The 263411-nt window shown below is 53.1% G+C and overlaps 42 protein-coding genes, 1 non-coding gene and 1 pseudogene across 43 annotated transcripts in view; 24 read left to right on the forward strand and 20 right to left on the reverse strand.

The window, feature by feature from the left end:
- Positions 1-224: 224 nt before the first annotated feature.
- Positions 225-1005, reverse strand: LOC113147512 (aminopeptidase N-like; the record flags this gene model as incomplete). The annotated part of the gene is made up of 2 exons (XM_026338302.1): positions 763-1005; positions 225-465 (listed from the first exon to the last, which is right to left on the reverse strand). Coding segments are annotated over exons 1-2 (484 nt in total), but the record flags the coding sequence as incomplete, so codon positions are not given.
- Positions 1006-4510: 3505 nt separating this feature from the next.
- LOC34622394 (protease Do-like 9) lies at positions 4511-7892 on the forward strand. Its single transcript, XM_026338309.1, has 9 exons — positions 4511-4643; positions 4932-5032; positions 5413-5610; positions 5827-5976; positions 6232-6456; positions 6674-6802; positions 6961-7054; positions 7443-7554; positions 7778-7892. The coding sequence occupies exons 1-9, from the start codon at positions 4511-4513 to the stop codon at positions 7890-7892; spliced, it is 1257 nt and encodes a 418-aa protein (XP_026194094.1).
- A 6488-nt stretch (positions 7893-14380) lies between these two features.
- LOC34622393 (ubiquitin-conjugating enzyme E2-23 kDa) lies at positions 14381-16477 on the reverse strand. The gene is made up of 5 exons (XM_026338342.1): positions 16425-16477; positions 16131-16210; positions 15377-15544; positions 14767-14895; positions 14381-14544 (listed from the first exon to the last, which is right to left on the reverse strand). Exons 1-5 carry the CDS (start codon positions 16475-16477, stop codon positions 14381-14383), a joined length of 594 nt encoding a protein of 197 aa, XP_026194127.1.
- A 1516-nt stretch (positions 16478-17993) lies between these two features.
- On the forward strand, positions 17994-19524 carry LOC34622392. The gene is made up of 4 exons (XM_026338308.1): positions 17994-18221; positions 18480-18592; positions 18767-19074; positions 19202-19524. Exons 1-4 carry the CDS (start codon positions 17994-17996, stop codon positions 19522-19524), a joined length of 972 nt encoding a protein of 323 aa, XP_026194093.1.
- Positions 19525-21002: 1478 nt separating this feature from the next.
- On the reverse strand, positions 21003-24157 carry LOC34622391. Its single transcript, XM_026338310.1, has 3 exons — positions 22937-24157; positions 21687-22493; positions 21003-21521 (listed from the first exon to the last, which is right to left on the reverse strand). Exons 1-3 carry the CDS (start codon positions 24155-24157, stop codon positions 21003-21005), a joined length of 2547 nt encoding a protein of 848 aa, XP_026194095.1.
- Positions 24158-31827: 7670 nt separating this feature from the next.
- On the reverse strand, positions 31828-34076 carry LOC34621473 (putative phosphatidylinositol N-acetylglucosaminyltransferase subunit C). The gene is made up of 8 exons (XM_026338311.1): positions 33981-34076; positions 33723-33809; positions 33372-33441; positions 33153-33201; positions 32854-32985; positions 32526-32565; positions 32079-32191; positions 31828-31891 (listed from the first exon to the last, which is right to left on the reverse strand). The coding sequence occupies exons 1-8, from the start codon at positions 34074-34076 to the stop codon at positions 31828-31830; spliced, it is 651 nt and encodes a 216-aa protein (XP_026194096.1).
- Positions 34077-39244: 5168 nt separating this feature from the next.
- Positions 39245-41161, reverse strand: LOC34621474. The gene is made up of 4 exons (XM_026338312.1): positions 40616-41161; positions 39869-40522; positions 39547-39691; positions 39245-39396 (listed from the first exon to the last, which is right to left on the reverse strand). Exons 1-4 carry the CDS (start codon positions 41159-41161, stop codon positions 39245-39247), a joined length of 1497 nt encoding a protein of 498 aa, XP_026194097.1.
- An 834-nt stretch (positions 41162-41995) lies between these two features.
- LOC34621475 lies at positions 41996-42832 on the forward strand. Its single transcript, XM_026338300.1, has 3 exons — positions 41996-42073; positions 42299-42364; positions 42638-42832. Exons 1-3 carry the CDS (start codon positions 41996-41998, stop codon positions 42830-42832), a joined length of 339 nt encoding a protein of 112 aa, XP_026194085.1.
- Positions 42833-50019: 7187 nt separating this feature from the next.
- Positions 50020-55996, forward strand: LOC34621316. Its single transcript, XM_026338313.1, has 8 exons — positions 50020-51445; positions 51671-51796; positions 52413-52857; positions 52959-53658; positions 53935-54264; positions 54602-54745; positions 55188-55509; positions 55842-55996. The coding sequence occupies exons 1-8, from the start codon at positions 50020-50022 to the stop codon at positions 55994-55996; spliced, it is 3648 nt and encodes a 1215-aa protein (XP_026194098.1).
- Positions 55997-57096: 1100 nt separating this feature from the next.
- Positions 57097-60945, reverse strand: LOC34621315 (pyruvate dehydrogenase (acetyl-transferring) kinase, mitochondrial). Its single transcript, XM_026338314.1, has 13 exons — positions 60912-60945; positions 60590-60864; positions 60246-60320; positions 60054-60146; positions 59757-59808; positions 59498-59551; positions 59344-59382; positions 59063-59112; positions 58804-58878; positions 58426-58491; positions 58138-58347; positions 57521-57898; positions 57097-57228 (listed from the first exon to the last, which is right to left on the reverse strand). Exons 1-13 carry the CDS (start codon positions 60943-60945, stop codon positions 57097-57099), a joined length of 1533 nt encoding a protein of 510 aa, XP_026194099.1.
- A 9458-nt stretch (positions 60946-70403) lies between these two features.
- On the reverse strand, positions 70404-72746 carry LOC113147513. The gene is made up of 6 exons (XM_026338315.1): positions 72449-72746; positions 71989-72299; positions 71322-71882; positions 71170-71220; positions 70939-71031; positions 70404-70694 (listed from the first exon to the last, which is right to left on the reverse strand). Exons 1-6 carry the CDS (start codon positions 72744-72746, stop codon positions 70404-70406), a joined length of 1605 nt encoding a protein of 534 aa, XP_026194100.1.
- A 1275-nt stretch (positions 72747-74021) lies between these two features.
- LOC34621314 lies at positions 74022-76019 on the reverse strand. The gene is made up of 7 exons (XM_026338316.1): positions 75813-76019; positions 75574-75616; positions 75287-75517; positions 75032-75108; positions 74769-74879; positions 74304-74684; positions 74022-74051 (listed from the first exon to the last, which is right to left on the reverse strand). Exons 1-7 carry the CDS (start codon positions 76017-76019, stop codon positions 74022-74024), a joined length of 1080 nt encoding a protein of 359 aa, XP_026194101.1.
- A 3499-nt stretch (positions 76020-79518) lies between these two features.
- On the forward strand, positions 79519-81862 carry LOC113147514 (annotated as a pseudogene).
- Positions 81863-84953: 3091 nt separating this feature from the next.
- On the forward strand, positions 84954-88422 carry LOC34621313. The gene is made up of 8 exons (XM_026338318.1): positions 84954-85537; positions 85661-85922; positions 86603-86656; positions 86866-86990; positions 87191-87260; positions 87384-87522; positions 87823-88244; positions 88372-88422. The coding sequence occupies exons 1-8, from the start codon at positions 84954-84956 to the stop codon at positions 88420-88422; spliced, it is 1707 nt and encodes a 568-aa protein (XP_026194103.1).
- A 1183-nt stretch (positions 88423-89605) lies between these two features.
- LOC34621312 lies at positions 89606-91931 on the reverse strand. Its single transcript, XM_026338319.1, has 5 exons — positions 91197-91931; positions 90676-91002; positions 90320-90441; positions 90004-90168; positions 89606-89846 (listed from the first exon to the last, which is right to left on the reverse strand). The coding sequence occupies exons 1-5, from the start codon at positions 91929-91931 to the stop codon at positions 89606-89608; spliced, it is 1590 nt and encodes a 529-aa protein (XP_026194104.1).
- Positions 91932-92981: 1050 nt separating this feature from the next.
- LOC34621311 lies at positions 92982-98078 on the forward strand. The gene is made up of 5 exons (XM_026338320.1): positions 92982-93312; positions 94654-94916; positions 95038-95134; positions 96123-96267; positions 97847-98078. Exons 1-5 carry the CDS (start codon positions 92982-92984, stop codon positions 98076-98078), a joined length of 1068 nt encoding a protein of 355 aa, XP_026194105.1.
- Positions 98079-99505: 1427 nt separating this feature from the next.
- On the forward strand, positions 99506-103112 carry LOC34620913 (the record flags this gene model as incomplete). Its single annotated transcript, XM_026338321.1, has 9 exons — positions 99506-100303; positions 100486-100772; positions 100957-101102; positions 101268-101536; positions 101717-101932; positions 102147-102215; positions 102457-102635; positions 102676-102749; positions 102817-103112. Coding segments are annotated over 9 exons (2334 nt in total), but the record flags the coding sequence as incomplete, so codon positions are not given.
- Positions 103113-103884: 772 nt separating this feature from the next.
- On the reverse strand, positions 103885-111578 carry LOC34620911 (the record flags this gene model as incomplete). The annotated part of the gene is made up of 10 exons (XM_026338322.1): positions 103885-105537; positions 105736-108171; positions 108217-108915; positions 109156-109543; positions 109634-109928; positions 110091-110393; positions 110545-110675; positions 110811-110910; positions 111108-111227; positions 111413-111578. Coding segments are annotated over 10 exons (6291 nt in total), but the record flags the coding sequence as incomplete, so codon positions are not given.
- A 3042-nt stretch (positions 111579-114620) lies between these two features.
- Positions 114621-116851, forward strand: LOC34620910 (derlin-1.2). The gene is made up of 4 exons (XM_026338323.1): positions 114621-114673; positions 115028-115225; positions 115536-116244; positions 116711-116851. The coding sequence occupies exons 1-4, from the start codon at positions 114621-114623 to the stop codon at positions 116849-116851; spliced, it is 1101 nt and encodes a 366-aa protein (XP_026194108.1).
- A 2049-nt stretch (positions 116852-118900) lies between these two features.
- LOC34620909 lies at positions 118901-120882 on the forward strand. The gene is made up of 4 exons (XM_022734140.1): positions 118901-119219; positions 119402-119494; positions 119763-119846; positions 120602-120882. Exons 1-4 carry the CDS (start codon positions 118901-118903, stop codon positions 120880-120882), a joined length of 777 nt encoding a protein of 258 aa, XP_022588897.1.
- A 5006-nt stretch (positions 120883-125888) lies between these two features.
- Positions 125889-130165, reverse strand: LOC34620908 (prenyl transferase). Its single transcript, XM_026338324.1, has 10 exons — positions 129939-130165; positions 129604-129733; positions 128817-128895; positions 128507-128626; positions 128251-128329; positions 127697-127813; positions 127255-127370; positions 126781-126867; positions 126462-126604; positions 125889-126170 (listed from the first exon to the last, which is right to left on the reverse strand). Exons 1-10 carry the CDS (start codon positions 130163-130165, stop codon positions 125889-125891), a joined length of 1380 nt encoding a protein of 459 aa, XP_026194109.1.
- A 449-nt stretch (positions 130166-130614) lies between these two features.
- Positions 130615-133283, forward strand: LOC34620907 (nucleolar protein 58). The gene is made up of 9 exons (XM_026338325.1): positions 130615-130701; positions 130854-130991; positions 131061-131119; positions 131302-131435; positions 131641-131780; positions 132091-132201; positions 132577-132635; positions 132895-132979; positions 133170-133283. The coding sequence occupies exons 1-9, from the start codon at positions 130615-130617 to the stop codon at positions 133281-133283; spliced, it is 927 nt and encodes a 308-aa protein (XP_026194110.1).
- A 2634-nt stretch (positions 133284-135917) lies between these two features.
- LOC34620906 lies at positions 135918-139430 on the forward strand. The gene is given in 4 exon segments (XM_026338326.1): positions 135918-138195; positions 138374-138769; positions 138940-139052; positions 139239-139430. Coding segments are annotated over 4 exon segments (2979 nt in total).
- Positions 139431-140228: 798 nt separating this feature from the next.
- On the reverse strand, positions 140229-149916 carry LOC34620905 (nucleoporin NUP145). Its single transcript, XM_026338328.1, has 11 exons — positions 149769-149916; positions 148928-149533; positions 148629-148721; positions 146341-148499; positions 145452-145948; positions 144510-145304; positions 143810-143970; positions 143488-143639; positions 143116-143181; positions 140530-141006; positions 140229-140414 (listed from the first exon to the last, which is right to left on the reverse strand). Exons 1-11 carry the CDS (start codon positions 149914-149916, stop codon positions 140229-140231), a joined length of 5340 nt encoding a protein of 1779 aa, XP_026194113.1.
- Positions 149917-157356: 7440 nt separating this feature from the next.
- LOC34623055 (60S ribosomal protein L23) lies at positions 157357-158521 on the forward strand. The gene is made up of 4 exons (XM_026338345.1): positions 157357-157366; positions 157817-157858; positions 157995-158068; positions 158228-158521. The coding sequence occupies exons 1-4, from the start codon at positions 157357-157359 to the stop codon at positions 158519-158521; spliced, it is 420 nt and encodes a 139-aa protein (XP_026194130.1).
- Positions 158522-160001: 1480 nt separating this feature from the next.
- On the forward strand, positions 160002-164612 carry LOC34623054. The gene is made up of 9 exons (XM_026338329.1): positions 160002-160619; positions 160746-161010; positions 161305-161341; positions 161443-162071; positions 162306-163280; positions 163387-163595; positions 163894-164140; positions 164192-164314; positions 164416-164612. Exons 1-9 carry the CDS (start codon positions 160002-160004, stop codon positions 164610-164612), a joined length of 3300 nt encoding a protein of 1099 aa, XP_026194114.1.
- Positions 164613-164707: 95 nt separating this feature from the next.
- LOC34623053 (uroporphyrinogen decarboxylase) lies at positions 164708-168847 on the reverse strand. Its single transcript, XM_026338330.1, has 11 exons — positions 168561-168847; positions 168299-168409; positions 167594-167666; positions 167375-167426; positions 167010-167164; positions 166668-166775; positions 166315-166429; positions 165864-166090; positions 165617-165697; positions 165047-165313; positions 164708-164860 (listed from the first exon to the last, which is right to left on the reverse strand). Exons 1-11 carry the CDS (start codon positions 168845-168847, stop codon positions 164708-164710), a joined length of 1629 nt encoding a protein of 542 aa, XP_026194115.1.
- A 313-nt stretch (positions 168848-169160) lies between these two features.
- Positions 169161-173416, forward strand: LOC34623052. The gene is made up of 11 exons (XM_026338344.1): positions 169161-169551; positions 169682-169803; positions 170232-170483; positions 170626-170718; positions 170979-171130; positions 171513-171587; positions 171773-171962; positions 172099-172182; positions 172632-172871; positions 173082-173138; positions 173333-173416. The coding sequence occupies exons 1-11, from the start codon at positions 169161-169163 to the stop codon at positions 173414-173416; spliced, it is 1740 nt and encodes a 579-aa protein (XP_026194129.1).
- Positions 173417-174632: 1216 nt separating this feature from the next.
- Positions 174633-179552, forward strand: LOC113147516. The gene is made up of 12 exons (XM_026338331.1): positions 174633-175048; positions 175164-175263; positions 175396-175799; positions 175943-176266; positions 176413-176514; positions 176598-176715; positions 176918-177009; positions 177152-177319; positions 177739-178023; positions 178071-178753; positions 178858-179153; positions 179298-179552. Exons 1-12 carry the CDS (start codon positions 174633-174635, stop codon positions 179550-179552), a joined length of 3243 nt encoding a protein of 1080 aa, XP_026194116.1.
- Positions 179553-186772: 7220 nt separating this feature from the next.
- LOC34623051 (peptidyl-prolyl cis-trans isomerase-like 3) lies at positions 186773-188569 on the reverse strand. Its single transcript, XM_022736187.2, has 4 exons — positions 188492-188569; positions 188237-188289; positions 187598-187706; positions 186773-187030 (listed from the first exon to the last, which is right to left on the reverse strand). The coding sequence occupies exons 1-4, from the start codon at positions 188567-188569 to the stop codon at positions 186773-186775; spliced, it is 498 nt and encodes a 165-aa protein (XP_022588910.1).
- Positions 188570-189245: 676 nt separating this feature from the next.
- LOC34623050 lies at positions 189246-190562 on the forward strand. Its single transcript, XM_022736186.2, has one exon. It carries the CDS (start codon positions 189246-189248, stop codon positions 190560-190562), a length of 1317 nt encoding a protein of 438 aa, XP_022588909.2.
- A 3587-nt stretch (positions 190563-194149) lies between these two features.
- LOC34623048 lies at positions 194150-200700 on the forward strand. The gene is made up of 8 exons (XM_026338304.1): positions 194150-195143; positions 195433-195856; positions 196068-196232; positions 196443-196569; positions 196790-197036; positions 197723-198099; positions 198313-198533; positions 198648-200700. Exons 1-8 carry the CDS (start codon positions 194156-194158, stop codon positions 200698-200700), a joined length of 4602 nt encoding a protein of 1533 aa, XP_026194089.1. The 5' UTR covers positions 194150-194155.
- Positions 200701-205867: 5167 nt separating this feature from the next.
- On the forward strand, positions 205868-208964 carry LOC34623047 (fructose-1,6-bisphosphatase class 1). Its single transcript, XM_022736183.2, has 8 exons — positions 205868-205965; positions 206564-206717; positions 206922-207030; positions 207388-207548; positions 207892-207981; positions 208120-208212; positions 208452-208551; positions 208717-208964. Exons 1-8 carry the CDS (start codon positions 205868-205870, stop codon positions 208962-208964), a joined length of 1053 nt encoding a protein of 350 aa, XP_022588906.2.
- A 1220-nt stretch (positions 208965-210184) lies between these two features.
- LOC34623046 (proteasome subunit beta type-7) lies at positions 210185-212222 on the reverse strand. Its single transcript, XM_026338343.1, has 4 exons — positions 211842-212222; positions 211467-211523; positions 211122-211269; positions 210185-210471 (listed from the first exon to the last, which is right to left on the reverse strand). Exons 1-4 carry the CDS (start codon positions 212220-212222, stop codon positions 210185-210187), a joined length of 873 nt encoding a protein of 290 aa, XP_026194128.1.
- Positions 212223-212277: 55 nt separating this feature from the next.
- LOC113147517 (Holliday junction resolvase MOC1, chloroplastic-like) lies at positions 212278-216836 on the forward strand. Its single transcript, XM_026338332.1, has 8 exons — positions 212278-212420; positions 213361-213742; positions 213889-214030; positions 214555-214883; positions 215108-215577; positions 215855-215899; positions 216529-216613; positions 216777-216836. The coding sequence occupies exons 1-8, from the start codon at positions 212278-212280 to the stop codon at positions 216834-216836; spliced, it is 1656 nt and encodes a 551-aa protein (XP_026194117.1).
- A 350-nt stretch (positions 216837-217186) lies between these two features.
- Positions 217187-220147, forward strand: LOC34623045. Its single transcript, XM_026338333.1, has 5 exons — positions 217187-217621; positions 217746-217854; positions 218039-218380; positions 218502-219067; positions 219338-220147. The coding sequence occupies exons 1-5, from the start codon at positions 217187-217189 to the stop codon at positions 220145-220147; spliced, it is 2262 nt and encodes a 753-aa protein (XP_026194118.1).
- Positions 220148-222751: 2604 nt separating this feature from the next.
- On the forward strand, positions 222752-226795 carry LOC34623044 (general negative regulator of transcription subunit 3). The gene is made up of 5 exons (XM_026338301.1): positions 222752-223472; positions 223978-224886; positions 225521-225879; positions 226431-226587; positions 226725-226795. The coding sequence occupies exons 1-5, from the start codon at positions 222752-222754 to the stop codon at positions 226793-226795; spliced, it is 2217 nt and encodes a 738-aa protein (XP_026194086.1).
- An 874-nt stretch (positions 226796-227669) lies between these two features.
- On the reverse strand, positions 227670-230772 carry LOC34623214. The gene is made up of 5 exons (XM_026338334.1): positions 229920-230772; positions 229496-229719; positions 228755-228822; positions 228093-228232; positions 227670-227890 (listed from the first exon to the last, which is right to left on the reverse strand). The coding sequence occupies exons 1-5, from the start codon at positions 230770-230772 to the stop codon at positions 227670-227672; spliced, it is 1506 nt and encodes a 501-aa protein (XP_026194119.1).
- A 569-nt stretch (positions 230773-231341) lies between these two features.
- Trnai-uau lies at positions 231342-231415 on the reverse strand. Its single transcript has one exon. It is a non-coding gene; the product is annotated as a tRNA-Ile (tRNA).
- Positions 231416-235293: 3878 nt separating this feature from the next.
- Positions 235294-242829, forward strand: LOC34623213. Its single transcript, XM_026338335.1, has 9 exons — positions 235294-235526; positions 236613-236761; positions 237269-237445; positions 237945-238111; positions 238629-238752; positions 238898-239036; positions 239534-240146; positions 240437-240913; positions 240979-242829. Exons 1-9 carry the CDS (start codon positions 235294-235296, stop codon positions 242827-242829), a joined length of 3930 nt encoding a protein of 1309 aa, XP_026194120.1.
- An 885-nt stretch (positions 242830-243714) lies between these two features.
- On the reverse strand, positions 243715-246220 carry LOC34617365 (nucleoredoxin). The gene is made up of 6 exons (XM_026338306.1): positions 246213-246220; positions 245633-245870; positions 244840-245076; positions 244354-244587; positions 244012-244179; positions 243715-243855 (listed from the first exon to the last, which is right to left on the reverse strand). The coding sequence occupies exons 1-6, from the start codon at positions 246218-246220 to the stop codon at positions 243715-243717; spliced, it is 1026 nt and encodes a 341-aa protein (XP_026194091.1).
- A 3612-nt stretch (positions 246221-249832) lies between these two features.
- LOC113147518 lies at positions 249833-251966 on the reverse strand. Its single transcript, XM_026338337.1, has 6 exons — positions 251962-251966; positions 251539-251793; positions 251281-251378; positions 251020-251173; positions 250469-250633; positions 249833-250220 (listed from the first exon to the last, which is right to left on the reverse strand). Exons 1-6 carry the CDS (start codon positions 251964-251966, stop codon positions 249833-249835), a joined length of 1065 nt encoding a protein of 354 aa, XP_026194122.1.
- A 1935-nt stretch (positions 251967-253901) lies between these two features.
- Positions 253902-262640, reverse strand: LOC34617363. Its single transcript, XM_026338338.1, has 14 exons — positions 262560-262640; positions 260873-261395; positions 260610-260784; positions 259691-260016; positions 259324-259374; positions 258799-258925; positions 258211-258463; positions 257063-257827; positions 256436-256583; positions 256310-256372; positions 255816-255968; positions 255420-255764; positions 254410-255249; positions 253902-254128 (listed from the first exon to the last, which is right to left on the reverse strand). Exons 1-14 carry the CDS (start codon positions 262638-262640, stop codon positions 253902-253904), a joined length of 4077 nt encoding a protein of 1358 aa, XP_026194123.1.
- Positions 262641-263328: 688 nt separating this feature from the next.
- Positions 263329-263411, forward strand: part of LOC34617361 (dynein heavy chain-like protein MAL7P1.162) — a 25767-nt gene continuing 25684 nt past the window's right edge. The window contains exon 1 of the mRNA XM_026338299.1: positions 263329-263411. This exon is cut by the window's right edge and continues 825 nt beyond it. Within this exon, the coding sequence (XP_026194084.1) occupies positions 263329-263411 (83 nt within the window).

Here is a 263411-nt window from a genome sequence, read left to right on the forward strand (position 1 = left end):
AAAAGAAAAGAAAAGAAGAGTTAAGCAAAGAAGAAAAAAGCAAAAGTAGGAAGTTGAGTACAAGGAAATTGAATATAAAAAAAAAGGATGAGGGGTTGAGATAAGGTGTGTGAGTGTGTGTGTTTGTGTGTGTGTGGGTTTGTGTGTGTGTGTGTGTGTGTGTGCGTGTGTGTGTGTGTGTAAGTGTAGACAGATACACCCGAAGCGTAGAAGCGCAGGTGTACCTGTGAAGCTGTTGTTGAGCAGTCTAAGTAAGGGCTTTCTTCTGCTCACCTTGGTGGTGAAAGTGTCTTTGACGGAGGCGAGAGGCCCCGCTACCAGCGCAAAGAGGTAGCAAGGCTTGTTGTGGGGATCTTCGAATACCGCATAGTGCCTATCGGGAGCTCCCTCAACGACACTTTCCTCGATCTTGTTGCCGTTGCTCAGGAGGGTGGGAAAGCGTGTCTTGTCCGCCTCAAGCCTCACCTAAACTCCCGAGCAGAACCGCATCGCAAGAAGAAAGGCTCTTTCGAGGAGAAGACATGGCCTCGAAAAACGCGGCTGGCTTCCCAGAAGGAGCAGAAGGAAGCAAAGCAGCGCGCGCGCAGTCTAGAGAGGAGGCCTTTGAGGAATTTTTCTTACGGTAAAGAGTGCCATCACGTCAGGTCTGTCGAGAAAGAAGGTGATGCGTCTGAATCCCTCGGCTTCGCACTGAGTGCATAAGAGATCGTTCGACATGTACAGCCCGGAGAGCTTCAGGTTGGCTTTGGGGTTGATCGCGACTTCGCTCTTGACTTCGAAAGGCTTGTTCGCCTCTGCAGGCAGCACCGAAGAGGGGATGTAGAGGGCTCCCTCCTCATCCAAGCTGAACCTTGGGCTGCCCTCCTTGACGCCGCCCTCTGTGGAGGGGGGGGCCCCCTGGGGGCCCCCCTCCAACTCCGCGTCGTCTACCCACAGCCGCTTCAGCTCCAGACCCTCGCCGTCCAAGCGCAAGTCCACAGGAGGCGTTCCGACACGCCTCCGCATCGAGAGACGCGAGGTAACCTGTGCGGGCAGTCGCACTTAGAAGGCACAGAGGCAGTTGCACTTTATACGGAGGAAACATGTGAGGCAAGGGTACCCACAGGAGGGCAGAAGGGGAACTCGTAACAGGCGTGTTTATGCACCGTTGGCGTGTCTTAGGGTCGCGATTCGATGCAAGTCTATAAATGGCTTTTTTTGCAAGCAATTTTGCATGCATGCATGCAAAGCCCGTATTAGCGCCCTTCCCCTCCCTCCGCATGTTTCTTAAGGCCTTGACTCCCGGGTTGCTCCCCCCATAGGCTCTAGCACGAGATTAGCGTGTGTGCATTGTGAAGCAACGCCTGCAGTGCATGCAGAGCCTTCCCCGCCGGTCTAGGACTGAAGCTATTACCCCTTTAGGGTGTTTCTACTGCGCTGATGAAGCTGCATGTGCAGGTACCCCTCTGGCCCCCCCGCCTCCCCTCCCATGACGTACAAGCGTTTGCAGAGGGTCCAGTTGGAACGATAGGTGCACGCGGTCGATCAGAAAGTCGGTTGGTTTGTAGTCAAGCCGCCTCTTTTCCTTGGGGGCCTTTGTCGGACGAAGCACCAGAGACTCGGGCTGCTGCTGCTGCACGCTCGCGGGAGCAGTAGTTGTGGTTGCCGCTGCTGCAGCAGTCGAGGCACCTGATACAGTTGCCATTGCCGAAGTGGATGCGGGGAACGACGATGCAAGGAGGCGGGAGAGAGAAGACAGATGTGTGCTTGAAGGGGCAGCCGATGCCGCAGGGTTGTTCCCCAACCGAAGGAAGTTGCGTCTTAAATGCCAATAAACACCGCTGAGAGGCCTCGAGCAGACAGGGTTGTCGAAGAACAAGCCAAGACAAGGAGAATGAGGAGTGATAGAATTGCTGGAGCCGCTGCAGCGGCAACTCGCTTGAGCGCGTGTCAGGGATTTTCCAAAGGCGAGACGCTTATCTGTGCGCAGCAAGAAAGCAAGGGGGCAAGATTGAATGCGGCGATACGCATGCAACGAATAGTCTAATTGCAAAATAAAGATCAATAAATGTGCAGGAGAGCTTTGGAGAAAGGTGTTGCCGCTGCATTTGCAGCGCTTGCACGGGAAACGCCCCACTGCGACGACCCGGTCAAGAGGAGGGGGCCCCCTCGGCAGGGGGGCCCCCATGGGTGTTCAACCCGCGGGAAACGAGTTCTTGCCTATTGCGCAGTGAAGATTTCTTGCACGGAAAGAGACAGGAGCCGCAAATTGGGAGCTTTTGGAGCACAAGAAGGCAGACTGCAGAGAGAGCGAAATGGGGGCCCCCCCCGAGAACCCTTTGAAGACTGCTGCAGTGAGCGCTGCCCAGCAGCTAAAAGCAACCCTCCTCATCTGCTTGAGGCTTCCCAGTTCGGTGAGGCGTGGTTTCCATGCGTTTCAAGAGAAAAGAGAAAGAAACAGGCGAGCATTGTTTGCTGCCTTCCCCCTGGCGAAGCCACAAAACGGGGGCCCCACTGGAAGGCTTAGAGCCCCGAGTATGGGGCCTCCCCATAAATACAACCAAGGATGTCTCCAGCCTCATTCGAAGAAATAGTCGATTTTCAGTTACTTAAAGTGGCTCTCTTCTCGCACAGCGGGGGTGCTGGGAGGCCCCTCGGAGCGATGAGTACTCTACAAGTCCTTCCAGAGACATGAGAAGGGGGGAATCCCCCTATCGAGGAGGGGCCCCTGCGCCGGAGAAGGAGATTCGCCTTTTTAGAGTTAGAAGTTTCTGATGGGGCCAGTGGGTGGTGCAGTGGCGCTGTGTGTAGCGCAGGGAAAAACCCTCGACATCCAAGATGCGAGATTTCAAAAAGGGGGCTACTTCTTTGGCTTGTTGCGCGGCCCTTGTTGTTACAGGCGCCATCGCTGCGTTGGCGTTCGCAGCAGCTGCCCGCTCCTGTAACAATGTCGCCACAGACTTTTCTTCCACGCAGCTGCAGACGCATCGGCAGCAACTGCGGCTAGCGGCGTGTAGGGAACCTTTGTTTCTTTTGTTAGACCCTCTGCTCCCTTTGCGGGCAGGCAGTCGCCACTCGCAGAGGCCTCTGCGTAATCCGATTGCGTGTTCTCCTCGAAGGAGCCCGATGGGTGATAGACTCTCAGGAAACTGTCTTTCTCGGTGTGCGTCAGGAGAAGGAGGGGGGCCCCCGATTGAGGGCCCCTTAAGAAACAGGGGCCTCCTCGCCTCCTCCCGACTCCCGCTAAGGCCCTTGCAAAACTTAGAGATTTTTCCCCTGTCGGATGAATCGCCACAGACGGAGGGGGATGCACTTCGTCTCAGCGAAAGGCCTCCCAATGCTCGACTGCCCAAAGGAGAATTCCGGTGCTTTCTTTGATGAGCAAGCACAATAAACACATAGCGATGCCACCCTTTCTGGAACGCCCTTTATCTCCACACCCACCTGCTTATTGTTTAAAACAGTCCAATGCATCAGCTGGAACAGATAGACGCACATTCAACAAACACATCCACCTGTACACACACGTATACATATACATATATATAAATATATACATACGTATATACATACATACCTACCTACATACATACGCATATTTCTATACACTCTCCTATGGTGCTCCCTTTCACAAGAAGGGTCTCCTCAGGTAGGTGGGAATATGGCATTAAGCAAGCCAGCTGCTTTCAAGATTCACTCGCGGAATTCGGAGGCTCCCTGCGGTGTATATACGTTCGCCACAGGCCGAAACAAAGTTTGGGACAAAACTTTTTGGCAGACACAAATATCTGCAGCCGCATTGTTAAGGCCTTCCAGAATGCACATGCTGCGGCAGAGCAACGCGAGCGGAAGCACCAGCCACAGCAGCAACAACAACAACAACAGAAACTACAAAATTCTCAGAGCCTTCCTGGTAGTCGCGTTGTAGAAGTTGGTCCAGGGACGGGAGCCTTGACTCGACTGCTGTATCCTTTGTTTCCAGACATGCTCGGTCAGTAGGGATACCTACCACATGGCTTCTTTCGAAGTCTCTCCAACGACAACGAAGTACAATTCTGACGTCTGTGTGTGTGTATGTCTGTGTGTGTGTCTGTGTGTGTATATGTGTGTGTGTGTGTGTCTGTGTGTGTGTGTGTGTCTGTGTGTGTGTGTGTGTGTGTGTGTGTGTGTGTGTGTGTGTGTGTGTGTGTGTGTGTGTGTGTGTGTGTGTGTGTGTTTGTGTGTTGGTGTGTGTGTGTGTGTGTGTGTGTGTTTGTTTGGTTTTGTGTGTTTTGTTTTGTTTTTGTGTGTGTGTGTTCTTGTGTCTGTGGTGTTGGTTGTGGTTGTGTGGTTTTGTCGGGGGGGGGGGGGGGGGGGGGGGGGAGTTGCAGTCCTCAGTAACGGGCGGCACCTTCGGCAGTATTCTTCTTAGTTCCTTCATTGCGTGTCGCTGTGGCCTACACTGCACCCTGTTTTCGCTCTTCTTGTTAGGTATTATCGCGTGCTGTCTTGACCTGAGCCATTCCGAGGTATTTCTTCAGATTATGCGTGTATGTGGGGGCTTTCGCTTGTTGTTCAGGTCCGACGGCGGGGAGATCATCAGAAGCACGAGGCGCGTGTTATCTGCATCGGCCTCGACTGCGACTTGGCAATGCTTCAAGTTGACGATCCGGACTTCTGGCAGGGTATGTAATACTCTGCGAGTATTTCCTTGCCTGTGTGGTGATTTGTTGGGTGTATGTAGTCTTGCTTGCGATTGTTCGTAGTGGCTGTAGACCCCCAATCGGCGTGCGAATGCTCGCTTTGAAACACCTCTCCGCATTGCGACTGGGGAGGATTGCGGGTGCAGGGTATTTCTTTTAGTCTCATGAGGCTCTCGCAGAGGTACTGCGGCGGCTTTGTGTGAGATTGCTCGAGTGCATGCATGCATGCGTGCATGCATGAACTACTGTTCTCCTCGGCTTCGTCTGCAGGTATCGGCCCACCGCTCTCCTGGGGCCCCTCCCCGTCATTAGAGGACCCAGTAACTGTAGCAGGGTATCCCCTGGGAGGTGACAACTCTTCTGTCACACAGGCAAGACCAGCACATAGAGGCCGTTGTAAAGGATTCAACTTTCACAACGCGCTACCTTCGCTGTGGGATCTAACGCAGCATGTCGCGACAAAGTTCAGAACATCTCGAGGCAGTCTTTGTTTCCTTTCTGTGCTTTTGAAAGGGCATTCAGTTTTTAATAGCCTAATGTTGTGTGGAATTTCGTATTCTTTCTCCGGAAAACGCCACTAGGTGTCTTTATAAATCGTGGGCAGCCCTTTGCCCAGTGAGATAGTGACGGTCCACAGCCTTGGCGCCTCCAAGCGTGTTTGCATCGAGACGACCTGAAAGAAGGTATTAGTGGGGATGTGGTGTATGTATCTGGACGAGTTTCCGGTGCTGTGGGTTGCTGTGGGTTTTAGGGGGTGGTTTCTCGCACAGACCTCCAGCAATATTCGATGGGGTCTTGCTGGCTGTTGGCGATCCAAATTGATGCTGCAATAAACCCGGGAAACAGTGGGGGCCCGGCGTTGAATAAGGAGAAGCAGTGTGTTGGTATAGCCTTCCAAAGCCTGAAGGACGGAGACACTGAGAACATCGGATATATTATTCCTTCGGAAGTGAGGAACCACAAGCACTCAGCTCGCTGGACTGCGTGGGGGGGTGGTAGAGAGTGCGGCATTTCAGTGAACGCAGTTGGAAGTGCCTTCCCTCGGGATCGGTAAAATCTCTTGCACAAACATGGAGTTCTTGCTGAGTACGGAGACTCGTTGTCACGATGGTGGGCAGTAGAGGATGATGCCTTGCGGCGTGTAGGTGTGGGCGCTTGTTCTCAGGTGGTTGTCCACTTCTTGGAGGACTTTCAGCGGCACAAGAAGTATACGGGCTTCGGGGATTGTGGGTTTACCTGGCAAAAGCTGGAGAACCGCTTTATGAGGAGCGCTTTGAGCCTCAAGACCAAGCAACACGGTGTACTCGTCAAGAAGGTCCGTATGCCAAGGACGCAGTTGACAGGCCTGTGGTTTTCTTGAACACAAGGTCTTGGCGAGTAATCTGACTGCCACTCTGCTTTGCTTGGCCGGGAGCGTGCCGGTTGCAGCACGCGCATCCAATCGAGTTCGCTGGGGAGGAGGCGGGAGGCGCAGGGGGGCTGCTTCAGTGCGTGTACCTGCACGCTGCTGTTTGCGAGAGCACTTCACCTGCACTTGCGCCTTTGCGGTGCTGCCGTGTCGTATGTATAGGTGGACGGGGCCTCTTTTGCGCGCGACGTCCTGCAGCGAGGCGATATCGTCCTGGCGGTAAATGGCAACCGCGTGGCTTCTGACGGCAGCGTGCCGTTCAGGAACGGCGAACGCATCCTCTTCTCCTGGCTCTTTGCTCAGCTGTTTGTGGGAGACAGGTGCTCCCTCACGATCCTCAGAAGGGGCCGGCAGTTTGAAGTGTCGTACCAAGTCGGAAAGGTCAACGTACGTCAGCCGCTGGGCCCTGATTTAGAAGACCTTGCATGCGTCAAGGGACAACTGACAACATTATAGAGATCCCCACAAAACGACATACACGCAGTTGGCTCTCTTCCGTCATAGCTGTCTGACCTCGTCTTTCCCCGCTCTTGATGCGATCGATCTTGTCTCCTTCGCATTTTTTAACCGTCACATGCTCATGGTTTGCCTTGGTTTATTGCAGCTCTTGGTGCCGGCCACGAACGACCTGCCTCGGCCTGAGTATCTGATTGTAGGGGGGCTGGTCTTCGTACCTCTCAGCGAGCCCTTCCTGAAAAGCGAATATGGGGAAGACTTCGAAAGCAGAGCGCCAGTGAGGCGTTGCTTGCCCTGCGAGTTGTGCTGCTGGTTGGCCGCTTGCCGTCGCTGCTGCTTCACTGCTTTTTGTGCTTCTTCGACGTCTTCGTATGGCCCTGTAGAGTAGATCCACTAGCCTGTTTGCTTTTTGCTCGCGCTGCTGCTGCTACGCAGGTGCGGCTGCTTGACAGATGGCAGCACGGGATGCAACAGTTCCCAGGACAGCAATGTGTGATCCTCACGCACGTCCTTGCTCACGAAATAACGGGTGAGAGCCGATTGCCTGCTTGCTGGGTTTTTTACGAGCCTTCAGCTTATGCAGGCTCCTATTTTTGAATTCCGTAGCCGGGTTTTGTATCACTGCTGCGAAATTCGGGAAAGGATCATTGTGTGTGCCGGCATTGCACGTTGGAGCAGCACGTCGGCTCACCAGCCTTAGAAGCAGTGGCAGTATTTAGCAGGGGGGCCGCTGCCTTTTGAATGCAGTGCTGACAGAAGCGCAATTCTCTGTCTTTGGCTCGAAGCCCAGAGCGCGGGCGTCGACGATCTGGGTAGATATGCGGCTATGAACAACACAGTACAGCTTGTGGTTTTACCAATGGCATGTTTTGCATGCATTCGGTGCCTGCATTGTGGTTTTGTCTCTGCGTGTGCAGTGGGCTTCGAGCATCTCCACAACTTGCAGGTCATGGCGTTTAATGGCCAAGCGGTCCGCACGCTACGCCATCTCAATGAGCTCGTGGAAGCGTCCAATGACGAGTACTGGAGGCAAGCCGATTTTCCTCACATTTAGTGCTTCCGTCCCTTACTGGTTGCCTGCCGTGGCGACACTCCGTCTTCCGTGTCTCCGTTATCGCTCTCGTTTGCGCTGCGGTTACTTCGGCTGCGGCTTGTTGAGCTGTGGTCAGCCGTGCTGCTTGATCATCTCTATCGGCAAAGCCTGTGCATACGCGATCCTACCCGTTGCCGCCTCTCGTGCTACTTTCTGCAGATTCGACCTGGATCACGAGGAAGTTGTTATTCTCAAAGCGGCCTCTGCTCGATCTGCGCTGAAGTCCATTCTGAGCCGCAACCTGATTCCCTCGCACAAATCGGAAGGGTTGTGACACACGACATCCAGACTGTACCAAATTTCAAGCCTACAGTACAAGAGGAGACGCCGAGCCGTCTTACTGCGCTCCACTGCGTTCCTCTTCCCATGTATGGGGCTGTAAGCTCACTGTAGCACTGCCTCTTTCGCGTCCAGTGCTGCTCTCGATCTCTTTCCGTTGGTCGGAAGAATGATTTTTCTTGGATAAGTGCTATGCGCTGATGGGAGACGCTGTGATGGCCTTTTCTTTTGCTGTTTGTGGCTTGGTACTTGAGCAGTGAATCCCAGAGCCAGTTTCTTGTGGCTTTCTTGGCAGGGCCCTTAGCAACCCAACCTGTGCAAGTTAAAACCCTACATCCAATTCGTATAGTTCCTCTTTCGCCTTGTGCGTTGGTAGACTCCTATGCGCAAAAAGAGAAGGAAAGTTTGAGTCGTGATGCAACAGCAGTGAAGGCTCTACTTCAGCGATCACCAAGATTTAGCGAGTTAGGCGTCGGGGTAGGCAACAATCAACCGAAGCAAAGTCTGCATGGAGGGGATGCGTAGTGTAACGCTCTTTCGAAAGGTTGCGTAATATTCTTCGCTTAGTGCGCGATGCTGAGGCGCGCTTATGAAAAGAAAATTAAGAGGCAGGCGGATGACCTGTTGAAAAGGCGTAATGCGAGAATGGACCAGCGCCTCATGGCAAAACCTGGTGTTGGTACCGTAAAGGGACGGACCTAATGCAAGCGCGCTAGCTTACAACCTCTGAACAAAATTACTGTAAAACGGAGGTTTTCCATGCGTCATGTTAGCAAAGCAAATTGCTTGACAGATTGCGGCGGATCAACAGTCTGCTCGACACTTGACATCATAGAGGCTTTTTTACAAATCCCTGTTCACCCTGGTGACAGGCACAAAATCACGGTCCACTCTCGCCAACGCGAGCCTACTCGAACGCCGCTTGCACTTGTCAAAGCCCCAGCCGAGTTTAGCCACAGGTCAACTGAAATTGTAGCGAGCCTACCACTTACGGCTGGATGGCCGATTTACATGGGAGAAGCCTTACGATTCAGCCAAAAATTTTAGAAGCGACTGAAGCACCAAGGGAGTGCCGTTCAGCTGTTGCAGAACAAGCAGTGGTATGTGAAGGTACACAACAATCGTTGGCTTGAGAACAATTTAGTGTCAACTTTTTCGTGTTTCACTTGCAGGAATTTAACTGTCTCCGAGAAAATTGAAGCAATAATGCCGTGGTGCTTACTTGAAGACCTTTCCAAGGACATGAAGCTCTCAGCTTGCATCTTACTATCGAAACTTCACTCTTGGCGTTCTTAAATTGCTGCCCTTTCGACCGAAATAAATACGCAGGATGCCACAGGAGGGACGCATGTTGGCTTTGTTGAAGCTGCTCCGGCTTTTGTAATGCCCGCTTAAAAGCACATCCTGACAAAGGCCACTGATAGTAACACAGCAGTACCTGTTATTTCCTCTAGAGGTTACGGGCTCTCTAAGACGCCGCACTGTTGCTTGTTACTCTGATCGTTCCACAAACACCGAGTAGCGGCATGCAGTGCAGGAAAAGGAATTCCATGCGGTGTGGTGGAGGGTGGAAAAGTGCGGACACTACTTGATAAGGCGTGATTCTACTGTCCAGACCGATCATCAGAGTCTCTGTATCTTTCAAAGGGCTTCTGAAACTTGGATTATCCTAGGGCTGTTCGCTGGTATTGGTGCCTCCGGTAGTATGACTTTATAGTGAGTCGCCGACCTGCTCTCGCGACGCCCCAGCGGCTCTCTATTGTGCACTACAATTGATTTTCTGTGCTGATTCAAGGTGAACATCGAGATTGCGTATCGTATGCTTCTGACACTCATGCAACAACTGTTATAGTCAAAATCTAGAAGGAAAAAGTGGGTGAAGCCCCTTCACGCTGATTATGGCATTTTGTGGCTCCAAACAAGGCGGTGACTTCGTCATTTGTACATCCCGGCGTTGATTAGCAGTGTAGTTTTGCAAGTCACACCATCGTGTTGGTTCGGGCCATACTGGTATTCACACTACAGCGCAAAAGCTCTTGCAGTTCTTCTGGAGGCCTGGGATGCGTCCCTAGGCAGAGCACGCACTGTCATGCCCAGATGATCAAGAATTTAAAGGCACGCAACTCTTTACAACCCAGCCTTTTGCAAAGCCATCTGGATGTTGAAAAATTCAAACTGTCCTGACTATGATTTTGTTGGACTGGCAGAGGTCAATGGTCAGGATAGCATGTAGGTCGTTGTCGAGAATCTTGGCGAACATCCCTATTTCACACCCCGTCCCAGCTCTATTACGACTCAAAGGCTCTTCCAATTATTCTAAATCCATGTCTAAAAGCTACATAAAATCCCCAAGAGTGTCACGATTATGCAGGTATACTAAGCTCGTAATTTTGTTCTGGCGTGTCTTTATGACCTGCCTACGCATTGAGTATACAAGGGCCACTGCAAACCACTTTGAGGCAGCTGGACAGACCGACCGCAGCAAGCTCACTCTTCTGCGGTACTTGCGGCTCTATGCTTACAAAGTTCAAATGCTTGGCTTGATTCCCTTGTTCTGAGCCCTTCTATAATGCAGCAGTACACTCGTCTACCCAGGCTCTTCATAATTCCCGGTCTACACTGAGGATCCCGTCTACGGCCCGGTTCAGGACCTGGTGGTGGTACGGAATCAAAATCCGCCATGAGCAGCGAAGGGATTCAGACAGCAGCGGGACAGTGCACGCTATGTCTGCGTAGAGCTCAAGAGAGAGCAGCGCGGAATTAGGATGAGCGGTGGTCGCCTGTACGTTTTGACCACAGCGATTCGGTTCTGATCAAGACAGGCTTTAAAAGGTGGACCAAGAGGTGTCCAGACAAATATGTGTGCGGCCAAGTGGCTAGGACCATCTGCCATCCTCTCACAAATCAACGCTTGTTCTTACTATATCAATTGTCTTAATGGCTGGAAGGGCCACGGGGCTATCAACAGTGGCAGCTTAGAGAAGTTTCTAAGCTCTAGACTTTCCGGAATATTTGCAGAGTTTGTTACGCTGTCAAGTAACCCGTATAGAGCCGGAGGATCAACAGGGAACCGTAGAAGTGGTAAAGTCCAGGCTAATTGAGCACCGAGGGGGTACTAGATGGCAGTTTCTACTTAAATGGGATGTAGAGAGGCAAATTCAGTGATCGAAGGAGGCATAAATGCGGGCATTATTTTCGTTAAGAGGGCTTACGGCTCGGTTCGGCTCGTGACGATAGAATTCTATGGAAGGAACTCCTTGCGATCCTTGGATGTAGAGAGCTATTTCAGGCAGCATATGCCCTGTGGAAGGGCGAGCGCCACGGGTATCACTTCGAAATTGCTCGGTTAACACTTCGGTGTCTTCTCTACATTCAGATCTATGCACAGGAACTTTCAGGTATGTTTCTTTCTGCCTTTTCCCCAATCCATCTTTTCGAGTTTTGTGGTAGACTCCCTTGCATGTCCCAGCCGCACTTGCATGGCGCCATAGCTCCACTGTTGAAAATGTGTAATTTAATATCCTTTATATACTATACCTGCACTCTATTTTATTGTAGTAGGACGCTAACACTTTTTCGCATTCCAACGAACGACAGTGAGTCATCGCTCCACCGCGGTAATGTTGGCTTACCCCCTCTTTCGTTGTTGGCTTGTGAGTGCATTATCATGCCCGTCGGCTTCTTTTTAGCGGCCTCTACACACATGCGCTTTTCTAATTTGCACTATTTTTGCCTTCCTGCCTGTTCGGGGAGTGGCGGTAGTGTGAAAATTCTCACAGTACTTCATGCAATCGTCCTCGATACACAGGTACAGAAGACGAGGGCATATGTTTTAAAATAGGGAAGGACATATAATGGGCTCTATTTGCTACACTTCAACACTTTCTACCACACTAATTATATTTAAGTAGGACACAGTAAAGAATTGGCTGATTGGTTTGCTTCTTCGTATATCATATCATTTTGATTGCGAAGTGCTGTTAGCTCGACACAAGAAAACGCAAGGGTATGTGCGCGCACATTAAAAGCTATGAGCGCTTGCTTTTCTGAGTGATCGGAATGCTTAGAGGGTGCACCTACGCGCAGCCTGGTTGTCCCTGCTTCCCTTGAGTCTTCAAGTCTGAACAGCACTGGTATGGAAGGGAGGAAGTTTATTTGTTATTACTCATATACCGTCTATTTAGATTTCAAATGATCTGTACTTACGCGTCTACCAATGAGCAAAACACGTAGGATGTCTTTTTCCACTATACGGCACCAGCTCGATATGCAGGAGGAAGGGGTTTAGTAAAGTATGGGGGAGGATCGAAAGTGTTAGATGACTGGTTGTTGGACAGGGAGATCACTGAGATTAAATGGAGACATGACTACTATTTTTGGCACCATTGCAATGCATCACAACTCATCGGCCCTAAGGTCGTTTCTATAAAGTACAAAACGAGTACCACGATGACAGTACGGTCTGGAAGGGGGCCTCCTAGGAAAGGTCAACGACGGTCAACAGCTGAAGTAAGTCAAAGAGTGCTGGTCGCCTGTAAGTGGTAGAGCCAACAATCTATAACATTTTGTGTGCGTGGGGACACAGCTATCTCTCGATACCGCACACAGCACGCATGAATGGAGCAGGGAGACAAGTCCGAGAGGGATTGAGCAACTAAGCGTACTTGGTCTACCCCTTACTTCCCCTCCCTATCCTGCCTCCGATGCTTCTTCCACAGGTTTTCCACTGCATCAGGGGACAGTTTAATTTTACATTGGCAATAAGCTACAAAGTACTCCTTCTTTAAAGAACCTTGTCGTCCCATCTTCTGTGCCGGGATGGCAAGTGAGGGGGAACAGCTGTTGCAAGCCAGAAAGAGTGTTTGACCTCTCTGTGTCTAGATACAATTTTCACCCATTCAGGAATTGGGGCTAAAGATACAATGCCCTGGCCGTCTGAATGCTTGAGCACCGTTGCATGGCTGTTCGTTCACCCTTGTTACTAAAAGTAAAAAGCAGCATCCAGGCAATACACAGAGTTTTGAAAACGTACGGAGGCTACGACCGCCAATGACTTGCATTTCAGCTTTCCGTTTCAAGCAGCTACGAGTGCATAAATTCGCTAGACGGATGCATATGGTCCGCACTGACTACTCTATGTTGACTGCTCTCCACTATAGGCGCAGCTCGCCCTCGTTTCAACGCCTTTAGATCGCCTACAGTCCACAGTTCAGGGAACAGCCACAGAGCCCAATAAAATGCAAAATGGGTCGTTCAACAGACCCACAGAAAGCCCACTGTGGAGTATAAATCGTATATACAACATACAACCATGTTATATGCTGTTATGGCTTTTATAGCACGTGCTCCACAGGCCGTATGCTTTCTTTTATGCCAAGTTGTACAAACGACACCGCTTATCGAAATACATCATTTGATATGTTACCTAGTACTTCATAGGTCATGCGTTGATATGGCAGGCCCTGAGCATTAGGAGAACTATGCAACGAACTACTGCGAGTCAGAAGACGCACTGCATTGTTGTACACTACAAGCAATGCAAAGGCACATAAGCAATTGCAACGGGTCCCGGGCAGCGGACAGAGAATGATGCCGCCACAAAAATTAGCTGCTGCCTTGAACACAAATTGATACCTGCTGCTTTAGATATATCACGTCATCAGCTGCATCCAGTGCAGCAAACACAGCAGGTGCAATGCATGTCGCAGACAAAACAATCTTGACCAATACTGGGTTTTCCCTCGATGCCCATGTCTCCATTAAGATCCTGTTCCGCGGCTCACTGACCATCTGGGAAGTCCAGTCAGCAACACAGGCGATATGTCTATTTTGTTGCTTTTGCTGTTGTGCCTCTCGTTGGTGCGAACCAGGCGTTGTTGGACAGCTACTCCATCAGGCGTCTCCCTTTGACGCACTTTAACACTCTGAAGCTCATGCCTAGTGCGGCAGCTTTCAGAAAACATCAAATTACCTCATATCATATAACGTAGCGTATGCCGTACACTATTTGTCATACGACATGTGTATGATAGGGGCAAAATAAGCCGAACCACAGCACCCAAGAGCAGGCTCTGCACCCTTCCTGTGGCTCGGAAGCTAATGAGGTAAAGAACTTGTCTTAAGCCAAGCCAAAACACAACAGCAGAAGCCGTTTGTCTGCTCATCTTTTTTCTCCACAGACAGCACAATATCTCGCAAATGCTTCATGTACTAGACTGAACGCTGTCGGAATGCTTTCGATGGAATATCAAAGAAAAACAAAAGGCAGAAAGACGAGGATGGCACAGTTTACACAGAAGCAACAAACGGAGGGAGAAGGGATGAGAGTTTCAGCAGACGAATGAGAGATTCAGAGCATGACACAAGCAGGTTGTTTCATGGCAATCTTCCTGTACCAGAAAGTCACTTTTAGCACAACAGTATGCCTTGCAATGTCTCTCTTCGCGCCTTTCATTCTTCTCTTCTTCCACAGTCTAGTTCTAACTACAAGTCTTCAATACCAGCACCGTCTGCATCCTCATCTACTCTGCCCAGTTCGCTGGCTTGCGATTCGCTGCTCTCCTGGTGCTGCGGAGGTGCCTCATCTTCTTTCTTTCTCGCTTGCTCCCTCTCCCATGAGTCACGACTCGCATATTTCATCACATGCTCTGTACGCAAATATAGTTGCAGCACAAGCTCAGAGACGCACCACGAAAACAGTCTAGCTACAGTAGCATACCAGAAGCTAATGTCTGGAAAATGGAAACACGTACCCTTTTGCAGATGTTTCCGGCCACAACACTATAATCAAGCCACTGTCTAGTCAGGACAATACAGGTCACTGAAAGATGTGAATTATGCCTAAAGTGACGGGAAAGGTGCAGGCGTACCCTTGACTTTTTGCTCATACTGAGCCTTGTCTCTGTTAAGCAAGGATGCGGCTTCGCTGTTAAGCGGATCTTGTGGGTTTGGATAAGTGAGGAGCTGGGGCAAAAATACGTCAAATACATTTACAAGGCCTGAAGAAGAAACACCGAAGAAAGATGAATGAAGAAATAAAGACGAAGAGCACAAAGGGCATGTGGTGACAATGTGTTGACCAATGAAGGGGTGAACTAAACCTGCACTCAGCGAGTCATCTTGAGGAAAAGGCTGAGCTACAGTTTCGCGTTTTTCATGTTGACTAGTTGCAACTTCCAATGCAATATGCATTTTCATTTGAACGGCTATAATTTGACATAGTAAAGTAAGTAAAGTTTGGCTGTAATTGAGAGCATGGCAGAAAATGCATAAACACGATACGGAACAGGAATAGCACCATTAATTGAAGTGTAAGCTGCAATTTGCGACTGCACCACAGCCATCTCTACAGCTTGCTCGATCGTATACCTTCTTGAAGCTAATCCCCATTAGTTTCAGCCACACCTGTCTTGCCCTCGATGTCTCGCCCTCTTTCGCTCCCACCGTCTCCCTCCCTCCCTCCCCCTCCGGCTCGCTCACTGTATAGTGGAGTCCAAGTTTGGTTAATGACGTCGAGGCACACAGACCCTGAAGCCTCGTCAACATTTGGATGTAAGATCTTGTTTAAAAAGCCTATGGAAGGCGAAGAGAAGGGATAGTCATCTGGCAGCGTAACGTGCACTCGCCAAACGCCGCCTTCATAGATCGCTGGAAGACCAAACAACACAAAACGGTTGAACGCATACAAAACTACGCATGCAAAAGAATGAAAGATGAGGAAAAACTTAGAGCACTGCAAGAAACAAGTGGAGGAGAAGTCAAGATAGCGTGCATTTTTACTGATGGCCAGATGCTTGAGACCTCACAAGGCAAAGATTCAAATAAAAGAAAACGCCTAAGTATGGGTGAAGTAAACCTGATGAACCTGACTGATGCAAAACGAAGGTTAGGTCAAAAGGACAGCAGTCGTGGGTGGTCCAAAACTACCCCTTTAACTCAATACTTGAGCGCGTCTGAGACTTGTATCTAGGAGGGAGGTAAAACGCTTAGTCCTTAGCTTAACTATTATTGTTGGAGTGTCTTTGTGCTTCATAAAGTAAAGAAGTATGCGCATAGAGGCGTGGACAGGATTTCTTGCCAACAACAAGTTTGTAGGGCGGTGGGACGAAAAAAATGTTGAGAAAGCGTGGAAAATACATAGGATAAGACAAAATAGAGTACGCGTCTAAACGAGGCATTAAAACTCCAAATGAGAAGGTTAAAAGTATATTCAGGACAAGGCTGTTCCGCTTACTCTCCTTAGGCCCATGAAAGACGACGTTGAAGTCTTGAGTATTTTTGTTGTTCAGCTCCAAGTCATATCCAGCCATCAGCCTGAATCACATAAAGAAGGCCGAAGTAAAAACACACACAGAAGTGGTAGTTTTATACATCGTTGACTCCCTACACAACGTTTGGAAGGCCCTTCTACTCGAACACAAAGGACGTGCTGCGGCCGAAGGCAAAAGGATATGTGGCGCTTAACTCACTAGTGCAACCAAGTTGAGAGGAATAGGAGAAGCACAATTGGACAAGTGTACGAGCTTACAGTTTGGCAAAGTCGCACTGCTTGCGGGAGGATGATATTTGTGTCTGCGCCATCTTGACAAAACGGAAGCGGGTGACTGGGGGTGCCCCGGGGCGAAAACCAGAGCATCTCGCCCCTCCGGTAGCGTTCTACATGGACTGCACCCGCAGAGTGCAGGTGGTTTAGAGCGTCAATCGATGCAACTCCCTTGATGTCGCAATAGCTGACCACCGGTTTCCCCTGGGGGCCCTCTGCCCTTCGGGCCCTGCCCTATGAGTGAACGGGCAGTTTCCCAGTAGATTCTTCAAACAGGAACTATGCACACCACCAAAAGCTTCATTAGTGTGCCGCGTGAAGGTCAAGAAACAACAGACACTGCAGCCCCGGACTGAGAAGCGCCACCACAATGAGCAACCCTGGTCCGTTAGGCAATCAATGCGATTGCTTGTTGCAGCTTGTCAGCATCAAAATACCAGATGCCATGCTTTAGTGACAAAGTTGCTGCTTTAGTTTGGGTATTAACGCTGTCTACCAACAGGCACCTTCCCTCTCGCCCTCTTTCTCTCCGAAGCTGCGGCTGCTCCTCCCGCTGCAGCACTTTCAAGAGGGGTGGCGCATGGGAAGCCCTCAGGAAAATTAAAGGTGCGAATGGGTCGTAAAACCCACAAAAGGTACCATTAAACCGCAGTAAGTACGGCTAGACTGAATAAAAGCGCACACAACAGCCCCGGGTGACCGATACGAAACCGTTGGGGTTGCTGCACCGAAGGAGCCCATCCCGGAATAGCTTATTTGGGGCAGGGAAGGCACACTCCGTTCACCCCCGAAAACCAAGTGTACTTGCAATAAAGCAGTTGAGTAATAATCTCCATTCATTTATTGCATAAACATTGTGTCTCACTGGACCGCGTGCCCTGTGGCGTGTGGCGCTCCTTCTATCTCCGTCAAAACAGGAGTCAATTGTACCAAGCATACACTCTGATGTATTTGTTCTAACATAACGCTCATATTGAGAGCAATATTTTCAATTCTTTAGTGGCTCTCTAGTTCGCCACATTCTGCCAAAACGCATAATCCGTGTACTATACCGCCAGTGTGCCGTTTTGCCCCTGCAACAGATCATGCATGAATAAAATTGCACGCAAGTTTTAGCCTTCTAGTACTCAAATTCTCTCTCATTTAAAGGGGAGTGGAGAAGCCAAGCAAAGAGACTAGAATAACCTTCCAGATTGTTACCCTTCGGCAGCGAATGCTGCCTTGCTAGCCAAGGGCGCCAGCGACAGCCCGAGGCCCTGAGCTGAGCGCGGCTTGCGGAGCTGAAGCTGCGACTCTTCTCTCACAAAGTGACTGGGCGCCAGCTTCTTCTGAGTCTTAAAAGATTGAAGCTGTACAGCAGTTTTGCTGAGAGACACGGAGACAGATTGCGTTGTTGTTGGCGTTGCCGCTCCCTCCAGTGCACAGGACGTCGGCAGCGGACCTCATTGGATACACTGCGGGCAGTCCTGAGAAGCTCTTCCGCAGAGCAGGCTCAGCCAATTGGTTGCTGCATTATTTTGTCCATAGAGCAGTCAATTTCATAACAATTTGAAGATGTGGTTCTCTACACGGCAAGAGGGTTTTGATGACCCCAGACCGGCTATGCGCGGACCTTGTGTCGATCTGCCCGGCGCCATTTTTTGTGGCTCGATCAGCGGAAACAGCTTTTTGCTACGCGGTGGCTTTCTCCTGCAGTTTCTTTCCCTAACTGGCCTCTTCATCTCTTACTGGGCCTCCGGCGGCTCCGGTCTCTTTGGCTATGAGCTCCAGGGCATGAGCGAGGTGTGCACACCGCGCTTGCCATCGAGATACTCTGCGATTCCTGGATGATAAATATCCGATACAACATATCCTAGCCCTTTAGCGTACACTCGATATGTTCGATGCGTCGGTGTCGACAGAAACATCTCGAACAGACTTTGTTGTTGCGAACAAGCGCGCGATTGTGCACAGACCACGGAAGCTCGATTAAATTCAGCTTATTTATGTCTAAGATGTAGTTTCTGGCTTTTTATGAGACTGTATGATTTGAATTTTTAGGCCGCCCGCAGCTCTGAGGGATTCCACACTGCATTGGCCTTCTTCTCTGGGCTCTACATGCTCGGAGCAACGTACCTCGTCTGCTTCCAGGCAATTGCGGCAGATGATGCGTGGTAAGGGAACTATTCCATAAACAGCACAAGCAGCACACAAGGATAAATAGGTTGTGGGAGAGAAGTATGGAACAGCTTTCCTAGGAGGAGCGCCTGGAGGGTAGGTCTAGATTCTCACCCCTTCTATTCATTGGGCCCTATGTTGCTGTATATTTTTGCCTGTGTTGGCTGCAGCTGGGCTCGCGGTTACCGCGCTGGAAGCAAGATTCTTCGTCTTGCGACTTTCCTTGACTTGCTGAGCAGCGTGATGCAATTCATCTTCTTTTTGTACATTGCCAAATTCTACAAGCCCAAGTGGTATATGCACTTCACTGAAGGCGGGCCTGAGTGCCTCTTTTTCTCTTATATTCGCTGCCTTCACGCCGTCTGCCTCGCGCTATATGCAGCAGCGACTTACCTCCTAGAGGTTTATCACGATGAAGGAGCGGGAGATCTACACGCGTACATCAACTCTGCCCTCTTCGGATTCGCCAGTGCTGTTGGTATGTATCTCCATGGAATCGCGGGTCCACGTGCACACGGTGTAGAAAGCAATACGATCCAGGGTAGTACATCTTTGGCCTTCCGCATTACATTTGCTAGTCTGTATGTCTATGCGTGCTGCTACAGAATTCTGCGTCCTCTTTGTGCCTATCGGTGGTGCGTCTTCGCTTACCATCTGGTTTGCACTATTGGCTGCCACCACCTGGGCTATCTTCTTCGAGCCAGAGGTTAACAACGTGTCTCCTGCTCTACATGAGACAGAGCTGACCAACGACGTGGAGCAGCAGGTCGAAAAATTCGCTCGCATGTCCCCCTACTACCCCACTGGAGAACATACCGGAGGGGCCGGCATGTACTCCGCCCCCAACTACTCTCAGGCGCCAAGCCAGCAGCTACAGCAACAACCTTCCGTTGTAGCTCAGGCCTATGATGCAGAGGGTCGGCAGTAATTAAAGTAGGAGACGAGAGGGAATCAACAGTGCGTTGAGCGTCTTCGTACACAAAGGGGTCCCGCGAAGGCCCGGGACCTAGACGCCACGTGTGCTTTAGAGTTTTTAGGGACAGGAAGTCTTTATTCCTCAAACGCAGTGCAGCAGGCCCCCCTTTTGGCCGTCGGATGCTGACTACTCTATGCTTAGAAAGCTGCGGTGGTTGTAGCAGCCAAGCGTCAAGAAGGGGATGGCACCTGTGCTGTAGTGCGGGTCTCCGAACTCCCCCTGCCCCCCTCAGATAGCTCGCCATTCAGCGGTGACGGCAGCTCACTTGCGTAAGATGGATCGAAGAGCATTTGGTGCATTTGACGCAATGCGACTTTCAAAATGCGCCCTCTCAACTTTTGCAGCGACTCAACAACTAGGGAACATGCCATGCCTATTCTCAGTCGCCGTTTGCGTTTTGATCTTGCATTAGCATCGAACTTTTTGTAGAAAAGCGGAGAGTGAATTGGTCGTGGGTATGTACAAGGCTTTTGACTCAAAACTTGGAAACGCCTCGGAGCAGTGTTTTTAGGTCAGGGGGCGGCCATGTGCATGCTGGAAGCAGAAAGTGAGGTGAAGATCCTCCATTCGTTTAGTCTGTACTATGCATTGGCACATGCAGAGCTGCCTCTGCGGGCACAAATGCGAGGCATAGAATGCAAAATCCTACTCCTCCAAAAAGGGTCTTACCAGGGTCCGGACCAAATAAGCAAGCAACTGGACACTTCTAAGCCTTCTCAAAAATACTGAAGGCCCTTTCTTCTGCAAACTAAAGAGCAGATGTACGCACCTGTTGAAAGAGGCAATGGGGAGGGGTCATCCTTAGCCCTTCCAGGGGACCCTGTGGCACAAGCCTTAGCACATGAATTGCTACCCCAGGTGCTGGTCCACTCTTCGAGGTGGAGGACCGGTATCTTGCCTGGAAATCACTATCTATGGCGCTGTCTTGCACGAATCGTATAGACATGCATTTCAGTGAGGAAAAATTGATGTCAGGGCATTGTGTCGGAGCCTCGAAAAGTATGCTTATAGAAGCACGATGATCATCCCTCCACTCATGTGTGACCATAAGCTCCGCTCCTCGGCATATTTTGTTGCTTCATGCCTTTTCCCGTTCTGCCTTATCAGCAAGACTCAAAGAGATTACAGTTAGAGCGTACTGGAGTTATTCTCCTTTCTACCTTATGCAGGGAGGAATGGCTATCCTGGGCCCCAGCTCCCCCTTTGGTCTAAGCCACCGCGCGTTTCAGGTCTATTTAACGCACTAACCGCATTCCACCTCGCTGGCCGGGATATAAAGCGCTGTGGCTAGTAACCTCAGTGCTCCACATATTGAAGTTACTTCGTGCAGTTCATCATGCGGGGCTTAGCAGTTTTGCACAACAGCCATTGAGGAGCCAGAGGCGGCAAAAGAAGAGGGGACCCCAAATGCCTCTACGGGCGCGGGGTGTCTAGAGGCTTCTGCTCTCAGAAGCCACAGCAAATTGTTCAATCCCGCCCTGTGATGCGTCGCTCTGCGTTTGAGGGAAATGGGGAGGTCCCCGTGCATCGTGAAGCGTACACATAGCCCGGGAACTAGGGGGATTTGCGACTGCATTTCTCTCCCACTCTAAGGGGCATGAGAGGTTGTATCTCCTATTTGTGTGTATAGGGACCCCTCCCTGATCCTGTTTGCCGCTACCACCCCTTCCCCCTGCCTGCCGAAGAGGCAGGTCTTGCCTAAGCCGGAGTGCTGCGTTGGCTGTGGCAGCCCTGTTGCTCTTGATGCGCCTCTTTCGCAGGTACTCGAAGGCGTGCCTGACACGCGCAGCGGAGCAGTGACGTGGTGGTGCTTCTAGCCGTTCGGGGGCTATGATCGTCACTTGGGAAAAGGAGCCTCGCCTTATCCAGTGGGGATGGCCCTGCTCGTCTAGAGTCTCCTCGTCACACGAAACTATATGTAACAAAGACGCGTGAAGCTCTTTCAGTTGCTGCAAAGCATCATACACCACAAATAGCACTGCGTGCTGCTCTCTAGCCAAACTCGGTGATCTGCGTCCCTCTAATACTCTCCAAACGAAGTTTCTCTGCCACTTTCTGCTTTGTGTGTCTCTGTCTACGACATGCGTCTGCATCTCCCCATTGTAATGCCTTACTGCAGTAAACCTTATTGGCGTTTGAGCAAGGAACCTAGGATCTTCTGGGTCCCTAAGAAAGAGAAGCTTGGCAAACTTGACATGTCCTGCAAAATGCCTAGCCACCCGACACGCGGCGTGTATCTCGCAAACCTGGTCCCCAGCGCTAACCAGGTCGCACCTCCAGTCCACAGGAAATGGATCAAAGCCCCTTGGGCTCTCGCTTGGCGAGGGTGCAGGACTGCTTTCTGTTCTGTTTCCATCTCCCTGTGCGTACACAGCAGCAGCGGCCTGCAGCTGGTCGCGCAGACTTAAGGCTGCATTGCAGGGGACATCCACTGTTTCTCCTGTGGCTGTGTTGCAGCAGCAGCACGCCTCGTTTGGCTCCTGCGCCTGCAGAGGCCTCGTCTGCCCCCTCAAAGGCTCCGCTTTGCAAGGAGAGCGGCAACTGAAGCCCTCTCGTGGGTTTCGCTCCAAAACACTCTCGCGAGGTAGGGAGGCCTGAGTGCTGCTTTCAGACCTACACCAGGCGCAGCAATTGGCGTGAGGCTCCCCACTACCAACGCAGCGGTCTTCCGACGCCGATGCAGCTGCTGCGGTGGATTCGAGCTGAGCAGACAGCCGGGCCCTTTTGCAGCAGGGAGCAACTGGCCGTCGTGCAAGATGCGAGGGACCTCCTTCCAGCTGACAAGAGGCCCCCACACAACAAGAAGGGGCCCTACAGGGAGAACGAGCTTCCTCATCCTGAACGGCTCCCTGTAAAGGAATCGGCGCCTGGCAGAGGAGAGCGTTTAGATAGCGCTGAATGACGAAGTCGAACTCGTGGTACTGCACATAGAGACAGAGAAACTTGGCAAGAGAGCATGACGCAAACGGACATTTACGGGGGTAAAACGAAGCCAAGCGACACATAGAAACAGATATTGGCGAAACCCGAGGCTAGCAGCAGCGGGAAAATAGAGAGATGCCCACTTAGGGAGCGACTAGAGGCGTGAATGACAGCCGAGAGGGTTGCAGCACGTTTAGGAGTACAGCTAGCCTCAGCCCATGGGGAACTCTCCAACGCCTCCGATAACTTGGAAGCATTTTAAATCTATGTTTGCCCGGAGATGGAAAAACCAACACCAGAGGAGACACGAAACGTGTGTTAGCGAGCAGGAGCACACCCTAAAGCCGATGCGTATCGACATAAAGAGGGTCTGGTCCCAAGAGTAATCGCTTTGTGCACAGGCATCAATCCTAATGTATTCAGGAAAAAGCTAGCAGCTTGCCTTTAGGGCTGTATAAAATTCACAGAAGGCCTCTTCTTCTGTCATCGGAGGAATAGGCCCAACCTTCCTGGCGAAATGCTCCGTTGAGTGTATATACACCTTTTCCCTCTCACAAAGTTCCTTCAGCTCTGGCAGGCACATCTTGAGGTAGAATTCCTGCACTGTTCTAAGACCCGCGTTCGTCACGATCACAATCTGCGTGTGCCTCTTCTCTCTCAATCGCCGCAAGTCGTCAAACAAGGCCCTTAACGCCGTCACCAGTTCCGCCTGCTCAAGACCTTTCCTTATGCACGCAACAGCCTGCTGCAATCCAAAATACAGCTGCATCTTCCTCCAGCATCCCATTATCCACCCCGTAGGGATCAGCGTGTTGTCCAGGTCCAGCAGCACCAAACATGGACGACGGGGCCCCACACTGAGTGGGCCTTCTGACCCGCCTGCACCCTCGCCAGGGGGCCTCAGTACACTGGAAGACACCCGAGGATTTTCACAAGGCGCTTCGCCTGCAGCAGCGTCCAACGCTGTGGAAGGCTGAGACTCCTGTAATTTATTTGTGGAGTCGGAGAAACCACAAAGGCCACCTTTCGCTTGAGAAGAAACCCCAGCAAGGTTTTTCAGAGACCCTTCGATTTGAGTAGGGTGACCAGCAAGTTCGGAGAGAGAGCTATCTGTAGTCATTGCACCCGAGACCTCTTCTTTCGAGTTTTGCGGCGTCGCGCAGTTGAAACGCCCCTTCCTCTCCTCCCGGCCAAATACTTTACCAGAACAAAGGGAGAAGATATGCATTCCTTTCAAGTCCTCTGGCACCGCCAAGGGAGCCTCTGGGTCACGTGAAGCAGACGGCCATTCATCCCTGCTTTTTTGTAAGACGCAATCAGTGGTGTCTGACAAAGGCTGTCCATAAGTGGGGCTAATCCCCCTTCTTCTTGCCGCCCCCTCAATCGTCGGAAACGAAGAGGGAGTTCCCACAGGAGGCCGTGCAGTGCAGTGAGTGCTGCTGCACTCTGAACCTTTCATGTGACTGACAGCTGACAAACAGGCTGCAAGGCCCCAAGGGGCCCCTGTGGAGGCCTCGGAGGCACTTGTGCAAGGCAAAGGGACCGGCTGATGCTCTGCAGAAGGGCCACCTACAACACATGGCGCTGCGTCTGGGGGAAACAGGGGCCCACGAGGACCTTTTACTGAGGTCTTGCAGTGAGCATCCTGGTTGATTTGCTCCATAGTTAGGCAGCTGGAGAGAACCCAAAAGGGTTTCCCCCGTGGATAGTTCGGCCGATGGTCACAGAGGCGTTACTTTCAATGTATAGCTTTTCGCTATTTACCGGGGAAAAGAGCAAGGAGGGGGAGGGCGTGCCATCCTCAGGGCGCTGCTGGCAGTAGGGTCCAAGGAGCGGCCCTAAAGAGATTGCATAGAGGAAAGGGAAAGACACAGAGGTGACTTCTTATTGGCAAGTAGACAGAATTTGCGAGAAAAACCGAGATATTTGCTGGATCAGAAGGAGTTTTGAGGGAGTATATAGATGCCGTTAGACCTTCGTATCCCATCAGTAGCCACAGGGTGTGGATGCTGCTGATATTAACAGACCTAGCAAATTGAAGAAAAGACAGGGAGGACGCAGTGCTCTGCCTTGTGTGTCCACCGCTGTGCGCGTAGGATTGGTGGTATTAACGCCGTTAATAGGGTCCCCGATTTCTGAGAGGCGCTTGATTATACGCTTTTGAGATGGCTCGCAAATTTAGAATAAGGAAAGAATTCCTGCAGGCGCAACAGCGGTTAAGCAGGACATGACAGGGGCCCCCCTGGCAGGTATTGATGTGCGCTGAATAGACGTGAAAACAGCGCTAAATAAGGCCTATATCCGGCCAATATGATGAACATTGGGGGGACTAACTCCAGAAGTAGTGGAAAATTTTCCGAGAAGGATAAAGACAAAGCTAGTGGGGGGCATCTTACTGCGGGGGGAGGTGGTACTGCCGAGTCGGCGGTGCCATAGACACAACAGACACTGCCACAGCTGTTGGTGTTTAGTGGATACAATAACGTAATTGAAGAGCGTGCATCTGATTATGGAAGCATTTAAAGTGCTTTTCTGCGTGTTTTGCAGGTATAAGAGGTCCTTGCATTGCTCTACATGGACTGCTTCCAGCTCTCCAGTCGCGCTCGACGATCGGTGCTGCACAGCGCTCGCACCCAAAAATCTATTTCCTTTTTGCGTGCTTCTTCTTATCAATAATCCGCTGTGCTACAATAGCTGTATGCCTCTTTCTTCGTGTTAGTGGCTGTCATACTCCTTCGAGTGCAGCAACAGCAAAGCGGTTATTGGGGCTCTGGCGAGTGTGTTGGCGCAGTGAGCAGCAAGTGCCAGTCAAGAGGAAATACGCTACACTATCTACCCCCACTGAGAGAAGATGCCCTTTATGTCTAACCGTTACTATTCGAAGGGGTGCAGTGTCCTGTGAGGTTGAAAGGACATGGGAGTAGCGCCGTAGTACCACTTAGAAAGCTCCATCTAAGGTCCCCGTAGGTGGCACTTACCTCCGGACTAAATTCAAAATAAAGAGCAAGCTTTCCTCTGTTTTACAAACGATATTCAGCGGTCCCCTTACCCCACCAGGTAGAGTTCCCAAAATAAGGGTAGACGCGCAGCTAGGCTGCACGTTGCCGTGCCCTACGAGCACTCCAATAATTCACAGCCAGTTACACGTGCTATTTAGCGCACAAGCACAGACTGATTCTGTTTGTATGAAGAAATCAATACTCTACAATAAACAAGGTATACAAACGGACAAGCCAATTGCTCAATTCTTTATTAATCCGTTAATTGTAGTTATTTTAGCTGTAAATACTGATCTGTAGATCAGCCAACAACAGCTTTCCCCTGCCCCCTTAAAGTTCGCCCTAGTCTCTCGTACCAGTGCGTCGAGCCCACTTGCATGCACGACAGTTGACCTACTGCCACTTCTGAGGCACGCAGGAATGCGAAAGAAAAGAAAATAGAGAAGGCGAATTAAGCATCCACAAGCGTAAAGAAATATGCTGGTAAAAGAAATGCGTAAACTGGTCAACACCGAAGTATGGATTAAATTAACAGAACCGCGGTGGCGCGATGGCTCCCTGTCGTCCGTTCGCTAAAATATGAGGTCCTTCTGAAAGAACGGAGAATACGGGTTAGATCTGCAAGAGCAATCCAAGTACTAATTCCGAATGCCTCCAAGCCTAATCGAACAGACTCCACATGCCCGTACAGCCATATCGTGCAATCTGGTTAAATTCCAAGCCTTGATTGACGAATAAGCATGAATACAGGGGCAACTTACGTGAAAGCGCCTCCGCGCTAATTTACTTGTCGAGATTGCCTTCAGAGTAATCACCAGTGACCGTACCAGCAATGCCAATATATAATTAGCTATTTCAGAAAGGAAATTTGCTAGTAAACGATCGTTAGGAAGGAACGCAAATAGTGCTGTTCCTGGAAACTAGTGTTGCAAGCCAAACTGAATCGTGAATTCTTCTTTAGGCAAGGAAGCCTGCATCCATGCGTCGCATAATCATTGAGGTTGGTGTTGTCCACCCCATTTGCGTAAAAACTGCCTTGTTGCGTGTACTTGAAGCTCGAAATTTCTAGCCTCGAGCACCTCTACAGCTCCCCGTGGATACGCGGCGGTGTCCACACGGGCCGCTTCCCTGCTCGGCAAAGGTTGTTAGCACGCCGCTAGTATTTGGAGGAGCATGGAACCATCATTTAGCAGGACAATACTAAAAGCTCTGGAAACTTCAGGTTGCAGGAGAATTGATAGATCAAGAAAGTGCATTGATTCGTGAGGAGGCAGCAAATGGGTCTGGCCGCCTAAAAACAAACTTCTTCCTCTGGCTGCCTTCTGGTGCACCTCGTAAAACCTGACCGACTTCCAAAATCACATTGTCAGGCTCAAAATACACAGCCGACAGCCATGCATCGTAATTCAGTGGTAGGCCTTCTGGAGCTTTGCACAAATTTATGCATGCATTAGCCACCTTTGCTCAGAATCATTTTGCTTCTAAGTGTGGCTGCTGACCCTGGACCCTTAGGTCCAGGTTCGGATCGGAAAGAGGCTTCTCAGTGTAGGATGCAGGAAAGCAACGGATAGACGAGAGTACTTTTATATCACTAGCCTACTTAGAAAAAAGGCGAACCGTCTGGAGCTTTAAAGATAAAGTTGCAAATCCTACAGAAGACTGCAGTTGGTGCGTCGGTCTGTCCATCTGAGGGTGGTTCGGACTGGTCATTTCATGTTCCATGTGTAGGCACGTCATAAAGGCATCCCAGAATATGCTGAGCACCTTCGAATCCCTGGCTGTAACTACATTTTTGGAGAATCCTTGCAACGTCTGGACATAAAATTAGGTAACTGGATGCCTCCTTCAACTGTGATAAGGCTGGACACAAGTAGTCATATGGGCATCTTTGCTAAGTCTGTCCACAGCGACGCACATGCTTTCCTTGCCATTGACCTCTGCCAGTCCACAAAAACAAATTCATAGTCAGGACACTCTAAATTTTTTCAACAGGTCCATATGGCGTTGCAAAAGCTTGGTTGTAAAGAAACATGTGGCTTCAGATGCTACTTATCTGGGCATGATGGTGTGTACTGCTCTGCCTTGGGACGCATCCCAGGCCACCAGATGGACTGCAAGAGCTTTTGTAGTGTAATGTGAAGTCCAGCATGACCCAGAATGCGACGATGATGTGCTCTGCAGCGAGGCGAAGTCAGAATGCACAAATTAGGGATCGCTTCTCTGATTTGAACTACAGTAGGCGATTTTTCCGCGTGGTAATGCTTCACTATATCTCCCTCCTATATTTTGGCATAACTAACTGATGCATGGATGTCAGAAGCATTCGACGCACGCAATCTCGATAGGAACCGTGAAGCGTTACATAATAGGAACCGCTGGAGCGTTGCGAGAGCACGTCGGCGACCGCGCTAGTGATGCCCCAAATATTCTGGCGTTTAGTCGTTCTACGGGAGGCAGTCACACCAGCGAACAATGCTAAGACGATCAAAAGTGAGAAATATTTGCAAAAGGTTGTAAACTCGGATGGTTAGCCCGGCCTGTAAAGTAACGCCCAAGTAAGTAGTGCTCCGCATTTTCTCCTCGTACCACACCACATGGAGTTCCCTTTTGTCGCACTGGATAGCCCTGCATGCTTTCGCAGAAGGGCTGAGAATGAAGTAATACTTTGATGGTTTGGAGAGCCGGTAGCTTGCTTGGAGAGAAATGCACACACTACTTCACGAGCATCTGCCGATAGGACTAAGTGCTTTCATAGTTGGGCAGCATGAGTCCAGGAGGAGTTGTGAGGCAGCTGATAGGCGTCCTCACTGCGGCGTCGGTATCATCTATCCAGATTACAGCTTGTAGTTTCTGAAGTAGTTCACTCAAAGAAAAGGCGATCCTAGCAAATTCATGAACGGAAAGTTTTCATGCCTGCTCCGTGTCAAGTTGGGGGACTGCATGTTATTGAGTAGAAGGGCGGCGTACGCACCAGACCATATCCCAGCTCCCCCGCTAGGGGCGGTTGACACAACCCCAACATCAACACTTTATAAATCTCGATTTGGCTCTTCCTTCACAGGCAAAGGCGCAGGAGATGTGCTCAGCTGCTTCTGAAACTCCAAGCAGTTCACCATTTGTGGAAGCCACATCAATCGGCTGTTTGAACGGTGAATCGCTTTCAGTCTGCGAACACCTGATGTGGCACCTCGGCTACACCTGAGATGAATCATTGATGAAGCAAGATTTCTTCTACTATGTTTTGGCTTGTGCTAATCAGAGTTCCACATATTCCTCGATAATCAGACCGCTTGGTAGGGTCCCCTGCCTTCGCAACCTCAATTCATCGAAACCCTGCTCTTGAGGTGATCTTAGCAGAAGCCAATGACCAAAAGCTTATGCAAGGGCTCGAACTGTAGTGATTTTTGCAGACAGGCGGCCTTCTCTGAAAAAGTAGAGCCACTGTTGGAGTGCTTCGCTCACCAGTAATCAGGCCGCAAGAAGCACTCCATCCTCTTCATCTGGGGGCTGCACTGCGAGGTACATCCCAACCGGATGATGAAATCTTTGCACATCCGGCTTTCCTGACTTGTCACACTTTTCAGGTCTGCGTAGCCTCATCAACGTAGCCTCGTCGACACATTCATGAACACAACTCATGCCTTTCTATCGACTGTGGAGCTACGACGCTGACATGAGCTTGCGAACCGGAATCCGCCACTCCAGCGAACGCTTTGACATCGACCACTTCAATTGCCAAAGGCGTCGATCCCCTGAGACCCTTGTCATAGATAACCAGATTATTGAATCACCAAATAATTCGGACAAAATCAGACAACTGTTGGCGGGACATGCAACCCCATTGCATCCACAGCTCATGGAGAAGCGAGTAATGGAACGAATGAGTCATGTGGCACTAAAAACTGTAGCGCTGCATTGAAAGTCTAGATACCGAAACACATAGCCCCAGACTGTATACAAGCCTAATAACACATCACTGAATGTTCCCTATACATTTTTCCTTAAACCGCGCGCCACTCAGAATTCCGATCTGATATGAGACGGACGGCCAGTTTCCGCGTAGCTGCACCCTCTACGTACTCCACACATTGACAGCTAGATGCGCTTAGCACCTAGCGCATATCCACACAACATTGCGTCTTCCTAAGTTGAGCTATGACTACACTGCAATACCAAGAGATACTGTAAAACAAAAAGTTAGTGAACTAATTACCATTTCTCACCTAAATATAAATGGTATAATAGAGAGCGGTGTAGCTTAGCTCACTATATATTATTACCTTCTGGCTGCGGATGTAAGGACCTGTTCATTCCAAAAAGTAGGAAGTGTTTCTGCAGAGTTCACTAAGGTGTGTCATCCAGTCCAATGCAATCCGATAAGCATGCAGTCACTTTGTATATCTCTTGCTTGTTTTTGCCTTTTAAAACGTTCCAATTAAAAGAGTAGCACGTAGAGTCTGGCCGTATGCCCAACATAGCATCGATGACACCGTTTCTCAGAGTTTGAAGGTGGATCCAACCCTCTGTTGACTAGCCTTAAATACCCTCTGCATTTTTCCTTTTTAACGCTTGGAAGCCACAGTGCCTGCCATACAGCCCGAGATGGTACGACATGTGTAGCTCTCTAGGGTATACTAAGGCAGTTTCTATTACCCTAGTAACTACATTCGAATTCCTAAACTAAATGGACTAGTTGAAATTCTACAGGAATGCACTAGTTGAACTGTTTGAACATACATCTTACCCTTACACAGTAGTGGCAGCTCAACAAGGTGTGCGCTATGTGCAGTGCGTGGCTAGCCGCGAATGCTCGTTCTGCTCAGCCGCTGTAGCAACGCGCACGTTTGCTGTCCCTATCCCCATGCATGACCCCTACGGCAAGAAAAGGAGGAAGCTCCTTCTAAGGAACACTCAGTAACTTTCTTTAGTTTTGTATAGAGTGAAGTGGTCACGGGATAACCTAAGATGCTTAATGCACTTCCTTTTCAATAATCCACCTGATAGCTGGAATGCAAAATGGAAGAACAAGTCAGCGACAGCACTAGCACACGTTCGCTTATTTAGTAAGCACAAACAAACTCAGTGAAAGAAGCAATGCTCACCTCGTGGCCTCCAAAATGTAACCGTCACCCAAACCACATGAATATCAATAAATCTTTCAAGTTTTCAGTCCGAATTGCTCTACTTTCTCTATACCCTTGCCTCATGGGCTTTCAGCCCAAGGGGTGACAAAGGAAGCAAGGTTGCACGTTGCTGCACCCTCCTCCTGCCCCGAGCATTCGTATGCATTTGCAAATACTAGTTTCGGGGACAGGCAGACATCGCCCATTTTCATCGTATGAGGTTACCCCTACTTGGCAAACAATCGAGTGTAAAGATAGCTAAATGATGCAGCCAGTAGTGGCGGCAAATTTTAACCCGGCATCCACCAGTGCAGAAGAAGCTGTTTAAGTGTAGCTTGAACGCCCATACAAAAAGCAGCAGGGGGTGGGGACAACGGAAAACGATACAGGAGAAAACAAATATAGCCTGTATTTGGCGTGCAAAGCCATTTATTTACACTTTACGCTTTAGACTAAGATGCCTAGGAGCATCAGCACGTGTGTGCGTGCATACGGGCGTCCACGAATGTAGCCATTATGAATCCAAGCGCTGGACAAAAACATTGTTACGCTAAAAAATGCCTAAACGTTAACAGTTTTAGTATCAAAGCAAGAAATTGCAACACCCCAACTGCATTTGCACGGCCTGCCCGAGGCAATGAGGCTATCATTCAGTCGGAGAAGGGTGCCGATATCCAATGCGCTACGCTGTCACTCCAACTAAGAAATAGACTAAGCGCGATGCAAGCCAAGGCCTAGGCCAGTCCCACAGAAAGTGCCTACGATGACATGCATGGAAAAAACTGAGAAGAACAAGCACTAAAGGCCCTACATGACACCATCGAGGCAAAGCAGACAAGTAGCAGCCGCTCCCACGGCCCCTCCTCAGACAAGCAGACGAGCAGCTCGCAGGAAAAGGCTGCCGATGAATCCCACAGATGAAATGAGTTTCCTATCAAGTGTAGTTCTTGACAGAAGGAATATCCCACGGCCCGCTGATCTCGCTGCAGCAAAACAGAACAGAAATAGCAGCTATGGTAACGATAACGACATTAGCACAGTCGTCATTTACTCCTCCTTTCAGTCGATTTTGAAAACAAATCTTCAGTCTGCTATGTCATTACAGTGTTTGTCTCAGGAAAGACGAATTTGTCCAAAATGACTGGGCAATGGAGTTGTGAACCGAACATATTGGTGACGGTGGGGTGTAGATAGAACTGTTTGCGCTACCCTTACTTCTTGTACTTCTGGGACCTGATTAACCAATATGGCCCTATGAATGTTATGAAGAACATGCTGCAAACAGCAACAATAGCCTGGGCTCCCAAAATGACGCACCCCCAGTATCCTCAACAGGTAGCTACACACTAATATTAGAAGCCTGAATCTACAGTCTGCCTCCAAACTGTATACTCGTGGTATGCTATAGAGCCCACAAGTTCCGAGGAGTCCGCACCAGGCTTAGTCCACAGTGTGTACTCACAGGAACAAGTAGAGAACGACGCTACTCGCTGATCCTTCGATGTACATCAGAGCAGAAGTGAGGAGAAGAAGGACGGGAGTGACAACGTATGTACAAGCCCACGGGTTCCACAGCTGCAGTCAAACAGAGAAAGGCATTTAATCTCACGCTTTGTGAGCTTGATTAAGACAGAAATACTCATCACAAATCGAGAACAAGCAGAGCTGTACTACTTGATTGACGCAAAGCTTGGGTAAGCACCCGCAGCCAAAGGTACGACAGGAACAAGCGGTAGACAGTCCGCCAAACAAGAATGATCACAGAAAGAGACGAAGAAAGCAACTCGCATTATGGTAATACAAAGAAGTACACTCAGTGGGGAAAGAAGGGAAAGGTACAGGCAAAGGAAGGCAGAGATACAACGCATCCAGGCAAAGAAAAAGTGCCGATAAGTACGAACTTGCTTACCAACAAATAACGCCGGGCCATGGGAGAAAGGGCGAAAATTCTACATAATCGCACAGATACAGCAAAATTTACCGAAAATCAGTGGGAAAACAAGCCATGTCGCTTCAGGAAAATAATTCACGGGTGATGGTCTCTACCATGCACATGCTCCACCTTTATTTCCCTACTGCATGCGTAATTACATACGTGTAATTACGTACTCAATTTTTTATCTACACTTAGGCGCTGGGAGGCAAGTATTTGGTTCTGCATATTTATAGTTGTACATGTGAAGACCTATTGCAGTGGGGAAGGGGAAGGGGAAGGCAGGTGGGGTATCTGCACTGACTCGATACCAAAAAAGAGGAATGCAAAGACTTCAGTGGAGGTGCTCAGACGGGATGCCAATAGGACACTTGCAAAGAGGGCTACGTTTAAGCTCATTAGCCGACCCAAGGGCTCGTCAATGGTCCCATGATTACTGCAGCAGCAGGCAAACACACAAGGAAAAATAACACATTAACGTTGGTGAAGATACAGAGCGAGATACTCCGAACACTAGCACAACAATCCATGAGAGAATATATAATACAAACTAAATGGAATATAGGCCATAACAATTATAGAGGAGCAGGGCCTAGGGCGTACCGATAGACGTAAGAGTAATCATTGAGCGCAATGTGAATAAGCAAACAAACTGCAACACATAGATACGCAAGCAATAAGAACGATGGTCGAGAGGAAGCACACTGACTCGTCTGCGGCACCCAAAGCGCGTGTGGTAGTGGTAGGTTTCACTGCCCACATTACATGCCCCCCCACTTCACTTCAAGTCAAAAAATCCCTGAGCTCAAGGCATAACCTCACTGGAAGTCAAGCTAATTACTGTATCGTCACTGAAGGACTGCGTCAAAGTTTGGAGCACTGGGGCGAGGATCTACAAAAACAAGCCTCACAGCGTACACACTTCTTGGTGCGCTGACATTGGAACATGATAAATCCGGCAAACACTACAGCACATATTTTAAACCGAATCATCTAGTTGCAGTTCAATTAAACCAATTTTCGCGAGTCAATAAGCTAATTGATTATTTCATCAGTTTCTCCTTGAAGTGAAGCGAACACCCGTGAAACATCGAACTAGTTAACGTCGTATCCCTCAAACACACATAATGCTGGTGGAATGTCTACTGATTAATTTGGGGCCTTATTCCTTACCCGTAATACTCCGAAGACAATAACAGCGCTCTGCAGGACTTGCCGTGGAGCTGCAGAAACAAAATTCGCACACCATTTCAACAACCACTTCAAGTAAAAGCAAAGCAGAAGACAAAACACACTAAAAAAACGAAGCCGAGATAACCCTCAAAATTTTATGCGCTAGAGCAAGTTTAATCAACTGGAAACAGCTAAACAATAGGACTAACAAATAAATCTCGTGTGGAGGTACGGTGACTAATGCTAACCTCGAGGCGCGGGGTGCAGACACCAACGAAGCGCGTATCCCAAAGGAAGCGCGATGACGTCGAAAATGACAAGGGTTGACGCTTCTATGGATCTCTTAACAATCATTCGGTATATTAACAAGAAAATCAAAATGCAGCTCAGGTGCTGCGTCAGCACCACAGTCGACTTGCACAATTCAGAATATATGTATCGTGTGAGGTTTGCATTTCTCATTAAAGTATTCAAGAAAGTCTCGTCTACATAGCAGTCCGGATGCCGTTGTTTCTTCCAGAGGACCTTCTCCCACTTCGGAAGGTGACAAGCACGATCGATTCGCCCAGCAGAGCAGCTGCAACACCAGTCATGAAGCCGCGTCGGAGCTCTCTTATTGGCTTGCGGAGCCTCTATGCCATCTTTTTGGCAATAGCAGCAGCCACGGGTATGAGAGATGCAAACATTTTCTTCGCGAAGACCACAGCAGTGGCCTTCACGACGATACGGATCCGCCCTGTGCATTATGTGCACCTTGGTAGCTACGCCGGTAGTCATTACTTCCGCTGGAGAGTAAGCCGAGCATCTTGAGACGATGCTAGATCTTTGTATACAGTGGCAGGTACGGCGATCTACTCCATGACACGCCGGCAATAGCAATGACTTGGGTGCCACCTTAGGCACAGTCTGGGAAAAGTCGGGAGACTGCGAGCCCTCTGGAGTTTGAGTCTCAGCCGAGACACGTGTAACTGTTGAGGCGCATTCTTGGGCATCTACTGTTTGGTCCTCGTCTGAGACGGACGTGGAACTGGGGGGCAGCGGAAGCATCTGAAATGGCGGCCGCAAGCAGCCAGGCGACCCATCGAGGTGCTGCACTGGATCTCTCAAAGCTGTACTAAGCGGCCTGACTAATCAGCGCGATTCGTATTTAGAGCAAAACTTAGAACGAAAGACAGTGATGCTCTGCCGCCGCAACTAAGTGAGCGCCGGCCCACTAACACGACAGAGAAGTCCCCCCCTTCACAGAGAAAGCACCACATGTCAAGGGTCCCCTCATAGAGCTGGCTTGTTGTTTCCCGTGCCTAATAATAAAGTTTTTTAAAAATATCGTGACCACTATCAACTCAGGACAATTATATAACGCTAGATTGCATGCGGCTGGAGCGATTTATATAAAACCTTCTCCAATCAGGTCGAGAGCCAAAACCTTGTTCGACTTATTCTTCCGTTCATTCACCGTCCCCATAAAAGGCGGTAGTGCTAGAGGAAATTGCTCTACAGTGCATTTTGTGGCCGAATATGGTCACGGTGGCACTTATGCTCCTAAGACAAAAGCCATGTTTGCACATTCAACTAAATTGTGTAATCCACCAAATCCAATGCAAATACCGCACTCCCAGCCACTCACTTCCTTTTGAAATTTAGTAACAAGGTTAAGTTTACTGGTACAGGGGGGCAATTCTGTCGATACAGTGCGCTTAAGGAGACGATTCGAGTTGATGTAGGTCGTAGACAACCCACGGCATCCTAGGTGCCGCTTCGGCTTTCTTCCCCTATTAGCAGCATCATAAGCATGAGAACCGATGAGGAATAAGGTCGAAAGCAGTGGCCTTTTCGCTTCATCCGAACATGCGTCTAATGCCCCCAATTTATCCTGTTAGATTCGACTAGCTCGATTGAAGCGTCGGCGCCAAAGTGCACCCGCTGTCTAGGGTCCTTCCCCTGTTTTACTGAATGCTTCTCTTCCCTAGTACCATCGCCTCAGTAAAGTCGTCTTCCAAAGGCTTAGAGGCAAAGATAATTAGGCATCTGGAGCGGGCAGCAGGGATTCCGCATGTCACATTTCTGCATGAGTAGTAAGAACCCCATCGGACCATCAAAGCGTTGTGCCACCTTTGTCGACAGAGCTTAGTAATGTTCACTGCTGCTGGTGAAAGGTTTCCCAGCAAGTGTATTGGTATATCTATAGTGCCGTAGCATCCATATTCAAGGCCTGAATTGCAAAGCTTAGCCGTAGTGGCCGTATTTTTGACATGGATAGTCGGCTGTCTGTGTATACCACACTGCATGCAGCAACATCGGAGAGAATGCAAACTGAAGGAAGGGATAGGGTTGTTTCGGTCTTTCTGATCTGCCTTGAGACTAGAAGAGAAAGTGCTTGGGGGACTTGACCTCGAGGAAGTTGGAGGGGAGCAAGAGCTTGTACTACAGTTCCTTGCTGGTGGTACCATCATCTCGCAGGACTGTCAATTTATGTATAAAGATTTCTCTTCCCGGTGCTATAGTTGAAAGTCCTTAAGAGACATGAAGGCAATTCGTATGTGGAGCTGAAGATGCTCTTCATACCGCAACAGCAGCCTTAGCCCACTGAAAGTTCGGCGTTCAATGGAATTGGTACCTGCTGAAGGCCATACGAAGAAACCTATATGCCTTCAACTCATAGATAAAAACTTGGGATTGTTTAGGTATTCACGAAAATGTGTGCTTACATCAATTCAGACGATTGGACAGACCGCACTGTACCGGCTGCGCAATGCGTGAAGCCACACTTAGGCACTTCCCACAGCCTTAATTATGTCCATTTAACTAATAACGAAAAGTTGACTATTGAATCAGCTGAGTTTCTCCTTTCTATTGCGGACCGACGTTGGCTCGATACAATAAAACGCGACGTTGTGTGCGTGTCTGCTGGATGCAATGTGCAATTAGCTATGAATGCTCGGAATGTGTTAGAAAATGCAGCTAAGTGGACCCATGCTGATCTTTTCACCTAATACCAGAACTCTGACGGGGGGAACACAGTAAGGAAAGAGCGCTTTCGGGGCGCACTCGTGCTCCTGGTCAGTTTGTACAACTCTCCCTCGGAGACCGTAGAAGGGTTGCTACAGACCGCTCATGCTCAGCGACCTATGAGCAATACTTTTGCTCACTAAACACAATAAAGCACTTACATGCATGCAGAGTGCTCTTGCCAGTAAAAAGGTGCAAACGTGGAACACCGCGGCTCCGGTGTGGAATTCGAATGGTATGTTTTCCTTTCTAATCTCCGATGTCCAACAGAATGCACGTAAGAGGTATTATGGGAAACTCAAGGGGGTCCACGTAGCGGTCCGATGATGGAAGAGGTAGTAAAGTTAGATTCTGTGCTGCTCTATTGATTCATTTATTAGCCAGTGTAGAGAAATCCGCTTGAGGCATGGCGTGAAGAGCTTGATTTGGGGAATTATGCCTTGGTTCATTCTTCATGCTCAAAAAATTGCAGCCCATGTTATTGCTTTAAGGATCTTGTTGTTATGATGGGGCCTGGTAGGTTCACAAAAAGTGGACATATAAGATGGAAGTGTAAAGTTGGCTCCATTCGTGTCCAAGAGACTATATTCGCTCTCCAGCTAGCCTCTTCATCCTATGAGCCCTTGCTGTGTTATTCATGCCAAGGAATATGCCAGAGGCGTATCTTCGCCAAATTGCTTCTTATCTTGCATAAAGCTTTGGTTTTCACCTTGCAGTAATGGGCCATTCTCAAAAAATGGGGTGATGTCCTCGTCACCACCGGAGAACTCTGGTGATACGTGCATGTTTGCGAGGGAGCATACAAAAACTTTTCCTGAGTAGCCTAGGAAGGGAAACCCGACGACCCTTAAAAGCAAGCGTGATGACATGCAGGGGTGAAATAACAAAGTACCAAGCTGCAGTTTAAGACCTCTACAAGCCCATCACATAAGGAGCGCTAGAGGCAGCAGGCTGTAGCAACCACAGTGGTCCCACGGGCAGCTTCAAGTACCATTTTAAATCAATAGCTGAGCATGATATGTAGATGGGTGGAAGCACAAGCCCTGGTTGATTTTCGCTGACCCTTAGTTCCTCTGTGCGGCCTCCTGGCGCATCCACGGAGTACACAGGGAACATCCAGCTCTGGGCATCCCTACACAGGACGCAGCTCCGAGCTATTGCCAAATTCTTGGTGAGCTTGGGATCCTGTTTTCGTGTTTCTCTATTGACATCAGTGACCCTCATGTGTGAGAGCAAAACTGAATTCGCTCGTTGGTTCATCCTCGTGGCACCTTGCCCCCGTACTCCTCTAAAATGTTTAACCCCTCTAAGGCACGGAGTAAGATCTGGCAACGCTGATCTCTACTAACTGTGGGTGGCCTTCAGGAAACTGCGGAAGCGAGCATTTTGTGCCCGGCAACGAGGGCTCGCATTTGGCAGCGTAAGGTTACGTGGTGGCCAAAATGCAGACGCTGTTCGAGGTCTCAATGGCTTTGTGTGGTAAGAAAGGAACACATGTATCCGACACTAACGCGTCTTTGCGCCGGAGCCTTCTTACTGGGGCCATCTCGGGACCATCCCGTGGCTGGTTCGCGACGCACTATCCCAGTAGAACAAATTAAAACGGCAGAAAGTTTCGGGAGGTGACCGTGAGCTGGAACAACTGATTGAGGCCATATATTGAGAGCCCACGAAATAAAGGCTTCCCTATATCAGGAGTTGCCATATAACTACCCTTCGAAGCCTTTCTGTGCCTAGTTTGGCACTCCAGTGCAATTGCGTGCATCTCCCTCTGGTTGTCCCTCTCTGTCTACCAACTCCGGCCTCTGCTCCCCCGACTTTCTGTTTGTCTGCCCACCTCGATTTTCACTATCTGATTGCCTGTCTGTGGTGCTCCAAACCTACGAGTACGCATTGCATTAAATTGCCACACCGTCTGCTTTCTTACCCGAATTTAGAAAAGCATTCCATGGGCCACAGTGGACCTGGACCACCCTCTTGCCATGCAGTGCTACTGGATTACTCTGCAACTCTACTGCTGCCTCGTAGGCAGCAGCACCGGCAATGAAGCAGCAGAAAAAATCCAGCTCTCAATGACGTGCAGACAGGCAGACCCGCAGTTGAGCCACTATCGCGCGTGAACGAGCGGCTACTCTAAGACCCCTTTGTGCGCAAATGGCTATGAAACTTGGCAGTGACAGTGACAGTGAACCGAGGTGCCCTGTAAGCGCTGCAGCAGTACTCAGCTGAAGCATCAAGAGCCGCTGTGAGGACTCTTAGTAGCAGAAGAAGGAGCAGCTGCTACCACTACGAGTGATCGCTTCTTCAAAATTGTTGGGGCCACTTGTGGAGTCTCGTCATTTCTTGATATCGGAACTCAGCGGACAGGCATATGCACTCCTGATTGTCCTATTTCTGAGCACTATCTCGTCATGATGTTTCTCGCACAATCCCTCTTAGGGCCACCCAAGGAACAATGAAGGCTGGTCTGTCCAGGGGGTGGCCCGGGCCCACACTATGGGGGAGCCTCGCTATTAGAAGATGGCTTCGAGGCCCGCACCTAGCCCTACGGCGATCATTATGATACCGGCTGCAAGATTGAGAGAAAATTCGTTGAGCCACCGCTGAAGCAAAAGGCCTCCCATTACACCTGCCGCCGTAACTAGGGCATGACCGATGCAACTCCCTGAAGCAGCAGCCCACACAGCAGTGGCGACAATGGGGAACACTCCTAATAGTCTTTACATGTAAAGAGAAGATGCCCGGCGCTGAGGTAAAGCAAGCGGAAAGGTACATTTCAGAGGCTGTTGCAGGTGCTGCAACTTTGCTTTCTTACCCAAAAAAACACCCCACGGGTTCTGAGCCGCGGCTAAAGAAACGGTGGTGAACATGGACTTGTCACCCCACTCGGCCAGAAGAATTAACAGAAACACTTCCCGCAATACTTGCCACGATTCCGGAGCCAAACCCAAACGGCTATACTGCAGCAAATCCATAACCAGCACATTGCACCGCATCCCACTGGCAGAGTCAGCAGGGCTCTACCCCTGTGCGGCACCTCCCAGATTAGTCAAAGCAGAAGCCCCACAAAACGTTTCAAGGGCCCCTCCCAATCCTGCAATAGCCTCTAGACTCGGATGAAATAACTCTAATTTTACCTGCAACCTTTCAAGATCCTCCTGCGCCTCCTCGAGGTTGCACTGAAGCTCCTCGTCCTGAAGCGGCCACTCCGTTGGAGAGGGGCGAGTTGATACGGACTCATCTGCGGAGCCTTCCCTGAGAACACCCTGTTCTTCCTCATCTACCGACGTCCCCTGATTCTTCTTGGCCTCAACAGGGGAAGCCCCATCAGGAAGGTTCTCTCGCAGGTCCCCCATACACTCCGAGTGGGCTGAGAGCTGCACAGAGAAGCGTCGCGACGCCCTACGGTGGGGACCTCTACCGGCAGCTGGGAAGGACGCCTTCGCTTTATACAGGTGCCAAATTCCGAAAAGGAGCAACGCAAGGGCTGAAATTATCTGGATGACAAGCCCTCCCCGGAGCAGGGCCCTGACTGGCCCCGGTATCCAGCTATAGGCTGCAGCGTTTTGTAGTAAGTACCCGGCAGCTGCTGAAGCTACTGAGGAGACGAATAGTGCAGCACAAGTTGAGATGAAGACTAAAATACGTCGGTATTTCACCGCCAACAGAGCTGCCAGAAAGAAGGTCCTGTCCCCCAACTCCGTTGCTGCAACTAAAGAGACAGACGATACCACCGAACTCACGAAGGAGTTAAACGAAAAAATTCCATCGTTCCCGTCATGATGGCGCCGCTGCTGCGTCTTCCGCTGCTTCTGCTCGCGTTGGTGCTTCGTGTGCTGCTGCTTTTTTGTCTTTTCTTCGTCATGGCTATAGAACGAGTGCACTGAGTGACCGGCGTGGTCGGGATTCTTCGAGGCGGGTACGAGGGGCTCTGCATCCTTCACTTTATGCGAGCCAAAATGAGCCCCTTCCTCCGTTTGTATTTCTGCTTCAGGTCGCGGCATATTACCTGTCGCTTCGTCTCCTGCATGCGGCATTCCCGCATTGCCAGTGGTATGGGATATCCCCTCCTCCAAGGCCTCGAGTTGTCTGGGGAAAGTAGCTGGAATGTCTGGCTCTACTTGGAGTTTGCACCCGAAGAGGACACCTAGGGACCCTGAGCAAATCTGTGGGGATCCTGAGGCCGAGATCTCCCTAAGGAGCCAAGCCCCCCCTGTCATAAAGGGGGTCGACGGTGGGAGAGCGTCGCACCTTTGAAAGTACTCGGGGGCCACGTGAATGTGGGCTGAGGCCGAGGACAGGTGCGGGAGGCCACCGTTGCTCCCGGCCCTGTTTTGTAGCGCCGAGATGAGACATAGGAGACACAACACGGAGAAAGGGAGGAGAGAAGGAGGGGAGAGGGTGCGGAACAACCTAGGGAAAGCTTCCATTGTTTGATCGAGTTGTGGGACTCGCTGGTGCGATTGTTGGTGATGGTGACAGTGTCACTGAGGCTGATTTGTCTGCCAAGTGCAAGGCCAAAGTTTCATTTATGACAGGAGAGCCGTACAAGGGCAGGACATGTGAGGGCGAGCCAGGTGAACGGAAGTGGAGCGTGGGGTCGTAGGAACTCAGGACCGCACGAGCCACAGCCTACTAAGGCCAGGATTGGCGAACAAATGCGTGGGAACTATTTCAACCGTCACCAACCTGAGGGAATACAGTGTTTGCCGTCAACTCAAAAACTGACCGCCGATACCCGACATCACATACATCCCAAAATCTCTACTGCATTTCGAGATTGGGAAAAGGACAGTAGTCCTAGAGCATAAAGTAAACTTTTACACCACAAAACACAAAGAGAGAAAGAGCACCCTGCAGAACTCGCCCCTGCGTCCGCCACTGTGCCCGGCGTAAGGCCAGCAGCTCACGGGCCCACTAGCATGTTGCCGTTGCTGCTTCTTTGCCACTGGCTCTTTCCTACATTGTAGGAAAGAGTAACAGCGGAAACCAATGAATATATTGGATTTCCATACATGCAACGCAGCCTTCACTGGACTTTTTGGCATTCAGGAATTGGCTAATCACTCACGTAGGCATGTATGCGTTGGGGGCCCTTGCTGCCCGTTGAGCCCAGGATAACCCCGAGACAACAGCCTGTACACTTCACGGAATAACCGTGCTGTATCACCACCCTGCCCACATTCTATTGAGGAAGGTGCGGCACCAGCAGCAGTGTTTCCAGCCCTCTTGGGAAGCACTGCAGCAGTGGCATAGGGGGCAGGATGTGGGGGGCCCTCAGGCTCTCGCAAGTGCTGCAGGCTATATCCTACAGGCAGAGGGTCCCCTATGGCGTCAAACAGGTGTGATATAATTTCGAGTGCAAGAGCTCTCTAGTGGGCCTCCTTGGGGAACGCCCTTTTGGGGGCTTCAAGCATGCACTGAGACTTCGCTTTCGTAGATTGTATTTGTGCTGTCTAAATGGAACAGACTTATAGGCAGCTCTGCTACTATGTGTGCACTTTAAACATACAGCTTTAGGCAGAGTGAGCAGGGTTTGAGGTCTGCGCAGTTGTATTGCGGTGCAGACCGAGGCCTACAAAAAGGCCAAACAGCAAGCCCGAGCCGCAGCTCGGAATGCGAGAAAAATGAAGGTAAGCCTTTGCGCTTTAGAATTTGGTGCTTCAACACACCGAAACTACGGGGTTTTCTTGCTAGCGGTGTAGATCTTGTCAATTGTTTGTTCCAGACTTGGCCGCCTCTGCGTTTTGGTATTGGTTTAACTTGTTGGCGATTTTGAGCTTTGAGTCGGTCTTTGATGGTTTTAAAAACTGGACTTTTCGGATTAGGCTTAGTTATTTTTTTGCCTCTAGCGGTGCATTTGAGAGCCCCAGGCCTTTAATTTAGGTTTGTGTGGTTCGTTTCAGGAGTCAAAAGGGATTTTGCTAGAGGGCAGAAAGAGTCTCATGATGTCCCTCCAGCAAAATACGGGCATCTCGTGGTATCGCTCAATTCAAGTTTTAAAGCACCTTGAAATGCATTCCAGGGCAAACCCCCCAATCACAAACAAACTGCGAGATAAAATTGCCAGTGCGGCAGAGGCTGTCAAACAAGGACGATAGCCCAAACGGGGATGCTCACAAAAGGAGCCTCTGTAAAGGCCCCATAAGAGTCTGGCGGTTTCCAATCTAACTTTCAAAATTTTAAATGTGCATCCGGTTACTGAGTTTGCGCCCCATAGGGATGGCTCAGAGCCATCTTACGGAGCCTTTGGAGAAGGCCCATGGGGGCCTGTAGGGGGGAGCTCTCTGGCCTTCCAAGAGGGGGCTTAAAGAAGCCTTTCTGACCGGCGAGGGCAAGAAAGGTCAACACAGACTGTCTCTTGGACGTTGGTGAGATGGAGGGCCCGATCGGCCTCTGCCGACCCTTGCGCAGCTTTTTATTGTCCAATTTTACGATTGGAAGTATGAGAAATAGTGCGTCTGCACATCTGTCATGGGGTGTGGGACTGTCATGTTTCTTTGACAGTTTCTTGGTGGAATTCGGCTCAGTGTGTATGCAGATGAGAAGACTGTAGGGGATGGGGTGTAGAACCCGGGCGGATCCCTTGACATTTGGCGGGAAGGTGGGACTGAGTCACTCACAAGGATACAATAGGCTGAAGGGTGGAATGAGTGTTCGTACAAGAGCCAGCATGCCCGTAGAGAAAACGCTAGGGCTCGCCGCCGGCAGAATTGGGGAAGCTGCACAGTGCAGTAGCAACTGACAAACTAGTTTTGAGCGGGAGTATCAAAGCGTGAAGTCTAGTCTGAGGACACCAAGCCTCCCTACAGCGAATTCGTCAGCCAAAGTTCGCCTACCGCGCATCACAGGCATCCACTGCCCCAGTCCGCTTTATCAAGATTACCGTGATATGTGTGGCGGTGCTTCAATTCCTGACATCTTACTTGGGGTATGCATAAGTCGTGAAGCAAAACGAGGCTTTGAAAGCTATCCGCAGGGCTTACTGTGCTCCCCACTGTGCCTATGGCCGTCCACGAGGTGCTCTTGAAATCTCCTTGTTGACAAATAGGAAGAAGTTGGATGGGGAGCTGAACGACTGGAGGGAGTTCGTTGAAAGGGGGCACAGCAAGACGCGGTGAGTTTCTATGAGCCGCACCAACTTCCGCTAATGCGGTAACGGTAGTGCGGGATTCTAGCGGGGTGTCAGACCGAAGTAAGAGTGGCCGTTTGCCTGATGCAGTCTCACCTCGCCCCTGTCACTTTTTTGATTTGTGGTAAAGCATCAAGGAACTGCTTCCAGCACTGGACGATTGTTTTCGTTGTGCCAATGCTTCATGCAAGGTCTCATACAACAAATATTTGTCTCTTATCACCACTTGCATTCGTCCCTGAGTCGGTCTCCCTCCGTCTTTAGCTCATTTAGGGGGCAGAAGTTCTTACTAGAGGCCCTGGCGTAGCTTTTAGTAGCAAATAACCTTACAACATGTCAAGCAACAGGTATGAAAGCTCGACCATCTTTGTCTTTTGAATTGAGGCCTAGCTACGTGATGACTGCCCAGTTGGCCTGTCCGAATGTTCTAGTTATTGCAGAGATCGATTAGCTAGCTCTATGTTCAAGGAAAGACAACTCTGCTTCCGCTCTGGCGTGCATAGGGCATGCAAGAAGAAAAATCCTAGCAATGCTGTCTTCCCTCCAAACGTTGTGACTCTTCTGTGCGAGGGCGCGGAGGCAGTGAATTAAGCTTGAAACGATTCATTCAAGGTGTCTAAATAAAGACGCTCAGCTCCAGGATTACGACATTAGAAGAGAGGAATAGACAGGGTGCGCGTAGCTGCAACCTCTTGAGAAATCTTGATATATCACAGCTAATTGCACACAGCGTGTAGCCCACGCGCACATCACGTCTTCTTGTATCAGATAAATAGTACTTTGCAATAATTTAGAATTAGCAAAAGATTGAATAATATTTCTTTTTCGTGCCTTATTCTTTGAGTAGCATTTGACCAAGCGTAACTTAGCTCGTTGCATTTTGCCTTCCACATTTTGAACTACAGGCCTTCGTCTGCCGTACCTGTGCATAGATAAGGACTGCGTGCAGAATAGCGCGAGAATTCCCACCCTTACGCTACTCCTTAGGCAGGCACACGCGGAAAGCAATACGAATGGAAAAGGCGAATTGGGCGAAAACTCGCTGAAGTGGACACAAAAAGAGAAAAGACAGGCACATTGCCCTGCGAGAAAGCAGGGACCACACCACCAGAACCGCGGTGGCGCGATGGCTCGCTGTCGGCTGTTCGCTAAAATATGAGGTCCTTCTGAAAGAACGGATAATACGGATTAGATCTGCAAGAGCAATCCAAGTACTAATTCCGAATGCCTCCAAGCCTAATCGAACAGACTCCACATGCCCGTACAGCCATATCGTGCAATGTGGTTAAATTCCAAGCCTTGATTGACGAATAAGCATGAATACAGGGGCAACTTACGTGAAAGCGCCTCCGCACTAATTTACTTGTCTAGATTGCCTTCAGAGTAATCACCAGTGACCGTACCAGCAATGCCAATATATAATTAGCTATTTCAGAAAGGAAATTTGCTAGGAAACGATCGTTAGGAAGGAACGCAAATAGTGCTGTTCCTGGAAACTAGTGTTGCAAGCCAAACTGAATCGTGAATTCTTCTTTAGGCAAGGAAGCCTGCATCCATGCGTCGCATAATCATTGAGGTTGGTGTTGTCCACCCCATTTGCGTAAAAACTGCCTTGTTGCGTGTACTTGAAGCTCGAAATTTCTAGCCTCGAGCACCTCTACAGCTCCCCGTGGATACGCGGCGGTGTCCACACGGGCCGCTTCCCTGCTCGGCAAAGGTTGTTAGCACGCCGCTAGTATTTGGAGGAGCATGGAACCATCATTTAGCAGGACAATACTAAAAGCTCTGGAAACTTCAGGTTGCAGGAGAATTGATAGATCAAGAAAGTGCATTGATTCGTGAGGAGGCAGCAAATGGGTCTGGCCGCCTAAAAACAAACTTCTTCCTCTGGCTGCCTTCTGGTGCACCTCGTAAAACCTGACCGACTTCCAAAATCACATTGTCAGGCTCAAAATACACAGCCGACAGCCATGCATCGTAATTCAGTGGTAGGCCTTCTGGAGCTTTGCACAAATTTATGCATGCATTAGCCACCTTTGCTCAGAATCATTTTGCTTCTAAGTGTGGCTGCTGACCCTGGACCCTTAGGTCCAGGTTCGGATCGGAAAGAGGCTTCTCAGTGTAGGATGCAGGAAAGCAACGGATAGACGAGAGTACTTTTATATCACTAGCCTACTTAGAAAAAAGGCGAACCGTCTGGAGCTTTAAAGATAAAGTTGCAAATCCTACAGAAGACTGCAGTTGGTGCGTCGGTCTGTCCATCTGAGGGTGGTTCGGACTGGTCATTTCATGTTCCATGTGTAGGCACGTCATAAAGGCATCCCAGAATATGCTGAGCACCTTCGAATCCCTGGCTGTAACTACATTTTTGGAGAATCCTTGCAACGTCTGGACATAAAATTAGGTAACTGGATGCCTCCTTCAACTGTGATAAGGCTGGACACAAGTAGTCATATGGGCATCTTTGCTAAGTCTGTCCACAGCGACGCACATGCTTTCCTTGCCATTGACCTCTGCCAGTCCACAAAAACAAATTCATAGTCAGGACACTCTAAATTTTTTCAACAGGTCCATATGGCGTTGCAAAAGCTTGGTTGTAAAGAAACATGTGGCTTCAGATGCTACTTATCTGGGCATGATGGTGTGTACTGCTCTGCCTTGGGACGCATCCCAGGCCACCAGATGGACTGCAAGAGCTTTTGTAGTGTAATGTGAAGTCCAGCATGACCCAGAATGCGACGATGATGTGCTCTGCAGCGAGGCGAAGTCAGAATGCACAAATTAGGGATCGCTTCTCTGATTTGAACTACAGTAGGCGATTTTTCCGCGTGGTAATGCTTCACTATATCTCCCTCCTATATTTTGGCATAACTAACTGATGCATGGATGTCAGAAGCATTCGACGCACGCAATCTCGATAGGAACCGTGAAGCGTTACATAATAGGAACCGCTGGAGCGTTGCGAGAGCACGTCGGCGACCGCGCTAGTGATGCCCCAAATATTCTGGCGTTTAGTCGTTCTACGGGAGGCAGTCACACCAGCGAACAATGCTAAGACGATCAAAAGTGAGAAATATTTGCAAAAGGTTGTAAACTCGGATGGTTAGCCCGGCCTGTAAAGTAACGCCCAAGTAAGTAGTGCTCCGCATTTTCTCCTCGTACCACACCACATGGAGTTCCCTTTTGTCGCACTGGATAGCCCTGCATGCTTTCGCAGAAGGGCTGAGAATGAAGTAATACTTTGATGGTTTGGAGAGCCGGTAGCTTGCTTGGAGAGAAATGCACACACTACTTCACGAGCATCTGCCGATAGGACTAAGTGCTTTCATAGTTGGGCAGCATGAGTCCAGGAGGAGTTGTGAGGCAGCTGATAGGCGTCCTCACTGCGGCGTCGGTATCATCTATCCAGATTACAGCTTGTAGTTTCTGAAGTAGTTCACTCAAAGAAAAGGCGATCCTAGCAAATTCATGAACGGAAAGTTTTCATGCCTGCTCCGTGTCAAGTTGGGGGACTGCATGTTATTGAGTAGAAGGGCGGCGTACGCACCAGACCATATCCCAGCTCCCCCGCTAGGGGCGGTTGACACAACCCCAACATCAACACTTTATAAATCTCGATTTGGCTCTTCCTTCACAGGCAAAGGCGCAGGAGATGTGCTCAGCTGCTTCTGAAACTCCAAGCAGTTCACCATTTGTGGAAGCCACATCAATCGGCTGTTTGAACGGTGAATCGCTTTCAGTCTGCGAACACCTGATGTGGCACCTCGGCTACACCTGAGATGAATCATTGATGAAGCAAGATTTCTTCTACTATGTTTTGGCTTGTGCTAATCAGAGTTCCACATATTCCTCGATAATCAGACCGCTTGGTAGGGTCCCCTGCCTTCGCAACCTCAATTCATCGAAACCCTGCTCTTGAGGTGATCTTGGCAGAAGCCAATGACCAAAAGCTTATGCAAGGGCTCGAACTGTAGTGATTTTTGCAGACAGGCGGCCTTCTCTGAAAAAGTAGAGCCACTGTTGGAGTGCTTCGCACACCAGTAATCAGGCCGCAAGAAGCACTCCATCCTCTTCATCTGGGGGCTGCACTGCGAGGTACATCCCAACCAGATGATGAAATCTTTGCACATCCGGCCTTCCTGACTTGCCGCACTTTTCAGGTCTGCGTAGTCTCATCGACGCATTCATGAACACAACTCATGCCTTTCTATAGACTGTAGAGCTACGACGCTGACATGAGCTTGCGAACTGGTATCTGCCACTCCAGCGAACGCTTTGACATCGACCGCTTCAATTGCCAAAGGGTCTATCCTCTAGACTGTTGCTAGCGAAAATCAGATTATTAAAATACTGAATAATTTGATCGAAGCCAGACATACGTTCTACAGAAACCTCAAATACCACTGCTTTTAGAGCTTGTGGATAGGGGGTAATGGCCACATTGAGTCATGCGGTGCTATTAACTGCATGCCTCCAGATTGGTTCTCCATAGGGAGACACTTAGCTCTAGATTTCATAAAGGGAATAGAAAGTACTTGAGTTTTTTTTGCTAAGGCAGCTCCCTCCTTCCCCTGCAAGCATCCCTGGGTGTCACAATGTGGGGGGATAGGGACGGATACGGTGAGTTCAAATGCGCCCCGTGGAGCTTCGAGCAATCAGAGCCAGATGCACCTAACATTCAGCGCATACGCGTCCAAAAATCTCGCCTTTATGTGTCGGGCTTAGCTAGTATGCAGGAGTACGCTATAAGAAAATCCAATCCAAGTTACCACTCATTGACTAACTTTCATTTAAACAGCTCACATTGCATATAGCAAGAAACGCTGAGGAGGAGGGCAGGGAAAGGAAGCAGCTATCGTAGAACAGTACTCAGTAACATTCTATCTAGCTTTGAATGGAACTATGAGCTAATTTTCTCCGCAGTACAACTTCAGATGAAGTGCTACATTTGGACTAATTTGAGAATCTTGTTAAGTGCACTCTGGAAGCCCGTGAAAAGAATCAAGCCGCGGTAGAAGATAGTGATACCACTCGCTGAGACATGCCAAAGATCTTGGCTACATCAAGTGAATTGGGGTTCGTGTCTCGGGTTAGCCTGGACAGAGCGGAGAAGGACCATCCTTCAAAGCGCAGAAAGCCCAGATACCCGTAGCACATATCTACATATGTGGCACGCACAAGCAATAAAGAATTGTGCGAATCGTACTTGAACTGTTCTTAACACTATCGAATGGTACCAAAGTTGCTCCAGAAAACCTTGACGAAGTCGCAGCTTGTTGCAGGGTGCTGCCCCCCACATCTTCGTGTTGCCGAGATTAATTCTAAGCTAATTGTTTATGCACGAAGCGTGATTTAGGAATCTGAGACAAAACAGTGTAACTATGCCACTCTTCCGGTATGAACTGACTTTGGCAAACAGGCGGTTGCAGAATGCAAGCAGCCCAGAATTTTGCAATGTGTGCGCCGTTGAGCGGGCAATTTACCAGCTTGAGCCTCATTGACCGTCCCTGATACGGTTAGCAAACCCGGAAAACGCGCGATTGCACAATATGAAGCATCTTGAAAAACAGTAGGCTTTGAAATGTGGACAGGAGCCAACTACCAGATGAGACCTCCTCCTTCGGGGATCTATTTTGCTGCTTCCCCTTCCTTTTGAGCCCTTTCTTGCAATTCCCTACTGCACTATTAAGACGACCCGGGAAGAGCCATCCCTGAGCTTTTTGTTTTGTTTTTTTGTTTCGCATTACTTCAAGCCCTAGCGGAAGCACGTGGATTCACAGCTATAGGATCGCACCAGGCGTCCTGAAAGCAGCCTCCTCAGCAGAGGCGTTTTCACACAATAGAACCCAAAACACGTTTTTTATATGAGTAATAGGTTCATGACAAGGGCCTGGCTGTCCCGTTTTCCGGTCTGTCTTCCTTGTTTTCCTTTTTTTTGACTGCTGGTATTCTTCCGCTGACCGCCAGGAAGTGAAGGCTTCTTCTCTCACTGGCTAGTGCTGGCCCTTTGAGCCCTCCGGATAGGGCTTTGGGATAAGTCTTTCCTGCAGTATGACTCTTCAACGCAGGCAAGTAACCATTTCTAAAAGTAAGATGGGTTCCAGCGAGATACGGCAATCGGTGGTAGCCGGCATCCATGGCTGTCTCCTGCTGATTATGATCCTGGTACTTCTTCAGCCATTGCACTACAGCTATGCTGAAGAAGGCTCTTCTTCGAAGTCAACCATCAATGTCCCCGCTGGAACCCCCACTGTGCCTTTCAAGAAGCCTTCCATCAAGTTCCCTTGGGGGCGCCTTCGCGTCAAGCATAAAAGCGCATCTGGGCAGGCTTTGGTGCAGCATTTAGCACCGCAAGAGGATAAAGCCGCTTCTCCTCCTTCTGGGCCGCCTACAAAGGCACTAGCAGATGCAATCGGGGAGGCTGTTCATCAGCAGGACACACCCGTGGGGGTGTCGCCAGCTACCCTCCCAGCTCAGCAGAGTGGAGGTGAGTCTGGAACTAGGGGTGCCACGCATCATGTGGCTGAGGACAAAGCATCCCTCAACGTGTGGGAGCAGGTTTGGGAACCCTTAACGATTATAGCGCCGCATAAGAAGCTGTTTTCCGTGGCCTTGTCTGCCGAGGATCCAATCCTTGTAGACCACACTCACAGACCGCATTTGCCCGGTCTTCATCTAGGGCCAGAGGAGGTAAAAGAACTCAACAATCAACTCAGCAAGGAGTTGTGCCCCATTCAGCTTCCGGAGTTTGCGCAATCGCCTCTCGTGGCGTCCAACTTAGAGGATAAATCAGCCCGAATGCATGAAGGAAGCAAGGAGAAACAGCGGTACGTTGTTCCAATGGCCCAGCGTCAAGCATCGAGCTGGTGGCATAAAGATAGGCCTTTTATACTTCCGTCCCAGCAGACATGGGCTTCTTCGGCCTCCCCAACAGTGCCTCCTGCATCTGATACAAAGGATCCATCAGGCATGAACATGCTCGATGTGATGGAGATATTCGATATGTCAGGTTTCGGTGTATCTGCCCTCTTTCATCCTGAAGCTTTTGAGGAGCATTTGCATTGTGAGGGCTTCTACCCCCCTCTGTTCCTCCGTAGCAAACCCCTCAGCCCGTGGGCAGCCGCCTGTTCATTCAAGCACTTCTCTGCCTTTGCAGAGAAAGTTGCAAAGTTGGCAACGGCGCACGCAAGCACAGCTAACTCTTCAGGTGTACCTCAAGCTAAGCGTGTGCTCTCAACGCCTGCCTTTCTACAGCACGCCCCATCAACCGTAGACCCCCCATCTTCCGATTCTGGATATACAGAGGAAGTGCCTCTCAGTATCTCTCTCCTCAGTGCCCTAGAAGCAGCTGGGCCGAGCGAAGGAAGCAATAGGAAACTGGAAAACACAGAGGGAGGGAAACCTTCGGAGCTTTTGGGCGAGGACTATGTGGAAGCCCCCGAGGACTCGGAAGCTTCTGTCCCTGTGCTCGTAAATAGTGGGCCGGTGAACAATGAGTTTACCTCTAGGTGGTGGCACGGATTGCTTACTTCCCCTGTGGGGCCCTTTGCAGATAGACGCAATGTGGCAGGTTTCCTCCTTCGTAAGTCACTTCCAACGTTGCTAGAGGTCTTCGGTCTCCCCCTTCTAGAGGTCCCAGGGACTGGGGAAGCCCTCTTTGGTCATGCTTATTCCTCATCTAGGCACATGTGATTATTCCGGAGGCTCGGTTGGGCATACATCATATATTGTGTGTCCGAAAGGAGTGGTTTGATGGGGCTTTTGGGATGCTCGTGCAGCGTGAGCGCAGTTGTTTGCGTTGACGCAGAGGTGAAGGGCTCAATCTGGCACGAGGTGATGGACGCGGCAGAGCTTGCAGTTCCGGTCGTGGCGCTTACTACCCTGCAGAAAAAGAGGGGGACAGAGCCGGTCATGTTCGCCCTGAGCTCCGCCCGTAGGCGTTTCCACCACTTTATAGTTTCCAACGTGTTTGCGCGTGCACATTGCACGCTCAGGCTCAGCTGCGGCAGTGTGTCCACCTGTATCGGTGCTTCCTGTCATCCGGTCAACTCATATTTCCACTGTGTCTGCTCGCCGTGGCACCTAGTGTGGCTGATGAAGTCGGCTTGGGACTACATCCTGTCGTGTTCCCCTCTGCCTTGGTGTCCATCTATGGGGTTAACAATGTGCGCCTCTATTTTTATGCTCGTCAACGGGTCAACTCGAATATGGGTGTGCGGCGGGGTTTTCGTCTTTGCACTTTTGTGGTACTTTGATTCTCAGCTAGGGTGACTCATAGCGTTCTGCCTCGCTGCGTTCATAGCGTCGTCTTGATCGGGCCATTCGGGGTGCTTTGTTGGCAACCTCTTGTCTGCTTGTGTTTGTAAAATGCTTCTACCTCCTAGGAATGAGTGCTCTTTTCGTATAGTTCAATAATTCCCGTTATCCGGTAGAGGTTTCTTCATCTGCTCACTCCCTGATTCTCTTTATGCCTCGGTTTCCTGCTGGGTTGTTGTGGCGGGGGAAGGAGACATGGCTGCTTCTTCGTGCGTTTCGTCATGTGCTCTCAGTCCTCAACTGCCGTGCCCATTTGCCGTACCGACAGGTGGGAAATCTTGGCATGCAGACCGTTCCTTTCGAGGCCCAGTTGGAAAGCCCTTTGGTGGATTTCTTTAATCGCCACAGGGCCTCGGTGGATCTCCCCTTGGAGATGACTGCACCCCAGAAGATTTTTGTGGACGGGAGGCATTACGCTGGAGAACCGAAGAAACGCCGGATCAACCGGGTGTACTTCCGTAGCGTACTTGTGCTGTGGCAATTCGCCTTTCACGCATATCGAATTTCTGATCAATTTGAAGACTACGCGAGGCTTTCTCTTCCTAAGTTGCTTTTCAAACACTGGGTTCCGACCTACGTGGGCACCGCCCTGCTCACTCACAACGGTAAGGAGGTACAACCAGGGGTAGACAGAGGGATAGACTGCAGGCCAGAAGCTACAGAAGCAGAAACTATGGGGTAGCAAAGAAGCACGAAAGGCTCGAAGCCAGAGACTCGCAGAGTTGCTCCCCACAGCGGAGGCCTTCTGTTGCTTTGCAATTTTGAAAAAGATTGTAGAGTGTGACTTTGATTGTGTGCGTGTGCTTACCCGCTGGGGGCCTTTCCATAGTACCGCTTCGTACAGCTAAAGGAAAGATGACAGTCGAATTGACCAAGACCGCGTCCTCCAGTAAACAGGCCGGAAAGTCCTCACGGGGCTCCGCCCAGAGCAAGCCTGCTAGAAATGCCCTCGACATGCCTGGTAGGGCCTTTGTATTCGACATGAGCACAAGAGAACTATGGAAGCTTCAGGAGGGAAGCGAACGAACGAGGCCCAACACGACATTGAAGCACAATCAACTTCTTGTGGAAGACCGTCGCCTCTACCCTATCACTTCCGATGCCTGTGATAACGACGCCTCCATTCAAGTGCCCCTCCCTATGCCTTTGTTGTACCGCTGGGATTTCGTTCCAGAGAGCACGGCAGAAGAGCACAGATCGCTAGCAGTGGCAACAGAAACAGCCACAGCAGGAAGTGTAGAAGAAACAAAGCCATCAGGCGGCACTTTGGAAGAGCCTGCGTCATCAGGATCTCCCAAGAATGTGGACCAGAGCTTCTTCCCAAGCCCTCTTCCTTCCCGCATCTTGCACCTAGATGATGACGTGGGCATCGGCCCGGCGGATAGGGACCATCGTCAGCCTCAGGAGGGACAAACTTCGGAGATCCCCATACATAGAGCAGACGTCGTCTGGGCCTTCAAGGGAACTGGATCTTCCAAAGTATGCTCTAGGCTTCAGAGGCACTCTGGGTGTAACTGCGAATTTCCATAGAACTCTTCGGGGGACTTGGGGATCAAGGGTTGAACGCTGGCGGGGAGGGGGGAGAGGGGGTAGCAGGTGTGTGGGAGGGTTTATGGGCTTAACTAACTACAGTGGTGTAGAAGACTAGATGAGCTAGGGCTCAAGCGATACCCACGGACATTTCACCTATATATGCGAGTGTTCTAAGGTTTTGTGCTCTGAGCTTGGTTTTCTGTTTCTTCATTTGTTCCTTAGCAATGGACATTTAATACCATGGTATCAGCGATAAAAGACCCCTTCTTTTCCCCCACTGCCCTGGTGCATTCGGGCATGAACTTTTTGTTCCATCAAGTGATAAGGCGCCCGATGACGCGGTTTGTGCACGAGGTCCGGCTGCTGCTAGAGCGGAGAAATGCGTCACAGCATCCGGAGAATCCCCCAAAACCATATGTAGTTGTCTTTACCGGACACTCCCAGGGCGCCGCCTCCGCTGTATATGCCGCGTGGTTCGTTTCAAAACACCTGAGAGCTGAGATCAAGACCGGACAAGTCGTGGTATACTGCATTCCGTTTGCTGCGCCGATGGTGAGTAGGCATATAAAAGGCTGCAAGAAAACCATCAGATATGTTTGTAGGGGCACGCCCTGAAGCAGCATACGCTGCAAATGAATAATTTTTGTCTGGTACAGTCTCAGTGTCTTGGGCTTACAGGCAGTCCAGGCCTACACGCACGGTCTGGCGGTGTGTGTAAGGTTTGAAATTCTTGAGGAGGCTGCTGGTGTTGCTCAAGTGATGCATTTAGTTTGCATCCTTTGTTTCACCGTTGGTTGTCTGCTTTGTTTTTAATGGCCATGAAGGTAGTGCTAGCGTGGTTGCCAATGCCTTTGAAAATACAGGCTCTTTTCAAATTTGCTGTCTGCAGATGGGGGATAAAGCTGCCATAGAGGAGTTTAATCGCCACGGCGCCATCATACAGCATATAGCCTTAGATGTTGACCCCGTTCCGGATTTACGGCATGCGAAAGGAGAACAATACATGGAGAGGGATTACGAGCACACTCTGATGGTGCGTAACCGCCCTCTCCTCTCTCGACTTCACTCTGCGTCTGCTTATATTTCTCTTGGCTTCAAGTACTCTCCTTAGCCTTCTTTCTCTGTGGGCACGTATGCCTTGATGATTCTGTTTCTTTGTACTTTTATTTATGATTCATTTGCCCTCAACTGATGTTGCAGGGGTTAAACTGTATTGTTTGTTCGAAGTGCATTTTCGTGGGTTTACAAGCAAAAGTTTGGCTATACATAATATATCCCAGGTGTATTGCTGGAAAGGCTCTCATAATTTATATGACGTGGTCCATTATTGTTGCCACTCCTAGGGAATGCCTAGTGCCTTATTCAACCTGCAGTGGGAAAGCACCAAAGAAAGAGTCTCATAATTTGTAGCTATACTTAAGCCATATTCTACTTCTTAGTATCCAGCTGACTGTTCTTGTCACTGTGCGCTGCAGATCCCATTGCATTCCTTTGCACGTGCCCATGTGTTTGACCGGGAGACAAAAAAGCTCCTGTTCACTGGGCTGAGTTGGTTGGACTACACGTTCAAGTCTCCAAGTCGGTTGCATAGAATGTTGGGGTTTGCATCCCGTGCATTGGGGTTGCACAAGTTTCTTAGGCTCACAAAGGCAATCACAGTCATGTGGGCCCACTTGCACACCCTCCCCTGCAGTTTTACCATCCTTGCTGACCTCCTTCCTGAGGCTGGGTGGAGCAGCTATTGCAGCAGTGCATTTCTCAAGCATTGGCACGGTCGTCCGTTTGTTGCAAGTCCAGGTAGGTTGTGGCTGGGAAACAGTGGGACTTGGCACATCAAAAGCGAAAGGTGTTCGGCGGCTTCGAGAGTAGACTGCAGTGAGGGGCCATGTGGGCAGAGATCATATCCGTATTCACACAAAAAGCGGGGAGACAGGGTCAATCAGGGTGCAGCGCAGAGATACTGTAGTACAGGAGAACGGCTGAGGGTGGCCAGGGAGGCAGACAGAGTGGCAAAATACTAGAATGCAAACTGCAGCTGGAGGAGGTGTATAGCTAGACTGCTTGGGAGGGGCATCTAGGTTTGAACCCAGTGTTTGTGTGTGTCGGCATCTCTTTTGGCCCTGATGCAGATTTTGACGTCGCGCTGGAGGTTGCATGGCGTCGCTTGGTTCCCGCATTTGCTTCGCGCATCCAGAGGAAGCTGCTTCACTACCCAAATTTCCTTAATGATGCGGCTGATGCGATTGAGAAGTTGTACGACACATCCAGACACGGAGAGCTGTAGCCATACAATGGGATATAGGCAATGCCAGTGTGTCAAGAGCCCTGGTACCGGGGCCCGCTCACAGATGTCCTCTGGTGGGATGCTAGTTTAAAAAGAAGGAAATAGCCGCGCGGAAGCGGATGCGTAGGCGGAGGAGGGAAAGAGCGTGCTACTGGCATGAGCACGGTGGCACGGTATACATTGTGGCGGTGATGGCAATTTTAGACATCCTGTAGATGTATTGTTTGTGCACCAGGCCAGGTGTAGGCGCGATGAAGTTTTATGACAAGTAGATTGGACTGCCTTACCCGGGCCCGTCGGCCTTAAACCGACGGAGCATGAGTCCATGTGTGCGCGGCATGCATGTGAAAAAGGGTATATGGTGCAGCCATAACGTGAGGAGCCGTGTGTGTTTGGAGCTTCTCTGTGAAGTAGGAGTACTCCGTAGATCTCTCTAGTTGTAATTGTGAAATTCTCCGACTTCATGCTTGCCCTTTAGCTTTGTACTCTTCGCGTGGTACTGGCCAGTGTCTCTACTCCGACCTTGCCAATAAGGGTGTATGTAGCCAAGCAGCGCCCTCGTCCCACGGAGGACCGCAGGTTGATTCGGTCTCTTGAGTGTTCAATTCATGTAAAAGTTGATACAGGTTGTTCTTTCTGTTGCACGATTTTGGAACACCTGCTGACTCAAGACCCGAAGCTACCGGGTACTAGTGAGCAGGGGGCGAGGGCATTTAACGAGGTCCTTTGATATAAAAGGCAAACGCCCTCACGGTTATGCAGTGCACCGCATACCGCACCCTCCGGTTTGATCTTGTCTAGCAAAAACATTCAGTAGTAGCCCACACTGACGCTTTGCTGTGCCTTGCGTTGAAAGGCAGGAAGTCCCCCTACAGAGAACTTTTTGAACTTTTCAAAGATTCAACAAATATGCATGAACCTATGCTGTACGAGACAGACACATCAAAAAAGCTGCTCTTGACTTGCAGCAATATATAAATGTACGGATGCACGAGGGAAGGGGAGGATCGAGGCAATCTAACAAAAATATCCTTCTCTCCATGTGCGTCGATTGCACTGCCTTTCCCAAGGGGTTATCTTTTGTAACCCGTTTCAACATATCACCAGTGGCCCCCCTGGGAGCCTCCAAAATGATCCTTGTGCATCGGCGGGGCGTCAAGAAGGATCCCCTGTTGGTCCGAAAGGCCGTCAGTTCGAGGGCGAATCCAGGCATTTGAGGGTGGCATCAGCTCCTACCAAGGGGCGAACATGCAAGACCGCAGAACAAATGGGGTGATAGAGATAGAGACGCACATGCGGCGGGAGAAGAGGCACCGATTCTGAGATGTGCGGAGCTACGTAGAAAGCATATTTTGGGCACAACGATAGAGCTTGCAAAAATATATTACTTAGAAGCGTGAACATTTGGCTTGGGTGGGATCCGTGCGAAAAGGATCGGCGAACAGCACTTCCGCATGAACATTAACCCGCCTTAGGTGACGCTTGCACAGCGCTCAGTGCTCTGCGAGTCAAGTCCTCCCTCACCTTTTGATCTCCTATCCTTTTTAAATGGACATAAGCATCAGTACCATGTGACGGCATTGAAACAACCGTTAGGCTCCCCCTGAGGTACGATGCGTAAAGCCGGCAAAGAGGAAGCCCACAGCCAAAACCCGCTAGGGGAGATATCATCAATTGCTTCTTTTCCTTCGTAGTGAAGTCTAAAGATCCAATAGTTACGGACTGGCTCGGAGGGCCTTCAGCCTGAGGGCCACGCTCCTGCTGCGGCTGATATGGAGGCATAGGCAAGCTAGCCACCGCGCCACTCAAGGGGTCGTACTTAACCGGCTTCGCCGTAGTGTACATATAACTCCAAATTCGGGGTTGGGCTTCATTAGTGATGCCTCCACCCATGTCGGACAGCTAAGGCAAACGAGTCAAGCAGGCACACCGCTAAGCAAGGGGTCAGGGAACGGCACAGTTGGACCTGGCACACGCCATAATCCTTGAATCCGGGAAACGTAGACAAGAGGCACAACGAAAGCATAGGAAAGAGCCTTACCTGTAAGCGCCCTTACACACCCACACAGCTACACTAGTGTGAGAGCCCTTGAAGCGTCTTCTTAGGGCAAGACGCAGCTTCTAACGACCTCAAGGCTTACGCGAATGGAGACGGAATGATCATCTCCTGCTACGAGGAGCTGCACAGGTGGGAGGTTTGGGTCGGCGATTTCGTCTGCCGTTTCGTACTGCGGTTCTCCCTGGCTAATAGTCTCAGCGTGCAGGTAAGGCTTGGGCACTGCACTTTTTCTCGCTGTTTCCACCAGGTTTTCGGAATGCTTGTTGAGGGGAGTAACGCAGCGGCTCGGAGGCTCCGTATGCTCGGTCCAGCTTTGCATACGGCGCAACTCAGTGGATAGCTCCCCAGGGGCCCCAGAGCAACTAAGAGCCTTGGAATTATCTACAGTCCCCCCAGAGGGTGCGGGATACCGATCAATTGTAGCCCTCATTGCGTTCTGCAAAAAGGGATACAGACAGCGCACACGGACACAGGGAAAGGGAAGCGAGTAAGAGGGAGAGAAAAAATCGGGAAGAGGAACACGGCCAGCAGCGGCCCCGAGGCGTGGTGTGAAGAAAGGGGAGATGCACAGGGCGTCAGCACACTACAGGAGGGCCGTCCGTCCGTGCGCTAAGCGGGAAAAAGGAGGATAACGCATCCGGCAAGGGGACCTGATCAAAACTTGAGCAGGCACGGAGAAACAGAGGCGACCGGGAGAGGCCAGAAAGAGACAGGGGGCGGGGAGGGAACGATAAACGCAGCACTGCACCTTTAGGAGCTCAGAGAGGATGTAATACAAATACTGAGGAACGGAAGCGAAATGTGTCTTGTTAAAGTTCCAAACCTGCAGCAAAATGTTGCACGAACCAAGAAACGGGAAGCGCAGGACGTCGTCCAAACGGCACATCAAAAGCACACGGGTGAACAAAAAACAAAGAATGGGTTATTCCTCAGCCGTTTGCAGCCGGACAGAAGAAAGGCATACATACAAGGAAACACTAAGAAACGGGGGGTACGAAGTGCATCACCTTGATCTTTGGGCACCGGCCGTAGTGTGAATGGCAGAGTTTCTCTGTATCTGCAGCCGCATGGCATCGGCAACAGCCTTCGCAGCAGCAGGCAGCGCTGTAGCTCAAGCACCACATTCCTGCACTCCAACCCTCCTGGAAACAAGACCTGTGTGTATGCTGGACACTGGAGGCGCACACGGCAGCAGGAGGGAGGCAAAAGGGGTACACAGCAGCAACAAAGGTGCAGCCATGCAAAACCAACCAGCAGCAAAAGAGTGCGAAAATTGCATGCAGCGTACCCTCTACCGCTCTTTTCGTCACTTGAAACGGATCGCAAGCTGCAGCGAAACACGAATCTGAACAAACACCTTCATCCAAGCCAGTCCTCTGCGCCCTTGGAGCTAGCTCTCCACACACCCCTCAGGACCAAAAATGTGAGATACACACGCGTACCCATGTCCACGACACCCTTGGGGGTGAGGTAACTGCTGGTCAGCATCTCAGTGCCTGAAGGAATGAAACACAAAAAGGGGAAGCAGCACATGAAGAACTATAACGGCCAATCGAGAACTGCCGCAAACACTCCAAAAACAGCACGAGGATACAAGGGCGAGCACATTGTTGTGCGTACACGCATCAAAAGCGTAAGGAAGCCGCTGCCACAAACAGGCAAAAAAGGGAAAAGAAATTGGGGCTAGAATCTGGAGCATACCGATTCGAGAGAGAAAAAATCCATCGAGAAATTCATCGACAAACTCCTCAGTCTGAGAGAAGCACAAAAAGCCAGTTGGTGTGCATCTAGGTCTGCATCCGGGTACTGCTCGCGTCTCTCTATCTCTGCCTCCCGTTCCTTGTGCTTTCCTTGCGATATCCCTTCGTTCGCCGCCTCTAGACAAAGACGCGTTCCCAATGCATCATAGATCAAAAGAAACACATCTTCAAGCCTTTATCGGTACCCCTTAAGCCTCCAAAGGGCATTATCCACGAAACCTCTGTTATTGCAACTTACGAAAAACTGGGGAGCGACTTTCCGAAGATTCCTCATGCCGGTCACCAGCATCGGGACTATCGGTGCGTGCCGCTGCTTCAAGTTAAGCACCACCTAGTACACCGCAAAGCCACATAATGTAAACTGCAGAGAGTAAGCCATGAAGCGGATGCCCACAAACAAGCCACCCAAGGGAGAAAGGTGTTGTCTGACCTTTCTAAAAGCGTCGAGATCCTTGGCTGAAGTCGTCCGGAGCTGCTTGAAACTCTCCACGTACGTGTGACGTACCTGCACACAGAGATACATACAGTGCACCCCGTCCACCATGGTTTGCCAGCTTGACGCCTAGCCCGCTCCCCGTGGCACACCACCTGCCCTAGTCGCACTTCCTGGCTAAAGCTGACTCCAAGTAATAAGCTAGACCTGCCTTGAGAAAAAAACAGATCACGACCCAAGACCCTTGTGCGTGCCCGGATACTCCAGAGAGCTAGCTAGCTGGCTAGCTGTCTTGCAAGGGTATACAACAATGGGTAAGGCAGTCGCTGTTGCCGGCTCGCCTGCATGACCAAAGGCTCCGTGTGGAACAACGGAAGGGACTCCAACTGCTTCACTCGCGACGCGAAGCGCACTGGCAGTTCATGATACAAGAACTCACTAAACGATATGTCCTGTAGAGGGGCACCCCCCTCAAGGTCGGAGGGCCTTGTGTTGAGGTGATGGCCCCTCAAATCTCCACTCCCCGCATAATTCTCACTACAAGCTCCAAGCGCAGGGCCGAGAGCAGTTCCTAGGCTATAAGACCGACGATAGCCATGCTCCTGAGAGGTTCCTCCTGAGGAGGCGGTCTGGGGACTACCCGGTTCAAGAGGAGTGTCGCGCCTCTCGGGTGAGATGCTTCCGCTGCTGCTGCCATCCTGCCCGTGCTGCTGCTTTTGTGCCTCTGGCTGCACCTGCTGATTGTGTCGCCGGGGCCTGTTAAGGAAAGCTATCTGCTCCAGAGTGAGTGGACGCGAGGGCCGTAAGGCGAATTCCGTTATTTCAGCCAAAAGCAACTGGTCTGCACAGATTACGAAGAAGGGCGCATGCACGGCTAGCTACTGAAGACAAAAGGTTAGGCATGAACTAGTCCGTCCGCATCCATTCAGATGCTGTTTAAAAGCTGGCTTTTTGATGCAGAAGAACCCTGCTAGGCCGGTGTGAAGCATTCACTACGAGCTCCTGCAGCGAGCCAACGGTTGTCTTAAGTGCGCGTTTCCTGGTCAGCAATGCACTATATCTACCCAGGAGTAGCGGCCAAGCTATCAGCAGGCTGCCAACAAGTCCTCAATGCACTGGGAAAGGCTCGAGCTTATGGAAGATGGCACACAGAGCGTATGGGAATCCTTGGTGGCAGACAGACCATATTGAAATCCTGAGCCGTATAGAAGGAGCCTTACAATACGCGGTGGATCACACACTCTAGAGAAGCCCTTGCGCGCTTACCCAGGCGTTCCTTGCTGAGCGTCACATGGCCAGATGCATCCTCTTCTACCGAAGAGCAGAAATTGCGGAGGCTCCCCCAAGGGGTCCCCCTTGCTATAAAGGGATTTTGGTGCGTGTTCACCTGGGAGGGATGGAGCCATCCTCCAACGGCGTCCCTCCCTCTCAGAAGGGCTCTGATACAGTGAGAGTCAAGCAGAGAGACACTTTTGCTGCAGTGCTGATACGTTAAAAACCAGTGGGTGGCGGCATGCCTACCACTCCTGAGGACAGGCAGGTTTGGGTGAGGCCCCTCGGCGTTAGGCGGGACATATGAGCGGCAACGCAGGGTAAGGCGCCTAATCTCCTGTTTATGCTCGCTCTGTGGTCTCGTAGAGGGTGTTTGTCGTTGTGTGTGCAGTGCAGTGCATGAGTAGAGCCTCGCCGGGAAGAAGTAGCCAAGCAAGCTCAGCCGCTGTTTTTCCATGCTGCCTGTCAATTGTGAAATGTGTCCGTTCCCCGGTGGCTATCCATCTGGTAACCAGCTAGCCATGGAGGCCTGTGGGGCTCCAATAGCTGTGAAAGCAGTGATTGATGGCAAAGGGCAACTCTCCCGGAGAGACCCAGGGCAGTGCTTCTTCCCAAAATATGTGCGCTACCGCACAGAAACAAGCCGCAGTGAAAATGTTGAGAGTTTAGCATTGCGGATTAGGGCTTGAGGGCTTCCCATTAGGGTATAAGGACTGAGAATTAGGGCTTAGGGCTTTGAGTGCTCCCGACACCAGGCAACTTTAAGCAGTTGGGGCTGGAACAAAGGCTGTGTGTCCATGTACATCACAGATTTATCTTTATATTTATCTTCAGATTGAGGAATATGCTGTTCTGGAATTTTCTATACCTATGTTCCTCTTTGGTATGGTGCTCTTCTTGCCCGCGTAGCTGCTATGCAGCGCAAACAGCAGCACCACACACGCGTCTTTTATTGTACTGCTCGTGCTTTTATCTGTGCGTCTCAAGGCCGAGGTAGGGCGTGTACTTAGCAGTATCTGACATTTGTTGGCGGTTGACAAGTGCTCCCAGTAGGGCGCAAAGTTTGGGTCTAGAATCTAGGGTGTGCCGCGTATAGAAAGCTGCTAAACTGGTCATGCACTACTTAAGAGTACTACACACAGGAGGGATAATAAATGAGGTGCGTGTGCCTTCATGCTGGCATGCCTGATTCACACAGAAGGCACGGATTCTCAAAACACTTTTCTGGCTAGCCATCACTAGCAGCAAGGCTGCCGTCTTGAGAGCAATTTATGGCCGACCCTTCTCCTAACCTTCAAAAACAAAGTTGCTTCTGGGTCGCTAGTACACCTTTGTTCTTATATAGTGTAATGCTAAAGTATATGCCTTAGTCGAACGCGGATTTTGGATGCCTCTACAGCAACACATCCTTGAAGCTCCTTCTACGGTCTCCGTTAAAAGACGCTTACATCAAGACTCAATACACACTTAATAGAGAGTTTTGGAGTGTTGCTTAGAAAGGCTCCCGTCTCTCCTCGTCCGCAACCCCTCAGAGTTCCGCAATGGGGGAAAAGGAACAGCAAAGGTGCGCGTACGTGCACCTTTTAATCGCTCCGAACATTCACAGCTTGCTGCACATAACGTCTAACACACATGCACCCAACAATGCTTCTTCCTGTATAGAGCTAAACGTACGGTGTAATAAAAGATATTACAACAGAAAAACAAGCCGGTCAATTCTTTACTAATTCTTAACTATACATAAGTAGTGCAGAAGAAAGTGTTCAAGTGTAGCTTAGTTCGCCACAGTATCCAATAATAGGCCTGCCGAGCACCATGAGCCTACTCTGTGTGCACGTGGGTGCGCATCTCGCTTTCAGTCTCTTATTCCCTTTGTGTGTGTATGAGCTTGTGCGCCGGTCTAGATCTTCGTGCGAGTGACCGTCAGCGCATTTGTGGCTGCGAATGCCAGAAATGAGCTGGAAACAGACTAGTTTAGGAGTGTCCTTATGGAGATCTGCTATAAACCGTTGCATACTTTACAGAGTTTGTTGCCTGTCGTTGTAGCGGGACAATCTACACTAAGGAACTCTTATTATATTAGTTATAGTGATCTACGACTTCGTAAAAAGCTAACCATCCGGTCCAGCCATTTGTATCTGTTAGCTGCTGCACAGTGGAGTTAGCACAATACGATGAGATTAAATGCAGTATGGCTGTGCGGGCTAGGCACTATGTGCAAGTAGCTGTAAATGCTCGGACTATTTAGAGGGAGAAAAAGCGCAAACCGCAGCTGTCTCTCTCATTCAGGCGAAGCTCCGTAGGGTGAGGCCAGGGACTTTGGGGAGCTCACGTGGAACGCCACATCGTATCTTTTACCGTTTTGCACTAGCTGAGGGGAGAAGTGTCTCCGTACCAAGAGCTCAGGTAGAGCAATACAGTAGTACTACCCGCGAGTGAGTTTAGTTGAGGTCTTAGTAAATCCCCCCATTAGCTAAGCAATACACAGCTACAGCGTCTGAATAACGAAAAATCGAAAACTAGCCTATAGAAGAAATGCAAGAGTTGGGTTCTTTTAGTGCGTGCAAAGTAGGAGAAGTGCCAAACAGCTCTGTGTTGTTACAAAAAGGCGCAATGCTAGGCAAGGCAACTTCTAAATCAGCATTACGAGAACTTTAAAGAATTTTCGGGCACCCCACTAACATTGGGTGGAAGAGTAGCTGCATGCATCCAACTAGTGAATACGGCATTCTGCAGGTTGCCAGTGTAATGATTCAGGGAGGAGGCGAATGGAGGCTCTATTTCAAAACCCTGCTCCAAGAATTCTGTGGTGCACCGCCGTCCTAGCAAGGGGCCCCTTGGTGTTGTTTACCCTCTTTCAAACCTTGCGAAATCAGTGTCTCACCACACAATGAGGTAGACGGTGGTCTCGAATAGCCAAAAAGACATCAGGAGAGACTTTTAGGGAAGATGCGATGCCATATATATATAAATATGGTTGCAGCACCAAAGAGTTCTCTGGTTGGGCCACTTCCCCAAGTGTAGTTAAACCCATAAGAGCCTCTGACATCAAAACGTCAATGAGATGGGATCTCTTTACGTACAATGTCACTTCTTGACTGCCCAGTGCTTGTTATTGCATTGCAAGACGCGCAAGATTGCCTGGATTATCACGCGCGCTTCTATCTCGGTGCGCCCAATGAGTTGGAAGGAAAGCGCTTATGCCTAGCAGCAATGGCCGTGTGGCTACCTTTTTGCTGCGCAGTTTCTCGAGCAAAGAGACCCTAAAAGCTGCAGAGGAAGGGTCCGCCTCATCTTTGCCCCCCCTGCATCCCCCTGGTGGTAATGGAGGGTTCTCAGTAGCATAAAAAGAGGTGAAAGAGTTCATGCAACCAATTAAATGCTTGAGCCCGTTGGTGGTATTTGAAGTATGGCAATTCACTGACAACTCAGGCGTCGCTGGCTATATTCACCCTTGCAGAAACTAGTTATCATGCCCGCAACAGTACGCCGTCCCTTCGAGTACATTCTACAAACACAAGAGTCAAGGATATTTGCAATAGTGGATTAATCCTCTAACCACGTACGAGAAGAAAATCCTCGAGGAGGCTAGAGCTGAGGGCGCGGTACCTGACAAGCCTCACAATAGGTCGTTTCTTCGGGGGCCGAAGGCACTATGATGCAGATACACCGCAGCCTTCCAACCTCTGCAACTTTTGACATTGTTTGTCCCTCCAGATGCTGGCTGCCATTTTCTAAAGGGTGCGGCTACTAGAGGCGAGCAGACGCCGAGACTGGTGCAGCTGGCTGAACAGCTAGAACCTAGGAGACACGCATGTCCCAGTACGCATGACAAAACCCCTGCGTGTGCAGAAGCGGAAAAGAACTCGACAGAACCATGCAAGGCCGTAGGGCCCAAGGCGTCATCGCCACATCCCTACACGAAATACCTAAATCCTAGGGACAAAATGCAACATACAGTGACTTGTGGGTTTCCTGGAAATTACAGGCGATATCAGAGGCCCTTCCAAAGAACGCCTTACCAGGCCGGGGATACAAACAACGTTTCAAGGAAAGCAAAAAACCTAGTAAGGTGAGCAGGTCCGAGTAAAGTTAAACAGTACCAATGACTGGGGAGCAAAGCCCAGCAAAACACGATGAGCACGCTGGACTCCCCAGCAGCTACCTAGCTAAACACACCCAGATAGTCTGTCTAATAGATAGCGAGATATCGCCGCCGCAGAATGTGCGGCTATCAAAGCCACAGGTATCCTGCCGAACCAGTATGTCACCAGTAAATCAGTTTCGGAGGTGGGGTTGTCATGAAGTCCTCAGCAGCGCCTTCACAGTGCCACGCTAGCCAGCTAGCTAGTCAGGCCGCGCGCCTAGTAATGATGCAAGCAGACAGCAAGCCAAGCAGCCAGCTAGCCAGAAAATTGGTCGGCTGGGTATCCCACTGCAGGCCAGCACAGGAATTAATGAACACAATACAGGAGGCACAGAAAAAGCCAACAATAAATGCCCCCCCACAGCGCTATTGCTGCTGCTGCTGCTGCTGCTGCTGCTGCTGTGTAGATGACAAAGAGGCCAAGCCATACGCTAGGCTCCTTCCCTCTGGGAGCAAGACTCCCTCAGAACAGTTACGCCAGCGACAGCGGCTTCTGCTGCCGCTGCTGCAGACAGTCCCACAACCGACGGGGTGGGGCGGCTCTCTTGAAGAGATATCGCATGTATATAGTGAATATAGTCCGACCTTAACTGTGCTTTATTCAGCAAATCCCCACCAGTTCGAGCTGCCGCTTTAGGCCTGCTGCTGCTGCTGCTATTAACACATGTACATGACTTCAGACTGCTGTCAAGAGACTTCATACAATGAAAGAGTTTCTGCTGCGGAAGACTGCGCCTAAGGCTTGTTCTATTGCTGCTGCTAAAGCAACCACCAGACGCTGCTATCAATACATTTGAGGGTTGTGGCCACGAACCCCTCTCCCACATCGGTGTTTTGCAATTCCCTATTAAGTTGCCGCGGATTCGGGTGGTACAGGTGCATGCAGATGGGCAACAAGAGGCCCATGCACACCACGTAAACCAGAAACAAAATCAGACACAGACTCATTGCCGCTCTTTGGATTATTGCTGCTGAAGGCCGCTGCTAGCTCAATCCGCCGCCGCAGCCGCTGTGGGGCCTTAGTGGCTGCGGCGGCTCACCCTCTACTGAGAAAGCGAATGCCCTCCACTAATCCCTACCTTCCTCCCAGAAGGGAAGAAACCTTCGGGGGCCCTCCACGCAGTTTCCCCGTGCCAGGGCCCCCCTCAGCAGCACTTGCTGAGGCGCCTGCTGCTGATGCTGCCGTCACTGCACGGGAGGAGTCGAGACACTACGTAATCTAACAGGGGATACCTCAAAGCGACGGCCTGGTGATGTGGAAGAAAGAGAAGGCTAGATATGAACCTCAAAGGAGTTGCCGGGTCCCTGCACTGCTGCTGTTGCTGCTTCAGCAGCAGTGGCCGTTGTTGCCGTTGCTACTGCTTCCGATGGGGTGGTTACTATGTGTTTTTACTGGAATTGAGAAGAAAAAGAGATAGACGAGTTGGCCTTTCGGAAACTTGCAGCAACGGTCCGCGGTTGTGGCAGCGACTGGTGCGTCTGTGTTGGCGACCCCCTGGGAGGCACAAGAGCTTTGCTTGAGGGAAAACCCCTTTCTCTTAATCAAGAACAGCCAAATAAGAACATAAGATGCGCAATAATATACTGTTTTTGCAGTGCAGCAACAGCAACAACAGCAGCAGCAAGCTGGAGCAGGAGCAGCCACTACGGGCCGAACACTCTACACAGACCGCACAAGGAATTAGCGCCAGGATATAACGCGTAGTTCTTCCTCTTGCTTTTTCTACCAGTGAAGTGTATTAAATAGAAACAGTTTTTTTGATTGTTGATTGCCCTTTTTCATTACTGAGGCAAGAAGGCCTCATGCGTCCCTTCCAGTGGCTGCCCATTGCTTACGCGGACCCCGGCAAAGGACGGCAGCAGCTCGTGGCCTCTGGGGCTTCTAATGTTGCTGCTGTGGTTTCATCACTGTAACTGGAGCCTTTTTGCTAGCTATGCAATGACTATGCTACCACCGCTCTAGCTACAGCTAGAGCCACACGGCATTCGTCATGGCACACATGGAAAAAATCCACTCCTGTACTGTTGCAGAGATCGTATGGGCGTAATCCAATCACGCTAAGAAGCGAGGTATACAATAGCTGCTCAAGCTGACAAAAGGAGACTCAGTTGGAGGCGTACTCGCTGTGAGAGGCTGCGCCACTCCGGCAGCATAAGGCACAGCACAACCATGGGAGACCTCTCAGTAATTCATAATCCTCGACAGACTCCCGCAACCCTTTTAGGGCAAGGTAGTCAGCCCATGACCGTAGCACTCTGCACCCAACTAGAACTGCCGAATTCGCCTACTGCTATTTCAGGGAAGAAGCACTCTGAGAGTAGCACTCCTCTCTAGGCGGCTGTACGTATACCTTCAACACAAAGCCCAGAACATAAAGGAAGATCCTTAGCGCATTAACAAGAAGGGTTCTCTTCCCACGGTATTCGGGCCACATGGTTCTGGACACAGGGGAAAAGAGGCATACTAGGATGCAAGGAGCTGCAGCCTACGAGCTGCCGCAGTCCATCGTTTGGGGTCTCTGGAAAGAGATCCTTAGCTCCCATAACATGCCAAACCTTGATTTTAAAAATACCAGTGTCCCTTCCAGGAAACTTCCCCATCTTCTTACCTTGTTTCTCCTCCCACAATATTCTAGCATGAGGAGAGAGAACAGCTAGGGTTCACCTTCTTGCATCTTCTCAGCGCCTTTGTTCGCACGCAGTTGCACATGGCTGCTTAGTCCACACGCGCACAGTAGGCGTCGTCATGAAATTTACTATCTAATCTTTTGAGAAAACAAATAGAATGTGCATACCGTCAAGCCAACCGACCAGCACTCGAATTATTTTTACTGAAAGATAGCAGCGGTAATAAAGCGAGACCAAGTGTAGCTTCCCGCTAATCGAAACGTTTGAGCATGTGCACCAAATTGAGCATATCGCCTCCGCGCATAGGTACTCAGAACTCCTATTCTGACAATGTAAATCTCACATTGCTTATATCATTGTGCCCAAGGTTTCCATAAGGAGACACTTAACTTGAGACAACAAAAACACAATGGGAATCTATTAAGTATTTCTCAAAAGAACTCTCACCTTCACCCACAAACTTCCCTTTGAATTTTGATACGAGGGGAGAGAAACAGCTGAGGTGCACCTAGCTGCATCTTTTTTGCGCCCCGAGCGTTTACAGGTAGTTGCACACAGTTTCTAGTGCGCACACACTGAACGCTGCCTCTCCTTGCATCAAGCCAACCACATTCTGCAATAAAAGTAGATATGAGCGACAGTCCAGTTAAATTTCCACGAAGGCACACGACTACTAGTAGAAGTTTCTAGGATGTAGGGTAGCCCGTTACAGTGCTTCGGCAAATAGAAGATAACACACCTACCCGATGCAAAAAAATACTCGGATATATCCTTAATCGACCCAACTTAGTGTCAGCATAGTCATAACGGCCTGCTACACAAGCCTTGCTAACAGCTACATTACTCCACTGGTCCCAGGACCCCGCCTGCTACAGATCCTCTCTGCAAGCATGTCAGAGGCTTCAAGCAAGTACAAGAGTGCTGAAAGGTAAGGAGGAGGAAACGAACACGGGGCAACAGAGAGAAACAACAGCAAGTAAACCATAAGTCATACCTTCAGGCTGTGTCATACCCCAAAGAGCCCATCAAGGCAGCTGATTACACCATAATACAAATTTCTAGCCACAAGTATCTATGTACAAAGCCAAGAAGTTCTTTCTTCCTTCACTTTTCTGTGCTCCAAAAGCAAGTTAAAGGCACTGCAGTGTGAAGCAATCATTATACACTGATGACCGCCAGATAGACCAGAAAATGGCCTCTTTACATCATGAATGGTATAACAAGGGAGCATCAACATGTGGGAGGTCCAACGTAGTTTATGAGCACTGATACCCTTTTCTACGAGTAATAAGGGGGAAGAGTATCACTATTCTCTTGTTGCCAAGGTCTAAGGATTACCCCATAGAGAGGTCATTGCCCACTCTCGCCCTACACCGCCACACCAGCATGCGCCTTCCTCCTGTTGGTAAATCGCTTGGCTGAAGACCCCGGGGTGTCCAAAGCTAGGAAGGCTGCCCTGCCCCGAAGTGAGCCCCTGTCTATCACATCTACTGATTCCTATTACACTTAATTTTCTCTGATGCGGCTGCCCTCCTTCCTGACCCTAGCCGACAGCGTCTCTGACGCAAAATCTACCACCTTAAGGCGCTGAACGGAAGCAGTGCTTGCTGCAATTCACACTGGAGGACAAGTGTGCGCCTCCGCTGCTTTCTTTATTTCCCTTCTTCTAATGTGCGCTGTGCTCGTGCCCACCCGCAACCGCCCTGGGCTTCTCAAAGTGTATTGGTAGCCAGTGCTTGACCTTTTACAATTGCTTGGGCGGTTCAATACTCGTAAAGATATAGGGAGTAACCGCGAATAATCTGCATCCTCTAGACAAATGTGGGTAGGTAAACCAGCCCAATGGGCTTTTAGCGAGGCGGGCCATGCCAAAAGAGCCCCTGGAAGGGATGCCTACGGTGATCTCTGAGACAAGCGGATGACCGCTAGACGAAAAGGGCCACAGCTTGGAGCCTCAAATGACAAAAAAGCCAACCGCACGCGAAAGCCATGAGAAGTTCCCTGCGGGAGGGCCAAGAATGCAGCTTTCGAGAGAAAAAACATATGGGGATAGCGGATGCAGCAACATACGTGCATTATGGGGAGATTGTGTGCAGGAGAAGTCTGCCTTAAGATGGTGGCTCATCAAGAGACACCTCATCCATACTCCCAGAAGGAATATGTGCCCCTACGTCTAAGTGCTGCATTCCAGTAGCAGCAGGATATGGCATCAGATGCTGCACACCGTACGCTTCGGCAGAATTGCTATTGTTGCTGTAGAATGTCGCACTGGGATCTCCAGGGGTCCCCTTAACGATCCTGGATGCGTAAGAGGGGGGCTCGCACGCATCTACGGGAGCCGCATGACCCGTGTTTATATCCTGTGCCGAAGCAAGGAAGGCCCTGTCGTCTGCTGCCATCTGCACAAAGGCCAAAGTAGCAAGTCCGAAGCTACTAATCCTCTACCGCAAATGATAATTCTCTAGTGTTCTAGGCAGGCAAAGACAGGGAGGCAATGGAGGGAGAGCAGACACGAACAGAAAAGAAAGTTGGTCGCAGAGATCGGGATAGACGGAGTTTAGAGGCAGAACCCCAGAAAACTCAGGGACAAGGGATTGGTTTGGCTGGTTCATGGCGACGAGGAAAAGGAGGCTAGCAACGGACTTCCAAGACAGACAGCCACTCCTTGCACTCCCGACTGCCGTTGACCCTAAATACCAAAGAAGACCGCGGTAGGAAGCCTCTTCTCTTCTTTTCCTGTTCGTACACCCCAAACCCGAAACGCAGAACCATAAAGGCCAGACAAAGCAGCACAGCTGCACTGCAAAATAGGCAGTGAATGCGAATCTCTTAGACCCCAGTCCCCCTCCTCAGGCCTCAGCCCTCGTCGCTCACAGTCACTTGAATGTCCATTTTCGCCCCTTCTCTGCTGCCTGTGCGCTTCACCTGAACCAGCCAGAAACAAGGCGAGCGTCATCTAAATTCCAGCGCTAAGCACAGAACCCTAAACAGTAAAAAAAATAGCCAGCACTAGGCCCAAGGCCTACAGTGCCACCGAGAACCGCATACCCGCCTCCACAAATCCTGACCTCTGCGCCTCCAACGAAGAAGGTTCTAATGGGAACCTCTTCTTCTGCACAAGCAAAGAAGTGGAGGAGTCGGGACTTCGAGAGACAGACAATCGCCGGCTGCCAGCGCGAGAGCAACGAGGAGAGGCCTCCAATGTGTAGCTCGGCCATGCCCCTGCGCAGTAGCAGAGGGCTTCTTGGAGGCGGTTCCTCCCTCGCTAGAGTCTCCGCTGCTGCACAAAGAAGGCTGCAGCGAAAGGGAGGTGGAACTTGACCAGCGTTCTTCTCTTGAAGCAAGCCTAAGGAGGGCGCAGGCAGGGGAAAAGCTGCGTAGATAGTGGGGGCTGCAACTTGACGCAAGGAAAATGGGCTGTTCATGAAGCGAGAGAGAGAGAGATAAGTGGAGAAACAGGAGTGCCGCCGCGTCTCTTTCCTTTTGCTTTCCAAGGGTAATCCACCTCGTTCCGGTCTTTTACTGTTCTCTACATATCCCCTATTGCCAGCATCGCTATCCTTTTGACGAGATGCTGCCTCCCTCACCTTCTTCCTTGAGAAGGAGCCATAAAGGCTTCAGTTTACTGCAGTCACTGAAAGTTAGCCGTCGCGTCTGTGAGCTCCCCAGGCCATTCGCGGAGTCATGAGACACCTGGCAACTCTCGCCTTGAAGAGGCCTACTGCCGTTCCTGATAGTGCCCCCTGGGGGCCCCTCGTTGGGCCCCGGCATATCCGTGAGAAGCGTAAACGAGGCCACGCTCTTCCGCTTATCAGCTGCCCCGTGCTGGTGCTGTTGCTGCTGGACGACTGGTTGTTCATCGCTGGCCAAGCCACTGGGCTGCTCTCGGAGCGTAGGAGCAGCAGCAGCAACAGACAGCTGCAGGCTTTCCAGAAGGGAGAGACACTGGCGAGAGGCATCAGCGGCAGCTGACTCGCCGCCGCTCACGCCAGGGAGGGTAAGACCTGCCACAGCAGCAGCAGGCACTCGGCAAAGTCGCCAAAGAGATTCACAGACGCACCACAGCATCAAGAGGGGGCTGCTGATGAGGGGAGGAGGAGGAAGCTACATAAGGCGTTACGGCACGCACACAACAACGGCAAAACAGACTAACCCAGTGTCTCTGCAACTCGCTCGAGAGTCACGGCTGCTGCTGTGCAGTGGCTGTACGCTTTCAGAATGAACGCCTCGCAGATCTGACGCAGGGCGTCTGAGCGCCACGCTGCGTAAAGTCGCAACAGCATGGCAGTCTCAGCACGCACATGCACTGGCTGCTTTGTCAGTGAATGGCTGCACACGGACCGAGGCCGCGCCGTGTGCGGCAACGCTGCACAATGAGATTGGAGTAGGCTGTAAGGCTGGCGGTTCCCCTGTGGCCACTGCCAGTCCACTGGGGTTCTGTGGGGCTGCATGCGTCTGGTGCGGACTTTCGAGACTATGAAAGCTTTGAAGACAGCGAAGAGCGCATCTCATAAGCTGGCGGGCGGCGGCAGAGGCCTTCCGTGCCTGCATCACATGCATGGTTTCACACAGGAGAGCAGATTAATTATACGGATATCCGTCAAGACGCCTCAAGGATGAGTAGCTCTCCCCCTAATATTATCCGTGCTTGGGATAGAGAGGTACTGCGCACGACGGCAGATAGTTGTGGAAGGTGTGAGGAAGCAGGTCTCACGGCTGCTCTGTACTTGTGTTCGCTCAACCAGCAGCATGAAGGCTTCTTTTTGTGCATTTGCTGCCTGGCAAAAGAAGCAGGCTGCGGAGGCACAGAACAGGCGAAAGTGGGAAAGTGGAGGCTACGGGGAGGGGCGGCAAGAAGCATAGGGATAGATGGAGTGGCGCCTTGTCAACTGCAAAGTCTCGGTAAAAGAAATGGGTCGTTGCCTCTCTTAGCATGATGGACACGAACACATGGGAAACGTTGCATGACACCGAAGCGCGCGCAAACGTCCCGTGCTCTCTTTCAGCAGGAGTGGTGAAGCAAGCTAGCAAGCTGGGCGAGGCGACAGACCGTGGCGGAAGATGAGAGACGCACAGACCCCAAGAGACAGGAAGAAAGGTGAATGTAAGGGGAGAGAGAGGGTTGAGACACACGCGAACCATAAAGAGATGGAGGAAGGCGCAAAATTATGTGAGAAATCATGACCATCGACCACTGATATATCCGTGAAAAAAAGCTTAAAAGACATTGAGACGCGCCAACAGACCTCAGACGTTGAATTTAATCTTTGCACATATGCGCTCCAGGCCTCATGAGTGGCGTCATCTGCCTTCTTGGCTGCCGCCAACAGCTGGGGAAAGGCACCTCACAGCAACAGATATCACTCGCAGTACTGACGCCAGGAGCGGAAATCGCCGAATACGGCGTGTGTAGACCTATCAGCATGCGCATCAGCGGCAGGAAGAGGAGCAGCCATAGGAAGGAGAATAGGCTCAGCAGGGAAAATAATGGGCCCTTGCCTGCTGAAGCCTGCCAATCTCCTTCGATCCTTCCCTCGTGTAGCGCAGCGTCAATTCTTCGAGGTGCGCTGTGCAGCCGCACAAGCAGCAACGGCAGACGCACGTGCGACAACCGTAGAGAATTGTGGAAACACAAGGGGGCCCCCCTACGGGATTGCAAGGAACGAGGTAGGGTACCCTTGGTACTGCCCCCAAGCCGTGAGCGGCGAGTGCACATGTATGCCTTTTTAAGGCCAATCTTCACCTCTTATGAGGTCCTTCTCAGCAAACGTAGACAGTGAGTCCTGCAGTAGAGACTGCTGGCGCGTCCACGTAAGGAGGCCCCCCAACCAGCACAAACAAGCACCTACACCAAGGGGGCCCCCACACAGCTGCTGCTGCAAAGCTGTGCAGCTGCTATCTCCAGCAGCTCTCGTCCCTGCTGCTCCTGAGTCGCTGCAGGTGCTGTGAAGGTGTTGCTCTCCGCCTCCGCTGCTGGTGCTCGTGATGCTGTCTCCTCCGCGGGAGGCCTCTGGCGTGGCTGTTGCCAGCATTGACACACCCTGCACCTCGACAAACTGCTGCCCTCCAGATACGTGAGGCTCTGCTGCCAGCGAAACAGCTGATGTTATTCCTGTCGCCGAAACGGCAGCCACAGACGCAGAAGAGATGGCGTCTGGGCCTGACCCCGAGTCAGCGCGCATCTGCTCGAACGCCTCTGATACCCAAGGAGGGGTTCCAGAATTCTTGTTGCCTTCGTTGCTCCCCGCTGGCTTCCTCCTGCTGGTGCCGCAGCCCTCGCGTGCCGCGTCATCCCACTCCTCCCAAAGAGGAGCCTCAGGGAGCCTTCGTGGCGACAGTTCGCTCAAAATGCTACTGTTGCCAGTAGAGGCCTGACGAATGAGATCCGCCTTCAGGTGCCCCTCGGGAGAGCGGTCTGATGATAGCGCAACGGAGGAGGCTGCTGCTTCTGCTGCAGCCGGGTGCGCAGTGCTGCTGCTAGCACAGTTGCCTTGCTGCTGCTGCACTGCAGTGCAGCGGGTGGAGAGACGGACGCTGCAATGCTTCAGCGCTCTCGCTGCCTCCTTATCCGCCTTTGCTCGCCCCTGAGACCGCAACAAAGCCAAGTCGCCGCTTTTTCTGCCATGGGTTCAGCACTACTGCGCAAGCAGCAATGAAAAACCGGCTGCGCATCCTCTACTGCTACCCCTGCCCCTTTCAGTGCCGCCGCTGGGCAGAGTCCTCGTCTCTTTCTTACACGAAAAAACTTGAGCAGATCTTGATGGTCCCTCTCGCTGTGTTGGAAGACGGACACCACGGTCTCCACCACATCGCCTACAGCAGCAGAAGCGAACACACTGGCAGAGAAACGTGCGAAGAGCGAGCAAAAGATAACGCTTTTTCACAGATATCAGTAACTGCACCTACCGATGCAAGTCAGACAAGCTTCTCTGGCACACGAAAAAGCTTTTAAAAATTAGATACTACGCCCTAGACTTTCATACACGCTGACCGATGGATCTGAAGAAGTCTTCTCGCCTTGCGCGCTGTTCATCTTCCCACTCTCTTAGGGGCAAAAGTTGTAACTTCCGCACCGCTATCGCCTGAAGCACTGATTCAGACAGCTGCAGCTGCTGTTGCTGCTGCTTTTGGCACAAACGCGCGGGGTCTTGGGAAGACTGACGCCGATGTTGATCTGCTGTTGCTGTTCTTGCTTCTGCTGCTGCTGCCGCCGCATCACCCGCTGCGTGATTTTTCCAGTGTGGTGGCAGCGCACTGCTTTCCTCGTCTGCAGGCAACTCGTCGGAGCACCCCCAGAAAGTCCGCTGTTGGGGGGTTCCAACTTCTGAAGCCACCCAGCGCTTCTCCTCTGAGGCAGTCCCCCGCTGAGGGAGGCCTCCACTGCGCCCCCAATTCAGCAACGAAGAGGCGATGCTGCTTCTCCTAGAAGCTTTCGGCTGAGAGCCTTCCCGCGAGATCCCAAGGGGACCCTCCTGAAGCTGCGGCAACAGTTTGTTGAGTCTCTCCTCATTGCTCACTGGACGGGATACAATATCAGCAGCAGCTGCCGCAGCTGCCGCGACCTCTGCTGCAGCAGCTGCTGCCGCTGTTGCAGCTGCAACTGCAGCTGCAGGTGCTGTGACATCACTCACGGTGTATGTGGAGGAGGGACTGATAACCCTCGCTGCCAAGTAATCGCCCTCTGCGATCCTCCGCTCTACAATGCCCAGGTCCAGCTCGTCCATCGCTGCTGCGGCTACCACTGCCGCTGTTTTTACAGCAGCAATGACGGAGCGGTCCCGAGAAGACAGCGCGTGTGCGCACTAAGAGAGGGCTGCAGCCTTATTGGCCCCAAAATTGCTCTTGATGAGTCCTACTGCCCCACATAGTTGAGAATTTGCATAGAATCGATGATAATTCGACCCTTGACGCCAAATTCCCGGTGTCCTGTGCTGTGCAGCGGCCCGTGATGCGGACTATGCTGGCTGCTGTTCGTGCTCAGTTGATGCTATTGACGGCGAGCTCTTAAGCCAGAAAATGGTTGAATTACAGAAGACTGCTCAAAACCGATGAAAAATAGTGCGGTGAGCCAGGGATACCGGGGGCTATACATACTGAAGGAAGCTTCCGCAAAGACGACCCACTGTGTCGGCAACGAGCAATCGAACACAGAACGAGAAACCTGGGGCCGTACACCTTAAAAGCCCTTGACCATAAAAACACAAGATTCTCAAACGACGAAACCCCAACCCTAAAGTCCAGTTTCATATGCAGTTAACACAGCACAAAAGGCTTCAAGCCATATATCCGATATGCCTTCATATGTAATTCCGTAAGTCCAACTCCTTACACGCACACTACTGTCCTTGCCGTTTCTAAGAAGGTTCAAGCACTAAATGCTAAGCAGCAAATGCTCAACCCAAAATACAAAATCATAACATAGAATCATGTCCTACCGGGGCGCTAATCTTGTGCTGAATGTGTAAAGCTGCCCTTTCCATGAGTCTTCTGTTCTACTTTTGTTGAAAACATTGTGCATTCTTAAAGACACCGTAAAAACGTGCACACGGGGATAGATAGGGCGCGTGCTTGCGAAACTCGGATCCCTAGACTCCCGCCCCCTTGGATTATGCGAGTGCTCGAGGACTGGCCAGCAAGGGCAGGCTTGATGCAAGCATTCAGAAAATGATGCTCCGAAATTCGTCTCGAGCGGTCGCAGCCGATTGAGTTGAATTTGGTGGCATATTGAACAGCTCGACTCCCGCTGATGTGGGACCCACCTTGCATTAATCCCTCTTGTTGGGTACGAATAGGACATATTTAGCCCCAAGTGTCAAAACAACAACTTGCTCAGAGTTCTCACAAGTCCATTCAAAAAAGCTTTCTCCGCCATTTTCTTTCTCGCTCCTACCCGAAAGGGTTTCCGCATTGGGGTAGAGAGACAGATAATCTACATTGGTGAAGCTTTAGCCCCCTAGCACTGACCCAGCATTCTTCTACACCTAACTGCACGTAGCAATACGTGGGGCACACGTACAATAAGAATCGACGTTTAACCTTGGACAGTTCCACAATGCAGGAAAGCGCGCGTTTAAGAGCACAGAACCCAAGCTGTCAATTCTCTACAAAAGTCTTGGTTATACACAACTAGTGTTGTAGACAATGATCGAGTGTAACTTTTATCCTACTACAAACCTGATTCTTTTGGACACTTCAAGCCACTGAAGCCGCGGTTTCCGTTCGAGCCACAAGGCTGCCCGTACCCCTTTGTTTGCCTCACGGGGCCTATCACCGGCGGGGAGACATTTCAGCCAAGTCAGTCAATCGGAATACCCTTACTTCCAGGTTGAGCGTACAGATTCATTTCTGTCCTCCGTAGGGAGACCTTCAGCTCTTGCAGCGGGCAAAACTAGATAAGCATATTCTCTTGCTTAAGGTGTATCTACGACTTACTGAAGAATTGACATACTGGATTGTGTCTATTCATAACTGTTTTTCTCGCAGACTATTGCTAGCTCCATAAAAGAAGATGCAACAATGCAGGCGTGCGTGCCAGACGTTGCATGCAAGTAGGTGTGAAACTTTGGAATGTTCAGAGGTGCTCAGCCACTCGCTCTTTGGCTATCCTATCCCCTAATCTTTGGGCATTTGAAGGGAGCGGGCAGGGAAAGGAGGAATTTTTTTGAAAATGCTGTAGTAAATCTGTTAGCGGTGTGCTGTGGAGTTAAGCGTCTCCCTCCAGAGAACTAAGATTGAGCCGTACAAGTAGTATCATCTAATGGTTCGATGCAGCTGTTTCCCGCTCATCCACTGGCTGTGAATGCAGTGGCATGTCAGCTTTCCCTACAGCATCTGGGTAAATGCTATCCAACTTTTCGGTGATTTAGTGATCTTATTTTCCTTGTAAAGAGCTTGAAATAGGAAAATTCCAGAACTTGTCGGTTGTATCATACCTGTCGGGGGCGGCTGGGTCGGCTAGGTCGGCTGGGTCGGCCTTCAAGCTGATGTGAACGCAGTAGCTCCACAGCTGGTAGAAAGGCATGAAGCTTTGGCTGGTAAGTGCTAATGGATGAGTGAATGAGGTTATGCTGACCAAAAAGGTATAGTGACTGTAAGGGTGAGCAAGCACTCGAAGATTTTTTCGGCGTGTTGAAGATGTACCTCGCTTTGTACCACGAACAAAAAGACAAGAAAGTGGTCCTCACGGCGTAGTTTTTGCAGGAAAAAGCAAATCAGCTGGGGCACCTTTCATGCAGGGAAAGCTGTGTGCCTGCAGGGATTAATACAGCTCACACCTCAATGCAGGCCCCAACACATTGTTTTGTGCCGGGATCAGGTCACCAGCAAGTTTTGAAAGAACTGGGAAAACTAGCGCGAAGGGACCCATCAATAGGTCGACATATCAAGAAATGAAATACTCTGATGCGCAAAAGCTACAATGTAGACAAACAGACGCGTTGCTTGACGTGTCACGTCAGGTGGTCGCAGGGTGGGAGCAATTCAGCAAGTAGACAACCGACTGGTAAGCCTTCCACCAATAATGAATGAATAATGTTTCAAGGGCGAATACATGCAGCCCCTGCATCGTAACCTGAAAAGGAGGAGTCGAAACGAAATTCAAAACCTATGGATGTCGCTGTGGTACCGAACGGCCCTAGCGTGCAGCATGTGGTGAGTAAAACAGGGTAAGGGAACCCAACTTTCTGGATAACTCCAAAGTGCTCCCTCACGACGCACCGGCCTCTGCTGTAGGAAGTGGGTTAGAATATTCTAAAACTGCAAGCCCATGCAAACAAGTACAGAACCTGAGCAACATGACTCAGCCCAGTAAAGGCACCTTTTTTGGTTGGGCAGAGCAGGCGCGTTTGGGAAACGGAGAGACCCCCACGCACGTTGCTGCGCAGTGTAAGGGTGCTAAAGTGTGTATATCCGCAGTTGGGAACCCACCACGGGTCAACTTTGCGCTGATAGAAGTTAAACTCAGTCGCCGGGGATTGGTAGCGTTGCTTGTCAACGAATGCGAAGCGGACCTCTTATCCGTAGAGCAGGGGTAGACGTGCAAACTGTCAGCTCACTCGTAAGCGGAGCCCCAAAGACTAAGGTCTATTGATGAACTGCGGAGCGCAGAAACTTGGAGAGGTGCAGCAGCTAAATACCAATTCTGATCAGAATTCGGTCCTGTCGGTAAATTTTGTAATTTCTTTCGACGCAAACCTGGTTATGCCATACGTGATCTAATGAAAGATGCGATTTCGCCCACAGTTGCGCGCTGTGGTAAGCAATGCGCCAGAAAGCTGTGGGAAAAAGCAACTGTGTGTCTTCTTAACAACGCCATCATCGCTGGTGGACCCAGTAGAGTCGGCAACTTGACAAGGTGGGCTAAAGTCTTCATGCGGGCGGTTCAGCAGCACCGTTGGAGGAGGCGGCTTAGAGAATTCATCTTGCTTAAGTGGTTCTACGATGGATTTACTATCAGAAAACTTGATTGAAAATATGCTCGACGAATAGTGGCAACGAAAAGCATCAACAAAGAATTCGAGGAAGCTCTAATATTAAGGGCCTCCCAGCAGGCTGGCCAGCTGCTGACCGTCCAGCGCAGTGCCTTGAGCTAATTCTCAAATTAGCTCATGATCATGTTCCGCGGAATCACAAGTCTAGACGGCATTTTGAGGAGATTAAGAGACAGGCGGATGATCTGCTGCAAAATGGCCAAGTGCAGGGAACAACGAGCGCCTTTGTTCAACCCGGTATTAGTCCCAGAAACGCACAGTAGAGGGCGTATGTACGTTATATCTAAGCCCCTAAGCAAGATCGGTGGTATACAGAGGTTCCCGATGCCTCATTGACGAATTGCATGGATTAACAGTCGTCACGACATATGACTTTACAGACGTCTTCTTACGAATCCCCAGTCACCTTGTTGACTGGAACAAAACGGTGCTTGACACTCTCCTTCGCAAACTCGAATAGACCTGTATGCCGTTTGGATCAGCTGATACTCCAGTTCACCTGCAAAGGCGAGTAAATTTAATAAGCCCAACAAGGAGATCTGGGCTGTTGTCTACGAGGAAGATGTCTCAAGTTCAATTGACAGGCTCAAGAGCGCCTACAGTACCTACGGCGTGCTCGTCAGTCGCTGCGGGGCAAGCAGTGGAATGTGAAGGCATGCCAATGTTCGTTTTTATTACAACATTGTGTCGCCTGGCTTTCGTGTTGCGATTGCAAGATTTGAGTGTGATCTGGCAAGGATTGGAACGAAATCCCCCTGAAGAACGAATTCACGATACAGGATAGCAAAGGTGTCAGGGGTGCAGTTGCCAAGGCGCTCTCGCAACGCCCGAGCGCCTTATCAGTATGCGGGGCAACTGCTCTTATCTGTGGCGATTCATGAACTTATCAAATTTGCGTGAGTCATATGCTCTTAACACCCACGCATTCACTATCGTGGCAACAATCTAGGAGGGTAGAGGGATGTATCACTACCACTTAGAGAATGCCCGGCTGCGATTCAAAACACAGTGGGGACCCCGTCGCATGTATATTCAGACTGCGCTCCACAGTGCCAGTTGACACAGAGCAAATGGTCCTCTTTGTTTGGGCCAGAAGAAATTTAAATTACACTGCTTGCGTTCTCTCAGTCCATCTAATGGCCTTGGACGCGTGCTTAGGCAAAGGAGTAGGCACTGTCATGCTCAGATTGTCAGTGGCTCAAGGCACCAAATTTTCCGAAACTCGGCCTTTTGCAAAGCCTTGCGACTCACAAGAAAATTCGTGCTGATGCCACCGTGGACTTTACCATCAAACGCAAAGTTCAAGCGTCAGGATTTTATCTCTCTCGGCAGACCCATCAAATATGCTCATTCATTCCTTGGTCCTGCTAGGTCACGGCACAGGAAGTAGCTCAACTATTATGAGCTTCAGTCCATAAGCTCATGAATTCTTGGGAAAGGTCACTACTGATAGACACCAAAATTTGTTCGTGCGTTCTATCATGCCTTTGTGACCAGCCTACACATAGGCTTTAATATGAGCGTTGCAAATAATCCTGAGGCAGATGGACAGTGTCCACCAACTATATTCCTCTGCATCACTTTGGGCCCAACGCCCACAAATGTTTAATTGTTTGGCTTGCTTTTCTTCGTTGTGCTGCGTGAGTTTATAGCACAACAGTATACATGTACATCTGCTACCTTCCAGCAACCCTGGTGCACACTGAGAATCCACGCTCCGATCTGGGCCTCGACCTGGTGGTCTGAAGTCAGCAGCCACCTTAGCAGGGAAAATAGCCAAAGAAAAGCTGGCTAGTGTACGCAGCGGTATCCTCTCAAGAGATTTATTCACGGAATCCTGTCATGCGACGGTCGGCTGTGTCTGTCGTGCCGATATTATGGGTTCTGGTGGAAAGGGTTGGTTTTACAAGGTGCATCAGAACGTGACGAGGGCGGAGTTGGCAGCCTGATGGCTCGGACCATCTGCCAATCTCTCACAAATCAATGCTCTTTTAAATGTATTGACTGTCCTGAAAGCTGCAGGTGCCACAGAACTACGAATTCTGGCCTATAAAAAAGCTTCCAAGCCCTCCGAATGATTCGCAGGCTTCGCTACGCAGTTGAGTGAGCCATATGGAGGCCGACGATCCACAAAGAGCCAAATTAGTGTTAAATTATAGGATTATTGAGCACCAAGGGCGATAAACTGGAATTTCTATTGGAATTTAAGTAAGAACATTAGTCTCAGTGGCTATGCGATGAGGACGTCCGGGCTTTGTAACCTGCGAGAGAATTCGCAGCTCCATATAACTAGCAGCGCGAGTAGTTCTTGCGTTTCTTGGTAATCGCCGTTCCCCAGGCATGCTCTGCGCGAAACACACTGATTTTCATCTACGAATATTGCTTTAGAAGCTTGGGGCTGAGATATCCCCCACACTCAGATTCATGCAAAAACATGCCCATGTATTTTGCCCCTATATTCCTTCCTATGCCCATTTTGAGTTTTGAAGTCAACTGTGTTGCATGCAACGAATCGTTCATGAAGCGCTGAGCACTATTGGACTAATGTGCACTTTAATTTTCTTTTAAACATAGCACATGTTTTCTGTGGGCAATACGATCACACATTTTAGCTGTTGGACGACAGCGAGCAAATGTCTCACAGCAGGTGTGTTGGTTGAATCGCTCGCTCGCTGTTGGCTAGTGTGTCTGTCTTCCTTCAAGGCAGTTTCAGCGGTTAATGCACCGCTTTTTCCTCTTCTCGCCCTTCTCATTTTTGCTTGCCTGGAAAGTGGCGATACTTCGAAGACTGTCCCGAGGTTCTACACGCGGGTAATCTCAAAGCACAGGTAGGGAGCAAGAAAGTGCGCATCTCGAAAGGGGGGAAGATTTCTCTGGATACGCTACAAGTAGTTGGCCTTTTTAAATTGACGAGTTTCAATAGACTCAGAATTAGTTGAAAATCGACTGATTGATTTGTTTTTGAACTACGAATTTGTAATCGCATAGTAGTGTTAGCTCGATACAAGAGGCTGCAGTGTTCATCCTGTGTGCGCCAGGTTGTGTGTTCAACTAGGTGTGAATGCTCAGAATGCTGAAAGGGTGCAGCCACTCCCAACTGGGCTGTCCCTCCCCTTGTCTCGGGGTTTATGATGGGAGCGGGCAGGGGAAGGCGGGATCGCTTCCGAGAATCACTCAGTAGGCGTCCACTGGTTTTGTATTGAGTCTGGAGTTGAGCGTCTCCCTACGGATACCTTTAAGGAGCGTTACCGCTCCAGGCTTATTCCAAGAATAATCAGTTTTTGAGTGCTATTTAAAAGAGCTCCTTCCCCTGCCATAGTTTTCCAGGGGTCAGCAATGAGGTGGGAGGGCTAACTAGGGTACGGGATGCTGTAACCTTCCTTATGCACTCTGGGCATTCCCCGCTGGCAGCACATATCGTCCAACACACACGCTAAAACCAGTGGGTCTTATTGTGTCCAGCTAGCGCTACTTCTAAATAAAAGGGTGCGCGAAAAGCAAACACAGTTATTGAGTTCTTCACCCATTCTCAATTGAATACTTTTAGTGTAGTTGAAAGTCTTGAAGTGTAACTGAGCCTGCTGCAGCTCCGGGGGCAAGTTGCACGGTCGACCTTCCCCGCCTGCTCTTTTGCCACAAGGACTGCGCGCTTTGCGTTTGTTGAGGGGCAACGGACACCGCTCGCAGTATCGCTGCGAAACCAGCTACTCTGTGCGGTCTTCCCGAGAGGGGGAGTGCGCATCCAAACTACTCATAATCATAAGGAGTTTAACACAGATTACAGAACACCCTTTAAAGGCTGCAGATATACGGCAAAGCTGAAGTTCTAGCTTTTTCTCCTGGTGGCCAATCAAATCGCGAACCCTGCTTAATCGGGTATCTCGGGAACGACCACGCGTTGCTGTGTGGTGGTGGTGAGGCGTAACTCAAAGGCGGATGCCCTAGCGCCGTGCTTGAAACGGACAGCGAGCAATATTAAAATTCACAGTAAAAAAACGCATCTTAGTTCTTTTATAATTAAAAGGGCTTTTTTGAAACACAGGCCTCCTTGGCTGGTGTTTCTATGGAGGTACACACTGGGGGCTATTGGTCTGGTCTGGTCACGCCGCTCTGTAAAAGATAGCGAATTGTTGCTGCTAAGGGCAAATATTCTTGCTCTCTCTGACATTTAAATGGTAATAGTAAGAGGAAAAGGGAATAGTAACAGAGGAAGAGGGGAAGGGAGGAACAAGGATGTTTCCGCGGCGGGGGTGGTGTTCTGTGCGCGGTGGAGGTCCCCCGGGTCGGCGTCATCCCTCGTTGTCTGCGTTCCTGCCAGCGTGTTAGACCATATATGACTGTAAAAAGGTATTTTCTCGCAGCACGATTGTTTCTCAGTTGCGTCCTTTGTCCAAAGTGTGAAAGGAGGAGACGTTCTGCCCCCTACCCCCTCACAAGTTGCTGTGTCAGTGCACCGCCTCGTGCGACCGCCGTGTCCTCTTCACTAAACTTCCCACTTTTCTGGGGTTCAGGTTTCACGGCTTAGTACCGACAATTTCAAATTTGGGGCATCTTCCTTACCGCCCCTCTTGCTTGTTTGTCGCTCTCTACAAGGTACAGCCATCGCTTGCTACGCGCCCAAACGACCCGCAGCATTATTAATCTCCGTCACGTCCGTATACACATTTCTTGACTTTAGCAGCCTCTTTGTGAGTCGGTTCCTCAGCCGTTGGCCTCCATTGACTTCAGAATAGCCATGCTACGTCAGGAGGACAAAGGACTTGAGCCCCTGTATCCCGCCTACTTCGGATACGTTCTTTGCTTTGTCGCATTCATCTGTATGACTTGTGTGGTGACGCCTGGAGCTCCGGTGGCTTCACGTTGGCGCTCTGCCTAGAGCTTTTTCGGGTTCAAGAGGCGGCACTGGATGGAATTATTTATCGTGTCGGTCACTGTCTTGGATTTTCTTGCCCCCAACATTACTCTCTCCCCTCTTTATGTCTGCTTTTTTTGCGTGTTTTATCTTTCTGGACAGTTTTGACCTTGTCATTCCTTGATTCTCTTGGCTACAGATACGCCCTTCGCCACAGCAGCAGACTAGTGGCGCTGGAGACACACGCCGGCCGTCCGGACCTTCCGTTTTCATAGACCCCGTAAGCAGCCACAGCAGTGGAGCTACCACATCTCAGCATGAGTTACGGAGCCGCCGACTCGCGGTATGGACGGGGTGGTTTGCCCCCCGAGGGGAGTGCTGACTGGGAGAGTGAGGGCTGGGCAGCCATCGTTGATTCCATGCTACACGGGGGGAGCACCCAAGATATGGGGGCGTCCACCCTCTTGGGGGCCCCTGCTTGGGGCCCCCTGAATGAGACGGGCCCTCTATTCGCGCTCCCTTCGGGGCAGCAGCCACCTCTGAAGCAGCCACCTCTAAAGCACCAAGGGCAGCACCAAGGGTACCAGCAGGAGCAGCCGTATGACGGCTTCCTTGGTGGCGCGGACGCAGAGAATTGTGCGAATCCATTCGACACTAGGAGACTCTCCGATCAGCGAACTCTTCCCTCCCTCTGTTGCAGCGACCCAAAGCCACGCAAGAGGCAGCTGAGGGTACGGTGCACAGAAAGAGGCAAGAGGAGGAGAAAGAGAAGAGGGGCAAGCGATTCAGAGGACAGCGACTGGCGACCACAAAGGTCCCCCTCTGCTGACTCAGCCTCTGCAGGCTCTCCGAGCTCCCCTTCCGCCACTGCTTGTGCTGATGCGAGTCAGACAAGACGCAAGTACAAGCAGCAGCGGCACGGTGAGGAATGCAGTGCCTCTCTCAGCTCCTTCAGCCTCGTCGCATCACTGCCTCATCCACAGCAACACCCAAACGTCCTCCAGTGCCCTATCTCGCCGTACAGCAGCAGCATGGCTCCGTCGTGCCCTTCTTCGTCTTCCTCGGCAGCTGCGGCGAGAGGAGAAGAGCTGCGCTTGGAGAACGCTGCCTTAAATGACTACGACATGTGCGAAATATCTGTAGAGTGGCACCTCCCTGAACTCCCCGAAACTGCCGAGCGACAAAAGGGCCTCGTGCCCATTCGCCGGGTTTTCGGCATCAACGCGGGAATGACGCTCTTCAACCTCCACAGAATAATTTGTATCTCTCTTGGATTGGATGAGGAGGTCAGACGCGGATTTCCCCCTTCCCCTCTTCTTCTGCACACCCAGCAAAGTACACGAGAGGGCGCGCAGACACAGTGGGCTGTCGTCTTCGCAAAGTTTTTCGCAACAGAGATGCGCATGCAGATAGTTTGATGTCGCGTATGACTCGCGCTGCTGCACTGTTTGATGCTGCTCCTTTGGCTTCTCTTCATTCTGAGACTCTCTACGACGTCTGTGGGTGCTGCTGGTGTTGCAGCGCATGTCTTCACTGAACCACGTTTGGATACTGCCGAACAACACGACGTATGGAGGGGGCCCTCTCACAAAGTGCCGTTCTTCTGGAGGCGTGGGGGGGTCTTCCACCGGCAACAGATTGAAGGTTACGACGGATAGGGCAGCGGAGTACAGACACTCAATTTCCTGCTTTCTAGATGAGGAGGAAAGAGTCATCCCCAGGCCGGAGAGTGTCCTCATCTACGTCCTAGGATGCGTTCAGATGCAGGTGCGTGTGCCCTCCTTGTGCTAATACCGAGAAGGCTGCTGTTGCTGCTGCCGCTGCTCCTGTGCTCCACAAAGACGCCATCGATTCTCCCGACGTGGCAAGACTAGTGGTGCGCCTTTGCTGCTTTTCCTCCTGCTTCTGCAGCAGCTGGAGACACTGCTGTTTCTGGCCTTCTGCGTGTCGTAACTTGCGGACGCAGGTACAGATCTTGAGCGTCTTGCGGAACAAGACAAAACAGAACGCCCTTATCTGGGTAAGCCCCTAGTCAAAGACCTACTGTCTTCACCCTTTAGCGGAGGCGCTTGTGCAGGTGCTGCCGCGAACGGTGGCAACAGGGCAGGCAGCGCCAGAGTCTTGCGTCTCAAATAGCGCGATGCACTCGACAAAGTCTTTCCCCCGCTTCCTCTCGCCGCTCCCACCCTCGCCGCTCCCACCCTCGCCGCTGTGCTGCTGCTGCCGCAGGTGCCGCGGTGTGTGGCGGCTGGCAGCTACGGAACAGCCCCAGGAAGTGATATCAATTGGAATAGCCCCGATGAAGTGTCGCAGCATGTGCCAACCCTTGAGATCGATGTTAAAACCATCAACCTGTACGGCCAAAGAACCTTAGATGTGTGCATGCGGCGTCGAAACCGTACTGAGCCAACCTGCCAACCTGGCGGGTACAGATGTGATCCTAGGGCTTGCAAAGGCCGTATCGAAAGCAGTCACCAACTCCCCCGCCCCCTCCTCCCTCCTTGCCTCAGTTTCCTCAAGTCGTACGCCTATGCGGTGTGGGGTCGTGCTTCAGCGGATTCATCGAGACGCGATTCTCAAAAAATACCTCCATCTCTCGGCGAACCAAGATGATTCGAGCCGAAGTCCGTCTTGAATGCACCAAGCCCTGACCTTTACACCCGCGCAGCCGAACCCGAAGCTGCAAATGCCAAACCGTGTGCGTCGTCTCTTTGCTTTTTCAGGGAATGGACAACTGTGTGTTGGAGTGCTACAGCGAGAGTATTCACGATTTCTGGAGGGACAGTGCAAGGGTTCGACAGCTCGCCATTCGCGTCAGCCGCCAGACCTCTCATGGCAGGCGCTGCCTCGACGCGCCCTCCAAGCCGAAGCAGCTTCTTATGCACAGTCACAATCAGCAGCGACAGCAAGAGCAGCAAGAGGAGCAGCAGCAACTTATGCAGCTGCCACACCCTTCAGAGCGCCAGCTCGTGCTGCACCCGCAGCAGCAACAACGCTTGCTGCAGGAGCAGCGGGAGAGCGTGCAGTCTGCAGTCGATGAGGGTTTGTTCGCTCACGTGGGAGCTTCGGGAGAAGGCGATGCGCAGCAGCTGCTGTTGGCACCCTATGGAAGCGCAGACGGTGGCTTGCCGCTCGATTTCGGCTCAGGAGGGCCCCCAGGGGCCCCCGAGGAGTATGCAGCAACAGCGCAGCCGCTGCCACAAGAAGCTTACGGTGACCTCGCAACAACAGTGGCGGGGGTACCCTGGAGCCTACGGGATGCCATGTTACTGCAAGGGACCTTGCAGCAACAGCTGCTGCAGCAAGAGCAGCAGCAGCAGCAGCTGCTTGGACTGAATGACTTGTTGTTGCGGTCAGAGGACTTCTTCCTACAGCAGCAGCAGCAGCACGAACAGTTGTCGCTGCTTCTTCAGCAAGAGGGCCTTACCGCCGAGGAGGCGACTCTCTTCATTGAGCAGCAACTGCTGCAGCAAGAGCAGCAGCAACTGCAACACGACCAGCAGCCGCTGCAGATTTTCCCCCTGCTAGACAGTGCGGACTGTGCAAGCCGCTTCGAAAGCACCGCTCCACTTGCAGCGCCTGGCCAAGCAGCAAGGGCAGAAGGAACTGCAGGAATGACCCTTTCGGGGGCCCCCGTTGCTGCAGAGGGGAGCGCAGAAAAAGGAGACGCACAAGCAGTAGCAGCAGCAGCAGCAGACAGGGCAGGCCATACAAGTGAGCCTCTCCCTCTTCAAGCCTCTGCCTCCGTTGGTGCGCGTCATGGCCTGCGGGGGGTTCGCCCCTTAGGGAACTCGCTAGCGAATCCTCCGACTGGGGGGGCCCCTCTGGAGGCTGCGTCAGGAGCTTCTTGCTCCAGAGCGGCGGTGAGGGATATTCCGCTGACCCCCCCCAAGCAAAGCAGCGCCAGCAGCAACAAAAGCGACAGCACCGGCAGCAACAGCAGCGACAACAGCGAAAGCAGCACTGTCCAAGGCGCCTCCAAAGGCCCTGCTTTGGAAGAGGCGCAGCTGATGAAGCAGTTTCAGCTGTCGGGTGCAGCAACTCCTGCTCTGATGCGTGCTTTGGAGCAGCTGCAGATGCATCCGTGGGCTGCCGCTGTGGTAGCGGCTGGAGCAGCAACCGCCACTCCAGAGCAGTACAGCCAACATGGGACCCTTGTTGCCCCTCTTGGAGGAAGTGCTGCAGCACACGCAAAGTAATGGCAGCAGCAAAGCTGCTGCTTTTTGTCGGCCAGTGCATGACGCATGGACTAGGAAATACCGAAAGACGAAAAAGCTCAAACCCCTTCCAGGCTGGGAGGCCCCCACCGTGTAACCCTTAGCAGCAGCAGCAGAAACGGACGTGGCTAAGGAGTCAGCAGCCATTGTCGAAAAAGCGCAACGGACTCATAATCAGGTACCCCTGAATGAGCCAACAGCTGCTGGACTTGAGCCTACTATATGCCTGTGATCTGCGCATCAGATCTACCACGGACAAGTGCAGCAGGGACTGGCTGTATGCCAGCGAGCAGTGCTGGACATATACTGGCTGGAGCCGCAGATGGTTCGCCACGCACGTTGCATCCGTATGCATGACTATACATATATATATACATGCAAAATAAATCAAGTTGCTGAAATCAAATTACGTTGCTGCAGCGGAAAGAGTTTGAAACTCCTCCCGGCTGTACCGGGATCTATAGGCGGCCAGCGGCAAAAAGCTAGCCAGTCAGCGAGAGCGCAGCGGCTAGCTAGTTGGGGAGCTAGGTAGCGCGAGACCAGCGTTTCTGCTGCGTGCTTCAGCTCTGCAAACTGCAAGTCGCTTTGAATTAAGCGTAGAAAGCCCCAAAGCCAAGCCACGGGAACGTCACCCCGTTACATCTATCCCGAGGGGCCGGCTTCACACACGGGCATAGCCAGCCCCTCAAAAAATCTGGGTATTTGTAATCGGTAGCTAGCCAGACGAATACCCAGGGTCTCCGCAGGGGCGGCTAGCCATAGGTGGCTGGTGGTCCGGCATAAATATCCTCAGGATCTTCCCGGTGTATGCCAAGCGGCGCTGCTGGGTGCAGAGGAGGCCCCCCTTCACTGGCGGCAGCAGCCGCTCCGGGGATTTGCTGCATGGCTCTGAGGCCTTTAATCTCGGCTTGCAGCTTCGCCACTTTGGCCTCCAGTGCGCGACGCACCAAATCGAGGCGCACCTCCGTGTCTTGTTGAGAGTTAGCCCAACACCTACACAGGCAGATGCGCATCGTTCGGCAGCAGCACAAGCAGCCCGTGCAGCTCCTAGTTCCTCCATAGGTTTTCACAGGTTGACTGCCTGCTTTCTATCAGGGGCCGCATGGACTTGAAGCGCCCCTCGGCAACAGCAGCAGTAGGGGGCTCCTACCGGGTTCGAGCATCCAGATGGTGATCCAACGCACAGAACGAGACGACCTCGGCAATCTGCTGCTCTGAGGGTGACTCCAAATCCGCGAGGTGCTCAGACACTGTTGAGCCCAGCGAGGGGCGGAGCGACACTAAATGGGCCTGATTGAAGCGCCCTTGCAGCTGCCTGCAAAAGCAGCAGAAGAGCGACTGTTGTAGAAAAAAGCCTGCTTCGCGAAGGAGGCAAGGGTAATTCGCAGGGTGGGAGCGGGGATGCGACGGCAGTGGCAGAGCAACGCCAACAGCACTTGCAGCAGGAGGTATATATAGCTCAGCACCTGTATTTGAGTTCTAGCTTGTTGCAGCGATCGTAGAGGGAATGCAGCGCCCCCAGCGTCTCGCGCACTCCTGAAGGATTTTCAAAGTCTTTCGGCTCATCCCACCACGGCACCGCCCGCACCTAACAACATAAATACATAGATTACACATAAAACACACACCCTTAGCCCTTAAGATGCTGAGTGGCTTCGAATTAAGACCATATACGAGCCACCACCGTACTTGCTCGCCTACTGGTAACAGCTGTTCCTTGATACGGGCGAAAGTGTCATGACACTGTTTTTTTTGGAAAGGAGTAATCCTCTATACGTAGAGCTTGAGCTCAAGAGCTCCTGAAATCGCGTATCCTACTGACTTTAAAGCCCTTTTCGTCCGCCTCCTGCACCCCGAGGACTTTAATTCTCCCCACAATCCTCAGACCGACCTCCCCGCTCGAGTCAAGGAACTGTACATCGATAGGCTCAGCAACGGCAGCGAACCCCACCAAGACAATATTTTCCGCTGGCGTTCCTCCTGCTCCCTCTGCTTTCGCTGCACCCGCTGCTGTTGCTGCTTCCACCGCGTCCTCCTCTGTATCGGCATACCCTAACACGATTGCTGCGGCCCTCACGGAGCGTATGCTTTCAACAAAACTCATGCGCTGCGCCTCGGGCAGCTGAATTACTGTCTTCTGTCCAAGGGTCTGCAGAAGGAAGAGAGGACGCGGAAAGCAAGAATCAAAGAAACCAGCAACTGCCAAGCATGCCCCCACAATGATGCCGCAGCAGCAAGAAGAGCTAAACACACCCGACTTCCCAGCAGCGCAGGCAGGAGCAGAGTATAGCTACTCGGATGCAGCAGCAGCAGCAGCGCATGCACCAGCGACCGCAGCCTTACAACAGCAGCATTTTCTTCCAATCTTGAGAGAAGGATGGGAAGAACCCTCTCCTCGTCTCTAGGCCATCGCCGCAGCCAGACGCCTCCCCTCTCAAGACCTCCCTGCATAGTCAGCGCAAGCGCCTCCAGGGGGCCCCCAGGCCTCATCTTTGGCTGCTCCTGGGGGCCCCCGAGGGGGCCCCTTCCTGCCAAGGGGCCCTTCACTAGAGGCCCTCCGAGGTGGAAGGTCCGAGCAGCCTCTGCGAGCGAGTCTGGAGTTCCTGTCAGGCGCCCGGAGGCAGCAGCAGCTGCTGCTGTTTCTGCATCCTGATCCTTCGCGCTGATGCACACGATTGGATCTTGTTCTTTTTCTGCTGCGGATATGGCTTTCCTGAGGCGCGCATTCGCCGCACTGTCCAGCCGCTCCGACAAGGCCCCCTGGGGCCCCCCCCCGGGGGGCCCTTCCTCGCTCGAGATTGCGGAACTCCCCGCAGTTGCTCCGAAACGAGCTACCGTCTTGAGGGGGTTAGGCAGCTGCTGGCGACGACTGTGGACTGGGGATACACCGGAAGGTGGGAATACCACGAGAAACCCCAGCGAGAGGGGGGGCCCAGGCCTTAGGGCCCCCCGATAGCCGCTGCGGCAAACGCGCATAGCGGAGGCATCCTGCAGGCCCTGCAGCAGTAGTAGTGGCAGCAGCAGCAGCAGCGACGCCGCTACTGCGAAAACTGCTGCGTAGGAGGAATCCCGCAGCATCTCCGTGTCTTGCAAGGCCCCTCTCCGCGACAGAGAAAAGGTGAAGGGCAAGGAAGGAATGAAGCAGGGTGCCCCCTTTAGCACCCAATTACTTGGAAGATAGGGACTACTGGAGGGTTCACGGTGCAATATTCGCGGAACGGGCAGGAGGGCCGACGGGAGAGGGGGCCCCCCGTCCCCGGGGGCCCCCTCTCCCGTGGCGTCCCCTTCGCGGATTGGCTGCGGCAAGGAAGAAGAGCCCTCGTCGGTGATACTGCGGCCATAGCCTCACAGTATTTTACTGCGTAGTGCTAAAAAGAGCACACGTTTACCTTCGAGGCGGGTGTGTTCAGTTGCTGCTGCTGGTGCTTGTGGTGTACTGCGCCTCACCCGCCGCTGCAGTGTCGTTGCCTTGCCGACGTTGCCTGCCCGTCCTCCGCCGCATGCAGAAGTCTTTTTCCTTTGTTTTTGGTATTTTCTGGTCGCCAAAGCCCTCACGCGGCTCGAATTTTGCTCCCTCTGCCCCGCAACGGGCCCGACGACAGCCGCCAGCAGCAGCAGCCCTCTGCGCCTCCCGTGCAGCAGCATCTGCAGTCTCCGACAGCTGCAGCTTCCGGAACTCAGTGTCACGCCTCTCCACACCAGCGCCATCGCTTTCTTCGAGAAGATGATGCTACCCACCGTGCCCTCTTCCGGGGGCCCTTCAGGCCTCCCTACTACTTCGGGGGATATTGCGACAGCCCCCTGGCGCCCTGTTGTGGCGGAGAATGTTTCCCACAACCTGAGGCAGATACACCTCAAGTGCGCGTGCTGTTCTTTTCGTCTCTTGTCTGTTGGCCGTTTTGTAGCGTTCCAGACTCCGATTCTCACGGCAGCCTAGGAGAAGCTCCCTGCTCCTCGGGTGCTGTGGGACTGCTGTAGTGGGAGAAACGTGTTTCTGCGGCTCTGCCCTCGCCGTGATGCGTTCACTTGATCCTTTCCCGCCTTCTGTACCGCTATTTGCCATCCCCGCGCACAGATCCTCCTCCTCTTTCTCCTGTGCTTCGTATGCTCTGTTGCCTCAGTCGTCATATGACGGCGCTCACTGCGGGGGCAGTCGCTGGCATATGCGGCCTGGAGAACCTCGCAGGTATGCCCCAAACCGCAAACTTTTTAGGCTTTTTCCGTCGTGTTTCCACCCTGTACGCACCACCAATGACCGGCGTAGGGGGCCCCCCACCCTCCCTTCCCCTAGCGAGCAGTGGCGGGAGCTTGTGGTCTGTTTGCCGAAGGATTTGGGGTGTACATGCTGTTGACGGTTATGGGCTCGCTCGTGTTTCTTCTGGAGGCCAAGATGCGCCTGAATGCCTTTTTTCTGAAGCCTACGGAACCGTTCACCGGAAGCCTTTTCTCTGGACTTATGGTAAGACTGCCTCCTGGTGCTCCTGTGTCCAGCGCGTCGGTGGCTGTATGTGTTTATATATATATATATATATATGTGCTTGTATGTGTGAGTATGTATGTGTGTGTTTGTGTGTCGTGTGTATCTGCCGGAGCCGTTTAGTCATACTTGCGCTTCCATCCATGCTCTTTACGGGCTGGCTCCCTCTCTCTGGCACGTATTTTAAGGCGTCCTGCAGTCGAAAATGCGGGTTTCACCGGACTGCCTCTGCCCTTGCGTTCAGACCTTCGTGCTCTCGTGGACTTTGGTCTATAACGCAGTTTACGTATTTTGAGCCTCGAAGAAGCTTTATCTACGCAGTTTTCCAAGGGAATCCTGCGGGTAAGGGGCCCTCCAGAGGCGCCTCACACGGCGAGGTGACCTCTAGGACGAAGGCCCTCTAGAAGGCACCCCGGTGCTTGCGGCAGAGGGCCCCCATGGCATAAGCTTGGGTGGCAAAGGGGGGAGGTTTGGGGGGAGAGTTGTTCATCTAGACTGGGGGGGAGGGGGTGGCTGGAAATACGTTGGCGGTGGGGTAATGGCCAACAGGCCTGCTCCACCGTCAGAACAGGGCGTTTCGCATTCGGCCCTAAGGTTTAGGAAAGCGATATTTTTATAATATAGCTGTAGGTATTTAATTGTTGAGTTGGCACATCTGGAAATGGCTCTGTTATATCTGAGGTCGCTGTTGGGCGTTACGTGTACTGCAGCTGGGGCTGCTGGCACTGCTACGAACGCTGTTGCCGTTAAGCTACTGCTACACACGCAGAAGTCACGCCTCTTTGAGGCAGAGTGTAGACCATAGGGGCTTAAGGCTAAGCGAAGGAGCCGATAGAGTAGACTATAAGGAAGGGGGCTCACCTTGCGGGGTGCAGGGGAGTGGCAGTAGTTATTCACTCCGCGTCTCGAAGCTTGGAAGGAGGAGAACGTCCGTGAGCAGCACTGGTAGCTGCTGCAGTGACTGTACAGAGAACAGTTCCATGGCATCCGCAGGAGCCGGTGCAAGAGCAGTAGGGGGGCGGGGAGTTGACTGATGCAGCGCCACAGGTGGGTAGGCCTGGTGGCTGGAAGAGGCGACAGCTATAGTTCCAGGCGAACTCCTGTCGCTGCAAACAAGGAAATTTCTGTATTTTAAAGGTAGGTGTACGAGTCTCGTGGAGGCAGTGGTGACACGAGCCTTTGGGCGGAGTGGGGCCCCCGAGAGGCCCCCCGCGCTCCGGGGGGCCCCTGCCACGGGATTGGTCGCCGGAGAGGCCGTCTTCGGGAAAGGCACAAATCAGTGGGTGGGAATTCAATGATAAAAACTTAATTCATGCCTCGAAGCTGGTTTGTTTGCGTGCGCGTGTGTGTGTACATCGACATGTGCGTGTTGCCTCTACGACTGTAAACCAACGAGGAGGGCTCGTAGCCGCGAAGGGTTCCTTGGGGGATCCGATGGCGAAGGGGAACTCCCCTTACGGGCTGCAGGCTACGCAGCTGCAGCGAGTGGAAGAGCTCTAAGGCATTCTGATTGTATCGGGCAGGTGGGTGCTGCAGGGAAGCGTGCAGCAACATCAGGCAGGAATTGCCGCGGTGCTGCTACACTGGCAACTCCATGGAGCAGAGCGTTGCCCCCCCTGCCGCGGAGCGTGACTGGCAGCAGCTGCAGCAGCAGCTGCAGCGGGAAGATGCGGAGGCTGCCGCTGCAGAAGGCAGCAAGAAGCAGCAATTGCTGCTTCACGTCAAGCGGCAGTTGCAGCAGCGCCAGCTGCCGCTGCCGCTGCTGCTCCAGTGTATCCACGACTTGGGGCACCTGCTCTTTGCGGCGGGAACTTCCGCCTTCCGCCGGGGGGGGGCCCCTCTCCTGTTGCTTCGAGATCCCCAAAGAACGGCAACGGAGCAGCAGCTGCTTCTCCGCCAGCGGCTCGAGCTGCTGCAGCAGCAGGGGGAGGGGAGCATAGCGCCGGCAGCAGCTGCTGCTGCCTCTGCAGATGCTCCGCGGTGCCCCTATAGCCTCGTGGGAGGCTCGATCCCCTCGCAGTGCTTCGCCATTCTGCTGGACTTGCTGCAGCAACGGCCGCACTTCTTTGTCAGAGTTGGCGTCTACAGAGAGCTGCACCGCTGCAGCCATGTGCTGCCGACGCTGCTGCTCCCCACGCAAGACGCCGCTGCTGCTCTCATTCGCCAGCAGCTGCTGCTGTTGCTGCAGCAGCAGCAGCAGCCGCAGGCGAGGCTCATCGGCCTCGCGCTGCTCCGCATGGTTCCAGCCCTTGTGCTGCAAGAGCCACACTTCCTCGAGCTCGTGCTGCAGCATCTCTACGGCTTCTGGGGAGCGGTCTCTCCCTCTACGGTGGCAACAGCAGCTGCAGCTGCTGCAGCAGGTTCTGCAGCAGCAGCAGGAGGCTACCCAATCGCGGCAGACGAGAGACGCAACACCGACTCTCGCAGCTCGACAAGCGCCGACAGCAGAGGCAGCGGGAAGCTGCTGTACATGCCGACTGCTGCTTCAGCGGCAGAAGCAGCAGCTGCTCTTGCGGCTGTTGCTGCGATGATCCCCTACCTCTCAGGGGATACATGCGTGACAGTTCTGCAGCGCTGCCTTGCAGCAGTGCTGCCCTCTGCTGCAGCAACAGAGCACCAGCGAACGCTGCTTCAGGCGACAGAACTACAGCGACGCGCTGCCGCTCTGCCGGAGCAAGCGAGCACGGACGAACTGCTGCATTTCTTGCTGCAGCAGCAGCAAGAAATGCAGCAGCAAGAACAAGAGAAGGAGGACCTTGCCTGCCTCACCCTAGATTCGCTACCCCCTCTAGCGCACCGCCTCTCTCTCCTCGCAGCCGCTTTTGGCTCTGTCTCCCCCCTCCTCCCGGTAAGTTCGTTGCAGCTCAAACTCAGCTGTAGCAGCAGCAAGAGCAGCAGCAAGAGCAGCAGCAAGAGCAGCAGAAAGAGAAGCAGACAGCGCAGCGCCTCTCTGTAACGGCCAAACATGGTGCCCTGAAGGGCACCTGCAGAAGTCGCCGCATCGCAGCGGCAGCAGATTCTGTTTGGGGCGGATGCAGCTACTCCCTCTGAGGTAGATCTGCATGCAAAATGTGTGTCTGCCTCCTCAGGCTGTGGCGATGTGGTCCTTTCGAGTCCTTTGGTCAATAGCCGAGCGCGCAGCTGCTCTGCTGCAGGAGCTGCGGCTTCAGCAACAGCAGAAGCCGCACCAGCACCGCCTCGAGGGAGCCAGAAGAAGCTTTGTCTGCGTGATTGGCAGCTGCCTCAGAGCAGCCACACAGCTGAGCCTCACGAGTTCTTTCTTAGCCCCCCTCCACGTAAGCAGCTGCGAGGCGCTCGTAAAGCAGTAGCTGTTTCACCGACTTTGCAGGCAGGCCGCCAGCACCACAAACACAGCCGAGAACGCCGGAGAGGCTTCCGCAGCAGCCCGTGGTGCATGCACTTGCTGCTGTGTTGACTCCGCAGCTATCGCCAATTGCTGTTGCTGCGTGCTGCTCTCAGGTGCGCTGCCTGCGGAACGTACTGGCTGGCTCCTTATGTGGCAGGGACCGCAGCAGCGGCGCGGAGATCGCGGCAACAGCAGCAGTTCCTCATGGTCTGCTGAGTGTTGCAGCAGCAGCAGCACAGCAGCTGTTGCTGCTGCAACAGCAACAGATGCTTCGAGTCGCCAGCTCTGCAGTTCGGACGGCGTTTCCCCAGGCGCGCCTTGCTGCAAGGGCTCGCGGATCTGCTGGTGGGCTTTGCACGTGCTGCTGCTGCTCCTCTTCTTCTTCGTCTGCTGCTGCTGCTGCTGCTACCGAAAGCGCCTCTGCGACCCCTGGCAGCAGCAGCAGCAGCAGCAGCAGCAGCAGCAGCAGCAAGACCACCACGGGTGGCGACTGGAAGAAACTTTTGAAGGACCGTTTGGCTCGAGCAGCGGCATCGCGCGTAGCTGCAGTCCCTGGAATTGATGCAAAGCAGCAGCAGCAGCAGCAGCAGCAGCAGCAGCAGCAGCAGCAGCAGCGCGAGAAGGAGACCCCTGTGGTCCTCTCGGAAGCAGCGGCAGCAGCCGCAGCCCTGTGTCTTATTCCACAGGAAGACGTTGTGCAGTGGCTGCATGAAGCTGCTGCCGCTTCAGACGCCGCTGCTCTTGCTGCTCTTCTGGGGGTCCTCAGCGGTGCACTGCAGCAGGAGAGGGGTTGCGCCTGCTGTCGCTGCTGCTTATCCTTGGAGGGGGCCTCTCGGGCTGGAGGCAGCTTGCAGCACTTTCGGCAGGGCTCTGGTAGCGCGGGGGATCATCGGCAGAGCCTACAGAGTGTGCAGCAGCTGCAGGGGGGTTATTCCAAGAAGACTGCCGCTCCTGCTGCTGCTGGGCCCTTCGCGCTGTCAGCTGCTGTCGGAGCGAAGGCTGCAAGCGCTTCTGCGGGGCAGGCTGCCTCTCTCTCCAAGGGAGCAACGCAGGCGGGAGCGACGGCAGCGGCGGCTGCGGCTGCTGCAGCCGCAGCCGCTGCCGCTGCTGCCTCGACAGGCACTGTGCATACGGCAGCGGACGCCGTAGCAACTCTGCTGAGCCTGGCCAAGTCGCTGCCTCCGTGCAGCTCCGTGCAGCAACAGCAGCAGCCGCAGCAGCCGCCGAAGCCAAGCCGAACAAAAAAGGAGCAAGAGGAGTCGCAGCAGAAGACTCAGGCCGAAGACGGCGAGACTGCGCCTTCGAGACCTCAAACGCAGCAGCCTCAAATGCCCACCCGGCGGATGGAAGCTGCAGCCCTCGCTCCCGTCAAGCGGGCTAGAGTGCATTGTGATGGCAGCGGCGGCGAAGCGCATGCAGCGTCTTCGCTTAGTGTAGTGCGGCAGCGCAGCGCAAGTCGAGGCTGCCGTGAGGGCAGCCCCAGCTGCTGTTGCTGTTGCTGCTGTAGGGCCGTTCCTTGCGCGTTGGGATATCGCCGCTGGCAGCGGCTCCTTGAGGTCTCTCGCGGCGTGGCGTCTCCGTGTGCTGGCGAAGGAGGGTACGCTGCGAAGGGCTGCTTGGTCTCTGTTCGAGCAGAAGGCGCAGCAGCTGGAGCAGAAGCAGCAGCTGACACAGGGAGGAGGGGGGCAGCAACTGGAGACGCTGCAGCTGCCACGCAGGGAGTTCGCGGGATTGCGGCCGCCTTGCAGGAGTTGTGTTGCACGCTCATTCCTTTGAAATCCCTTGCATCTAGAGGTTCGAGCGGTATCGGCGGAGGCGGCGCCAGCAGCAGCAAGGGGCACTGCGTGTGGGAGCTGATGCTGCATGTGCTGCTACCGCTCATCGAATCGTCGAAGCAGCCTCCGCCAATTCGAGTTCTCGCTGCGCTGGTGTCGTGCCAGTTGCTCTCGCAACAGGTCGAAGAGCAGCAATTCATGTCGCGGAAGAAGGAAGGTCAAAAGCGGGGTGAAGGCAAATTGATAGAGGACATGGCGCTCCTGCTCTTCAGGACGATTGGCAGTCTGGTGGTAACCCTCCGCAGAAGCAGCAGAAGCAGCAGCAGCAGCACCAGCAGCACGAGAGGTCCTACGTCTGTTCAGACACCGGAAGGCCAGCTCGTGAGAAGCTGCTTGATTGAGGCTGTTCGTTCTGCGCCTGGGACTGTTACCTTTGGCGTTGGTGCTGAGGAGGGAGGAGGGGGGGGTAGGGCATGCAGCCTGCGTGCTGCTGCACTACCTACTACTGCTCTTGCTGCTATATGTTGCTACTGTTGATGCTGCTGCCACTTCTGCTACTGCTGATGCTGTTGCTACTCCTGCTCTTGCTGCTATATGTTGCTACTGCTGATGCTGCTGCTACTTCTGCTAGTGCTGCTGGTGCTTGATTCTGCATATCGCTGCTGTCGATGGCTGCTGTGGACGGCTGCTCTCGCAGGAGACCCTTGCCCTGGGAGTTGGGAACTGTTTGAGACTCCTGCACAGGAGAAGTCCATTTTTCGCGAGCCGGATAGCCGAGGAGCTTCTGCCACAGGCGTTCACTGATGCGCCTCCCTTGGATGGTGTTACATCAACCGCTTCCACCCCACACTCTCAACCTCCGCAGCAGCTGCATGTGACATCGCTGCCGATCGACGGCTCCTTATCCCTTGCCTTGCTGCCCTTGCTGCCCGCGGCGAAAATTCAGCATCTGGTGCTGCTGCCAACGGCCTCGGCGTTGTCGAGAGCAAGGGAAACAGCCGCTCGTGCTCTGCAGCAGCACCTCAAGAATACATCCAGCAGCACGAGCAGCGTGCTGCTCGTGCTGCTGGACTTCGAGTCTCCCCAGCTGGCAAGGCATCTAAAGAGCTGTTATGCACCAGCGCTGCGAGGATCCCGCTGCCCGCCGCTTCTGATGCAGCAGCAGCACAAGCGTGGTTCGGAGAGCTGTGTGCACTGGGAAGTATCGGCTGCAGCAACAGAAGAAACAGCCGTGCCCCCAGAACAAGGCTCGCAGGAAGTCACAACGTCGTTGCAGCAGCACTTTCTCTGGATCCGTAGCTATCGGTCCGCGTTGCTGTACATGTTGCGGCAGCTGTTGGAGCATTATCACATCGCTTTCCCAGCACTTGCTGCCGTGCAGCCTCCCTGTGCAGCGGCCACTGGCGTCGCCGCTGCACAGGCAGCCGCTGCAGTGACATCTTCCAGATTGCCACTGAACGTCCTCTACAGAGCTGCAGTCTGCGTAGCCATAACGGGCCTGCAGCACGCTGCAGCTGCCACCGCACTGCATGCACTGGCATGCGGGGTTGCAGGTGCAGCATCGCGGGTGTGGCTCCGCGGAGTTGCTCTGGCGCTGGAGGCGGAAGCTGCTCTTGTTGTTGCTGCTGTCGAACCCGCATCCGTATGGTCAAAGGCAGGAGCGGCTGAAGAACGGCGAGTTGCCGCATTCGGCCTTGCAGTACGAAAGGCCTTCTCGTGCTGGAGGGAGTGTCTCTTGCAGCTGCAGCGACACCGCAGCATCTGGCGCATGCAGCAGCCACGCAGCTGCAGTAGCCTCCCGCCGCTGCCGCCGCTTGCGCTTTTTATCAAGGTAAGAAAGGGATTTGATCCGTCGATTCCACCGCTTCTGCCCCTGGCGTGTGCATGGCATGCCTGTTGCAAGGGACCTAGGCGCAAGGGATTCTGCGAGTTGAGGGGCAGGTGACTCGAGCACCTTCGCAGCTGCAGCGCTCACTTTCCTGTGTAATGCTACCCTCTTTGCTGCACGTGCAGGGCCGCATGCAGCTGGCCTCGTTGTTGCACTCCTTCGCTGCCTTCTGCCTTGGGGCCCTCCATGACGCAAACGTCTACAGCTGCCAAAACAACGCGTCCAATGATGAAGCACGCGATGCTGGAGATGCCGCTGTTTCGAGGTCAGCAGACAATGTGGTTCAGGTTGCATCCAGCAGTGCTGTTCATGGTACTGCGTCGGCTGCTGCGGCAGTAGAAGACGCGACCTTTGCCGTCAGATGCCAGGAGCTGGAGAAACTGCGCCAGTCTGCGAGAGCAGCCCTGCAAAAGTGGGTTTTCTGCAGCGCGGTGCAGTTACGCTTTATCACTCCTGCTGCTCAGTTGCTCTGTGTGACGGCCGCCGCTAAACGGGTGCAGCGTTTGTTGCGCCTTGTGGGGTGCCTCGAGTCCATCGATGCCAGACAGTGGTCGCTGCTCTTCTGCTGTTGCGCTTGATGCTCTGTGCTGCTACAGTTTCCAGATGCAGCTCAAGCTGATGCAGAGCTGCTGCCAGACGAGCAAGCGGCTGCTCTTGCTGCAGTGCTGCTGCTGCCGCACGGTTCGCATTCTTGCGTCCTTTTGCCTGCTGCACCTGCTCCGCCGGAAGCAGCTGCAGCTGCATGAGCTTCTGCAGCAGCAGCAACCACAGATGCAGCAGGAGGAGCAACAGCAACAGGAGCAGCAACCACAGATGCAGCAGGAGGAGCAACAGCAACAGGAGCAGCAACCACAGATGCAACAGGAGCAACAGAAGCAGCAACATCAACAGGAGCAGCAACAGCAACAGAAGCAGCAACAACAGCAGCAGGTACCCTCTGTAAGTCTCTTCATGAAAGAAGAAAGCGCTACTAGCAGGAGCAGCAATGACAATGCGTTGGTGCTGCAGCAGGCACTGATTGAGTTAGAGGAGGCAGCGGCAGAGCTTCTACAGCCACTGCGAGGAGTCTTTTGCAGCGGCGATATCAGGACTGTCGATCTGCGAGGTCTCTGGCTTTGTGCATGTGCGGAGTCTCCCGCCGCAGCAAAGCAGCGCCTGCTTGCTGCAAGGCGTGGCAGCAGTATAGACACAGACAGCAAGGCTCCTTGCAGCAAAACCTCTAAAGCTGAGGCTACAACGCGTAACAGTTCCACTCCGGAGAGCACCAGCAGCCGCAGCGAAAATTCGTGGGAAGGTGTTCTAGTGAGACCATACTATTTTTTCGAGGACCTTTTGCCACTGTTAACATGGCAGCAGGTGTCAGACTCAGAGGGCGCAGCTTTACAGACGGGGGGTGCCATAATAGAGGCTCGAGGCGGAGGAGCAGCAGCAAGCGGACTGCCTAAAGATCTGGTGCAGTGGATCCTTCGGCTGCTGCAGCAGCTTATTTGCTGCAGTTGGCCACTGCCTCCTCGCGTCTTCTCCGCCGCGCCGCATCCTTGGATTGCTGCTCAAGCCATAGTAGAGGGAGATGTACGTTGCATAGGGCACTGCTACTGCCGCAGCTGCTGCTTTTCGCAGGACGAATTTTGGGAAGGCCGCATCTTGAGTCCTCTGCATATGTGGCGCTTGCGTTGGCTTTCGCCACCACTGCGCCCCTTGTGAAGGGCTGGCAGCTAGTGGCTGATTTGTGGAAAAAAACTGCGAGGCGTGTGTTTGTCTGTCTCCTTTCGTCTGCCCTCTGCAGACTGCATCTCGTCGCTCAGGGGAAGTGCTGCCGGTGGTCTCCGTGTATGCGGAAATGCGAGGGGCCCTTGTGAGGCATTGCACTCTCCGCCATGCCTCTACGCCTCTCCCTGAAACCCTTTTTCTTCTGATTGTGACCTGCCCTATTTCGCATCATTAGCCAGTCTGGTGGACAGGTGCTTGCGCCGCCTCCTCTCCGTAGCAGCGTTATTCGGCGGGGGGCTCCCCTGCAGCTCGTTTGGAGCGCGCGGAGTATTTCTTCTCTTCAGCCGACTACAAAGGCCCACGTGCTTCAACGTTGCTTGTCTCAGGCTGAGGTCGTCCAATCGTGGCGTTGGCTGGAATTGACGTACTGCTTCGTGGGGGGAAGAGGAGAGGTCCAAGACGAGCTCGTTGCGATGTGGCTGCCACAGAGCGACCCTGGTGAGTCTCCTGCCGCTGCAGGGTTCGCCGGGATTGCCTTTTGTGCTGATGTCGCTGCGCCGGAGATGTAGCGTGAGACAGGAGAGCAGCTTCTTGGTGCTTCCAAGCCGGCCGGCAGTTGGACGAAATGTAGATGGGGCACAACCAGAGACTAAGGGTGGCGAGCCGGCAAAGGTGGACGGTTTGGGGGCCTTTTCTCTCACTCTGCCGGAAGCTGTCTCTTGCGTTGCCTCTTCTTCTTTTCTCAGAGCGGCATGAACTGCACCGTGTCCTAGTCCCCGTCCTACACCCCTTCAATCGCAGCGACCGACTCGATCTTCGGGGCAAGGGAGCAGAGCGAGGATCGAGTTCAGCAGGTCCGGGAAGCCAATGGCTAACTTCGCCGGTGGTGCGACACCGCTGCTGCCTCTCCGCTGGATTCAGCAATCTGCGGTGCATCACTGTAGAAGCGCGGCCGCTGAACAGCCGCATGATGCCTCTAGGGGAAACAACGCGTGCTAGCGTCGCTGCAGACCAGCCAGAGCTACAAGCTCTCGACCTCTGAGCACTGGCGTGCCCCCCACAGCTCGCTGGCTGCTCCCCTCGCTATTTTGGCTCCATAAAAGGCCGAGCACTTGGCTCTCGCTGGTCGACTGGCTGGCCACGTAACGCTAGAGAGTTTTAGGTAGTACAGCAGGTTCTCACTTAGCGGCGAAAAAGGGGCAAGGAAAGTTGGCGTTTACAAGGGGCAAGCTCGATGGTGAATTCCGTGCAGCTAAATAGCGTAAACAAGCGCCAACAAGGCGTCCAGAAATACTAGAAGGGGTAGCTATCTCTATCACATCGCAGGATCTCTTCTTTTTCACTTCCACATCACAGCTTGAATCTAAGAGCCGGGTCACAGGAAGCAACTGCTAGACGACGGCTCATCCCTGTCTGCCTCAGCTCACTAAAAGCCCGCGACGGGCGCTCTAGGACGCTATTCGATGCGTTTCAAGAAGTCACCAGGGAACCCAAAAGGCAAACAGACCTTCAGAAGAGAATTGGTTGCTGATATGGCAGGAGGCTAACTGGAGGAATCTTGGCCTGACTGCATGGGCTATTATAATTGCAGATTTCTGATCAGCACCCGCGGTGTTCATATAAGCAGAAATGTGAGCAGCCGCGGTAAGCGGAGTCCGCGTGGATGCTACTTGAGCTATTTCCCCCCTTGCCCTCCAGCCTCCGGTTGAAGCACCAGAGAGCTAGGGAGTGCCCTGCCTCACCTCTGCCGATCTTGCAGTGCTGCGGGAAATGTGCTTCCTCGAAGGTAGCTTCTGTTGCTGCCACATCTGTTGGTGCTTTTGCTGGATCAGCAGCTCCTGCTGCTGCTTCAGCAGTTCCGCATAGTGCCGCTGCAGCAATAGCTGCTGCTGGAGCATGTGGCTGTAACCTAAATGGTTCTCTGCGTCCCCAGCTAGTGCTCCTTTTTGCTGCTTGGTTGGCTGCTCATGCTTCTCCACATACTGATGGGGGTGACGCTTCGGAGGCAAGCAGGGGAAGGCTGTTTGAGCACCGGCATACGCCTGCCTTACGGGGATAGCAGCCGCCGCGGGAAGGGGAGACAGGCAACACATGCGCATGGGATGCTGCTGTCGCAGTTGCGGGGTCCACATTAGGGCCGCTGTAGCGGATGGATGCGAGGGCTGCTGCGTCCAATGCTGTGTTGATTTCTGCTGCTGCTGTAGCTGGAGCGCTAGCGGGCAGACGGCGACAGGAACCTGATGGGGTAGCAGTACAGTCGTTGGCTGCAGCAGCAGCAGCTGGCGGTCCCCAGGGGGGCAGCTGGCCAGCCGCTGCGCAGCACCTGGGATGATCGGCGAGCTTCTTGCTTTCGGACCGATCCCAGGCGCTTCATTTGTTACCGTGGCTGCCGGCAGTGCTACTCTGGCTCCAGACTGAATGCCACTCTTTTGCTGTTGTTGGTTTTGCATATCCCAGGACGCTCCCGGCTCCTGGTGGTCAGAAGGGACCCTCGCTACAGCGGGCGGAGGCCGCTCTCTGAGCTGCTCAGTCATCTTGGCTTGCAGACTCACAGCTCCGCAAAGGGAATGTTGTTGCATTTGCATCTGTGGAAGCTTCAGCTCACTTGGATTTGTTTGTGGTGCTGGTAATGGTTCAAGCTCGAACGACGGGCATCGGCGCCTGTGCATGCCTTGTTGCTGCAAAAGTTTCCCTAGGGGCTGTTTTTGTGGCTTTTCTGGATGCAGCGCTCCTCTTTCCACTTCCGTGCAGAGACTCCCCTCTTGTGCATTGACGGAAGACGATGCGAGGGGGCCCTCATGGGATAGGATCTGTGTAGAGGTTGTCTGCTGTGAGATCATACTCGGTTCGGTACCTGAGCGGGTGAGTCGTTGCTGTCGCGGCTTGTAGGTCCTCAAGCCGCTAAAATAGCGAAGCACCGAGGGCGAGTCGGACTCTTTAGAGCACCTGCTGCCAGGAGAGCGCTGCTTCAAGGATTCGAGCTTCCCTGGGATCTGCTGCCGCTGTGGCTGGTGCGGAGGCGAAAGCCTGCCGGTAGCACAAGGCGCTTGTTGGGGAGAGAGGCTCCTGGTGGGAGTATGTCTTGCAAGCAGCTCGGAGCTGCCCTCTCTGCTGACAGCCCCTGAAGAAGGGGATAGAGAAGACCCCAGACCACTAGATATGGGGTACGGTGATTCACTGGTGCGTCCATGGACGCTGGGAGGAGTGTAAATCTGAAACTCTTGCGGAGATGGCTGCACAGCTGCCAAGCAAGCACCAGGAACCCGTGGAAGGTTTGGAACGCCGGGGGAAGCCGCTGAATGGGACGAGACGTCTGAGCTGCAAGAGAGCTTTCCCGGGAGAAGAGCCTTTTGGCTTGGGCATCCTGGGTGTTGGCTCCCGCCGGACTCTGATTTAGCAAAGCTTGGAGCAGGAAACACTGCAGCTGGCCCCACACATGCGGCGACTCCACGGCAGGAAGAGCTGTCCTGCGCATGGGAACCAGGGGAACGCGCTCTTGAGGACGGTCCCTTTGAAACCTTGGTGACCGACGATGAGGCACCCTTGGGAGCAAGAAGGCCTCCCGTAGCTACGTGTGGCCAGCGCCTGCTGCAGGGTCCCCTGTGACAACCAGTTTCTTGGGAAGAGAAGGCAGGACTGCGTCTACAGCGTGCGGCTGCTCTTGCTGCTGTTGCTGCACCTGGCAGCCTCAGTCGTGCGGGTTCTAATACTTCAGTTGCAGGTGCTGCGCTCCTAACATCCCCCTTCGCAACATTTACCTTATTCGAGCCGCTGTAACGGAGGCGCTCCTTTGGTGCAGGTGGAAGTGCTGCGGCTGCTGACGAAGCCGCTGAAGGAGGCCGCGGCTTGCGCAGCAGGTGACTTGGAGCTGCAACTGACAGGGCTGCTGCGCTTTCTCCGACCTCGGAGATATCCGACGTGGAGCCGCTCGCCAGGAAAAGGCCCCCACATTGACCAGCGTGCTGTGACAGCTGGAGTCCGCTTTGCACCTTCTGGTGCTGCGTCTGCTGATGCTCCCGGTCTTCAATCCACGTCTGTGAGTCAACACGCAGCAGGTTTACCTGCGGCTTTGGTTGATGCTGATGATCTTTCGGCGGCTGTGCGCTGCATTGGGCTGTCTCCTCGTCTAGCTGCAGCTGAAGCCGATCTCGCAAGGCAACTAACGCCTGTAAGCGTTCCAGAGCCTTCTGATACTGGAGTTTCTGCTGCTGCTGCTGCTGCTGCTGCTGCTGCTGTGAACCTGCTGGACCCTCAGAAGGGTGCCACGTGTCCAATTGTTGCTCAAGTTGCCTAAGCTCGTGCATCTGTTGCTGATGCTGATGTAGTTGCTGCCGTAGGTGCTGTTGAGTCCCCACTTTGTGCTCCCGCTGCACCGGGTGCTGCTGAAGCTTTTGCTGCAGCTGATGCTGATGGCTTATTTGCTGCGACATACGGAGAGAAGGGAGCCTTTCCGGACCTTCGTGTCCCGGCCCCCTGTAGAAACTCTTCTGCTGTCTTTGCATGTTTTGTTGCCTGACGAGATGCTGCTGCTGTTGCTGTAGCAGCTGGCGCTGCTCTAGCAGCTGCATATGCTCCATTCGCGGCAAAGAACTGAGGGCTGAGTGTCCTGACGGCAAGTGCGGTTCCCCCACAGTGTTGCTTTTAAGAAGAGCTGCCGCAGGCGTCCGCGGCTGTTGTTGTTGTTGTTGGGACTGCCTAGGGACTGTTTTTTCTGAGTTAGAGCTTTCCAGAGGCTGTGGTTCCTGCTGCTTCTGGTGTTGCTGGGCCTCCGACTGCCATGGTTTAGGCATCTCACGATGGAATGACTGGCGCTTCTGCGGCTGGTGAAAATATTGTTGCTCGAGGTTGTGTTGGTTGGTCTGCGAAGGCTCTTCCTGCTGGGTCTCTTGCAGTGGCTGGTGTCGTTCAGCAAGGGGTTCTGCCTTCTGGTGGTGATGAAGCAGCTGCACCTGGTGCAGCAGCTGCTTCTGCTTGCTGTCATTCGGATTTGGCGTGTTGTCGTGATGCTGCTGCTGAGGATCCGGCTGCGCTTCCAGCTTTGGTGGTTGCCTTGGGGTTAGGTGATGCGTTTGATGTGACTCATGCTGCTTCAAGGCTGATATGGACTGTAGAGGCGGCCTTCGATCAGCTTCGTTCATGCTTATTACTGCCTGTTGCAGCCTCTGCTGTTGCACTGTATGTTGCTGAGCCTTATACTGTCCCTGCATCAGCAGGGTATGAGATGGCCTGCCTTCCCTGCAGAGCTGCTGCCTAAGGTGCCCCTGAAACCTTTCTGGAATTATGGGCCTTTCGACAGGAGGCGCGCGTGAATTGGAGCCATCTGCACCGGCTTCCACCCCAGCATCTCTAACAAAAACTTCAGACAGCTGAAGTGTGTCAGCACGTGCTCCTTCTTCAAATTGAGATAGGAGACGCTTGGTTGCAGTAGATGCGTCGAGAGCTCTCTTCTCTTTGATGGCTGCAAGCACCTCTGGCAGCTCCCCCAGCCTTACTGACCACGGATGCCGCGGGTGCTGCTGCTGTTGCTGCTCGTGCAGCGAAGCAAACCAGGGATGCTTGAGTGCCGCAGTTAGGGAAAGTCTATCCGAGCCTTTTGGCTGCATCAGTTGTACTACAAGCTGAAGGAACTGGGGGGACAAAGAGTCTGACACCCCTAGCTCTTCCCAGACTTCAGCGGCTCGGCCCTCCCACAGCAGCAGACATCGCCGCCAGGGAGGTGATGCTGCTGCTGAATCTGTAGAGCGCGCAAAAAGCTGCTTCGCCTCAGCGAAGGAGGGTAGGAATCTGGTCGCTCCGGACAGTGATGGACTGGAAAAAGCAGCCTCTGCACCCTCTGCGGGTGGGCCAGTAGCAGAAAGGTCCCACACGGGAGCAGCACGTGCAAACAGCGCCTGACCGGTCAGCAAATAAAAGGCGCTCCAGCCGAAACACCAGCTGTCCACACGAGAGGCCAAGTACGGATGTTCGCCACCGTCGGATGTGGTGCTGCTGGTGTCTTCTAGAGGAAAACTCTCTGGCGGGCGAAAAGCCTTACCAAAGCTGCCCGCATACGGGGTTGGCTCTTCCTGTGCCCCCGGGCAGCAACACTGCAGCAGAACCTCCTCAGTGTCTGCCGCTCCTCCTTCGCGCACTGCCGCTGCTGCTGCTGCTGCTGCTGCTGCTGCTGCTGCTCCGCAGCAGCAGTGGGGCGATGGCCGGACACGAAAGCAAACTGCTTGACCTGGGTCGCACACTTTGACTGTCACTTCCCAGTCGTCTTCAGGGAGGCATCCCTCATACTGCGAAGCATCGGTGTGTTGAGGCCTGCTATTGGCGGGAGGCGAAACGAACAATAGGCAGTTTTCAAGGCTAAAGTCCTGCAGAGCAATGCCGCGGCGGTGCAGCGACGAGAGGCCCAGCAACGCCTGATACAACAGGCGGCGAGCAACGCCCTCGGAGAGGCCCCCTGCCCTTCCTCTGCTGCCTTGGCTGTGGCACATATTGCTGCTGGAAGGAGACTGAGTGATCGGGGGGCCAGGCATGGCCGTAGCAGCATGACCGTTGCTCCCGATCTGGCGTGCTGCTGCTGTTGCGCCTGATGCTAGGGGTCCCAGAGCAGCTGATGCAGCGCAACGGATATTCATAGGAAGGGCTCCGGCCATCACATGCGCCAAGGCCCCTCCGGCAGCCGAGAGGGCAGCCGCAGCTACCGCAGCAGCAGCAGCAGCTGCTGCTGCTGGGGGTGGCGAGTGAGGGCGGGCAGCTGAGGAAGAGCGTGGGGCAGCAACCATCTGCAGCAACCCCAGCAAGTCCTCCCCATGTGCCCAAGGCGAAGTCAGGTAGAAATAATTTTCATCGTCAAAGACCTAAAACGCGCCACAGATAATGCCAACAAGGAAGAAGCAATGGTGTCGATGCAGCCCTGGTGGCAGCAATTGCTGAACCAACAGCAGCAGCAGCAAGCTGGAGGAAGACTACAAAGATTAAAGCCAATACCGCGCCACAACAAATCCAGCAGAGTGAGGAGAAGAAATTATTCGCCCCAACATTAGTGGTACGCGCAGGAGCAGAGGCACTACCACAGGAAGCAGAGAGGCGGGTCATACTTCGGTGAGAGTGTGGACGTGAGGAACGCCCTGCAGGCGCGTGGAGAAGAAAACCTCGGCAAGCGGTGTTTCTGGTACAAGGTGAAGTAGCAGATAAAGCTCCTTGTTGCTTCCAATAGCAGCAGCAGCTGCTGCTGTACCTGGGGAAAGAGATGTCCCTGCAGCTGCTGCCTGAGCCTGATCCAGCTGCAGTTGTACTAACTTCTTATCCACCGCCTTTATGGCCACGCGTTGGAAGCGGCAGCTGTTTCTACTGTTTCTACTCGTGCCTCCAAGAAGCAGCATCCCCTCGTAGAGGGGCCCGAAGAGGGTCTTTTGGTGAGGACGCAGCAGACAATATCTTCTACCCGAGGGAGACAAAAGGCTCAAGGGTGTCTCTGACAGTGTGCTAGAGTCTTCAGGCCTACTCTCTCCGCTGGCAGCACCAGAATGCGGTGAACCCTTTTGGAGGTCTCTGTCTTGGTCTGCTTCTGCTGACCTGGCAGGCTCAGCTACACGCTTACCGTGGTTGTTAGTGGTGCTCCAGTCGCTGCTGGCCGCACGCACATGCCTGCTGCTGGGACTGCGCCGATTGCGCCTAAAACTAGGAGAAAGACGTACTGACTGGGGAGGCTGGCACAGGTGAGTATATTGTTTTTGTTCGTGGGGGCTCCTGCTGGCCATCACATTTACAGATGAGGCGCTAAGCAGCGGTGATGGCAACGCCGTACGAGCAGCCTCGATGACGGGGGAGAAAGCAGGTGCTTTCTTTCCCCGGGTGATTGCCGCTGCCTCTAGAAATGCTGACCCTTTCTCCAAGTGAGAATCTGCTCCACATACGTGCACCTGCTGCTGCAGCTGAGAGGCCTGCTGCTGCAGCTGAGAGGCCTGATGCTGCAGCTGCGGCATTCGGTCCAGTGGGGTGGCTGAGAGGGGTATCCGGTGTCGACTTCTACCTGATCCTACGGCACCCAAGCTTGACCGAGCACTAAACGGTGCAACTGACCACACTGGTGTTTCTGTCGTGACCGCTGGTGTCAGTCCCACTGTGGTTGGCGGCATGGTGCCACGGTTGACACAATAAGAAGTGGGTGCCTTCAAGACTGCCCCAGCGTCGCAGCGTCCTTCCTGCAACGGTCGTAACACTTGGTGCTGGCGATACTGCTGGTGCTTCCCACTACTTGCTTCTGGGGAGACTTCCGCTAGTGCTGCTGGAATTGTATCATCCCGTTTGGTGCCCTGTGCTTCCGCACCAGTGACTGGCTCACTTCCCAGGGAAGACGGTGGCAGAGGCTCCACTGACTGCTGCTCCTGCATTTGCTGCTGCTCACAAATAGAGCTTGCCGTGAATTCTTTAGAGCCCAAGCCCGCTTGGGACCTGCGTAGGAGGCACACCTTAAGCGGATGCACTGGGATGCCCTGGAAAGCCTCTCCCCTCCGTTGCAGCGGTGAGGGATGCTGCTGCCTTATTTGCTGACTTTGTTGTGTTTGCGAGTGCGCCTGCTCTGTGCTTCCTTGCAGTAGCTTGAGTCGCGTTCCACCTGTCAGGTGTTGCTGCTCCGGGGAATCAGTTCGCTGTGGAGCCCCACTGCTCGTACTGCAGGGAGTAGAAGCGGTAGGGTGGCAACTGCTGTTGCCGGAAGTGCAGTTGCCCCGCTGTAGAGACTGCCGTTCGCCAGTGGCTTGATGCCGCTCCTGCAGCTGCGTCTTCACCATATGGTACTGCTGCACCGGTACTTCCTGTCGGGGGTGCTGCAATCTCTGCTGGGCATTCGGCTCCTCCTCTGAGGTGTTAGAGCACCCGATGGGCTCCATGAGGGGATGCCGAACAACTAGTGTGTAGATCAAGTGTAGCGACAGGCCCTGAGGTCACTTGGAAGGAAGGGGAGTACGGGCCCGTAATGGCAGGTACAGTTGCTGCTGTAGCTGCTGCTGTTGCTACTGTCGTATCCACTATTTATAGTAGACAGAACCAAATGCCGCTGCCGAAGGCAAGGTTCCAGCGGGGAGAAGCGCAGCCGACGTGTTCCGTAGGGGTCGCTGTTGCCCCTGCTGCTGAGACTGCTGCGGATCTGGAGTGTACAGCGCAGCGGCTTCTGTCTCACTGCCACAGAGACAGCCCGAAATATGTCACTTTTCTCTTTGGGCGATGCCGCCGGCTGTTGCTGCCTCCGTTGTTGCCTCGGGGTGGCAGCAAGCTGTCGATGCTGCATAAGCGACAGAAGCAGCGGCTGCGGCGGCAGCAACAGCAGTAAAAGCAGCCTGTTCTATTGGGAACGAGACTCTTGAGGTCGCAGAACAAGGCATTTGAGAAAGCGCGAAAGGAAGTGATGAGCCGTGGAAAGCAAAGAAGCCGCAGAGACACTAGATGTAAGGGGCGTGTCAGACGCAGCGGCCTCAGCAGCAGCAACTACGGCCGCAGCAGCAGTGGCTGCTGATACTGCTGCTGCAGCAGTATTCCTGCCGGTGTTGTTGCTGCTCCTGTGCTCACTTAAAAAGAAATATATACTGGCACAGAAAAGGGGAAACATAGGACCGGGCACACATATAAGCGGGAACAGACACGAAAGGCAGAATCGGCGGTATCAACAAAAGGATGTGTTTCATCGAGGCAGGCGTAGCCAACGGACCAGCATAGGGCACTCTTCAGGCCTAATGCTTTTCCCTAGCGGCCCTGTGTATGCATTTATCTACTCTTTACCCTTCAGTTTCGACGTTTCAGCGCTAAAGAAAAGGGCGCGGTATTTTCGCGGCGTTCAGCGTGAGGAACACACTACCCAGGATCGACCAGTGGCTCCCTATGCAAACAGGCCTCTCCGATTTTGGCATACGGTTGAGCCTAGCCTAACAGAATAATTTAGAATCTGTAGAATGAGACTCAGAAGTCATTTGATCCTTTTTGCTCCACAGCGACATACCTGTGGAAACTTTGGATGGCGCCGATTGTTGCTACAGCTGCTCCTGCTTTTCTGCTACTGTTGTCCCTTGCTAGTACTAAGGATGCTGTTGTCCAAAATTGTGACCTGAACTAGCAGCCGTTGTGTGAAGACGTTCGCATTGCAACCCTGGGTAACAGTAGGGAAAAAGGCTTCTCGACACCTAGGGGTCGTGCAGGCTCGAGAAGCCCCCAAGCCACGTATCCATCAGCCAGCTGAAAGAGCAGCAACTCTAGTAGCTGTGATCATGCGCCAGCATATACATAAGTCTACTCACCTGCGTTTGATTGCTACGAAGAGGCCCAAAAAGCCCAGATATTAGCAAAGTGCTAGAAACAGAGGTGGCACGAACTAGTGTCGAGAAAGTTGCTCTCCCTGCCATTGTTGTGGATACTACTACACTTTAACTACATTAAGCCTCACATGGGTCCGTGTTAGCTGGCTGCAGAAATGGGGTATGTGAGACACAGCAATGAAGGAATTAAAGGGTTTGCCGTGCGTATGCAGGAAAGAGGGAGCACTTTAAAGTCCACTTATGTGCTTGATCACCTGATGCTTTCAGACTTGTGAGTGGCCCTTTTCTTCTGGTTGTGCCTTGTCTCTTTCCTGGTGCCTCTTTGCATGCTTAGCCTACTGGTTGCTAGGGCGTCCTCAGAGATGTGCTCGTTTTCCTCGGGCTTCCTCTGGACCGTGGAAGCAGCACTGCCTAATGTCTGTGAATCTCAGCCTGCTTGTTTGAGGCAAGCTATCAGGACAAAAAACTCTCCCCCCTGACGCTTTCCATGTACATGCGGTGAACCGACTTTCAGTTGCACTCACAACTGCGAAAGGACAGTGCTGCGAGGGCTATTGCAGTAACACTTGCTACTGTTGGAGCAGACAAACGACAGCTAACAAAGCTCTTGTACCCAAGCAAAGCGAAACTGGAGTCACGGTTTGGGCTTACTCACAGAGAACTGCCACCCTCGCGCTTCTTAAAAGGGCTGTGAGGCCGATAAATTTTGGCTTGCCACTTGGCATAAAGAGTGACCTTCGCCTCAGTTCTAAAAAATATATTGATCAACTAGAAACCAGTTTGTAAAATCCAGTCATTACCGGTTTTAGAGATGGCGTGTGAGCAGCCGTGACTTATCTGACAGTCATCAAGGACTACGGGGATGTATGAAGAGGAAAGGGGAAGGGTACTTCTCTTTCGCGAATCCAATCTGCTGCGTCCAACAGCGCTCGGTTTAAGTCTAATTAGCCGTCTTCAAGTGAGAAACTGCCATCTTTCCATGTTCTCTGCGCTGTTGTTCTTGGTAATACCAGGCATAAGAAGGACGCCCAGGTCGATGCGTTCCTTCTGGTGCTATTGACTTAAGAGTTCATTTTCTATCGCGGTCTGCTATTCTCCTCGCGACGCCCCTGGCTCTGCTTCTACCATACCCAAGGCTGTATTCCCCCCTCCGTGCTTTTGCATTTGTAAATGGCCAGCTGTTTACTCGTGTGTCCATTCTATTTCCTTGCGTGTCCACTTGGCGCTGTCTCCCGGCTCTTAATTCTAACTGGTTCCCTGTGAAGCGTGCAAAGAGTTGCACTTCGGCGCTTTCTACGACAAGCATTATATTTAACCAAGCATTTTTTGCCAATTAGTCCCGCTGTTAGTATGTTATTTGTTCTAGAGTAGTGTCAGCCCTACATATAGGCTGCTAGCAAGTACACCTAGCTGCAAATGCTTGAAGTGGCTAGAGCACGCAGTATTGCGCACACTAGCTGGCCCCCGCTCTCCGCCCGTGCGGGGATTCAGAGGGGCGAGGGCACGGTAAGGGGGGATCGGCAGAGGAGTACACTCAGTGACATTCTAGGAAGTTCTGTAGTGTGTTTGGGGCTGCGTGCTTCCTACGATAAGCCGAAACAGAGTTTTACATTTTTCCTCTGGGCGCCAATCTGCTGCAGGTGTCCGTAATTAGTTTGCCTCGCCTTTCGACCTTCTGCCTGAGGCTTACGCACCGAAGGTTGAGGCCCCCGGACACCTCAATGCACCTTCACCGAAACAGGAACCTTCATTCAGAGGCTCCTTGTGGCAATCTTCAAATTTGCCATCAATAATTTCTGTCCTCTTCTACTTTGATAATCTCTTTGGGGCTCTTCGTGGTCAGCTCTCCGTACGGAAGACCTCAATGGGCTTTCGGACAGTCTCGCGCCTTCCGTGCAGCCCCTTGTAGAACGTTCTAAATAGGTCTTGATAAGAATGTACTTGGATCCTGACTAAATGCAAACATGGGATAAAGTCCTTGAGTGATTCGTAACAGAATTCTTTGCCTTCTTTACCCTCGGCCCACAGAATTTGCATGGCCGGAGAAGATCAAAGAGCCTAGGCTCGCGCAGCTGCTTGCTTTACGAGCTCCGAGATTTCGCAGCTCGTAGCACCCATCTAGTTGCTTATAGTTTAGCGCACGCACATTTAGCTTCGCGCCTTCTTGTATCGAGCTATGAGGACTCTGCAACGAACAAGAAACACAGACAGATAGACCAATACGTCAACTCGTTGCTAATTTTTAGCCAAAAATAATGGGTGTTGGTGAAAATATTGAAGTGTTGCGCAACTCTATACTACACCTTGGGTATGAGTGCGGTGCACTGTTTCTTAGTGGCAGCCGACGCCCTCTGTCCTTCTCTGTACTGCCTGTGCAATACCCCAGGGAGGATGGGCTCCGCATTACATCAATTCAACAATAGGTCGTTGACTTCCTCTTGCCTTTTTGTGTTGCGTCCTCACACACGTAGGTGCTGCCTACGAAGCAGCGAGTTTGGGGGCCTCCTAGTGGGGACTGGGGGGCCCAGGGGGGACACGGCAGACGTCATCAGGGTGTATCGACACCTCGCGCATAATCCATGTCACGCACTTTGCATCATCAGGATATCCCGGAAAATTGCCCGTTGAGGGCCGCATTTCTCCTTCCGTATTCCTGCCTTAGCAGAGGCCCTGCAGACATCGTTGCGCCTGGCGGCGCTGCTGCCGGTCCTTCTGCTCCTGCCGCCGCTGCATCTCTCTTGTCGTGCAGTCGTGCATTCCTGTATCCGGCTGCCAGACAACATGCAGCAGGTGCTGTTGCAGCCCCAGTTGCGGTTGTGCCTTCTGCTGCTGTTGGCACTGCTGGCGCAGCAACCGCCCTGCGAATCCCACCTTCTCCTGACTCCTACGGATGCGCCTTCCGGAAACCCCGGGATTACCATTGCTACACGAGCTGCTTCGAAGGGGCCTGCAACAGCCGATGTAGCGGCAGTAACACTACCTGCTGCTGCTCTTTCTAGTTACGCAGCAGGAACGCCAGCAGGCGCAGTAGCAGCCCCCCCAAGGCCTTTGGCCTTTTTCGGCGTTGGGCGTGCCCCCCCTCGGTCTTGGCTACTGCAACAGCAGAAAAAAGGGGCTTTGGACAGGCTACGAGACAGCGCCTTGTGGCACGGTTGCAGCAGCCTGCTCAGGTCGTACACTGAAATACCTGTCGCCACACGATCCTGGCTTACAGCCTCTTTTCTGCTGTCAGTCCTGGGCACAGGAGAGCGCCCACTGGTTCCTCCCGAGGCCCTTTGCATGCACTGGGGCCGTGCCGGTAGAGCCCTTGAGCTTTGGAGGCCTCTGACGGCGGCCCTCTTTCAAGGCCCCTTCTCCTTTTCCACGCTCACGCGCATCTATGCGTCCTATGTGGCTCTTCGGCAGCTGGAAACAACAGAGAGACAGGCCCTGCTGCATCAGCCCTGCAGCGACGTAAAGGCTCTGTCACCCCGGCGACAGCAGCTCCTGCAGCAGCAGCAACAAAAATTGCTGCAACAGCAACGGGAGCTACAGCACCAGTGGAAGGACCCCAAAGCCTTTGCTGCAGCAGCCGCGTCAGCCTCTGGCACTGCACACCTGTTTCAGTTCTTAGCTGTGGAGTGCTTACTCTTGGCAGCAGCAGGAAGTGCCCTGGGTATGCCCTTCTATGGCAGCCCTTTGACCGCCGCTGCCACCTACGTCATCAGCAAAACCAATCCGGAAAAAAAAGCACCTCTTCCTCTGGGCCTTCAGGTACCTCAGAAGGTCCTTCCCTTTGCTTTGGCTGCTCTAGATGCTGTGCAGCAGCAAAGTCTTCAGGGCGCAGTGCCAGCCCTCCTCGGCATAGCCACAGGACACATCTTCTACCTCCTCAAGAAGGTGAGCAGCCAATATAGAGTTCTGTACTCTAGGATTTCCATGAGAACACTGGTTTAGCCTTTAAACAATGGGTATGCTGATTAAGTAGCTGCTGATCTCCTCTTAGAGCTCTCCCTTTCCCGTCCTCCCGCCTTCCTACCCCGATAGTGTGAGGGTATCAGGGCAAAGTGAGAAACAGGTAGAGGACGGGGTATGGGGGCCACTGTATCTTCTAGCCCTCAGTAAAGCATCCATTCATACCCTGTTGCATCTTGTAAAACCTACAGAGCACAAGCACACAACGTTGACGCTTACTGTGTAGAGCTAACCCTGCTATGTGCCAAACAGTCTATTCAAGCAGCCACGTCAGTCAAGGAGACTCCTTGACCTCAGCCAATTGGGGTACGGATCCTACAGGTTAAGGTAGGCATGCCTGCCACACCCTACGGAGAATCGACGGCTGTGGCTTGGAATTTTCTGTGCGTAGGTTGTGCCGGCAAAGACGGGCATTCAGATGTTGCCCTTCCCCTCCCTCACCTACCGCCTGTTGCTGCAAAAGCAGGTACGTGACGCAGCAGGCAGTTCTTCCGCTGCTGCTGCACGCATTAGTAGCAAATTCCTGCGCTAAGGCGCAGCCGCGAGCTTTGTTCTGGATCAGAAGGCTCGCAGGACAGTGGTAGCAGCTGCTGCGTCTGCATTGGACAAATTCTTTTGCTGGCACTTGTGACCAGCTAAACGTCTCTGTACCTACCGGAGTTACACACGCATGTGAGCGTTACTCTGTTCGGGCTTCCACGGGCAGAACAAGGGGCCCCCAGCTTTAGTCTGCGTTTTTGTTTTATAGATGCTACTGCAGTGCGTACACACGGTGTTGATTTGTACGTGCCGGTACGCCAAAGGCACACAAAATAGAAACTAGCGTAGAGCTAGATGGAAGAGTGCAGGTGGCCGTGGCTATACAAAATTTTATCACGCGGGGGATGCCAATTGTCTCCCTTAGTTGCCCTCTTACGTTAGGAGCCGTAGTTGTAACACTTAATCCGAGGTCTGTGTAAAGAGACCCTTTACTCCAGACTCAATGAAAATTTCATATATCCATTGATGCGCTTCTCTAGAGAATTCCCACCTTCCTGCGCCCCTAAGAGTTCCAGACATGGGTAGAGAGGGACAGCTAGGTCCCATCTTGCTGCATTCTCTAAACACTTCAAGCAGGCACAGCCAGTTGCATACAACATCTAGCACACACGCACATTCCATCGTCTTCTTGTTTCGAGCAAGGATCAGTCTGCAGTAAAAAGATATACAATCCGACAGATCACATAGTCAATACTGTTTTCCAGTTAAATATAGAGTAGCGAAAAGTGTCCGAGCATAGCTCACTCCGCCACACGAGTGACCTGAGCCACGACTATACACACGATGCGCTCAGCACTGCCACACAGTGATTCAGTAAATCAGAAGTATGCGCACGGCATCAAAAGTCACTCAATGGTCAGTGCATGCCTATTGCATGTTGCCATGTTGACTGCACAGCACTATAGCGGCCCTTGGGCGATTTCGCGTAGCTGGGCTAATTAGTTACCAATGAAAAGAGCCTCTATGCAGGGTGAACGACTCCGAATAGGCTCTGCAGTGTGAGGCGGCAGCTGAATAACACTCATTTCGGAAGAGTGAACCATTAGGCTGCTGCAGACCACTAGCTGCTGCTGTTTCTGGTGCTGCCATGACGTGTTGGTGGAACGCTTATGGATTGAGTGTTTCCAAAGCCCTGATGTTGCTGGCGCAGTAAATTTTAGAAATAACTGGTGACTAAATCCAGAAAATTCAGCCATTTGTACGCTTTTGCAGTTCTACCTGAAACTGCCCGTCAATGGGCTACCTGTCCATCTTTAAAAGGAACCAAACTTATCGCGTTGTACATACAGCATTCAAGTAGCTTTTCCCCTTGAGCGGCCTCATATCGATCTTAGGGATGATATTCTTAAGAGTGCTTAGGGTGTGCGATTTAGGGTGTGGGAGTTTAGGGTTTGCTGGCACTGCCGCATGCATTCGGGAGCTGTAGTCTGAAGGCAGCAGTGGATGCACATGTGCTACCCAGTTGTATCGGGCTTCTGCTTTCCATGTGTACCTCAAACTCGAATTTATAAGAGGCGGACCTTTCTCATTTTCCTTAGAAGGCAACAAAAGCAGGCGAAGGCATTGCTTAGTCATTCCATTTGCGGCTAGCAGCAACTGCGGGCACACAAAACTCTTAACCTGATACGTTCATCGCATATCCGTTGCTTCCCTCTTTTTTCTCTCATACGTGTTTGCTAGTCTGCTTTACTATTGGCTGCTACTGTTTTGATATCTCCCCCCTGCAGCAGCATCCACAGCAGCTGGGGAAACAGCAACGCGGCATTTCGCTCCTTTGCTGTTCCTAAGGAATTAGGTGACTGTTTTCTTTCAGCGTGTTGGTTCTTGACCTTTGTTGCAGCAGCGGCAGCAGCTGGTGCTGCTTCAGGTGACCTGCCGCTGCCGCCGGTGTCGCACCAACTATTGCAGTTACGCTCTGTCGCTGCAAGGTAGCTACCTGTACACCTGAACTGCTTCAGCCTTTCCACAAAACTCTGTCTAGTGCCTCTTCTCGTGGCGGGAGGAGCACACCCAGTAGTAGCAGCAACAGCACTGAGTAGCAATGTCGGAAATAGAGACCCCATTCGATGAACCCCCAGTAGAGGAGGAAGAATATGCTGAAGAGGAAGAGCAAGAAGAAGAGCAAGAGGACGATGCTCCAGAGGAAGCTCTTGGAGCCGCCCCGGCTGGGGGTTCTTTGGCTATGGCGCTGGGGGAAGCACCGGACCTTGGGGAGGTTGCAGAGATAGTTGTGCTCGCCACAAGTCTGGGCTCTATCAAGCGTCAGTTTTTTAGCAGCAAAAGGGTGCAGCATTTTTTGGACTGCAAGGGCGTTGTGTACTTCCTTATCGATACCAATAGGGACCTGTCAGTAGCCATGAGTAAGGAGTGCCAATGTGCTCTTCCCTCACATTTAGGTGCCTGTTTCCCGCCATTGCGTAAATTTTCGCTTCCCTTGGCTCCATGAATGTTGGTGCAAGCGTCCAGCGGTTGCACTCGTGGGAGCATCGAGAAGCTTCCGCTGTAGCACAGCAGTGGGGTTAAGGATCTGGTGTGTCTGCAGACCTAAAGGATACAGAGTTGTACAAGGAGTGGAAGTCCCAAGGCATTCTTCGCACCATAGAAAACCCAAACAGCGAAACAGGAGAGCCGGAAGGTCGGGCCTCTATCTGTTCTCTGTCGCTGCTGTAGTCTCACGCCTGCTGCTATCCCATTGATGATTTACGGTTTCGTATAGTCGTGTCAAGACGTTTAGCTGTAGGTGTTTTGTAGCAGGCCTCTGCCGTGCTCTGGCATGGCTGGGCCTGCCGGCTTCCGTATCCTCGGTAGAATGTTGCCTTGACTATGGGTCATCCATAACAGGTGCGGTAAATAATAGAAGCAATGGCAAGGAGCTTCCCTTTTTTGCTCGCCTGTTTGCACAGTGGCGCTTCCTCAAGTGTTGGTAGACGGGGTCGTGCTGGGGGGAGAGAACGATTTACAGGAGTTGGAGGAGGACGGGGATCTTGGTAAGCGCTAGAAGCCGTATAAAGTGTGGCCTTTAGGGTGGCTAAAGGTTTGGGGGAGAAGGCAGTCTGTGGGACCATCCCATTGTGAGATGCAGTTCCTCTCAGCATTGGTCCGAAACCGCAAGTGCCTTATTTTTGTGAGTGCTGCGTTGTTGCGCAAGTGTTGGAATATATATATATATATGCACATGACAGTCCACACCAACATTTGTCTTGGGCCATGGGTTTTTGCGGTTGTGCCTCCTCAAGGATCTGCTCTCGTGTAGCCCCTGGGCTCCCCTGTTGTGTAATTATGAGAATCGGATACACATGCATACTTGAGGTGGATGCGTGTATGCGAACATGTTCATTGGCACAACGCATGCTGCAAATTAAACATAGTTCATCTTGGCAATGGTTTAATGCATCGGAATTTTCATCCTAGGAATGCGCTCCAGCATCCTGCTGTTTACGGGTCCAACAGTTATTTGGTCCTGGTGTACACCTGTAAGTGTATGGTTTGTATGTGTGTGGTCCGCGATAGGCCATCTATGTGCATATGCTCGTAATCATATAATGCTCTGCGTATGCATAGTACATCAAAAATAGAAGCTTTTCGACTACTAGTATTTTAGGTGCAAGACTCCCATCTCTATTTTTAATCCACTGGGTTTCTGTGTATAAGTCGGTTTCGTGCGCTTTGGTTCGACTTCACACACTGAGACGAAAGCTGCATGTGGTTATCCAGCTCCTCTTCTTGCCTTGCTTATTCTCAGACTGGATCTTTGCCAGGGCCGCATGTCCCTGCTGCCTTCACGAGAAACCACCGGAAGCATCGAGCTGTGCGAGCTGTGGGGCAATGTTCACATCCCTCATTCCCGCCGAGGTTCAGGCGTCTGGAGGAGTACAACAGATGCTTCAGGGCTACACCTACAACTCAGTAGAAGATGGTGCAGGGGAGAGGCTCAAAGAAAGATGGGCCTCTGGTCTCCAGCAAGCAGACTTTGAGTGGGACGAGGGGAAGAGACAGGACACTGAAGGGGAGGCAGAAGAGTGAAGCACGAGTGCTTCGTAGCAAAAGTCGGCCACAGCAATACACCACAAGCAGAACACTAGGCTGGTTATCCTTGCTTCATAACATATACTTGGACCTGAAGCCTGCAGAAAGGAGGCGACCACACCCCCGCAGAAGCCATTGCGTGAAAATAAAGACGGGGGATAATACTTTTTTCCTTTTCGTTTAGAACCGTTGCCTGAGCCACAGTTCCATACCGGGCTGCGTAGCCAGCTCTTACACCGACAACTTGCACGAAGCGCGTGCGTAAGGAACCTTCCCCCTACTTGTAGCTGTCTTTAAAGATGCAGCACCGGTACAAGCGGCACAAAACTTAAGCACGGTGGCCAATGATATGTTTGCCAAAGCGTTGGGGTGGCCCTATACAACGTGGCAGGAAGCCTTCTTTCGCCGCTAGCAAACAAGAGTTTGCTGCTCGAGATTTGCCATCTACGAATCTTTCAGTGGCCTTTGGTAGTCAATGTTACTCGTAGAGGCTAGATGAGATTCAGTGCCTAGGTGCAGGCAGTCGCGGAGGTGCAGGCATCGTACAGTTCTTTAAGCGTACTGACCCGTCTTGGCTCCTTTGAAGTCCTTCAGTTACGACAAATAGCCGTTTGCTGTACAATACCGTGTAGTTGAATACTTACTGGTAGGGATTATCCAATCTTACTGATCGTTTTTACCTATTTTGAGATGCTGCGACGTATTTCCCTTGTGTGCTACATTTCCAGCTCCTTTCGTTTATCCTTTTCGAAAGCCCACATACAGCTATCATGGGCTCCCTTAGGGGTTAGACGTTTAGGAGATGGAGTTTCGGTGGATGTTTGGCAGGGATCTTTCGCTACCCACAAAGGCGCGGTACCTTGCCTCCGGCGTGACTGATCGTACACCAAGTAAAATCCTGTCTCGTGGTTGCCTTTGGCTTCGACGTCTATCCGTGTTAGGATAGGAGAGCAAAAAGTCTCGTGCACTTGCCTATAGACTCACAGAGCGAAATCTAAGACGGAGAGCAATCCTGTGAGATTCAGCTAAGTTTGCACCGCAATTAGGGTGGTCTGTGAAATGGGCCAGCGAACTTCCAGCAGGACAGTAATCCCGAAAGAGTCCATCTCATCCGTGCACCTTTTATCAAGCAAACCTCGCTTTCAGTAATGGTGGAGAGTCTATTCGCGCTTGCGGAGAACTGTCAAGAACCAAGAGCGCTCTCTGCGTGCTTTTACTTACGTGCGCTCACAGCGTATTGGAACCGTCCTATCGTCTTGCTCGCGCGGCTTTTCTGTGGTTTCTGCTTTATGCGGACTCCTTCGAGGGATGAAGTGCCTCTCGGTGCGCTGGTCGAGCCGCAAAAAGCTCCACACACTTCTCAGGGATTCAAGATAACGGGGGCGAGGAATCGAGCACAGTGCGGCGAATAGTGTAGAAGTGTCTCAATCGAGTTCTACTAACCAGACCATTTAATGCCCCTACCTCATTGGGTTCCGGAAGCATTGCTTGCCTCAAAAAGTGAAGTGTTTTTATCTCTCCCGGTGGCATTGCATTTAAGGATATCGAGTGTATCTTCACCCTTTGGATTCCTTACCTCTTCACTGATGCAGTGACAGCCAATCAGTGTGCACTCCACTGCTGGTCCTTACTGTGTAGATACATGGGCTTTGCTCACCACGAACGATGATAGTGTACGTTAAGTTTCTCGGCACATTAAACGTAATGCAAGAACCTAACTGGGCCAATCAGGAACCCGCATATGTGTGAAATATTGGTCGAGACACCAAAACAGTTCAATGCCATTGTTGTTTCAATCTCTGCTACAATACTTTAAGCTGGTCTCCCGCATACACCAAGGAGAAACATATTACATATCCCTAAGTCACTGAGTATACAAAATAATCTGGCATGCTTCAGCACGCCAACCACCATTCGTTATTTTAGCAACTAAGGCGCAGACTGGTCATATTGACTGGGAGTAATTCTGTTGCCTTCTCTGCCAATAGCTTCCTTTCTCAGTTTTTTGTCTATCCCACTGCGTCTTCAAATATCTGCATACTCCGAAGTCGGGTTGCTTTTCCTGGTGCTGTGTGACCTCATCGATGCCGCGTCCTGCTTTTTTCACTTCCTAACCGTGTGTAACTTGCCTTATCTTGCAGCTTGTTCTGTGTAACTTATTTCTGCCGTTCGCTCATACTCATGTTCTAGCAAGGGCAAACTGCTCTTTTCTCGAAGTCTATGCCTATTTTCAGATGCACTGCCGAGTTGTGTCAAAGCTAACTTGAAACGACTTTACTTTAATGCATTTTCTGGATCCACAAAGATCAGGAGAGCGAATTCTAGGGGATGATGTTTTAGTATGTCTGTCACCTGTAGTATCGAATCGGTACAACTTTGAGGCTACTAGGCTGATGTCGTTTAGCAGCAGTAGCATTTGCATAATGGACTTTTAGACTTTCGTCTGCCTTATCTCGTAAACTAGCCTGTGTTGTGCTTTGAGTACTGAAGAGCACATTTACGGCACTGGTACGCTAGTGCTTTGACCTCCAGACCCAGTTGTTTCTTTCCTCATAGGTAAGTAAACGCCTTGGTTTGAGTCCTGATCATAAGCATCAGCCTGCGACCATGCGATGTAGAGCCCAGGGTCTGCACCCTACGCTTCTCTTGTCTCTTCAAAGTCCAGGCTCAGCTGAGAACTCGACTGGAAAGCCAAAGCAGGGGGGATTTCCTGCATTTGAGCTGTGAGCCTACGGGCTGCAGAAATGAGAGAACCCTTATCTCAAAAGCATTCCCAGCAAGGTCAAGCGGTGGCTCTTGATTGCATTGTTTTCATGCGTTGTTTAAATGTTGCTGCTTTCTCCTGAGAGAGGCAATGACTTTGTCTCTATCTGGCCACTAAGATGCGCACCCCAGCATTTTTCTTAGTTAGCGAAGGCAACTAGGCAAAAGAAGCACGAGCGAATGGGTCATGCAAGTCCAATTATCTCTTTCCGGTTTTCAGATATCTCACGGCGGCTGTTGCTTTTGCCGCCGTTGGTGCTGGACTCGACAGGGGCATCAAGTTAGGGAGGTTAAGCGCCTAAACATAGCAAACAAATTGCTGGCAAACTCTTTTGGCATACATGTGGAAAAGATAAGCACGACCGATTAGGCCTCATGACAACATAATCCATGATGTAAGCGTGTATCATGAAGGGGCAAGCCACCAGGTGGCTTGCACTATCATGATAGGCACCGCGCTGTAAATGCATCGCGGAAAAAACGGCTTACTCTTTGTTCAGTTGCCTTTCTTTCTGTTTGGCTTTGTTGAGTAATCAGACGTGTATGAATTAGTGGATGGGTAGATGATTGACAAAGAATAAGCCTCTAAGAGCCCTGTAGTCTCAGTCACATGGCCTCAGCATCTACGAGAGAAAAGGTCCCTATTAAGCCCACAGGGGTTGACATTGAAATGTTCCTACGTGCAAGCATAAACACGCACATTTCCATATACGTAAATTTCATAAACTTGGCTGCCTGCCTTCGCAGCAAACCATTTTCCCTGTAACTCTGCTAAAAGGCTAAAGAAGCTCTCAGCAGCTCCGCTGGCATTATAATTCACTGCTCATTCTTCTTTGCATACACGCAATGGATGCTGCTTGGTGTGGAGGCGTTTGCTCGAATCACGATTGCCTTTTTGGGGTCATTGAAGAAGCGAATGTCGTCCTTGCGCACTTCTGGGGACTCGATACGTGGCCACAGGAAGCATGGTACACTTTCAGTATGCCTTTGAAGGGTAGTCATTCTGGGCAAGTGAGGACATTATCGATGGTGGGGTATTTCTATTCAATGGGTTTTGGTGAACGAAGCAAACTTGAATTGGTTTTTGCGTGCTCGCGAGATTTCACAGGATCCGATGCGCAAGTGGCTGCACAGTTGATTTCGTAACCATTGGAACTTTGCAGCAACGGCAAGGACTGGTGTCATTCCACCATTTTTGTCCCTCCCTAGAACCCTTGGCAGAGTGTTGTTCTCTCTGTCCGACTCTCTGTTATCCTTTTATCAGTGTCAAGCTACATCCTCCCTGTATGCGAGTCAGCACGTGTTTACCTACTACACCGTTTAAATATGACTCCTACTTCGTTGTACGTGGTGCTGCATAGGCACAAAAAACATCCTCCACCTTTCCAGGCTCATACACTTTGTCGCACTCTCACGCTGTTTCTCCTGTGCTAGCCTCTCCACCTGTTCTCCTTTGCTTGCATATACCTCCAAACGGGCTTTTGTGACGGCGAAGTGAGAGTCAATACCGCGATTACTCACCACTGACAAGTTTAGCATGTCTTACTGCTTCACCAAAGTTCAGAATAGATGCCTCTGTCTGCCTCACCATGATCAGCATGTTGCTATGCGTCTTCGCTTTATGTGGCACGCTACGCAACTGCTACCCTTCAGCCACAGGACTATGCAAAGATGCATCCCACATAATTCATCAAATCGCTCTCTATATGCCTCCTTACGGTCACATCTGCTGGTTATTACACTGCTAGGCAACGTACTTCAGTTACACGATCACATTAGGGCCAAAAGTAACCGTTCCCGGCAGTAACGAACTGCCACACCACCAAATCCAGAATTCAAAGGACTTCACCTTTAGACCACAACCCAATTGTGCATTTTGTTTGCACCTTCGTGCACAAGTCTACTTTGATATCAGTGTGCGTGCCGCTTGCAATTGTTGCTGCGGTGGCTGCTGATGCTGCCCGCTACGCGTCTAGTCCATTGGCGTCTTTTTGTCCTAGTGTTCAGTGGAGTGCCCTCTGAACCAGCAGAAAAGCAAACCCGACTCCAGCACTTACCTTGTCCTCTACACACACGAAATGGCATTCTCTATTAGACTCAAGCCATCTGGCCAAGCCGCATAAAAACGATATGTGTCTTCGAATGCTAAAAGAAGATGCCCGAGACCACAGCCAGCACTACAGTGCAACCCGAAGTATTATGGCTGCAGCGTTGACTGCAATACAGCCACACGAAGAGACTCAGCTAGATTTACGCTGTAATACCCAAACCAAAAGGCTTGCTATGTCCGCAGCTGCATCTTTTTGCTCAGGATTCGTTTGTGGCACCCCTTCTAGCAACCGCAGGACGTGCTGTATGTACAGCCGCGAGAGAAGGCGCGCGCGGGGGAGTGCTGTGCTGTCCCTTATTTTTTTCGCAGCCAGCTCGGCGTCCCCCTCGCCTTGCAGCTTCCGTTTCAGCACAGGCAAAAGTTCCTGTGAATGCTCAACAGCTGCCAGGAGCAGCGGAGCAGTTATTACTCCCTGAGGCACAAGAAGTGGCACGCATATAGAGCACACCTTCCCATTGTGCTCAATCTGGGATGGATATACCTGTTGTGCGTAACGCATTGCCAAAGGCCTCTGTTCTTCGGGATGCATTCCACGTATATCCTAGAGTACTCGATGTTGTACGCATGAATAAACTCTTTCGTACCATGCATTACAACTGTTGTGGCCTGTCTGAACTCTGGCTTCCTCCCTTTCTTCCGATGTGGTGATCTCTCTAATTCGTTACACAGTCTTCGAGTAACTTGTAGAGCTGCATGTGCTTACGTTTCTGAGATCGTTGTTGGCTGGTTTACCCAAAGCCTGGGTCGAGGCAACCAAGTCCAACTCGTCGTCGTACAGCTGAAACGCTAGCCCCACGCTTGCCCCCACTTCATGGCACCAGTCCACCCACTCTCGCGTATGTCCTCCTGAGCACAGTCAACCCAATCCCCGTTCCCAAAATGACGGGGTAGTGTGGATTTCAGGACATGCACGCAAAATAAGGCACAGGAATGGGCACATAACAGGTAGAGGCTACTGAAGAGGTCGAATAGACAAGCCAGCAAGGGAAAGCAATGAGCCAGGGGCTCTTTGAAGGCCTCACCAATCAAGGCAAGGCATGCGCAGGTCTCGGCCATCAACGAGGCGGTCTTGTGATAGCTCTTCGTCAGCATCGTTTCAAATGCCTTAGCTGCACAGCACGCCATAGAGGTCACATACGCTTAATTCCATACACTGATGCCGTTCGCCGCCTCTGTTCCAGTACGCATACAGTGCGCGTAGGTAGGCAACCACTTCATTAAACTACCTGGCACCCAGTCGTGCATGCCTCCACCCATCCTCAATAAACTCGAAAATCCCTTCGTTAAAATACATCAGTCGGTTACAAATGCTTGGGGAAATGCCAAAGCATGCCAACAACGTGGTCTCGACCACGATGAGCGACGGCTCGGCAGGTCAGGTAGTAAGCACCGAGCTTCAGCTGGAAAGAGCAACCCCGTAGCCATTAGGCTAGCAACTTCAAGGCTCCCGCTCATCCAGCTAAAGCCTTCGAATAGTAGTATGTGGCACAGCTCACCAATATCCGATGTGTGAGAGAAGGCTTGGACGAGTTCGCCTTTCACGAGACTCTCTATTGTTTGAGAAACGCGGAGACAAACTTCGGGAGACCCTGCAGTGGCCGCGATGCTGCTGCTGGGGCCCATAACACAGCGAATCAGCACACATCTAGTCACTGAAAAGAGACCATTCTGACAAATTTCATCAAGACATATTAAGACTGCAGGTAGCTTAGGCCAGGACGCATAAAATGCTTAGAATATCCCGGCACAGTCTGAACAATAAAGCGGCTCAGCCGAGAAAGACGTGGTGATAAATTTTCTGAAAACAAATTGCCTGTGCTTGCTTTTCTATGTGACTAGAGATGTCCTTTGACGGAAGCACGTATACGGACAGAACGCACAAGACAAGTTCGTACGAAGTAGTTACACTGTGCTGCATGTGCATGTCCCAGGCCTTACGCTCTAGCTAATACAAAGTCACCACCCAAGACAGCCTTTTTGTTGCCAAACACTGAATGAGCTGCTGGGTGGCCTCTGCGGGTTGCCGCTTCGTCCAACACGTCGTCATGCATCAGACTGCAAGAAAGCAGTGACACGTGAATGCGTACAATGGTAGCAAGTAAGCAACAAACTGGCAATTACACTCGCATGTAAACGAACAAACAAATAGAGCACCTGCATGCAAGAGCAAGGCGAATAAAAGGATGTCGAGGGGAAGACGCAGCTACTAAGGAGCAGAACAATACATAAGCCAACTGCTTAGACCAATAAGTGAGCTGGCAGCGCGATGAGCAAATGGAAGGGCAATGGCCATGTAGAGAGCTGTGGCTGCCCTCAACACTCATGTATATGCACCGAATACAGAAGCCACACAAACACGACCGTAGGGACATGCAAACACAGGCGTATGTACACATAGGCAGATGCATAACACGTGATATTATTGTTAACCGCTACAAGGAGTTCTTCGGCTATCGCGGAGTCTATTTGCCTGCGTCTTCGCTATGTGGCACCTGGCAGTGTGAATTAGCTCGGCGACGTGCACCATCACAAGAGGCAGTGCGGCACTGCGTGCTTGGGGTGTCTCTTCCCCTGCATAAACCATATCCCTTCACACTAATCGCCTCCTTCTAGCAAACCTCCCCGCACATCAGCCATCCCCTTCGCCCCCCTTGACTTATATCAACGAAATTCTAGGGCTCGAGAGCTTTCTTGCTGCCTCACAGATGTCGCAGCATAGCCCAATGGTGGTGTCTTGCCAGGTCTTACGCTGGGCAGAGCATTGCAGAAAGCGGTGGACGAGGTACAGCAGCAGGGGTCGAAAGCGCTTAGATGGGACCTTCAGGAGGTATTGCGCCACCGCGGACACCTCAGGGCTCGCGGCCCTCACTGCAGTCAACAGGCAAAAATGCAAAGACGCACACAAAGGCGCACTTTCCGGGATTCTCGAGCTGCAGGGATCAGAATGGATTCTCTCGCCGCAAAGGGTAGGCCACTACCGACGAAGAGCCACACGAAGATGCACATGCACTGTGAAGAGGGACGGGGGCGGTGCTGCTGCACCCCTCAGAATAATTACCTGCAGTCAAAAGGCTCCAGTCGAGGTCTTCAAGTTCCTCAAAACACACATTGCCGAGGGGACGCTCCCGAGCCGCCGCCTGCGCAGCCACACATGTGCAAAGGCCAGACGGCCCTGTGGACTCTGGAGACCTGGAGACAAAAACGTGTACCAGGAATCAGACCTACTATGAGAATCGGTTTCCTCTTGCCTTCTTCAAGGGAAGTTTTTGTGGACTAAGTCTATAACCCACTATGCAGTGGCCCATATATAGACACAATTCTTCCTAGTTGCAACAATTCAGAGAAGCACAAATACCGAACATCTTACCGTATTGGCAAGGGCGCATACATATGCACACATCTATCTGTGTACATACATATACATACACGCATCGGGACATCCACAGATGAAATTTGCGGAGGAATATAGGTGTTTACATGCACCTAACACGTATGATGGCGGGTCCATGCATACAGCTGTAGCCGTGTATAGATTTAGTGAGCACAGGCACACAACGCTGTCTACAAAGATAGGCAACTCCCTCCCTCCCCGCACACACGTTTTTCACACATCCTGACATTTCACAGCACGCCTGCCTGTACAGCTTTCCCCGTACGCACATCTTATCACTCTAGAGCAAGCATGCGAAAAAAGCGTTCGGCATGAAGGTACTAAGTGAGTGGGATCTATGTAGAGTATCAGTACAAATGCATCAAGCACATCTACATCTATGTACTGCACGTAACAATTCACATATCTATCCGGAAATACACATTCATCAAGAAAGCTTTCGATTCTATCCTACCTGGAGATGTCTGTCGATCTCGGCAGCGCGGCGCTCCGCCTCAATGGCGTTCGGCTGCGACCAAAGAACCTCCTGTCCCAGGTAAACGTAGCTCGGCAATTTGTCTTCAAAGATCAAAGAAGGTAACAATCTGCACACATCACGAGACGCGTGCACGACGTATGCGCACCGGTATGGACCATCGGGTAGCCACACAGGAGGTGGAGGATCAAGGAGGGATCAAAGAAAGGAGCACACACAGCCAAGGTATGCAAGGAGATCACGTAGGATGAAGAATAAGTAGGAGTTCATGAGGTATGCATGTATTTGCTGCGTGGGCATGATTTTAACCATACTTCTCGATTTGGCGCTGCTTCAAAGCAGCCCATGCGTTCTTCAGGAGAGAAGGAGCTGAATAAAACCCTCTGGCATCTATAGGTCCCAGAGGCAGGTGTGCTCTTGTGCGAAACTCTGCCTTATGCAGAGTGTGCTGGAAAAGAAGGCAGCTACGTCCCACACAAGAGACACTGGGAAGAGTGGCCCTTGATGCTCGTAGAGAGGTTTGGCAAAGGGGCAGAGCCATCATTGCTGTTGCTTGTGTGGGATAGAATCCACAGAAAGAGGGACGCGAAGGGAGTTAAGTAGCTTGCAGAGCGGAGTTGCTAATCGGCATCTGTCCCCATTGTAAACGAACGGATACGTCTCGTTGTGGATTTGAACCCTTCCACATGCGCCCAGCTCATAGAGGGCCGGAAATGCTTTATGTTAGGGAAAAGAGTCTGGAGTAGGGGCTATTCACATTCCAAATGTGAAATTGACTTCCAGGGCTGTACCTATGTACACTTCAGGTGATGCCATGTAAAGAAGCAAGAGTGGGAGGACCAAATAAAATACATTCATGCAAATATTTTTAACGCATGTGTGCGGACGCGAGAACCTTGCCAAGCGCACGCAAAAATCACGCATCGATTCAACAGATGATCCCCTGGGCCTTCGGGGCTGCATGCGCCCTGTGCCTTGCAAATTTCTTGTATGGTCCCCTGCCGAAAAGCACTAAGTGGAAATACAAAGCTGACTGATGGCCAGACAGCACAGGGGGTTGTCGCTGTGTGCGCAAGGGTGTGCGTGTATACAACTGTTTCGAGGGGGACTGGCCTGTCAACAAGAAACATCTGAGGCTAGCTTTTGTTGAGGAGGGCGTACCCATGGCTTCGTTAGCAATTCGAGCTTTTATGAAGCTGCGTATACCCACCTTCTAAGTCTAATTGAAGCACGGCAAGAGCCACGCTCTCTCTGCGCTCTCCCAAACAACAGCTACCGCAGGATCAGCGGCAGGAAGTGCGTGGACTTTCCGAGAGCAACAGGAGACAAACGGAAGAATGCCTCGTGACGATTCAGAAGAGGATGAGGTGGTGGAGATGGTTCCCCGTGGCACAAGTCATCGAAAGAAGCGGAAGCACAGCAGCATCAGCAGTAGTAGCTCCAGTAGTAGTAGCAGCAGTAGCAGCAGTGACACTTCAGAAGACGAACGCCATCGGTTCGCCCCAATATTACTATTCTTATTTGGGCACAGACAAAATTGAGGGTGTAGAATGCACAGGCACGCAGAGGCGCATGGGATATCTCCTTTGCCCTTGGAAAACCAGAGACTCCCTTCGTGTTTCCAATTCCCGACTATAGTGCTCCATGCATATATTGGACTTGCATGTGCTTTCTTAGGCGGAAAAAGGAGAAGAGGGCGAAGAAGCACTCGAAAAAGAGTAAATCCAAGAAGCACGAAGGCGGCCATGCCGAGCGCAAGCGTAAAAGTGCAAAGTCTGCGAAGAAGAAGAAGAAGAAGAAGCAAAAAGACAGTGACGGTAACTAGGCAACAGTTAGCGGTCTGTATTATGCATTCGACCCTAAATAGTTTAAGGCCGTGTGATCGTTCAGCCGCCCCCTGTGGCGGCGTCAGCAGAGGTGTAGGAGTGTATGTAGTCTTTCCCTGTCGCTCTTTCGCTCTCGCATTCGGCTCCTCCTCCTTAAGCGCTCATCTGACACTTGTCTCTGCTTCTTCAGAGGTAGCTTTAGGGGCTGTTGGCGATCGTTGGGGCCGCTACGGCATCATCCATGACACGGACATGTGGGCCAAACGGCCCGAGTTCACTTTGTGGCTGCTGGAAGTGAAAAACAGGAACATCGAAGAGCTCGCAAACTGGGTACTGCATCGCGACTTTTTACTCTTGGGAACGCCAGTATCCTGCCTAACGGCCGTAGGAGGAATCGCATCCAGCCCTTCCAGAGCATGTGGCTTCCCCTACCTCACCTCTCTTCTTACTGGGTTGTTACAGAACTGAGCCACTGTAGCTGCCCATAATTTTCAGATGCTTAGGCACCATGACTGCAGCCAGTCCACACGCCTGCACGCGTTGCTGTAGCTGAAGGTGAAGAGGAGCCCTCATTGGCGGGGATGCCCGCACTGGTGCTGCTGCAATGTGATGGGCTTCTGACTGTGGTGCTTGTTGCCAGGAGGAGAAGCGGCTTTTCAGCGACTTTGCAGAGGACTTCAATACTGCAACCTTGCCTCACAAAAAATACTACAACTTGGAACTCTGGGAGGCAGAAGAACGCATGCGTCAGGTAGGGCTGAGCTGCAGTGGTCGTAGGTCTTGCCTTCTCGTGCACATATTAATATTCACGTGCCAGACAATACGTTGTTCAGTGCGCTCACATGTGTGCATTGAGGTCCTTTTGGACTCATGTTGCGGGGTTTTCGACGTGGATACCTCCTCATAGATCCATGTTTTCATTGCTGACGACTAACTGTATGGAAAAGACGTTGCTTCGCTGAAGTTGAACTCCTTTATAAGAACTTCATAGAAAAATATTGGGCTGCCGAGAAGTCTGATCCTGCCTGTGCCACTAGGGCACCTATGCCCTTCTTCAGTGTCTTCATTGCTCGGGTTTTCTGTGCGTTGCTACTGACTGCTCTGCTGCTTCAAACTCTCTTTTTAGGCTCAGAAGGAGCCCGTGCACAGGGAGAGAACAGAGTTCAACGACGAGGTTCTGCGCATGTCAGTCATCTGTTGCGCCTCTCGATTTATGGTGCCCCGGTCAAGGGCAAACGCATTGGGGAGTGTCCAGTAGTACACTTCATCCACACAATTCCACCTTTAATCGAGTGTCAGTTGATGGGCTGGTCTCTACGACAACGAAGCGTCTGACAAGCCTTCTCTGTACTCGCGTGGTGGTGTATAAAAATCGCACCTGGATATTGCGTGGACCCTTAATTACCCCTCGTGCAGTTGACTTATTTGGATGCGGGTACTGCAGGAAGGAGATCCGGAAGCTAAGGGAAGAGCGCAAGCAGCTCGCAACAGCTCAGGAGCTACAGAATCTGCGGCGGGACCGCGACAAGGTAAGGCTTCAGAGAACCAGAGAAACTAAAACATTGAAGACAGCTAACTTGAAGGGTTTGCGGACAGCAAGGGGCTGCAGCCTTTCAAAATGTAGCACCCGGCTTGCTAGTCTTTTATCAGTCTTACATGGGGTCTATCAGAGGTGGGAGTCCACTTGGTGGAGCGGGGTTTCGATTTATGGCGACGCAGGTCATGGACATGCGGGAGCAACGCTTGATGGCAACCAAGGTGGAAACCTTGTACAAATTGGGGCGCAATGCAGAGGCGGAGGCACTGGCAGAGCGCCTCAAGCCGGATACATAGGTATCAACTCGCTGGTTCTGCACCTAGGTTCCTTTTGCGCCAAGCTAACGTTTCGTTGCTGCTGCGAGGAGCAGTGTACGCCCAGCAGCCTTTCTTATGCATTCAATTTATCCTGCCGCCGCCTGTCTTATTATTGGGCAAGCCATAGATGCTGGAGAACTGCCTGTATACCCGGAAATGTACACTGAGGCGTTTTGCATTGACACCGGGATGGCTGCTAGTGGCTATGACTATTCAGAGTATATAGTTTACCGGGTTCGCGTGCCAGCATCAGTTCCGTGAACCGCCATACCGGAGACAATTTGTGGTTGCCGTCTTTTGGTAATACTCAAGGAAGCGAGTCCCATTTGTTGAGTCTAACTTTACCTGTCGAGCGCAGTACACTGTGTCGACAACGTGTTTTTGCCCCCATCTCGATCTATAAGACCGTGTGTTCCTGTAAGACCCATGAAGGAGGTAACGCCGTTGGGAAGAAGGCAGCCAAACCTGGGACCTCAACTCTCCCTGCAGTGTACTGGCAGATATTTGTGCAACTTAAGAGGAACGGACGCCGTTCACCACGTAAACCAAAGACCGAACAAAAAGAAAATTTCTGAGGCTCACTATAGGGAGGGGAGACTTTCGGTCTTTGTAACGCCCCATCTAAGATCGCCATAGAAAGACACTGTACTCTAAACACAGTTCAAAGTTGATAAGTTATTCAGTGTTTATGAAGGGAGCTCCCTCCGGCCCCTGACCGCATTCCTCAGAGATCTCGACCAGAGGGTGGAGGGACAGGTAGTTTGCTCATTGGTGCATCCTGTAAGCACTCTGAGCAGTCACAATGCATGTAGCTTCTAGCTCACAAGCACACACGATTCCGCTCTCTTGTACCGAGTTCTACGTACTCTGCATCAAATAGTTTATACGAACACACAAGTCAAATAGTCTATTCTCTACTATTTTTTAGTCAAGCATAACTAGTGTAGTAGGGAATGTTGGAGTGCAGCTGAGCCCGCCCTAGACCCTCGGTTCGGGATGTGCGATGAAAGCACATCCCAATGCGTACACAAGATTCTGCACATTCCGGGGAGCACTGCGCTTCTGAGTTGCAGTCTCCTGTTATTTTGCACTGTTGCTTACGAGCTTCAATCAACAATAAGTTTTCTTAACTGAAGTCAAGCGAACACAAAGACAAAGGAAGCTGTGGCTCTGCCGTTGTTGCTTGGGTGAGCCGTCGTTAAGATTATCGCGTGCAGACGAACTCCCCGAAGCACTTAGGCCATTTGAGGTAGGAAACGGCAACAGCTGAAAGAAAATCGCCACATTTGCAGTAGTGTTTGCAGGCACAGCAGTAGCAGTATAGAGCAGAAAGATTTATCTTCAGAATTCCTCGGTAGAGCCAGCAACTCTACCAAGAAAAGCACTTTCGAAAAGTTAGCTTACTACGCTTTGTGGTATACAAAGGCTCATCTGCTTCCTCGTGTGTTCTCTAGTACGCCATCGTGGTCGGCCTACAATGATAGGGGACACGCTACGCTTTGTCAGCCCATGGGCCCCTGGCATCAAAATGGCAGGAACCAGTTGACGAGATAAGCAGGTCATCTCAAGGAATTGCGCTTCCGGGTCTCATAGTCCGGACTTTTTCAGGAGTGTGCACTTTTTCCCGGTCTTAGGGGTATTCCCGGACTTGCCATACCTCAGTTTACCGATACATACAAGACGATGCATGTACTACACATGTACTTTCCCTTGGACGTGCTATACAAGCGGCAAGCGGACAGTTTTGTCTTCTAGAATAAGGCTAAAGAAGGTTTAATCAGTGTAGGTTTTACCTTAATTACACACAACATAGCGCGGCCATTGTCGGCCGAATCGCAGTTATTCTGGTGACTGCTGTGAATGACGAGGCATCAAGAGCGATGTGTGCAGCATCCAAATGCCATATCCCCCCCAAAATTTTAATACTTTTATATCTTGAATTTGAGCTTTAGAAGCCACCCGGCATTTTGCCCTAAAAGTGTCGGCACCCCGCAGTGTGCCCATTGGCTCCTTCGGCTGGACAGATGGTCCGGCTGCCCAAGAAAGTCCCTTTACGTCCCTGCATGCCATTTGTTCAGAAGAAATTTGACACTATTGACAATATTACTAATTCTAGGAAAGTGTCTGGGGAGCGACGGCCTTTCCCTTTACAGTGGCCGTATTTCCCAAAAATCCAAGGCCGCGCCGAGGCGGGACAGAGGGTAGCCCCTTAAACAAAGACCTGTTTTACGGGCTCAGATAGTCCCCATGTCATTGCATGAAGAGCTATGCTATCCTAATCTTACTCGATTTTCATTTTATTGGGGGGATTTTAGGCGGAAGTTCGGAACTCTAGCTGGCGCAATGCCCAACAGGCGCACAGCGTGCTATTATTTTTCTTCTCCCAGAACCAGACATTCTCTACTGTCTGTGCACCCTTACATTCAGCTCTAAATGACTTAGACACGTTGGCTATATGTATATCGGAGTCCTAAGGCGTCGACGAGCCTCTCGCCTACAGTACACAAGACAATGAGGTGGCCACAACTACACCCGGTTTCCCCGGGTATGTTGCCCCTCTGTTTCCTCTTGTTTGGTTTGCTGCTAGTATTAGGCACCAGCTCTGGGCGTGCCATGGACCTCGGCCAATCCAGTGACGGACTCATACCCAACCAGTACTCCTTTGCAGACTCTGCTGCAGCAGAGGAAGAACCTTTATCTGTGTCTGGGAAGGAGGCCGACGCAGGTAAAAGCCAGACAGCCCATGATGAAGGGCGCAAAGGTGTAAATGCTGGGAAAGAGGAACACAGCACTCCGAGAAAGGCAGAATCTAATAAGGAAGGTAAAGATAGCCTGAAAATGGGTGACGCAGGAGCCAGCAAGTCTTTTGACGGCAGCCTTGCTGTAGGCCATATTCGTTCCCATATTGGCGGCTCTGCGGAGAGTACCATGGAGGATTTGTTTGGAGATATCATAGATATGGATCACCCCGTATTCGACCTCAAGGTGGAGGTAGACCCTGCAGTGAAAAAGCTAAACGATTTGATATTTCACGGAAGCCAGGGTCCTGACCACGACGCAATTGACCTTATGGAAGCTTCCTTGGACATAGATCGACTAGCAAGGGGTTTCGACATTGGAGAGAAGGCTACTGGGCTTGAGGGAGACGAGAGCAAGCTGTTCGACTCTCTGCCCGAGGATGAAACTCCCGAGGCACTGCGGGGGATCGTTAGTCTTGAGGAAGAGGGTATCGTTGCGGGGCATCTCCTACGGCTCTGGCAAGGCCACAGGCGGCTGGGTCTCTCCTTAAGAGACGCTTTGGTGAACTTTGAGGCTTCTATTGAGAGAGAGAGAACACGGAACGCCGCCATCGCTGCCGTCATGGGTGTCCACAAGATCCGTCAGGGTGTCGTTAGCGCGAAGGAGCTCAAAGTAAAGGCCGCCGAAGCAAAGGCAGAACTGAAGATGCTCAGAAAGCAGCATAAGTTCCTTGGAAAGCAACGAAAACGGATGCATAAGATGCTAGAGAAGCAAGGAGAAGACCCAAGTATCATGGTGATGCAGATAGAGAATATGTGGGCTCCCGTGGACGAGGTGGCCGCTTTCGATCCGGGGCAAGGAAGCAGCTTTCTTTACTCGACAAAAATTGTTGGCATGGATGCTGAGCATCTTATGAAGACCTGTGGGAAGCTGAAAGTCCTCTTGAACCGCATTACCGAGGAGGTAACAAGGGCGACACCAGCACAACTGACAAAGGAGCAAAAGGAAGAAGAAGAACTGCTGGCTGTCCTTGATCCAGACACCGGCCCTGTTGCTGCACTGTCCTCTGAGTCAATCTCCGCTCTTTCCCAAGTCAACCCCACCGCTCTCCAAGAGGCGGATTTCGAATTTCTCCTGGGGAACGTGCAAGACCACCTGCGTGAACCTAAGGCGCACCATCTCTCAGCAAGGCCTCCAATGCCCCCCCCATCACATATTTCGCCAAATCTCTCCAAAGTAGGGGACTTTGGTTCAGACCTTAAGGAAGAGCAAATTTACCCGAGCGGCCATCCTGCTGAAGTCTATCTGCCATTCCATTTTGGTCTCCACACACTTCCCAAACCAGCTGACCCCGAGACAAGCCATCCTTCTGTGATAGATGAAGAGGACTTCGGCATGGGCCTCACAAATGCGAATTTCGGCTCCTTTGTCGAAATCGAGGCAAAAGCAACGCCGATTGGGGGGCAGTTGGTGCAGAATGCCCCTCACCTCAGCTCCGTTGTACCTCACGACAACACCACCTCGGCCTCCTTTGTTTCCTTGGGCTCTGCCTCTGAGGAGGCAGAGGAAGCAGGGACGGAGCGGCAATCAGAGTCAGCGCAAGAGGGAGAACCAGCTGGAGCATCTTTGCAGGCTAGCGCGTCAGAAAAGGCTTCGGCAGAAACTGAAGAGAAAACTACGCAAGCCAAAGATTCGCGTGAAGAAGGCAAGGGACATTCTGAGGGCTCTGAGGGGCATAGTGGCTCCAGCCACGGCAAAGAGAATGTGGCAGAGATAAAGGCAAACTCGGAAACAGCAAGCGGGGGGGGAAGCTCAGAGGAGGAAGGAGGCACACACCACGAAGCCTCTTCGTCAGAGAGTGGAGGGGACGCAAACGCAGGTGCAGCTGCATCTAAAGTTCAAGGACAGCAGGGAGACTCAGAAGAGCCTCGAAATGCTACGCCAGTGGTGATGGTGTCTAAGCTTGAAGAAAACGCATGTGAGGTCATTACAGATCCTGTAGCCTGCATGCAAAAATCGGAGTGCTTCCAAGACTTCATCTACGGAGTTTGCTTTTTCAACTGCACCACTGCTGTCACTCCCGAAGACTGCGAGAAGCACAAGTTCTGCCGCTTTGAGACAAAGGTCCCACACAATGCATGCATCAACGAGGGTAGGCGTACTCCTACATGCAGTGGCAGGTGGTATCGCGTTCCTCGCAGTACTGAAGCATAGCAGAGTCAGACGTTTGAAACTTTACAGTGAGAATAGAGAGGCCGCGCAGTGGGAGATTTACCTAGCGATGGTATTCCCGTTTCGCTAGTGCTTCGTGTGACGCCGCTGCTTCACAGGGTATCAGACAACGGATGCAGTGATACAAAAATTCGAGGGCATCATCCGGGGCTGTGAGCACTTCACGAAGAAGGAAACATGCGACTGGATGCATGCTCATGGCTTGAAGGAGTTGGAGGAAAGGAAAGCCAACGGAAAGCCAGAAAACGGGAAAATCCCATCAACTGCTCACCTGGGGCCTTCCCCTTACCATTGCCAGTGGATGCCAGGACCTTCAGATGATAGCGAAGCTGACGTTGGTGGTGCCAGCGTTTGCGGGAACCTACGCGAGGCTCCCTCAGCAGAGCGTCTTCTATGGGGAACCATTGTGGCAGAGAAGGAGAAGAAGCTTCGGGGTAAGTGAATTATGGCAAATTGAAACGGCACAATCAGCATTAATGCTAGCGGAAGAGCCAGCAAACATTGAGGCAGGGCATGCAACTCATTGGTACAAGGCGCCGATGAGGCTTCTCTGAGATACACATGTTCCGAGCCTCTACGCGCGAAGCCCTTTTGTTTCGGCGATTTTCGCCGACGGGCTTCCCCTGTAGTAGGGCTTTTGCTATGTGTTGCATGCACTGCATAGAAATGAAGGAGAAGGAGAATTTCCAACAAGGAGACATTTGTGTGCGCCCGAGCGATACTTGGGCAGTCCTGCAGCCAGATCGGCCCTTTTACAGTACTGGCTCTATCGTGAAGGTAAGAGCCTGCTGTGCCACGTGCTCAGAAAAGGATTTTTGAAGAGTGATCAAAGATACCTCTACAGTCAGAATAAAGAAGCAATAAATTAGGAATTCGAAAAGAGGTAGTAAGAGGTCCTTTTTTTGCCAAACTTGGAGCAGGATGTTACGTGCTTCGTGTTTACCTGTTTGCTGCCTTCTGTAGTTCTCCTGCCCACCCGGATCTGTGCTCCTAGGAGTCAGCGACGAGATAGAGTGCACGCCAGATGGTATATTTGAGCCCGCTCTATCGTGCGTTGAGGAAAATGACCTCTCGGAAGCCCAGCTGCGTCATTTGCGAAGGAAGACAGCGGTGCTTAGTGCTTCGGAGGCAACGCAGCACGGTGAGATCCTCTAATGGGCCGTGCACTCTAGGAATCTACGCGCATCCTAGAAAGTATGCAAGGAGCGGCCGGCACGTGTAGATGTGCGCTAATCAGCAACGGCTTTGTACCCCTCGCGTACATTGAACCTCCATTTTGGCCCTGAATGGTACACGATTAACTCAGGAACCGTTGGGTGTTGTTATGTACAGGGTTGAGCCACACGTTTGCAGCAATAGGGGCTTTTCTTAGCCTCTGGATTCTGGCGTAATCGCTTTTTCTGCTTGGAAACCTCTGAAGTGAGCCTTTCCTCCCAGCCGCGAGCAAGGCGACCAGGCAGCCTCCATTAGCTTTTTCATTAATAGTAAGATTTGGTGGTCTTTGACCACAAATGTGATTTTTTTCGTTTGAAGAAACATCACGTGTCACATACACAACCTAGAAGGTGCAGGGTATATCCGAGGCGAGGGTGTCGAAGTGCAATACTAGCTTATATCATCCCCATGAAACCAATAGGCAATGCTATCTTAGCTCGGTTCAATTGACAGCTCCAGCGGCTGCTGTAGTGAACCACCTAAAGATTTGCTGCTTAAACGCGTCTGTCGCTTTCGTTAACACCATTTAGGATTTCGCGCAGGAAAGCCTGGGTTGATCATGGCCTCTATGCTAGGAACCCCCAGCCTTCCTCCCGGACTGTCTCCTTATCTATTATAGAGCGCTATGCACACACTGGAAGCTCGCGAGTGGTAGATTAATTTATCGAAACGCTGCAACCTGCTGCAACCGCAGCTGCACCACCTGCATCAAGGAATTTTTCGGCAGGTGCTGCTACTTCACTGGCAACGCTGCTCACGCGCCTCCAGAAGAGCGCTCTGTATACATGCCCAACACTGTCTCTCCGCATCCGTGCTGTTGGTGCGTTGCTGCAGTAGTGCAGCCAGTTGATGTTGCAGCAGCTGTTGCTGCTGCGTCCCTAGTCCCTCGTTGCTTTTGAGCGGGTCCTTGCCAGGGGATGGCGGCTGCAGCACATAATACCGCAGTCTGCATGTGTCCGTGTATCTCTGGAGGGCCCCATAGGGAGGCAGTGGCTCTGCAGCAGCCAGCAGCGGCCTGATGCAGCGGGAAACGACATACCGGGAACTGCTGCCGCATCCATTGGATGCATGCGCTGCAGCATTGTAACTTCTTGTGCTGTTGCGGCAGCAGTTGCTGGGAGCAGCACAAGTCAATGGATTCCGAAAGCAAATCCATCTGCTCTTCAGGCCCCAAGAGGCTGCTGCTGACACCTGCTGCTGTTGAATCCCATTCGTGTTGCTGGTGTAGCGCCTTTTGGGAAGACCGTCGCACAGCCACGCCGCACGTGGCGAACGAACTTCCATGCAGCAGTATTTGCTGCTGCCTCTGCTGGAGCACGAGTAACAGGCCCTGGAGAAACGATGGTAAGGCCTTCAGCAAGGAATCAGCAGCGGCCAGCAGCAGCTCCTGCTGCTCCTGCTGCACCGGGAAACGCCGCTGCAATGCCTGCCACGCAGGCTGACCGGTAGCGGAGCTCAAGAATCCTTCGGGGCTTGCAGCAGCATGACGATAGCCATCCAAGTAGAGAAACGCTGCCTGTACATCCCAAAAGGAACCCAAAAAACACACTAGGACCTAGTCAATAGCCGCAGGGAACACATGAAAACAAAAGCGTCATTCCGCTGTTGCTCCGTTGTAACGTCCTCAAAGCAAACGCAGCGAGAGACAGCAGCACAGTAGGCACCTCACCTGCAAGTGTCTCTCTCGACACCTGAGAAGGTTTGCGTGAGCTCGTTGCAGCCATGAGCGGGGGATCCCGACGTACTGCAACAGCAGCTTAGAGGCCCACAGCCGCCGCTGTACAGGCACCTCGGTACTTAGCTCCCGGCCGTTCCTCTCCACAAGAGACCGCGCCATTACTACACCGGAGTCTGCACGCGTCCAGCAGCCCGCCATACACAGCAACCCCTGAGGCGAAGGCTTCATTCGAACGCCTTTAAGGGCCAAAGCCAGTCAGTCACCTGTGCAGCTGTAGCACTGCGAGCCATGCAGATACTGACGCAGAAACCACCAAGAAAACGAAGAGAACGCACCTCTATCAGGACAAAGAAGTAGGACTGCGCATGCAACGGGCCACATCCCGCTTAATTCAAGCTGCTCCGCAAAAGAGATAGTCAAGTGCTGCTGCTGCTGCAGCAGCCTGCGGATTGACGGCTGCGACCTTGGAGGCAACGCCGCTACCCAGTGAATATCCGGCAGCCATAGCAAAGGCGGCTGCTGCAGCGGCTTTGCTGCTTCCCTGGTAAAGTGCATGCACAGTACCAACCCGGCAAGCCAAGACAGCTGGACATCCAGCGGGAAGGGGGAGCACCGCCACCCACCAACTGCAGCCAAAGAAGGCCTTGTAATCCCAGCATGCTGTCTGCGAGCACAGACATCGAAGCAACAAAGAGCGAAGGAAAGGGCCTTGGCTCCGCTGCGCGTGGCGAAACACATAGCGCAGTACGTCTAGAGGCACTGAGGCCACCACGAAGCAAACGGCCATACGCAGCCAGCTTCCCATTCGTGTAGAAGCAGCAGCAGCAGCCAGTTGTACAGCAGCAGCAGCAGCGCAAGAAGACCTAGATAGAACGACTACAGACACGGCAATGGGGAAGTACCGGCAACAAGCACCACTTTTGCTGCACCCGCCCTTACCTCAGGAGGGAGAACTGCATGTCAAATTGTTCCTCGCTCAACACCTTCCGACCGTGCTGCTGCTCCTGCTGCTGCTGCTGCTCCTGCTGCTGCTGCTGCTCCTGCTGTGAGGATCCCTTGTGGCCTTGCTGCAAGGCGCGCGCCTCCTGCTGCTGGCGTACGTACAGCGGAAGGGGCGCTGAGCCCCAGCAGCTGCTGCAGCTGCAGCGTCGTTGGCGTCCGAAACCCTCCAGGAAGAGCAATGCCTAAGCACAGCAGCATTCACTCGCAGAGGAGTCGACAGCGGAAGAAATAGAGGGAAGGAGAAAAGGGGGAAGCTACGGGTATGTGCAGCGAGCCGCGGCGCATTCCCACCGAAATAGAGCGCTGCTTCAAATAAGGGGCAGACTGACTCGTTTCAAGTCTCTGGGGGCATCAGCTGCCTGCGGGGGTGGTCGCAGCTCTTCCCTCATGTGGGGAGGAGAGTGCAGCACAGCCGTCTCTCTGCTGAATAAAAGTGCTGCAGCAAGCTCCGCTTTCCAGTCAAGAAATGGTGCGTCTTCAGCCCAGAGGGCCCCGCACGCTGCTGCTGTGGCAGACGATGCATCTGGAAGCTTTCCCTTTGCTGCTGCTGCCGTGGCAGACGATGCATCCCTGCTGCTCTCCCCAGCAGTCTCCTTGGAGCTACGACCAGCGCCACTTAAGCAGCGAAGTTTGTGGCTAGCGCCTGCCAGACTCTCAGAAGAAGACTGGGAAGGGGGAGGTGCCCCCGCCAGGAGTCTGTACACCCGACGTACCTCTGGAGGGGGCTGTGGCAGCGCAGAAGCCTGCAGCGCATCTGCATACAGCAGCTGCAGCAGCAAGCGCAGCCGCAAAGAAACACACAGCTCTGGATACACTCCTGTGCTTTTCGGTACGGCAGCATCATGAAGCGCTAGAGAGATCAGTTTGAAGACAAAGGAGCACGTGAGAGCAGAGAGGCAACCGACCGATGCAAATTCGCATTAGGCAGCAGCAGAAGCAGCTTACCTGACAGCCGAGAGGCTGCTGCAAATGCGCCGCCACAGCCAACGCCAAGTGAGGGTAGAAAGCCCCCTCGCGTAGAAGCAGATGGATCGAGGCAAGGCCCTGAGGCAGCAGCAGCACCCAAGACAAGAAAAAAGAGGAGCTATACTGGAAGGGCAGAATTTCGAAGGGTTGAAAACATGCCTCTGCTGCTCCCAAACTGCAGCACGATCTCCGGCCGTCGCTACTCCCTCCTACTGCTACAACTGGCAAGGCAACAGCAGCTTAGACAACGGGAGCCGCACTTGGCCGTCAGCAAGGAGGTGCAAAAGCGCAATGAATCTCCGCAGCTCTCCAGTGGCTGTTGCAGCTTCAAAAAGCGCCTTCACATTGCACGAGAGAAACAGCGTATGGTTCCGCAGCAGCTGCTGCTTCTGGTGCTGCTGCTGCTGCATCCAAGTGAGAGAGGTTGCTCTCCGCAAGAAACTCAGCAGCAAGGGCCGCCCTTCCTGTAGGAGCCAGTCCAGCACAGTCAATTGTCGCTGCCGCTCGAGGACGGCGGCAAAAGAGACATTAAGGCTCCTGTTTGGGCCGGCTTCCAGCAGTTGCTGCAGGTGCTGCTGCTGCCGCCTACTAGGGTTGAGCAGAAGCGTCACCAACAGCTGCCAAGTCTGTAGCATGTAAGGAGAAAGATACGAGGCCTCCGAGTACCGTCTGCAGTCCACAGCCTCAGAAGCTCCCGCAGGAGGGCAGCAAGACTCCCCAACAGCAGCAGACGGGGGAATCCAAGGCGATGCTGGAGGCCACATTCCCCCCTCACTGCTGCCTGAGTAGCAGCCGTTCTGCTGCTGCATGAATTTCAGCATTCGCAACAGGAGCCTGCAAAAGCGTACCCAGAACCACATTAAGACACGTGAAAGCCTGTTTGTTGCAGCTCCTCTAAGCAGCTCGCTCTATTCTTCGCCGCCACTATTCCTCACAATGACACTTCCACTAAGAGAATCGACGGGAGTCGCCTTGACAATCGTTTGCCGAGCCATCCCCCTTCTGCATTGATGAAGTCCTAACGCCCACTCTCCTCCTTCCCAAGGGTGAGATGCTGACTAGGCGCATCTACCAGATACTCGTACACCAGTACAAAGCGAGGCACACACCAGTTCGCGCATATTTGAAACCATATGATACATGCATGCCAGAAAAAATTCTTCCGGCCAGTGGCAAGCGAGATAACACGGCATAGCTATCACCAATTCTCGAAAACAAGATGCAAGACAGTTCTGCGCAGAGCAGCAACCAGCAGCTCTTCTTTCCTTGTCCACTCAACGCCTTACCGCTGGTTTATATCAATGCAGTCAGTTTCTTCCTCCACAAACGGCAGCCGCTGCTCCTGGTGCTGCATCAGCTGAAGCCGAAATTGCAGCTCCTCGGTTTGCGTAGAAATATGGTCGTCACTCTCCCTGAGGGCCTCGAAGACAACTCCCACTGCAGCCGCTGCCGCTCCAGCCGCAAGCCCACGGTGTACCGACACCCCAGAATCAAAAAGATGCAGCCTTACGTCCTCCTTGAGGTCCCACACAACGCGAACGCCTTCTTCTTCTATAGTCTTCGGCTTTCCACTGCAGCCTTTGGGGCAGCCGCTGTTGCCACAGCAGCTGCAGTTGGCGATGTACTCTCTCGCGGCAGTCTCTACATCAACCGCAGCCTGCAAGGCGTCAGCCTCTTGCACCTCTCGAACCCTAGGAACCTCCCCGGCTGTCCAGACGGCTCCACCGGTAGTGGCGAGGCTGTCGACACAGTTGTCGTCACTGCGAGAAGACTTCTCAGCACGGGCAGCAGCTATCGCTTCCGCAGCTTCCTTGGCAAAGGGCTGAGGCCAGACGTATCCTTTAGGTGCCTGAGCTGGCGGCAGCAGAGGAGACAGCTGCACCACTGCAACCTCGTAAGCTCCACGGCTCTCGCTTGCTGCTGTTCCTGCTGCTGCTGGTGCGCGTGGAGACCTAAAGAAGGGGAGAGCACACAATCCACCAGGCCCGAAAGAAGGCGCGCAGCGGACAGGAAAGGGTGGTCTTCTGAGCCACGGTCGAGGCGTTGCAGGGAGATTTGCTCCTCCTGATGCCGATGCATGCTTGCCCTCAGCATTGGCAACAGAGGCTAAGGCTGCGAGGTTAGCTGCTGCACAGTTTGCTTCAGCTGCCTTGTTGTGCGTTTCCTGACTGGAAGCAAGGGGCAAGGCGGCTCCCTGGTCGTTGAACTCCCTCTGGGCATCACCAGCAGCAAAATCCTCCTGCTGCTCCTCTTCCTGCTGCTGCGCTCGCTGACCAAGCCTTGTCCTCCGAGCACCAGCTTCCGCCAGATGCTGCTGCTGATGCTGCGCAACAGCAGACAGTAGCAATGCCTGCGGTGCCGACCGAAGGATACGGGCCCTGTGAAGGTGCAGCGCGAGCTCCTTCGGAGGGAGTGCATCGGGAGCAGCAGCGGCAAAGGCAGCCACTTGCGTAGCTTCTGCTGCTTCTGCTGCCACAGCGCCTTCAGCCTCCACTGCAGCATCTTCGTCGATCCACTTATACACTGAGAAATGCTCGACTTCAAAGCGCCATTCCCAAGTATGGGTGTCTAGGGAGAGGAAGGTGGCACCCATCTTTTCGGTGTACTTCTTGACCTTTTCCACAAATTGCTCGTTACGAGCTGCTGCTGCTGCCTCCTCTTCTGCCTCCGCACCATCGTTGCCAGCAGCCGCCATGTCAAAACCTCCAGCCTCCTTCGAGACACGCTTCGGCTTGCAGTTGCACAGCGTCACTTGAGCCGTCTTGTTAAGTCCCACGCCAACAGGGGGAGCAGCGTCCGCATACACGCTCACCTGAAAAGCCACACATAGATACAGGGCCGCAAGCGCTGCATGCATTAGACACTACATGCATCACCACCACCATAAAAGGAAAAACAGAAACGGACAGGGCTCTTCGTCCAAGGCTTCCGACTCAGCGTCCTCACAAGAGCACATATGCATATGCATAGATGTACATGGGCATGCTTGCCCTGTATATGTATCTATATGTACACATATGTGCATCTATATGTGCATCTATATGTACATGTAGGACTCCTACACAAATGCATTTTTACCTGCATTCCACCCATAAAACACAAATAGGAGGTACAGGCAAGCAGCACGACCAGCGGACCACCCCTGAACCCCCGTCTCCCAGATAGCAAGATTCACTGCGTCCTGCAGGTGGGTGCATGCTTTACCTCCAGATAACCAATATGAACTACCAGGTCCAGATTGATTCCCCTGAGATCTGTATGTCCAGGGAAAAGAATGCTACCAAAGCCGGGCCGCCTTATATGGAAGTCTCTAACGCGCCGCAGTTCCTCTTCGCTCATTTGCTGGAGAGAGGCTATGGAAGGCGAGCACTCGTATTCTGGACTTGTAAGGATCGGTCTCAGTTCCAGAGAGGCCCTGCAGGGAATGTTTTGGCCGTCACCCCTGGCGCTGATCCTGCCGCTGCCACTGCTGCTGCCGGCTCCAGCTTGCGCAGCAGCTGAAGCCGCCTTTGCAGCGGCTGCAGCAGCAGCCGCTGCAACGGCGCTCATCAGCATATCGCCTTCCCGCTGCTGCGCCGTGTGCTGCCGCGCCTTCTGCTGCTGCTCCTCGTCGAAGCGCTGTGGCGTCTCCTCCTCCTCTTCCTCCACGTCCTCAAGCCGCGAGGCCCCTTCTTTCTCCTTGTCTTTTAGGGTCGCATGAGTTCCTCCTGTCTCTCGTTGCAGGCGGTGTAGCAGCGCGTAGTCCTTTAGCGAAAGGGGAAGCAGTGATTGACTCTTCCGTTGCTGTTGCTGCACTGCAGCAAGAGACCTGTGGATAGTCTGGGCGAGCCAGCCGTTGCGGCTGCCAGCGTCAGCAGCCTGCGAGTCGACGAGCTGCAGAATCTCTTGCTGAGGGCGCAACAGTTGCGACGGAAGGGAAAAGGAGGCCCCCAAACCGGAGGCACTCTGCGCGAGCGGCACAGGGAGAGCTCCCCTGGCTGTGCCCCCCGAGAGGAATCGACGCGACCAGCGGCGGCCTAACTGCGGAGGGGGGCCCCCCCCGAGGGAGAAGCTCTCTCCCACACTACTAATCGGCTGGCACGAGAGTTGAGAGGCTGTTGTATTCGTGGCAGACAGCACTATCTGCACAGTCACCTGGGGGGCCCCTAGCAGGCCCCCCAGGGCGAACAGGTTGCCTCCTGAGGGCGTCCCCCCCCCCCCCAAAAGCTGCTGCTGCTGCTGCTGCTGCTGCTGCTGCTGGCCTGTGCCTAGGCCTCCTAGACCGAATAGACCACTCTGCGGCTGCTGTGTCTGCAGCGACATGCTGCTGCCGCCAAAGAGCCCTCCACCAGTGTTGGTGGTTCCTCCCGATCCGAAGAGGCCGCCCCCCCCAGTACTCCCAGTCGTTTTACTGAGGCCCCCAAAGAGGCCCCCTCCGGGGGTATTCGAATTCGCACTCGCAGTGCCTGCTGTTGCAGATCCAAAGAGGCCCCCCCCCGTGGCAGGAGCTCCAAGGGCGCCGCTTCCTGGTGTGCTGCCCGCAGGGCGAATGGACCCGAAGAGGCCCCCCCCCGCGCCTCCGAATGTGGTGGTGGAGGTGTTGCCGCTGCTGCTTCCGAACAACCCAGCACCTCCCCCAGCAGAAGGGGTGCTCCCTGCTGCTCCTGCTGCGGGCTTAGCCCCAAAGAGACTGCTGCCCCCCCCCAGCAAGCCGCTCTGCTGCTGCTGCTGCTGCGTGTTGCTGCCAAAGAGGCCGCCGCCACCTGCGCCTGTCTGTCCCGTTGCTGCAGCTCCCGCTGTGCCGCTTCCTAGGGCCCCAAAGAGGCCACCTTGCTGCTGAGCCTGCTGCTGAGACTGCTGCTGAGACTGCTGCTGCCCGAAGAGCCCCCCACCAAGCGTCCCCGTGTTGCTGCCGGAGGTGCCAAAGAGGCCGCTGCCCCCCGAGTTCGCCGTAGAAGCTCCTCCAAAAAGGCCTCCTCCCGTGCCGCTATTGATGCCACCAAAGCCTGTGCCTGTTGCAGGCTTCCCGAAGAGGCCCCCCCCTGCTCCCCCAAGAGCTCCTGTGCTACTGCCGAAAAGGCCCCCTCCCGTCGTGGGTGCTGCGGTTGTGCTGCTACCGAATAGGCCGCCTCCCGTCTGCTGCTGCTGCCCCTGCTGCTGCACCTGCTGCGTTCCTGTCGATCCAAAGAGGCCGCCCCCCCCGCCGAAAGCACTGACAGCTCCTGTTGCCGGCGCAGTACTCCCAAAGAGGCCGCCCGTGGCTGCCGGTTGCTGCTGTTGCTGCAGCGTGCTGGTACTTCCAAAAAGACCCCCGCCTCCAAATCCACTCCCTGTTGCGGCTTGCGTCGCCGCAGCAGATCCGAAGAGCCCTTCTGTGCCGGCAGCAGGAGCGGAGTTGGCGGCGAACGGCCCTGCAGGGGCCCCCACTCCCTTTCCATTCTGCTGGTAAAAATTCCACCGTATCTCTTCCAGACACACCTTCTCCAGAGGACCGTGGCAAATCGTCATCACCAATCCATCCTCAACCCGCAGAGGCTTGAAGGGCTCTTGCTGCTGCTGCTGTTGACCAGAAGCCGCCACTCCGAAAGGGGCAGCACTTTGACCTACTGCACGCCAGCCACGCAAAGAAGGATGCAAGCAAGCGAAACTGTGGGCAGCAGCTGCAGCAACAGCGGCGTGCTGCATGACAGTCTCCACCGCACGATAAAGCGGAAAAATCCTGCAATACACACAGCCGGGAAATCTTGCAGCAACAGACGGCAGCGAGGAGGCCGGCGACATGAGGCACCAGACTCCTGGAGGGAAAACTTACATGCATTGGTGCTATTTGAAGCGCCGAAAATGCCTCCTCCACCAGCCTGTGTGCTCGCAGTGCTTCCAAATAGGCCCGTGCTTTGTTGTGGCTGTCTAAACAGACCTGTTGAAACTGCGTTGGTGTTACTCCCGAAGAGGCCCCCCGTTTGCTGCTGCTGCGGCTGTCCGAACGTGCCCGTGCTGCTGCCAAAGAGGCCTCCGCCCCCCCCCGCAGTTGTTGTCGCCGCTGCATTCCCAAATATGCCTCCCGTTTGCTGCTGTTGAGGCTGTGCGAAGCCTGTGCTGCTGCCAAAGAGGCCTCCGCCTGCTGAGGGCTGCTGCTGCTGTTGCCCGAAGCCTGTGGAGCTGCCAAAGAGGCCACCCCCCGCCTGCTGCTGCTGCTGTGGCTGCTGCTGAGGCTGGCCAAATCCAATGCCGCTACCAAAAAGACCACCCCCAGATGCCCCCGCAGCCGCCGTGTTGCTGGCGGGAGTGCTGCCGAAGAAGCCTCCAGTTGTCTGCTGTTGCTGAGGCTGCCCGAAGAGGCCCCCTCCTGGAGTCGCCGTGCTGCCGAAGAGGCCCCCTTGCTGCTGCTGTGGCTGTTGCTGAGGCTGCCCAAAGAGGCCTTTGGGAAAAACAAAGCACAAACAGACACAAGACAACAAAGCGACTTCGGAGGCTTCATTAGGGGGACGGCGGCATACATGCGGTTACACTCTAAAATCGCCGCTTTCGCCGCCGTCTTCTGAATAGGGCGCCGTTACACTATAGCAACAGGTAGCAGCCGTGACGGCAGCTGCTGCAAAAGACGATTTGTCAAATTTCACTCGGCGCAAACACAGTCCGTCCGTATTCCTCACCTGTTCCGAGGGCAGACCCTGTTTGCTGATTCTGCGGGGTTGAGCCAAAGATGCCCCCAGAAGTGGCAGACGACGGCTGCTGCTGCGTCGAGCCGAAAAGCCCCTGATTTGTCGTGCTTCCTCCGAACGGCGAAGTGCTACCAAACATCCTGACAGACAGCCTTACTCTTGCCTGGCCTACCACTGCAGGGTTGCTTGCTGGTTCTAATGCGGCTGCTGGGTGCTGCAGCAACGTCTACGCCACGCCTGTTCCTGTTTCCTCCAGAAAGCTCTGTGCAAGACCACTCCTCACAACCCCACTCCCACCCCCGCCACGGGGCAGTGGGGGCGTGCGATGATTTGGGCAACACGCCTGGCAGCCCCCCCCCGCCTACAACGGCCTGTTTGAGGGGGCGTAGATCCTGTAAACGTTAATGGGTTAGACCTTGAGGTCCCTCATGAGGATATCATTCAAAGAATGTGGCAGCGCTGCTGGAATTGTCTGTGCCCAACTTTGGGCTTGGTGGTACTACCAGCCTCCCAGGTCAGATACCTACCTTCCCCTCCAGAAAGGATACCGACAATACAGTACAAATGAGAGCGTCACAACACCCTATTTCGGCCAAAGAAGACAGAAACACTGTGCACGAACTGGTTGGAGAGGCCGCCTTCGTCTTAAGGCGCAGCCGCCAATATGTGGCTGGGACTTTGGCCGCCCAAGCAGAAAGCCCCAAAAGGTTAGTAGCCTAAGGGCAATTAGGGGGATGAAATTCTCTCAACAATTCCCTAAAGTCGTGAAGAAACTACAAATATAGGCCATGTCAAAGCATGGGAGCCTCTCAACGTCCGGCTCGTTTGCTACGCTTTCACAACAACCACTGCAATAGCTATACGCTACCAAAGTTTCCCTAGGCATTGACCGCATATGCTGAATGCTTCCATGTGTGTTTGCCACCGGGCACAGCTAGATCCATGCTATTAGAATACATGCAGTAAGGCTTTGCGCTAACATATTTGTGTCCAAGGGGGTGAAAGCGGACTGCCGAGATGATGCTCCCATTCGCCCGCTCCCCAGAGCTTCTTCGTCTCTTCAGCAGTGGAGGATGTAGGTTGAGGGCAACTGGGAAGGGTGAGGGAGGGAGGGGGGAAGACAATTTGCTCTGGAGTTTTAAAAAATGGCCCGCCTGTAAGTCTAGCCCTAACCGACCAACAGGCTCTCCACAGAAAGACACTTAACTTCAGATTCAGTACAAACCTAACAGCGCGTTACTGGGTGTTTTCAAAAACGTTTCTGCCTTTGCTTGTCTGTAAAACCCCTCCAAGTTCCATAAAATGGGGGTAGACGAGATGTGGCTGCGTATTCTGAGCACTGCAAGCATTCATAGCTTGGTGCAAAAAGCTTCTAGCGCACACGCACACAGCATTAAGCCAACTTATATCCAGCGAACAGTACTACACAATAAACAAGAAATACGCACATGCAAACTACTAGACAACCCTTTGCGGACTCATAACTTCAAATAACTACAGTAGTCGAAAATGTCCGTTCATCCCCCTATATCTTCCTCACCACTCAAAAACCCACGCCCTCTTGTTCATTACGGGGATGTCAAGACCAACTGCGTGCAGAATAGCAGAAGCGTTCCCCCACATCGCCACTCTCCAGCCAGGCAGAAACGCGACGTACAACGCAATTGGAATGAGCAGAGTAGGCCTCAGCCACCAACAATACTAGAAGGGACGAAAGAAACCCTTGCTAGACAACACCGAACTAGGGATCAAGCCAATACGGCAGCGGCGGCGCGGTGGCTCGCTGTCATCAAAGCGATAAAATGTATGCCCAACGCAAACGAGAAGAAAACCAAAAATGTCAATCAAATCGAAATATACATTAGATCACAACTGCATGCGCACCTCATCAAGCAATCTCTGTTCGCATATCAGCCGGTGCATGGAGCATAGTCAACTTTGTAGCCTCACAAGAGGCAGGACAAGGAATGTAGGAAAGGAATACCTGTGGGTGCCTTCGCATCAACCTAAGTGTAGACAGCATCTTGAGCATAATAGCCGGGAATTTCTCATGCATGGCCTCAGATGAATGTATTCACCTCAGGGAGAGCATATGCTGGAAACTGAAAAATACCAAGGAACGTGAGGAATACCGTGCAAGGCGACTAGTGTTGTGAACAAAGCAGAATCGCAACTTCGCTCGCTGGCATCGAACCACCCAACTTGCTTCTCTGTCAATCAAGTAGGTTTGGCTGCCCTGCCCCATTTTACTTGAAAATCCTACGTAGTATGTCCTCAGAGTTTCACTGTCCTACAAACCTACACTTCCACGGCTTCTCGTGGATTCTCCGCCTCCGCACAGCTCACATGCCTGTGCTGGAAAGTCCATGAGTAATTCAGAGAGTTTCCAATCTCCTTAGGAACCCAATAAAGATAGTTCTGTGGCTCCTCAAACCTTCACAGAAACCAATAGAGTAAGCACGAAGAGTAATTAATGACGGACTTGCACAAGGTCGTAGCCACTGCTACCAAATATCGTCCTAGTGTCACCTTGTAGTACGCCTCGTAAAGCCTGCCAATCCACCAGAACCTCTCATAGTCTCGAGAAATACAGAGCTGACTGCTGCTTACCTCACTTGCATGCTTGCCTCTCTCGAGGTTTGGAAATACAATCGCATGCACTAGCTACCTTTTGCCTGAATTCTTTCGCCTCTGAGGGTGACTGCTGACCCAGGTTCCTCTGAGCTTAACCTGGAGAGAAGCTTCCTAGTTTACACAAGGAGCGCCCAAGCACAACAGGCAAACGAGTACCCCGTTGTATTATAAACATCCCCAGGACAAGAATAACAATTAAGCCAAGCACTTAAATGTCCGTGAGCACGGAGTCGCAGATGCAGCGGAAGCGTTCCTTTGATGTGTTCCAACTGTCAGCAATGGTACTCCTAGGAATTCCGTAAAGCTTTCAGATAAGAGTTTAAAGACTAAAGGACTTCCTATGCTTTAGCACAGTTAGTAAAGGGATGAAATGAGCAGATTTGCTCTCCTCCAAAAACGTTATGGAGCCTATCCTGACCCTTGACATGCGGCATCCAAATGATGAAGTCCATATCCAGTTGGGTGCACACACGTTCATGAATGGAAATCTCTGCCAAGATACCAGGTTTAGAAGAATCGAGCGGCTCCAGCTGCTGACAATCTGGGTATGAGAGTGCATACTACACTTCCACGGCACGCATCCCGCGCCACCAGACAGACCGGAAGAGCCTCTGCACTAGAACGTAAATAGCATTCTACCATAAACCCCCTGCTCGTGAGTTTCTTGTAGAATGATATTGCGGAGCGAAGTCGAAATTTACAAGCGGTGGAGTCCCCACCTTTTCTCAAAACGCATCAGGCCATCCTCAACGGGATATTGCGTCCCTCTTTTGCCATCCTACATTTTGGCCAAAGGAACGGATGCATGTAGTTTTAAGGCATCAGACTCACGCAACGTTGACAGAATTCCTGAATCATCACGGAGAAGAGTGGTTGTGCTGCACACTAGTGAACCGTTAAGGCGTTGCAAGAGCACACCGGCGACCACCCTGGTGGTGCCCTCCAGATTGTTCACTGCAAAGCCATACTACATGATGCACCCAATACAGGCTATGGCTTTAGGATTTTCCAGTTCTGAAGAGTCACGGCAAGACGCAGTTAAGGCTGGTAGTCGGTGTCGACAGCACAATGACGCCCATGTAAATAGAGCCACAATTTTTTTCACGTTCTACCACACCGCATATAATTCCCTTTCCCGCGACAAATATCGCTCCTCGGGTCCGATAATCGGTGAGAATAGCAAACAAGTATTTAATGTCTGGGAGAAGCAGTAGCTTGCTGGTAAAGGATATGGCCCACCGCAATGTCTCTGGCACAGGCCTTTCGGAAGAAACGACGCTCGTACTTGAGGAGTGAGACTGCCGGAGAATTTGTATGGCAGCTGGGAAATATCCGTGTTGCGACGTCAGCCTGCTCTGTCCAGGTCATAGACTGCGGTTCCTAAGACACATCAGTGAAAGCAGACCGATCAGAGCCAGTCCAGAAATGAAATTTCGGAAATACTATGCAAGCTCATGGAACTTCGCACCGTTCTTGATAGTGCAAAAAGCTAAACGCCGCCCCTTGACTGCTAGGACTTTGCTGCTCTGGCTCAATTCCTGCACCCGAAACACATTTAATGGTATAAACACAGTTGGTCTCCTGAAAGACGAGCATTTGCATGGCTTCACATACCACTAAGTGTCCCGCAGAGACTGAGCTGCAAGCCGCAGGTGCTGTTCTTGAGCGTTTCGGCTGAGTACTGAGGCGTCATCCGTGTGGGCAGCCATCCAGCCCTCTTTGACAGGCTCACGAAATCCCAGTTAACTTGCCGCTGCAGTTCACCTGGGGCATTTTCAAGACCAAAGGTATACAGTCACACTCCAGTTTGTAATTGCGAGTGTAGAAAGCTTCTTGGTTCGTTCGCGCCTGTCATTTAAAATGAATCCAGATGTGTCAGGAGGCAGCTGTAAAGTCAACTCTTAAGTAGAATGCTGCTCCTTGCAATGTGTCAGGTAATTCGCCAAGATGAGGCATCGGGAAGCTCTGATTGTCGGTGGTCCTGTTCAAAAGCTTCACAAACGCGTCCATTTCCGCCTTTTTCACTGACAGCACCGGATTATAGCCAAAAGACGTTGGTCGATTCCTGAACTTTGCAGTCGCTTGAACAAATCGTCTTCCCGCCGCTCAAATGCACCTTCATGCTGTGAGGGCTTCAGCCCTCGCACAACAGAGGTTGGCGCTGACCTGGGAATCAGCTTCATGCGGATCGCTGGGCGATGACCACGTGGCCAGCGTGCTGGCAGCTCGTCATTTTTAGCACATCCACGAACTCCTTTTCAATCTTCCTCCATTCCTGCTATTCCTTTGCCAAACCTTATTTGAGTTCTTGAGTAGACAACCGGTTGCAGAGCAACCGAGAGTGGATGCATGCTCAGAACCGTCTCCTCTTGCTGCTTTGCTGTGGCGCTCGCATAATGACTCTGCTTTTCCTTGGGGCACTGACTTGACTTCGCCCACAATAGATGTAAATAAGCATTGTACAGGCGACAAGAATGTAATTCCCCCTAGCTCTTCGTGAAAAACCAATCTCCAAAGCGAGCACCTGTGGCCCGTGTGCACCTGCTACTGGGTGCCCTGATATACTTAGGATCGCGCCACGGTGCTCGCCTTCAAACAAAAGCCTTGGGCCACGCTGATGAGGACCCATTCCGATATATAGTATCAAGTAACTGCCGCAGCCCTACAAACCTTTGCATTCTGCCGCGTGTCCGATAATTTGAGGCCTTGTGACTGCGCTGACGAATCAACAGGCAGCTTTATCCTGGGCTCTCTCCGGAAAACATATTTGCTTTGCATCCAGTGTTCAGTAACGCGCATAATTCTTGGGTAGTGGTGTAATCTTTGAGCAGCGCAGCGTCGAGGCGTGGTGGACCCCCTACTGTGGCTTTGTCCCCTATTGCCCCCTTTAGTGTGTCGTAGCCTGTGCTCAGAGCATTTCAGCTTTTTAGTGCAGCAATGTTGTAAGCCAAGCACACTAACTCCGCTAGATTACCGTACGTGTGCCCTTCCATCATCAAATTAGATGACCTTCTTATCCACAACAGAAGCCAGTGTGCTGTTGAGAGAGTGTCTGGAGCTGCTTGGTAATGCGGGTTTCCTCTGGCTCTCTTCTTGCCCCCTGTAGACTCGATGTGAGGGTGGGCTGGCACAGCTCCGACATTCACATGTCCTCATCTTCTACTGAGCTCTTCTGGCTTCATGTATAGACAAAAATGCTGCGTCCGTTTACACAGGAGCTGCGTTCACTTACTTTTATATTTAGACCAGTCCAATTTTTGTACGAGCTCCGCTGACCGGCTGTTTAGTCGTTGTGCTGCTGCCCTCTGGTGGCCTCTTAAAGAAATCCAGGTTGACGACGGACAAACCATCGCCTGGCGTACGTCCTGGATTTCGTGGACCAAGGCTTGATACTTCTCAATACATCGATCTACTGATAGATTTACTTGCTTCGGGTTCCTCAGTTAACTTGAAGCTTGCAGCTGACCTGATCTAGGCTTCCAATAATAAGTCAAGGATTTTGTGCAGCTTTTTGAGCTGTAGTATTTGCTGCAGGCAGATCTCTATTCCCGCATGAATCAAGCTATCACAGGAGTGTTTTACTCTACAATGACCAGGCCGCAAGTGGCATTCGTTTCTCTTTATCTGAGGGATGCAGAGAGAGGAAAACTTCTTTTCGTCTGACGTGTTTGTCGAGTATTTATCCGTCCTTGGAGGCCCTCATACATTTTGATCGGCCCAGCCTCATCGACGCATCGAGATACATTTTAGTGGCTGACAAATAATGACGTTCGACCAGCTCAGAAGCTAGTGCATTCCCCTCGGCTTGCAGGCCGGCCCTTGCCCCAGAAGACGCTCTGTGCCTCCACCGAATTCCATCGACAAAGTCAGTCCGACACACTCAGATTGTCGCCAGAGATATTTGAGGCATTGCCTGGCCAAAGACTTTGATCGAAACGAGACAGCTGTACTGTGTAGCCGAATGGGTTACTTTCTCTTCAAGTAGTGGATGGTAGAGGAACAGATGCGTCGAAGCAGTTTGTGCTGCCAGCGGTAGCGCTCCATCAAAGATATCTGTAGGGAGACGCTTAGCTCCAGACTGCATGCAAACTCAATAGAAAGCTATGGAGCCTTCTAAAAGCGAGCTCGCGGGTTTCCCTCCACTCTCTAATTAAAGTTCCCTGCACGAGGGGAGCAGAAACAAGCACGATGGCTGTTGGTGCATCTTCGAAGGACTCTAAGCCTCTACAGCTAGTTCCATGTAGCATCTACCTCACAAGCACATCACTTTGCGTTGTTGCATAGAGGTAGCGGTACTGTGAGTTAACAGGATATTTGAAAAGACGAAGCGAAAAATCTTTGATCTACTCCTTTTCTCGCATATATAATCAGTGAAGTTAAAAGTTTATTTTTATGTGTTTTGCACAGACTACTAGAAACGCGCAGTGCTGCTAGTGCCCATTGCGGCTCTGGCAAGTCTGTGTGTTCGGGACTGTCATCGGCTGGTTAAACGATTACAAAATAAGCTTTAGCAGTCACTCTCTACCTGGGTTTTCTGTGAAATATTCATTGATCAACAAAGGCCTGGGCTACATGGGCTCGGTGCTTCCACAGATCATCATGCACCTGGCCTCGAAGATTTTGGATGTACGGAAGTGAAGCTTTTAATACGACTCTTTAGTAGCCTTTGTGGTATACGCTGAAATGGATCCTCCATAATAACATGACAAGTCATTATTCTTCGCAGCATCTCGTCTTACGGGAAATGCATGCAGCCAGGAAGAGAGAGGACCCGCAGGGGGGCTTTTTATTTGAACTGCGCTGCCAGCGGTGTGGGTGCGCCGCAAAGACCCTCGATACGGGCTGGTGGATCTCTCGATGCCAAAAAATTCCAGTCTTTTGTGGAAGGGGGCACAGTTTCTAGAAGGAATTCGTCACTTTTCTGTGCTTGGTCCCGGAGATCACGATGAAGCGCGGTGGGTGTGGGGCACTGCAAAATAAGCAAATTATTAGAAGCGTCCCCAGTGGAGTATGACTGAATCCTTGCATTGATGTTTTCTAGTCGTTTTGCTGGTTGGGTATCTTGGCATGGCTGCTTCATGTAGGAACTCTGACGCGGTCAGAGCAGCTCGGGCTTCTCGCATTGTGATGTGGGAAGGGCGGACAGCGCAAACCCTTTAGGCTATTACTTCTGAAGTTCCGCGCCCGCCAATACCACTTATCACTTTATATGTCACAATCTGAATTGAAATTCTAGTGCCTGCTCGAGAGTTCGACGACGCACCCTCAACTTTTGCCAGCGGGCTTGTGGTTCGGAAGTATACGGCTTAGTTAGGGAGCACATTGTACAGAAACGAAGCTGGCTGTGTCTTTCTACCTGGTAAAACTGGCGTGGTGTGTGCCTTTTTTGTGCTTTCGATTTGCAGGACGTGGTGGCGCAGGTGGAAACAAGATGAGGGTCACCCTCGGTGAGTGCGCATGCCGCGTCATTATGCCCCTCTCGAGGGCTGTAGGCTCTTTCTTAGGTGTGCGCACTCGGTCCAACAACGCAGTTGATAAGGCTTGGGAGCTCAGGGATGGGAGGTGGCCACTTTTTGTGTGCAGGTTTGCCTGTGGGAGCCCTCATCAACTGCTGCGACAACAGTGGCGCGAAAAATCTGTACATCATTGCAGTCAAGGTGGGTACAGTGTGTGTTACTACTGCCTCCGGCGTCTCAGCCGTATCACATGTATTGGTTCTGCGTTATTTAGCTACACAACTTGGCGCAGACACCTTCCACGTGCAGCAGTGGATTTTTTCTGTCGAGTACTCAATGTGGTTTCTGGGTGTATCTCAGGGTTGGGGGTCCTGCCTCAACAGATTGCCGTCGAGCTCCCTAGGTGACCTTGTTTTGGCAACAGTGAAAAAGGGAAAGCCAGAGCTCCGTAAAAAGGTGCACCCCGCAGTAATTGTGCGCCAGCGCCGCGCCTGGAGGCGAGCTGAGGGGTATTTCATCTACTTCGAGGACAATGCTGGGGTTATTTGCAACAACAAGGGCGAGATGAAAGGCTCTGCCATCACTGGACCTGTTGCTAAGGAATGTGCAGAGCTATGGCCTAAAATTTCGGCGGCTGCCCCCGCAATTTGCTAGGCAGGAGGCATGGCTAACCGTGCCGCTGCTGCAGGGTGCCGAGAGGGGCTATTGGTTTCGCGGGGTGTTCCAGACAGGGCATCTCATGGCCGCTGTCCCTTCTATGTTAATGGCCATAGGGACCGCATAAAGAAGTCGCGTTTATTTCTTGATGAGGCTTCGTGCTAAGGCAGAAGGTATATGTATGTGCCGCGCTATGGGCATTTGCAGCTGGTTCCGATCGCGTAGGTGGGGGCATTGGCTGTATGAAGCGATATGCTGCACAAGTAGATCGGGTGCTTACATGAGTTTGTGCTCACATATACGTACGCAGAAATAGATGCTTTCAGCTGTAGAGGGCACACATCAGGTGTGTGTGCAGCTATAGTTTGATTTCCTGTAGATGGTTGGGCCTTCGTAGTGCGATCAACCGTAGCATCCACGCAGCCAATGTCGCAGCTAGGCAGAGGGGTTTGTTCTTTAATCTTGTGTGTCAAATAAGGCATAAGAGACTTGCGTGCCTGGACTACGAGTATCGTTGTTTTCCGGCCGCTGCGCTCCGTGGTTGCGCGATTTTTGGGCTTCTGTGGCCTAGGCGGATTTCGGTGGATTGTAACTGCGTCCACGAGAATCTGAATGGCAAGTAGAGCTTTTGTGCAGCGTGCGCTGGCAAGGTGCAGCTATATTTGAATCGTAGCCAGGCTCGCTGCTTGCACGCACGTGTTTGTGGGGTGTTCCAGCTTGTGGAGCGCTGGTGGGAAAGTTCAACAAAATGCATTCATGCCGAGAATAGAGCGTTATTGGTGTGTATGCGACTCATTTATCTGCATAAAAACGAGTGGCCTCGTTATCTCGCCTCCCAGCGACAAGGACTCTTGAAATTGGTGGTGGTCGGCCCTCCCCCCGCGTTCCCCCCTGCGCCTGCCCGGGAAGAGAGTGTAAGGGAGACTCATTCGTTGCACAGATGGCGCTCACAGAAGAAAATGCATTCGGAAAACTGTGTAGATATAACAAATTAGAAGAGGGAACACGAGACAGTACTCGCGGCCTCGTCTCCGCTAGGTCCCATCCCTGGACGAGGGGCCCCCCTTAGCATCTGCAAAGAAGCGTTAGCCGCTTGCACTCCCACAGCAAGTCCAAGGAAGTAGCACCAACATAGTAATATATGCGGAACTTGAAACGAAGACTTCTGGCTACTCGCTTTGTCACGATATCGTACAGTGGGCGCCCCACTACAGCGTCTTAGTCAGTCGAGCACTTCCGCTGCAGGATTTACTCAGTTAGTGACATGTGTCACTGCAAATATCTGCACAGCTAAAGGCATCGGGCCGGAGGGCTCTGAGAATCCAGGAGTGCTCAGAATCCAGGAGTGCGATCTCCTCCCGCAGCGGTGTGCGTAGCAGCCTTCCAAGGTGCAAGCAGCCATCGATAAGCAGGCGGAGCAAGACAGCACCTGTAACAACGGCCGAAAAGAGAGAAGCCTCCTCACCGAGCAGCGGTAATGTGCGTAAGGAAGCAGGCCGGATTATGGAACCACCGTCGCACGACTTTGCTACTGCTACATCACCTGAACCCTCCGCTAGAATGGCAGCGGGCTGTCTGCGTCCTGAAGGACGCAGTGCAAACCCCTGAAGAGCTCCCACTGGGAAAGGAGCCCCTTCCCCAGAGTATCCCACAGCCTCTCAGTGCAATAAAGCTACAGAAACTCTTGAGGGATCTGCAATGCGCAGTGTATGAGGGGTATCTTGAGCGGATGGCCTTGGCACAGCAGGCAGCCCTCCATCATCCAACCCCGAATACTTCCTCAGAGGACGCTAAGAAAAAGATTCTATCAAGCCATGGAGCGCAGCAGTGGGAGCAGCAGCAGCGCCTGTTGTCTCCAACTCGGCCGTCAGGCAATAGCTACCCAAACGTCCCACGGTTGTTTGCTGCAGTGCCTCAGGCAGCGAGTGAGCCTTTCTTCGCTCGAGCCCTGCCTTTACTGATTGAGGCGATCCTGTCGATTGAAAAAATCTTTCCTAGATGCGCATGTTCTTCCTCGATGGAACCTGCACCAGTACCACCAACGGCTGGGACCTCGATCGATGCCCGTGGTGGTGGCAATGCGGAAGCAACAGCAGCAGAAACTACAGCAGCAGAAACAACAGCAGCAGAAACAACAGCAGCAGAAAGAACAGCAGCAGAAACAACAGCAGGAGAAGCAGCAGCAGCAGCGGGAGTTCCAGCAGGAGGCGAAAAGGGAAAGGCTGGAGAAGTTTGTTCATGCACATGTGCGTCTTGCCGCCTAAGGCTGCAGCTGCGAAAGCATTGCAGCAGCGGAGCTTGCGGCAGCAGCAGCAGTTGGAATGACCATGTAGCTAGCTGTGCTGCCGAGCTGAGCGCAGGAGAGGGTTGGGTACTCTTTGGATTAGGCTTCTTAGGGCTTTTGCCTTCTCCAGAGTGGCAGATGGCAGTTACAGGATTCGCAGACTTGGGAGATATGTCCTTTGCCGACTTTTTTGATCTCACAGGTCCGCCACTGCTGTTGTTTTCCTGCTGCTGTCGCTGCTTCTGTTGTTGGCATAACTCTGCTCTGAGGTGCATGCGCGCCTCATCGTCGTTCCCTAATGCGCAGTATGTGCGCGGCCTTTTCTCCTCGCCCCCACCTTTTTGTGCACTCCCGCTGAAGGCTGCTACCTGCATGTCCACATACGTATCTCCTAGAAGGAGGTAGGCCAAGAAGTGTATTCTCGTTTGCAATGCTTGGCTCTTTTGTTCGGAGCCGATGTTCCCCTACTGTTGCTTGTGCCTTTAATGCTCTCCAGCGCCCGAGCAGTCTGCCAAGTTGCACTGCTTCATCAGGTGAGGAGGCACTCCCGAGCTCGTAGAAGCAGCAGCAACGGGCGAAACAAAGAGCCCGTTCATCTGCATCAATATGGGTGCTGTTATTCTTTCTGTTGCAGGTATTGCTGCTGCATGGCTGCAGCGGTTGATGCCTTCCACACCAAGTGTGTGCAGAAAGGGCTTTCTCGTTTCGCCTTCGCGCCGCCTCACCTAGCCTTTACTTGCTGCAAAGATACTTCTGAACAGGAGGTAGTCCGCTTGCTATCGTTGCTGCTGGAGGAGGAGGTGAGCGGCCTTCTTGCGCGGCGAGGTACTACACCTTATGGACCTGCTACCACAGCAGCGACACTCTGCAAGCAGCCAGAGAAGTTACGAGATCCAAGGGCTCCAAGCAGCAGCCAAAGCAACGGCAGCGAGGCCTCCTTTTGTGGCTGCGGCGCATGCAGCAGCTACGTGTGGAGATCCTCCGTCATAGCTGCAGTTCCACAAAGGGGGGCCCCTCCGTGCGAGAGGCCCTGGCCGTTGTCGTTCCCTTGCTGTTTCGTGCTGCGATGTCTCCGTATTTCCAGAGCACAAGCGGGCATTTCTCGCTGCAGTTCGGAGTCCGTGGCGATGCAGCGGCAGCCTCTATTGGTGCCAGAGGTGGTTCAGGAGGTCGTAGAGGGGGGAGGCATCCCCTGCAGTGAGGCCCTCGATATCAGAGCTGATTTTGCTAATAAGGTCATAGGAGGAGGCATTCTTTACCATGGTAGGGGGCCGAAAAATGTACTGCTGTTGATCTTGCGATTGCTGTTATGGTTGGCGCTGGGCTCGACAGTACAACGGTTCCTGCATCTCTCTTCAGCTGTATTGACAGAACACAGGAGCGCTTCGGAATTTCCCCTTAAAGCCATCAGTTTGTATACGATTTGGCCCTTCAAGGCCCCCCTATCTGCAGCCTAATGTTTTTTTGTGAGTGCTGCATTTTTCCGCATGTCCACAGGGTGTTTGCAGGAAGAAGTTTTCTTTGCCCTCTGTCCGGAGCTCCTGCTGCTGCGGCCTCTCAGTCAACATCTTTCCGCGAAGGAAGCCGCTCACTGCAGGGGCTCTCTGCGCTTTTCGAATTTTTCAGGGTATGCTCGCACCTTCCGCTGTCGTCTGAATGGCGGCCGAAACACAGGAAAAATTCTTCGCGGGGATCCTAGTAAAGAAGAGAATGCTCAAGGCAAGCGGGAAAGAGAGGTCGCGCAGCCTCAGGGGCATGGCGAGGCTGCAAGTACCCACGAGGAGGCGGCTTGTTTCGCGGACCAGCAGCCCCTAGGGGAGTCGAATGCGATGCAGGGGGACGCGCAGGCTCCACGAAAGCGGCAAGTGCTGCTGCCTCTCGACTCAGATGACGAGGAGGAAGATTCAGGTTGCTGTAACAGGCAGCACACTGGGAACACAGTCCGGGATACAGGCTGGAGGGGATGGGGGGACGGTGTTGAAGGGGTTGAAGCCGTCGACCACACGCCCATCCGCGTGCAGTGGGGCACACCTCGGAGGGGTCTCTATAAAGGCCTTCCTGGCCGGCGTCCAAGGCGACAATTTGAGCCGCAGACAGTGGTAGAAACGCCCGACGAAGAGTCTGAAGAAAACTGCAGCGGCTATTCTTTACTGCGAATCGAGATAGCCTCTGTTGTTACTGCTCTAGACGCGCGGCGGTTTGGCTCCCCCAGAGCTGCACGGCGTGCTGCAGCAGCGGACGAGATTCTGGGAGTTCGGGGGCTGATGCACGGCAGCAATGCGGCAGCGAAAGAGGTCCTGCACCCGTCATGTCAGTTCCAAGTGCCTTTGATGCTACGCGAACTCCAGAAGGTTTGTGCTGCGCTTCACCTTCCCCGGGAAGAGGTTCTGGAGCCGACCGCAGGGGCTGCATCCTACACAGTACAAGCAGCAAGGCCGAGCAAGGAACGGCTCTTGAGGCCGTTTACGACAGGTAGGCACCAAGGGGTAAGAATCGCCCTCAGTGACAAGCACCTGGGCTCTGAGGCTCCTCTGCAGTGCAGTGGACGCTTTCCTGATGAGAATGGTGGTGCGTGCAGGTAACTGGGGCTGCGGCTGCTTCGGAGGAGATCCTCAGCTGAAGTTCTTGCTTCAGTGGCTGGGGTCGAGCCTTAGTGGTCGGCGCATGCGCTACTTCGCGTGGGGGGTGCCCGAGCTGCTGGAAGATTCTCGCGTTTCGCGGCTAGTCTCCGCAGTTCTTGAGGGGGGCCGCTGGGATTGCGCAAAACTGTGGAAGGTATTGATTGAGGTGGGGTTGCTCCTAGGCGATGAGCTTTCCGGATACCGTCGCCCACCTGCTGCCTGTTCGTTTCCTGCGTCGTGTTTCTGCTGGTTTGCCTTGTAGCTCCACTGCATTTCTCCTATGAGGTTTCGTTACTTCCTCATGTGTGCTGACATCGCAGTGGGCCTAGTGCATCTCCTGTAGTTCTGTCCGTGAGTCTGCCTTTGTGTGCTTGCTTCTGTGTTTCTTAGCGGCCTGCTGCCTGGTACCTCTTTCTCTTCCCAAGTTCCTAGGCATTTCTTTTTGTCTCTGCGCGCGTGCGCAGGGCTCCCGAGGGTCGTGTCCACTCCTGCGTGAGATGGGTGCGATGTCGTACGTGTTGCATCGCGCTGCGGGAAATAACGTCCCATCCATAGTTGGGGAGGCAAATGCGAAGGATTGCGGCAGTAGTAGCAGTCGCATAAAGCATCCATTGCAGGACCCAGCTTTTTATATGAGCCCCGAAGACTGCGTAGAGACTTCCAAAAGGCTCAAGACAGACGTAGGCGATACGACTTGTCATACCGAGGAAGGCTCCAGTGGGCCCTCTTAGGGCCGCTCCCGTATTTTTTCGGTATCCCTAGCAAAATGGGCTTTTGAGAAGTATATTCTTTCAGTGGGAATTTTTACAGTGTCTCTATGGGGGATTCGTTCCAGCTTAAAAGAGAGTTTAGGCGTAGAGAGAATGACTTGGGATTGGGACACAAGTCAATGCATCAGTGCCCAAGGCGTTCAATACACAAAAGAGACTTAAGGCCATAGTTCTAGAGAACCGATTACTTTAAAAGCCCCGTAGCAAACTCTTCAGGGCTATCAAGAGATACTGCGAATAGGAATACAAAGGGACGACAGAGCTATTCTGTTGAAATGCTTCTTGACAGACACCCCCAGGCCGAGACAAAAGGGTGTTGGGCCGTGTGCTTATCAAGAGGCATATACAGCCCGCTAACCCCTCTTGGACAAATGGGGGTCCCCCTGTCCCCTTTGGGATTCCGCAGAGGGTAGGCTGTAGATGAATAGACCGCCAAGGAAAGGGGGCTGATAGGCAGCCGAGGCTTGGTTAGACCGAGGTATCGACGTGTGGCTCTCAAGCTCGCTAGTCACGTTCTCTGCCTGGATGCATACTCCTTCTTTATCTCCGCTGCCGTATTTTTGACGGTCTGTAGGAAGAGAGCCAGCTTTGCAGGGTCCATCTGGGGTTCCATCCCATGGCCAAGGTTGGCAACATAGCGCCCAGGCTGAAAACTCCGGACCTGAAAAGGCACAGAGGCAGCCACTCGCACCTGGACGCCACAACTGCAGCGGAGGCTATTTAGGTACAACGGTGGGAGACGCAAGGAGATGCGAAATTGCGGCATGGAGCCGCACGGTAGGTTTGTACGCGCAATTAAGGTAGCGGATAATAGCATGTGGTTGGCCATTTCCCCCTTTGTGCTCACCATCTCCGCAGTCTGCTGCTTGAGAACCTCGTCTGGAGCATAGAGGATAGAAGGGTCAAGGTTCCCCTGGAGGGCTTTTACGCCCACATCGTCGAGAGGAGGCCTCATCCCCAGTGGTGTCCCCTGCTGGAAGCGAGCCTTCGCGACTGCCCTTTCTGAACCCCAGCCAAGGCTGACCGCAGAGAAAGCTGAGCCAGCAAAGGCGTCCAGAGGTTGGTCCTTAGGGAATGCAATCAGCGGCACACCTGGACGTGCAGCGGAGACTTCCTGAGAACACAAGGAAAAAAGAACACCCTAGCTGCGATCACACCAAAGGAACCGCAAAGGGAAACACGAAGGGGTGCCGCAGGCATGAACGGAAGAGAAACAGCTGGAATACAGTCAAGGCGAGCTGCTGAACAAGTCAGTACTCCCCACGAAACAAAGTTCGCCAAACGCACTGAAAAAAGTATACAGAGTTGCATTCGGTACGGCTAAGGTGCTGCAACACGCTCCAGCAGCAACAGCCTCGTGACCACAGAAGGCATGTTTCACACAGTTGAACACAATAAGAACTGAAGGACCCCGTACCTCAGCAATCTGCGTCATAAAAGGAACGCCAAACCGTTTGTACTGCTCGGGAGAAAAAAACCCCGCGCTTGTGTCAAAGACCTGCACCACAGCAAGCCAACCTTCAGCAGCAACTGCGGGTTGGATGCACAGACGCCAGCTGTTAAACGTCTTTCTCCTTCCCTGAGTAAGTACACATTTTGCACAAACCAGCTTATGGAAGACGTCATCCTCCTCGTACCTGCAGCACTTGCGCCCCGGCGTCAACCTGCTTTATTAGGTACTGTGCTGCTAGTGCAGCAATTTGTTGCAGCAGCAGCAGGGACTCCTCAGGATACGCAAAGAGAAACTCCTTGCAACTGCGCCAGCCGTTAGCTGAGGAACGTCCCTCAACCATGTAGCAAAGGAGAGTCAAGGGTGCCCCACAAAACCCTATCAGCGGTACGCGTCCTTCCAGCTTCTCTACGGTTGCAAAGATCGCGTCAAAGATATAACCTGGTGAGCAGGAGCAGGCACGCTCACAAGAGCCAATGCCCGCAGAGATTGCTGGAGAATCACCTTTCAACACGAAAGGAACCCGGTGGTAAGGGCAAGGGGCGCTAAACCCACCAAAAATTACGAGCTAAGGCGTAAGCGGAGAAGTGCCAAGTACACGAGAACAGGGAGGCATACTGGACGCTAGAACTGGACGTGGAGGCCAGAAATTAGTAAACCCTCACCAAGTTTGTCTTCCACGTTAAATGTGGTGTCCAGACGTCGAATGTCTGCGGGGCTCTGCAGTCTCCAGTCAAACCGGGGCCCTGCGCCTTCTACGGAAAGAGGCATCCCCATGGCCTGCAGTGTCGCTACCACCCATATATGGAAGGCAATGAAGCGTCCCTTCTCGCTACGCCTATGTGACGCTTCTGGCAGCTGCCGCAATGAGGGGGGCTTCAGGTAGCGCTGCCGCCATTGGTAGGGAGGGCTAAGTGGAGTGTGGAGACGGCGTCAGACCGAGCTCGAGGCCTTGCAGCTAAAACGCGCCTGAGGGCCTGCTCGAACCTAGAAGCCAACAGGATAACTTTTCGCGTACCTCGGGCAGAACGAGAATGTCGCTGAAGATAATAACTGCGTCTAGTTGGTGGAAGCGCCGCAAGGGCTGCAGGGTCACCTCCGCTGCCAGCAAGGGATCTCGACACACCTGCACCAAACGACAAAGGGGGGGAGAAGTGCTGGATGATGGAGGGGACGGAGTTACAGAACGAAGGCCCAGAGGATGATGCTGCAGGCCATAGGAACGAGGGAGACCAGCAGCTACAAGGGAGACTGATGCAGCAACAGGGGGAGCCCTTTAAAGTAACCTTACAGTAAGAAACGAATGCTGAGCTCTCACTGCCCTGAACTCCGGCAGATACCTCCCCGCTTGCCTCATTACCCAAACTGGAACAGCAAAAGTGTCGAGATGAGGCGGGGAATCCTTTTGGGGGCCCTTAGCGCTTGAAGGTGCGTTGGCCACTAGAGCGGCATACGCCTCGGGTCCCATGAGGGCAACACGGAGAGCGTCATTTTGAAGGGGCCGGGAGGCGAGCACTGCAAGCGCCATAGAAAATTTGGAAAGCAGGCGAAGCAATTGGGGGGGAAAGCGCAGGGAGAACTGAGTAAATAGGAAATTGGAATTAGGATGCAAAGCATCACCGCGTGCGACGACTGGCCAGATATGACGTGTTGGGCTTTGTTGGCGGAAAAGAAACAGTCGCAGCTCAAAGGAGGCAACAGCATACAGGATTTCGAAGGACCTACAAGGGTTGGCAAGGCGCCTCGTTCGGATTTGCTGCTTCACTTCTTCCGTCGTCTCCTGCAAAAACATTCCCAATCGTAAATTTTAAAGAACAAGCTAGAAGGCTACGTCCCGAGATGGCCCGAATCGTTAGCTTACGGAGAAGACATCTCCAGATGCCAGCAGTACAGTTTCTCCCCCCCTCCCCCGCCGTTCCCCACAGTGAGCACTCCTAAGCTCACCGGAGGAACCTCTTCTGCGGCCATGTCGCTTTGCAGCAACGAAGCTCCCAAGGCCTCAGGAATCTCGGTTCCCCTGTAGATACATATGACACCACTTTAGAAAAAGAGGCTCCTCCTCCATATGCGACATGTGACGTCATTCTGTCAATACAAAGCGGGCTTCCCCCTTCCCCTTTTTCCTTCTTCTCTCCCTTCCCCATTTCCCTCCCGCGCTCCGGGTACATGTGTGTCAACACGAGGGAGGCATCTCTGCTGAGTAAATGTATGTAAATGTGCAGAATCGCGGAGGGCCTGGAGAGGAGGTTCTTTGCGAGATGCCGCCTACGCAGAGAGTGGCAATACTGGTTTCTCCATGTACAGGGAGTTGTTGCATCCCCTCGAGGCACCGAAGGCGGGGGCGTTGTTGCTGCCGCTGCAATAAGGCTTTGCTGTCAAAACCAGGCCCCCCGTCAGAGATCGAGGCCCCCAACCCCCTCCTGCAGTGTAGCACCTCGCTGGCTGCTGTTGCAGCAAGGTGCAGAGAGTGAGGGCAGCGAGCGAGAGCAGCAGCTGGATAGCAGGCTGACGGCAGTTCATCGGTATCCGACGGGTGGGATCCACGGGCGCAGGCGGGACTCTATAAAAAGAACCTCCGGTGTACACTGAACTGCAGGCAGTGCTGCCTCCTAAGGATGAAACGGGGAACGGTGCCTCTCAGTGAGCCACCGCTGAGGCTTGGAGACAGCCAGTTCGCGATCCTTGTCAGACGGGGGCCCCACAGCCGAGCAGGGGCTGGCTGCTGTGGCCGCAGAAAAGGAGGCCACATCAGCAGTCTGCCTGTAGCGTATGACGCATAAATCTTTTAAAATACATGAATTTCACGGCCCTTCGTGTCGCTGGGGGCAAAGGCAGCCTGCCGTTGAACAGCGCCCTTGCACGGCGCTTCGGGTGCTCAAATACGCAGTTTTTGAGTGCTGACGAGGCTTACTGCTTCCATTTGCTGTAACACGAGGAACCACCCCCGTCCGCCTGCGGTAGGCAGGTAGTCTGCCGCATGTCTTCCATTGCACTTCGCAGCGAGAACGGCCCATCATCCGTCGTGCACTCTGCGCTGGCAGCAGCAGCGCCACTGGCATTAGCTCTAGCGACTGACCGACAGGCGGCTTTTTCGAGGGGGCCCCATTCCAGCAGAATTACAGCTTCCTCAAGAAAGCCTGTCGTGAAACACAAGGCAGCGTCAGCAGCGTGGCCCCTTCGACACTGCGGCAACGGCATCCCTAAGAACACCCGCAGCAGGTGAAAGCACTCAAGGGAACTCTTCGCGCGTCTCCTGCTCCACCACTCTCGAAAGGTGCAGCACTGATTGGCGCAAAGTTTTCTGGGGTGTAGCAGGAGTTGCCTCGCTCCTCCTCCTGCACAGGCCTCGCGCGGCGGGAGAAGAACGGCAGCTCAACTCGCCGTCACTGCAGCGTCTGCTGCTCTCGTTGAGGATATTCCGATGCCCCACCTCTATAGCTTGAGTTGAGTGCTACCTTTTCTTTTAAGTTAGGGCGCTTTTGAGCGGGATTTTCCTGAGCTGCAAAAGAAAATGAGGGGCCCCCTAATGAAGCCCCTACGGACCCCGGATATGCAGCGCAAGCGGCAGCACCGACAGCACCAGCAACAACAGCCAGCGCAAGCACCGCAGAGCCGAGGGCTAAGCCTCAAACAGCAGATCGAACAGCAACACCAGCAGCAGCTCGTCCCATGGAGCAGCAGCCAACCAGCGAACGCCTCTGGCAGTCGCTATAGCCCTTACCCCAGCAGCAGTAGCAGCAGCAGCAGCAGTAGCAGTAGCAGTAGTAGTAGTGGAGGAGGCGTACAGCGCGCGTACGGGCCTGCAGCCACTCCGCCCTCTTCCCAATTTATTGGAGGCGGCCCCCCGTCATCGGAGATTGTCCCTTTTGAGTTGGTAGCAGAGCAGCTGCTGCAGAGTGGAGGTGAGCTCTCTGTACATTTGCATGCCTGGCACAAGGTTGATTGACTGTGTGCACCTTCTGTTTCTCGCTTTGTAGCGCTTTGTGACGCATCTGAGAGGCTTTTTGTGTGCGTGCGGGTTGCGACCATCAGGGCCAGTACGCCGTTTGCGCTTTAATGCCGGCCGTCAGGCCAAGTCTCTTGTTGTCGCAAAGCTGCCGGAGAGGCTGAGGTCTCTCAAGCAACCGATCTGCATTTCTAAAGATGTGCCTGTGGTAAGTGTCATTTAGGGGGGGGGGAGGAAGGGGGGCAGGTGAGGAGCGGTGGGGTGTTGTTGAGGCCATGGGTAGGCAAATGGTCGCCATGACTTCAATCGTGGCTTGCTGCAGCATGCCTCTTGACAGAGGCAGCCCTCTAGAGCCGCACAAAAACATAATATAGGTTGTCTGGCTGCTCTAGTGCTGCTTCTTCTTGGTGTGATCACACAAGGAGAGCGCGTACCAAATGCGCTGTCGCACATGTGTGGCAACAACAAGAGCAAAGACACAGGCGGCAGACAGCGCTGCGACTCTTAAAGGAGAGCAGCCGGTGTAGCTGAGAAGCCTCACAGCAACAAGGGGCAAGAGCTGCGGCTGGGCCTTTCGCTTGCCCTAGGAAAGTGTGTTGTCTTTCTATCTTTGGTGTGCTCTGCGGCGTATTGCAGCTGCCTCCCGGTTCAGAGGCGCATGTAGTCGCTGCCGCGGCTGCTGCTGCTCCTTGGCGCTTGCGGGATTCTTCTGATATGCAGCAGTTGCAGGCAGAGCAGCAGCAGCACCACCAAGAGACAGAGCAGCAGCAAGGGGAGATGGACTCGACCCTACCGTCGATGGCCCCCCGCCGTCCGCAGCAGAAAACGTTTATCACGCGAAAAAACGAAGTTGACGCCTCCTGCTTCTTCCTTCTCGTGGAAAACCAGGTTACTTACGTTTGCTGAGCAGGCCCCCCCCCTCCCCCCCTGCCTTCCTCCTTTTCTTCCTTCCCCCTGGTGGAGAGGCGGCAGCAGCAGCAGCAGTCCTATAACAACACGTGTGCATTTGTGGTTGTCGGGGGTGTTGCAGGGCGTCATCGACGTGCTGCCAGTCTCCGAGTGGCTCACTTTCGAGAGGACCCTTGCGACACAACAGCCATCCCCCGAAGAAATCGAACAACGGGTGCGTTTTCTGCTGCTGCGGCTAATAATACGTCTGTTGCTGCTGCTCTCTGTATATATATATGGACCTCCTTTTAGTAAACCTCCTCTTCCCTCCCTTCGCGAAGGCAACTGCGCACAGCCTCTCCTCTTGTGCGTCGCCTTCTCAAGCGCTGTGTCACCCCTCAGAGCATACACCTCACTAGCGCGTACAGTAAGGGCTGCTTACTACGACCTTCGAACTTAAACGCTGTAGCGTGAGGATGTCATGGCTGTGTGCAGTCGAAGGCACAGGCTTCCCTTGAGGCCGCCTTGACGCAGAGGGCTGCTGGCCTTCGCCGAGGCAGCGACAGCGACGAAGAGACACGCAGGGGTGCCGTGCAGGGGACTGCAGCCAGCAGCAGTCTCTTTGAAGACGAATTAGGACTCGAAAGGCAGGCGTCTAAGCTCCAATCGTCTTCCTACTTCTTCGACCCTACGTGTAGACCTGTGTGGTTGTGGGCAGTCTATTCGTACACCTCGGTGTTTTGCGGGATTAGCTGCAGCTGAGGGCGTTACCTTTACATCATTCCTTTGCTGCACGAGGCGTGTGGGGTCTTGTAGAGTATGCATATGCATCTACATCTGTGCGTCCATGCATGCATACTCTCAGCACATGCGGAACATGTGGGCTCGGGAGCCTCTTTGGTTTATGCACACATAGAATTGTGTTATCTCGGGCTGTGCACGATGTGCGATCGGGAGTGGCATTCGAAGCTTTTGGAGTGCAAACCGCTCCAAGTGACTGCACGGCGATTTGCGTATTTGGGTTCTCAGGCAGAAGAAGAAAAGGCTCAAGGGCTTCTTAAAGGACAGGGGCGGCAAGAGCGCTGCCAATGAGTACATAGATTCGTGGGTTCTGCACTAGCCTAAAGCTGCGTGGGAAATGGAAATTGTATATCTGAACATCTGCATACAGCATGCGCCTAGGAGAAGGGCGCTGCTTACTTGCTTCCGGTGGCAGCAAGGCTTGCTCACGTTCCATTCGCCTCCTTCAAATGCTGCTCTCTCTGCTTCGACGCTTTCGGATGCTGCAGAGCACTGAGTATCGGCAATCTACGGCAAGAAGCGGTAACCTGGGACTTTGAAGAAGGCGAGAGGAGCGATGATGAGGGAGGCGAGGCGCCGCAAGACGCTAAAGACAACGCTGCAGATACCCTCGAGGCTGAGCCTGTAGACTCGGAGACAGATGACGACCCTGAGGACCCTCTTACCTCATTTGGGCAGGTGCGATTCATTTTGTTGTGACTGCAGTGGCTGCTGGTGCTGCCAGCAGCCATTGTAGCGGCTGCCACGGGTCTGCTCGATGCACACGCCACTGCCTGCTGCTTCGGGTGCCTTTGTTTCCGCCGCGGCTCTTCAGAAAATGAAAAACCTTCTGGAGAAAGCCCGCGACGAAGAAGCAGACGCAGAGCTTAATCAGTACGCTTCTGATGATGACGATGAAGTAAGCTGCAGGACCACCCTCCTCCCATTAGAAAGCGCTATGCGCTTTCGAAGATTGCTGCCTGCGGAGGCTATGAAACAGCTAGTGACTGGCTGCAGACTTGCCACCTCCCCACCATACCAGCACAGCAGATGTATAGCGCCAAACTTAGCCAGCTAGATGCGCGGCTTCCCGGCTTTTAGGCCGGCTAGCCACTGGGTGGTAGAGGAGCAGGAGTCGGTGCTAATGAATTGATGCAAGGCTGTGACGCTAGCTGCTCAAGTGCCTCGTCATTGAAAAGGCGACCTTACAGCCAGATGAGCTGCGCAGAGGCTGCTTTAGCCCTGCTTGCCCCTGCCACCCACGAGGCTTCTCGGCCTCATCAGTGCATTGGTAGGTTTTCCTCGTACCGGATAAGTGAATCATGGTCTCTTTTCGTTCCGTTGTTATGCGCGAGCCGACTCTCTCAGGAAGGCGCAGAAGAAAAGGTGCAAGACGCACAGCCTGCGACTCCTGGCCCTACGGGCGGTCCCCCCTCCGACGTAGGCCAGCGTTCGGTTGTATCCTCTGCGTCAAGAGGGTCTCAAGCAGCACCGCTTCAACAGTCGGTGGATTTCAGGATTTCGCAACTGCCAGAGGACACTCGGGAAACCTTGGAGGCCAAGGTGGTGCGGGTCATGCAGCAGCACATGGGCAGGATGGCCGTCAAGGTATGGCTGACTCACTGTTTCCAGTTTCCGTGGTGTATAATTTTTCGCCTCTGTCAGAACTTGCTTTAAGGCCTTGGTTGCTCATGTACATAAACGAATCAATGCAACGACTTTATCGAAACCAGGGTTGCAGGCCCCGAACCTTAGAAGTAAACCCGGGGGGATGCTGACGGGGCACTGCGTTTTTCTCAACGCGCTTGATTTGCTCAGGACTTCATGAGCGCGTTTAAGGTCAAACAGAAAAACGAGGAGTTTAAGCGAATCCAGGTAAGGGCCACAGCTGAGCTTGGGACTGCTTGCAGTGCTGCTGCAATCGAACTCGAACCAGAGCAGTTAGCGCTGAAGGCGTAAGGCCATAAGGGCTTTGGCCGCTGTGCCGCAGGGTGTAGGGTACATGTATGTATGGTATACTGATTTTCTGGGGCGATCGGTTTGGGGTGGGATTGTGGAAATCCTTTTAGGCGGTAGTCCACAAAGTGTGCAAGATGGAGGCCACAGAAGACAAGCAAAAGTTTATTGTCTTAAAGCCGGAGTTTCGCCTTTGAATTTGGGGGAACGTTCCTTTTTTTGGACCTTGCTGGAAATCTTTACTCCCCTTAGAAACTGTGGTAGACGGACATCTAAATGAGGGCGTGTAGAGGAGTCCCCAAAGGAGTTAGAGTGTTTGGGTGGAATAGGGGCTGGCCGATGAGTCCACCCCTTGGAAAAAGCCCAGCGAAAAAGATACACGGTCTAACTTGGCAGTTGCTGTTACCCTTACAAACGGAGTGTTTTAGTTTCTGTATGCAGCCTAAACTTGGACTTGTTTGCAGCTTTACTGCTGGCACACCAAGGAACTGTTTAGCCCCACATTTGGGGCCAAGCAGTTGATGTTAAGTAGGCTTAGAGGAACCTGCCTACCTGAATAGTGTACGAAATGCCCTCAGTTCTCCTGCCCTTTGGTGATATTGGCACAGAACAGGTCTCTATTGGTGAGGATCGACAGCCGCACAGAGCGTAATCAAGCGGCTGATACCTCATACATATGCCGAAATGCCTGTATTGATAGTTCCTGCACCCTGAACGAGAGCAGATAGCTGGAGATTGTTGTAAATTCTAATAGCTGCTTTTCGCACTGTAGGGTCGCCTTGAGTCTCTCGATTTCAAAGCATGGTCCGGACTCCTCTACGGGCGATTTGACCGCGGGATCGGCCGCGGGGGCATCAGCACCTCTGCCTTAAGAGGTTTGTGCTACACGGATACCAGTGCAGTGAAATTGATTTGCGCTTTAGATCCTCCTATACCACGTGCCTTGAAGGCCCAATCAGCGGGCGTCCAGCCAAATCCTCGGAGCTGTGAATTGCCAGTTTTCCGGAAACGTTGGAAAGAAAAATTTTGATATGCAAATTTCAATGCATGCAATTGTATTTCCTTGAAAGCCTCAAAACAGGAATTTCTTCAGCCAGAATTTACGGCGCCCTTAGCGAGGAGACGAGCAAGTGACCTCCGCCACCAGGCATGTGCATCGGGGCCCGTCCCACAAAATCGCCGCTTACCCGATGCCTCCGGGCACTAACCAGCAAATTTTACCCCGTATAAGAATCCTCGGGGAGTAAGAATCCAGTTTCGAATTGCTGCCGTGGCGTATTGAAATATTCTATTGAAAGGTTAAGGACACACGACACCGGGCTTGACTCGTCCTCCGGGTTCTTAATCGTGTAAGGCGCCTTCCACTTTCCGGACCGACGCATACCCAATGAATGCTCTGCTCTGCTTTCCGTCATGCCTGTAAAGGGGAAGGCAGGCGGGCCCTCGGTGGGCCCCTCTGTGCGCTCTACTCCTGCGGCGAAAACAGTGCCGCCTGTGGCGGCCCCTGGAGGACTAAGACCCAGGGAAGGGGTTCCTAGGAGGCTAGGGGCTGCTCCTGTAGCTGCTGCTGCCAATGCACCTCAAGCAGATGCACTCCCCTTCCGCTTCTGCATTGCTGCTGTATCTGCACAAACTGGGGCTGTCGCCAGTCCTCGCCCACCTAAGGGCGCCTCCGAGAGAGTGGAAACTGAGAATCAACAGCAGTATATTGACTGTCTGGAGATGCTTCTGGACTTAGCAGACGCATCACAACAGCGGGTAGACAAAACGGGTCATCCCCCTGTACGCAAGAGAATGCCTCAGAGCCCTGCACGTCTGAATGCCTCCTCGTATTTCCCTCCCTGCTGTTTCGCTCCGTACTAACCCTTAGAGACTTTATATGCCTTCATTTTTCATCTCTGGTTGGGGCCTTGTCGTGCTATTCTATGTCCAGGAGATCCGGAGCTGTCGAGTGGTGGTCGCTCTGCCAGAGGAGCTCTTTTTATACGCTAAGAGACAGTCAGTGCTATCTGATACAAAAGCCAGGAGTTTTGCAGATCTCAAAGTAGGACGACATTGGTGTTCGTGCCCCCAGGCTTAGTGCTGAAAGCTCACGGTAATAGTATGAAGATTAGGGCTTGAGCTGTGATTTTTAAAGAATTAGAGCTTGCGAGCTTTGGTTGATTGCGTTATACAGCCTCCAGATGTGGCCCGTATAGTCCTCGCCCTAATAACAGAGTATGGAACCGCCATCAGGCAGGAGAAGGCTAACGCACTCGCCGCTGCCACCGCAGCCCCAGCCTCCTTGTATGAACAGCGAACGGCGGAAAAACTGCCAGAGCAAGACGATAGCCAAAGTGCATCCCTGGATCTCCTGCTATGCCTCTGCGGTCTCTCATGGTGCCCTGGACTCCTATTAGCCCTGGAGGCGACGGGAATGGGATTGGGGGTTTTCATTGCCTTAACCGCTGCAAACCTTGCCGACGCAGCAGCTGCCCTTGTTGCAGCTGAGGCAGAACAGTTCGCTGCAGCCCTAAAAGCAGCAGAGACAGAAGACTCCACGGTGGCTGCTGAGCTTATTTCAATTTCAGACTGTAATAAGTCAGTTTCTGTTCCTGGCTACATCTTCACTCTTGGCTTAAGTGCCGACCTTAAGGCTACTCGGCAAAATTCTCGTGTTCTCAAGTCTACGCCCAGTTTTGCTGTGTCGACTAGAACTTAAGGCTTGAGGTCTGTGATTGCAGGCAACACGCAGATAATCCAGAGCTCCTGCTGCTCAAGCTTGTAGATGCTGCAGCCACAATTTGTAAGCAGAGGGAAGAATACCGCCAGTTTGTGGGATACGTTCCCCTAGAGACGTTTGGAGCACTGAATCGAGAGGCTCCGGCACCACTAGAGGCTGAAGCGCCTGCTGCTTCTGTCCTCCTCCCCTCTTCAAGCCCAGCAAAAGGACCTCCAGCTCATCAGCAGCAGAGGCAGGGTGCTCGACGGGAGGGCGGAGAAGGCGCTGTTCATGAGCGAGAAAAGCCTTCCAAACCAGCAAAAGCGCCAGAACATAAACGCCCCAAGTAAGTCTGTTGTCTGCTGTGCAGTGCATTGACTTCTCTGCAGCCCTCCTATAGCCAGCTTTGGCATGTTCGACCCCACTGGCCTTCTGGTTCTGCCGCTTCCGTCTTTGCATTGGTGAGGGTCATGTCATGAGTGCTGCCTGCAGATTGTACAACTCCCTAACCGGAGCTGCAGACCCCGATGACACCTCGGTTGCGCTGTTGCTGCACTGCATGCTGCAGCAAGCAGCATCTGATGCAGGAGCCAAGTAAGCCGCCGCTTTGTACACTGGCGCTTAGCTGATGAAGGGGCCTCCCACCAGTGGCCAAGTGTCTGGCTTGACCCGTGTAGCCACAAAATTGTGTTTTGTTGGGCTTCCCAAGTACCCCATCCTGCAAGCTTTGCTGCCACGGCCGTCGGCACTTCTGCATCTGCTGCCCTCGCACGAACTCCAGTGGATGTGCCTAATGTTGTGCTGCTGGGCCCTCAGAAGGACGCTAGGGGCTCATGGCGCACAAACTGAGGCGCCGCTAGACGACAAACCGCAGCAGCAGCAACAGCATATAGACGACCAGCAAGGGCAGCAGCAACAGCAGCAACAGCAGCAAGCAGCGACAGGCGGACGTTCGGCCACCCCTTCTCCAGATCCTGTGTTCCGTGAGGCGCTTGAGGCGTCAGCAGCGGCAATTGCAGCCGCAGAGACTTCAATTCCCCGGGTTTTTTTGCAACAGCTGCGGCCTCACTTGAAGCCGCAACTCAGCAAGTCCGTTTCCTGGTAGCTGTGTCGATCTCTAGATGATTGTTCCCTCTCCTCCCATCTTCACTGGGAAGGCCACCACTTTCCTTGGCATCGCCTCCTCGCAATGCGTGCTGCTGCTGTTACTTATTTTGCTGTAATTTTATAGACTAGCCCTTCAGTGTCGCGCCTACGCGTTTTTCCCCGGCGTCCCCGAATCACACGTCGAGCATCTGCTGCAAATGCATTCCTTCGAGGGCCTCCTCTCCGCCATTGCCGGAGGACCCCCTGTAGGAGCCCCTGTATGGCCTTCGGGAGAGCCCTTAGCAAGTAGATGGTGCGTAAGGGAGACAATCCCTGCCGATCGCTTTGCCCAGCTCCTTGGGGCCGCCATCCGCAGCAGAGACTTTGCAATAGACGGGCGTGTGCTGCCGAGGACAGGCCACTTACTGCTTGCTCTCACCCACAGGTTAGGTCACCTGGATACCCCTACTGAGTCAAATTACAAAAACCTTAACATTGTTTAGACGCTGCACACGCTAGAGGCGTGTGATGAAGGCGCCTAAATGCGCGGGGAGGCCCAATACTTATCAAATTGTCTAGTCAGTTGCACTTTAATGCCTCGCTGAGGACTTGCTGGATAGAGCAGCACACGTGTCACGATACCCAACTACAGCAGGACTGCCTATGCTTCAGGACCGGTCCATCAAGAGGCTCCGTTGATGTCTGGAAGTCTGCCGCCACCTTTTCCCGTAGGGGCTTCAGGGAGTGGAGGCGCTACCTTGGGGCTTCGAACATGCCCCCCGGCCTCCGTTGTCTCATAGACTTGCCGCCTGAGAGACATGGAATTCCTCGCACCCACGAAGTGTATGTGCATCTAGGGGAGCATGTGACAATCATTGCCACTACATATGCCACTGGGATTGCTGTGGAACCCTCCTGCATTGCCTGGGCCTCGAAAGAACCGCAAGCGCCTGTGGCTAGAGCTCCCCTCAAGTTGCCTGCACGTGAGCGAGTACGGGCCCCTTTAGACCTTGTCAGGTAGCATGCACGCTGAAACTTTGGTGCAAGAGGGCTGGCTGGATTAGGATTAGATTCATATCTAGCGCCTCTGCACCAAGGAAACGGCCTGTTGTGAGAAACTGTACCTCCGCAGGGAGAGGATCTCTCGCTGCCACGGCCTCCACGAGTGACCGTTCTGCAGCAGCAACTGCTGCAGAGGATACAGCAACACCTCCACCAGTTAGGGAGTGGAGGAGCTGCCGGGTGATGTTGCCGGGCGCGTGCTGTAATTTGAGAAGAGACAAGGTTCTTCTTTCTCGGTGGAGAAGCTGGTTGAATGATATCTCCTCTCTACAACCGAAGCAGACGCAGCAGCAGGAAGCAGAGCAGGTGCCATCAGAAAAAACAGTGCAGCAAGCAGAAGAGCTAGCTGGAAAGGCGCGGCTGCTACTGACGGACCAAGTGTCTCTCTTTGCAGCTCAGCTACTGGGTGGGTATCGCCTCGTAGTCAGGGGCTTGAAACCATCCGTGCGACGGCTAACGCCGCAGCCAAAGGACCTTCAATCAGAGGATTGCACCCTGATCCATAAGGCGAGGCTGCAGGCACAGCAGCACAGGAAGGAGCCACCACCGCAGGATCAGGAGCAACAAGTGCCCCTGAATCAGCTGCCAAGGCAGGAACAAGAGGAGCAACCCAAAGAAAGGCCTACGTTAGGGACCTTGATGGAAACTTGTCTGGAAACGCTGGTGGAGGTAGCAAGTTTGTCAGGTGAGTAGCTGCGTGTGGTATTGCATCAGGTACGCCGCTATTGGCCACCTTTCATACAAAAGAGTCTACGAGATGCGCGCTTGCACTGCATGACGTTTTTTCAGGTCACTTGATACAAGTGACTTCAGACGGCTCCCTGTGGGAGCGCCATATCCACAATAGTCACCAAACCTGTGCTGACGCTGCGGAAGTTGCTGAGGATCCGTCTCTACAGGGCGAGGCTGGTGCCAGTGCTGCTATCAGTGCACCAGTGGAAACACAAGACAGTGTGTTCCTTCACCAGGGGAGCGCCCGCATCTGGTTTGGTTGCCGTGAGGACACTGAGGTCCACAGACGAGTCCATCCCTGTGGAGCAGTGATCAGGGAAACACTCACCGGCAGAGTGGAAATCTTCATGCCAGTGGGGCTCACCCTTGCCTGACTAGCAAAGTGCCGCCTTTGGCATTAGCTGCTGCTGCACCGGTCGCACTTGTTAGATCAAACTTTGCTAAAGCTGCTGAGTCAACGAGTTTGGTTTTGCGCCTTGCCGCTGTCTTTGTTGCAGAACGGAGACTACGTTTCTCGTGTGCCTCTCCAATCTGAATTTGCTTCCCGCTGCGCTTCACTAGGACTGCCGCCTGCTCTTAAGAGTCTTGGAAACCTTTACAACTGTCTCCCCCCCGGTTGCCAGAAAGGCTTGCAGGACCTCAAGCAGCTGTCGCTTGCTGTACTGGGCGACCCCTTTGGAACCGGTACTGCCTTGGGGTCCTTTTTAGCGATGGCAGCAGCAGCAGTACATTGGTACCTGCAAAATATGTAACAACCTGATGGAAAAATCGGACCCATAAGAGCTGCAGCAATCTACGCTTGCATGGCTAATTTTGCACTTTGATGATGGCTGACTATGATCCCTTGCAACTGACGTTGCCGCATCCACTTTGCTTAGGCACTGTGGACCGGATATGCCCCATCATAAAGACTGTGGGCTTTAAGGACTCAGATTTTATGCTGACTGTTGTTACGCAGGCAGGGAAGATCAGGGCTTCCCGGGCCATTGGCTGACCTGCACCTCAGATGGTCAGCGATTTGGCAGGTTCAGGCACCAGCCGGGTAAGGTGCCCCATGCTTGCAATCTTGTTCACCCATTTCCTTTGGAGGGGGAAGGCGTTACGTTGATGAAGAGCCTACCCTCTGAGTTCTATGGTGGCTATCGTTTAAGTGCCGCTGCTGGGATGCTTGGTTTTCTACAAGCGATATTTCCTGAGCTGTACATCCTTTTTACCTAGAAAGTTTCTCTACGCTATATGCCAATAGAAGCCTCAGAAGTCTATTGAAATTGCCCGAACTGAGGCTTTACGTTGGTTTCTTAAGGAATCTCCAATGGCTGGTGGTTCCCCTGTGCCCCTTTGTCTCTAACTGTGTTGCTTTACCATCCAGTCGCCTTGGCTGACGCTGCAAAAGAAGCTGAAGACCATGTTCTGTCCGTGCTCCGCACCCTTCTCTCCTTGGAGTCAGGAAATGTTGCAGGGCCCACCACTGCTGAGCAGTGGATGGAATATCGCCTATCCCCCAGTCTCTCGGCAAGCAAAAGGGATATTCGCAGGGGGCTGCTCTTTTCCTTCACAAACACTAGTCTGCGGGCAATCTCGCGGTTGAACATACCTCAAGGCCGAGAACCCCGCGAAACGCATAAGGAGGTAAATTACTTTTGACCCTAAGCAATAGACCCAAGGCTAATCCTTAGCTGCAACTGTGTAAAGAGACAAAGCCGCCTTAAGCCTTTCCCGATGACTCGTCCACCTCTTTGGAACCTACAGTGACTTGCAGAAGGGGCGCGCATCGATACCTTATTCGCTGCATCATTAGTTATCGCAGTAGCTGATGCGTGGTGTATTTTTCATTGTTTTGCACTGTTGCTCTACAGGACAAAACAGTAGTGTTTCCCGACGAAACTCAAATCACCACGAAGCACCACAGAGGCATTCAGAGCGTCCTAGTAGAGCACCCCCAACGCGTTCGAGTGTTTATACTTCTTACGCCTACCCCAGCAGCAAACCTAACGCAGCTAACTGCTGCAAAAGAGCCCTGCTGTAGTGCATCACCCGCTTGGGGGGCCGATAGCCTGCTGACATCATCAGCGCCGGCTACTGCAGATGGTGCTGCAGAGGTGGTTGCAGGAAAGAAGGCCATCGATGCCTATGAGACGGAAGCCTCCTTTGGTAATGGCACGCGGATTATCATCAGGTGCGACGGCCGGCTGCTGCCGTATAAGGCTATCGTGAAGCGGCTACGACCCGCTGCTGCTCTTGCTGGTGTAGAGGCAGGCATTTGCCACTGACACTCCAGTTACACCTGTGACCAATTCCTCTCTACCTGAGCTGCTTGCCTCTTTTTCTGGCTGAAGCGGCACATCCCTCTATCGCCAGCAAGAACCAAGCATTTACCACAATGCGAGTGCCTTGGTGTTTCTCAGAAAAGCCCCCGGAGCAAATCCAACGGTTGAGGTCAATCAACAGCGTGGGGCCTCTTTTAAAGTAGACGACTCCGCACAGGTGACACAATTTTGGTGCTATTTCTTCCCCCTCTGCTACCAGTTGATGCTGCTGAATTGCCTTTACCCATTCAGTTACCGACAAATAGGGTGTATCCCTTTTTGGTGGCGTTGCGTCCTTTGCTGCAGGTTGTCGTGCGGCCGCCGGAGACATCTCTCACGGAGGGTTTGCAGGCACACCCAACCTTTGTAGCTGTTGTTATTGCTGATGATCTTCTTCTTCAATGTATTTTTGATCTGCCTGTTGCAGCTGCTTTCCCGGTAAAGTCCGTGGATAGCTGCCTCTATGCACATCCCGCTAGGTATGGCTGATGCTGCTGCAGGTAACTCTGTGTCAGTGGTGTTCTCTCTGCTTACTGGCGAGTTGCGGGGCTTGAAGGGGGACGAGGAGCTGTGCATTGTTGGGTGAGTCAGTGAATTAGTTTGATTCGACGTTGTGGATTGGGTGCTGCTGTTTCAAGAGACTTTTAAAAGCATCTAAACTTCTTCAAAGTTCAAGTATGCATACGACTCCTCTGAGAAAAACTCCTTTACGCGCATGCAGCTATTCTGTTACTGCTGAGGCAGGAGTGACGGCATACCGCGGGACAGCTCAGGGCAGGTCCTGCCTGGCAAGGAACTCTCTACCGCTACCGCTGCCGCTTCCTCTACTGCTACAGGGAAATCACAAACAGACAAGTCAGAAGGAGCGGAGGACATTGTGTGGCCACCGCGGTTGTTTGCCGTATGCGGCAACACAGGAGAAGCCGAAGAGGTGCTGACACTTGAGTAAGATTGAACTTAATTCCTCATTTATGGCGTTAGGTGCCCCTACGGTTCTTCTTGTCTCCCCCTGTTGTCCCGCCTAAACTAGATACGTGGATGCTTTTACCTAGGTGTGCGCTGTTGCTTGCGGATGGGAAGCCACCTGAATGGGGGACGGAATCTTGAAGAGAGCGGCTGGGATGTGTTTGAACGCATCGGTAGTGCGTCTCAAGTAAAGCGGTTTGTGGCATTGGTTGCTGCTGATACAGGCAATTCAAATTTCTTAGGCAAGAAACGGAAGCAGAAGCGGGGGCTTACTGGGAGGGTCCCTGGCCCTTTGAAGGTGGCGAGGATATGCGTTTGGTGGCAATACGACCCAAGAAAGACTGTTGTTGTTTTCACCGTGTTACGAGGCTTCCTGAGTTTTTGGTACCTTTTTTGTTGCCACCTAGTCCACTGTTGAAAAAAACATTTTCATACCTGATCACATGCATTTCGATATGAAGGCCTCCCGGTTTCTCTTCGCCCCTTATGTGCCCAATTTAGCAGCTGACTGCCTTCTCAAGAGGGAAAGTGGGAATAAGCAGAACGTTCCGCTTGTCCTGCTGTTGCATTTTTAGGGTGCAGAGGAAGGCTCATCTACATCATGGCGATTCCCACAACATGACTGGATGAAGACAGAGGGGAGCCCCGAGGCCGTTACTACAGTCAGGTATCAGACGACTCCATAGGGTTTGGGAGCTGTAATCGCTTTTAAATCAATACCAAAGTTATTCCACAAGTATTGAGCTTCGAGTTTGCCCTAGGCTTTTCCTAAGTGGCTTACAATACTCAGCACTGAACCTTGCATATAAAATGCCACACCAACTCTTACAATGCAAGCTTCCTGGCTCTGGCGACTGAAGATGCACCTCCAACTCCCTGCCAAAAGCATGACAGTCGAGAATGTGTGTGATTCTTTGTAAGTTCCTTGACACTAGCGTTTACAGGGTGCGACTTTGCTTCTGTATTGGCAGAACGTTTCGTCTCTTTCCGCCCTTCGGGTCTCACGAGGTTCGGCAGTTCGAGCGAAACTACGCTGCATATCAGACCTGGGAGGGAATGAACAGTGGTTTGCTGCACCACTTGCTGCCAGTAGAGGAAAGATCAAAGCCAAGCGATGGTTAGTAACACAAAAATACCAACAGAGGCCGCTGCAGCAGAGGCCGCTGCAGCAGAGGCCTCAACAGCGCCAGCACCAGCAGCGGCAACAACAGACACGGCGGCATTAGGCTTACTGTGCAGCGCAGAAATCTTACTACACCACTTTTCGCCAGCTCGACCCCATGTGCAAGCCTGAAAAACTTTCCAGAACGGCAGCACTCTGGGGCGAACGGGGTATCAGAACCGTTCGGGGAAAATGAAACCGTTTTGTTATGTTAATATTATACCCACAGAAGCTGCGCCGCTCAAAGTATCAAGCACATTTTGGGCTGCTCGTTGCAAGCACAAGGAACAGAGGCGTTTTCTGAATATCCCATTTTCATGCCTCAGTATGGGGCACGACTACGCAGTCCCTAGTGCTATGTGTGTGCAAAAGCAATGCTGCTGCTACTGCACTGGCTGCTGCTGCGGGTGGTATCTTGTCAGGCTTCCTAGCAGCCCGGGCCTCCGTTGTTTCTCGCGGGTCGTTGGCGGCGCTACCCGGGCGAATGCAAGCAGAGCTTAGTGCACTCAAGTACCGCGCCAAGGCTGCAGCGCAGCTGCAGAGGTCTGCTGCCGCTGCTGCTGCTGCTGCTGCCCGCAATGCGGCAACTGCTGATGAACGTGAACATTTCTATTGTCGTGCTGCTGCTTTGCTTTTAGTATCATGCTTTTCCATGTGTTTATGATAGGGTGAGGTGGCCTTAAAGGAAGAAGAGGGAACTGAGAATGCAGGGACTTGTGTAGTGACAGAACGTGTCGAAACGCTGCTATAGAATTGTATTTAACATAGCTGGACTCCAGAGATCTCAGCAAACGCCCTGTGGCCATTATTGTGTCTCCCGCCATAGGCGTTGCATAATAACCAGGAAACTCAAGTATATGTAACCGACGACTGGGCTTACCAGGCATGAGACACTTGTACCAACACCGTCGCAGGAAACCTCAACACATCTGGAAGTGCCAGTGCGGCTGCCTCTGCAGGTCTGCCTCTCCCACTACTGCAGAGCACTTTGTTGAAGACGATCGCAGCCCACAGCCGTCTACTTCACAGCGCATCACATCCAACGATGGGGGCTTTGAGGCTGTCCAGCCGACACCGGCTGTTTTTAAGCTACATGGAGCATCCACTAGAGCGGTCAGCGCAGCCGCCGCTAGGGCTGCTTGTGCACGGCGGACTGCACTAGCGAAAGCGGCGAACGCAGAAGAAAAACTGCGTGTAAAGGAGCTTGATGGCCAGTGGGCCGCCCCTTTAGATGAAGAACACAAGGCAGCGACGCCTCCTACAGGGATGGCTCCCGTTAAAGCAGCAGGTGCAGCAACAGAGGAAATGACCGGTGCTGTCATTTTGGGGGAAACTCTGGCGGCTGCGGCGTCTCAGGCACTCTCTCTGACGGAACGGCACAGAAGTCAGTCTTTTGTTAGCTCCCAATACAAATGTAACACTCTCTCGATCGCTCGAAGGGACCCAAGTGCAACTACCTGCGGTGCAGGGGTCCAAACACTAACGCTACTTCTAGGATTTCAAGCCGCAGGCCACCGACCCCGACTCGTTAAAAGCAGCCATATACCATGCACATTGAAGGCTTGCTCAGTAATATATTTAATTTTTCACGGGCTGTACTAAACAAAAGTTCACTATAATACCTCCACGAGTCTCATCCTGCTTGTCGGATTACTACAGAAGTGAGGGTGCGACAAGAATCCGCCAGCAACGAAATTTGGGAAATCTGCAGCTCCGCCAGGCGTCCCCAAGGCCCCCAGGATGCCTTTAGTTTACGCCAAGATTCACAAAGAAAGCCATCTCCAGAGAGGCAAGAGTCACGTGAGAGACCGCAGGAGAGCCTGATAAATCAAGAGCACCAGCCACAGCAAGAGCACAAGCCTCAAGAAGAGCAACAATTCCGTGTTCAGCCAAACAAGACCTTCCTTCTGTATGATACTGCAGTGGGGCGGCGTGCACTCACAGCTTCTACAGCGCCGGAGGCCCAGAAGGGACTCACTGTAAGAAGCGTGCTTCATAGTAGCAGTGCTGTCGCAGTATCGTCTTGAACCGTTGCTCCTGAGGCTATCGATATGGTGCAGCTTCAAGGCTCTCGTTGCTTGTCGTACACTCCTGACTGTTTCTGTTACTCCGGGGGTACCCGAAATGATTCTTTGGCCTTCTCGATGACCTATCCTAGATAGCGATCCGTGGTTTGTATGACCTAATGCCACGAAATTTGTGCCTGCACGCAAAACAAATTCATGCATCAAATCGCATGGTCCCGTTCGTCTCTGACTGCTAACTTACACTGCATTTGAGGCCTCTCCTCCGCATGTATATTATAGCTGTAGGCCGGTACCTCAAATGTGGATACTCACAAAGGCATCGGATCTGGGTGCTTGCTCAAACTCATTAACCTATCCCTGCAGTGAGAGCAAAAGGGCCTCTTGAGGCCACTGCTTGACATGGGCCTTGCAGCCCAGACTGGAAAGAAGCACAACAATATGGTATGAGCACGCTGACGGCGAGGAGCAACGCAAATATTTCCGACTTGATGTCCGTGCAGGCCTCTGGGCCCCCATGTGGGCTCAAGGGGGGCCTCGAGGTGATGCCTCAACTGATTGATTTTGGGGTGGTATCTGTGGGATCGTCTACACTTTGTCGGGTGTCTGCACGTCTCCTTGGAACTGAGGGAAGCCGAGTCACCGCCAAGATAGAGGCACTTAATGGGCCTCCCGGAGTATCAGTGGATGTCGCAGAGTCAACTCCAGGACAGGTTCGGAACCCCCGTTGATGCTCTAGTCGCGCAGTACCTGCTGAGCGTACTACATGTTCTCACTACTGTAACCACAGACGCGAGACTGTTTGTGCGTACAATCGTTGTGCGGTTGCTGCAGGTAGCTGCGGGCTTAAAGTGGAAAGGTGCCGTACGGCTGAAAACCGCCCTATCACCTTCAAATAAAGCCATGGGTACAATGCCAAGTCTTCTGACAGCTGTCCTCAGCATCGCCACTCAGCGGCACGTGGCGTGTGTGCCTATCCGCGCTCTTATTAGCGAAGAGACGGCTCCACACAGGAATGCCCGCGAGGACGTACTTCCCTGCGAATGGGGTATTGGCCCCTCGCAGAGTGAGCCTTAGGGCCCATCAGGCATCAACATTACTGAAAGTGCGCCAACATAGCACGGAGGGCCAGAGGATGGAGCACTGGGCACCTTGCACTTCCGCGTTTCCGCGTGCCTACCAGCGCATTTCAGGATCGCTGAATCTCCTACATGCATATGCCTCTCCCTATCACCAAAGGCTCTCCTTTAACGACTGGCTCTACAAAACGCACAGGTTTTCGCCGTTGTGTTTTTGTTTTAGTAATTTTCTCTGACTTTCCGAACACATGACGGGATAAGAAGTGCCTCAATGATTCGGTGAAAGGCAAAAACGATATATACACGTGCGCCTCTAGTGTTGCGCATCGGCATGTAGAGATTGAGGACTAGTTCACTGAAACGCGTGCAGCGGGTCCAACGGGCGCAGAAAGGCAAAAAATACCCCGTTGGCGACGCTCCATGGCTCATGCGGCCCTACAGCTGTTCAGCGTCTGCGATTGGATTTGCGTGTATGACGACACTGAGAATCTTTATTTCGTTGATAGGACGATTTTTCTTTCCCACGGGTTCTTTCTCTATCTTATCCAAGGTGTCCATGCCGTCAATCAGTCTTCCAAACACCGTATATACCCCGTTCAAGTGTGGCTGCCGTGAATACGTGATGAAAAACTGTGAGCCATTAGTGTTGGGAGCCCCCTGGTTGGCCATGGACAGCACGCCTCGGCGGTCATGCTATCGTGTCAAACAGCACAGCAAGCACAAGCAGAGCGTTACGTATGGTGCAATATGCAGCATTATTTAGCGCCCAAACAAGTGTACAGAGACTGTTATGAAGTCGTCCGTTGCAAGCAGAGTTGGAAGCAGCATCTCTAAGCCCTTGAATTTGCCCCACTAGTAGAGTAGTGATACGCAACTACGAACATCGCCGTGGTGGCCGCGATATACTTGCGTGAGGATTAGACAGTGGGAAAGCGTCACAGACACACCAAGCCCCGCGCACAATTAAGGAAACACGGGATCCCCTATCTGTGGAACTAAAGAGCGGCCCTTTCCAAGAGTCCGCAGAGCAAGCAACGGCAAAGGGAGAACCAAAGCAGAAACAGGCCACGTGATGAGCTGCAAATCGATCGTCAGCTTAAGTGACACATGCAAGCACAGAGCCGAGACGCCCAGCAAATCCTATGGGGCCTCGCGCTAAGGCATATGTTTGCTGATGCACGTGGCACACACGGTAAGGCCCTTCCCTTCCCACTTCCCAATTCCTCCAAAGAGGCCCCGAGGACGCAGCAGTAAACGTACCTTGAGAGAGGAGACGAATTCGTCTTCAAAAAAACCGCCGTAAATGGACTCGCCTCCTTTCCCGGTGTTTGTGGGGTCACCTGTCTGCACCGCGAAGCCCTTTATGTTTCTGAGGAATAATGCCCAAGAAAATAGTTTGAAGCAGGAGAGTACGTGCAGGTACGGATCGGGGGAGTGAGCAAGTTCACAGAAAGGGGAAAGGCGCGCAGAGGAATAATTAGGGGCATCTTTGAGTTTCAGAACAGAGTGCAGCCCTCTCGGAAAACGCTGCGAACTTTCCGCTCAGTTGTACTCGCCAACTGGTCGGCCGATAATAAAACCAAAAGACACGGAAAGGGGGAAAGCAAGCAGACAGCAAGGGCACAAGCACGACGCGGCACATTTTAAGTGGATGCACAAAGAGCTGTCGTGCATACCAAAAAGAGGACCGCAACGTGTCGGTCAGACCTCAAGAAGACGCTGGAGGTCACAGTGCAAATAAGGCGGAGACGATTATATATATTTCGCGAGGCAGCAGAGAATGCCAGAACTGGGTGTAGCACGCATGCAAAGGCCCTGAGGCACCGCGCAAAAGGGTAAGCTAAGCAACCCAAGAGACGCATGCGAAAGGGAGATGAGGTTAGCAAAGCAATCGCATACCTTGTAAAGATGCAACCGTCGTACGCGTTAGAGGCACAGAGCGCCAAAAAGTTCTGCGGACGCACAACGGAGTGGCAACAGCCACCACAGCAACGCAGGAAGTAAACACAACGGAAGCAGCCATGATAGCAGCGGCAGTGATCACAGGAGCATCCGCAGTCAGCGTAGTAGGAGGCAGCATCGCTGCAGGATCAGCAGCTGCATGCGCAAATGCGGCGCGTTCTCGCGTAGGCAAAGGCCTCCTAGGATTTTTACTTTGCAGGTCCTAGGCGTCTGCTGGCAGAAGAGCTCCGCCTTGAGGTCCCCGTGAGTTGTCTTTAATGTGACCGACATTTTTAGCCGTTTCTGCGAGTCTCGTCGCTGCTGCTCCGTTAGGAGTTGTGCATGCCTGTGTAGGGTGGCTGGGGTGGCCCCAGAAAGCCTGGAAGGCCCTCTTGCTCTCTACGACAAGCAACCCTCCTAAATTCAACAGCTTCGTACACTTTGTGCCGGGAGAGTCCAGAAACAACAGAAAACAAGGGGATGCCCATATAGCGCGGCCACCTTTCTCGTCGTTAGCAGCGCCAGTTCATGCAGGCAGGCATCCAACAAACTAGGGGCTGCAGGTGTTTAGGATCAGAAGCAAACAAATCGTGGAAAGCCAACGCCAAACTATGACTGTTTTTTCGCAGTAACCCCACAGGGCCCCTCGACACGCGTGCATACAGCCAGGCCCGGAGGCCCCTAGGGGCCCCTCAGACGAAGGGGGCCCCTCAGGCAAAGGGGGCCCCTAGGGAGGAGGGTCCTTCTACTGGTATTGGGGGCCCCACGTGGGCCGTCTGCGGTTTACTGTGATGCTTCTCTCAGAGAAGGCACACAGAGAGGTAAGACTATGGCAGCGCCATCTTGTTAAGCGGCTTCTACTACGGGCATAAAAAGAGGGTCATTGCAGCCGTGCAGCGGCCCCTGGTCCTGCTACTGGTGCTGTCACCATTGCTGTAGCTGTTGCAATATCTGGCTGTACGGTATCATGGAGGTGGAGCTGTGTTTGCTAGAGCTCTTGCGAGGAGGGGCCTTCACTGTACAGCCCGTTGGGGTCCATGGTGAAGTGTTGCCCTCGCACCAGCTGCACCGAAGCTCCGGGGGGCAGCAGCAAGCAGGAGCTGCACGAGCGCGTCAGGAAGCACTGCTGCTGCTGCCTCTGCTACGGAGGATACCTGGGGTACCTCTAGGATCGTTGGCAGGGGGGAAGACTGTCACAAGACAGTCGTTGCGTGTGACCATGCCCGCAGCGAATTGTTCGGACACCACTGCCGCCGACCTTTGGTGCCGTGCTGCAGCACAGCTTCTGCAGTATCTACTGCTTAACCGGGAAGCCTTGCAGCTGCAACAGCGGTGGGTGCTGGAGTTGGGTTGCGGTTTGGGGGCTCCCAGCTGTCTCTGTTTCCTCCTAGGTGCCGCGCGAGTATGCGCAACTGACCACGATGCCGCTGCTCTCTCTCTTGCGCGCTGCAACCTGAGCCTCTCTTCTGTTTTGAATCCCCCTATCGGCCCCGACGCGGCAAGTGCAGGAGCAGCAGATCGGCTGGCTTCTGCGGCAGTGCGTGCGTTGGGAGAGATACGATGTCGCCAGTACCCCCAAAAGAAACAGTTGTGTGTGTCGGAGCTGCTAGATGCACTTTTGGGAAACCCTAGGACGTCTGTGGGGCCCCTTGAATGGACCGACAATGAAGCAGCCGTGCTGCAGCAAGTGCGTGCGGCCGCCGGGGAAACACCAATTCCACAAGCGGGCTTAGAGAGTCGCTTTAATCTGATTCTGGCAGCAGATGTTCTCTTCTCTGATAAGGCTGCGAAGGCGCTCGCGTCGACCATAAAAACCCTAGCGCGCACAGCTCTGGAGTGTGACACTTTGGGGGATTTTACGGACTCCCCCGCATTTTTATGTTTGATTAGCCATGAGGTCCGTCACGCGGTGTATATGCACCAGAAAGTCATGAAGGAGGAAGCTGACTCTGCGCTGCGCTCTTTCATCAGAGAGTTTACTCCTCTGGGAGACTCCCACGGGTCACTTGCCCAGAGATACGCCAGCAAGCCGTTGAGGCCGGGGGACGATTCCTTGATCCAAACAGCAGAAGCAGCAGCACTTAGGCCTGACGGCACGCCACAGAACCTTTCCAGTGGACTTTATGTACACCTGATGGAAGGTTCTGCTCCTTCCTTAACGGAAGGAAACCTTCCACAACACAAAAAGCATTGCCTCTCAGAGGGCAGTGTCTGTATCATTGCTGTAGGACCAAACCCTGACGTCCTGCAGATGCTGCCTGCGACATCTTCTTTTCCATCCTAACCGCTAACAAGTTCCCTTACTGCCACAACTAGTCCCTGGGGCAGCGCGATAACCGAAACAGCCGCATCTAAGAGTGCGCGATGCTCGTCGAGCTCTTGCAAAAGAGCAGCTGTGAGGGCGCTTTTTTGGAGACTTTAGAGGCCCCTTAGGAAAGGACCAGGGATACGCACTCGGTGACTCGCAACGCTGCTGACTAGATTCCCGCATTAGGTGAGTGCTTGCGGAAATGCACGAAGCAGCAAGGTGGGGGACTTCATTTCTGCCCGCATTCTAAGAAAAATACGGGCAAGAGCACTGGAATGAACGTTGGTCAGACGGCCGCGCAGTAGCTGTACACTGACGCGGAGTAGCTGTATACTGACGTGTCTGCTCAATATCGCGGTGGCTAGAGATACTTGCCAGCATGGCGGCGGGCATTATAGCGCAGAAAGGGAGAGAGAGGCTGGCACGGCAGGTGGGCTGGGTGGGCAGGGGGATAGGCGTACCGCACAGCGTCCATACAGCTGATAAACGGTGCGATGGGGGGTCAGAGGATAGCGTAGGAAGAGACACCAAAAATACTGAAACCCCATAGAGGGTCCAAAGCTCTCCGATGCCTCAATGGAAGCAGGGCGCACAAGCAGCCTATACAGCTAGTCGGTTAGCTAAAGGACTGGCTGCTCCGTTTGCTAGACAAAGAATCCGGGAGCACGCCCGCCGCGAATGGAGCTAAGCAACTTCGAAGCTGAGGAGCCTCGCACTACCTAGGTACATCTATTTTGATACAAGACGGCTACTTAGCTAGTTGCAAAGAGCAAAGCTCATAGACGAGCACTAGTAGCGGCAAAGCCATCAGCAGCAGCCACAAGCACAACGAAATCAGCTGCACCATCGTAAGGCCGCAGAAAAGAGCCTCGCCTCGGCCTCCCAATCCCCCCCTGCAGGAATGAGAGCAACAGGCGCACATTACACTGCTCGCACCCATCGACTGCTCGGAAACAGCAGCAAGAGGGGGAGTTTCATGCATCGGCAAGAGTTCACACTGCGTACAGATCGCCCTACCTTGTTCGCATCATCAAAAAGCCCCAGAGACTCGAGGCCGCACTCGGCGCAGGCCCGTTCGGCGATGCATTTCCACCCAACAACCTGTAGCAGCATGCGCAGCAAGCGTCGATAGCGGCATCTTTGTTGCTGCAGGTGTTTGCTGCGTTCCAGGAGAGAACACTTAGGATGCAACCTCCCCGGAAACAAGCATCCTGCACTGCAGTGGCAACAGCTCTGGGGAGACCGCAGCATGCGTCGCTGCTCCCGCTTAGCGGCAGCAGCAACGCAGCGGCAGCACCGACACACCTTTGAGCCCTTGATCGTGAGGCCGTCCACAAGGTTGGGGAGTCATCGATAAGCCGTTCAGCGTAGTTTGTGCGCAAAGGCGCCCGCACGCTGCACCACAGCAGTCTCGGAACAACCTGTCACGAAAGCGGCCAGAGAAGCAGACTCCGCAGCTATACTGGACGCAGCAGCAACAGGTAAAATAGCCAGCCTGGGCGAGAAAGAAGCAGCAGCTCACGCATCTACTCCTGTCGTCTCGAGATCTGCCGGTATCGCAGCATAAACATCTTCTGCCGCGCTGCCTGCAGCGGGTTGTTGCGTGGTAGGTCCAGAAATAGCCTCAAGCAGCTGCCTTTGCCTCTCCTGCCGTGCTGCTCTATCCATAGCCAGTCGGTCAAGCTCCTCTTGCTGCAGCCGCTTGGCGAGCTCAATGCAAGCCTGCAGCAGAAGCAGAAGCAGAAGCAGAAGCAGAAGCAGCAGAGGCAGCAGTTCGACGCCTTTAGGCAGCACAAGCATGCAGCCTGCGCTGCGCAAGCGGTAGCTATGCGTGTGCAAGCATGCATCTAAAGGACAGAGATAAGGCACACCCGTTCCTCAAGCTGTCTCCGAATGACGTCTTCCACCTCTTCCTCCTTCTGCAGCCTCTCCGCATAGCGCTGCCGGTGTAACTGGCGATATGCATTAAGGTCTGCTGCTGAGGAAGTCGCATCTTGTGCCAAAGCCTCCAGTGATACTGCAGTGTCAGGTGCCGGTGCTCCCCGTGCAGCAGTCCCCCCACCAACCCTCTCCTCAGATGAAGCGTCTGCATGCTGAGGATTCAGAGGCCGTTTCATGCTCACGTCTTTGCATGCATCATCAGCTGCATCTCCTGCGGATGCTGATGCTCCTGTTGGAGCCGAATCAGGTTGAGAGTAACGCACTCCCAGCTCGAATCCCTTGGTCTCGCTGTTTTCCATTTTTGTCTGAGGCTTTGCTGCTGTGCAGTTCTGCATCGACGCGCAAAATTGGATGCTGTCGCGCCTCCTCCTACTGATATTCTTCTGGTTCTGTTTCTCCTGCATGCACACGCTCGGCTCTGCTAGCCTCGTGACAAGAAGAAAGGCTGCAGACTTCGCGTCTTCTGGTCGATGAGGCTGAACGTGAGCCGTACAACAACAAGGTGCATGTCCAGAATGCAAAAGAGGCCAATCGATCCTTGCAAAACCGCAGGTTCTGTGTGTGCTGCTGGAGTTGCGAGACAGCGATTGCCTAAGGTCCTTCTGCTGATGCTCTTGGGAGATAACAGTTGCTTTGCTGCTGCTCGCCTCAACTGTCCAGAGCCTCTCCCTGGTGCCACAGCTCTACGGTAGTCCAGTGCAGCCACAGCGTCTTCCCCAGTGCCGTATTCCCATGGTTCTAGGGGAGAAGAGGCTGCAGTCAGCAGCGTGGTTAAATGATGTGTTGCCTCGGAGAAGGCACCGGCCTCGGGGTTCACCGGAGAAAAAGCCCCTCTTCTTCAGTCCACGAGGTTCTTTTCAAGTATAAAGATGGGAAAAAGACACCTGAAGTCCGATGGGAGAGAGGTCGCTGCACTCGGCTGCCGGGCAGATGCTCTTCCAGTGCAAGAGCGAGCGGCAGTGAGGAGTGCGTCTGCAGGCGTGAAAATCGGCGGTCACACAGTGCGAGGCGGCTTGAAGCGCTTGTTGCTTCTGCACGCAGAAACCGAAGAAATAATAGAGGAAATAATAGAAGAAACACCGAAATGTGTAAGACGCGCATCTCTATCACGGCAGCTCATGCAGTAACACCACCGGCACATGCAGCCCGGTCGTCCGTGCCCTCTTGCAACATGACACGACAAGAGAAACAGCCAAAGGCACAAAATGAGACGCAGTGAGATGGAGGATCACTTCTCTAGAACGGCAACATACGGGGGGAGAGACAGAGCGTTTTTTATCGCCCCTCTTAGCGCCTTCATCTAGCTACCCGCAGCCTCGTGGTAACACGCCTGCCCAGCAGTTACAGCAGCAGGAACACCAATAGCGGCATCCTTACGTGCAGTAGCAGCAGCACGAGTAGCACTACCACCGCGTCCAGCAGAGGCAGCGCACTGCGAAGATAGCCAAGCTACAAGACAAACTTCTGCATGGGAGATGATCGTGGCAGCAGCGCCTCCTAACCTTTGCAAACCGAACAGGCACAGAAAAGCGGCAACAGGCACGAAGATATCTGTGTCTTTCCCAGCCGCCGCGACGGCAGCGGTAGCTGCTGGAGCCTGAGATCGAATTCGCAGCAGCAGCAGCAGTATGTTTGGAGGTCAGCGCGTATTCAACGCGCTGATCCTGGAGGAGGGGGAAGAGTATCTCTCCGACTGCGAAGTCTCAATCGCCACTTCATATCCGGTTGCCTTTCCAGTTTCCCATGTTCGCGCTGCCGTGGCTGCTCTCGCAGCAGCAGCAGGTGACCAGACTGCTGCTGCTGCTGCTGCAGCGACAGCAACAGCGGCAAGTGATGATGAAGGGCCTGTCCACCCCCTGCTGGCGAGACTTCTTGGCTTGAAGCAACAGACGTCAGCTGAGGAGGGGCGCCTTCGCTTGTGCAGCAAGAGCTTCATTTTAGACCCGCATCGGCGAGCAGCGGATATCCTCAAGTTGCTGCTTAGACGCATCATCCTCATTGCACAGCTTCCCAGCAGCAACAGCAGCAGCTGGAGGGGGGTTGCTGATTCTGGCCCCGCAGCAGCAACAACGGGAGAAGTGCGACTGCTGCTCGGCGTGGCAGAGTTCATGCGCGTGTCTTTAACAGTCATTGATGGAAAAACGCGATGTGTGTCGCCTTTCACGCAAGAATCTGCTGCGACAGCATCCCAACCACCCCCCTTGTTCCCTCAACACCACCAACAGCAACACCAACAGCAGCGAAGCCCTTCATCCTTCGCTCAGGAACGTAGCAGGATCTTTTGCTTTGTCCTTACCATTAATGCGGCCGCTGCAGCGGCTGCAGCTGCAGCAGCAGCTGAGCCTGCAGGCAGCCGCAAGCTAACCTTGCTGTTACTCAACATGTGGCGAGTTTCTGCCGGCAGGGAACTTCTCGCGCGCCTGCCAATGCGTCCCCTTCTCGCAGACGGAGAAGCACCAGATGAGGACAAGCAACTTCAACAGCCACCACAACTGCAGCAGCTTGTGACACCCGAGATGTTCGCGATCTCAGTGCAGCGAGAGCTGCAGCAGCATGTTCGCTTCAGTTTTTCGCAGCTGGATCACAGAGAACAGCTTCTTCTTCCTACCAACACAGGTACACCCTCCGCACCAGAGGCATCAAAACCGCACGCCGAAAGTTTCCTGGACCGATGTCTTTTGGACCTTTTTCTGCAACACGCCGCCCCTTTCGCACAGGGCTTTGAGTGCAGTATTACACCATAAAAACGCATGCAGCCAGCGGGCAAGAGCTCCCCATTGGCTTTCGCGTGTAGTGCGTGTGTGTGCCTTCATTGGTGACCTTCTTGAACGCCTTCCCATAGGCTGCTGTTGCTAATGCCTGCACGTCTTTTTCCCCCTCCATGACCTCCGTTCTCTGCATGCAGGCTTTTGGGTGTCAAGAATCCGGCCCCTTATGTCTCAGCGTGCCCTCATGCTACTCACACCCTCCTTCCTCTACCTGGAGCCTCACCCCAACTTCACAAACAAGCCTGCAAAGAGATACCCCCTGTGTGCGCTTCTTCATGTCTTGCGGCGCGTCCGCTGTCTGCGTCCAAGTGCTCTCGAGCTCATTTTTGGAGCTAAAAGCAGCAGCAGTACCTCCGGGAGCAGCAGCAGCAGCAGTCATACCTCCACTAGAACGTTCCCCCCTCCTGTTCCTCGCTCTTCTTCTCCCGCTAATGCTGCCACAGATCAACAGGACGGCCTTGGTGTCCGGCATCAGAAAAACTACAAAGTGCTACTCCTTGAATTCGCAGATCTCACCGAAAGAGAGCGAGTTGCTTGCGCTCTGGAGCAGCTCAAACCCCAGTCAGGCTTTCGCTGTCGCTAAACGTATCAGTTGTGCCTGGCCTTTTGTTGGCAGTTGAGACAGAACTTTGCAACAGAGCGCCTCTTAGCCCTCGTGTTATCCGCAGCATGACGCGCCGCTGCGCGCATCTCTGGCAGCAGCTGCTGCTCTCCCGCCGCTTTTGAGATTTCTCTTACATGACTGCCAATACGTGCCGGTTCGGTTCCGCAGGGCCTTCATGCTGCAAGCATCCGACGAATTACTCCGATGCATGCAGCAAAGGTGGCTAGAGGGCCGCCTTTCCTCGCTGCATTACCTGCAGTTTTTGAACAGCGCTGCCGGCAGAAGCACCAGCAACTTCTCGGCGTATCCGGTCTTCCCATGGGTTATCCAGAGGTCTGGCACGCATTCACCAGTTTTTTCTGCGTCTTGCGCGCTGCTTGTGCAGTCCAGTGAACATCTGTGTATCTTCTTGCTGCCTTTGTTTTCTTTTGAAGAAGGGGATGCCTCTCGTTGCGCCTCAGCAGGCGCCCCTAGCGCCAGTGGGAGCGGCAGGCGTCAGCTCGCGCAAAAATACAGCGGGGGGTGTGGCTTGCGTTTCCACAGATACTCCGAAGCAGATGCGGCAAATCCGCTAAGCGATCCAGCTGCGTATAGAGATCTGAGCAAGCCGATTGGCGCCCTAAATCCGCAGCGACTCGAAGGCCTGTTGAAGCGCATGAAAGACATCCAGGTGGAGCGCTGCTTGAGTGTGCAAAGCCGCAGCCAGCGTAGAGTCTGCATGCGCGGGATGCGTAGAGAGCTGCGGTTCCTAGCGGAGCACGTACAAAGAACGCATGCACGACTTTAAGGCCCAAGACAGCAGGCACAACGGCCCTCCAGTTGCACTTCCAGCCCCCCCGCCCCCTTCTTCTTAAGGTCAGTGTGCGCGCATGCGTGGCTTTGGCGTCCAGGTGGATGCAGGCGGAGTGGGATGCTCTCCGAGAGCAGCAGGCTCACCAAGCAGTGGAGATTCAGGAGCTTCGGGATCTAACGCAGCAGCAGCTGACCTCAATTATATCTACGGCAGCCATTACAGCACTCCCGCATACACCGTTCACTTCCTTGTGCGTCTCTTACCCGAATGCCTGCTAAGGCTTCACTGTGGCCGCTTTGACTGCCCGCACAGAATCTTCAGATCCATGCAGGGCGCGTGGGCAGGTAAGGCAACGTATACCTGTCGTTCCTATCCCCCACCGTTCTGCCATGCATGCGGCTGCTGCGTTTGGAGCTCATGCGCTTGCTTTTTATCGTCAGCAGTGTACAGAAATTGCATGTGTTAAAGGATTGGGGAACGTGGACAAAAGGGCAGCTGAAGCACTCCCTACCCGTTTCTCCCAGATATTTCCCGCATCTTTGCGGTTTGCATCCTATCGCTCTCTAAATGTCATGCTGCTTTCTAAGCATCCTGCTGTTCTCTAAACGTCATGCTGCTTTCTAAACATCCTGCTGTTCTCTAAACGTCATGCTGCTTTCTAAGCATCCTGCTGCTCTCTAAGCATCCTTCTGCTCTCTAAACATCCTGCTGCTCTCTGAACATCCTGCTGCTTTCTAAGCATCCTGCTGCTCTCTAAACGTCATGCTGCTTTCTAAACGTCCTGCTGCTCTCTAAGCATCCTGCTACTCTCTAAACATCCTGCTGCTCTCTAAACATCCTGCTGTTCTCTAAGCGTCATGCTGCTTTCTAAACGTCCTGCTGCTCTCTAAACGTCATGCTGCTTTCTAAACGTCATGCTGCTTTCTAAGCGTCCTGCTGCTCTCTAAACGTCATGCTGCTTTCTAAACGTCCTGCTGCTCTCTAAGCGTCCTTGCGCGCGCTTGCACTGGTTTTTGTGGGGTGGATGCAGGAGCCTACAGCGGGCAGTCCACTTTCGTGGAGCTGACTCCCGAGTTCTACTCGTATGACCCCTCGTTCCTCTGCAACAGACTGGCCATACGTCTGTCCGCTAAGCCGACTGGTGCGCCCCTCTTTCGACCAGCAGCAGAAAGCGGCAGCGCTGCCGAGGGGAGACACTCGCTACAAGCAGATTTCGAAGGAAGCGCAGCAGCAGTGGCGAAAGCGGCAGCAGCAGAAACACTGGGAGATGTCGATCTGCCCGCCTGGTGTGGAGGCGACCCTGCGCTGCTGTTGCTGCTGCACCGTGCAGCTCTGGAAGGCAGCTACTGCAGCAGCTCCCTCCATCGGTGGATTGATCTTGTCTTTGGCTATAAACAAACGGGTCAGGTGCGCAAGAACGCGTTTAGTGTGAAGTCGCATGAAAAGGCTGGGAACAGGGCCTCTTTTGCTGCGCCTCGTTTCCTTCTCCAGCAGCAGCACGACCTATTGGCTAGGCCTTTTGTGAGACGACTACGTGATTAGGCTCCTAGCTTCAGAGGATGCAGTGCACGCCCTTTTGAGTGTCTTCCTTTATTCGATGCTCTTGATACACTGTTGCAGGAAGCCCGTGCGGCACACAACGTCTTCCATCCGCTAACCTACGCAGACGCTGTTGCTGCCGCTGCAACAGGCAGCTGCTGCCCCACGGGAAATCAAGGAGACGTCTTTTCCCTCGGGCTGTCGAGGCTGCTGAAGCAGCTCTCGCCCCTCGTGCGTAATGTGCAGCTTCAGGAGTTTGGTCAGACGCCAATCAAGCTTTTCTCGCAACCGCATCCAATGAGGTCTGTTACAGTCTTTTACCTTTCCCCTGCCGAACTTTTTGCACCGCTTTTTGCCACTATTCGCGCACATGCCTCTGCGTGTTGGAGCTCGCCTTGCTGACAATCCGCATGCAGGCTTTCCTCACCGCCATTCGACCCTGTAGAATGGGAATTCGCATTTGGTCGGTCAGCGCCTCGGCATCTGCTGACGGCTGATAGGTTCTGCATCTCGGCGACAGCGGCGCCAAACGGGATAGAAGCCGGCACTTCCATGTGGTCAGACACACCATGGTTTCTGTTCATTCAACAGCATCCCGAGCTGCTTCCAGGCCTCTTGAGTCCAACCCCACTTTCTCCTGCCGTGCGATTGCATCAATTCTCCTCCTCCTCAGCAGCAGCAGCAGCGGCAGAAGCCTCAGGCGGACCGCAGAGGCGTGAGCTGCAGCTTGTGAAATCTGGCGCTGCTGCTCAGAGGGTGCCCCCTGTGTGGCGGCACCCACCGAAGCCAGAAAACGAGGACCAACAAGTGCTCCAATTACTGCTCCAAGGGGCATCTGCTCCTCCCCAGCAGCAGCAACAGCAAGTCCCAGCTGCTGCGACAAGGAATGCTGCTGCCGCTTCAGCAACGCGAATGTGGGGCCGCTTTCCCCGCAGTGTTGCGACTGCCAATTCTCCTTGGCGCCAGTTTTCTGCTTGGTCCTGCAGCAGCCATGCCAGCAGCAACGGTAAATTGCCGGGCGCTGCTGCAACGTCCTCTCCCGTACAGCAGCAGCAGCAGCAACAACAACAGCAACAGCAACAACAGCGGCGGCAGCAGCAAGTGGCTATTCGCTGCCGATGGTTAGGCCTCTCTGGTCTTTCGTGCTGCAGAGGATCGCTGGCAGTGATCGGGCGAGACGGACGACTGTGCTGTTTCGACGCCCTTGAAGGCGGCCTCTTTCAACAGGAACAGGCGCTACACTCACTGGAATCGGTTGAAGCAGCAACCCCATCGGAAGGCCTCTCCTTGTCTGCATATGCATCGGCAATCCATCGAAAGGTCACCGAGCTGCCTCTCACCAGCGTTGCACACCTCGGCTCCTGGAGGCTCTTGGCCCTTGGGTGTACAGACGGCAGCATATATCTGCAGACCTTGCCTCATCGCGAAGTGATGCCTTCCCGCACATCCTTGAGCAGCGGCGCTGATGACAGCGCCGGCTGCTCAAGCTTCTATGAACTACCAAGTGGAGGCCGCAAAGAGAAGCAAAGAGCGATTGGGCACATCGACTCCGTCTTGTCGCTTTTCTTCGAAAAAACCGATGGAATTCTGGTTTCTGGGGCAGCGGACGCAACCGTGCGAGTATGGGGTGTCTCACCAGCTGCTTTGCTGCTGCAGCGGCTCTTCGATGAGCCGTTTTCAGAGGTGACAGCTACAGCAGCCAGTGGGCCCCTAGTCCTTGCGGGCACAGCCAGCGGTCAGGTGCTGCTGTGGGACTTGCGATGCGCCTCCCCCTGTGTTTGGGAAGCGCCTCAGGGGGGCCCTAACGAATTGGCAGGGCCTGTGAAGGATTGCTCCTTTGCAGAGGGGGGCAGAGTCGCCGCACTGGTGCATGCACCGCGGGCAGCCGCTGCTCTCCACTTCCAGGAGGAACGGCAACTCCAACAAGTAGGCGTGAAAGCATTTGGCTTTTCAGATCAGCAGCAGCTGGCAGCGGAAGCGGTCAGCACTGAGGCAGGGGCAGTAGCAGCAGCAGCTGGAGCAGCACCGGCAGCTGAGGCAGCAGGCGCAGGAGATGCGCCTTTCCCCGTGCAGCTGTGGGAGCTTCGAGGCGGCAGCCGAGTCCCCTTCAGGGGGCAGCCGGGGGCTTGGATCCATCCTGGTGCGACAGCAGGAGTCGTTACTTGTGGGATATTGGACGATACTGGCCTTGCCCTTCTGGCAGGTGTAGAGTCCGCGTCTGCCAGTGATGCTGCGGATTGTGGCGGTGATGGTGGAGCAGTTGTTCGTCTCGTCGACTGTATTAAGAGAGAGGAGATCAGCAGAGCGCGTCTGCGCACTGTTAGAGCCCCTCGGTACATATCTGCCTGGCCAGCGAATGCCCCCGCTTTAGGTGAAGCGTCAGCTGAGGGAAAGACCCCTGGGGCCTGGGGACCCACACTCGTCGCTGTGGGGGAGGCTGGAGGAGCTGTAGAGGTTCTTTGGGTGTAACGAATATTGGCTTTAGAAGACATATACACAATTGGAATGTTCGCTTTTCAAGGAGAGCCGACGTAGCAACAGCGTAGTACGGGAAAGAGGTGGATTGGATGGCTTGCACAGGAAGATATTTGCACGACACACGCAGAAATAGCATGCCTAAAGTACGTGCATTTGGAATACCAGCAAGAAGAGGCATACGCTACCAACGTACTTGTCTGGCACATGCGCCTCAATAACGCCCCTAAGGTGCCCAGTCCGGCAGATGCGCATAGTTAGAGGGATCGGTAGGCGTGGGTAGCAAAAGCTTTGCGGTGTTGATATACACTATGGCATTAGCTGGTACGGGAAGTTGTAGCAGCTATGGAAACGACGGCAGCTGCTCGGAATTCCCCTTCAGGGGACTAGCCAATGCGCCATGAGAAGGCATCTACAGCTAGAAGCAGGCATTTCATGTTCACCAGCGAGAACTACGTTGCCACACTGTATCCTGTGCAGCCGCGCGTGAAGCGGTGCATGCGGCGATCTGCACACTGTAGGGTCCCGTCGGTAGAGAAAGTTGCTCGCTGAGTCCTCGTTCCCTCAAGCATTGCAGCGCGCCGTAGTAGGGTTCTTCGGGCCCCACAGTTCAGGGTGGGCGCTTTGTTACGGACAAGATTGGCCTTCACCAAGTTTGATTGGATCGAGATAAGCTTGCGCATACGCTGTTAGAAATACAGGGAAAAGTGGGTGGTCGGCATTCAGATAAGCGCTCTTGCAAACCTGTTGTGGTGGGGGTAGGACGAAACTTTTCTATTGGGAAGTGCGGTCTGTGGCAATATGGGATCGGACTCCAAAAGCCAAAGCGGCAGACAAATATCGGGGCACCCCCGTCCGAGCACGTTTATGTGCGCAGCCGGATTACCGAATTGTGATGAAACAGAAGAGATATGCTGTATTTCGAAGAAATGTTGAAAAAGAGTCCGGAAGGAATCATCTTCACCGTAGCGGGCTTGTCTGGTGTAAACAGCCGATGGTAGTGATGTCTTAAATATATTGTCGTGGCCGTGCGCTCCGGATCAAAAGTCAATTTGATGAACTGTCTGTATCCGCAAGAACCATTGCCAGGACGGAAGCTGGTTTCTCTTTTTCTGCGTTTGGCGAACTCGTCCTGCAGCACTCCACTGAGGAGATATAGTTGTTTCTTGGCCTCATATCATGGGAGCTTACGGTACCATGCACACTGTCAGGACCCTCTGGGGTGTTCACCAAGTAGGTTGGCCTGTAGGCGAGAGCTGTGAGTAGTTCAGGTCCGAAGAAAATAGCTGTATAGCAGCCCTGGGAGTTCTGACTGTGTATATCTATGACCTGCTTTCGTGAGGCGCGCTTGCAGCGGTGGCTCTACACAGGGGAATGAATGGATAAAACGGATGATTTTTAAAGATATCTTGTTTCAGTAGACGCCTGCCAGCTAGAGTCGCTGTGCGAAGCCCTTGCTATCCATGAGCAGCTCAACCCCTCCAAGGTTTGGCACAGTTTCCGCTGAGCCCGTGAGCAAACCCACCTTGGCTACGTGTATGTAACCCGCTAGCCCATTGACATATTCACACTTTACCACTCTGCAATAGGGAAAACCAGCCGGTATGGTACAGCTCCCCTCTAAAGGTCCTCTGCGAATGCTGTTACCACTAATCTGCTTGGAGATAAGGAAACTAGCACTGAGCCACCGTATGCATGAACGCTACTCCTTTGTTACAAGTCCCACAAGCCAGTACAAGTTCCTGCAAATGAACAGGCACTCCCTGTTCAAGCAAGACCGGTTTCAAGTCGAGAACCTTCAGGGGGAACCTTCTGAGTGCCACTGCCAACACGGTGGGGTCTGCGGTGCCTTCATGTCCAAATCGGTTAATACGGAGACCCAATAATGGCTTTTTCCTTTTTCCGTCATAGCAAATGGACATTATAGCATCAAAGAGTTCATTCTGATTTGGGGGTCCCCCAAGCGTGTAGTATCTCCCATTTGTGGACCATGCAAGGCACACTCTCTTGGTCGGGTGTCTTGGGCAGCTTCTATCCAAGCCAACCCTCCTTCTAGAAGCCCCTCATAGTTTGCCATGTGACCTTCTTAAAGAGCTCGAGAAACATATCCAGGGTCGATTCAGCAAGGCCTCTAAAAGGTCGCCATGCTATGCTACATCTGCTCACTGACACATTAACTCCCCTTTATGTGGGAACGTTTTCGCGTTTTTTGACCCCATGGCTGGAAGCTTATATGCCCTGTTCCGTTTTCTAGCTCTCGCAACTTACGTACCGAGGCTAGATGCCAAGCAAAATGCCATCCTTTCCCACAAGCGACCCAATAAAGGTTTTGGCAGTCAGAGTACGGGGAGTACAAATGAAATCATGGCTACCAAGATAGTAGCGTTTCTGCCATGCTACAAGCAGTCTTACCTAGGGTTTGGGTGTTGCGGGTCTAGATATTGTTTTGTGGACCCGCTCCGTTGGTATGCATGACAACATTCTTCAAGCATTAAATCTACACGCATTTATGCGTTTGGATGGAGTTGCACAATGGCTGTTCGCACCAGCTCAGCCTCACACCGACTGAGAGGGACGTGAACAACAGTTAGAACAAGTTGCGCTAACGGCTATGCGTTGCGTCGATTATTTCCAACTCAGCACTAACAGAAAACGTTAGCCTGTCCATTGACAAGCACATTCGAAAAGCGTCCGTCAGTGATGTGAAAACTGCAAACAGCCAGGTTGCTGGTTCACAGGCACGCTTTCACTTGTAAAAGATATGGCTCTTAGAGTAGCGCGGGCGGTTTCTAAAAGTGCCTTGCTACTGATACGCCTGATGCCGACCACACTCCCTAGGCCTGGCCCTTTTCATGTTTGCAGTGTTGCCACGATGCCAGGTCCGCCGACAGTTCAAATGCAGCTTCCATGAAAGCTTCACACAACTGGTTTCTCATGGTCGCAGTCCATTTACCTAGCCCCTGGAGTTGTCGCAGACTCGGCTGGAAACAGGACAGCGACAAAAATTACAAACACGGGAACTGCACTGGTTATGAAATGGTCGTGCCTCCTAGTCTCACTTTCTTTTGCCACGGTGTGTGTGCACCCAAACATGTAGCCCTCCATTCTAATCGGCTGCCAGAGCCTCCCTGCTTGGAGTGTCAAAGCATTAAGCTCGTCTAGGCTTTAATTAGCTTTGTTCAAAACACCCAAGCCTGGAAGTGTTGGTCACGCAGGCCTCTCTGATAGCACACACACAGAATGTGCTTCACAGGCACCTCTTCGTTTTTACTACGATATCTAAGCCTTTAAATAAGCTTTGAAATGAGACGCCTTAAAGCGAATTGGATACACCTGCATCACGCGCTGGTCGTGTAAGTTTTTACCCAACGAATAAAGCCTGCAGAGACTTAGGCAATAATTCGGCAAATTCAATTACGGTGTTTGCCTTTATATGAGAGCTAGTAAAGAATTGACTATCTGGTCTGACTTTTCGTTTGGTGGGCTAACCTACACATAAACGCTTTCTACGCAAGCATTCTAATCTTAAAATATGCATTAGCAAATAATCGAACTTTGAATTGGTCGGTATTACATCTTCTTTATAAGAAGCTAGCGCTGTCTCAATATGGTAAGTATCAGTGTAGCTTGAGTGTGTGCTTTGTGCGCTACAATTAACTAGCTGTGGAATGTTCCGAGTGCCTGAAGAGTGCAGCATGGGTCGTCCTCGCTAATTGTTTCTCTCCTCTCATGTTGGAACTCAGAGATGCGATGAGATGAAGAAGTTACAGTCTTCAATGGAACGACACTTAACGCCATCACCCCCGGAATTTCCGGCATTTGAGTGACAGGCGGATAAATGCGCGTTGCTGCATGGTGAAAGTATTCCGTGCATTAACTCTCAGCTGCATTTAGCAACTACCAGGCAGCCAAACAATACCTCTTCTTTTTGCAACCAAATAAGTGTAGTTTGCAGCCAATAAAACACGCGAACTGTTCGGCTAGGGAGCCACTGTGTCACACTGAATACGAACCTCGAAGAAAGTCAATGAGTAATGCACAAAATGCTCCCGCTCTGCCCTGTTCGCACGTTTCAGAATTCTTGACATGCGAAGACAGGGACAGCCAGGGTGCGGGTAGCTGGACTCTCTAAGCACGCCAGGCATTCGCAGCGGTTTGCATAGGGCATCTGGCGCACACGCACAAAACGTTGCGATTCGTTGTGCCAAGCGAGCAGTGCTCTGCAATTAAGCTCCATGCACAGCATTAGTCAATTATTTACCGATTCTTAGTTATACTTAACTAGTGTTGTAGACAGTGTTTGCGCGCAGCAGGGCCAACTACAACACAGCTTTTATCGGTTCCCCCGACAAAAGCTGTACTAAACTCTGCCCTTCAACCTACGACGCCTCCTATATCTACGAGGAAGGAGAGCTGGGATGCAAGTGACCGCACCCTGTGAGTAGTCTGGGCATTCACTAGTCCGCAACCGTGCAAACAGCAAGCTGGCACACCTACACATATATGTGCGTGACGAGCGAACTACGGCCCACACCAGGGAGGGTAGAAGAACAATAGAAGCTCACGATTCATGCTTAGATGAATTTTCATTAGATATAAAATCGTTTACGGGTCACAACCACCCATACAGAGCATTGCTTGCAACATTGAAGAATGACCAAATCGCTCGCACTCCCACGGTGTGCGCGCCTGTGTCTGTGGCAGCAGAAAAACAATCCAACTTAGGCAGGGGTGTGTCTGAGTGCGTAGATGAGACATCCCCACTAGCAAATGGCAGGAGCAGGCTTCTCATCGTCTTGTCGAATGACCAGGTGTCACTATGCGTGGGGGGTGGGGGGGGCTAGAGCCTACGGACCTGAGAAAGGCATTTTGAGATAAAATTATCTGTTCATCGGGTCCGTTTGGGTCCCGAAGATGCAAGAATAACAGTTAAAGCCAAGAAAAGCCTGAAATCCTTGGCCTGGGAACAACGCTCCCGTTGCGCCCCCCTGCTAGCAGCCTCCAAACAGCACCAAGCCCCCAAGGGTTACCCGGATTACGAATATTGTTTGCTGGCCATTTTTTTGTTTCAATAGGGGACAAAAATCAGCCTAGATTTTTTCTGGCCCTAGCTGTTCTATCCTAAGCATCAAACCCTCTTCCACATACCCTCCCCGACAAGATGCCACCTCCAGGCGCCCCCATTCCCGAACTCGGGGAGTTTATTATCGCCAACAAGGACAAGCTGAAGAAAAAAGGCTCCGAGGCAGAGATGAACAAGTCGGCTTTACCAGCCTAAGCTCTCAATGCGAACCGCTGCACACCAGTGGCTTTTCGTTAGGGGCGGCAATTAAACTACAGTCTGTTAGGCTGTGCTTCTGTGCCTGTGTAGCTCCTTCCACTGCTAGATATTCGAAGCCATCCCTTGTTTGCTGTGTATGCGTTATTGCGCATTGGGGCGCACTATTTTGAGGTGTAGTGTATCCGTGGTTGTGTTGCTCCAATCTCCGCCAGTCTGAATCCTCCCGATCTCTTGCACTCCCGGACCTTCTACGCTGCCCCTCTCTCCCCCTTATGGCCTCAAACTATTAGTCCTGTTAAAAAGGCTTTCCGCGAGCAGCTGCGTGTCTTTTCACCAAAAATGGGGGTATTCTCTGGAAGCCACGAATCTGCGTCCAACTCTCCCCGTGAACAGGGAGCTGGTTCACGTTGCATCTGCGGAGAACGCGCTGTGTATCGATGTATGTATAGGATTCGTCTGGCAATCTTCGCAGTGATGCAGAATGCATTCCTTTCCATGCGCTAGGCGCTGGTGCTGGTGATGTGTGGTTGCGTGTTGATTGTTTACCTCCCGTTTTGTGTGCTGCCGGTGCTTCAGATTGCTGACGGCAATAAAACTGGCGGCGAAGGTGGTAAACCGCGAAATCAACATGGCGGGTTTAGTGGATATCTTGGGGGCAGCGGGTAATCAAAACATTCAAGGCGAGGATCAACAAAAATTGGATATTTTTGCGAACCGGAAATTTATCCAGGTGCTTTGTTCTGCCGTCTGCCTCTCTCTCTCTCTGTGTGTGTGTTGTTTGTCTGCCTTTCACGCTCACGTCTTTCTAGACAGCCCGGTTGTACTCAACTGGCGTTATTCACAGTTCGCTGCTACTGCCACGACAAACGGTGCTTAAGAACCGCAACGTCATCGCCAGGGGATGTGGGACTAACGACTCGATGGGTGTCTTCAGGCACTCGTGAATAGAGAAGTTGTTTGTGGGATTTGTACGGAAGAGGATGACGACTTTATTGCTGTCAACCCCAATTGCCACCTGGTCCTTCTAATGGACCCTCTAGACGGTACCAACACACTCTTAACGTCAAAAAATAAACTCGAATATACGACAAAAATACATCTTTTCCCGCTTGCTTTGTGTTGCGGCCATAATGTTGCAATGCGGGAGCTCCACCGCTAGGGCTATGACTTCAGTGCCGCAAATCTGTTTCGCTACGCTGCTGCTGCGTTTGGCGCTGCGGCTATACTCCGTGGTTTGCTCTTGTAAACAAAAATATTTACATGTATATGGCTTTGTATGAACACACAGATACACGTGCATACAGCAAGGCAATCGCTGCTCGAGCAGTAGTGGCGCAATTCGGGTACACCAATGGATATGGTAGCGGTGCCGCAGCATTGCAGTGTCTGTGCATCTGCAGGCTCGTCTAACATTGATGTGAACGTCTCGGTGGGCACTATTTTTTCGATTTTCCAGCGGCTTTCTCCAGTAGGTCAACCAGTGGAAAAGAGAGACTTCTTGCAACCTGGAAGGGAACAACTCGCTGCTGGATACGTGTTGTATGGCTCTAGCACGATGCTGGTAAGGCGCCAACATTTTACAACAGGCATACACACATACACACACACATATATATATATATATATACACATACACATACGCTCACATACACATACACACACATACACACGCACAACGTACATACACACCCCTCGGCCCCCTTCCTCCCGGTGTCTTCTTTCCCCCCCTGAAGCCACATTTGTATCGCTTGTACGTAGGCATCTCGTAGGCATCGCCTCCAAAAGTAGCCGAGATGATTTAGCACAAGCAAGCGAAGACATTGCATTCGCTCAATTCCTCTCTCGTTCTGCGCATCAACGAGCGCGTCTCTCTCTGTCATGTTCGCTCTTTATTGCGATGGCAGGTCATGACTGCGGGATCAGGCGTTCATGGATTTACCCTCGACCCCTCGCTCGGAACATTTTTCCTTTCTCATCCCAACATGCACTTCCCAGTAGGCTTTTCCACGCATAAACTTCAAGGCCGAAATCAATCAAACTGCTCAACATGAAAGTTGCACTTGGAAAAGTTTCAGCCTTGACCTTGCAGTTTGCGTGGGGTCGAGGGGTGACGGCATTGGCGTGGTGTGCAGGAGAAGGCCAAGATCTACAGCGTGAACGAAGGCAATTACAAGGCCTTTCCTGAGGGTGTGAAGAGCTTTATTGAGATTGCACATGGAGGAGAGGTGACCTTGGGGATGGGGCTGTGGCGTTGTTGCTTTTTGGTAGCTCCCAAATGGGCTTGCTTGGGCAAAAGCTATGAGTTTTCCATCTCCCTCGTCTGCATGCGGATGCGTAGGCTGCCCGCAACGTGGCACAGGTTTAAAGGGAATGCGATGATGCGTGTGCTATGCGGTTGGTGAGGGTTTTGAGGGGGCGCTAGTTTTCATGTGTGGCCATGCATGCATGCGTGCGCTGCCTGCAGAAGGGCCCATTCTCTCTTCGGTACATCGGCAGTCTGGTGTCGGACTTTCATAGAAATCTTTTGCAGGGAGGCATCTACATGTATCCACCGACCAAGAAAGGTGATCATTAAACTATCGTCTAGCGGGTCTGCTAGATCTAATCTCAGCGTGCTGGTGTGCGTAGAGGGGGCTGCCGCGCAGAGAAGTTGTCAGGTTAGGGTGGTTGGAGGGAAAGGGCTGGCGCCTCAAGGGTGCTCCGATGATTCGTGGATGTTGTTGTGGCAGACCCGAAGGGAAAGCTGCGGCTTTTGTACGAGTGCAATCCTATGGCGATGTTAGCCGAGCAGGCAGGGGGCCGCGCTACAGATGGCTTCGATAGGATTCTGGATATAATACCTCAGGACTTGCATCAGCGGGTGCCCCTCTTTGTTGGGTCGTCTTCCCTCGTAGATCAGGTGACGGAGCTCATGGGGGCGAAGAGCCCCGAGTGTAGATTGCACGCCAGCATACTGGCTCCCAAGGAAGAGAAATAAACGGGAAGAAAACGTGGCGCCTCGGTGTATGCATGCATTTTTGTTAGTGCCACGGGGCTGAGGAATTTACTCTACGTGCCCCACCATTGGTGTCGATCAGAATAACGAATGGATCAGCGAGTCAATAGCGTAAGCTTGTAATGCAGATATTTATAGCTGCGCGCGTCATTCATGTACGCGACTCCCCGCAAGGGAAGAACGTGGCGGCGCCGCCATCTTCTGGCTGTTAGCTCAACCACTCCCGAGCTTCCAGATCCGCATATTTTTCTAAGCTCAGTTAGTTTCTGGAGCTTGCCATCGCATGTGGCCTGTGTGGGCGCCAGGATGCATTGCAAGGGATGCACGGCGCTCTGTGTTGGGATGTGGGTCGAACGGGCTGTATGTACACCGCAGCCTGCAACAAGGGAGGATAGTCCGGAGCGTCTCGCACGCAACATGCACACAGCGACCACACGACGAGGAGCGGAATAGTTGAAAGTACACTCGTGGCATATGGGAAGACTTGAAGGAGGGGCGCCACCAGCAGTGCCCCCGGAGGGCACAGGTGGTGCCTCCACCACTTCATCCCTTCCCCCATCCAGCCATTGAAATCTACACCGTTTTAACTTAAGGTGGATGTATCAGGGATGAAGACGCAGTGGGAACGCGAAGTGGGGGGGGGGCGAGCTCGCATAAAAAAGGCAAAGCAACCTCTGCAACACCTCGAACTAGAGAACTTCCAAGAGGGAAGGCACAAGCAGGCTCTGCAGTCCGTTCACAGGTTTAGACGTGTAGTTGCTGTATGGGCTATACAGGCGAAGGAGGCATGACGACGCGGTAGTCAAATCTGGTGCTACGGATGCGTCGCGGTATTATGCCACGGCACTGCTGTTCAGCCCTGCTAATCTATTATGCAAAATTGCTGAACAAATAGATGTGGATATATTTATACTTGGGTTCTCTCATGGGTAAAACCTTATTTAGCGCATGATGTCTGCAAAGACACACGGCTCTGGCTGGGGAAGCGTTAAAGTGCGGTGCTTACGCACAGGGCCCCCCTTGCTAGGGGGGAAGGCCCTGCGTCCGTTATTATGCTCCCTCATACGTTTTGGTGTTTTGCCACATGCTGGCCCACTGTGTAGCGACGCAACTGCCAGGAATTCAGAAGCAAAGGGGGAAATCCCACAGGCACACCACGCATTTGACCACCCATGCAGAGTCAACACCCATGTAGGTGCCCCTCAGAGGGCCTCCACCATTTCTACTTCCTGTTCTACCGCGACGTGCTCCTTGACCTGCTCAATATGCTCCTTGAAGAATGGAGTGGTGCCGATTTCATAGGGAGGATACACAGACTTTTCTGCGACTCTGGCAGGAGAAGAGAACTGGCGCATGTGTCTCGTTTCGTGTTCCTTAATAATGCACAAGTCCACATTGCCTCCACTGCCCAGGTCGTTCAAAACACCGGCAGTAATCGCCGCACATACCAGAGCAGTGGCTTCTGCCTCGCTCATCCCATCTTTGTATCCTGCAAACCCCCAGAGAGGCACACACGTGCAGCAAACGCAGCAGTTTCACGGCTGAAGAGAGGCAGCAGCCTGCAGCGCGACAGCCCCAATGGCATCGACCAGCAAAGGGCCTCACGCCTTACACATACACACACAGACATTCAAGAAGCACATTGCCGAAATTTTGTGTATGCCTGCCTGGTGTGCTCATTCGAGGAGCAGAAAGACAAAGGCGGGGGGGGCGCCACCATGCAGAGAGCGCACTTCGGCGAGTTATACATTCGGAAAAAGTGGCAGACATGTGGGGGTGTGAACGTGAAAGCAAGGGCCATGCCCGCATCCCCCACAAGGCACAAAATGAGAGATTTGACAATCGAGGGGATCTATATCAAGGGCCCCAATGAGCCGGCAAAATATGCACATGAACTCCGGGAAAAGCCTCCCGATAGACACAGACAACGCCGCGAACACGGAGATATTCAACATAGAAGACTTCCCCCCCTTTCCCCTCCCAAAACGGCTACTACCCAAGAGTCCCGCCCTTTCCCCTGTTTTGTATGCAACAGACAGCGAGTTTTTTCACGAGAAAAAGAACCGCCACTTGTCAAATGTCTGTTTTCCAAGCCTCCAAAAAGAGCATCGAACCCATACAAGTGAGGTCCTTGCTTACCAGCCTCCAGGACGGCCATGGCATTGAGGCTGCCGCTGCCCATCGCTGCATAGCTGGCCGAATCGGTGGAGCCATGTGGATGAATCTTGTAAAGAGAGGGGCCCCTAAGGTCGACTCCGCCTAGTACAACGGCGCATCCCCGATATCCCTGAAGCACAGGAGGATGGAGCGGCAAGAGCCGTGCAGAATGGCAGCAGCAAACCACGCCATGTATGAGCAGGAGACAAAACACACAACCTGCTCTAGTTGCTGCAGTAGAAACCAAGGCCTGGTAAGCCTGCGAGGAAAGGAATACGGAGAAACCTTGGTGGCACTGTAGTGTGGCAAGGGAAAACATTCGCATACTTGATACTTGAAGAGCTCCTGACTGAGTGCACAAACGGCCATGCCCACACGGGGTTTCTGCAGCAGAAGAAACAGAGCGAAAAAACACGCAACACGACGGAGCATTCAATGAATAGGTGTTGCGGCGACAACAGCACCCTTTGGGGAGGTTGGTTGGTCAGAAATCGTGTCAGCCTGCCCTTCTAATCCTATGTAGAGGCGTTTGCTAGAAAGATGGCGGACGACCCAAGGGCTAAACGACAAAGGGTGCAGAACGGCAGGATGAAGCAGAGGCTTGAGTATCGGTAAGTCTGTGTGTAGCAGCTCGCGCTGCAGTTCGGGCTTATGAGTTGGCATTCGCGAGGCAGCACACACGCTCTAGCAATTCTTCCTTACCTTCGCGTAAGTGCTCTGCCTATGCAGTTCAACTTGAGTGGCTAACCAGTCGCACATGTGGTCGAGGTCTGCAGCAGTCCCGGCTCCTGCTGCGTAGATGTTGCTGCTGATGCGGTGCAACTTGTTGCAGTTCTTATCGGCGACTAGCGGCCCTTCTGTGGCTCTGGTGTCTGCGCCTAAGACAACTCCCCCCTGGAAAACAACGCCGCAAATTGTTGTACCAGTCTTGCGCAGCGGTGGCATGCCGCTGCCAGTTGTTGGTGTTGCTGCGGCTGCCCCTGTGGCTGCCCCTGCCGCGCGCAGTAGCAACGAGACATTGCGGCTGTGGTTGCTGAAGTCAAAGCCACCGAGCTGGCGCTGTAGCTGCTCTATGGACCCCATGGTACGCTTCTGTCGGTTCGCAGTCCTAAAGCTAAGGCCGGCTGTAGTTCGCCGTATGCTGGAAAGCGCGCTTCCTGAGAGGGGGCTGTTGCACGCCACGTTGCGCTGCTTGCAGACAACGGTGAGCTGGCAAGAGAGAGGTCACGAAGCCACCCAGGAGGCAGCAACAGGATATCCCAGGGAATCAGAATTCATTCAGTCGCCGAAAAACACACACAGATGGACCTGAGCGCCGCAAATTCCTCACAGCAGCGGCATTAGAACAACAGACAGCAGCCTGCCCCCACCGCGCACAGCCCCTCCCACAGGGCCCCCCCGTGTTGCTGCCCCCTTCCTCGGCCATATTTCGTCGCTTCCAAAATTTCGGTAGAGTAAATTCTGAGGCTTCCAGAGTATCTCCTGCGTTTCTGCCCGTCGTTGTGGCCGCTCGTACCTGTGTATGTATATACATATATATATGTGCGCGGATTCGTGTCTTCCGGGCAGTGAGGGGTTCAGAATTCAGAGTCGGGAGGACGCTGCTGCGTCGCCGGATCCTGATGCTCTTTACCGAGGACTACTCCTCTGCATTTAAGAATCTTTGTGAGCCGCAGGAGTCAGCGTTTCTCCGCTGAAAGGCCAGGATGCCGCAGCCCCTGCGGCTTTGAAACGCTGCCGATTGAGTTTTGCAGATTCGTGGTCTTCGGCTGCCCCCTCTCGAGTGTCAACCGCTTTATACACGTACAGCCTTATCCCAGTCCCCCCGTTGCGTCATCAGGGCAGGCGCAACGGCAGCATCTGCTGCCCCGCTGCCGTTGTTGCTGCTGCCGAGAGGTGGTACCATGAAGCGACCAGCGAGCAGCGCGCCTCAGCAGCGCAGCACTAGCGGCAGCAGCACGCGGTGTTTTACGGGGGATGGTGCCTTCCCCCTTCCGGAGCCTCAGAGCGTGGAGGATCGCAGCCTCCCTCCACGCGCTGTAGGTACAGCAGGATGTTCTTCTTCTCCCACAGCCGAGGCAGCGACGGCGGCCGCCTCTGCAGGGGAGCACAACAGCCGTCCACAGCGGCTTCGAGACGCTGCCCTTTCGCCCCTTCGGCTGCGTCGTATCACGCCAAGACGCGTTGAAGCCATTCTTTGCCCCTCGGGAGGGCCTGTAAGAACTCTTGCGGGAGTTGAAGAGCGGGCGGGGGAGGCAACGACTACGCCTTCTTCCGCAGCTGCTGCTTCCGCCAGCAGCGGCAGCGGCATTTTAGCCTCTCTATTCCCTCTGTCTCTACTCCCCTCGGGGGAGGGGAATGTTGTCGAGACAAATGCGGCACTCCTGCCCTCAGAAGCTGGACCGCTGAATTCAGAGGCGGGAGCTCTCACCTCTGAAGGTCCGCCTTTCTCTTCGTCGGCTGGTGCTGCTGCTGCTGCTGCTGCCACGCTGGAAGCTCAGTCGCCCCTGCAGCTGCAGAGGGCATCCGGAGTCTATCACACTCTGCGCACAAATCGCCAGGTTGGATTTGCAAGGCTCAGAACCTTTGATAAAATCAATGAGGTGAGATAAGGCCTTGGCACTTTCGTGCCTCAGACTCTCCTCTCCCTGGCTGCGCGCCTTTCTTGCTTTCACCCGAATGGCATGACCACTGCCGTTGGTTAGCGCTTTCCGCCAAACCTTCTGATGCTCTGCCTGTCGCAACACAGGCCTTGAAGCTATCCGAGGCTGAAGAGAAGGAGCTTCTCGCCATCGCGCAACAGCAACAGCTGCGTCTCCCTGGAATGCAACGAGGCCGTTGGCTGCAGGCATGGGTGGAACCCTCCGGAAGTCTCTCAGCCTCGCAGGTTTGTCTGCTTTTCAAGACTTAGCCTCACAGACCCCCCGTTTCTTGTCTTGCTTCTTTGCTTCCCTTTCTTCTTGTCTGGCCCGCCGTCTCGCCGTGTACGCGTTGTGCCTGTATCCAGAGATAGATGGGTACTTCGTCATATGCACACAAATATATCTGTACACATATGTACAAGCGGGTATGGATAAAGGTACTCTCGATAATCCATTTGTATATAACCCTATATGTATGTATGCATGTATACATACATATATGCACTGACGGACCAATCCAAGGGACGCTCATGTCGTACTCCTGGAGGACGGCATGCATGTTATGCCGACACAAAGTTCCCTCTTAAAATGCTTTTTGAGCACGCCAAATGACTGTCTGCTATCCGGTTGCATCCCTTCGGTGGGGTTGTCAGCTCTGCTGGTGCTGGTGCTTTGCTCCCCCTCTTCATGCGCTGGCTTGAAGGAGGGCCCCTTGGCAGTTGCGGTATTTACTGATGCGACTGTTGCGGCTGTGCAGGGAAATGCTGCAACAGCGACGGCAGCAGCTGGGGGAATACCCCTGTCTCTCCCTAGGGGTGCCTTGTATTCTTTGAACATATCTCGGCAACTCCCTAGGACGCTTCCTTCTGCTGCCGCTGCTGCTGCTGCTGCCGTCCAGTCTGACCCCACATCACAACCGATACCCCTAACAACACTTGCAACAACAGCAGCAGGGACTGCAACAACAGCAGCAGAAACGGAGGTGGTCGAAGTCGTTCCTGAAGCACTTCCGCCTCTGAAATTTGTGACCTCAGCGGCTGTACCAGCAGCAGCACATTTGCCCGCGAGGCGCATAACTATTCCTACGGGTGCCTTTAGACCTGTAAGGAATCTGTTTGGCCTTCTGGATTTGATAAAATGAGCGCTGCTTGGGAAAAAAGTCTTTGGCGTATGCACATGTGTGTTTGTCTTTGTCTTTGTATGTGTTTGTGTTTGTGTGAATGTTGATCTCGAATGCCTCGAACGCCTAGGGGTGCTATGAAATCACTTCTAGAAAATGCATTTTTCTTTATCCTGCGGCATATTTGTGTTGCTGCTACGCCGCAGCGGGAGGAGTTGCAGAGGGGCCGTGCTCGCGTATGCCTGCGGTTTGCTGGAGCGGCTGCTGCGGGTTCTGCATGCGCCATGACTCCCGCTGCAGCTTTGAGGCAAGCCAGCCTAGAGCAGCAGGCGCAGCAGAAGCGAGTAGAGGCAGCTGCCGCGGCAGCCTCGACAGCTCCAGCCGAAGCCACAGCTGCAGAAGATCAGGAGTCGCAGGAGCAGCAAAAGCGTCAACTGCTTAGCTTTTTGTGCACCCTCGAAGAACAAGTCCTGCGGTGGTGCAGTAATACTGATTTGCAACACTATGCGCTCAGATGCGAGCCGGAGAAGCTGCAGGCGGCTTCTGCTGCTGCCGGCAGAAACAGCGCAGCTGCCTCCGCCGCAGCAGCTGCAGCAGCTGCGGATGGCCATGTGCCCTTCTGGGAGTATATGCTGGAAGTGAAGCCTGCAGACATGCCCTTGGAGGAATTTGTTGTGTGAGAAAATGCACAAAGGCCGTTGCGTTTTACAACTTGCCAGCCTCCCTTGCACCTACAGCAGCGGGTGGGGTTTGGGTGTCTTGTCTCTGGAAAGGGTGAACAGTAAACGGCTGTTTTTCGCTCCGTCTGAGAGCTTGTCTTGTAGGCCTCCCTGGCTAGGAGGGCGCCCATAGCAGTAGAAGGCGCTTCGGCTGCACATTTATCTGTCTGTGCAGGGGTTGCTTTCTCCCCAACAGGGCATTTGTGGAGGTGGATGTTTTCTTGTGCTTCGCAGTTGGTGTCAGCGGCCGGTGGGCATGCCTGTTGGCGAATACATAGAGTACGTGGAATCGAGCTTCTCTGTTTATCCCCCTTCTGTCCTGCTTACCGCCTGCTCTTCTGACGCCTCCATTTCTGTGTTTCCTTTGCCGCTTCCAGACTCTTCAGCCTGCCTACAGACGTTCGACACGTTGGCAGAGCGTTGAAGGAAGGGAGGGAGCGAGAGACAGGGTCTGCTGAATCGTGTGCTCTGACGTATAGTGATGCCAGCGGCTGCTCTATTGGCTCCTAGCGCGCGCGTGCTTGCAAGCGGATGTTTCTTCTGAGAGAGGCTGAGAAGTCTGAGCGCATCCTCAACCCTCTGTGCCTTGATCTTTATTTGTTCGGGGCATCCAGTTGACAACAGGGAGCTCATGGCGTATTTAGATGTATATATGTATGTGGATGTATGTATGTATGTGTGTGTGCATATATGTGTGTATGTATATATGTGTATGTATGTATGTGTGTGTATGTGTGTATGTATGTGTGTATGTATGTGTGTATGTATAGATGTATGTACATGTTTGTGTGTATGTATGGATGTATGTATATGTTTGTGTGCATGTGTGTTTGTCTGTGTATGTTTTTTTTGTGTGATTGCTTCATCTTGGCGGGGTGTTGCCTCTGTGTTGTTTGCTGGCGTTTCAGGTTGCTGCAGGTAGCGGGAGGTGTCCAGGAACCTCTTGATGCTTGCGATGATGGTGATGATGGTGGTGAAATGCCTGCGGCTGCTGTTGCTGCTTCAGCAGGAGGAGCTACAGCAGAAACGGGGGAGCCATCGGAAGCGAGAGGATCAGCACGGGCAAAAGGACGCGTGGTGCCCGTGGTGTCTGCCGCATCAGCGTCTGAGGCGGCGAAAACATCAGCAGCCTCCCTGGAAACAGCAGCAACATCAGGTGCTGCTGCGTTACTGGGTGGGGTTGTCGGTTACTGCCAAGAGGCGACAGACGCCATAGGCTGGCTCCTTGCGGAGTGCGAGGCTTTTGAAAGAAGACTTAGGGGGAGACTGCGGCAGCAAAAGAGGATACAAAGACAGCATGCCATCCACAAGAAATTGGAGCGAACGGTCAGTCGGTTGTGCCCTCTCAGATTATGGCTAGCTGCTGCTTACCCTGCTGGTGCTACAGCTGACACCTTTGCATGCAGATCCCTTGTTGCTGCCTCTCTGCAACAAACGCTGGCGGGCAGGTGCTGGATTTGCTGGTGGCTATTTTTGCTGCTGGGGTGTCTGTATTTCTCTCTCTCTCCTCTCTCTGCATGCGAGAAGCGGAGTGATGGCGTGACTTCCTATTGTGCGCATATGCAGATGCGGCTCAACTTCTTTTCTGTTGCCCCCAAGTACCTTCGAATGCTGCGAGGTGGTGCTGCCTTTCTTCATGCGCAAGAGGCCGTCCTGCATGGAAGGCGTCTCAATATGTTGCACTGGCAGGGAGCTGCTGCTGCGGTGCCGCCTGGGGAAGAAGCAGAAGCGAGGAAACCTCCCGCGCTTCATGAAGTGTGTTGCACGCGTAGCAGCGGCAACAACAAGGTGCTGCGCATGCAGGGCCTTGTTGGGGCTGAATTTGCTGCTGACTGCGAAGAAGTTCTTCCGAGAGCTCGGGAAGTACTGTGCCGGTGGCGGCAACAACAACAGCAACAGCAGCAGCAGCAACAACAGCAGCAACAGCAGCAGGGGGAGAATTTCGCCATCGGGGGAAGCGGAGTCGACGACCTTGGCGGGGAAGAGCAGTTCTATGCACAAGTGTGTGTCGAGAGGTTTAGAGTGTGCTGCGTCTGTTGCTGTTGGATTGACACCTTTGCATGCGAACGATGAGACATTTGGAAGCCCTGGGAGGCGTTTGGCGCGTTCGCGGTTTGTGGCTTAGGCCTTGCAAGATCTGCTGCAGCGAAGCGTAGCACTGTCGCGCGAAGAAGACGCAAGAGACAGGAGGCAGGCTGCAGCGGAGTTCAGTCTCATTCCTCCCGCCGAAGACTGTACGCAGGGGGATTCCACGATCAAGGGATTGGGAGCGGTAGCCAGACATGGTCATGTTTCTTTTTCTCTTGTTGGCTGTGCGCTTGATGCCCTGCATATTTTTTGTTGCTTTTTCGCCGCTCTCTGCTGTCGATCTCCTCCTCTCGGGCTCCCCCTCCTGCATGCGGCTGCCGTTGCGTGCAGATGTTCCTAGGGGCTTTATGCTGTGGCGCTGCATGGGTATATCTGGACGCGGTATTCTCTGGCAGCTGCTGCACAAGGAGTCCGTCGATTTGGCACTGATGAAATATCACGCGCTGTCTGCAGCCGCACTGGCGGTGCTTGGCGGCTCTGGTCAGCAGCGGCTTCATGCAGCCGAGCAGCAGCAAGAAGAGCAGCAAGGGCTGCTGCTGCTGCGGGAGAGGGTGGCGGCTGCTCTGCTCCATTTGCGGCAGCTTGCTGCTCCGTCGCAACGCTCGATCATCTTCGCAACGCATGCGGAAATCAAGGGCTTCCACCTCCTAGAGGTCACACCCTTTCTTGAATGTTAGTATACTCGTAAAGCAGTGGCAGCATCGGCGACGTCGGCCCCTGTACCTGCAGCGTTACTATTCCTTTAACTCGCCTTCATAGATATGCCTTCTGCTGCCTTTCGCCGCTGCTGCAGCTGTTTCGCTGGAAGAGGTCCTCCGCTCAGGCGTATCGTACAGCAACGCGGAGGGTTTACTGAGGGCGCAGCGCGTCGCTAGCCAGCTGGCTAGCCACATCGTTTCATTGGGGCCTATTCGCTTCCTTCTGCCCATCAAGCTCTCCAGAATCTTCATCGAAAGGGACAGGGTCCTCTTTGCTGTGGGGTTGCCCCTCTCCATGCTGCTGCAGCCACCTGAAAACGCTGCTGCAGGGAGAGAGGATACATCCGTAGCGTCGCATGCAGCACGAGCAGCCCAGGCCTTGCCGTACGAGTTTCTCTCTTCTTTGCGACTGCCGACTGCAGCCGACGAACTGTGGGCAGAGGATTTATGTTGCAACTTGCCACCGGAGTTCTCCGATGGCGCTTGCTGCGTGGGTAATGCAGAGGCCATGAGTAAGGCTCACACCTGGATGCTAGGGCTTGTGCTGCTTCAAATTACAGCCATGACTGACAGATCTCGCAGGAGGAGCAAGCGGTGGCTTAAGGAAACGCAGCAGCAGCTGGATGCAGCCATTCAGCAGGTAGACGACCCTAAGACGCAGGTGAGGCTCCTCGTGCCCTGGTCTCTACCTGCGCCGCTCAGTTTGCTGCTCTGCCATGCGTTTCGCGTTGCTGCTGCTTCTGCTGCTGCTGCTCCTCCTCCTCCTAGTGGCGCTGTGGCGGCGTGGGCGTGCCTGCGTTTGTTTGTTAATGCCTCGCTGCCGCGGCGAAGGATCGGCCTGCGGACTGGGCAGGCAACTGCAGACAGAGACACAGAAAATGCATGCGAAAATCCCCGACTGCCTCCCTTGCGGTGCGGCTCCTGCGTGCAGGATTTTCTGCGTCTCTGTCTGCAGCGAGATCCGGCAAAACGGCCCCCCCTTGAGGAATTGGTGACTTCTCATGCGTATCTACGGCAGCAGAGTCAGCAGTGCACGAAGGCGCAGACCGACGATGCCTGCCAGAGTTCTTTCTCTCCCCGCTGGAAGCCTCGTAGCTGCAGCCGCCGCAACACGAGCAGACGGCCAGCAATCCAGGCCGTTTCAGAGGCTTTGACAGCAGCAGCGACAGCAACCGACGCAGACTCTGTTCTTGCTGCTGCGGCTGCATCGCCGTCACCCTCCGCAACCCCGTCCATCGGGGACCTCTCTCGCACGAAGAGCATGCGAAGAAAGCGGACTTACTCGCCTCTAGGGAAGGGTGTCGATGGCAGCCGCAGTGCGCATGCGCCTACAAAGCCAACATCAGGAGCAACAGGGAACGCAGGCCCCTGCCTGAGGACTCCCCGTCCGTCCCTGCTTCCGCCCACCACGCTGGGGTGTCGCTTGCCGCAGCAGCTGCAGCAGCACCCTGCGGCTGCGTCGGCAGCAGCAACGCGCCTCCTCGATTGCTGCGACGCGTTGTTTGGGGATGTGGGACTGTTAGTGCCAGTTTTAATAAAGGAGAGGCAGAGGCGCAAGCAACAGGGGGAGGAGGGTGTGGCCTTCTACAGACAAAACGACCCACTTGCCCTCGATTCGATACCCCCACATTCCGTCCCCCCCCCCTTGCAGCAGTCCCACAGTCCTACTGCCGCGGCTGCAGGCGCTGCTGCTGCTGCGTTGCAGCAGAAACAGCAGCACCTTGCACAGGCAACGGAGTGAGCGCGTGCAGCACTCACATAAAACTTCCACACATGTGGCAGAGGGACGCTTGTCTTGCCGCCGAACCGGGCAAGCAGACGCTGTCGCAGAGCCAGCCGCAGAGGAGGTAGAGCACCTCAAAAAACACGGCTTTTTGGTGTCGTGGTTTTATGCCCCTCTTGCCAATGTAAAAAATGTAGGGTAGGGTGCATCCACTTTGCCGCCTAGAGCAACTTGCCGTTCTTTTGCACTGAGAGGCTTCCTGTACCTTCTGAGGAGAAATTCGGGATCCTCGTACTAGGTTCGCCTCTCCATGCTGCTCTGTTCCTTCCTGCCTGCCCCCTTCTCTGCTAATTCCTCCACTACCTGCCTTCCCTCCCTTCCCTACGCGCCGTCGTTATCTGCAGAAGCACGCGCTAAGCTGAACTACCAGTCGTCCCCCCCAAAGCACCAACGGCAGCGACCCCGTACTGTTGGCCTCATTGTCTGAGGGCCTGGCTGCGCTTGCAGCTTACCTAGAGGGATCTGCCAGCAGAGGCCTTGAGAAATAACACAGTTAATCTCCCCCGCCCCCCCCTCCCCCTCGATCGGGTCGCCATGCGCGGCACCCAGCCCGTTCGACAGCGAAGTGACAGACACTCCGCTGGCGGCCTCTACAGAAGGTGGCCATACAATTGCTTTCCTTTATGCAAATTGGTGGCTATGCTGAGCAGCCTGTTTCTATGGGGGCGTGGTGATTCGCCTCTGCCCCTAGCCTTCTCTAGCCTTCTCTCTGAGGCCAAGAAGCAGCCTCCTCTAAACGGCTGCATTTCATACACTCTTCTCAAGCCTAGCTTGGGTGGGGTGATTATTAAGCTGGTCCCCGTTGCCTACTGGGGTTCTCCCGCTGCATAGGACAAGCCCGCGATTTGTGCAGGGGATACCCAGAAAGGTGCACAGAACAGCGCGGGGAACCGCAGCCTGCGCGCAGGCGAGCTGCAGCACAGAGGGATACACCGCCACACAACACACGCGCATTGGCGGGAGAGTGCAGCGCATAGGGGTGGTAGCCTCATGACGCATACGCATTTTCGCAACGCTTTTTGTTCATGACCACCCAAGCGCTGCACCTCCACGCTATTTTCCCTGGCGTTGCCAAGGGCGTTGACTTCCGCTGCCCCCGCTCTCACTTGGGGGGCACAGGAGGTGCGCGAAAAGCAGCGTCTGGAGCTTCCAGGGTTGCCCGTGCTCCCCAAGGTGTCATCCGCAGAGAGCAATGAAGAAGCGTAATTCCGCCTCACAGCGTTCTGCTTTCCCGCTACCCCTCTCGAGGTGGTACGGGAGGACGCAGCCCGAAGGCGGAAGCGCTGTATGGAGCCCCTTCGTGGAAGAGGCCGCCGAAGCGACATGCGCCTAAATACGCCCTTTGCGCAGTTCAATAACAGAAGAAAGTGGTGCACAAAGCGCATTTGACGCCGTTCCTTCGCCATCATGCGAGCAGCATAGCAGGACCAAGCCCCAAAGGAAGGCGGCGCTGCCATGTCCAACAGGCAGCGCCTGGAAAACCTCTTGCTTCCCATGGCCCATTTTTGCCCTATTCCTTCGCCGGCACGCAATCTTTAGCCAATCGGCGCGCGGACACTGCGCCTTAAAGCGCCTCGGAAGTATATGAGCCGCGTAGACAGGGGGCTGAAGATCGTTGTATGTGCGCGCGCGGTTGCACCCGCAGCTGCTGCAACCACAGCGCCATTTTTTTTGCTAGGGGGGCAGCAGGGATTCCTCAGCAACTTCCGCAGAGCTGTGACACGCGAAAGCGCGCTCTTCTGTCTGTAACACTGCAGCCCTTGCGCGCAGGCGCGGCTACGCCTCTTTGACCAGGGTGCTCGCCACATTGAGACTGCGGACGCTACGAAGCCACTGCCCCAAGTACACATCACAAGGAGCTGCACCAGCGCGAGGAATTCGAGCATCCAGGCACCTTATCCACACCTGCGCGCGATCTCTTCTTTCCATCGGCGAGCAGCCTCGCTCACCACACCGCCACCGCGCGCCACTGGGGGTGTCGCTCTGCAGAAACTTCGCATCATCATCATTTGCATCTGCATCATCTGCATCATCATCATCTGTATCATCATCATCAACACCACCAGCATCATCATCATCTGCATCATCATCATCAACACCACCAGCATCATCATCATCTGCAACATCATCATCTGCATCATCATCATCAACACCACCAGCATCATCATCATCATCAACACCACCAGCATCATTATCATCTGCAACATCATTATCTGCATCATCATCATCATCATCTTCTGCATCTGCATCATTAGCAGCAGCACCAGAGGAAGCAACTCTCTGGGACGGGGAGGCGGTCGTGCAGAGCACCCTTGTGTGCAGCCACAAACACACACAGACACACACACGTTCTCCCACCGTCCACCAGAGCGTCCCTCATCACAGGAACGAAAGCCTCCTTCTTCTCCTGTACACCGCCACCATCCGCAGCGTCAACAGCCACGCATACAGGGCCGTGAAGCGCGCAGCATCTTTTCTGAGAGCGCAGGAGAATTTTGAGGAGCGCCGGCGCAACCCCGACGGACTGGAAGCGTGGAGGGAGGACCACCGAGCAGCTTAAAAATGGCAGAAAAACGCCGTTTGCAGCAGGAAGTCGATCGTACTTTGAAGCGCGTGGAGGAGGGTTGCGATGCTTTTTTTGAGCTCCACGGAAAATTTCGAGTTCAGCAAAGCCCCAAGATCGAGGGCGAGCTGAAGCGCGAGATCAAGAAGCTGCAGCGCTTCAGAGACCTCATCAAGGCCTGGCAGGCGCATGCAGACATCAAGGAGAAAGCGCCTCTCGACGAGGCGAGGAAGCGCATTGAGCGAGGCATGGAAGCCTTTAAGCAATGCGAGCGCGAGAGCAAGATCAAAGCCTTCAGCAAGGAGGGGCTTGCGGCGAGGCAAAAGAATCCAGGGCCAGAAGAGAAGCAGCGGGAGGTGTTGGTGGATGCGTTGCAGCAGTTGCAGCGGGAGATGGAGGCGCATGAGATAGAGCTGGAAGCGCTCAATCCGCGGAAGGGCAAGCGCGACAGAGATCGGGAACGTGAAAAGAAGCGGCTTGAGCTACAGATTGAGCAGCACAAGCACCACATCGACAAAGTAGAGTTGGTGCTCAGGCTATGGGATAAGGAGGAGCTCCAACCGGAGTCTATAGAAGCCATCAGCAGCGCTTTGAAGGAATACCTTCTGAACAGCGCAGATCCAGACTATGTCTTTGATGCAAGTGTGTATGAATGCATCACCAGCGAAGCGCCAGATACTGAAGCCGATATCAAAGACAGCAATTCCGATACTGCGCACTGTGAGATAAACATCGTCCTCCTACCCTCATTCCTCCATCAGAAAGCTTTGAGTGCTTGCTGGCTTGTAGAGCGCTCCTTGCCGTCTGAATTTTGCTGTCTTTGCTCTGCGGTGTTTGCTGTTGTTGCTGCTTCTGGGCTGATAACGAAGAGGCCGGCGGGAAGGCGGGGAGGGGGGGTAGACGATAGAGAGAGGAGCAAGGAGGAGAGGGGGGATTCTGGAGGTGGGAGGTGATGGGTGTTGGTGGTTTTGCTCTTTGTGTACGTGTATGTGTGTGTGTGTGGGGGCTTGGCAATGGGAAGGGGAATGAGGATAAGGGGAATGGTGGTAGTGGAAGCGGAGAGGGGCTGCATGGTTTTTTTTGCTGGAGGACGGGGGTACAGTGGATGTACACCCTGCGGGTGCAGCGGTCATTTTTGAAGGGCGTGCGCTGTCTGTTGCATCCCCCTGAGGTTGCGATCGCTTTTATTTGGAGCGCTCATTGTGCGTCTCGTGTGGCGACGCAGCGGTGGATACCCTTGCGAGTGGCGCTGTGGAGGGGGCCAGTCCTGCATCCGGAGGGGCACGCAGTATGAATGGCAGTAAAGCAACGGCAGCAGAGAGCAGTAGCAGCAGTTGCGGAAGTGCCAGTTGTGACGGCAGCAGCAGTCGGCGGGCAGTGAGTGCCTCTGAGGAGCCTGACATCGCTTCAAAAAACAACTGCAGCAGGCGGAGCAGCAGTCCAAGCAACGCTGCCAGCAGCACTGCCACGAAGAGCAGGCAGCAGCAGCAGCAGCAGCAGCAGCAGCAGCAGCAGGTGAAGGGGATGGAAGGAAGCGCAGCAGCCTCCCCTGCATGTTGGTCGTCAGTTCTGCAGCAACAAAATCCCACCCTGGGCGCTGCTGCTGCTACTGCTTCTTGGCGCGGCGAGCAATCGGCCGCATCTCCTGCAGCAGCAACTCAAAGCAGCGGTAGCAGCAGCAACAGTCGCAGAGCTTCCGAAGTGGGCAACGTATGGAAGACTGGCAGGCTGCATGTGACTGCAGAGCAACAGAGAAATGTAGGGACGCCTCCCGCGGTAGATCGGCAGCAGCAGCAACAGCAGCAGCAGCAGCAGCGGAGTGGCGGTGGGTTGGCAGCAGCAAGCGTTGCGCCTTGGAAGGCGAAGGCAGCGTCAGCAGCTGCTGTTACTGCCTCGCCGGCTACGGCAGTTGATGCAGGGGGAGGGGGTATTGCAAAGGCTCAAGGCAAGCAACAACAACAACAACAGCAACAGCAACAGGAACTAGAGCAACGGCCGCTTGCTGAAAGCACGAGCAGCGGCAGCAGCCAAGCAAGCAACACAGCAGCAGCACTTGAAGGAGCAGGCGGCTCTCCCTCAACCTACGGATTTCCAGGATCTTACCAGCTTCCTACGGAGGCCGCAACTGAAGACCGTAAGGAAATTTGTCGAGAGAGAGAGAGAGAGCGAGAGAGAGAGGGAAATGTATATATATATATATATATACATATATATATATAGGGAGAGAGAGGGAGATACATATATATATATATATATAGGGAGAGAGGGAGATATATATATATATAGGGAGAGAGAGGGAGATATATATATATATATAGGGAGAGAGGAAAATGTTTATATATGGGGAGAGAGAGAGAGTTGTGCGGCTGCATGGAGACGGCTGTTTTGCAGCTTTCGATCCGCCGCTGAGGCCGGAGGGGCGAGGGGGTGTCTATCGCGCTTATTTTTGCCGCCTTGTCTTAATCGCTATCCTTTTCCATCACTTTTTTCTTTCTTCCTCCCGCTGACCATCTATCTATATAGATATGTATATCTAGGTATCTGACATATCTATTTATCTACATCTGGAAAGGTCTACATGTCTATCATACATCTATATATGGCTATTCATATATATATATATATATATATGTGCCTCGTTTAGCGGCCACTTTGCATGCCGATGCAACCTAGTCAACGCTTCCGCCTTCCCTCCCTTCGAAGACCCTTCTCAGCGCCTTTTTTAACCTGCGCCTCTGGATCCGAATGGTGCACTGTTTTGCATGCAGTCTCTCTCGTGGCTTCACTCGTCGCTGCTTCATGCAGTGACCGTCCGCTGCCATGCGATGCCGACTTTTCTTCATCTGCCTCCCCCTCGTCGCCGTTCTTCTGGCCACCGTGGGTTCCCAGGGGAGATACGCTCCCGCCTTGCCTCCACCTAAGGGCCCCCTGGGGGCCCTCTGGGGGCCCCCAGGGGGCCCCCTCCACGGGTTCTGGAGGGGGAAGCCTCCAAGGAGCGAGCGGCTCTGGTGCGCCGCTTGGCCCTCCGGACTGCTTCCCGAAGGGTCGCTTTGCTGCCGCAGACAGTCGAGACTTTTTCAAGCGCCTGCAGACAGATGCTCTTTTCTTTGCTTTCTACTTCCAGAGGGTAAGGTTAAATGTCTGGTGGCCAGTTGCTCGCCGAATAGGAAAGGCCAATGAAGGGAGAACAAAACCTCTCGATTTGTGTTCCGCTTTGCCATTTCATAAATCCGCTCAACTTCCTCCCGGTTCTCTTTTCCGACGCTTCTCCCTCTTTGCCTCTCATTACCTTCAGATTCTTCCATGGAGGTGCCTCATCCGAGGTTCTTCCCAACTTGCTTTCCCTGCTGCCTTCTCTATTTACATAGATGTGCATATATATATGTATGTATATATATGTATGTACATATTTGTATATATATATATATATATGTATGTATATATGTATATGTATGTATGTGTAAATACTTTTCGTGTGGGAGACCTCGGACTTTGGGAGCGTCTCGCACTGCCAGCAGTGTGTGCTTCTCTGTGCTTCTCTGTGCTTTTTCCTCCAGCTTTCTCTTTCAGTTTGTGCCTTGCTCCTCTCGAAGAGTCGCAGTCGCGATTTCTTGGGGTGGGTGTATATATTTCAATCGTGCAGTGCGATGCCTCTTGGGTAGTGTCTTTTTGTTGCAGGGGACAGTGCAGCAGCTGCACGCGGCTCAGGAACTGAAGGCGCAGTCCTGGCGCTTTCACAAGAAGTTTCTCACGTGGTTTCAGAGGCTTGAGGAACCCCGTGTCTCTACAGACAAATACGAGCAGGGCACCTACATTTACTTCGACTACGACAACGGTCTGCTGTTTTTCGCTGTTGCCAATGCTGCTGCTGTTGCTGGTTCCGTTCTGCTTGTCGCTGGTGCGTGGATTGCTGCTATTTAGCTCTTCTTCTTGAAGCGCTTGCACGACGCGCTGCTGCTGTTGGTTCTGCAGGCTGGTGTTCGCGGGTGAAGCACGATTTTACCTTTGAGTACATCTACCTAGAAGACGAGCTGCAGGAGTGACACCGTAGAACGTGTTTCTCCCCTGCGTCTGCGGGTGCCACCGCTGCGGTTGCAGCTGCCACTCCTATAGGGTGAAGCAAACCTTGTCTAAGACGCAAACGCGGCTTGGTAGATGGCGGCTGCAGCAGCAAGGCCAGTACTATGGCTGTGAGCGGCAGCACTAACTGCTGCATTTGCAGCTTCGCGGGAGGCTTGACGAGCCTGCTGCCTCTGCGAATTTCGATTGCAGTTTTGTTGCGCAGTGAGCTGGTAGCTAGCTGCTTAGCTCGTTGGCTCGCGGCTAGCAGGTTGCTGGGCAAGCTGTATCGCAAAAAAAAGGCCCCTGCCCCCTATTAGGTGGATGACTGACTGCGCAGGCAGTGATGCCATCTGTAGCTCGTTACATCTGTTTTCCATTTTTATTCTCTCTCTCTTTGGCTTGCTTTTCGCCTTCCTGCCTGCCTCGCTCTCCGTATCATCCGGCTCGTGGGTGTGTGTGTGCACGCGTACGTAAGTTTGTGCCGCTATCCGATCAAATAAATAGCACAAATTCTACGTCGCCCTCTGATCTGCCTATTCCTACCGCTACGTAGAGTGAATGTATACGGACACCGTGCGACTAGGGGAATCTTAGCGATCCTCCGCATCTGGCTAGACACCGAGACGGCTTGCTCTAAAATCGAGGCCATCGGACGTAAGGGCCCTCGTGCTCTGAATACCGTAAAATTGAAAAATGTGACAGGCTGTTGTCGAGCAGCGAATTCGACACAGTACAAGTAGCGGCGTCACAGTAGCAGTAGGGGCCCCTGTGGCGCACACCCCTACTAGTTGCATCACCGAGAGGGTCGACGGCAGCAATGCAGCAGTATGTATGTGTGGGAGCGGTCTCGTGCGTTCACGCTTCCTTCCAATTCTTTTTGTTGGGGACTCGGACTTTGGGCTTGATTGGGTTTGCTGCTGCCTGTGATGTATGTGGTAGCTTAAGGGTCTTTTTCGCCGCTTCAAAGTCCGCAGATACATCGTACAGCTGTGGAAAGCGAGCGAAGTTGAAGAGCCAATCAGCTCGCGTGTTGGTGACTGTGAACCCTGGGAAAGGTGGCAGTGGGGTGGGCAGCTCTGAAGAAGAGAGCACACACACAGTACGGACGCAAAGAAGCAAGTAGCCGAAGAGGACGCACTCCCGTGTTAGCAGCGCGCAGCGGGCCAGGTATCTCCTACAATTCAACAGCAGTGGGTAAGGAGATAGGGAATTCTGCAAGGCAACACAGCAGCTTGTTTGCGCTCTGTGGAAAGGCCCAGAACCGGACCATTTGGCTACCTTGTACGGGTATGGCGAGCGGAAAGAGGTCTTGCTGTTGCAGCAAGTTCGGGGGAGGAGCATCGATAGGCAGCGGGGGAATCACTACCAACAGACGGCCAGAATCGAACCGCGCCTCCGCTCGGCTCCAGTCTGCAGGCCTGAGACATACCCGAGCACGGACCGCAAGTGGCTGTGAATACAGGTTGTGCTTAGAGTCGACCTCCGACCCTCCACGCAAATACTACAAGAAAATACTTACATTCATACACATATCCGTAGAGCTGTTGAGGTGTAGAAATATACTTATGTTTCTACATGTATATAGGGATATATAGGTTAAAAGAAGGTGTGGGAAGTCGTCAGATCATACGCGTATAGTACATACATGTACATGTATATATATATATATATATATATATATATATATATATATATATATATATAGACGTGGGGAGTAATGTCCATACACATCACGAAGGAATGAGATGGAAGCCGTGCAGATATGTAAGAAGAGTGGGCTTTAGAAGACCTCTCGATGAATGTTTATCTAGAGGTCGTTCCCTGGAAGACAGGGAAACAGTGAATGTTTAGTCAGCTGTGGCCTTTTCTGGATTGAAGGGGCCGTGCCTGGCTACAAGAGAGGGTATAGAGGGATGGCTGGTTGTGGGGTTGACACACACCAGGCGAGTCTGAGAGCCCTTTGATACCTCTGGTAATCCAACGATCGGCCATCGCGGAATCGTGTTTTCTGCAGAGCGCAAACCGAGCCGTATCACGAAGCCTAGATATAAACACTACCCCCTTTTGCAAAGGGCAGATTTTCCGCCTGCCTCCTACCACATGCCCTTCTAACATCGACCTCCCTCAGAGTCCCTCCCTCGTCTGCTTGGGAGACTTCGACACGCACGATGAAGTCAGATAAGCGAAAGTGCAGAGCATGGTAAAGACAGACGGAAGGCAGGGCGTGTGCAGCAGGCCAAGTGAGAGGCAAGGCGCAGTGATGGGCTCCGAATACACACACATGCATGGGCACAACTGTATCGATACATATATACATGTATATATATTTACATGCACGCATACATGCGGAAGGAGGTATACAGCGAGCCGCAGCAGAGCGCCGCATAAGAACGAATAGGGGCAAAAGAGGAGGGAGAGCGATGGGAGAGGGGGGGGTTTATGGACTAGGTCACGGTATTTTCTGGAGTGGCCAGGGGGAGAGGTGCGCATTGGAGTTTGTTTGCAGACAAGACAGCAGAGAAGGACAGAGAAAGAAGAGAAAGCGAAATGTGGTGCAACAGTGCTGGCATGAAGATGCACACGACCAAGCGAAGCGCGAGGCAGTAAGGTTCCATCGGGGGAGGCGGCCTCTTGAGAAAAGTTTCCTAAGAGAGAACCATGGAGCTTTTCAATCTGCGTACAAACGTCTCGGTTTCCCACTTAAGGGCACGAGTGCTTTTGGGGGCGTTGATAATCAGACAAGGCAAAGGCGGAGGGAGATAGGGGGGCTTCCTGCGGTTAGCGATGCGTTCCTCTGCAGCCTCTACGGTCTCTTCCCATAGGAAATCCTCATTCAAAACGTAGTTTGATGCCAGCTCGTCGACAGAGGGTGTCGAAGCCACCGAACCGCAAGGAGGGCGCGCCTCTGAATGCAAGGCAGGTCGACAAAACAAAGATCTCTCTGTCGATGCGCAACCCCGACAACGCGGCAGGAAGAGCCTTCTCTGAGTGCAGGGAGCCTTCTCTCCACCCCCACAACATCACAAGCAAGCGGCAAGAGCATGAGCAACAGCACAAACGTTGACAGCGCAGCAGAGGAGGAAGCAGAATCTCAGCAGGAAATACGCCGTTCTCGCACACCCGGTATGATCTCTGCCTCTCGGTGCCTCCCTACGAGGGAGAGTTGCACCGCAATATCTCGAGGGGAGACTCCTGGCAGCCACACCTCCAGTAACACGCCCCCTCCTCGGGGTTCCTCTATGTCCGCTTGCTGCTGCTCGCGCTGCTCTGAGCAGCCATCTGGAGTCGCTGAGCCCTCTGAGGCTCCCTGCAGCTGCATGCAGAATGGCGGTGGTTGCTGCACGGGCCTTGCAGATGCAGTTGTTGCTGCCTCACGTGCTGCCTCCGCTGCGGCTTCCGCTTGTGCAACCACTGCAGACGCTGCTGCTTCATAGTACACTTCGGCGCCAACGCGCTGCAGGTGCACATCAAAGTCGTAGAAATAACTGAGAGGACCAAGTAGCCCTCCAAGCTGCTGCTCCTGTGCCTGTTGGTGTTGCTGTTCTTGTTGTTGTTGCCGTTCTTGTTGTTGCTGCTGCAGCTGCTGCTGCGAAACCGTTGGCTTGAGCCAGTGGTATATCCTCAGGCGGCCAAAACCCCGAATGTCTTCGGGAACAGCCACTCCCGTTCTCCCTGCTGCAGAGGCGCGGGTGCTCCTGTTGTTGCCGTGGGGAAGCTGTAAAGCGCAAAGGAACGACGTGTACTGTGGCACTGCTGATGCCCGATGTGTCGATAAGTCGCAAGAGCGCGAGCGAATACGGGCATGTCGGGGAGGGTGATTTCTCGAGAGGACGCCTGCGTCCAGTCCTTGAAACTCGGGGGGCAGGGACGGTGGAGGGGCCCTTAGGGGCCCCACGAGGCTACCCGCCGTTGCGACCCCTGCCAGTCCTAGCAGCAGAAGAAGCCCAAAAGTGGTCATGTCGCACAGCAGGGGCCCCTCTTGGGGGAAGCGGGGGCGCCCAGGCGCTACGCGTTGAAGGGAACCGGTCGAGTATCGCGGCGAAGGGCCCCTAGGGGCCCCCAGGATGCAGGACGTGAGGTCAAGGAGATCGCATTCAAAGGAGAAAGCTCAGAAAAAGAGCGAGAATTCGGTTGTTTCGGCGTGGTACGAACTCCAAAGGAAGGGATTAGGGCCCTTGCGGTCTCGAAGTCGGTGCTTGTGCGCGCGGCTGCAACAGAAAGGGTGCTGGAGTTAGAATGCAGACAATACAAAGGCACACGCTACATGCTCAAGAGTGCTAAACAGAAATACGGACATAGTGCCAATGTCTACGGCGTGTATGGACCGCTTGCTTGCTGTTCGCACATGGAGGGGCCAGGGTAGCGGGTTGGAGGCCCCCCCACGTACTCCCTCGGGGGGCAGCCATACAGGCGAAGCGGCTCTTGCACACAGGCGTATGCACCCTAAGAAAATGCAAAAATCTTATTTTCAAGCAGAAGGCCACAGCTGTATTCAAAGCATATACTTGGACGTGCAGAGACAGCAAGTGCTCCCGAGGGGGCTCGAACCCCTGACCTTCGGTTCATAAGACCAACGCTCTAACCAGCTGAGCCACGGGAGCTGACGACAGCTGAAACACCATTACATGGCAACCCACTTTCAACGCAAAGCAAAATTTACACCTTAGCAGTTGTACTTTCCGCACGGATAGAGTCACGCTCGCTCTGCTCGGTACCACCAGTTGTGCAGTAACCCGAAGCCATGTGTCCTCTCGGCCTAGCTTAATCGCGCGTAGGGTGAGTCTGCATAGCCAGCAGCAACACCATAGCAAAAGGGAACCTCTCTTGCAATGAGAGACCGCTTCCCACTTTCCAGAAGGAGACTATGAAGGGGCCACACTTTGTATTGGCACACGGTGCTTGAAGCTTTGATGCAGGAATGCGACAACTCCCACTGCCCACATGTGTCGAGAACCAGCGCGCGTGGAAGGGTCCTCTACAATGCAGAAAGAGAGCATTGACCTAGACCCGTAGTCGTTCGGAAGCCTGGGGAGCAGGCAAGCCGTTACCAAGCGGTGCCTGCCTTTTTGGGCACGAGTGCAGTGCAAAAGCAACGAGGGTGCTCGCAAATCAAACGTAGGTTGTGACCCCTCATGCAGTGGAAGTCGGCATGGATGGTTTTGTAGTGCAAACGCATGGAGGTGTAGATAATACGGCATATGATGAGGCTTGCGAGAGGCAAACTACACTATAGCAACACGAGCAGGGCCTTTGACAGTATCACTCTCGTTTTGACAAGTGCGTTGCCAACTAGGAGACCTCGAGAGAGCAGTTCCAGTGCAGATCACTCCCGATAAATTCAATTCAATGACCGATAATGAGTGGCATCTCCTATGTGCTACAGCAGGTCTCTTCCAAGCATACCTGCCGTCACACCTCGCTAATTCTTGAGTGCATAGGATCAGTAAAAAGGTCAGAAGTGTAACATAGACGCCTACACTGCTCCATTGTTAGCATGAAGCCGACAATCAGCTTTATTCCCCTAGGGGAAAATTACGAGTGCTGCTTGTGCTGGAGGCTGCGACGTTTTTGAAAAGAACTGCAATAGGTGATAAGGGCCCCTACGGGACCCTCGTACTCTACTGACGTCGAGCCTTATTTCTGCCTAAAAGCTTCTAACTCCTCCACTTAGGCATTCTTAAGACTAGCATTACCTTATTCTGTGTTTACAGCTTAGGCATTTGAGCGTGCTGATTCCGAATAGGCTATTCAGCCTTGCCCACGCATAGGAGTCACTCGGCGGGCTTTGCCCTTCTCCTCACGCAGCCAAAGTGGTTTCAAGGCAAGATTCCTTCTTTCTCATACAAATGCATGGCTGCTCTTTTGTGGCAGATGTTTTCAATGTTTAAATGGGACGAGTTGCGCCACCCCACCTGCATCTCCCTTTCAAGAGGGCAGTACACTGTAGACCTGGGAGGACCTTTGCAACGCTGAACATCGCTCCGTTAAGTTGAATTATTCAGGCCCCTTTCCTAGGCCTTCACTAGCATGTGCGGTCCACACTTATAACAGCTAGCGCTCCAGCTCTCAAACAGCTTCTCCTTTCTTTCAAAACTTGACCCTCAGGGCACTTGTTTGCTCTAAGTGATAGCGCCGTGTTGGGAGCTAGCTTGAGATCCAATTAAAAAAGAGAGTTACTTACATATCGAGACACATCACATTAGAGTGCGCTGTCAGGTTCAAGACTTTTCTTCATTAACCCGAATGCGGAACCGGCTATGCGAGCCACAACAGCCCGCGCAACAACGATTCCCTGTTATGCTGACTGGCTGTAAATATCCCAACAATGGCGATCTGACAGGATGCTATATCAAAACTGCAGCTAGATGCAGAAAGTGCAGTTTCAGGAGGGGAGGTTGACCTGAGCCGCTCGAGGACATTCAGCTATTCGAAAAGCAGCTGTAAACTTGCTGTCAGCGCTTAATAAACAGCAATATTTGAGGCTCTAAAGCCGCTTAGGGTGCATATCAAGTCAATCAAAGGACCATGTGATGTCTCATATTAAAGACTTGGGAGGTGCAAGGGGGCGCACAGAAGAGCGGTGTTTCAGGTAAACCAGGTCCGGGGTTGAACAAAGAGGACACACAAGATTCGTCAGCGCGACCAAGAAGCCAAAGAAGCAGATCTAGGAGGCAACTCGGACCTAATAGCTGTAGCAAGAGTGAGCTATGACCTCATAGAGGTATTTGTGTATGATCTGGTGATATGGAGTCCAGCCTCAACTCCGTCTCCCAGGGCGCACTCCACAGAAAGGAGCTCCGGACAAAACCAACGGCACAAGAATTGTAACCCCACATAAGCAGCTGCCTTTAGAAAAGTGTGTTCGTCTGTTCCTGAGATAGCAGTGCGTGCATGCCGCACTAAATACAACCCTCTCTTCTGGCTACATACACTCCCGGAAATCGAGACCCCTAAATCGAAGCCCCCAACACACCAAACTTCGGCGCGTCGTTGACCTCCGAGTATGTATATATGCAGATACGCAGAATAGATATGTATTCAGTTGCTATAAATACAGACGAAGCGCACAGAACTACGCAGCGGCCGCAGTGCTGATGGCTGCGCTGGCGCTGCTGCTGCTCCCTCGGAGCAGCAGCAAACAGCCGGTCTGTTGCTGCAAATAGTGGCGCTGTTACATTGTACAACAAGTCTCTGGGATTTTCATTTTTACTCGCAGGCCTAAAGCCGCTGAGTTTGCTGCCCGTGGCTTTGCAGTATTGCTGCTCGCATCCGCCGTTACGGCTGCAGCAGCGCATTCTACTGCTGCTGCTGCCGCTGCCGCTGGTGCTGCTGCGCTGGATTCCACGCTATATTCCAGCCCTTAACCATATCTGCACCTATCTCAGCGCCTCCTGTGGGCATCCTAGGGTGGCATCAGCACCAGAAACACAGCTGCTTGTCTCCCGCAGTCCTGGCAAGCAAGTAGCGCACAGCAGCCGCAGCCGACAGCAACGGCGGCAGCAGCATCCGCAGCACAAATTAGCCGAGCAAGAGGGGCTTGGCTGTTGTTTGGCAAGGTTATTGCTCTCCTGCTGCAGCTTTGGTGCGCTAGCCTTCTTCTCTTAGCAGAAGGCGGCACTTGGCTTTGTCGCTCGCGCACCGCAGCCGACGCCGTGTGAAATCGTGGATCCTTGGCTCTTACCCCTTTGAATCTGCACCTGCCCTCCACTTTGCACCAAAATGCGAGCTGGTATGTGCTAGCCTCAAGCGCTTTTTACACGTTTCTGGGCTGCCTGCGAACGTGAAGGATACGGTGGTGTCAAGCGATTACACCCCAGCAGCACAAGCGAGCGCAAAGGCGTATAAGTTGCTGTACACCTGCGTGCAACAGCGGAGCTGTCGGCAGCAGCATCCTCAAGGCAGTATCAGCACCTGTATCAGCATCTGTAGCAGCATCTGTAGCAGCACCTGAAGCAGCAAGCAAGCAAACCCCTCTCTCCCTCCCTCTCCTTCCTCCCGTATCGCGTCGGTCTGTGTGACTAGTACCTTGCCTCTGTACAAGTGCATAGATGCACACGGGAAGGAGGAACGCAAAGGCCCCACGAGCTCTTCAGGAAGGAGAATAAGAGCCTTGCACGCAACAGCAGCAGCAGCAACAGCAACAGCAACAGCAGCAGCAGCGCTAACAGTTGCTCTCTTCCCTCTTCCCACCCCCAGCAGCAGAACCTACCTCATGACCGTGGTAGTGCCTCCTCTCGGATTTCTCCGCGCCTCACCAAAGACACCACGGAGGGGCCCCCATTTGGTGTGTGTGTGTGTAGCGAACCGCTGTGGAATGTGATGGCATCCCTGTCTTCATCTCGCGTGTTAGCCCTCTCCCCCGCCCGTCCTCTCTGGTGGCTCAGTGCTTCGCAGAGGGTCGCTCGCGTGCGTCTCAACCCCCCGCTCCCCCTTCGGCTGGAGGGCTATCCTCTGAGAGCAGCCTGCAGAGGGAAGCCATATGGAGCAGCTGAGCTGTCAGGCGGGGGTGAGAGTTGCGCTGCCTTTGGCCACTGGAGCAGCGCGTCTCGTGTCCGTTGAGCTAAGGGCCCCCAGGGGGCCCCCACCCGAGGGCCCCGAGGGCCCCATCAGTCCGCCGTATCTGTGCTGCTGGGAGGAGGTGGATTCCGTCTTGCCAAAGTTTTACATTCCCCTGAAGGGTTGCAGAGTCGTCAACAACATCACCGAACTTGGGTGAGCGGCAGTCGTTCGTGCGCTCTTAGAAGCCAAAGGGCGATCTGGCCAGTCCTCTTCCTACAGGAGCCTCCTGTTGGAGGCTGCTACTCCACTGACACTGGGCTGATCTTCTCTCCTGCAGCCTTCTGCCTGCTTTGCCTCTGATCTTTCGGCAGGGATGGGGGGCAAGGGTGGGGCAGAGGGCTCTACGAGCGCGTGTGAAAAGTGCTGCGTCTTCTGTCACAAACACACGTGTGTCTCGAGAAGGCATGCGCTGCGCTACCCAGTCGTCTGTATGCATACATGTAGAGATATACATATACAGATATACATACATATAGGTGTATATAGATGGCCGCTTCACTGCGGGGTATGTGCGCTCCCGAGCCGCTCCCCCCCACTCCTCTCCTCTCCTCTCCTTCCCTTGATCCTACGCAACACAGACGCCTTAAGGGTAGGAGGGAAAGGGCAGCGACTGAGCGTTTGCGAGTTTCTGTGCGGCGGAATGTGAGGCTCTGGGAATACATGTGTCTCTCTCTCTCTCTCTCTCTCTCTCTCTCTCTCTCTCAATCTGTGCCTCTCTTACGCCCTAAGGAGATTCTTGCGTGTTGCGGTCGGGCTGCATGCACCCTTGACTATACGGCAGGCGCTGTAATTCCTGGTCCTGGCTAGCGTCAGTTGTGCCTCCTTCCAAATCAGATAGCAATCAGATCTCCAGGCTTCATAGGATCTGCCGACAGGGGAGAGGAGATAGGGAAGAGAGAGAAAGGGGAGCAAGTGGCCTTGCTTCCTCTTTCTTCGGGTGTCTGTGTATTTATATTTAGCGCATTGTGCTAGCGTCTCTCGCTCTTGCTCCCCCCCTCCCCTGTCTCTCCCCCCTGTCTCTCCTGCATTCTTTCTCCCCTGACGCTTCCTGAGTTTTACGCACGCATGCATGCATGCGTAAAACTCGCTGTCCCTCTGCTGCTGCGCTCCGTCTTGGCGCCTCTATGGGGGTTAGGGATGTGCATGCTAGTTGGAAGGGGCGAAGCACAGACACTTGCTGCACTTGTTGATCCCTGGTGCGCTTGCGTCTACTACACATGGATGTGCTATGCGCTTCAGGCCTTGCCTGTACATCATCTCTGCGACAGGAGAGTTCGAATTTCAATGCCCGAACTCGCAAGTTTGCTCGGAGTGGATAAACATTCTCAAGGGTCATGGCGCTTCGCTCCTGCGATTCACGGATCTTTACAGGTTGACTGGTTTTATTGGTGAGCTTGCAAAAGCGGATGCAGGAAGATGGAGGGATTTTTTTCGGGTGCTCTGAGGGTCGATACAATTCTAGAGAGAGCGCTGCTGGCGCACGATTTTTTCCCCCACAGTCCCCCTTATGGAGGCAGAACCCGATGGCGATGCAGTGCGTGTGGCTTGCGGTATTTCCCCGAAACTCGTGAAAATCAGCGCAGCGTTAGCGGATGCTGTAGGCATTTTTAGCAACGCATGCTGGGGTGTGCACTTTTTAAGACTGCCTCCTGCATTGGAGCGGCAAAGTGTGTCTGTCGAAGCACGCTTTGGAATGTCTCCCTCGTGGCGTGTGTGGTGTGCGTCTCGCGTCATTTCCGAAAGCCGTGTTGTTCGCCGAAGATTTGGAAAGGCGGAGGTTCCCTGCCGGGGGGGAGGGATAGCCTCCCTGTGTGTCTGCCTTTTCGTTGTTAGGGGCCCTCTACAAGGCTGGGGGTTTTTTTTCGGTGCGCCTGCGTGACTGTCCTGCGCTTCAGGAGAGGGCAGCTTTGCAAAAGTGTACATTGGACGTCACATGTTGACTGGCGAAGATGTTGTAATCAAGGCAGTTGACAAGAAGAAGGTCGTGGAGTCCAACGTCTACACGGAGATCGAAGTCTTGCGGAATGTCTCTCACCCCTATATTATGCGGCTTTATGCCGCATACGAACAGGGTAAGGCTAACGGAGAAAGCGGCAGGCTGTACACGGGTGTCATCGCTGCAGAAATAGCCCTCGCGTCCTTTAGAACACGCAACCCAAGAGAGGGCGGATGGACAAAGGCCGCTGCTAAAACGGAAGGCTAGACAGCAGGCGTATAGAATGGGAACGCGAGACAGAGATAGAGCAAAAGAGCAAGAGAGAGAGACAGAGACAGAGAGAGAGACAGAGACAGAGACATAGGGATATATATATATATATATATATATATATATATATATATATATATATATATATATATATATATATAGACAGACAGACAGACAGAGACAGCACACGTAGGACACCCATAGAGCCACCCACCAGCTAGGAGCCGAGGCGCTAAGGCATAGACGACAACAAGTACACACACAGATACAGATACAGACACACGTGTACAGGATCGTGGTCTTTCTAGTGCTTTGCACTGGGCAAATTATCGAGAAAGTCGATACGTGTAATGTGTATGGCGCAGAGGACTTTGTTTGTTTGGTACTAGAGTATCTTCGTGGCGGTGAGTTGTTTGATTACTTGAGCACTAACGGCCCTTTCTCGGAGGATCAGGCGCGGTATGCCATGCGGCGGATTCTCTTGGCCCTCCAAGCGATGCATGCAAAAGGAATAGTTCATAGAGACCTCAAGGCAAGCCAACTTTCGCATGCAACGCCAACACGCGTAGCAGTGCTGGAAAGGGGGGGAGAGCGGCGGTATTTGCATCGCCAAATCATTATAGCTGCAGAGATATAAAGTCAGAGATAGCGATACACATATTGGTTTTTCGGAGAAGCGAGGGGGTAATTGGTGGCGGAGGCGATGTGCTAGGGGCTTAGGGAAGCCCATGATCTAAACCACTACACTACATAGAGAATTAAAGATTGCTTGATATGAGTTCAGTCCTGTATGCATACAGAGATACATACATATATATGTATATACGTAAAATATACATCTATATATACATGTACACCTATATATACATATATACATACATATATGCACATCTATACATACATATATACATATAGATACATATATATACGTTAATCAGTCACGCCGAAAAATATGGAAGGCAGAGGGCGCTTGCGCTTGATGGTGTTGGGTGTACTGCGTTCCCCTGCTGGAGATCTGTGGAACGTTTGTTCTTGTGTTTGTTCCTCAGACAGAAAATCTTATCATTGAAGACTCGAGTAATCCGGCGTCAATAAAGCTTATAGATTTTGGCCTTGCTGCGACTATGGGCAGTCCTGCCATGAAAATGAGATGCGGCTCTCCTGGATATGTTGGTAAGGTGATGCTCGGCTTGCGTAAGCTGCTTTGAAGAGGCACTCTGGAGGGTCGGTGGAGGAGTCTGCAGCTCGGATACATTTTGTTTTTGCTGAAATATCGCAGCAAGATGAGAACTTCGCATTTCCATGTGTGTGCATGCAGCTCCCGAGATCCTGCAAGACTTACCCTATGGTCCTAAGGTGGACGTCTTCAGCTCAGGCGTCATTTTGTATACCCTCCTCGCTGGCTTCCCTCCCTTCAGGGGCCAGAACGTCAAGGACATACTCAAAAAAAACCTCAGGTATGTATACACCTGCTGCCTGTGTGCGTACAGCCAAAAGGGGGTTTGTCTCGAGGATCCATGCGAGTGGTGTCTTAAGAGAGAGGGCTTTTGGCGGGTATCCCATGTGTCTGTTTGCAAGAGGGGAGGGCTTCCTTGTCAAAGTGAGGCCTCTCCCTCTTGGCGTGATCCGTTGCTTACACCAATGCTGCTTACCCCAATGCTGCTTACACCAATGCTGCTTACCCCAATGCTGCTTACACCAATGCAGCTTACACCAATGCTGCTTACACCAATGCAGCTTACACCAATGCAGCTTACACCAATGCTGCTTACACCAATGTCGCTTACACCAATGTTGCTTACTGCATTTCCTTGGATGCCTGATAACATTTGCCTTTTCCCCCCTCATTATCTCCCCCCCTATTCCCTCCTCCCTCTCTCCTCCAAGGCAGTGGTACGTTCTTGGCGGCGTCTCCCCAAAACGCAGTTGCTCTGCGGTGTATTTTTGGCCTCAGATGTCAGCTGAACTTCGCTCACCAGCGGTGGGCAGGCATAGGGCACTCTGCTAAGGACCTGATCGGTTGGATGTGCTGCAAGCAGCCCACCAAGCGGTGCGCTGCCGTGCAGGCGCTGACACACCCGTGGTTCTACAGGATCAGCAGGCCTTTAGCACAGAAAGAGACTCAGCCGAGAACAGCGAATGCTGCCTTGCCAACCGGAGATGGCGGTGCTAACCTGGCAGAAGGATCCTCAGATCGGCTAGAGGTGCAGTCCAGGACAGAGAGCTTGCTGCAGCAGTGCGCAGAGAGGGAGCTGCTCTCCGTTTGCGCCGCGAGAGACTCCCCTTTGCCGAAAAGAGACATCCAGAGGCTTGATGAGGCCCTGAGAGGCCTTCGCCTCGAGCCTCTGAGAGGCGGCAATTCGCAAGCCGACAACACCAACGATTCTTACTTCAGTAGCGCTCCACCAGGTGCCCCTGGAGGCGCGTTGGTATCCTCAGAGGGGCACAATAAGGGCCAGGCCGACTTTGCTTTAGGATTCGGAGAGCCGCCGCATGCATGCCGTCGTGAAGAGACACCGCCAAACCACACCGTAAGCCGACAGGGAGGACACGCACACCCCAACAAGGCGAAGATGCGGGAGAGGCTCCTCTAGCAGCCTTGTGTAGCATCGTAGTTTGATTCCTGTGAAAAACGGGGGCAGCAGCGGGAGCCGTTGTTGTTTTTGCCGTTCGAAGGCCTGGTGGTTCTCTTAAGAAGCAGGGAGGGAGCAGTGCAAAGCATCCTGTTATCGACGCCTCCGTTTCTCATTCAGAGCAGCTCCTTAGACGTTCGCGCAGCAGCCTGTGTGGGAAGGCTCGGGGTAGTGGAGAGGGGTCACAGGGGAGCTGGTGTTGAGTTTGTGCGCTTGCTCTGCAGGCTGGCCATACCACGAACTCCCCTGCCGCTAAGGCGGCTGCGATGGGGGGGGCCATACAAACGGCGGCAGCTGCGAGCGTTCCTGCAGCGCTAAGGGCTGGGGGTGAAGAAGACGCCACGACGAAGCAGAGCACCCCACCAACTGGCCAGCCGCTCTGGACCGCACAAGAACATGCGGAAGAAGAAAACAGCGAGGACCTCATGACTGCGAGAGCCTTGGCAGTCTCCTCCGACGCATGCGCAGATGCCGCAGTCGTCGCAGTGGCTGCAGCAAGAGCTACAGCGGATGTCTTGGCGGCTGCTGCGCAGTGGGCTCTGCAGCAGCAGCAGCAGAGCAGCGCTGTGTCTTTCTGTGGAGCAGAGGTGCTGTCTGCTGCAGCCTCCGGAGAGGGAGGGGCCCCCGTCGTCCTGAGGGCCTCAAGGGCCCCCCGGCCCGAGATGGTCAGTGAGGTTTTCGATCCGGCGGAGTCACCCGATGCGAGAGAAGGTCTTTCTTCGAAGCATGCCGCCTTGCCCCTACGAGGTTCCCCCCGACCCCACAGGAAGGAGCGCATGCAAGAGAACAAGGCACACGTGAGGGGGGGGGGGGGTCCCCGAGAACGGGAGCAGCGGCAGCAGGAAGCACTGCAACACCCCCCCCCTTACCCGCTGCAGGATTGGAGCCAGCCTACCCCGCTTCCAGCGTCTCAACTTTGGCATCCCCGGCAGCTGCACCCTTCCAGCCTGGAAAGCTTCCCAAACTGTCTCTCATTCTTGGCGGCGAGCCTTCAGTGCCCCCCGAAGTCTGCGCACTCGAATCAACGGGGAGTCGCACGCCTTTCCACGCTGAGGCCCCCTGTGAGAGCTCTTGGAAGGGGCCCCTGCAGTCGCCGTGCAGGGGCCCCTCTGAGGGCCTCTGTGGGGGTTTGCATGAGGGGCCCTACTACGGGTACGGGGCTGTCGCACGGGATGCCGCGGGAGGGGGGCCCCTGAGAGGAGGGGCAGGGGGCATGGAAGATTCTCAAGGAGTCTCTTCTCTCGATCGAAATCCCGTTGGAGGGCTGCACGTATCATACTCCCTTCACGCAAGCGAGGATTGTACGGAAGAGGCCCCCCCTGTTATCCCCCAGTGCGTACTACCCGCAAGGACAAACGGCACCGCAGGAAGCGTGTCTCTCTCAAGAGAAGATCGCGTGGGGGGAGTGACCTTGAGTGCCTCTTCTGGAGACGCCGTTGAGAAGGATTTTTCTGAACTCACCACTCCACGTCGCGCCGAGATGGGAGGCGTCCTGCCTGCAGAGCGCAGTCTCCCCGCCTGTGCAAGGCCCCTGCTGCAGCAAGCCTCGCCGCGAGTCTCCCTCCCCTCCCCCAGGAGCCAAAAGGCTGCCGCAGAGGGTCCTCTTGCCACTGACACATTGCGGGGGCACGCGGCAGGGGACGCATCGGGTGCTTGCGCCTGCAGAGACCAGTTTGGAGACTATAGAGTTGGGGGGGGGCAGCTCTGCGGGGGCCCCCTCGAGGGGTATTTCCAAACTTGGCGGGACCATCGTCGGAGCATTAGGGAGGCCTCTGACTTCCCGCCATCCGGGGGGATTCCGTCCAACACGAGGCAGCACAAGGCGATGCGGGGAGGAAGCTCAGAACGCGGGAAGGCCCCTACGTCTCAGGGCTCCCTCCCGAGGACGGTGCGACTGCAGTCTTCCAGACGGCTGCACTCACACAAGTACCTCGTTTCCGGGGCTCAAGAACTGAGACGAGGCCATTCAAGGCATAATGTGGGGGCGTTTGAGGGTGTTCTAGAAGAAAGTAACGATGTTCGCGCGTTTGAGGAAGGAGGGCACGCCTTGGGGTCTTCAGAAACGACCGCCACATTGGGGGGCCCCTGTTGGGGCCCTTCGAGGAACAGACATGGCTGGCCGCTTTCCGCTGCAGCAGACAACGCTGGCGGCAGCAACTGCGATGACCAGAGAGCTGCACACCTCCCGCAGCTACACGAGGGATTGCGGGAGCCCCCTGAGGGCCCCTCTGGAAGGCCTTTTGCGGGGTCGTTGCTCGCGGAAGGGCGTTCCCCTCGAGGGGCCCCCTGCGATCGCGGCCTTCCTTTCCGCTGTAGCACAAGCAGCAGCAGCAGCAGCAGCAGGGGGAGTCAACCCTTCCATGCTTTGCAGTCCCGCCTGTCGGAGTTCATGGGGCTGCCAGTCTTCAGCAAAATGGCATCTGCCTTGGGGGCTGGGGAATGGCTAAGGGGGAAGTCTCTGCGCTCGCAAGGCACCTCCTTCACGGCGGAACCCCCCAAAACGTCTCCCCCTAGGAGCAGTAAGAGAGCCTTGCAAGCTGGAGCTGCCCAGCGGGGAGCCCAACAGGAGAGAAGCATCCCTAGGGAAACAAGGGGACCCCGATTGGAGGAGGTGTAGCTGAGTCCCCCTCTTTTCGCTACCCCACTGCGTTTGCTCTCTGGGCTGCATGCGTCTTAGGTCGCATGGCTTTTTCTGTTAAGAAGAATTAGCCGCCTTACTCGTTGCGTGTGCAGGGCCTTCCGGAAGGCTCCCTCTCTTACCTCGCAGCGATCTGCCCTCCCCGTGCGGTCTGTGTGGTTCCGACCTCCCTTTTTAATTTTTACGCTAGACAGGGGGCTCTCTAGGAGCTCGCGGGGAACACAGACACTATGCGCACACATGCGCCTCCTAAAAACGCGCACGCCCCGCCTGTGGTCTGCTCAGGTGGTGTCTGCACACGCAGCGTCGCCTCTTACGAGGACACCAGTGGTGGTGTTAAGTCTAGTTTGGCACGTAAAGCACTTCTTCCGCCAAAAATACGCTCTAGCAGTCCACGCATTACGGCTATATACCTGCGCTGCACTGGTTTCTGGGAGGGTGCTCCTGCTGCTCTAGCAGTTGGTACTAGGGGGACCTTCCAGTGGTCACCGCAAAAGGTGCTACGGCTACGTGCTGCTCAGTAAGCGCACACGAATCTCCGATCTTTGCGGCCAGATTGTAGGTGTTCGTGGCTTTAAAGCCCGAGTCCAGAGCGCTGGCAAAGCCCATAGAGACGACAAACGGGGCAGGCACCAAACACAATCTACCAAAGAGAACCTGTGTCTGACACTCCGCACATTTTCTCTCCGATTTGCACGCCCGCTGTCCGCGTCCTCTTTGCCTACTGTACCTCCCTCTGGAGGCTTCTTAGGGGGCATACGCACAAGCACCGCTTTCTTCGAAACACCCCACGGAGGCTGTTCTGCAGAGGCACCCTCCTCCGGGGACTCCCCAGAGGGTCCTCAGGAAAGCGTAAAAAGCTTTCTACTCTGGGAGGGCGATAGGCTTGCCCTCAAGCGCGTCTTCACGAAATTGACGGATAAAGGCCAACAGGTCCTCCTTGGTGACCGCCTCGGCGGCCTTGGGGTACCCATACACCTTTTGGCTAAACGCGTCCAAAATCAACTGCGCAAGACACGCTCAACAGCCCTAGCGCTATCCGTAGCTTCCATAGTGTATACCCGCTAAGTGCAAAGTTTACCGGCCGCTCCGTGTGAGGTTTGGCTGCCCATTTCTTAGCGCTGAGCATGCCGCCCGTTAAGTTATACACGAGTATCTCACCAGAGAGACCTGCTGGCCTGTACCTTCGGCCGGCAAACCTTCTTTGCATATCTGTCTCAGCGCCGTAGTACTCGGGGAACCCTTTCGTGCCGTTAGGAAATGAGGAACGGGGCCAAGGGCCTCTCCACCCTCGGTTTCTTCCAAAGCTGCTGCCGTTTCCTCCAGAACCTGATGCGACAAAACGCACCCTCCACTACACATCGGGAACCTGCATCTCTGCCCTCGAAGGGCCGGACCCCTTTCGCACTTCGCCGCACAAGGCTTCGACCACTGCCCTAGCAACTGGGCGGCCTCAACATCCGAGACCCTCAGGGCTAGCCTCTAAAGGCTCTTGCAACTTGCCTCCTTGACTTTCTGGTGCGTTTGTTCGTCTGCAGCATCGAGGAATGCGAGCAGCACAGGCTGCTCAGACACAGCATCGAGGGCCTCGTCAAGGTCCTTGACGGCCTTCTCCTTCCAGGGAAAGAGGGAGCCCTCCTCGTCCTTGAGGAGTGCAGCAACGCCACGCCGAGTCAGAACCTCCCCAGAGGGGGACACCCAAAGCAATGTGGGCAAGGAGCGCACATTCAACGCATCCTGCAGGCAACCACACACAAAAGCACAGACGCAAGGGTTACGATTAAAGTTTTTGCGATCACACAGATGCAAAACGGTACGGTAAAAAGAAATATATCCACACACGTAGATAAGTCCTGCGAATTCTGCAAACGCATGCGCGCCCGCATCTAGCGTATCGTGCAGTCAAACAGAAAGATCAAGCACTCAGACACAGGAACGAACACAACGAGAGCAACAGGCGGTTGAGGGAGAGCATGACGAAATACGGACTTGTGCAACAGCTCGCGTCGAGACCTCCTTGAATGGCACCGCGAGCCAGTCCATCTTTGCAAAATATTTGTTGAAGCTTTCCTCATCTCTGTCATTTGAAACAAAGACAATTTCTACCTGTTCTCCCCTCTCCTTGAGCCGCTTCACAGTCTCGACCAGTTTAGGTGTAAACCTCTGGCAAGGCGGACACCAGGAGGCACTGAAGTAAATTCCGACGGTCTTTCCGGAAAGCTCAGCCTGCGCCCGCATCAAACACACAGTTTCCCATGCTCCAAAGAATAAGATGCAAGCTAAAGATTCGCTATAAACGCCTTAGCGGCTGGACTAAGTTCCATGGTGCATTGCTTTGGAACGCACTGGCGCTGCGGAGATGGCAATTTCGATGCCTTCTTTTGCTCGATATGCATGTGGGTTGCCATATACACATGGAATTACTTGCGTGTATATGCATATAAATAAATGTACGAGTGCGTATTTACATCTACATCAATATATATGCACGCAGAATCCTTGATAGATAGCTGAATGCCATGATGGGAGATACGCAGCTACAAGAGGCGATAAAGGTCTCTCTCTATATATACATGCCCTTAGAACATTTATTAAAACATTCATAGCTGCATGCCTCAAGGGCCCTTTGGATGCATGCAATCCGCCTCCACCTCCGCACACATGAGTGGTACTTCTGCGTGGCCATCTATGCACCCACAAAGCCCAACGCTGCATTTGTTTTAACGGGTCGGTGCACGCGCGGAGACATTGGATGTTTGCTGAAGTGTTGTCCGTGCCTCACAGGGTCTAGAGTTTCTCCCTTATTATTTACGAGCTTGTTTCCAAGCAACTGGATAGGGTTCTTTCGTTTCCAGGGGAAGTCCAGAGGGTTTGCAAGCATGGCAGTGTACGCCTGTGGGTTGGACACCCTTCCATGCTCGTCCAGGAGCACAATATGAGGTAAAGAGGTAACTCGAAACTTCTTGTAGAGAGAGCGGATGCGATCGCGCCCCTCAGAGTCGTCATATGGCACCGCATGCCTGTTCAGACACCCCAGCGGACACGCGTTGGATCTTGGTATATGTGTGTGTGTGTGTGTGTATACAATGCATATCTATATGCATAGCAATATACATCTATATACATATCTATATATACATAAACATACACATATACATAATTTTACAGACGCAGACATGCAGAAGGTACTCCAATGACCTACGGGAAACGACAAGGGGAGAGAGGTGACCCTTGCCGTCCTGTTGCGCAAAACCGTTGATCTCTGAGTAAGCGTTGCAACGGCAAGATTGCGGACACGCCGATATACTGAAGGGCACCTCGGAAGGTTTTTACGGGGGATGGGAGCGGGATTAGGCTTTTACCATGGCATTGTTTGGAAGAGTGCAGCAGCGTCAGCGGCGGTATTGTCTGCTGAGATGAAGACGACGTTAAGTTTCTGGCCCTTGTGTGCTGCGGCATCAACGATTGACTTGAGCCGGGGAGTGAAGGGCACGTAACCTTTGCTCTGCGTCAAAGGCGTTTGAACCGCAAGAGAACGGAAGGCTCTCGAAAGCTCGACAAGCCTCCGAAAACGTGTGCTTCAGGAGAGAGGGCACACTAGTGTACTAGATGCTTGCGAGAGCGACACCTAGCACGGGCGGGTTAGAAGGCGACTTGGTGACGTGTACACGCTTAGAACCCGATATATATATATATACACGAGGGCCTTTTTTCCCTAGCTAGAGGCTCACCTCAAGAATCTGTTCAACGCCCTTCCCTGTGAAGTACAGCGCAGTGACGCTGCCTGGCTCTCCCAGCGCTTCCGCCGTAGTCGTCTCCTCGGGGCCCCCCCCGCCAGTCAGCTTGGCAATGAAACCCTCGGGCTTTGGATCTTTTTGTTTGTTCGAGAGCAGCACGTGGCCAAGCAGCCGGGTAAAGGGGGACGACGGTCCTGGCATTCCCAGACGTGCCCTCCGCCGTTTCTTCAGAAAGTCACGCGTTAAGCGCACCCCTACAGCGCCTGCATAGGAGGCGGACCATGAGCAAGTGCCAGTTTGAAAATGAAAACGCTGCCACGCAAGGCAGCATTTTCTTGAAGAAGTCTTTCTTCTGTCCAGCACAAAGGGTGGTCGAAAACGCGCGTTTGGAGGCGCTGTCTTCCGGGTTTTAAAGTAGGGTTTAAAAAGGCATTAGGGGGACGGCTCGAGGCGCGATGTGGCCTTCCGATTGATTAAGGGGCTCAGTCGTACCGAGGGCTGCCATGCCGCCGATGCAGATGAGGGCCTTTGCTGCGCCACAGGAGACAAGGGGGAAGTGCGTATCTCGCACCCGGGTCACTTCGACGTCGAAGTCATCGTTATTTAGCTCGCTGCTCCCAACGCGCGAAGCAAAGGCTACAGGACCTGCGCGTTCACCCTCCCTGCAGCCAGAGGAAAGGCAGAGACAGGGGCATTTCGCTCAATAAGGGAAACGCTACAGCCAGCCTACAGCCCCACATTCCTGTTGCTGCCCGCGCACGCTTCTAAGCACTCAGATGCTGCCACGCGCCTAGCGGGCGGTCGAGGACGAACCGGAATCTTCGGCGGGCTCTAGTGCGTTGAGGAACATGCGGATCAGCAGTCGCGGGGGCATTCGTCACTGCGGTGGGGGGCGAATGGGCAACTATTGCCGCCAGATGTCTCTCGACACTGGTCCCTAAGAGGGGCCCCTCTGCCCCCCGCCACGCCGAATAGGCGCTATTTCGGGGGACAGAGAGCGCTTCTGCCTCGCTCTGGAAGTCCAAGTTGACCTGATGCACACGAAAGGGCAGGAGGAAAGGCACTCCAGCCCCATGGGACTGCGTGGATAAGACACGGAGATCGAGACCATGGCTTTGATGGGAGGACAGGCGCACAGACAGAGGCTGTGGAAGGACTTGAAGAAGGACGTGTTGTAGAGACAGTCTACGGGTGTACCCTCACCGCTGTGACACGGCGCGAAAAAACGGCCAACACGAGCAGCACACCCACGCGAGCCAATGCGTTAGAGGCCCGCATTGTTAGCTCTTGACTTGCTTGACACAGACCTACTTATGAAGGCCTCTCCCCAAAGAGAGGGGGAAAAGGCAAGAGGACGTACAGTGGGAAAACGCCCCAAGGGGCCGAACTAATGGGGGCAAAGAACACTCAGTTGTTTGATAGCGCAAGGCCTTAAATAGGCGTTTTTGCTGCGGGACTACGAAGCTCGCAGTAATCGTAGAAAAAGGATGAGGGGCCTCTTGTTACACAGAGGGCTTGATGCAGGGGTGTCGATGATCACACCGAGGCCTTCTTCTCCTCCCGTGGGGCCGGAAGTCGGCGGCGGGTGGCTTCCAGGTTCCTAGAGGCAAAGACAACGAGAAAAAAGGATAACGTATAGAAAAAGCCAATTAAAGCATTATTTTTATTGTAAAATTCGGTATTCGCCTTCTTGAATTTTCCCCGGGGGGTCCACGAAGGACACCTCGAAGTCCATCGTCCAGGGCTGCATGCTGCTCCCCTACCGACACACTGCCGACACTTCCGCAGGGGCGGTGTCTGTCTGCGGCAGTGCAAGCAAGTGCCTTTCGGGAATATACTCAAAAGTCCGTCTTCTGCCTCCCCTGACAACGTGGTGGATGGATATTAGACCACCTTCTAGGTCGAACTTCTGTTGAGGCAGGAGGCACGAGTCAGTGGCAATCTGCTGAGGATTGAACAATCCCCTGTGACTTCAGAACTTTCCCATGTCTGCCACTCACAGGTATGCGCAGCGGAGGGAACTGCCGACTTATCTACAGTAGCAACCACCTGGTGAGACACAGCCCCCTTGTGTAACTCTTGTTTTGAGGTTTCCGGAGAGAGACGGTTCACTTCAGACCCCTTACAAGCTTGAGAGGAAGTTCTCGAATGCTATTAAGATGGCACAGCTCGCTTCTTCCCTCTCCCACGCCACTCTGCCGGAACGAGGGGGGCGGATCTGCGAGGATGTGTGGAGCTGCACCCTCTCTTAATACGTGCGGCATGCACAACTCGTGGCACATAGCATCCAGCACACACGCACAGAGCGCCGAATCTTGTTGTATCGAGCTGACAGCAATCGGCAGCAGATAGTTAGCAATTCGTAAGGAATTGACTACCATAACTGCGCATTCGAACGCCTTGAATATATCGGGTGTACTAAGGAGTGCCGAAGTATAGCGTAGCCCGCCACATCGTGGGAAGGCTACGTTAAAAATATGATGCAAGAGGTAACTATGCAGCAGCCTTCTCGCTGTATCAAGTTCGAAAAATTTTCACCAATCCGAGTGCTCTCTGAAAAAATTCTGTGTTCCTACACCTAACCGACGTGAGAGTACTAAACGGGTGTGCAGAACCCAGCAACTGCAGCAAGCGAACCATTGTAGCCTAACTCGTAGCTGCCTGCATGTGCAGGTATTCTAGACGACTTCCCGCGCGTTTTTCTCGCCATGTGCATACGTCGGCTGCGCTCGGCGCCAGGAGTTGGCTTACGGGGATGGTGCCAACACCTATTTGTGAGATCGCGAATCGCCATTAGAAGGCGTACTCATCGCAGAAAGAAAAGGAGAGAGCTGTAGCTAGCAGCACAATGCGTCGAACATGCACCCCAAGACGTCAGATGCAGCACTACTAGTGCCCCTGTCGGAATATTCGGTCAGGCACTCCCGAGCTTCCATGAAGCCCTTTCCCCACGCGACTGCAGTAGCAGCTTTTGGAGGCTATACGGGTTTCCCTGCAGCCGCCTACGCGTTGTTGTATGCCTCTAGGAGACGCAGAAATCGGAGTAATACGAACAAGAGAGAGAGTGGCCGCCAAGCGGCTGCATAAGGCAAGCCAACATGTACCGCAGGTAGGAAGCGGCTCAGGCAATGACCTTTTGAGATGCAGGCAGCAGCGTGCTCCCCTGCACAATGAGCAAGGCAGGAGAGCTCTTCTGAGTTGCAGCAGCAGCAGCGGGGCGAAGCGTGAACACCCCTGCCAGAGCGCTAGCTAGGCACTGAGCGCGAATGCAACATCTGCATTTCAACAGCTAGCGAAGAGCTCGGGAGGAAGGGCGACGACACTGCAGAAATTGGCAAGACACTGCCTCCCTCAGTGTCTCGATGCCATATGGAAGCTAGCCACCCGGCAAAGTTCCCAAAGTGGCCACTGCCTAGCTGCAACTCTGCACGCGTTTCATTTGAACGATAGGGGCCCCCTGCAGAGCCTTGAGGAGGCTCTCCGGCCCCGCCACTCGCAGGAAAGCCTCCATTCTCTGTCATCTCTTGGCTAACCCTAGAGGACGGTGCACTTCCACCCTCCCGATCTCCTTCGTCCTCTGGTTCGTTCGGTGTTGCCTGGGGGGGAGGAGGAGGTAACGTGGCCATGGCTTCGCTGCAGCAAACACAACAAACGCGACATACACCCTAAAGTCGCTGCAGCAGCAGCCAGGGGGCCCCTGCCCTGATGAGGTCGACTTATCACTCTGCACAAGCAGAGGCAGCACGAAGTGTGCTTCCCGCGATTTCCTTCCTGCATTGCAGGAGAGAGAAAGCCGTAAGGCTATGGCATTTCTTCGTCCTCCCTCCCTCCCCCCATGAAGAATCCGCTGCCCCTCTCTGACCCTCAGCATCCCTCCTTACTGGCGGTGCGTGATGGCGATGTACACGACCTCGAAGAGGACAAAGTGGTAGTACAAAAACAGCGAAAACAGGAAGATCACGACACCTTGAAGCTCCGTGAAGGCCGCAACGAGGCACCCGCCAACAATGAAGCACAGCAATGCAGATATGTTTAGGCATATGCAGCTGCAGCAACACACAGCAACACAGCACACACACACCCACACCCAAGACGACCTCTCCCTCTCCCCCCTCTGCTTCCTCGAATCGCCAAGAAGGCCCCTCCCCGCCCCAACGAAGTTGGAGGAACCTCCCTTCGAACAGCACTTGCAAGCGTTGTACGGAGGGGGAGCCAAGAGCGCTGCAGTGCTCGCTTCTTGCACAGTACGCAGTGCAGACACTTCAAGCAGCCACGAATCCCCGTTCACACCGCAACGGATTCTCCCGTCCCATGGGTGTTGTCAGGCACTTAAAGACGACGCTGTGCGGGGAGAAGGAAGGGCCAAGGAGCCCTCCTGTCGCGAAGCAAGAAGGCTTTCGTTTCGCGGGGGCAAGGGTGTGCCGCGGCTTACAAGACAGAGCAAAAGGGATGCGTAGGAACTCCTTCGTCATCAATGAGGAGACGCCCCAGCGACGCAAGCAGCTGCTCTTGGAGGGCGGAGGCCCCTTCCCCGACTGGCGGTGCGTGGCCATGAGGAGATACGTCTGAAGGGAGGCCTCCTCTTCCTGAGAGTAGACGACAGTGTTTCAAACACACCCTTTCCCTGCGTATCGGAGGCACTGTCTGAGGCTTCCGCAGAGGCTCAGGAGGACAAACGGAAAAGGCCCCTTACCTGTGCGGCAGATGGAGCATCTGGTGGTATCAGGTGCTCTATGCCCAAGCAGCCGAGCTCTGAAGGCAGCGAGACGCTGGCGTCTCCTGTACGCCGTCCTGCGTCGTAAGAGAGAGTCTTTGATTTTTATGCACATTTGGCGAGGCCGCTGGGGCTTGTTGTGCCTCACCAGCTGAAGGGTGGCACGCGCTTTCTCTAGGGGCTGTTGGCAGAGCCAGAAACGGCGTTCAGACGCGGGGAAAACGGGGAAAGCCTTACCAGCACTTCTCATGAACCACCGCGTAACACTGCGAACAACATGGGTGCAAGAGCTTCGGAGGGGCCCCCCGACGGCCCTTCCGGGGCCCCTCGAGGCATATGAAACAACTCCTGATGTGACCACCGCCATCCGAAAGGAGGGGAGACTCAAGATGGGGTCCGCATGAGGCATCCTTCGGACTGCCACGACCTTGACTTAGGAGGTTTCCGTGCGGCGCCGCCCCTTCACCATCGGCACTCGTCGATGGGTGGAGCCTATCGGTCGTTGCTGAGCCATCCCGAAAAAAATTCCTCCTCGATGAAGCAGAAGAAGAAGAGGATGAAGAGTAGGCTGAAGAAGAGGGCGATGAAGCAGATTGGTCTAAAGGGGAAGGCCCCGCTGTTCTCGCGGTAAGAGGGTCTTGCAGGAATTTGTCTCCGTACTCCATTTTCCCTGTGTCTGGGGGCCCTATAGCATCCTCAGTTCATTCTCCTTTTGCTAGGAGGATGGGAAAAGGAGCTGCTAGGATCCTGCTCCTGCAGCTCTATGGATGGCGGCAGTCTGCCCTGCGGCAATGTGGCGCCGTGAGAGGGGGCCCCGGATAGGGGGAAAAAAGAAACTTGAGCAACGAGAAGCGTCACTAACACCTCGAAACAAGAAAAGAAAGAGACCTGAGAATAGAGAAGAAAGAACCAGCGTGAAAAGACAGTCAAGGGGGAACAAAACGCACGCCCATGGTACCTGGCCCGCTGAACTGACGGGGGGCCCCTCGGGCTGGAGTTGCAAAACATGCTAGCAGCCCTTCCACAGCATTCCCATGGCTTCGAAATCTCTTATTTTTGCCTCATATTTGAGTTATCCTATGCTCACGGAGTGGTCATCGCAGGTTTTTTTTTCTGGAAAATGAAACATTCCTAGTTACTTGCCAGTCAGCAGAAAGCGACTTAGAAGTCGCACTGTTTTTCTCCTGTTGTTCTTGCCGCATATGCCCGGGTCACTCTCTTCACCCATGAATCGGGAGCGCAAGAGGCCCTTTTCTGCTAGTCAAGGAGGGCTACACAGTACGGCATGGAGGAAAGCAGCAAGCGGTCTTCAGGGTTGGGGGTCCATGGCCTCATGACCGCTTCGACAAAACTGAACGTGCACACTGACGGCACTTCTGCAGCGAAACGGCTGGAGTGTAGATCCTCTTCAGCAGATTCATTTGAAACTCCCCCAGCGGAGCTGCCAAAGAGAAAACGGAAAGGCGACCCTCAGGAGTCCCCCTCCTTACCTGCAGCCACCCAGGAGGCCGATAACCCCGCGAACGACCAGCGATTAGTTTCTGCCAATTTAAATCCGGCAGAATCGAGGAGGGCGTCTCCGTTCATTCCCCGAAGGAAGAAAAGGTGAGACAGACAGGCCACGCCATGCACACGCTGCCGCGGCACCTGTATACAGCTCTCTCGCACTTGCCTTGGCTGCAGAGTTTCGGCCTCCGCTCAACAAAAAAGGATCACAAGTGCCCCTGCATGTGAAGAGTATCTAAAAATCTTGCTGGATTCTGCATTGTGTGCTCGAGTGCATACACCAGAAACGGCGGGCCGACCGCAGAGGGCAGTTGCCGCAACGTGCAACACGTGCCTCCATACACTGCAGCCGTACTGTACACTGTTTGTTAAATCATGCGGTATGTGTAATTGCTTTTATGCGTACTTTGTTTGTGTTCTTCCCCTTAATATATCTTCAGCCCAGCCTCTGTTAAATTGGTGATGTGTTGATCATCTTGCAGAAGGCGGAGGCAGATCCTTGATCCCTGTGCTGCAATCCTCGCTGCACATTTGTACGGCGCGTATTCAGACGATGAGGATTTCTTTTCCTGCGCTAGAGAAGCGCTTTTTAGCTCAGAGCCGCCCCATCCACCCATTACTGGAACACCGGATGAGACAACAGAAGAACAAGCGAGACATCAACTCGGTCAGCTCGCATCTCCAGAAACGCCCCGTCAGACAGACTCTTAAAAGGCCGAGCAAGTGGAGCCTAAAGGGCCTTTTGGGGGGGGGGGATTTTAAGAGTTCTGAGGGAAAATCTTTTAAGGGCGTTAAAAGGGAGCCGTGGCCATACAGTGGCCAGGGTCTCCCCCACACATAGCCCTATAGAGGTCTACAGAAAGAGGGAAACGTGCAGATAAAACGGCGAAATTTGGGGGTAGCAATGTGGGCTTCTCGACAAGCCATATATGGATTGCGAAAATTCTAGCAAGAGACGTTTAAGGGAACCTTGAGGATCAGTGGGTCCCTTAGACTTATAAAATGGGGCTTTATTAGAGGCTTCCATGCACTGTCCGGCTTGCCCCAAAATAGAGGTAGCTGTAGCCTATTCTTAAGGGGCCTTTCAAACGGGTCTAAGCCGTTGGTTTTGGATGGTGGCGTTTGACCAATTCGGCCTCTGCCCTCTGGCGTAGCACGTTTAAACAGCATCTGAAGGCGGGGGCCGACCTTGAGGGGCTGCCCTTTGATGGGGGAGCACCATCATTAAGCGCATACGCTTCTTTGTCACCGTAAAGCGTGATGACTGTAAGCTCGCACCCTTTGAGATCCGTAAGCTGAGGGAGGGGGAGGGCAGCAGAGACTGCAACAAGGAGACAGGGGGCAGCGTGAGCGCGTGAGGATCAGCAGCACAGAAGCCCCTATCAGTTAGACAGCATATTCATCGAGGTGCACAAGGGCAGCAATACATACAATATTTGCAGCTACAGAAAAACGGCTTTCTCGTGAGGTCGTGACTTCCCTCCTGAACTTCGTTTTTCCATAAGACAATACAGGAATGTCGCCAAGCTTCTTACTACTACACTCTGTGCCTGCCACACCAGCGCTGCCCGGCCCGGAGTTTCGAGCAGCCCCTGGTTAGGCCGAAAGCTCTTGTAGGAGCTGCCGTCCGAATGTTTTTCCAGGGGGCCCCAAGAGCCCCTCCTGCTAGCTGGCGGGTTGCCTGAACTGTCGTATGGAAGAGGCCATCAGGAGAAGCCAAGCAGCGAGGGCGAGGGGGAGACGGGGGCCTAAGGTGCCCTTCAGACATAACAAGCGACAGAGGGGAGCTTCTGCTTGACCAGGGAAGGTCCTTTAAGGCCTTTCTTGGAACTGTAAAGCGGCGTACAGGTGCCGGCCTCGAGCGAGTAGGAAGGGCATCCAGTCCTGTGGAGGACTGTGGGGGTGAAGGCCTTGTATCAAGGGGCCCCCTCGGCGTGCTGCAAAGCTGGGGAAGCTCCGTTGCTCTTGCAGTGGCCCCCTTGTGTGTTACTCCTTCTGTGAGGCCCCCTGCTGTTGCCCTGCGGGGCCTGCGCAATATATTCAGAGAAAAACTGCAGAGCTCAGGATCTGTGGGGGGTTTGGTCCAGGGGCGGTTGGCTCCTGAGGGGCAGAAGATGGGGGCTCTCCGCTCCCTTATAGCCGTCATGGCCAGGGGGCCCCCTAAGGCCGCCTCAACCGAAGCGGAGGAGGCCCCTCCTGAGGGCCTGTCCCGTGGGACTTTCCTGAAAACTGTCCAGTAACTGCTGGGTTGATCCTCGAATAAGGCGCAATACGAAGGATCAAAAGCGTTGGAGGGAAGCCCCTCTCCAGGAGGCGTCCGGTCTTTAGCCTGCTGCGCAAGGAGCTTCGACGCTATTAGCACAGTACCTAAGCGTAGCAAAGCAGCAGCAAACTCGAGGTGCCTTATCTCCACTGGTCCACAGAAAGGCACTAAAGAGGGCGCTATTCAAACCCGCGTTAGAAAGCTCTCGCGCGTCCAGCCGACAAAGGATGTTTGCGGGGGGTGTTCCCAAAAGCAAAAGGGGCAGGCAGCAGGGCTGTAACAAACGCAGTGCCACAAACCGGCACAAACAGCTCCCTCTGCACGCAGTACCACTGCTCGCATTTCTCACTTGCGGTGATGAGGGCCTTTTGAGAGTCTGCACGGTGTGCAGAGCCCTCAGGCCCGCCGACTCCCTGCGACTCCGTCTGAGTCTGCGGGCTGCTGTCCTCCTGCGGAGACGCCACTGTCTCAAGCAAGGCCCTCGCCATCAAGAGCCTCCGAGCCAAAGGGGCGGCCCGCGTGCCCCCTGGGGGCCCCCCTAAGAGCTCCTTCGAGCACCGTTCCCGAGATTCCAGGGCATGTAAGGCCTCTTGGGAAAGCAGCGCTGCAGTGTACAGACTTTGCGGGACCGGCTTGGGGGCGGCTTGCTGCTCGAGTGATGCACTGTCCTCTGCAGCTGCTTCTGGCGCAGGTGCTGCTGCTGTTCGTGGGGTGGCCACTCCGAGCCCCGTGTTGTTGCTGCCACAGTTCGAAAATCGGCCTTCTGCGGTATTTCCTCTAAGTTGGCGCTGCACCTCTGCCTGAATGGCAAGCAGCGAGGGAGCGGAGTCAAAGGGGAAATGCCAGAAATTGTTCGGGCAGATGCCGTCAATGTACATTTGCAGATTCCAAAGAAGCCCTGTCCGCAACAGGCAAGAAGCACAGGGTCCCAAGACAAGAACAATGAGATTTCGCGATGTGTAGGTTGAACGCTTCAGCGACAGGAGCCACAACGAATTTGCACCGAGTGTCTGCATGGCAGCCTCCTGATGCCACCATGCAGGGCACAAGAAGGGGCAGAGTAAGGGGGCCACGGGAAAGGCACCCGCGACAAATGTACAGCGAGCAACAGGCGACTAAGAGACACGAGGACAACGGACCGACACACGCGCTAGAGAAGATGTCGTTATTTACACCCCAAGTGGTGGCTGCTGCAAAGTTCAACACATCCGAAAAAAGGTGCTCTATCAAGTTGCATACCTTTAAGATACGCCGCGGTTTTCTCCGCTTCATGAGCCACGTGCGCCTCTACAGTGAACGCCTCTCCCTCTTCTCCGTTTCCGTGCATCCCATGCCCTCCAACGGCGGCTTGTGCCCTCTCTGGACTCTCTCCGACTGCGCTTTCCCCTGCTGCCGCTGAGTCCTGTCCTTCCGCTTCCGCGAAAGCAACACTTTCACTGGACTGGAGGCCGTCATTTGTCCAGGCCTGGGCTCTTAGGCCGGCATACAAGTCCGGCGCCAGTGCCTGGAGAGCCTGTGGGCACATCAGCAGTCTTAGCCAGCCACGTGCTTGTCTTCAACAGATTGGACAGCCGCAAAATTCATTAGGCGAAAACACGCTGGTGATAAGACACAACGTACAACGGACGCACCCAGAGAGGGCTGTGGGGAGAGACCCATACAAATGCACCGGCGCGTCGTGCAAAAAAAAGCTCAGGGACTTCTCATTGTGTGTGTGTGTATGTATGTAAGTGTAAGTGTGTAAATGTGTATGTCGCGCGTGCACAGCGGATTAAATACGACAAAGTGGGCAAGGAATCACGCCGTTCTTCCCTCTTATACTTCCCGGAAATCCCTTGCGTGGATGCTGTTTCTTGCCCTTCGCGCCCTTTCCGCCTTCCGCCTCGATTCGCTTTACCCCCTCTATCCCCTTTACCCCGTCCTACTCCCCCTTTTCGCTTTAACCGACTGCCCAATCCCCCAATCTCCTCCCCCTATATGCTCCTTGAGTACCTGCATGCTAGCAGCGTGCTTCAGTCTGGCCTTGGCTTGAGACTCCGCCTTTTCGATTCGACTTGAGAACAAAACGCGGTCGCCTACCAACACATCCACGCGCATGGAGCTGCTGCGGCTCCCGCCACTGCACTTCTCTTTTGGGAATTCCGACGTTTCTGGACACTTGGGAAGTCTGAGAGCTGTTGCCTCGTCCGTCCGCTGAGGCGTTATCTTGCTGCTTGCGCTGTCTAAATCTGCAGTGTCGACGGAGGCTGCGCAGGCTTCGGAGGTGAAGGCGAAGGTGGGGGCCACGTGAAGTGCCGCCTGAGTATTGGAGGCCGAACAAACAAGGACCTTATTGCTTCGGTGCATGTGTGTGAAGAAAGGCCGGTACAAACAGCTGCAACGGGGCTGTACAAAGGCAATGGAGCGGCAACCACTTTGAAGAACGCCGCAGATGAATACAGAAGGAAGCAGAGATCGCACCAAGCATAGATTATTGAGCGTGTTGGAAGGGGTTGTAGCGCGGAGAGCAGCAGCTGCCTTGCAAAATGTAGCAGGAGACAAATGCTGGGGTATCGCACTCTCCTCTGCGTCAGCAGAGCTCCCTACTCCTCCCGCGGCAACTGCATTCCAAGGGCCTTCCTCTACAAGGTGCAGTAACTCTGGATAGTAGAGTTGTAACAGCTTCAGCGCCGCTCGCTGTTGGGCTGTCTTCTTATCGCCAGCGCTGCTAGCAACGCTAACGCAAGTCTTCTCTGGGGAAGCCTCGGGGGCCCCTTGCTGTAGGGAACCCGAGACAGAGGGTAAGAAAACCTCCGGGAAGGTGAGGTCGCAGGTGAACACGTTTGCCTCTTCTTGGAAGTGCCACTGAAAGCGATGCAAATGACAAAGCACAAGACAAGCGCGTACGCACACATACACAGATACGCAGAGAGACATAGGCATATACACATACGAGCAAACAAACATACATACACACATACACAACGCTACACAGACAGAGATACAAACTCATTTGGCCCTCAGGCTCCTCGTTCCGCCTGCTACTACACGTGCTATAGCGCCACGAGCAGTGCCCTATTCAATTCTTTTCCCCCTCACAGCTGAAAAAGCAGGAGCGAACTGTGCGCTCGCTTCGCTCATGCAAGGGGGTGGCTCCTCACCGGCAGCTTATCTTTGGCCTCTGCCCCCACAAGGCGCTTTTGGGCAAAAAGCTGGTGGACAATTTGAAGCGGCGATGCCTTAAAAACGCCACGTGCTGGTTTAGAGCCGTTGAGCCTCAGAGTCTCCTCCCTCTGTCGTGCCGCGGTCTCCAAGCTGTGGATCTTGTTGAGCTCTTCTAGGAAGACTTTGAAGAACCCCCAGTCGAAAGAACGACTGTTGGCGTCTACCCACGCCCCGTCTGCGCATTCTGGCCTGCAGCTCACAGGCCGGAGAAGCAGAGGGAGAACGCGAGCGCGCCAATAAAGCATCTGGGGGGCTGCGCTTACGGTGGGAAAGTGAAGGCCTTGCAGCCCGAGCGGCTTCACCAAAACTGGAGCGGCTGCGAGATTCACGAAGGGTTTTTCATTTGTGGACTGCTCAGGAGTAACGTAGGGCGGAAATTGGGGAGGAAGGCCGCACAGACGCCTGCTATACACAGCCGTCTCGCTTGAGGGGTTATTAGCACAAAAAATGTGCAGGAGGGGCTGCAAAAATGCCCGTGAAAGATGGCCATACACTGCGAGCCCCACGGACGGGGAGGGACGCACCTGCGGCGAGTTGCCTCATAAGCGGCGGCGAAACGCGCAAAGGAGAAGCCCGGTATTTTTGGCAAATAATCGTTGCCATTTAAAATGCACAACAGTGCGAAGTCATTCCGCGCGAGATGCGACCGCCCTGAGGCAGCACAGACAGCAGCGGGAGCAGGAACGAGCATGAAAGTGAGGCCACCATTGTGAACGGCGAATGGCGAGGTGTCTGCTGCAATCGCGAAGACAAGCATAAACTGGCGAATTCGGAGAGCCCCGCAGCCTAAGGGAAGGGCTGATAAGGCGGGAGAAATGAGGAGGGGCAAGTAGGCGTCCTGCCGTGGGAACCTCCACCCTCATTTGGTGGCAAGTTTACATACACATACATTCACACACACACACACACACATCCTCCCCCGTCCTAGCCCTCCTACTGTCGCAAACAAGGAGCCGTCCATTCAAAAAGCGCCTTCCGGCAAGGCAGCCGCAAGCGAAAGCGAAAGAGGGGCAAGTCCTGCGTGCTGCGTGACACACACGCCCTCCTACCTGGGAAAAGCCTCTCAAGCTCCCCGAGTAAGGATCGGAGAGAGTAGATGACTGCAGAGCAAAGGAAGCAACCCGAGGGAAAGGGGGCACACGCAAGCAAACGTTTTCGAATAAGCTGCCAATATATCCAATAAAGCCCTGGCAGCCCCTTCCAAGATATCAGTAATTTCCACGGCGTGAAATCGCTCAGCACTCAAGGATTGTGGTGCAGGGCTTTGGAGCTCTCGCCATTCCAGCGCCTGTCCTTCCTCTCTTTCTCTCTCTGCTTTTCCAATAGACGAAAGAAGCGAACAAGAGCCAGACTCCACATGCAATATGCGCCAAACGAAGAGGAGAATACACCACAGCTTCCCAGTAGCGCCCTTACCCCTCTTGGTCTTGGAGCTCGCGATCGACTGCGGATTATAGACAAACAGGTTCGATGCGAAAGGCAGAGCAAGACTCTGCACCACCAAGTCCGCATCTCCTCCAATCACCACAATGCTGTCCGTTGGCTTCACTTTTAAAAGACCTAAACCAGGGCAGGGTCGTCCCCTGCTGTATGCACTCCGTCCGCTGCGCCTTTCTGAGGCCCCCTGGGATTCTGAGGAAGCCTCCTGCGTCTGAGAGCGACCAGCGTCGCAAGAAAAATTTATCCAATCCGCGAGCTTCAGCTCTCCCTCCCCGTAAGAGGAGGGGCCGGAGAGGAAGACCCTAGACCATAAAAAGAGGGAAACAGAAGTGTTCAAAAGGGCGCTCTGAGCCGGAGTTGTACAGAGGTGGCGTCTTGGACGCCATTGGGAGAGGGAACAGTGTCTTATGAGGCAGCTCCAGAATCCACACACAGGTGCCTAGTGGCTCGGAGAGAGGTCAGAGAATATATAGCGGTAGGTGGGCAAGAAAGGGGACATAAGAGAGGGTCCCTGGCTGCGATTCCCTCTCCTGGCGCCTTTTCCGATCCTCTTCGGAAAGCGGCTCGGAGAGGGAGCTAACGGGTGCAAGCGACAAAACGCATCAGAGGAGGAAGATGATGATTCTCCAAGTATAAGAACAACTTGTAGGAATAGGCATGCAATAAATGGATTAAAACCTCCGCAGAGGATGATGGTCTGCGTTCAGCCAAAGAGTTGAATGGGATAGAGGGGCAACAATGACCGGTGCGCTGGTGCCCCTAGTGCCACACACTTTCCTGAGACCGACGGCAGTGGAGTCTTTTTTACTGCGCAGTGTCGGCAAACCCCAGCGAATACGACAAGGCCACAGGCTAGCTGCAAAGCATTGAGAGACGTTCTTAGTAGCTAGCTTACTTCGACGCCTCTACAAGCCCCGAGAGAAGAAGCTGCTTTGCGAACTTTCTGCAGTGACCCTCCACCTGCCGCATGAAGTAAGTCCCCGGAGAGAGCAAGTAGGAAGCTGCAAGGGTGGCCAACGCATGCACAGCGCAAAGGGTAGAACCGCGCTCGAAAGATGCAGAGAGCCAACCTAAATGGAGAAACAAAGGATGCGTGCTGCGGCATCGCGCCAGGAAGGTGGAGAGAGACGAGCAAATGGTTTGTGCTACAACGCTTACGGATTCTGTATCCCGATTTTCCGGTGGGGGCTCCTTCTGTTGCAAGGGCGTCTGCTGCTTCGCTTGTATCGCAGTCTTCCCCATCGGTGTAGCATCTGTTATACTCCTCTGAGGAGCGATTTAGACCTGACGCGATCCCTTCTTTGGCTCGCCTTGCTCGGAAGGACTCCTCGATGCGAGCCGATAGCACCCCGGCCCGTGCAGCTCGCAGCCTTCTCTGTTGGGATATCGCGAGCTTTGCAATCGGAGGCACTCCGTCAATAGCAAAAACAATGCTCTTTCTTACCCTGAAGCGCTTGAAGGTGTTGTTTATGATGCTCCACAGCGCCCGCAGCACCTGCCGATCTCCTGTATCAGAAGGTGTATGGCCTGTGCTGCTGCTATCGGCGTTCTGATCGGTGCCACATTTGTGCCTGCAGTGCGCTGTGGCAGATTTCAGAGCGGCCTGAGAAACAGACAGGAAGACACGAGCTGCAGGCAAATCAGATCGGGGAGGACTTGCGGTGTGCAGGGACTGGCGCCCCTAGGTGTTTGCACAGGCCTGGAAGCCGAGGGCTCTCCAGGGGAGGCACTAGGAAAAAAGCAGACTTATGTGGACGAATCACGCTGCACGTGGTGGCAGCAGCTCAATGCACATTGGATTTGCACCTGGTGCAGGAGCTGGTTCAGGTCGAAGAGCAGGTGGTCTGTCTCGACAACATCTTTCTTATGAATCTCCTGCACAGCGGCGGGGAATGTGGCCCTAAACCATTTATGCAGTCCTGGGATGCCACATTCCACAACCCTTTGAAGAAGGGATAGGGAGAGAAAGAGGGCCGGCAGCGCGAAGACTCGCGAGACAAGCCGCATTTGCGGTCACGAAAACGTCGCGGAGGACGCAACGGGTAATGAGCCCCGAGGCGCCATTGGATTAACAGGCGTGCATGCGCACACCAGCACAAATAGGCTTTGGAAACGAAGGCTGACGGAGCGCGGAAACTGAGGAAATGGGATGGGAAGGTAATAGATTAAGAGGGGACCTGAATGATACAAATTGGGTGGCTGCTGATGAGGGCGCTACAGAGTCGCAGGACGGAGGGTGCTATTTCAGCGTGCGCAGACAACATGTACAGCAGATTGCCATTCTTCTTGCTGGAAGCCTGGCTTGCAAGCGGTCCTGAAGGCGGGAACGCGTTTACGCCAGCAAAAGGACGGAGTGGACGGGCTAGTTGAGCAAGTTTGCGGGGTCACCAGGAAACTCCTCTAGGCGTTACACAGAAGAAAATACGCGGCTAGTCGATGAGGGGGATGGTGAACCTTTAAATGTAGTGCGGGACTTGTTTTGGAGAGCAGCAGCCACACACTCTCCTACGTATCCTGCCCTTGCTTTTCCTTACAGAAGTATAGTGGCACTGTAGTAGCGAACACTTTTTATTCTCAGATCAGCGCTTTTCTGGTGGAAATAACGTGCTGATCCGTGCATCTCTATGGCCTTTCGGAGTGTCACTCATGCGGCCCCAGCGCCAGGTGGTCTTGTCTCTTGGGGTTTCGTGCGTCGAGATGAACTAAATAGTTAGATGAGAGCACCAATGATCCTTATTTGGCAGTTAACAACAAGGAATTTTCGAGCATGCAACAGAATTCCATTGGTAGATGGCTGTGTTTGATAATACTATTCCTGCGCTTTGCAGCTCAATTCAAAAACTGCCTCGTGCCACATAGCCACAGGTTGGCAGCATTTCACAGAGAGAGGGCTGGAAGGGCCGCCGGCTCTCGACATTGCACACATCTTGATAATATTTAGTTTAGCACATTTCTGAAGTAAGAATAACTCTGCCCCTCTACTTCTTGTTTTCTTTCCGTTGGAATGAGCATTGTAAGCACATGAACGGCGCTGCTCGTTGCTGTACTCTGCTACTGCATGTGGTCTGCTGCGTTCTCGTGTGGCTCAGGGCAGCGCCTCGTGTATTCCAGAGACACTTTCTGCCCACTTCTCCTCTAGAAACACATTTTTGGGGAGATTCAAAGCCGGCTAGGTCAAAGTAGTGCAGGAGCTGCGACAGCGCTTGCTGTTGCCTACCGGCTGCCTCTCCTGGACCATTGAGTCAGCTTGGCATCTGCTGAGCTTCGAGAAGCTCTTCGTGCTGTAGCAGCGGATGTCCACGTGGACGCCTGTAGAACGCATATCAGGCAGTGCCACACCGCCGTCCGCCCCGAGGTCTTTTCACAGCTGCTTGCTTGACACCGACAAACAAGCCTCCAGCTGTAGCGCTCTCCCAGCGCACAGAGCTGAAGACTGCGCGCGAAAAGCAGCAGAAACCCACGATCCGTAATGCAACCCTCTCTTCCCCTGTCATGTCCCTTCATTGCGGCCTTCTAGAGAAAGAGCCGAACAACCGCTTTCGCAGCATCTACTTTCTTGCACGCCTTCCAGCACGCCCGAGGGCCCTTAGGGGCCCCAGGGGTAGCAGAGCACGATGGATCGGACGATCGAGCGAGCGAAAGTCTCGCTCATCAATTTTCTTCTGGAGGTGACCCCTCCTCTTTTGGAATGCAGCCG

The sequence above is a fragment of the Cyclospora cayetanensis genome, unplaced genomic scaffold, assembly GCF_002999335.1.
Source record: "Cyclospora cayetanensis isolate NF1_C8 unplaced genomic scaffold, CcayRef3 CcayRef3_contig_25, whole genome shotgun sequence".
Classification (NCBI taxonomy): Eukaryota; Apicomplexa; class Conoidasida; order Eucoccidiorida; family Eimeriidae; genus Cyclospora; species Cyclospora cayetanensis.

Coding starts and splice junctions, on each gene's coding strand:
- LOC34622394 (XM_026338309.1), top strand. CDS start 4,511: ATGTGGGGGCTTTCGCTTGTTGTTCAGGTCCGACGGCGGGGAGATCAT. Junction 6,457..6,673: donor ACCAAGTCGGAAAGGTCAAC/GTACGTCAGCCG, acceptor GGTTTATTGCAG/CTCTTGGTGCCGGCCACGAA. Junction 7,555..7,777: donor TCCAATGACGAGTACTGGAG/GCAAGCCGATTT, acceptor TACTTTCTGCAG/ATTCGACCTGGATCACGAGG.
- LOC34622393 (XM_026338342.1), bottom strand. CDS start 16,477: ATGGCGCAGACACAAATATCATCCTCCCGCAAGCAGTGCGACTTTGCC. Junction 16,211..16,424: donor CAGTGCGACTTTGCCAAACT/GTAAGCTCGTAC, acceptor TATGTGATTCAG/GCTGATGGCTGGATATGACT. Junction 15,545..16,130: donor CTTTCATGGGCCTAAGGAGA/GTAAGCGGAACA, acceptor TTGGTCTTCCAG/CGATCTATGAAGGCGGCGTT.
- LOC34622392 (XM_026338308.1), top strand. CDS start 17,994: ATGTGGTTCTCTACACGGCAAGAGGGTTTTGATGACCCCAGACCGGCT. Junction 18,222..18,479: donor AGCTCCAGGGCATGAGCGAG/GTGTGCACACCG, acceptor TTGAATTTTTAG/GCCGCCCGCAGCTCTGAGGG. Junction 18,593..18,766: donor ATTGCGGCAGATGATGCGTG/GTAAGGGAACTA, acceptor TGTTGGCTGCAG/CTGGGCTCGCGGTTACCGCG.
- LOC34622391 (XM_026338310.1), bottom strand. CDS start 24,157: ATGGAGCAAATCAACCAGGATGCTCACTGCAAGACCTCAGTAAAAGGT. Junction 22,494..22,936: donor AATTTTATACAGCCCTAAAG/GCAAGCTGCTAG, acceptor CTCTATGTGCAG/TACCACGAGTTCGACTTCGT. Junction 21,522..21,686: donor CGCCAATAAGGTTTACTGCA/GTAAGGCATTAC, acceptor GATGCTTTGCAG/CAACTGAAAGAGCTTCACGC.
- LOC34621473 (XM_026338311.1), bottom strand. CDS start 34,076: ATGATTGTTAAGAGATCCATAGAAGCGTCAACCCTTGTCATTTTCGAC. Junction 33,810..33,980: donor TTCGTTGGTGTCTGCACCCC/GCGCCTCGAGGT, acceptor TTTTACTTGAAG/TGGTTGTTGAAATGGTGTGC. Junction 32,566..32,853: donor TTCCTCTTTTTTGGTATCGA/GTCAGTGCAGAT, acceptor GCGATTATGTAG/AATTTTCGCCCTTTCTCCCA.
- LOC34621474 (XM_026338312.1), bottom strand. CDS start 41,161: ATGGAAGCTTTCCCTAGGTTGTTCCGCACCCTCTCCCCTCCTTCTCTC. Junction 40,523..40,615: donor CCGACCACGCCGGTCACTCA/GTGCACTCGTTC, acceptor AAGACGCAGCAG/CGGCGCCATCATGACGGGAA. Junction 39,397..39,546: donor CCCGTGGGGTGTTTTTTTGG/GTAAGAAAGCAA, acceptor CTGCTGCTTCAG/GGAGTTGCATCGGTCATGCC.
- LOC34621475 (XM_026338300.1), top strand. CDS start 41,996: ATGTGGGGGGCCCTCAGGCTCTCGCAAGTGCTGCAGGCTATATCCTAC. Junction 42,074..42,298: donor TCCCCTATGGCGTCAAACAG/GTGTGATATAAT, acceptor ATTGCGGTGCAG/ACCGAGGCCTACAAAAAGGC. Junction 42,365..42,637: donor GGAATGCGAGAAAAATGAAG/GTAAGCCTTTGC, acceptor GGTTCGTTTCAG/GAGTCAAAAGGGATTTTGCT.
- LOC34621316 (XM_026338313.1), top strand. CDS start 50,020: ATGATCCTGGTACTTCTTCAGCCATTGCACTACAGCTATGCTGAAGAA. Junction 51,446..51,670: donor TGTGGCAGGTTTCCTCCTTC/GTAAGTCACTTC, acceptor GCGTTGACGCAG/AGGTGAAGGGCTCAATCTGG. Junction 53,659..53,934: donor AGGGAACTGGATCTTCCAAA/GTATGCTCTAGG, acceptor TTTGTTCCTTAG/CAATGGACATTTAATACCAT.
- LOC34621315 (XM_026338314.1), bottom strand. CDS start 60,945: ATGGCAGCAGCAGCGGAAGCATCTCACCCGAGAG. Junction 59,809..60,053: donor AAGTCGCTCCCCAGTTTTTC/GTAAGTTGCAAT, acceptor TGCTTCTCTCAG/ACTGAGGAGTTTGTCGATGA. Junction 57,899..58,137: donor ATCATTCCGTCTCCATTCGC/GTAAGCCTTGAG, acceptor CGTTTGCCTTAG/CTGTCCGACATGGGTGGAGG.
- LOC113147513 (XM_026338315.1), bottom strand. CDS start 72,746: ATGCAGCCCCACAGAACCCCAGTGGACTGGCAGTGGCCACAGGGGAAC. Junction 71,032..71,169: donor AAATGGACATTCAAGTGACT/GTGAGCGACGAG, acceptor GTGTACGAACAG/GAAAAGAAGAGAAGAGGCTT. Junction 70,695..70,938: donor AGTGGCTGTCTGTCTTGGAA/GTCCGTTGCTAG, acceptor GCCTTTGTGCAG/ATGGCAGCAGACGACAGGGC.
- LOC34621314 (XM_026338316.1), bottom strand. CDS start 76,019: ATGGACGAGCTGGACCTGGGCATTGTAGAGCGGAGGATCGCAGAGGGC. Junction 75,109..75,286: donor AGACTTCTTCAGATCCATCG/GTCAGCGTGTAT, acceptor CTGCTGCTGTAG/GCGATGTGGTGGAGACCGTG. Junction 74,685..74,768: donor AAGGCAACTGTGCTAGCAGC/AGCACTGCGCAC, acceptor GGGCACCTGAAG/GCGGATCTCATTCGTCAGGC.
- LOC34621313 (XM_026338318.1), top strand. CDS start 84,954: ATGAGTTACGGAGCCGCCGACTCGCGGTATGGACGGGGTGGTTTGCCC. Junction 85,923..86,602: donor CTCTTGGATTGGATGAGGAG/GTCAGACGCGGA, acceptor TTGCGGACGCAG/GTACAGATCTTGAGCGTCTT. Junction 87,523..87,822: donor GAAGCAGCTTCTTATGCACA/GTCACAATCAGC, acceptor ATGCAGCAACAG/CGCAGCCGCTGCCACAAGAA.
- LOC34621312 (XM_026338319.1), bottom strand. CDS start 91,931: ATGCTGCGGGATTCCTCCTACGCAGCAGTTTTCGCAGTAGCGGCGTCG. Junction 91,003..91,196: donor TGGAAGAAAATGCTGCTGTT/GTAAGGCTGCGG, acceptor TTCCTTCTGCAG/ACCCTTGGACAGAAGACAGT. Junction 90,169..90,319: donor AAGCTAGAACTCAAATACAG/GTGCTGAGCTAT, acceptor CTGCTTTTGCAG/GCAGCTGCAAGGGCGCTTCA.
- LOC34621311 (XM_026338320.1), top strand. CDS start 92,982: ATGACGGCGCTCACTGCGGGGGCAGTCGCTGGCATATGCGGCCTGGAG. Junction 93,313..94,653: donor GCCTTTTCTCTGGACTTATG/GTAAGACTGCCT, acceptor CATGCCTCGAAG/CTGGTTTGTTTGCGTGCGCG. Junction 94,917..95,037: donor GCCGCGGTGCTGCTACACTG/GCAACTCCATGG, acceptor CAAGAAGCAGCA/ATTGCTGCTTCACGTCAAGC.
- LOC34620910 (XM_026338323.1), top strand. CDS start 114,621: ATGGGTGTTGGTGAAAATATTGAAGTGTTGCGCAACTCTATACTACAC. Junction 114,674..115,027: donor AACTCTATACTACACCTTGG/GTATGAGTGCGG, acceptor TTCCTGCCTTAG/CAGAGGCCCTGCAGACATCG. Junction 116,245..116,710: donor TCTTCTACCTCCTCAAGAAG/GTGAGCAGCCAA, acceptor TTCTGTGCGTAG/GTTGTGCCGGCAAAGACGGG.
- LOC34620909 (XM_022734140.1), top strand. CDS start 118,901: ATGTCGGAAATAGAGACCCCATTCGATGAACCCCCAGTAGAGGAGGAA. Junction 119,220..119,401: donor GGACCTGTCAGTAGCCATGA/GTAAGGAGTGCC, acceptor GTGTGTCTGCAG/ACCTAAAGGATACAGAGTTG. Junction 119,495..119,762: donor CGAAACAGGAGAGCCGGAAG/GTCGGGCCTCTA, acceptor CTGTTTGCACAG/TGGCGCTTCCTCAAGTGTTG.
- LOC34620908 (XM_026338324.1), bottom strand. CDS start 130,165: ATGGCTCTGCCCCTTTGCCAAACCTCTCTACGAGCATCAAGGGCCACT. Junction 127,814..128,250: donor GAGCTAATTCACACTGCCAG/GTGCCACATAGC, acceptor GCTTTCTTGCAG/TCTGATGCATGACGACGTGT. Junction 126,171..126,461: donor CCAACAACGATCTCAGAAAC/GTAAGCACATGC, acceptor CTTGTGCCTCAG/GGAGTAATAACTGCTCCGCT.
- LOC34620907 (XM_026338325.1), top strand. CDS start 130,615: ATGGTCCCCTGCCGAAAAGCACTAAGTGGAAATACAAAGCTGACTGAT. Junction 131,120..131,301: donor TCAGAAGACGAACGCCATCG/GTTCGCCCCAAT, acceptor GTGCTTTCTTAG/GCGGAAAAAGGAGAAGAGGG. Junction 132,980..133,169: donor TGCGGCGGGACCGCGACAAG/GTAAGGCTTCAG, acceptor ATGGCGACGCAG/GTCATGGACATGCGGGAGCA.
- LOC34620905 (XM_026338328.1), bottom strand. CDS start 149,916: ATGTTTGGTAGCACTTCGCCGTTCGGAGGAAGCACGACAAATCAGGGG. Junction 148,500..148,628: donor TCTGCGGGTTGAGGATGGAT/TGGTGATGACGA, acceptor ACTCCGCTCCTG/CTGCCGGCACAGAAGGGCTC. Junction 143,182..143,487: donor AACCATACGCTGTTTCTCTC/GTGCAATGTGAA, acceptor CTTCTACGCGAG/GGGGCTTTCTACCCTCACTT.
- LOC34623055 (XM_026338345.1), top strand. Junction 157,859..157,994: donor CAAGATGAGGGTCACCCTCG/GTGAGTGCGCAT, acceptor TTTTGTGTGCAG/GTTTGCCTGTGGGAGCCCTC. Junction 158,069..158,227: donor TGTACATCATTGCAGTCAAG/GTGGGTACAGTG, acceptor GGTGTATCTCAG/GGTTGGGGGTCCTGCCTCAA.
- LOC34623054 (XM_026338329.1), top strand. CDS start 160,002: ATGTGCGTAAGGAAGCAGGCCGGATTATGGAACCACCGTCGCACGACT. Junction 162,072..162,305: donor AGGAGGCATTCTTTACCATG/GTAGGGGGCCGA, acceptor GCATGTCCACAG/GGTGTTTGCAGGAAGAAGTT. Junction 163,281..163,386: donor CTTGAGGCCGTTTACGACAG/GTAGGCACCAAG, acceptor TGGTGCGTGCAG/GTAACTGGGGCTGCGGCTGC.
- LOC34623053 (XM_026338330.1), bottom strand. CDS start 168,847: ATGCCGTTGCCGCAGTGTCGAAGGGGCCACGCTGCTGACGCTGCCTTG. Junction 167,667..168,298: donor GCTGTCTCCAAGCCTCAGCG/GTGGCTCACTGA, acceptor ATGTATCTACAG/GGGAACCGAGATTCCTGAGG. Junction 166,091..166,314: donor TAACGTGGAAGACAAACTTG/GTGAGGGTTTAC, acceptor CCTGCTCACCAG/GTTATATCTTTGACGCGATC.
- LOC34623052 (XM_026338344.1), top strand. CDS start 169,161: ATGAGGGGCCCCCTAATGAAGCCCCTACGGACCCCGGATATGCAGCGC. Junction 170,719..170,978: donor CCGAAGAAATCGAACAACGG/GTGCGTTTTCTG, acceptor GGCTGTGTGCAG/TCGAAGGCACAGGCTTCCCT. Junction 171,963..172,098: donor CTCTTACCTCATTTGGGCAG/GTGCGATTCATT, acceptor GCGGCTCTTCAG/AAAATGAAAAACCTTCTGGA.
- LOC113147516 (XM_026338331.1), top strand. CDS start 174,633: ATGCCTGTAAAGGGGAAGGCAGGCGGGCCCTCGGTGGGCCCCTCTGTG. Junction 176,515..176,597: donor GCATCTGATGCAGGAGCCAA/GTAAGCCGCCGC, acceptor TGACCCGTGTAG/CCACAAAATTGTGTTTTGTT. Junction 178,024..178,070: donor GCCCCTTTAGACCTTGTCAG/GTAGCATGCACG, acceptor TGGCTGGATTAG/GATTAGATTCATATCTAGCG.
- LOC34623051 (XM_022736187.2), bottom strand. CDS start 188,569: ATGTCGGTCACATTAAAGACAACTCACGGGGACCTCAAGGCGGAGCTC. Junction 188,290..188,491: donor AGACGCCTAGGACCTGCAAA/GTAAAAATCCTA, acceptor GTGCGTCCGCAG/AACTTTTTGGCGCTCTGTGC. Junction 187,707..188,236: donor GACGGTTGCATCTTTACAAG/GTATGCGATTGC, acceptor ATTATTCCTCAG/AAACATAAAGGGCTTCGCGG.
- LOC34623050 (XM_022736186.2), top strand. CDS start 189,246: ATGGAGGTGGAGCTGTGTTTGCTAGAGCTCTTGCGAGGAGGGGCCTTC.
- LOC34623048 (XM_026338304.1), top strand. CDS start 194,156: ATGTTTGGAGGTCAGCGCGTATTCAACGCGCTGATCCTGGAGGAGGGG. Junction 195,857..196,067: donor CTGGAGCAGCTCAAACCCCA/GTCAGGCTTTCG, acceptor TCGGTTCCGCAG/GGCCTTCATGCTGCAAGCAT. Junction 196,233..196,442: donor TTCCCATGGGTTATCCAGAG/GTCTGGCACGCA, acceptor GCGTTTCCACAG/ATACTCCGAAGCAGATGCGG.
- LOC34623047 (XM_022736183.2), top strand. CDS start 205,868: ATGCCACCTCCAGGCGCCCCCATTCCCGAACTCGGGGAGTTTATTATC. Junction 207,031..207,387: donor TCTAATGGACCCTCTAGACG/GTACCAACACAC, acceptor GTGCATCTGCAG/GCTCGTCTAACATTGATGTG. Junction 207,982..208,119: donor ATCCCAACATGCACTTCCCA/GTAGGCTTTTCC, acceptor CGTGGTGTGCAG/GAGAAGGCCAAGATCTACAG.
- LOC34623046 (XM_026338343.1), bottom strand. CDS start 212,222: ATGGGGTCCATAGAGCAGCTACAGCGCCAGCTCGGTGGCTTTGACTTC. Junction 211,270..211,466: donor AGGAGCTCTTCAAGTATCAA/GTATGCGAATGT, acceptor CCTGTGCTTCAG/GGATATCGGGGATGCGCCGT. Junction 210,472..211,121: donor CATGGCCGTCCTGGAGGCTG/GTAAGCAAGGAC, acceptor GGGGGTTTGCAG/GATACAAAGATGGGATGAGC.
- LOC113147517 (XM_026338332.1), top strand. CDS start 212,278: ATGCTGGAAAGCGCGCTTCCTGAGAGGGGGCTGTTGCACGCCACGTTG. Junction 214,031..214,554: donor TCTCTCAGCCTCGCAGGTTT/GTCTGCTTTTCA, acceptor ATGCTGCAACAG/CGACGGCAGCAGCTGGGGGA. Junction 215,578..215,854: donor CCCTTGGAGGAATTTGTTGT/GTGAGAAAATGC, acceptor TGTGCTTCGCAG/TTGGTGTCAGCGGCCGGTGG.
- LOC34623045 (XM_026338333.1), top strand. CDS start 217,187: ATGCGGCTCAACTTCTTTTCTGTTGCCCCCAAGTACCTTCGAATGCTG. Junction 217,855..218,038: donor CATTCCTCCCGCCGAAGACT/GTACGCAGGGGG, acceptor CGTTGCGTGCAG/ATGTTCCTAGGGGCTTTATG. Junction 219,068..219,337: donor TAGACGACCCTAAGACGCAG/GTGAGGCTCCTC, acceptor TCCTGCGTGCAG/GATTTTCTGCGTCTCTGTCT.
- LOC34623044 (XM_026338301.1), top strand. CDS start 222,752: ATGGCAGAAAAACGCCGTTTGCAGCAGGAAGTCGATCGTACTTTGAAG. Junction 223,473..223,977: donor CAATTCCGATACTGCGCACT/GTGAGATAAACA, acceptor GTGGCGACGCAG/CGGTGGATACCCTTGCGAGT. Junction 225,880..226,430: donor TTGCTTTCTACTTCCAGAGG/GTAAGGTTAAAT, acceptor TTTTTGTTGCAG/GGGACAGTGCAGCAGCTGCA.
- LOC34623214 (XM_026338334.1), bottom strand. CDS start 230,772: ATGACCACTTTTGGGCTTCTTCTGCTGCTAGGACTGGCAGGGGTCGCA. Junction 228,233..228,754: donor AGGGCTCTCAGACTCGCCTG/GTGTGTGTCAAC, acceptor GGTATGTCTCAG/GCCTGCAGACTGGAGCCGAG. Junction 227,891..228,092: donor GCTCGCCATACCCGTACAAG/GTAGCCAAATGG, acceptor TCTCTTCTTCAG/AGCTGCCCACCCCACTGCCA.
- LOC34623213 (XM_026338335.1), top strand. CDS start 235,294: ATGGAGCAGCTGAGCTGTCAGGCGGGGGTGAGAGTTGCGCTGCCTTTG. Junction 240,147..240,436: donor GACACGCACACCCCAACAAG/GCGAAGATGCGG, acceptor CTTGCTCTGCAG/GCTGGCCATACCACGAACTC. Junction 240,914..240,978: donor ATCCGGCGGAGTCACCCGAT/GCGAGAGAAGGT, acceptor CCGACCCCACAG/GAAGGAGCGCATGCAAGAGA.
- LOC34617365 (XM_026338306.1), bottom strand. Junction 244,180..244,353: donor CGCACCAGAAAGTCAAGGAG/GCAAGTTGCAAG, acceptor TTGTCGCATCAG/GTTCTGGAGGAAACGGCAGC. Junction 243,856..244,011: donor CAGGCCAGCAGGTCTCTCTG/GTGAGATACTCG, acceptor TGTCTTGCGCAG/TTGATTTTGGACGCGTTTAG.
- LOC113147518 (XM_026338337.1), bottom strand. Junction 251,379..251,538: donor GTGGTTCATGAGAAGTGCTG/GTAAGGCTTTCC, acceptor CTTACGACGCAG/GACGGCGTACAGGAGACGCC. Junction 250,634..251,019: donor CATCCCTTTTGCTCTGTCTT/GTAAGCCGCGGC, acceptor GTGTTGCTGCAG/CTGCATATGCCTAAACATAT.
- LOC34617363 (XM_026338338.1), bottom strand. CDS start 262,640: ATGTGTGCAATGTCGAGAGCCGGCGGCCCTTCCAGCCCTCTCTCTGTG. Junction 259,375..259,690: donor GAGCTCCAAGACCAAGAGGG/GTAAGGGCGCTA, acceptor TTTGCTCTGCAG/TCATCTACTCTCTCCGATCC. Junction 255,250..255,419: donor AAAGGCCCTCATCACCGCAA/GTGAGAAATGCG, acceptor GGGTTTGAATAG/CGCCCTCTTTAGTGCCTTTC.